This window comes from Myotis daubentonii, chromosome 2, assembly GCF_963259705.1.
Source record: "Myotis daubentonii chromosome 2, mMyoDau2.1, whole genome shotgun sequence".
Lineage (NCBI taxonomy): Eukaryota > Metazoa > Chordata > Mammalia > Chiroptera > Vespertilionidae > Myotis > Myotis daubentonii.
The window spans coordinates 62,804,287-63,090,818 of NC_081841.1; the positions used below are offsets into that span (position 1 = coordinate 62,804,287).

The following is a 286,532-nucleotide window of genomic DNA, read 5'->3' on the forward strand; positions in this document are numbered from 1 at the left end:
GAACCCACGGCTATTAAAGTTGCCATAGGATCTTCTGAACTGGTAAGATCTGATGTTATCCTACTATTCTGATTTACCTTCAACTTTAATAACTGGCGGACATTTCTCACCAAGACTCTAATTTTGGCATCAAAAATATTCATTTGTAGATCAGAATCATTAAAACTAGTAACTTCATGTTAACTGGCTAGTTTATGAGATAGGAAACATATAATCCTTAATTCTAAAATAGCCATTTAATATCTTATCCCAATTACTCATCTGAGTGGGAGGGGAAAGGAGAGGGCGTTTGGAATGGCATTAGAACACAATGTTTGGAAAATAAAATGTCTGGAAAGAAACATCTGGACAGAAACATCAAAGGCTAATAAATATTCAGTCTACATAAAATACAGGAAAACAGGAGAAAATACTGAGAGTACTTTGCTGTACCATGGAGATATACTGTAGCCTAGATTACTCTTTGGATACTTTACTTAATTGGCCTTAATTGCATATAAAGTGTGCGACACAATTAGGGAGGCTTTGTCTTTAATTTAGCTCTGAAAGAAGCCTGGATGGATCGAAACCCTAATCACAGACCACTGTAGAGCATTAGAGCAATTAAGAACACAACTTCTTCTCTTGAAAACCTTTCGCACAGATAACCTGCTAACCTTTGGATCCAGGTTTCAGACTTGCAAAAACCTTGGGGTTCTTAAGGGCAAGTGAGAGCTCATGGAGGAAGGAAATAAAGTGGGAGTCTCTCTCAGATTTCTTTGACTCAAAAATGACGACAATGGTAAAGTGGGGTTCTGGGCGGGTTAGGAAGTAGGTGCTCTGAACTTTGTCATCGTAGAAGTGAACCACCTTCTCCAAGCTGTTCAGGTCGGAGGTGCGGTCCGTCATGATCATGATGACGTTGGGCCAGTGCATGACAGGCCTGTCGCTGGGCAGAGACACCACGGCTGGATACTGGTCCACACCCTTGGGGGCCTCCCTGTAGGAATGGGGGTGGTGATAGCCGTGACCCTGAAAGCTCTCAGACCCTCGGTTATCAAAGATTAAAGACACGTTGGCAGCATCGTACTTCCTGATGAAGCTGGAAATCTTTCCAAACAGGTCTGGGTTGGCTTTTGCAGTCAACGTTTTCATTTCAGAAGCAGTCGTTTGTCGGCTCAGTGCCTCATGAAAGTAGAAACTGAATTTGGCAAGAAGCATGTTTTTGAGTTTCATCAGCCAAAGGAAAAGGTGTGGGGGCTGAACGGCCTTCTGAGACTGCCCTCCAAACAGATGTTTCTTGGTCTCCCGCTGCTTTTCAAAGATCTGGCCCCAGGTCTGCAGCTTGGTGTGAGCGCTGTGCAAGTTAACCAGAGACGGCAGGAACTTCCACTCTGAGACCTGAGCCTGGGCTTTCAGGAGATGACTCAGGACATCGACTTCCAGCTGGAAACTGCTTTCCAGAGGGCTGAGGATTGGGTGGTGAAATCTGAAGGGGGAAGGGAAATGAATAGAAATAAGTGGAAATATTACTCCATGTTGACATTTTCTGCCCTAAAAAAGAAATGTGGTCAGATAAATAATATTACATTTGGGGGCAGGGGACGGAAAAATGGAAGGATCCCATGTTCAATTATTTAAAAAATTCATTCTGGCCCTTGCTGGTGTGGCTCGGTGGGTTGAGCATCATCCCATGCACTGAGAGGTCACCAGTTTGATTCCCTGTGGGGCACATGCCTGGGTTGCAGGTTCAGTGCCCAGTAGGAGGTGTGCAGGAGCCAGCTGACTGCTGTTTCTCCCTCCCTCTCCCTTCCTCTCTCTCTAAAAAGTCAATAAAAACATGTTTTAAAAAACTCATTCTGACATAACTTCACCATTTCAGAATTATGTCATCATCATATTCTCCTATGGCAATAGTCTGATTTTTTTTTTAAAAAAATGATAGTAGCTACCTTCTTTTCAAATAAATGAGAGTAGTAGCTACCTTCTTTCAAATACAGGGAAATTACATTAGCTATCATTCTCAACTTATTTTATTTATTCTGGTAATTGTATAACTAACATTATCATCAAAACAAGGCATCTTCCTTTCAGGATGTGGTCCTAAAGAGGTGCAAGTAATGAAAAGGTCACTGAAACATCTCTTGACTGTGTACATAATATGCTAAACTTACTTAATGTTCACAGTAACTCCATAAGTATTATTAAACCTGTTTTTCAGATAAGAGTATAGACTATAAACCTATTCCTGAAACACAGTATATAATAAAAAAAAGTTTATTAAAGGAATAGAACATTTATCAGAAAGCCCTCATTCAATCCTAGCTCCCAATTCCCTTTATATTTAATCACAGTTAAAGATAAATAAAATGTAGCTAAACAAAAAATATCTAACAGTTCAGTCATTTTCCATTTATCTTAGGGTAGAATCTAATATCTTTAAAAAGGCTTGAATAATCTGGTCCCTTATTAGCTTGAGCCACATTCCCAGTCTACTCACTAGAGGAATAGTGACATTAACTAAATAATTAGAAATGCAATATCATAAAGAAGGTCAAGGTAGTAGGTGATTTCATTTCTACTTGTTCTAGACAAAATGTTTAAAAAATTTTTTTGACCATGATCTACAGTTAGAAGTACATTTTATATTGTGACTAAGTACACACCACACACATATACAAATAAAAGGTTTTTTGAAACCAGCTCTCCGACATCCCCCGAGGGGTCCTGGATTGCAAGAGGGCAGTTCTCGGGTAACACACCCCAGAATTGGGCTCCCTCCTCTCTGGTTCCGGGTGCATCACCTGAGAACCGCAGCTGCCAAGTCACTGCAGCTAGGCATCTCAACTCCTGCGTTGAGCATCTTCCCCCTGGTGGTCATTGTGTATCATAGCTACCAGTCAGATGGTTGAACGGTTGGGCGGTCACTTAGGTTTTTATATATATAGATATGTACATTTTTAATTGAATCACTATTCACTAAATTAATTTTATGACTCAAGAATTGCTACCTATTGTTTGTAAAACATAGTCTACTTTACCTGTAGTAACAATGTTGAGGGGGAAGAGGATAGGATGTGAGAGTATCCTCCCTCCCAGCAGAGGGGGAAAAGGGCAAGTGAGGTCAATGAGAGCGTGACCCTTTTTCATCAATACTTTTTTCTGTACTTCAGGTCTCCTCTTCAGAGTCACTTCCTTAGAAATGCCTTCTCTGTCTACGCCCCCCCCCCCCCCCCACCCCATTATATCCTCTAGTTTCTGAATACCTGTCTTCCTCTTTAGTAACTCAATCATATAATTTATCAGACAAACTGGGACATATGGTTACCTTTGCTTTGAGCTCCTCTCTGAGGGGAAGTAAAACCTGCCTACTTTTTCATGCTTTTATCTACAACACGTGGTACATAGTAAAATCCAGTATATGTGCTAATTGTGTTAAGAACTGAACCCTAGTTTCTGTCCCATTGATTCTGCCTGTTGCTTATGATCTAAGTGAAGTTCTGTAACAATGAAATAGAATGGCTAAGGAGATCATCTCTGTATGGAATCTCCACTTAGAGCTTTCTTGCTCAGTTTTTTGTTGTTGTTTTTTTATTTTTCTGAGAAGCGCCAAGGGAGGTTTAGTGTCTGCCGAGTCTGGTGCACCCCCCTTCTCAAGGTGCCTATATCAAGCCCTTATACTCTTCCTAAAGATCCAAAGCATCTGCGAAAGTTGCAGGAATCTGCTTAGCAAGTGACCCATTTGAAAGATATGGACAGAATCGAGCATTTACTGAGCATATCCAGGCAACCCAGGAGATGATTTACAGGCTTGAGCCCATGGGATTTCACTGCTTCACTGTCAATGAGACAGAAGCCTCTTGCACAGCTCAGTTTTGGCCCCAGCTGAAAGGGAAAATGCTAGTTATCTTTGAAACAATTAGGAAAAAAATTATCACAAGTATACCTAGGGTTTTTAAAAATGTATTTAAACACTAATTGAAGGGATTATGGTTAAGAGAGCCATACTAGTTTGGACATTATAAGACAGGAACTGACTGTCATGTGATCAACAGGATGTAGTTATTCACACCACGACAACAATAACATTTTGGTTTTTTCTATTACTTGCATTTTACCCTCAAGATAGGGACGCTAAAAACATAGGGGGAGGAGTTAGTCTAATAATATACTCAAAGAATCAGAAAGATAAAACAGATCTCAAATCCTCTAGCTCAGGTGCTTAAGTAATTAACTAATTTGGACTATTCAAACATGACAAGCTTCTGAATAAACATTAAGAAAGTTTAACACAGACACACAAAAATCTTTGAATTCTAAGAAATGTTCCTATGCCCTTGGCCTAAAGCAGCCGTGGGCAAACTACGGCCAGCAGGGCCCATTTGAAATGAATAAAACAAACAAACAAAAAAAGACCGTACCCTTTTATGTAATGATGTTTACTTTGAATTTATATTAATTCACACAAACAGTCCAGTTTAAGAACCCATTGTGGCCCTCTAGTCAAAAAGTTTGCCCACCCCTGGCCTAAAGGCTAAGGCCCCTTAACACTTAATGAGCATTAAGCATCACAAGATTCTATAATCGTGGATATCAAGAAAATTTACCAAGGAACTAGAAAAACAGCAAAACTGCTAATAACAGAAAATGACATGAGATTAGAGAAAATGCTACCACAAATAATACTCTGTTATTTTTCTACTTCCAGTTGGAAATCATCATTTATATCCCTAATGTTCTCCTTGAAAGAACATGAATTATCTTACAGATCTTCAGGAAAAATTCTGAACAAGTATAAATATATACTAAAAGTGCTTAAATCTCAACATTTATTAGGATGCATGTGAATGTTGAAGCTATTTTTCAGTTTTAAGAAGAGCTAAAAATACATGTTAAAATTTATTCTGCCAAGACTTTGAGATTAGCATTATGATGTCTCATTTCCCCATTTCCATTCTGCTGTGTGCTTCATACCTATTCACAACCCACTATAGGGCAGCAATTTGCAACTTTTTCATTTCATAGCACATATAAACTAATTATTAAAATTCTGTGGCACAGCAAAAAAATACCTATTTTTCCGATCTGACAAAAAACAACAGGTATAATCTGACTTATTCACACCAGATGGCTGTTGTGATTTTTTAAAATTTGACAACTTAAGAGAAAAGAGATCAGTGCCCCTGACTAAACAGCCAAGTATTGCATGTTTTAAAAGTTCTTACAGCATACTGGTAGAAAATTGCTGCTATAGGGGAATCTGTTAAATTGTTATAATCCAAAAATATACATCTCAGCTACGGCAACAAGCTTAAATGAGCCTGAATACAGAATAAATTGACAACTATTTGCATAGAACATCTGCTTTTTAAAAAGCCCTGGCCAGGGACTCAGCTGGTAGAGCACAGTCCCAATAAGCCAGGATTGTAGGTTCGATCCCCAGTCAGGACACATACAAGAATCAACCAATGAATACATAAATAAGCGGAACAACAAATCAATCTCTCTCTCTCTCTCTCTCTCTCTCTCTCTCTCTCTCTCTCTCTCTCTCTCTCTCTCTCTCTCCCCCTCTCCCCCCCACCCCTCCGTCCCTTCCTCCCTCTCCCTCAAATCAATTTTTTAAAAGGCCAGAAAAAGAGAGAGTGTACATGCACAAATGCATTCCTTCCTCTGTTAATCCCTATCAAGGAGTTCCTTCCAAAACAAGCCATGCATGTGAGGAGTCAGAAGCCTGATTAAAAACAAATCTGTAGCACAACAATGTGAATGTACTAAGTGCCACAAAACTGCACATTTGAAAATGGTTAAGATGCTAAATTTTGTTACGTATATTTTACCACAATAATAATAAAAAAAAAAACCCTGTGTGCCCTGACCGATTTGGCTCAGTGGATAGAGTGTCGGCCTGCAGACTAAAAGGTCCCAGGTTTGATTCCAGCCAAGGGCATGTACCTTGGTTGCGGGCACATCCCCAGTGGGAGGTGTGCAGAAGGCAGCTGATCGATGTTCCTTTCTCATCGATGTTTCTAACTCTCTATCTCTCTCCCTTCCTCTCTGTGAAGGATCAATAAAATATATTTAAAAAAACAAAAACAAAACCCTGTAATATCCTCTCATTTAAAACAATTAGTTTACTAGTTTTTAGATGAATTAGCCAGAAGTTTGCCCTGCAGGACCCTCCATGCTAGAAGGAGGTATTTATAATAGATACACATTTGTTTAGAAGAAGGAGCAATTCCTTTGGTTGAAAGATTGTACAGGAGACAGGATTTGAGTTGAGCCATAAAGCTGACAGGGCAGATAGGATTAAAAAAAAAAAAAGAAAGAAAGGAGCAGGTACAATTTTTTTTTAATATATTTTATTGATTTTTTACAGAGAGGAAAGGAGAGAGATAGAGAGTTAGAAACATCGATGAGAGAGAAACATCGACCAGCTGCCTCCTGCACATCTCCTACTGGGGATGTGCCCGCAACCCAGGTACATGCCCTTGACCGGAATCGAACCTGGGACCTTTCAGTCCGCAAGCCGACGCTCTATCCACTGAGCCAAACCGGTTTCGGCAGCAGGTACAATTTAGCTATGTGACGATGAGGGCTTACATTTCTGGTCCCAAACTGTAATCACCACTGATTCCACACCCTTTGCCATGTGACTCTGGAGCTTCTCCCCCCCCCCCCCCCCCCAAGAGGAGTGTCTTTTCCCCACCCTGGACTATGGAGGCACTGGGCCATGTGGCTTGCTTTGGCCAAAGAGATGTTAACAGATTGGATGAAAGCAAAGGCTTAAAATGAGCTTGGCTGGGCTTGTTCTTTTGCACTTTGGCCATGGCCACTGAATAGATGATTCCCCTCTAACCTCAGGCTCAGACACTGTGGAGCAGACTAAGCCCAAAGCTCACAGCAATAAGCCACGCCTAGTGAGACCAACAGTGTTAAGCGACCCAGCTAAGATTAACCCAGGTACGCAACTCTCGAAATAGACCTGCTAGCCTGTAAGTGTGAAATTTGGGGTGGTGCTTATACAGAATGACTGTGGCAATAGCTAAATGATATATGATAGAACAAAGTGATGGGATTCAGAACATGCTACTCAAAAACATGGCATATGCCGCTGAGTCAGTTCTGATTCCTGGCGACCCTATGATGAGTGATGTCCACCACATCCTGTCCTCAATACCTCTGTTCAGCTCTTATAGACTCATGCCTAAGGCTTCTTTTTTTTTTTTTTTAATATATTTTATTGATTTTTCACAGAGGGAAAGGGAGAGGGATAGAGAGTTAGAAACATTGATGAGAGAGAAACATCGATCAGCCGCCTCCTGCACACTCCCTACTGGGGATGTGCCCGCAACCCAGGTACATGCCCTTCACCGGAATCAAACCTGGGACCCTTGAGTCTTCAGGCTGACGCTCTATCCACTGAGCCAAACCGCCTAAGGCTTCTTTTATGAAGTCATTCCATCTCATAATTGGTCTTCCTCTTTACCTGCTGCTTTCTATTTATCTCAGCATTACTATCTTTTCCAAAGAACCCTGCCTTCTCACGATGTGCCTGAAGTAGGACAGCTCCAGTTTTGTTATTTTTGCCTCCCTCGACGTTCCAGGCTTAATTTGCTCTAAGACCTACTAGCTGTCTTTCTGGTTGGCCAGGGTACCTGTAGAGCTGTCCTCCAACACCGTATTCCAAATGGATCAATTTTTTCCCTTTAAGCCTTCTTCACTGTCCAACTTTTACATCTGTACCTAGTAATTGGGAATGTGAGGGTGTGGGATGCTCTTAGCCGTGTCTCTCTAATGATACATCTTTGCCTTTGATGATCTTTCCTAATTCTCCCACTGCTGCCCTTCCGAGTCTTAGCCTTTTGATTTCTTGGCTAGTCTCCATTTAAATTGATGACTGAACCAAGGTAAGCAGAATCTTTAACAATTTCTATACTGAATGAATTTGAAAAACCCACATGCCCAGGAAGGACTTCTGACCCTTCCCTGATTCAGGCCATAAACGTCTCAAATGAAAGGTGCCATCCTCATTCCCTGAGTAAAGGAGCATCCTTATCTCCAAAGACTAAGGGACACAGAGCAGAAGCTGAATAAACAAGCCTGCTGTTACCCTCAGTTTACTACACTTAGCTCCCACCCTTTTTCATTCTAATACGTTTTTCCATGACTCTCCATTCGAATCTAGCACAAAAACACCTAAGTTTAACAGCTTCTTGGGTCTTCATTTCTTATGAAGGCTTCCCTGTCATGTAAAATTTATATTCAATACGTTTGTATGCTTTTCTCTTGTTAATCTGTCTTTTGTGTGTGTGTTTTAAAATATATATTTATTGATTTCAGAGAGGAAAGGAGAGGGAAAGAGAGATAGAAACATTAATGATGAGAGAGAATGATTGATCGGCTGCCTCCTGTACGCCCCCCACTGGGGATCATGAATGTGCCCTTGACTAGAATGGAACTTAGGACCCTTCAATCCGCAAGCCAATGCTCTATCCACTGAGCCAAACCAGCTAGGGCAATCTGTCTTTTGTTAAAGGGACCCCACCTGAGAACTTAGAAGGATAGAGAAAAAAGATATTTTGCCTCCTCTACAAATTCAAGGACATTCTAAGCAAAATAAATAATATGAACCAAAGTAGGAAATGGGGAAAGATTTCTCTGAAGCTTCTTCCTCTTTACTAAGAGTTTGGTTGCAATTTGAGGCATTTGATGGGCCTTAGATGAATTTGAAAAGGTAGGCTGGGCAAGATCACAAAAGGCCTTCAGTCTGCACTGTTAAGATTAGGCATGCCAAGTGTCTAGAGTAGAAGGCATCTCACAGAAACTGCACTCTTATTAGTTTTGCTTAGGAAATTTTCAGTGAGGGATAATTAACCCTGTTAAACTATACACACAACTGTTTCATTAAGTCTTATCATCCATCACAAATCTCTTTCTGAAGAAAATAAGGGCATAAGACTAAATAAATCACAGTTCTGCCTTTGGTGAGAATTCTGCCATTTGAAGCATTCAGATAAAAAATGCAAACAAAAGTTTTATGAAACTAAAAAAAAAGTTCTTTAAATTCTAGCTATAAAAATTCTAGCTACTGAATGGTGTGTTATTCCCATACCAGAGGGATGTTTTTTTTAATTTCTTTATTGGTTAAGGTATTACAAATGTGTCCTCATCCCCCCATTAACCCCCAACCTCCCCCCCACCCACTCATGTTCTCATCCCCCTGTTGTCCATGTCCATTGGTCTGGCTTATATGCATGCATACAAGTCCTTTGGTTGATCTCTTCCCCTTACCCCCACCCTCCCCTACTTTCCCTCTGGGGATTGATAGTCTGATCGCTGTTTCTCTGTCTTTGGATCTGGCCAGAGGGATTTTTAAAAGCTCTCTAATGTATGAATAATTGCTGACTTCTTTAAAAGCATTATTTCTTAAAAGCTATATTCTTGATTTAGGACGGTAAATATTAATTTGCGTTAATTCTACCAGTTTTGTTTTGACCACAAAACAAAACAAAATTAGCCAGAACTTTCCTTTATGCTCACCGTATGAAACAGGTAAATAAAGTCAAAACAAATTCTACAGACTCAAAAAACATTTCATTGATGCTTCCTTGGAGAGAAATCCAGTTCTATTTCTCCTCAAGAGTGTTCAAGGAATAGTAGACACTCTCATCCTAAACGAGCCAAGTTCATGTTTTTCCTTCTAGAAGGCACACAAAAACTCTTATATGAGTAATGTTAATTATTCAATTTGAAAGGCAGCATCATAAATGACTGTGATTCTTAAATGGGATTTGTATTTGTATAATAATGTAATGTTTACCAAAAGAGGAAACCTTTAACACCTTTCTACTCAAACACACTGGCTTGCAGAGAAAAAAACCCAAACATGCTTTCCATTCATCTTTGAAAGCAGGCTGAACATTGTAATAACTCACACAAGATCTGCATCTCAAATCAGGACCAGAGGTTTAGACTCCGTGCTATATATCATGCTTGTTAATTTTTAAATACAGAAGCATTCCACGGTTTAAAAGATGAAAAATTCATACAATTTTTTATAAGTGTTCTGACATAGATCAGATATATTGGGGCAAGAAAGCATTTCCTGATAGATAAATTGGGTCCTTTGGGAAAAAAGATTAACTCATTCAATACAACAGAATAGCAAAATATGAATTATTTCTCTAGAACACTGGGACCATAAAAGAAATGTGCTTGGTGTAGCACAGATGCCAAATCAAAAAAACTGTAGAAAAAAGGATGTTATTCCCAGCAAAGGGCAAATCATGTTTATTTATACCTAAAATAATCCCACTTGCAAAAGAAAATCAATATATTATACAGGATTTCAATTTTTTAGAATTTCTTAACTAAGGAATTTTATGTTGTTCAAGTTTTCAGGCTAGGAAGTCAAATGTGAACATCATGGAAGTCAAATGCGAACATCATGCCATTTGACCTCCATATAACTGTGATTAGTAATTCCCTAATGATTAGAGAAAGGTAGCATGGGTGGAAGATGGAGACTGCTGATGCAAACACCCATTGACCATGCATGGTATTGCCACCCAGTTCCATCGGATTCCATCAGCATCCCATCAGAAGGCTGCTGGGCACAGCCAAGTGCTGCCCTTGGAGTTTCAAGAATGCAATTCAGGCTTTTGCAGAAAATGGGAGAAATTTGCAAGACTTTGAGAAGAGGGATATTTCAAAGAATATCCAAAGATGATAGATAGGTCACCAATTTAATATAATAAAAACGAAAACAGCTAAATCATTCCTAGGAGACACACACATGCACACATACACCCATGCACATATATCTGTAAGGTTCAATACTCTGTGTATCCTAGTGTTGGCATCTTTCTCCTATTTTTCCAAACAATTATTTTAATGCAGACTATATATCAGTATGACAGGGAACTTTTAAAACATACACATTTCGGGGCACCCAATCCAGAATCACTAAATTTTACCCTCTTAGGGAAAGAGAGGAGGGGCCCAGGAATTAGTATTTTCTTAAGCTCTGAGATGGGTCAGCAAACCCCTCTCACATTAGCTTTAGGAATCACCACATGAGATCTCTTCCCCTTGAGAATCATTATCTCCAACTGTACTTTAGTTTTTGGTTTTCAAACAATTGCTTTATTTAAATAAATATATACATATATAAATCAGATTTGAGAAAGAATACATTTACAAACAGAAAATTTGTACACATGTAAAATTTATATATATACAAGCCTAAGCGACTGTTAAGACCAAATGACTGGTCGACCGGTTGCTATGATGTGCACTGGCCACCAGGGGGCAGACGCTCAATGCAGAAACTGCCCCCGGAGGTCAGTGCACTCCCACAGGGGGAGTATCGCTCAGCCAGAAGCCGGGCTCATGGCTGGCGAGCGCAGCTGCGGCGGTGGGAGCCTCCCCTGCCTCTTTGGCAGTGCTACCGGGCGGTGACAGCTGGGGCTCTTCCCTGGACACCTGCCACTTCAGCACTGCTACATCCCTGGGGGGGATGTCGGACTGCCAGGTGTCGGACTGCCAGGTTTCGGCCTGATCCCCGTAGGGCCTGGCCTGCGGGGATCAGGCCAAAACCCGGCAGTCTGACATCCCCCCAAGAGGTCCCGCAGGCCAGGCTGAGGGACCCCACCCATGCATGAACCATGCACCGGGCCTCTAGTTTGTTTATAAAAAGAAAATGTGTATATTTATATGCATGGACTATTGGCATGACAGGAAGATCTTGCTACCATTTGTTGCTTCTTAGAAAGGGAATTAAGTAGCTAAAGGACAGGGGGCAGCAGGTAGACTTTTCACTATGAATTCTTTTGTGTTTCATAAATTTTGACCCATGTTCATGTATTACCTATTAAAATTAATAAAAAGAAAATTTAGAATATATCACAAGTTCAAAAATACAAGACAATAAAAGTAACAACTATGGAGAATATTTTGGGGACAATTGAGGAAATCTGAATATGAACTCTATATTAGATGATGGCAGAAATCAGTGTTAAATTTTTTGTGTGGAAACTATGTTATAGTTTTGTATGGTTCTTAGAAGATCCAACTGAGTATTTAGGAGTGAAATGGCATGATGTTCGCATTTGACTTCCAAACAACTCAGGAAAATAAAATTATATACTGAGAAAAATAAAGCAAGTGTGGCAAAATTTTAATAACAGTGAATCTAGAGAAAGAATGTGTTCATTGTACAATTTTTTTTAGCAACAGTTTTACTGGTATTTAATTCATATATGTAACATACACACTTTAAAGTATAAAATTCAATGGTTTTAATATAGTCAGAATTGTATAACCATCACCACTATATAATTTTAGAACAGTTTCATGGCCCCCAAAAGAAACCATATATACATTAGCCGTCACTCCTCATTCTCCCACCAGCCCTCAAACTCCTGGCAACCATTTTCTGTGTCTACAAATTTGTAATCTACTTCCTGTGTCTATGATTTTGTCTATTCTGGACATCTACCTATAATAATAAAAGCATAATATGATCATTAGACTGGACAGCCAAACGATCTTCCGGACGTCCTTCCAAATGACCTTCCGGATGAAGCCAGAGCTACAAGGGCCAAGGCAAGCTGTTGTGGCTGCAAGGGCCAAGGCAAGCCACTGCAGCTGTGAGGGTCAAGGCCTTGCACAAATTTCATATAAATGGAATGACACAATATATAATCTTCTATGACTGCCTTCCTTCATGTAGCATAATTTTACTAGGTTCACCCATGTTCTAGCATGTAGTACTTCATTCCTTTTATTTGCTGAATAATACCCCACTGTATGGATATGCCACATTTATTTATTCATTGATGGGTATCTGGGTTGTTTCCACCTTTTGGCTATTACCAATAATACTGCTATGAACTTCCTGTAAAAGTTTTTATGTGTGGGCATATGTTCTCATTTTGTATTTTTCATTGGGCATAAATATACTCAGGAATGGAATTTACTGGTCATATTACAATTCTATATACATTATCCTATTCTTGCAACTTTTCTGGATGAGTAAAAATTTTAAAATTTAAAAAAAACTAGCGGGATTGGAGAACCAAGATGGCGGCATAGGTTAACGCCGGAGTTTGCTGCTTTGAACAACTACTTCAAAAGTGAAACCAAAAAACGGAAGGGACATCACCCAGAACCACAGGAACGCTGGCTGAGTGGAAGTCCTACAACTAGGAGGAAAGAGAAACGCATACGGACACTCAGAGGAGGCGCAGTGCTGAAGTCAAATTCTGAGGTGTGGAGTGCGCGGAGCGGGCTGGCGGCGGAGGGCGCGGTTGTTGTTTTCAATCGGGAGGGAGTTGCAGACTCTGAGCACCAGATCCGGGCGAGTCTTTAGGGACCCAGACTCAAACGGGAGAAGCGGGACTGTCTGGCTTCGGTCAGAGCGAGTGCAGCTTTCTCTCCGAGCTTTGCAGCGGGTGCTGGGACTCAGAGAGGCAGAGCCCCTTGGGACAGGACTGAGAGCCGCCATAACTGCTCTCTCCGGCCCACCCTGTTGATCCTGTGTGACCCGCCCCGCCCAAGCCCTGCACAGAGGCATTTGCCGGATAGCCTCAGGCAAAGGCTAGATTAGCACCTCCCTAGAGGACAGAAGTTCTCTCACTGCTGACACAGCTGATTCTCAGAGCCACTTGGCCTGGAGGTCAAACCCTCCCTGGAATTAGCTACAACAATCAAGATTTATCTATAAGACTGCGAACAAAGACCACTAGGGGGTGCACCAAGGAAGCATAACAAAATGCGGAGACAAAGAAACAGGACAAAATTGTCAATGGAAGGAATAGAGTTCAGAACCACACTTTTAAGGTCTCTCAAGAACTGTTTAGAAGCTGCCAATAAACTTAATGAGATCTACACGAAAACTAATAAGACCCTCGATCTTATATTGGGGAACCAACTAGAAATTAAGCACACACAGACTGAAATAACGAATATTATACAGACGCCCGACAGCAGACCAGAGGAGCGCAAGAATCAAGTCAATGATTTGAAATGCGAGGAAGCAAAAAACATCCAACCAGAAAAGCAAAATGAAAAAAGAATCCAAAAATGCGAGGATAGTGTAAGGAGCCTCTGGGACAGCTTCAAGCGTACCAACATCAGAATTATAGGGGTGCCAGAAGATGAGAGAGAGCAAGATATTGAAAACCTATTTGAAGAAATAATGACAGAAAACTTCCCCCACCTGGTGAAAGAAATGGACTTACAGGTCCAAGAAGCGCGGAGAACCCCAAACAAAAGGAATCCAAAGAGGACCACACCAAGACACATCATAATTAAAATGCCAAGAGCAAAAGATAAAGAGAGAATCTTAAAAACAGCAAGAGAAAGAAACTCAGTTACCTACAAGGGAATACCCATACGACTGTCAGCTGATTTCTCAACAGAAACTTTGCAGGCCAGAAGGGAGTGGCAAGAAATATTCAAAGTGATGAATACCAAGAACCTACAACCAAGATTACTTTATCCAGCAAAGCTATCATTCAGAATTGAAGGTCAGATAAAGAGCTTCACAGATAAGGAAAAGCTAAAGGAGTTCATCACCACCAAACCAGGATTATATGAAATGCTGAAAGGTATCCTTTAAGAAGAGGAAGAGGAAGAAAAAGGTAAAGATACAAATTATGAACAACAAATATGCATCTATCAACAAGTGAATCTAAGAATCAAGTGAATAAATAATCTGATGAACAGAATGAACTGGTGATTATAATAGAATCAGGGACATAGAAAGGGAATGGACTGACTATTCTTGGGGGGGAAAGGGGTGTGGGAGATGTGGGAAGAGACTGGACAAAAATCGTGCACCTATGGATGAGGACAGTGGGTGGGGAGTGAGGGCGGAGGGTGGGGCGGGAACTGGGAGGAGGGGAGTTATGGGGGGGGAAAAAAAGGAACAAATGTAATAATCTGAACAATAAAGATTTAATTAAAAAAATAAAATAAAATAAAAAAAACTAGCGAAAAACTTTATAAAGGAACGATAAAAACATAATATATTAACCAAACTATCCGTGCTCAGAGAAAAGATGCACATTACATGATTTTGCCCAGTACACAACCCTTATTCTTCGCAAGGGAAGTTAGTAAGTGCTTACAATGTTTTCCATCTTACTATCACAGAAGACTATTACTTCATAATCTTACTTTGTCTTATTGTTTATTCAAAAAATAAAAACGGATCTTGTTTATTGACTTGCAAAATGATCAACAGAGATGAATTATTTACCTGGACTGGATAAAGAGCATCTCACTATTGATATAAGCAATAATGCATACAGACAGAATAGGGGCTCTGGGGTCACAGAGAAGGGGTTCAAGATAAGTTGCATGGCCCTGGGCATACTTAACTTCTCTGAGACTCCATAAAAGAACTGTCTACACCTACCTCAAAGCAGATATCATATAAGAGAGTATTACACAGTACCTGACATACAGTAGTTGTTCAATATGTGCTAGTTTCCTTCAAAATAGTTACATAAAAATATTTCCCCCATTGTTCCTGCAAGCTTAAAAATCAATTGCTGCTGTGTAACAGAAACATTGATATGTTAGTTTTGAAACCAAAAAACAAGTCTACTTCTCCACACAGATGATCTCATTGTTTTGTTTCTGCTTTTTCACCTTAGCTCTAGATCCCCATTTCCAACTACCTAATGAACCTCTTCTTGAAAATATGCTAGCAACTCAAGCTCAAATTGCTCTAAATTTTGCTCACTACCTTCCTTCTAAGCCAGCCCCTCTTGACTTCTCAATTCTGTAAATATTATCATTTAAGGGGCAAAACCTCCAAATCACCTTTGACAAGAAACGTCTCATTACTCCCACTATCCTGTTGCCAAGACTTGTAGACTTTTCTTGTCCTCATCTCCTTTTCCACTGTCTTGCAATCATGAGGCCCTATCACTGATCAGATTACCATACTACCCTGCTGAACTAACCTTCCCTCCTGTGACCACTCCCTTTACCATCCCATCCCATCCCACCCACCAGTGCCATAGTAGTCACTGATAAGGATGAGAACACAACACTCCCATCTTCAAACACCTTTCATGGTTCCCCACTATCAACTATTCACTTATTCATTCCACAAACACCTTTTGAGCACCTATATGTGCTAGGCTCTGTTCAAAGCACTAAAGACACAGAAGTTGCCACGGAGCTCACATCCTACTTGTGAGCAAAGAAAACACACCCTGAGCAAATAACAGTAATTTCAGATGGCAAGAAGGAATGTGAAGAAAACAAATCAGGGGGACAGAAGAGTGACTAAGGGTAGGATAGGAGAGAAGGCTTCCCTGGCATCTGAACTGAGACTTAACTGATGAGTAGACAGGTAGGACAAGAGTTCAGGAAGAGAGACCAGCAGGTACCTCACTCTGAGGCCTTTCAGTATTCTGAAATCACCTTCTCATCTCAAAGCATCTGCTCCCTTCTCTCCTACCTTTGCTTTCAAAACCCTACCTGCCCTTAAAAGTCATCTCTGATTCTATGTCCTCCATGAAATATCTTTTAATCCCCCCACTTTGCCTCCTTCCCCAGACCATTAATCAGATAAGTGTTATCCTTCATTTGGGAATATAAGTTAACATATCTACCTTTCTCTTTTAGGCAAACATACAGGAAGTCATATATCTGAAAGAGGGGTATCCTTCAAAGCAATCACTAGGCCAAAAGCCATTATACAGGAGTTTCTAACACATGTAAGTAACAGGTACATGAGAGGAATAAATGGATAACTCACCAAGGTGATTACTTTGAAAGGGCATTTATTCAAACAGTGGTTTGTTAAAAAATCACATTAGCCCTAGTTGGTTTGACTTGGTGGATAGAGTGTCGGCCTGCGAACTGAAGGGTCCCAGGTTCAATACCGGTCAAGGGCACATGCCTAGGTTGCAGGCTCGATCCCCAGTGGGGGGCATGAAGGAGGCAGCCAATCAATGATGCTCTCTCATCATTGATGTCTCTATCTCTCTCTCCCTCTTCCTTCCTCTCTGAAATCAATAAAAAGATATTTTAAAAAAATGTTTTAAATCACATTATTTTATAGATAACTAGAGGCCCAGTGCATGAATTCGTGCACAGGTGGGGTCTGGCCGGCTGGGGAGAGGAGACAGCCAGCCCCACCCTCTGGTCGAACTCCTGGTCAAACTCCTGGTAGAGGGGACAATTTGCATATTAGCCTTTTATTATATAGGATTCTCTTTTGGTTGTATAAACTCTTTTTATAATACATCTTTTAAGACTTATTTCATTATTGGTCTTTCACTATTGCTTAGAAAAGTATCCTCAAAGAAGGTGCCAAATGCATACTTCTCAATTAATTAATCTATACAAAAGCAATACAGCTATTCTCCTTTGTTTTTTCATCATAGATCTTTATAAGAGTTTGGGGGAAAACTGAGAGTCTGCGTGGGATCCAGAGGCTGCCACATTCTATCCCTCCCTCCTTCTTCACCTATACTGACCTGGAGCTGTACTTCTTGAGGATGGTGTCCAAAAGGCCAACGAGCTCTTCAGCATTGATGAACTTCTGTGTGCTGAGGGTATACATCTTCTCATAGAAGTCTGCAATCTCCATCCGCGCCTGAACGAAGAAGCAGAGCTGCTCTGACAGGTGGGAAAGGAGTTCTTCCACATGAGGAGCGGTCCCTCCCAGGGTGCCACGGCCAGTCACCACTTTCTTCAGCTCATTATGCAGGGAAGTATAGATAGTTCGGATGGAGTCCTTCCTGCTGAAGAAAGACTGGCCCCCTGGTAGGCAAATGACATAAGCACATGACAGGTAAGGAAGAGAAAGCAGAAGTACAAAATACCTCTCAGCATTCAAAAGGAAAGGATCTGAACCTGTTGAGCTCAGTGAGTTTGCATCTACCATATTCTCTAACTTCTATGCTGGGGATTTAAATATTTTGAGGTTGATAATTTCACTGAAGAGTAAGTTAAATGAATGCCTGGTACCACTCATTAGTGTAGCAATGGACCTGTGATTGGTTTCCTTACCCACACACCAATTCCCACCCACCCCACTTTAATGAGGACTCAGATTCATTTCAGAGAATAATTATCCTAGATCTAAAAAGCCCTCCTTCCACATAAATATATTTGAAACAAACAAGAACATACAATTATGAAAAACTTGTTATTCCTAGTAAATCAGCAAATTTTATTTCTGCTTTAGAGTTACATTTCCCTTTGAATCTCATCTTTTAATCTTATCTTTCAAACCAGAAAAAGGAAAATACACAAAGATCTCCCTCATACAAGAACACAGACTACTGGCTCTCAGGGGGAAAAAGGACAGCTTAGTACTCTTGCCAAAGTTGACAATATAGGTTTTAATAAGCAGCACATTGTGAATCATTAAGAGCAACAAGCAATTATAAATAACTGCTACTGTAACTCAGGGGTTCCAAAGGACATCAGCAAAATATAAGACCAAGTCTATCCTTTTCAATAATCAAAAAGGATCAAATGGCATAGATATAATTTGCTTACTTCTATATTAATACATGATCAACTATATTTCTGACAGCTATAAAGCCAGCTTCACAAATGTTGCCTTAAGCAATTCTGCTAACCATCAAAGGGTCAGAGGCAAGACATTAGGAAAATGAAGAGAAACAGGACAAGTTTAAAACTGCAATTCTTAGGAAATATAAAAAAACCTCAGAGATGGGTGACAGTTTAAATTTTCTATTGATATACACAGAAGGCTTTAATGAGTGAATTTATTACTATTCTAAAATATCAGGAGTGAAAATTATTTATCAAGGCATTTGTAAAAATAACCTCTTAACAAATGAAATATTTCACAAAGTTTTTAATTCATTGTCCAGCTTATGATTCAAGAAATGAATCTGGGCTTCTAGTCAAGAAGGTGGTGTAGGTAAATGTGTTATTGCATCCTCCCACAACCACATCAAAATTACAACTAAACTACAGAACAACCATCATTTAGAACCACCTGAAATTTAGCTGAATGAAAGTTCTACAACTAAGAATACAAAGGAGATTGGGAAACCAAGATGGCAGCATAGGTAGACACCTGAAATTGCTGCCTCGCACAACCACTGCAAAACTACAACTAAAAGACAAAACGAACATCATCCAGAACCACAGGAAGGCTGGCTGAGTGGAAATTCTACAACTAGAAGGAAAGAGAAAAGCACACTGAGACTCAGAGGAGGTGCAGAAGTAAAGTGCAGAGGTACGGAGGCGTGCACCGAAAGGGCTGTCAACTGAGGACACAGCTGTCTCTTTCAATCCGGAAGGAGACACAAGCTCCCGACTGCTCTGAACTCCAGTTCCCGGTGAGTCTCTGGGGACCCAGACTCATACGGGGAGAAACTGGACTGTCTGGCATCAGTTGGAACTCGAGGGCGGCTTTTTCTCAGAGGTGCTTGCAGCGATTACCGGGACACTGAGACCCGGGGCCTCTTAGGGCAGGACTGTGGATCAGCCATAGCTGTTTGCTCCACCCTGTTGATTCCCTAAGACCCCGGCCCACCCAAGCTGTACCCAGAGGCTTTTGCATATGAATGGCCTGGCCCTTTGCAATCTAAAATTAGCTAACAAACTGCAGCTGAGTCAGAGAGACCCAGAACATCCAAAAGAAGGCCCAAGGTCCCACAGCAGCTTGCATTGCTTCACAGCTGGGCCTCATCTGGGCACTCTCTCTGAGTTCTAGCACTGGGGCAGCATCTGGAAAGGCACCAGGGATATACTGGGGAGAAACTGAATTGTCTGGCATCAGGATGAGACCTGGAGGGGGCAGCTTTCTCCCAGACAGAAGTGCTCGCAGAGGGCATTGTTTCTTTTCTGAGCCCTCCCCCATCAGAGCCAGCAGGAGGGTGCCATATCTGAGTCTCCATCAACCTTGCTCACACTGTTCACCCTGTCCTAGTGATTCCCTGAAATCCTACCCCACCCAAGCTGTTTCCAGTGACTTTTCCATATGGCCTGTCTTGGCTCGGGCTTTAGGCTTTCCTATAACCTCTTAAAAGAGCATCTGGCCTCAGTGTGGCCCATACCTCTCACTAAGTGGCTCTGGACCCAGCACTAGCAGCAGCAGGCCTTGCCTGGGCACCTCCAAGCCCAACACAAGTAGCAGCCATCTGCAGATGGCTTTGTAGCTTATGCTGGGTGGCCCAGGGCAGAACTCAGGCAGCAGTTGACCTTGGCTTGCAACTCCCAGGAGGCTCCAGAGCCAGCACAACCAGTGGACAGCTTCAGACCATATCGAAACACCATCCAACCACCTCCACAAGCATCACACTGAAGGGGCAGACTCAGCAGACACCAGATCCCTGCTGAAGTAAGCTGGGATCTATGAAGTGGGCCCTTGCACAACTGATCCTCCACAGGGGTGGGTTGTCAAAGCCAATCCTTGCAGTGATTGACCTGGGGGTAAATCGCTCTCATTGATTTGGCGGTGTGGGGAGGACACACACTGGGAATGCCCAGCTTGGTTGAACGGGGAGGCTGTGCCACTGGACCTTACAAGACACCTACTACATTAGTCCACTCTACCAAGTCCGGGAGATGTAGTAGCTCTACCTAACACATAGAAACAAACACAGGGAGGCTGCCAAAATGAGGAGACAAAGAAACATATCCCAAATGAAAGAACAGAACTCCAGAAAAAGAACTAAACAAGATGGAGTCAAGCAATCTATTAGATGTAGAGTTCAAAACACTGGTTATAAGGTTGTTAGTGAGAATGCCAACAACATATTAAAGGACATGGAAACCATAAAATGAACCAGTCAGAAATTAAGGATACACTAACTAAAATGAAGAATAATTTACAGGGAATCAACAGTATAATAGATGAAACCAAAAATCAAATCAGCAATTTGGAATATAAGGAAGCAAAAAACATCCAATCAGAATAGCAAAAAAAAAAAAAAAAAAAATCCAAAAAAACAACAAAACTAAACACGAGGATAATGTAAGGGGTCTCTGGGACAATTTCAAACATACCAACATTAGTATCATGGGGGTGCTGGAAGGAGAAGAGAAAGCAAGGAATTGAAAACCTATGTTTAAAAAAAAAATGATGGAAAAACTCCCCTAACATGATGAAGGAAACATACATAAAAATCCAGGAAGTGCAGAGTCCCAAACAAGATGAACCCAAAGAGGCCAACACCAAGACACATCATAATTAAAATGCAAAAGGTTTAAGACAAACAGAGAATCTTAAAAGCAACAAGAGAAAAGTAGTTCATTACTTACAAGAGATCTTCCATAAGATTGTAAGCTGATTTCTCAACAAAAACTCTGCAGGCCAGAGGGATTGGCAAGAAATATTTAAAGTGATGAAAAGCCAAGATTACTCTACCCAGCAAAGCTATCATTCAGAATCAAAGGACATATAAGAGCTTTCCAGACAAGAAAGAGCCAAAGGAATTCATCACCACCAAACCAGCATTACATGAAATGTTAGTCTTCTTTAAGAAGAAAAAGAAAAAAATACATAAAACATATGAACAATAAAATGGCAATAAATACATACATATTAGCAATTGAATCTAAAAAACAAAATAAACAAACAATCATAACAGAAACAAGCTCATCAATACAGAGAACAGTTTGATGGTTACCAGCTGGGAGAGAGACTGGGCAGTACAAATTGATTGTTACAGAATAGTCATGGAGATGAAAAGTACAGCATAGGGAATATAGTCAATAATCTATACTAATAAAAGAGAAAAATGGTAATTAGCATACGACGATACCCTTTTCATTGGCTAATCAGGGCTATATGCAAATTAACTGCCAACTAAGATTGGCAGTTAACTGCCAACTAAGATTGGCAGTTAATTGCCAACTAAGATTGGCAGTTAACTGCCAACAAGATGGCGGTTAATTTGCATATGTAGGCACAATGCAGGGAGGTGAAAGGGAAAGCAGGAAGAAGCCCCCTGCCACTGACAGTGATTGGAAACCCAGGGGGAGCTAAGAGCTGGGGGGCAGGGCAAAGGCGGCCCTGGGGCCGCCTTTGCCCTGCCCCCCAGCCATGATCAGAGAATCAGGTGCCTTTTCCGCCCTGGCCAGTGATAGCAGGAAGTAGGGGTGGAGCCAGCGATGGGAGCTGGGCACTGTCGAAGCTGGCAGTCCCAGGAGCTAGGGGCCCCTTGCCTGGGCCTAAAGTGAAGCCCACGATCGCGGGGCCGCTGCAGCTGTGGGTCCCCGCTGCCTGGGCCGGATGCCTCAGCCAGAGGCTTCCTGCAGGGGCAGGGGCGGAGCCCGCGCGATCGCGGCACCCCCCGCTGCCACTGCAGGTCCCTGCTGCCCGGGCCGGACGCCTAGGCCAGAGGCGTCAGGCCTGGGCAAGGGGCCGATCCTGCGATTGGAGGGTGATGGGGGTCAATGCCTGAGGGCTTCCCAGTATGTGAGAGGGGGCAGGCTAGGCTGAGGGACACTCCCCCCCCCACACACACACACCCAGTGCACGAATTTCGTGCACTGGGCCCCTAGTATTCTAATAATTATGTATGATGTCAGATGAGATTTATTGGGATGATCACTTAGTAAGTTATATAACGTCTAATCACTGGATGTACACCTGAAACTAATATAATATGTCAACTGTAACTGAAAAATAAAAAATGTAAAAGAAATAAACAACTACATACAGAGATCTTTCCTATAATCTGGGAAAGTGAAATGTCAGAAGTCAATCAAATGCAATAGAAGCACTTCACAAATTCTGTTCACTAAAACAGTCAACATATCCTAGTTTATATCCTTCATTTTATAAGTGGCCGTGACTGTCTGTTTGGATTGGAGGACAGAAAAATGGACAGTTTCATGGCAGTGAAAATGTAAAAAAACAAGTGATGAGCCCTTGGCCAGTTCTTGTTTTTGATGACCTTAAATCTACTTTAACTCTCCTTTTATCAGAGGACAAAACAGAAGGATTCTGAATTGGAAGAATAGTTTAAGTCCCAGAATGCTATTACTTGAAAGTGAGGATGTGCGTGGATATTATCCTAATAGCAGCAAAATCCATAGGTACAGGTGGGTTGACCCTGACACCAACATCCCATTCAGGACTGTACCTTGGAGTACAGTGCCCACACTTAGTCTAGCTTTGCAGATTTTGTAAAGTGACGGTATAGAATAAACAGACCTCTGTGCCAAGGTCTAGGACAAAATTTCTTAGGTTAGGAAGGTAATAAAGAGTACCATGTTAAGACCTAAAAGCTCCGACAGTCTGACCAACTTGGTTCTAAATCCCAGCTTCCATACTCGAAAGCTGTGTGATGTGGGAATGACTTAGCTACTCTGAACTTTAGTTATTGTTTTAAATGCAAAATTAGTAATAAAGCTGCTAAGAAGGCAAATTAAGTAACATCTGGTATGTAATGTATCTAGAGCAAAGCACATATTCAATCATGCTAACCTCTTTCCCTTCCATTTATAACTGATAGGAGAAAACGCTCAATACTGCATAATTGGGCCTCTGAAACTCTATGGTAAATTGCTATCTATTCGACAGAGGTAGGTGACCTCAAACTCTGTACTCACTTCCAGTGTTAAACAGTGTGGCCTTCATGATACCTTCTTTCATCAGACTGCCCTTACCTAGGGGAGTTAAGCATGACATGAAAACAAAGAACATCGTTAAAAGCTTATCAATAAACATCAATCACTAGTATGTGGTAACAAGTAAAGTAACACTTAAAAGGAAGGGACAGACCACCAATGCGATTTCTTTTTTTTTTTTTTTTAATTAAATCTTTATTGTTCATATTATTACATTTGTTCCTCTTTTTTTCCCCCCCCATAACTCCCCTCCTCCCAGTTCCCGCCCCACCCTCTGCCCTCACTCCCCACCCACTGTCCTCATCCATAGGTGCACGATTTTTGTCCAGTCTCTTCCCGCATCTCCCACACCCCTTTCCCCCCCAAGAATAGTCAGTCCATTCCCTTTCTATGTCCCTGATTCTATTATAATCAACAGTTCATTCTGTTCATCAGATTATTTATTCACTTGATTCTTAGATTCACTTGTTGATAGATGCATGTTTGTTGTTCATAATTTGTATCTTTACCTTTTTCTTCCTCTTCCTCTTCTTAAAGGGTACCTTTCAGCATTTCATATAATCCTGGTTTGGTGGTGATGAACTCCTTTAGCTTTTCCTTATCTGTGAAGCTCTTTATCTGACCTTCAATTCTGAATGATAGCTTTGCTGGATAAAGTAATCTTGGTTGTAGGTTCTTGGTATTCATCACTTTGAATATTTCTTGCCACTCCCTTCTGGCCTGCAAAGTTTCTGTTGAGAAATCAGCTGACAGTCGTATGGGTATTCCCTTGTAGGTAACTGAGTTTCTTTCTCTTGCTGTTTTTAAGATTCTCTCTTTATCTTTTGCTCTTGGCATTTTAATGATGATGTGTCTTGGTGTGGTCCTCTTTGGATTCCTTTTGTTTGGGGTTCTCCGCGCTTCTTGGACCTGTAAGTCCATTTCTTTCACCAGGTGGGGGAAGTTTTCTGTCATTATTTCTTCAAATAGGTTTTCAATATCTTGCTCTCTCTCTTCTTCTGGCACCCCTATAATTCTGATGTTGGTACGCTTGAAGCTGTCCCAGAGGCTCCTTACACTATCCTCGCATTTTTGGATTCTTTTTTCATTTTGCTTTTCCGGTTGGATGTTTTTTGCTTCCTCGCATTTCAAATCATTGACTTGATTCTTGCGCTCCTCTGGTCTGCTGTCGGGTGTCTGTATAATATTCGTTATTTCAGTCCGTGTGTGCTTAATTTCTAGTTGGTTCCCCAATATAAGATCGAGGGTCTTATTAGTTTTCGTGTAGATCTCATTAAGTTTATCGGCAGCTTCTAAACAGTTCTTGAGAGACCTTAAAAGTGTGGTTCTGAACTCTATTTCTTCCATTGACAATTTTGTCCTGTTTCTTTGTCTCCGCATTTTGTTATGCTTCCTTGGTGCACCCCCTAGTGGTCTTTGTTCGCAGTCTTATAGATAAATCTTGATTGCTGTAGCTAATTCCAGGGAGGGTTTGACCTCCAGGCCAAGTGGCTATGAGATTCAGCTGTGTCAGCAGTGAGAGAACTTCTGTCCTCTAGGGAGGTGCTAATCTAGCCTTTGCCTGAGGCTATCCGGCAAATGCCTCTGTGCAGGGCTTGGGCGGGGCGGGTTGAACAGGATCAACAGCGTGGGCCGGAGAGAGCAGTTATGGCGGCTCTCAGTCCTGTCCCAAGGGGCTCTGCCTCTCTGAGTCCCAGCACCCGCTGCAAAGCTCGGAGAGAAAGCTGCACTCGCTCTGACCGAAGCCAGACAGTCCCGCTTCTCCCGCCTGAGTCTGGATCCCTAAAGACTCGCCTGTATCTGGAGCTCAGAGTCTGCGACTCCCTCCCGATTGAAAACAACAACCGCGACCTCCGCCGCCAGCCCGCTCCATGCACTCCGCACCTCAGAATTTGACTTCAGCACTGCGCCTCCTCTGAGTGTCCGTGTGGGTTTCTCTTTCCTCCTAGTTGTAGGACTTCCACTCAGCCAGCGCCCCTGTGGTTCTGGGTGATGTCCCTTCCGTTTTTTGGTTTCACTTTTGAAGTAGTTGTTCAAAGCAGCAAACTCCGGCGTTAACCTATGCCGCCATCTTGGTTCTCCCCACCAATGCGATTTCTTTATCCAGGCCTCTCTTCTTAAAGCTCTCAGGAGTACAATCCTATTTATTGACTAGGCTGGTTAGGAATATCCAATGAGGATTAGCGTTCCAGAGATACCAGAATTCTTTCTCTTTTCAATTTTTTGAATTTATAAAATATGAATATTTTGATTTATGAGTGCTCATTATTTCTCAAAATTTCAACAGTCTATCTCACACATGAAATTTCAAGGTATAAGTATATTCAAGGAGCATGTAAAACATCTAATTGGGAATTTTATTCTACAACTTCTTGATAATTTTTAAATGTCAGTTCTCAAGTTAAGTCATTTTCTACTACACTAAATTCCAGCAGCCAGAGGCTGAGGAAACTCTCCAGTAATGAAACAAAGGGGACAAAAGTATGACTTTCTAAAACCCTCCACAGGCACTGAGTCACTGACCCTTCCCCAAACAGAGATATTCTCCCTTCAAAGGCAAGAGAAGGCTCCAAGACAAGGGCTCCACCCAGACTTTCTCACAAGTGAGCCAAGGCCAGAACAGAAAGCTCCCTGTCAGGTCTGTCCTTTGTCCAAAAGACATCTATAATCAGAACTCACTGCTAAGGTCGCCAATATACACCAGTTACAGAGTGAGGTCAAAAAGACTCAGTTTTTAAAACCATGTTTTAAATGTTTAAAAAATACATATAAACTTTTTGTTTTGCTTTTTAAAGAAAACCATAGAGCCCTGGCTGGTTTGGCTCAGTGGATAGAGCATCGGCCGGAGAACTGAAGGGTCCCAGGTTCAATTATGGCAAATGCCCGGGTTGCAGGTCCAGTCCCCAGTGTGGGACATGCAGGAGGCAGCTGATCAATGAGTCTCTCATCATTGATGCTTCCATCTCTCTCTCCCTTCCTCTATGAAATCAATAAAAATATATTTTAAAAAAAGAAAAGAGAAACCATAGAGCCTGGATGGTGTGGCTCAGTGGTTTAGCATCGAGCCTATGAACCAGGAGGTCACTGTTCGATTCCCAGTCTGGGCACATGCCCAGGCTGCAGGCTCCATCCCCATTAGGAGGCGTGCAGGAGGCAGCCGATCAACGATCTTCTCATCATTGATGTTTCTATCTTTCTCCCTCTCTGAAATCAATATATATATATATATATATATATATATATATATATATATATATATATACACACACACATATATATGTATGTATGTATTAAAAAGAAACATTTTGATTAGCAAAGTAGTTGAAGAACATGAGAATGTTTCAAATGGCAACACAAACCATTTTTTAAGAAAATGGAGAGTTGGGGATATACGGATGGCCAAGAGACATATGAAAAAATGCTCAACTTCAATGATCATCAGAGAGATGCAAATTAAAACGACAACAAGGTATCACCTCACACCCATCAGAATGGCTACCATCAACAAATGACAAGCGCTGATGAGGATGTGGAGAAAAGGGAATCTGCTGGTGGGAATGCAGACTGGTGCAGCCACTATGGAAAACAGTATGGAGTTTTCTCAAAAAATTAAATATGGAACTGCCCTTTGACCCAGTGATCCCACTTCTAGGAATATATCCTATGAAACCTGAAACACCAATCAGAAAGAATATATGTACCCCAATGTTCATAGCAGCGCAACTTACAATAATTAAGATCTGGAAACAGCCCAAGTGTCCATCAGTAGATGAGTGCGTAAAAAAGCTGCGATACATTTACACCATGGAGTACTATGCAGCAGCAAAAAGAAGGATCTCTTACTCTTTGAGACAGCATGGAGGAACCTGGAGAGTATTATGCTAAGTGAAATAAGCCAGTCAGAGAAAGATAAGTATCTCATGATCTCATTCATATGTGGAATCTAATAAACAAAATAAACTGATGAATAGATCCAGAGGCATAGAAGCATGGAACAGACTGTTGAATCTCAGAGGAAAGGTGGGTGGGTGGGAAGATACCAACCGAAGAACTTGTATGCATATATGCATAAATCATGGACACAGACAATAGGGTGGTGAAAGCAGGGCCTAGGAGAGGTCAATGGGGGAAGAAGGGGGACAAGGGAGACATATGTAATACTTTCAACAATAAAGACTAAAAGAAAATGGAGAGTCAACCCAATAATCATGAAGTTGTACTGTATAAGCATGTTGATATCACAAACATTCCAATACCAAAAAACTGTAAGGTATTTACAAAGTTAAAATTAACATCTGGAACCTACACATTTACTATACATGTGAATAGAAGTGACAGGTCACCGGGGAGCCTGAACAGTGCCTGGCCATGTTTCCCAGTGTAAAACACTCTGGGAGTCAATTCCAAGGCATAGTGCTCAAGCTCATCCATGCAAGGCAGGGTCCACGCAGAACCAATCACAGCGATAATATGGCCCACTTCACAGAACCCAAGTTGGAGACAATGATGGTCTTACACATGATCTTATACACAGGACAGCCAGTTTTGTTTACCTAAAACCAGGCACATACAACTTAACTAGAGTAGCAAACTTTTTAAATAGGGGTGCCTAACTAGGCTTTAGGAAATCTAACTGAATGCTCTCAGATTATATGCAAAACTGTATTACATGTATATTTTTCTGGGGAATAAGCCCACAGGTTTAATGAAATTCTGATAGATAAGCTTAAAAAATTAAGAATCATGGCATTGGGGTCAATCTCCACACTTCAGGAGGAGGGGGAATCTATAAACAACAAAACTGCCAGAAAATTTACCTACCTTCAATTTTACAGTCAAAATCCTCCCCATATATATAAATACATATATATATGTAAATCATAATAGATGTACAAAATTTTAAATAAATCATGGATACAAATACAATCTGACAGTTTAAAAGCAGGTATTCTGGTTGGGGGTCTGTCACACAACTGCATGTACACAATTTGCCAATCTGTAAAAAGGGGACTAATTACACTGCAACAGCGATTGAAATCTGTGACAAGTGCCACTGTAAAAAGGGGAAGAAAAAATGTACAAGGTGAAACTATCTGACCAGTTTTTGCCAATGAGTCAACATACTAAATAACAAGTTATCAGCTGAATAGCTAAGGCAGAAATTAAGATCTCAGGAAGACTTGCTCCTTTAGTGTTTACTGAAAACAAGATGTACACACGTGGGCACCTTCAGGCAATATGAGGAAATTGGGGGTGGAGGGGAATCAAAATGGAATCTGCATGCAATTTTTACATTTCTATTCTATACTTATGTGTCCTTTGTTCATACCAGAACCTGTGCCTCTGACAATTAAAGGGTCTAAAATAGGCCAAAGGACTAAAACAACTCTGAAAGCCCTGTGGTTCATATTTATTACTGATAATTATAAGTAGTAATACCTTGTATGCATAGGCCTTGGCTTTTACATATATTATTTCCTTCTGATCTACTTACATTGTTTCTGCTAGTTTAAATTAATTGAATCTGCTCTTGCATCTTATTTTCAGGGGCAAGATTTATCACGGGATGATAAGAGTGTTTACCATTTTCCCGGTAAATCCCTTCTCGCCAATTTTAGGCATATTTCTTGCCTTTCCTGTCCAGTATTCATTTACGTCTTCGTTCATTAAATATTTACGGAGGGACTACGAGAAGAGAGGACTCCATCTGTAACTCTCAGGGGCCTTAACCTTCGTAAGCCAGACAACTGTGTTCATTAACTCCAACTAGGGTTGGTATTAACAACTTTTGCTCCTCTGGCGGCAGTGTCACTAGTTAGAAGAGCGGGGACAGAGTTTGCTTAACTTCTCACTTATGGCACCAATCCATGCACTGGGCAAAACAGATACACCCAGCGGTTTGGGACACGGCCCTGCAAAGAGCATCCACCCCATCCGCCAATCTATCCGCAGCGGCGGCCGGTGGGCGGGGTTTGTGGAAGCCGAGGGAAGGAAGGGAACGGTGGGAGGAGATCAGGGAGCGCCGAGTAGGACCTGCTCCTAGAAGTGACAGAAACAGGGAACCCAAGGCACTGCCGACAGGGGACTATACCCCCTTTCCTTCCTCCTCAAGGGTCACGGGGGGGCGGGGCGGAGGTACCTAGTTTCTGCCCCAGGTAGGTGAGGCTGTGATAGACCTTCTCGGCTGCGGCCAGGTGGGCCAAGGCCGCCAGCAGCGACAGCCAGCTGCCCCCCGCGCTCTTGTTGGCCTCTCGTTCCTTCTCCACATTGTCCTTGGCCTTGTCGTAAGAGAAGACACCCAGGTGAGAGAAGAACGTCTCCAGCACAGCCTGTTCCACCGGCACCGGGGCGGCCAGCGGGATAGACTCCCCCATGCGAGCCGCGCTCCAGCTCCACCCACGTGGCTCAGCTCTCCCTCGCACTTCCGGGTTCTCAAGCAACGTGCGCGCCGCGTGCGTGCGCGTCACCGCCGCCAGCGGCGGGCTGGGGAGCGCGCTGCCGCCGGGACCGCGCCTGGGCCGTGGAGGGCGCGGGTGAGGGACCAGGAAGCGGGCGGCGGCCCCTCTGCTGCTAAGCAGCTTCCGCGCTTCAGGTCCCGCGGCTCTGCGTGTTCGGACCCTCAGGGCCGAGCGCCAAGTGCCCAACTCGCTGCTCCGTGGAGCTGACCGCGTTCTGAGGTGAGCTGAGAGGCCCCTCCCGCGACACCGCGTCAGTGTTGATGACGTCACGTTTACATGACGTCAGTGGTTCCTGCCCTAGCCTCTGGCCTGGGCTCTCTGTGGGCCCCAGGGGCGGGGCGAGGTTGTGAGACTGGTGGCTGGAACAGCGCTCACTCTCAAACGACAAGGAGTCAGTCCTCAGAGCGTTTAAACCAACTCATGTAAGTGGTTTCCAGATTAGAAGGCTTATGTTTTATCGCCACGTCTACTTTTCACCCAGTCACAAACTATGGGCTAATTGCCACCTGTATCCCGTTCTAGTCATCTGAGGTTCGTGCCCGCAGCTTCCAAGCTGAGCTACTCTTCAGCTTGCCCGTACTACCTAAACCACATGAGGCTTCCTTATAAAGGTCTCAGAATGAAGAGTAAATTAATGTAACTTCTGTTAAAAGATCTGAATGGGTGCACTTTGTCATTCGGATTAATTGCAGATTCCTTTGACATTTAACAAGCACCATACACCCAGCCCATAGATATGTCCGCTACTCACTTCCTTCGTTTTTTCCTTTCTCCTTCTTTGTACATGCTTTTTTAATGCTACTTAATCACACTGTATTTTTACATGTCTCTTCTCCCTACTAACTGGTAAACTCCCTAAGGCAGGATATAGGGTTCACTCACCTTTATTATCTTTTCATAAGGGATAGTCCAGTGATGTTTATTGGACAAATGAGGGAATTTTCTATTTTAATTTTTTTTCAAACTAGAGCTATTTTGCCATTACTACAAACCATTTTTACAATACAGTATTTGATGCCAGTCCCATAGCTTAATTTTAATGAATATATATAGCACACCTATTCCCTGCTCTCAAGAATATAATTGGATATGAGCAACCCTGTTAACTGTGATACAAGGCAGAATTTTATATGTTATGAAGGTGAAAAAGGAGGCAGCAATCATGGGGGGGGGGGGGGGAATGGAGGCTTCCTAGAAGGGAATATGATGGTTCTTGATGAATAGAAGCCAGTAATAAAAATTTTAAAAAGGTGTACTACTACTCGCACCAAAACCAACAGGCAATGAAAGAGTTATAAAGCTAATAAACATACCCAAGTAATATAAGAATTCTTCAGATAGTAAAGATGAGATCATAAATCAGTGGGGAAAGGAAAATTGATTCAATTAATAGTGACGAAGACATGATTATGCAAAAGAAAACTTTACCCTGCATTCAGCAATGAAAAATAATTACATGTATAAAAAAACAAAACCACAAATTACAAAAAATAAAATTGAAAATTTAATTGATCTAGGGATACAAAAGAACCTTTTATTTATAAAAATTGGAAGAAATTACAAAGGAAGAGATTGGCCTGACTATATAAAAATATCAAGAAAATGCTATATACCAGCCCTGCCAGTGTGGCTCAGTTGGTTGAGTGTCGTCCTGTGCACTATAAGGTTACAGGTTTGATTCCCAGTCAGGGCACATGCCCAGGTTTGAGGTTCAGTCCCCAGGAAATGGGAGGCAGCTGATAGATCAGTGTTTCTCTCTCACATTGATGTTCCTCTCTCTCTCTCCCTCTCCCTTCCTCTCTCTCTAAAAAAAAAAATCAGTAAGAACGTATTTTTTTAATGCTATACCAACTTGGGAGAAAATATTTGTAACACGTCAGACAAATGTTTAATGTGCTGAACATATCAAGATCTAGTGATCATAGAAATGCAGATTAAACTATTCTATTTTTCACCTATCAGATTTTTTAAAACTTTCTTTTAAGTGCTGGTAAACATGCAGTGAGTCTGTTCTTATCTATTGCAGATGGTGTGTAACTTGATCTGAACTTTCTGGAAAATATTTGACAATACAGTATTTATTAAGATTAAATGGGAGTACGTATACAGTGTCTAGAACAGTGTCTAAGACAAATTTAGATGCTTAATAAGTATCAATAATACCTATTATTGTTATTGTTATCATTGGTATTGTACCTTTTAATCAGCAGAGCACCTAGAATAATACTTTGAACTTAATGGATGTTTGCTAAATATTTGATTGGCTGCGTCTTCTTGTCTCATAAGAATTTTATAGGAAAAGATATACAGTTGATGACATTTCAAACTGTTAAAACATTAAAGTTATAAAGCAAGAAGTTACCTTGAATGATCATATGGTTCAGCGCATAAGCAGGATACTTTGTACAGTAGCGATAAATGTTTGTTATTGATAATATGTTACCTATTTGATTCCTGAATATCAAAAAACTTAGTGGCTTCAAACAATAAAAATAATCTCTTACAATTTCTGTGAGTAAGGAATTAAAGAGTGGCTCAATTGGGCATTTGTGTTTCACTTTCTCATAAAATTGTAGTCAGATGTTGGATAGGGCTGTTGTCATCTGAAGACTTGTTTGGAGCTGGAGAATCCATTTACAAGGCGGCTCTCTTACATGTCTGGCAAGTTGATTTATCAGACATTTGCTATGGAACCACCCTTTTCATTTTCTTCTCAGACTATTTACTAAGAATACCATGCAATATTAAAGTCTTTTAAGCACCAAACTTTCAACTAAATGCTTTCCCTATTGTATGTAGAAAAGTCTGATTTTTAAAAAAACACAAAAACACCCACTTTTATTTTTCATTTAATTAACTCTCATTTTGTTTTTCTACATATCTAAATATAATGTGATTCTGAAATCATGATTTGGGGATTATACTGGAACTAATCCAGACTTTAAGAAAGATTATATTAGATCTATTCCCTGACCATTGCCTCGTATTGATATAGAGCTGCATTGTCCAGTATGGTAGCCACTAGCAATATGTGACTATTTACATTTAAATATATTGAAACTAAATAAAATTTAAAATTTGGTTCTTCATTTGCACTAGGCACATTTCAAATATCAGTAGCCACCTGTGTCTAGAGGCTACTGTATTAGATGGCACAGCCACCACCATTTTCATTATCTTAGAAAATTCTTTTGGGTAATGCTGGAGGAAAAAATGTCATAAGACAGAATTTCACAGATAAAGCAAAATAAGTCAAAATGAACTGAAAAGGTCTGTTATTATTTTAACTCTTTTTCATAATTTCTTGACAATCTCTATATTTATGTTTTTCTCTTTAAAATGTTTTATATATAGATACATATTTCAAAATAAAAATAATTATAGCTAAATGTATTGAATATTTAATAAACTCCAGGAATTGTGCTTAGTACTTTACATGAATTAACTCACTGAATCCTTAGGGCTGTATTGGTCATCTTTCATTTATGAGGGAAAAGTTAAGAAAATTAAAGGCTTTTGGCTTGGAGATTGTCAAGCATTTAAATCAATGCCAGCAACTACCAATCTCTGAATTTCTTTTTTTTTAAATATATTTTATTGATTTTTTTACAGAGAGGGAGGGAGAGGGATAGAGAGTTAGAAACATCGATGAGAGAGAAACATCGGTCAGCTGCCTCCTGCACACCTCCTACTGGGGATGTGCCCTCAACCAAGGTACATGCCCTTCACCGTAATCGAGCCTGGGACCCTTCAGTCTGCAGGCCGATGCTCTATCCACTGAGCCAAACCAGTTTGGCTGAATTTCTTATTATAATTAGAAAAATAACTATTATTGTAACCTACTTGTGCTTGGGTTTTCTGGGTTTTTTTACAGCTAAAGTCATTTGTAAATGTTGCTGTTGCTGAAATTCATGATTAGAGGTGAACATCATTGTACATAAATACTTAAATAGCAACAACTTAGCATTAAAGTCAGGGAAGAAGAGAAGTAGGATCCTGCATCCCCAGCATTTCTTCTTCTTGACCATATGCAGCTCTGTCCTTAACCTTCCCATTATCTTTTCCTTGTGGGGATCAGAAAAATAGTGCATATGAGGCTTCCTATATTCTTCTAAAAGACAAGTAGTTAGAAGAGAAAATAGATCTTTTATAAATCAGAATCTCATCTCTAAATAGGATTTTTTGGCAAATGTATCATGTCATGGTATTCATTATCCAATAATACAGAAATCAGCAAATTGGGGTTTGTGTGTATTGTTTGGGTTTTTTTTAGAGCTGGTATTATGCAAACTGGGTTACATTTTAGACTATGCCATGAATTAACTCTCTATTTGACTGGGCATCATTAAGGTCTCTAGGGTTGGAATATTTTATCACCTCAAAATAAATATGGAGAATCAAAGCTGCACTGAACTAACATTTGAAGTAAAAAGGAGCAGGGTGAAATTGAAAAATAGATATTGAAATTGTGTTTGATTTCAGCTTTCTAGTGGTAGGCACTTGACAATGCAAAACCTGAATCTGGTGAGCCTACCTCCATGACTCCTACTTAACTCACCAGTCCTGAGGCTGGGCCTGGCTCCTGGTTCCAAGTAAAAGCAAGCAGATGCTTTTCAGTATTCTAGGGAATCAGAGTGCATAAGACCCGAAGCGTTTAAGATAAAGATGCTCTGGCTCATTTCCACTAGCGTCTTTAGGGTAGAAGATGACTCCAGATATGATCAGACTGTCTGCAAGTTGCTCCAGAATAGATTTCCATTTGTGAGCACAGACTAAAACTGGACTGGCATCAGCAATGGAGTGAAAAAGCAACCTAAGGAAATCATCTAGTTGAAAAGGGGCTCAGATCCAGAATATATAAAGAACTCCTAACTCAACAACAAAAAATAAAACCAGAGTTAAAAGTGGGCAAAGAAAATACTGTGCAAATGGTTGACAGCTGTATATAAAAAGCTGTTTTAAAGAAACCATCAACAAAACAACGAGAAAACCCACTGTGTGGGAAAACATATTTGCCAATGACATATCTGATAAGGGCCTAATCTCCAAAATTTATAGGGAACTCATACAACTTAACAAAAGAAAGATAAACAATCCAATCAAAAAATGGGCAAAGGACCTAAATAGACACCTTTCAAAAGAGGACATCCAGAAAGCCAAGAGACATATGAAAACATGCTCAAAGTCACTAATCATCCGAGAGATGCAAATCAAAACAGCAATGAGGTACCATCTCACACCTGTCAGACTGGCTATCATCAACAAATCAACAAACGACAAGTGCTGGAGCGGATGTGGAGAAAAAGGAACACTTGTGCACTGCTGGTGGGAATGCAGACTGGTGCAGCCACTATGGAAGACAGTATGGAGTTTCCTTAAAAAACTGAAAATGGAACTCCCATTTGACCCTGTGATCCAACTTCTAGGAATATATCCCAAGAAACCAGAAACACCAATCAGAAAGGATATATGCACCCCTATGTTCATAGCAGCACAATTCACCATAGCTAAGATCTGGAAACAGCCTAAGTGCCCATCAGTAGATGAATGGATTAGAAAACTGTGGTACATCTACACGATGGAATACTATGCTGCTGTAAAAAGGAAGGAACTCTTACCATTTGCAACGGCATGGATGGAACTGGAGAGCATTATGCTAAGTGAAATAAGCCAGTCAATAAAGGAAAAATACCACATGATCTCACTCATTCATGGACAATAGAGACCATTATAAACTTTTGAACAATAATAGATACAGAGGCAGAGCTGCCTCAAACAGATTGTCAAACTGCAGCGGGAAGGCCGGGGAGGGTTGGGGGGCAGGAGGTAGGGGGGTAAGAGATCAACTAAAGGACTTGTATGCATGCATATAAGCATAACCAATGGACATAAGACACTGGGTGATAGGGGAGGCTAGGGGACTGTCTAGGGCGGGGGGATAAAATGGATACATATGTAATACCCTTTGTAATACTTTAAGCAATAAAAAAAAATAAAAAAAAATAAAAAAAAAAAAGCTGTTCAACATCACTAATCATAGGAAAATGCAATCCAAAACCACAATGAGATATCACTTCAAGCTCATTGGAATGACTATAATAAAAAAAAAAACACCACAGAATAACAAATGTTGACCAGGATGTGGAGAAATTAGAAACCTTGAGCACTGTTGGTAAGTATGTAAAATGGCACAGCCCCTGTGGAAAACTGTGTGATGGTTTCTCAAAAAAATTAAAAATAGAAATATCATATGCTCTAGTAATCCCACTTCTGGGTATGTATGCAAAAAAAATTGAAAACAGGATTTTGGAGAGATATTTACACATTCATGTTCATAACAGCACTATTTATGATAGCCAAGAGGTGGAAGCAACCCAAATGTCTGTAAAAAGCTGAGTGGATAAAGAAAATGGTGTCTGTACAAAAATGGAATGTTATTCAGCCTTACAAAGGAAGGAAGGAAGGAAGGAAGGAAAGAAGGAAGGGAGGGAGGGAGGGAGGGAGGGAGGGAGGGAGGGAGGGAGGGAGGGAGGAAGGAAGGAAGGAAATACTGTCACATGCTTACAACATGGATTTTGAAAACGTCCTAAGTGAAAGAATCCAGTTATAAAAGAGACAAATACTGTATGGTTCTACTTACGTGAGGTATCTAGAGTAGTTATATTTATAAGACAGAAAGTAAAATGGTGGTTTGCCAGGGGGCAGAAGGTGGGGGAGAGGGAAATGGGGAATTGTTATTTAAGGAACATAGACTTTCAGTTTTGCAAGATGAAAATGTTCTGTAGATGTTTGCACAACAATGTACATAAATATACTCCATGCTGAGCAGGAGGAAAAGGAGATCGAGATCATAAGTGGCCCACAAAGCTTAGAACATTAACTATCTTGGCCCATTACAGAAAAAGTTTGCTGACCCCTGCAAATTATATTATACATGGCACATTTTGCATTTTTGTAACCTGTTGGTGTATTAGCTGCAAGATATAGGAACCACTCACACCATTTTAAGGGAAAAGGAATTTAATACAAGGGATCAGGAGCTTACAAAATCCCTGGAAAGGTTAAAGGAAGGGTCAATTAGCGGGGCCTCCAGAAATGATTCCTAGGACGAGACTGCTGGACTGGTCTACTGGGGCAGCTCCATCTCTGCAGTAATCAGAAAGGTGGGGAGTCGGGGGGCTCCACTGGTAGTGTTGAGTTCAACAGCATACCACTGTGGCTGGGGCCCAAGGATCAGGAAGCCACTGCTGCACCTGCGACTACCTAGACTGAAATAATGCTACAAAAAAGCCCAGTGTGTCCACTCTGAGTTTGCCAACAGAAACAAAGCAGATGACTCCAGCCTGAGATCTACCTTCCAAGTGCTTCTAGTTGGCACAAGCAGAAACCTACTGCAGGGAGATGGGGGAAATGTAGGTTTTCTTTGTTTAGCACCTGCAGTATCAGAAAGAACACTATGGGTTTTGGAATGGATGCTGAGAGCCAGTTCAGAGCATCCACCGTAGCTGGTTTGTGGCTTTAGGCTCTTTCCACCTCTTCTCATCATTGGCCAACTCCTTATTCTTTTATTTGAGAAACTTTCTCTGCCACTCCCTTTCCTACCTCCATCCGACCTTACTGGATGGATTGACCTTTTGTGAGCGTCCATAGCCCCTAACCACTCTACCTGCCTGCCTGATGGACCCTAACCCCTCTGCCTGACCCTAACCCCTCTTCTCACTCTCCCCCCTCCACCTTAACTCTGGATTCTTCCTCCGCTAGACTGCAAGATCCTTGAAAGCAGAAACTCAGTCTTACTTGTCATTGTGTAGGTAATCAGTATATATTTGTTGAGAATAATAAATAGTTCCTATATTATAACATCCTAATTAGAAGTTCTCCTATTTCCTTTGCTCCTATTAGAAATAGAAGTTCTCCTATTTCTTTTATGCTGATATCTGTATATAGTGAATGCTCAGTAAATATTAACTTTCTGGCTTTCTTTTTGATATGGCAAAGAAAAGTTCCTCCAATACTCTATAATTGTGTCCTTATTTGACTCTCTGTATACCTAAATAGTTTGATTAATACTATGGAACAGCTAATATATAAACAGTGTCTCTATATATATACATATACACTCAAATGTGTGTATATAAAATCCTCACAACTATCCTATTAGGTAGACACTATTTTTATTCCCATATTATCGATTAAGAAACTGGAGTTTAAGGAAGGTAAGTAGCTTACCTACTGCTACACAGTAAGAGATAGAACTAGGACTCACATCAAGGTCTGGCTAATACCAAAATTTATACTCTTAACCATTATGATGATGATGATTATGATAATGGTTACAGCTGATGGTTTCAGACACTGTGCTAGGCATTCTACATGTGTATTTCCAGCTATATACTTCCTTGCATAGAATTGGTGCTTGATAGTTATTACATACTAGAGGCCTGGTGCACGGATTCATGCACTGGTGGGGTCCTTCAGCCTGGCCTGCACCCTCTCTCAATCCAGGACCCCTTGGGAGATGTCAGACTGCCAGTTTTGGCCTGATCTTCACAGGTCAGGTCGAGGGACCCACCGGTGCACGAATCCGTGCATTGGGCTGGTTTTGGCCTGATCCCTGCAGAACAGGCCAAGGGACCCCACTATAATCCATGCACCAGGCCTCTAGTATGCATATAAGATCTTTGGTTAATCTCTTCCCACCCTCCCCCCTCCCCACTTCCCTCTGAGATTCATCAGTCGGTTCCATGTTTCCATGCCTGCCCCCTGGTGGTCAGTGTACGTCATAGCTACCAGTTGAATGGTCGAATGGTCACTTAGGCTTATATATATATAGACTAGAGGCTCAGTGCACAAAAACTTGTGCACTGGAGGCGGGGAGGGTCCTTCAGCCCAGCTTGCCCCTTTCCACATACTGGGAGCCCTAGGGGATGTCCTACTCCCTGCTCCCTGCTCCCCTTGGGGAGCGGGCCTAAGCCACAGTCTGGCCTCCCTTTGTGGGAGGCAACTGGGCTGATCAAGGGAAGGCACCAGCCCCATCACTGCACTGTTGCAGCCACTGCCAGTCGCTGCAGCCACCAAGGTGTTTTCATCAACACGGACTCCAGTCCCTTCACCACGAAAAAATGACAACTTTCTTTAGGCATTTTCAAGATGTCTCTTTCATAGGATATGACATTTCTTTCTTTCTTTCTTTTTTTATCTTCACCTGAGGATATGTTTCCATTGATTTTTAGAGAATGTGGAAGAGAAAGGGAAAGACAGAGAGAAACATCAAAGTGAGAGGAACACTTTGATTGGTTGCCTCCTGCATGAGCCCTGACCTCGACCCAGGCCAGGGAGGAGCCTGCAACCTAGGTACATGCCCTTAGTCAGAATTGAACCCAGACAAAGCAGCGGTCAGGCCGAGGCATTATCCGCTGAGCAAAACCAGCTAGGACAGGATATGATATTTCTTAACCCTCCAGCAGCGGACCTTCCTTTTTTTCTCCAGGAGTGTGGTAAAAAACCCTAGATCACCTATTTGGATTCTTATTACCCAAGTTACTAAGAATATTATCAGTGGCATACAGGGAGCTAAGCCAATGAGCAGTCAGAAAAGGTGTTTCCCCTGTAGTTCACACCAATTGCTGGCTTAGCCCCTGCCCAGGCCTAACGCCTCTGGCCGAGTCATTAGCCCTGGGCAGGTGACCTCCAGCTCCCTCAATCGTCCGCTCAGCCCCTGCTCCCCATGATCGCTGGCTCTGCCCCTGCTCCCTGCCATCGCCAGCTCTCTCCCTGCTCCCCGCAATCGCTGGCTCTGCCCCTGCACAGGCCTAACTCCTCTGGCCAAGGCCTTAGGCCTGGGCAGGGGACCCCCAGCTCTCTGCAATCTCCTGCTCTGCCCCTGCCCAGGCCTAACACCTGTGGCCCAGGCATTAGGCCTAGGCAGGGGACCCCCAGCTCCCACCATCGCCGGCTCCGTCCCTGCTACCCGCGATCTCTGGCACCGCCCCTGCCCAGACCTAAGGCCTCTGGCGGAGGTGTTAGGCCTGGGCAGGGGACCCCCAGCTCCCCGTGATTGCCGGCTCCACCCCAGCCCAGGCCTAATGCCTCTGACCGAGGCATTTGGTCTGGGCAAGGGACCCCCAGCTCCCCGCCATCGCCGGCTCCACCCCTGCTCCCCACCATCCCGGCTCCGCCCATGTCCAGGCCTAATGCTTCTAACAGAGGCGTCAGGCCTGGGCAGGGGACCTCTCAGCTCTGATTGCAGGCTCTGATAGCCGCTGGGCACCTATGTATGCAAATTAACCGCCATATTTGTTGGCGGTTAATTTGCATATCGTGCTGATTAGCCAGTGGGAGGCGTAGCGAAGGTACGGTCAATTACCCTGTTTGTCTATTTTTAGATAGGGCTAGAGGCCCCAGTGCATGAAATTCGTGCCCTGAGGGGGGTGTCCCTCAGCCCAGCCTGCCCCCCTTTCACGGTCTGGGAGCCCTCAGGGGATGTCCTACTGACATCCTCTGCAGGAGGCGACCGGGCTGATCAAGGGAAGGCGCCACCACCATCACCCCGCTGCCACTGCCACTGCTGGCTTTCGCAGTTGCCAAGGTGTTTTCATCAACACGGACTCCAGTCCCTTCACCACGAAAAAATGACAACTTTCTTTAGGCATTTTCAAGATGTCTCTTTCATAGGATATGACATTTCTTTCTTTCTTTCTTTCTTTTTTTCATCCTTACCTGAGGGTATTTTTCCATTGATTTTTAGAGAGCATGGAAGAGAGAGGAAAAGACAGAGAGAAACATCAAAGTGAGAGGAACACTTCAATTAGTTGCCTCCTGCATGAGCCCTGACCTGGGCCCTGGCCAGGGAGGAGCCTGCAACCTAGGTACATGCCCTTGATCAGAATCAAACCCAGACTCTGTGGTCCACAGGCCGAGGCTCTATCCACTGAGCCAAACCGGCTAGGGCAGGATATGACATTTGTTAGCTCCGTCAGCAGTGGACCTTCATTTTTTCCTCCAGGAGTGAGGTGGAAAAACCCTAGATCACCTTCTTGGATTCTTATTACCCAAGTTACCAAGAACACTGAGAATGGCATACAGGGAGCTTAGCCAATGAGCGGTCAGAAAAGGTATTTCCTCTGCAGTTCACACGCAGAGCAGGACTGCTGGCGTGTGGCACCTGGCAGGCCCCCCTGTCTCCTCTCCAGGCCTGCTCAAGCCACCGCGGCCGATGCTGGCAGGTCCCCCTGTCTCTCTCTGCTCCGGACCTGCTCAAGCCTCTGCGGCATCGTGGCTTGCCTCACCTCTCATGCAGTCCCCTCCCGCCCACCTGTGTACACAGTCTCCTCCTAAGCAGTCGTGATGTTATGGCATCCTGGACCATTTGCATATTACCTCTTTATATATATATATATATGAGGTTCCCATGCACGGGAGTGGGGGGAGGGTCCTGCAGCCTGGCCTGCACCCTCTTGCAATCCGGGACCCCTTGGGGGATGTCTGACTGCTGGTTTAGGCCCCAATCCCGATCCCTGCAGATCGGGCCTAAACTGGCAGTTGGACATCCCTCTCGCAATCTGGGACCACTGGCTCCTAACCGCTTGCCTGCCTGCCTGCCTGCCTGATCACCCCTAACCACTCGCCTCCCTGCCTGACGGCCCCTAACCCCTCTGCCTGCCTGTCTGATTGCCCCTAACCGCTTGCCTGCCTGCCTTATTGCTCCTAACTGCCTCTGCCTTAGTCCCCACCACCGTGGCTTCATCCAGAAGGACATCCAGAATGATGTCCGGAAGGTCATTCAGCTGTTTGGTCTAATTAGCATGTTACACTTTTATTATTTTAGACTAGGGGCCCAGTGCATGAATTTGTGCACCTTGAAAGGAACTGTGGGCCATGAGGCTGCAGTAGGCACAGGGGCAGGTCTTGGCCCATCCTCCATGTCCCTGTCCAGCCCCTCCTGCCATGGCTCCCAGTCCCCTGTCTGCCGGCAGCCCTGCTCCCACCGCTGCCGCTTCCACATGCTGACAGTGCCAGCCCTGCTCACACCCGCGGACACATGGAGCAGTTGGGGCAGGCGCCATCAGTGGGTGCAGGCAGTGGCTGCTGCCTCTATAGCCCCTCAGGAGCAGGGAGAGGTGGAGAAGCCCTGAGGGGCGCTTGCAGCCACTGATGGCACCGAGTGATTGAGGCTGGTACCAGGCACCAGCAGCAGATGTGAGTGGCAGCCCTGGCACCGGCAGCGAGTGCGAGCATCCAGCAGGACCTCAGTGCAAGAGGTAAAGAATTTTCAGTAACCACCAGAGGCTCGCCCTGATGACAGCAACTGGCGCCCCGCCTTGGTCTGGCGCCCCTGCTCACCTGCTCCATGATCCCACCGCAGCCAATGCCCACCATGTTCCAGGCTCTGCCGCCTACTGCCGATGCCCACCATGTTCCGCATGCGCCTCCCCTGGTGGTCAGCGCACGTCGTAGCAACCAGTTGTTCAGTTGTTCGGTTGTTTCGCTGTTCGGTATATTTGCATATTAGGGTTTTATATTACATGGATGGTAAGGAATACAAAGCTCTTGATACCTGTGGTCTCTTCCTGTCTCTGCTACTAATTCACTGTGTAACCTCAGGTAACTACTAACCCTTTGGAGTTCTAGTTTTCTCTTAAAATCAGTGAATGATCTTAAGAATAATTCTAGTTCTAAAATGTTAGAAGTCTGTGAATGAATTCTACTTTGCTTTTTATTCCATAATTATTATTTCCATATACCAACAGTTTCCTCACCATTTAAATTCTAAGTTCCTATAGAATCTTGATTTTGTTTAATTTTGTTTTCTCACATTTTCCAAAATACCTAGACCATTGCTCTGCATAGTACATAACAGGCTTATGAAAGGTATATATAGATATATAGATTGAGGTGAGTCCAAGGGAAAATATCCATCTTCACAGGAAGCTGTGCTTATTGCCATGTTGCCTGCCTTTGGAGATGACATTCAACTGTAATTTAGGGCTGCCTCGCAGAAATCAGCAATCAGCATCTTTGGAAACTTTCCTGTAGTCAGAGATAAGATTCTTATCCTTAAAGCAGAGCTGTGGTCACTGTTCAAGCATCTACTCCTGTGACTGAATGCAGAAAGGTTTCTTTTAGGAAAATTATGCTGTGTGCATGTAAAAGGGTCTTGGCCTGTGGATAATGCCATATACTATAGGGTGTTTTCTACAGGGAACCAGTTTTTATTCTGTGCCCTATCTCTTATACGGAAATCTGAACATCATAAATCATTTTGTAGCTTTTCTGACTCTTTGAGGAATCACATTTTAGACAATGAAGTTTAAAAAAGGGAAGTAGAATTATCCCCAAACATATGAATTCCTTATGCACAATGCAAAATATTTCTGAAACTTTGATTTTATATCTTGTAGTTTAGACAGTCTCAAGAAAAATGCTGCCATAAATACAGATCAAGAAGGAGAATTAAGTAAAAAAGCATGTGAACAGGGAAATAAAATAACTTTTTAAAATAGCTATTTTTAGCTGCTAGTTTATATTCTGGGGGAATGGCAAAATTTACCTCTGGGGTAAATGAAACTTTTATTTGAAGAGAGGGAAAAAAAGATGGGCCTTTTGGCATTGTGAGTTAGTCCATATGGGGAAGGATGTGACAATAAGAATTTCCTTGCTTGGGATAATAAAATTATAGAGCTTTGGACCTGAAGAACTTTGAAAGGAGTTGGAGGAGAGGAGGTCTGAGCAAAATGACAGCAGGCAGGGCCTGAGGAGAAAATACAGTGAGAAATTTTCGATGTTGAAAAAGGCCAAAGAACTTTGGGTACTTATATTCCTGCTCTGCACTATATTATTATTCCCAGACTTTCAATAATAGTCTGTTATAAACAATCACTTGTAAATAATGGTGCTTCAGGAATAAGTGAGGAGAGGACAGGGGGGCAAAGAAAACCACACGAGAGACAAAAATAGGAATTTAGACTAACAGATGGTGAAGAATTCCTTCTTGGCCTTGGGGTAACCTTGAAGAATCATATCTGTGTATTAAAAGACTGGATAAACTTAGATGCCTGGGACACTTGAGGTCATTCCTGAAGGATTAAAGGCAATCCACAAGCAATGGGAAAACCCCCAAATTCTGTGTGGTCAGCATGGATGGGTCCACATGCTCTTGGTTCAGTTTTCTTGGTTCTTTTTTTTTTTTTTAATTAAATCTTTATTGTTCAGATTATTACATTTGTTCCTTTTTTTTCCCCCCCATAACTCCCCTCCTCCCAGTTCCCACCCCACCCTCCGCCCTCACTCCCCACCCACTGTCCTCATCCATAGGTGCACGATTTTTGTCCAGTCTCTTCCCACATCTCCCACACCCCTTTCCCCCCCAGGAATAGTCAGTCCATTCCCTTTCTATGTCCCTGATTCTATTATAATCAACAGTTCATTCTGATCATCAGATTATTTATTCACTTGATTCTTAGATTCACTTGTTGATAGATGCATATTTGTTGTTCATAATTTGTATCTTTACCTTTTTCTTCCTCTTCCTCTTCTTAAAGGATACCTTTCAGCATTTCATATAATCCTGGTTTGGTGGTGATGAACTCCTTTAGCTTTTCCTTATCTGTGAAGCTCTTTATCTGACCTTCAATTCTGAATGATAGCTTTGCTGGATAAAGTAATCTTGGTTGTAGGTTCTTGGTATTCATCACTTTGAATATTTCTTGCCACTCCCTTCTGGCCTGCAAAGTTTCTGTTGAGAAATCAGCTGACAGTCGTATGGGTATTCCCTTGTAGGTAACTGCGTTTCTTTCTCTTGCTGCTTTTAAGATTCTCTCTTTATCTTTTGCTCTTGGCATTTTAATTATGATGTGTCTTGGTGTGGTCCTCTTTGGATTCCTTTTGTTTGGGGTTCTCCGCGCTTCTTGGACCTGTAAGTCCATTTCTTTCACCAGGTGGGGGAAGTTTTCTGTCATTATTTCTTCAAATAGGTTTTCAATATCTTGCTCTCTCTCATCTTCTGGCACCCCTATAATTCTGATGTTGGTACGCTTGAAGCTGTCCCAGAGGCTCCTTACACTATCCTCGCATTTTTGGATTCTTTTTTCATTTTGCTTTTCTGGTTGGATGTTTTTTGCTTCCTCGCATTTCAAATCATTGACTTGATTCTTGCGCTCCTCTGGTCTGCTGTCGGGTGTCTGTATAATATTCGTTATTTCAGTCCGTGTGTGCTTAATTTCTAGTTGGTTCCCCAATATAAGATCGAGGGTCTTATTAGTTTTCGTGTAGATCTCATTAAGTTTATCGGCAGCTTCTAAACAGTTCTTGAGAGACCTTAAAAGTGTGGTTCTGAACTCTATTTCTTCCATTGACAATTTTGTCCTGTTTCTTTGTCTCCGCATTTTGTTATGCTTCCTTGGTGCACCCCCTAGTGGTCTTTGTTCGCAGTCTTATAGATAAATCTTGATTGTTGTAGCTAATTCCAGGGAGGGTTTGACCTCCAGGCCAAGTGGCTATGAGAATCAGCTATGAGTGTCAGCAGTGAGAGAACTTCTGTCCTCTAGGGAGGTGCTAATCTAGCCTTTGCCTGAGGCTATCCGGCAAATGCCTCTGTGCAGGGCTTGGGCGGGGCGGGTCGCACAGGATCAACAGGGTGGGCTGGAGAGAGCAGTTATGGCGGCTCTCAGTCCTGTCCCCAGGGGCTCTGCCTCTCTGAGTCCCAGCACCCGCTGCAAAGCTCAGAGAGAAAGCTGCACTCGCTCTGACCAAAGCCAGACAGTCCCGCTTCTCCCGTTTGAGTCTGGGTCCCTAAGGACTCGCCCGGATCTGGAGCTCAGAGTCTGCGACTCCCTCCCGATTGAAAACAACAACCGCGCCCTCCGCCGCCAGCCCGCTCCGCGCACTCCGCACCTCAGAATTTGACTTCAGCACTGCGCCTCCTCTGAGTGTCCGTATGCGTTTCTCTTTCCTCCTAGTTGTAGGACTTCCACTCAGCCAGCGTTCCTGTGGTTCTGGGTGACGTCCCTTCCGTTTTTTGGTTTCACTTTTGAAGTAGTTGTTCAAAGCAGCAAACTCTGGCGTTAACCTATGCCGCCATCTTGGTTCTCCCAGTTTTCTTGGTTCTTGAATACAGAGTATCCACATAGAAAATTGAAGACCAATATTAAGAATTATTCACCTGACTGGAGAAACTGCACATTTAAAAACAGCAACAACAAAACTGAACACCATAACCTGTTCATATGTGGATCTATGCATTTCTTAGTAACTGTCACCATGGTAGCAAGGCAGTTTGACAAGAGTGACTTCTTAGCACAGTACATAACATGGAGAGAGAGAACAGCTAATCACGTACTGTCATACCTTTCTGTATTTAATTGTGTTGATCCTACATCACTGACTGTTAGCCTGGGACACTTCTTTCCTTCATAGCATCAAGCATCAAGCACAGTGTTAGGAAAATACTATATATATATATATATATATATATATATATATACTGGTGGACTAAATTAAATAAATGCTATTTCTGCTATGTCTTCTTTCCAACCTATAGAGAGAGTCACCTGGCAGAAATTTGATTTTAAAAAATGGCTCCTAGGGAATCAGAACTAGGCCATGTTCCTGATTGGGTTGGCCTAACATGGATTTCAGATTGAGGAGGTGGAAGGACAGTGATTAGTACTCTAAGACACTATATTATTAGAAGAATTACATGTGAGTGATAGTGGAAGAATAGGTAAATTGCTTTTCATCAGTGAGGCCATTCCAAGGTTCAGAAGCTTTGTGTAAGGACTTGCGGTGCTGTTTCCTGGCTGCTAAGACGAGTCAGTAGTTCCTGAAGTGTTTAATATCACACCTGAGTTAAACCCCTAAGGACAGGGAGTTCACAGATTCAGCCTTCAAAATGAGGAAGCTTTCTAAGCTCCAGCCCTCACCTTTTACACAGTTAACACTCAGCCTGGGAAGCCTCCTTAGTATAACTGCTTGAGTTAATGATAATCTTTTATTATAGCCTTTTCCCTAATATATTCTTACATTTCATTTAAATTGTCCTCTATATAATTGCTCTAAATTTCAATTACTTCCGTTTTTATTTGTAATTTCACATTTGTTCTTACAGTCTTTAAACAAAGACACACCCTCTTTATTTCAATAGCCATGGTGCCCGTATTTGCTACTTAAAATCTGGGTTCCTGTAGTTTCAACGGATCGACAAAGTGTGCCACCTCCAGCTGATAGATTGATATTCTAATCATGTTCAAGGCAAGGCTGAAAACAGCTCAAGAATTAGTCTTCACAATTCTTTAGCAGTAGCTTCCAGTTGATAAAGCCCAAATTTGTCCAGTCTGGTGGATCAGCCACTAAATCATGATTATCATGATATCACCCTCACTGGGACAAACCAAGCAGGACTGGCCTCTTGTGGAACAAGCTGCCAAAGTCACTTCCCAGAGAGGAACAGGTTAAGTCCTTCCAAACCTGCTAAGGAATTTGACCTAGTTCCTTGAAGCTGAAGTGTAACTTGAAAGTATAATTGGTCTCAAATGTTTCTTTCTTCCTCAGAATTACTTTTGAACCCCTGTGAGACAGAGAGAAGGCATCTCTTTTCTCATGGGACTCAGGCCACCACTATTGATAAGAGTGACACGGTCACTATGAAATTTGGGGCACAGACAATTAATGTGATTTCATTTTATCAAAAGGGTGTTTAGGTCTCTAGTTGTGAAAGTCTAAGAATACACAAATGATGCGGTTATAACACTCAAGTCTCCTATCTCTATTTTTGCCACAATGTTTAGCACAGTGCCAGGCACAGATGCTCAGTGAATGTTTGTTGAATGAGTGAATGAATGGAAAGCTCTGCACAATTAATTCCTACCTACTTTTCCAGTTTATTTTCTATGCCCCGCCCCCCATATAGTTTAGTTTACACTCTGGCAAAATAGCTACTTAGTTTCCTAAACACCTCTCCTGCTTTCCCACTTCTGTACCTTTGTTGTTGCCATACCCACTGTCCGGAATGCTCTGCTCTCATATCCCAGGCTATGAAAATGCTACTGTTTTCTCATCTCAAATGCTACTTCCTTTATGAAAATTTTACTGATTATCTCAAGAAAAGATAAGCCTTTTCTCCTAACTCTCATAAAAATTTCAACCTCTTGCTTATTTATTATCAACTACCTTATATGATAATTATTTTTGTAGTTAACTTATTCCCATTGATTGATGTATCTCCTTAAAGTTAGGCACTGGTTCTTATTAATCTTTACAGTGACTAGCACACAGTAGACACTCAATAATTACCAGTAGTCAGTTTTGCTAATGTTATACTATGAAACCCAGCAAATTTTTCTTTTTTTAAAAAAATATATTTTATTGATTTTTTACAGAGAGGAAGAGAGAGGGATAGAGAGTTAGAAACATCGATGAGAGAGAAACATCGATCAGCTGCCTCCTGCACACCTCCTACTGGGGATGTGCCCACAACCAAGGTACATGCCCTTGACAGGGATCGAACCTGGGACCCCTGAGTTCACAGGCTGACGCTCTATCCACTGAGCCAAACCGGTTAGGGCGCAAATTTTTCTTAATAAAATCTAAATGTTGTCCTCATATAGACATTATTCAAACTCTAGAAATAGACTGAAATTGACCCTTTTGTCAACATTTTCTTTTCAGTTAATTATGCAGGGGATTGAAGACTCAGTAAAACTCTCCTTTGTATTTTAAATGATCATGGACTTGTTTTGTTCTTTTAGTGACATCATTAGCATGATTACAAGTCTTATCTTGTGCTCCTCATATCTTTTGAGTATTCTTTTCCTTAAATATGTGTCCTTAAATTCTTAATTCTTGTGATCATTCATTGCTGTCATCTTGCCTGCCTTACTAAAAGGTAGCATTTCCATCCATTCATCATTTGCATATGAGGCAAAGGTCTTCATGGAGACTCTTGGGGCTGTGCTTTCCGCATATTATTAAACATTTCTTTCTGCAGATGACCTCTTCTTGACACTTAATGATAAAATCAAATATTGTCTTCCATTTATTTAAAAAAAATTAGCCATCGTCACCTGCAAGACATTCTCTTTGAGAGGAGAGGGAGCACAAATTGCCTCAGAATTGAGCCTGGAAATGAATTGAGAAACTTCCCTCTTGAAAGCAGAAACACTGCTATGTGCTTTAATTCCTAAAACTTCTAGCCCTCCTGAGGGAGGTTTGTAATATCTCATTTGGGAGATCCTAAAACAAAGAATATAAAGAGGTAGACAAAGTTGTCCTTTACAAAATTGGGGATAATTTTTATTCTGACCAGTGTATGGGTAGCAGTCCTGGATTACAACGTTCAAGTCTCTTAAAAGCATTATTCCAGAAATAAATGCACCTCCCAGCTAAGCCCTCACCAGTTTTTATTTTAACTGAAATTCTCTCTTTTCATCACGCTCCTCTTACAATACAGCTGTGATTCTGCCTATTTTCTTTCTGTATCACTCTCTCTCACCTTTCCTCCTTTTCTAATCATACCTTGGTCCATCTTTTTTTATTCTCTTTATTCTAATTTACATCATACTTATTTAGTCATAAAATACTTTCCATTTTTAAAGTAATTTCATAGTCGTCTTGACTTCATTCATCTTTTTCAAAACATCAATTTTAAAAAAATTGATTTTAGAGAGAGAGGGAAAAGGAGAGGGAGAAAGAGATAGGAACATTGTTTGACTACCTCTTGCAACCCCCCTACTGGGAATTGAGCCTGCAACCCCAGCACATGCCCTGACTGGGAATGAACTGGTGCATTGGACAACAACACTCAACCAACTGAACCACATCAACTGGGGAAAAATGTTAATTTCTTATTGATACATGAAAATTATCTGAGTTTAAATTTCAGTGTCTATAAATAAAGTGTTATGAGAATACAGCCACACCCATTCATTATGTTTTGTGTATGGCTGCCTTTCTCCCTAACAGAGTTGAATAGTTGTAACAGAGACCATATGGCCTGCAGAGCCTAAAATATTTTTCCTATCTGGTCATTTACAAAAAAAGTATACCAACCCCTGGACTACAGCATAGTTGGATGAGACTACAAAGGGTCTAGGAGGAGGAAATATCACTGCCTAATGGAAATGGATTTTAAAAAAAAATAAAAACAGAAAACAAGCAGGCAGAACAAAGGAGCAAATCAGGATGTTAGGGAGCTTAGTCAGACCACCATGTTTTCACCTGAATCATTATTATAAGATCCTTCCGAATCCGGACTCTCCCCATCTTGTACGTTTCTCCCAGAGTTCTATTGGTGATCTACTGCTCTGATCATACAGTGTTCATCAGAAACCTCCATGGGTTTCCCCTACCTGCAGAGCTGAGTCAGGACCACTGAGCCAGGGTCCTGCATGCTCTGACTGCATCTTAGTTTTCCAGGACTCACCTTCGACAGAATCAGACACCCAGCCTGAATTTCAGGATTCTGTGCTTCCACTCATGCTTTCTATACTACCGGGAATGCTTTTTTTCTCTTCGCCAAGTGCTAGACACACTTTATTATTGTTATTCTGAAATATTTCACGCGTACAGAAAAGTAAAGAGAATAATATAGGACTATCTATGCACTAACCACCAAGCTTTGTCAGATCTTATCATTTTGCCATATTCGTTAGTTTTAACAAAGTATTACAGACTTAGATATTGAAAACATTTCTAAGTAGGCCTCTTGATGCACCCTATCAGAATTAAACTCTTCTTCCTGTGATTTCCTGTAACACTTTCTTTGTACCTCTATCATCTGACCTATTCTGCCCTTATAAAATATTGTCTTTGAGTATTCCTTATGATTATCATTCCCAGAATGGACTCTTTTAGATAGTCCAAGGAAAAGACATTTAAAATGTTTTCAATTGTGTTTATTTTAAAATGTACATTAGAAATATGTATACACAAGTATTTAAGAACATTTAGCTACAATATCAACTCCATGATTTCCCAGATATTCTTTAGAATATGGCTATTATAAAGATACTAGAGGCCCAGTGCATGAAATTCATGCAAGAGTGGGCCTTCCTTCCCCCGGCTGCCGGCACCAGCTTCCCTCTGGCCACTGGCACCTGGTACCTGGGCTTCCCTCGCAGTGGGAGTCCCTGCCCACCCACCACAGCCTGCTGGTCGGTGGCCTGGGCCTCCCTCTTTGGGGCGATCATGGAGCCCCCCAGTTGACCGCCCCGCTGGCCAGTGGCCTGAGCCTCCCTCTGTGGGGCGATCATGGGGTGATTGCCAGGCCCCCAACCAATCACATTGCACCCGCCTTGGCTGGCCTGGTGCCAGTGGGTGTCATAGCGTGTTCCTGGATGGTCGTCCAGATGGTCGTCCCACTGCTCGGCCATTAGGTTGATTTGGATATTACACTTTTATTATATAGGATTAGAAAATTATTGAGTAAATAATGATATTAGAAAAATTATTAATAAAAACATAGATGGCATGGCAAAAATTTGAAGGTTGTACTCAAAATAATTTAGCTTATAAAACTTAGCTCATTAGAACAGGTGTCCAACTTTAGTTATGTTTGTATACCCTAAGTATCCAACTAACTCAGAAGAAATGCTTATTGAATTGAATTGATTTTTCTCTGGGACAGTGAGATCCTTAAAAATTATATGGAACCTGCTAAGCCTTCTGACCACTTTTAAGACATTGAATACCCCTGACACATACGCCAGGGACAGATGGTGAGATTTTTCCCCCTTCTCCCTTTCTTGTCTGTGATGACAAGGTGTCCCAGGGGGCCGTGATAAATATGAAATAATGCTAATCAAAGTCATCTTCTGAAGGAATGAGGAACCAAGGTTGCCATAATCCTCTTATCATTTCGACAGACCAATATCAGCAATTTCAGTTTGTTAGTTTGGTCCAGCACACACACACACACACACACACACACACACACACACACACTTTTCCTCCTCCTACTTTATATATTTCTTAGAGAAATATTTCTCAGTCTCCTTAAAATCACTGTTTTATGGCATCTCTTCATTATTAACCCTGAACCATCTCATCATGTTGGCAACTGAATTTGGTCTTGAGACTTGGTAGTGAGGAATCATGTTGTTATGTAGCAACCGATGCGCAGTGTTAGCCAAATTATGTCATACAGTTACAAAACTGCTGTCCTGTCTTCCAGCTCATTGGCGTAAATGTAACCCTTTCAGAAGTTTTGTTCCTCCTACCTTAAAAGGACCTTATATATTCTCAGATATCAGAGGGTCCTAATTGTGGTGGGTGAAATCTTTCACTTTATTTCCTTCCCTTTGGTCTGTGTTTTTAGGTAGTATTTTGAGAGTGTGGGAGTGGGGAGGGGAATGAAATGCCTGTGTTTTTTGCATTGTTTATGTTGATCCATTATTTGTCTCCAAGTGGAAGAACTTCCATTGTCCCTGGCCAAAAAGAGAATAGAAGCAGGATTCACATGGTGAAAGTCAGAGATCAGCATGGCCTGGTAAATAAAGACATGTAGTAGTTCTGAAAGAGAAAAGTGAAATGTGATAGCAGAGGGTACTGAACTCAGGAGCCTATGTTGTACATTCTGCCATAATCATTTTGCAAGAGGAGGTGCAGTTTCGGCAAAATGTCATGCATGACATTAATGATATTAATTTGCACTTAATTTTATCAACTTTTAAATTATAAATGTGTGTTGATTTTATAAGAGCATAAGGATCTTTCTTACGCCAAGATTTATGTTGGTACATATTAAAGAAGCATGATAAAATATTCTGCAGGAATTTTAAAAGTTTAAGTTTGTAATCAGTGCAGGTTAGAGCAAAGTTTAGCTTTTATTCCTTTGTCTTCCAAATATAGCTATGCCCTCTGGTGGTTGTAGTTGCTAACAGAAGTGAAATACTCTATTCCCTTTATAAATGTGTCCTTTCAAAATTCATTTGTAGGTCAGAGTGCAGAAGCAAGAATAATTTCCTTGTAGAAACCATGTTACAAATAATGGCAGGTATTGCAAGATAGCTCACAGAAACCCATAGTAGTCCTGTGTCCCTTGATCTAAACCCTCCTCCTTCCTCCACTGCCCTTCTTGCTGCCAAACCAAACAAATCACCATACCCACAGTCAGTGCCACCACCACTACTATTCTGTTGCCATCACCACCAGAAGTAGAAAGAAGATGGAAGAGGGTTAGTGCTTTGAAATGCAACATCTTTATTTATAGGCACAACTTGTGCCCTGAAACCCCATACCTCTTCTGTTGCCTTCAAAAGGAGTAAACCACCTAGAAGGAAACTTAAAGGTCCTCTTTGCCTCTCTCAGAATCTTGGGACAAATATTAAGCAAATCTTACTTCCTTTTCTCTTGCCCCAGTCAAAGGCCCTCTTAGTTCTCCAGAGTCAAAGTCACCTTCCAAGTAGAGGAAGGCAATAAAAAAGGGGAAAGAGACCAGAAAAAAAAAAAAAGGAGAAAAAGAAAACCCTTTGACCCAACGTTTCCCCAAACCTACAAGCCACTTTTATCAAATGCCTTATAGCACATTTATTACTGTACTCTCAAGTATTCCTACACACAATTGAAAGATACTACCAATGAGTGAGAGTCAAATGGAAATATGTAAAATATGTTTATCAATTATAGGAATGTTAAACTTTTCCCTCTTTACATAGTATCTAGATTATCTAGATTTCAGTAAAATGAAGAAATTCATTTCCTCTCACACTATCTGTGAATCAATTAGGAACTCTGTAAGTATAGAATGACTACATCAGTTTAATCAGTTTGTTATTAGCTCTTCGAGTCAAAGGCTGAAAAAAGTTTACATGACTAAAAAATTTTCTGTCTACCCTTGGGAAGCATATTTTCCACAAAATATTCATTTGCATTGATAGTGTCAATTAGATCCAACAGTTCTTTGTGGTGGTGAGCAGCAGAAATAGTTACTTGTCAATTAAATCACCTCATGCTAATGGGAAATAGGATTTTCAATTTAATAACTAAATGAATCTGTTCTTCAGTGCTAGAGATATCAAGGGTCTCTGAGTCACCCAGATTGGTTAAAAAAATAATAATAATAAATAAATAAGGGCAGTACTTATTAACCTCTAATTTCTCAGCCAGCTTTGGTATTATCTTAATAATCATAATAATGAATACCATTTACTGATTCCTTACTACACACCAGATACCATGCATGCTATGTGCATTACCAACCTTTTCATTCAAATCTCCTAACAATAGGTTATATTATCTTTCAATTGACTGAAACTTAGAGATGTTAAGTATCTTCCCAAGGTCCAAAACTAATGCAGAGCTGAGATTTAAACTCAACCATTTTGGCCTCAAAACACCCATGCTCTTACCCCCTAATATATACATTTGTTTATTTTTAATGGTAGAGCTAACTACTGTGAGTGAATTTATTCTTAGAGGGGGTGTGGAAAATGGCAATGCTTGCATTGTAAAGGTAGTCAGAGTCCAGAATCTTGAACCCAGCCTGAACACTAGCTATATGTGTTTATCTTTTTGGTGATCCTTTGCTATTGATGTGATTTTCATATTCAAAATTTTTTGACAATTACATCTTCTTAAAAATAATTATTTTATGGTTGAGGTTAATCAAATGTAGCTGATCAGTAATAGAGATGAATTATTTAGTGATTTTTTTGGTTTTGGCAACAATGCAAAAAATACACAGCAGAAAAGAACTATGATAGGATAACCCTTCAAAGTATTACATTTTGGGCTTTCCCCCATCTCCCAGACTGTACCAATGAATAGACATGTGTGATAAGAAAATCAAGGTGACAAATATTCAACCAAAAGAGCTACTGACTTAGAAAGATTCGGGTACATTCTGACAGAGTTTTTGTTCCCAGAGATAAGTTAAGTACGTTCTCAGAGCAAATAGAGCTGTGAAAGAGAAGAGGTGACATGGACAAAAAGGCAATGCTTGGGGTGAGAAACCACAGTCCCCTTCTAGAGCCTGCATGTCACTAGCCTAGGGCACTGCTTAGAAGGTGAGGCAGAGCTGAGTTGATTCTCTCATTGTTATTCTGTAGGTTCTAACATTCCCCAGTAGTCAACCCACTGTCCATCATTTGTCCAGTTTGAAGTGTTGCTTGCCTGTGTCCCAGAATTTTCCTATTTTCTGATTCACTATCTGTTGGGAATAATCTCCTACCCAACAACCCAGGACACTCATAAACACTATTTTGTTGTCCTTTCTGTCCCCAGATTGAAGAGTAGAAGCCTTGTAGTCCTGGATGGGTGATGGTGGAGAAGGCTTGGACACTTTGTAGGGTGATGTTGGTGATACCAGTTTGGTCTAAAGAAAGCAGGATTGTTTGGAATCATTGTGATTGATTGAGCCAGGACAGCAGCCAGGACAGCAGAGGAATGCATGACTCTGTTACAGAGTATTAAGAAGTGTTCAGAGTGTTAAGCAGAGAATTCTAGAGCTGGGAGAGAACTTGGAGAGCTTCTATTCCCAGCCTTCCATTTAGCAGAGGAGGCCCGGAAAGGGTACCTGACTTGATCAAGGTCAGGTAGCTGGTTAATGGCTCAGGCTGAACCATAAATAAAATGTTCTGAGTGAGCTTAATTGTCTCTACTGCACAGCACAGGCAAATCTGGCTTGGGAGCTCTTTCTTTGGAGGCATTTCTCTCTGATACTCCTTCAGGTCACGCTAAGTTGAATGGAGGGTCCATCTCCTAAGTTCTTCGAAGCGCAAATTCAATAATAGCTCACAATGATTCCAAAGTTTTGTTTTGGATTTAAGTTAGTTTATTGCCATAAGATATAGTGAAGATATTTTTTTCACAGTTGGTAGAGCATAACTGCTTATAGACCAGCGGTTCTCAACCTGTGGGTCGCAACCCCTTTTAGTATTTTATGCCTTTAGGAACTTTTTAAAGGGAAACACTAGTTTTTAGCACCACTTTATGTATGTCAGTGTACCAAAGTTTCTCTTATGTGGCAGATAAAAAATGTTAAAGACTTCTCTTAGGGATTGATGGAACATTCAAATAAAACCTTTGTTTATGGGACCCAGGGATAGCCAGGTACTAAATAAATAAAGAAGTGTTTCTCATAAATATTGATTTCCAATGAACATTTTATACTCAATTTTTAACATTTCACACATTGTTTCTGCTCAACCAATTTCAGGACTTCATGAAAAAGCTGAGTGGTCGGCTGGGTAATAGGATAACACAAGGGAAGCCTTTTTTCCAAGGCTGGTATGTGAATAAAGTACCTGCAATCATAAAAAGAAATAAAATAGCTTTAAAAACAGTAATTTTCACACTGTTCACATCAGTATGTACACTGGTCCAGGGTTATTGGGTGTGGGAGTATTGATCATGAGAGTCAGCCAGCATCCTTAACTCTCCCACCTCCCCTCTTACTGACCCAGAAGCTCTCTGATATGTGTGCCTTTCAGCGCATTGAGCACTTTACTTCTGCCAAGGAAGTGAACTTCATTAATAATGCACCAGGCATTGAAGCATTCATAAGGAAGCCAGGACTGCCCTCCCCACAGTGTGAGCTGAGGCCCTGCTTCTTGTTTTCTCAGGCAATATTCAGTGGGGAGTTGAAATGGAAGCCAAAGCTGTGGTGACCACTAGGGCTGAGTTAAAGAGCGGAGATTAGAGTTCTTCCCCATGGCCTCAGGAAAAGTATAGGGCCAGGGGAATAGACAACAGGGACAAAACCTTTAGCTATTTCCTGGCTTAAGGGATGGCTTAAAGAATTGGTTCTTAATCCTGGGTGCACATTAGAATTACCTGGAGGTTTTTTTTGTTTATTTGTTTTGTTTGTTTTGTAATGTCCATGCCCAGACCCCACCTCAAGAAAAACTGAATTTCTATATATGAGACTTGGGTATTAATATTAGTTTTATATATATATATATATATATATATATATATATATATATATATATATATTTAATTGATTTTAGAGAGGAAGGGAGAGAGAGAGAGAAATAGAAACATCAGTGATGCAGGAGACTCATTGATTGGCTACCTCCTGCACCCCCTCCCCCTACTGGGGATCAAGTCCACAACCCAGGCATGTGCCCTTGACTGGAATCGAACCTGGGATCCTTCACTCTACAGGCCAACGTTCTGTCCACCGAGCCAAACCAGCCATGGCTATTAGTATTTTTTAATAGTTGCTGTGGTGATTCTAATGCACAGCCAGCTGAAAATCACTAGTTTAAAAAAAGGGTCACAAACCTAAATTAATTGCCCACAGTAACATATTAGGAGTAAGGGTAAAAGTAAGGATAGGGGAAACAGTGGCAAATTATACGGTATGTTATCACCTAGGAGGGCAGCTGCTATTGAGCTCCGGCCAACTATATTGTCATGGAAAAGTATGGCACTATTTTTTGCCAGTACTTCTGATTTTTAAATGTGCATAAGTAATTTTTAAAAATTGGGTTATGTAATACATGCCACAACACGGATGAACCTTGAAAACATTATGCTAAGTGAAAGAAGTCAGGCACAAAATTCTATCTATTGGAAGAGACCATTGATATGCAACGTCCAGAATAGGCAAATCCTATTTTGAGACAGGAAATAGATTTGTGGTTGTCAGGTTCTGTGGGAGGGGGTAATAGGGTATGACTGCTTCATGGGTATTAGGTTTCTTTGGGGGTGATGAAAATGTTCTGCAATTAGATAGTGATTATGGTTGCACAGCATTGCAAAATGTATTGAAAGCCACTAAACTGCATACTTTAAAATGGTGAATTTTATGATATATGAATTTTACCTAAAAAAAAAAAAAGTGAGGAAAAACTTGGGTTGTGTGAACCAACTCAGAGCAGGCCAAACAAAACCCTGTTATAGGAGCCAGAGTGAAACCTATATTGTAAAACCACATTGAGAAAAAAATACAGGAACCACAAATTGGGCTAAATTTTCTTGAAAGCCAACCTAAGGCTGCAGTGTATGCCTCCACATCCTTTTATGTCTCCGTGAAAACTGGTGGCAAAGCTGTGCCTGCTGCACCCTTTTCCTCTTAAGTCAGACACAAGCTGGTATTTTTCCTTGATCGGTGCTGATGCAGGGCTGTACAGCTAAGTGCACTGGGCTTGGCCAGCCTATAAATAGAAGTAGGAACCCCTGAGGTGCAGAACAAGCTGGCTGATGAAACCAGTGCTTGCTATTCCTGCTCTTTCCTGCTGCTTTGTTACTGAGAGTAAGAGGGGTAAGTGAAACAAAAAAACACTAATAATTGTTTATTCTTTATCAATTTCCCCCCAATGATTCAGTTGAATTCACAGTCCATCATTTTTCATCCCTTTCAGCAGTGTTTGTTACTCTTAATTCTCACAGCCTGTTATAATCATTACAACTTTCATGAGATACTGGCTGCAATAAATACAATGAATAAGAAACAGTTCTTCAAAGAGAGTTTGATGTTCCACTAGTCTTTTCTAGCCTGTGAATATATTTCAGATGGCAGGGGTTCTTAGAAGTCCCCAAATCCTGCCTTACCACCGATCAAAGTGAAATATATATATATAAAAAATAGAATTAGTTGGCTGTGCAGTTTTGCGTGAAGATTAGAAACAATTGGATTTTAACTGCAGATTAGATTCAGACTTCTTACCTGAATTCTTCTCTGTAGTTATTCCTAATGTACTCAGCTAAAGTCTTGCTGTACTGCAGGCAGCTCTTGAGGATGTAAAACTGCTGGTACAGCAGAACTGCTTGGCTGGGACTTAACAGCTGAAGTGAAGCTGAGAGTCCCTTCACCAGCTGTTTCACAATACTGGCCACAAACGTAACCTAGACAAGGAAAACACAGTTACACGTAGGCGGCATGCCACCCATAGAGCACCTACTAGTATTTCAGCTGGAGCCTCAACTAGAAATCTAGGCTGAAGCCCACACCACCCTTATGCCAATGCCCTTGCACTATTTCTCACTGAAATGGTACTCAGAGCATAAGACGACCGACCAGCTGGGTTTACCAGTTGCCCCCCGACAAGCAGAATCAGAACTAGTACTGACTGTCAAGGACATTGGGCTCCAAAGTGGAGAGAAAGCACTGGACGCAGAAGTGGAAACAGAAGGGGAGCTTGGAGAGGTAGGTCTGTGGCCTCCTGCAGTTGGACTGTGGTTTCTCTTTTACTGTTAAAAGTAAATGGCTGACTTTCAGAGAAGGTTCTGCAAGGCAGTGGTCCTTAAAATTTAGTATGCATAAAAATCACCCAGGCAGCTCACTAAACATGCAGAACCCTGGGCCTCGCCTCCAGATATTTACCGTAGACAATCCTGATGGATTTGTTCCCTGCACCACACACTGAGAAACACTAAGTGAGAACACAAAGAAAACGGGGCCTGACACAAGCAAGTGATGTTGATGTCACTGGTCGCTGGGGTTTTCATCAAACCCCACTTATGTTATCATTTCTTAGGGGGAAAATACAGTGGAAAAAGTAGCAATAGTGTGATTTTATTGGGCTCCTGCTTCTCACACACACACACAAAAGCAAAGCTGTCATTCACAACAGAACCAAATGTTAAAAAAAAAAAAATAACAGTGGATTCTACAAGTGTTGTTTTAATTTTTGGGGGGTGGTTGGGTTGCATTTTCAAACTACTATCCATAAATGTAGGCTACTATAAAAACAGAAAGGAATGATGGTGCCCTTTCAAGCTCCAACCAGCAAGTCACTCTGCACGCCCATTAGGTAGTATCAATAAATGTGTCACCTTTTCTCCTGATGTTGCTGCTGGCCCTTTCTAAGTGAGTTTTCCAGATCCATTTGCACATATTTACTAAATATTGTGTCAGGCAAACGCAGATTGAGGTCAGAGAGTCTGGAGCAGTGGGACAAAGCAATGCCCGTTTGGAGATTAAATTTTTAACTTCTTCAGCAGCTTGCTTTAGCCAAGTAGGAGAATCAGCCAGAACTGACTGAGTGTGCAGGTGTATTCAATGATCCCTACAGTTTCCTTGCTTGTAAATTTTTCTCAAATGATCTATTTCTGCCTGTACTCTTTAGAACTGGGTTAATATGGAGGCTTTCAACAGTGTTTGTGGGGGTTTTTGTTTGTTTGTGTTTTTGCTACTCTTCATCCTGACATGTTTTACAGTCACAGACTGGCCTCATACTCTACTCAGTTCCTTTGGTGAACCAACCCTAGAGGTTGATAAAGAAACTTTCCTAATGCTTGGAGTCCTTAGGACCCCAAATTTCACACTTCAATTCAGATGATAGGGTTTGCAGCCACAGCACAGAAAAAGTGTCTTGCATTTTGCACATACGAGCTTCTGTTGCTGTGAATGACTATAACTTTGACATTCCTCAATGTGGGCCTGAGACTGGTTAGGGTCTGTGTGCAATCCCTGTATAATGCAATTAGCTGTACTACTGACAAATGCAGCCTCCTCTGGCTCCAGCCAGATTTTTGTCACAGGGATCTGGCATGAGAATCTAGATTTCCTAGGACAGACTTAACATCACTCTAGAACAGTGATGGCGAACCTTTTGAGCTCGGCGTGTCAGCATTTTGAAAAACCCTAACTTAACTCTGGTGCCGTGTCACATATAGAAATTTTTTCATATTTGCAACCATAGTAAAACAAAGACTTATATTTTTGATATTTATTTTATATATTTAAATGCCATTTAACAAAGAAAAATCAACCAAAAAAATGAGTTCGTGTGTCACCTCTGGCACGCGTGTCATAGGTTCGCCATCACTGCTCTAGAACAACAGCTCCAAGAAGGAGCCTACTGATGGTCAATGGAGGCATGTTTGTATACAGAAAGAGAACTTATTACCTCATGTTAAATCCTCCATTAGCAATGAAAATTTAGTTTGGACAATTACCTTTTGAAGAGATTGCCAATTAAATGTCTGGTGATTGAATGTATACATGCATGACTAAAGGAAACTAAGTTTGGGGAGATGAGAAGAGATTAAGGAATAAAGCCTTTATTCAAATTAATTAAATATATATATATATAGTTTTAATCCCCTCACCCGAGGATATGGCTTTATTGATATTTTTTTCCAGAGAGAGAAAGAGAATCATCAATGTGAGAGAGAAACATCGATTGGTTGCCTCCCATACATGCCCGGACCAGGGATTGAACCCACAACCTAGGTATGTGCCCTGATGGGGAATCAAACCCATCACCTTCTGGTGTATGGGAAGACACTCCATCCAACTGAGCCACCTGGCCAGAGCCAGCAGACATTTTATTGAACGTCTATTACATGCCTAGCTCAACTCCTACCCTCATGGCACTTGGAGTCTGCTGAGGGAGAATGACATATCCGCCATGATAAACTAGGTTATTCTGTGGTAACAAATCTCACAAAATATCAATGCTTTGCTTGAAACAACAAAGGCTTATTACTTGCTTATACTTTGTGTCCCTACTGGGTGGTAGGGGGTTCTGCTCATTGTAGTTACTCAGGACCATCTGGAATGTTGCCAGTCACCATGCCAGAAGGAAAGAGAATGCAGGAAAGCATGCACTGGCTCCTAGACCTTCTGGCAAGAAGTGACAAGGCTACTTCTGTTCACATTCCATTGGCAAAAGCAGGAGCAGAGACCCACCTAACTTCAGGTGGGATGGGAAATACAGTCCTGGAATCTTGTGTCTAGAAGCAGAGAGAGCCAGAATATGTGTAGGCACTAATGGCTACCATAGGAAAGAAACAAATAATAACACAAACAAATGTGAAATTCAACAGTGACAAGTCCTGTGGAGGAAGGGAAGATGGTGACATGCTGTGTCTACATGTGCCTATAATGGGAGAATCTGACTTAAAGGTCAGAGGACCATCTACCCACTCCACTCAGGAAGGGGTACTGAGGCCTGAAAGATGAGTAGAAGTTAACTAGGTGGGAAAGAGAGGGAAAAGCATTTCAGACAGAGGGGTAGTAAAGGTCCTATAATGGAGGTGGCGGTCTTAGGGTTGGGCAATGGGTAAGAGACGCAAATAGCTGGGAAAGTGAGGGATTAGATGAGGCTGTAGGGCCATAACATGTATACCTTGTAAGACATAATAAGGAGTTTAGTCTTTATTCATTATGTCATTTTGAAAGATTTAAAGCAAGAGATGACATAATCAGATTTTTATTGTGAATAGATCCCTCTGGCTGTAATCTGGTGGAAAGGTAGGGGCAGACTACGTAGATGTGATTATAGTGTCAAGGAGAGAGTGACATTATGGACTGGAATGGTGGCTGCTGGGACAGAATGCCCAGATGTTATAGTCATACTTGCCAACTCCTACTTACTATTTAAAATAAATGTTCATTTTTCCCACTTAATTACATAGCCAGTATTTTAATATTCTGTTTTATATATATATATCTTAGGATTTTTCATCAAATAAAGATCCCATTTAACATGTTGTTTCAGTACCTTAAACATTCAGGCTCCAAGTATAAAAACATTCTATTTTAATTAGATAATAAAATCATCAGACATATAGTTTGCTCCTGTTTTACAAACTTGACCACTTATAGAGAAAATGTGTTTTATTAATTAAGCACAAGAGCATCTGTTTAATAGCCTTGGGTTTTGTTTTCATTTCTAGATACTTACTATGGGGGGATGACTCTGTAGCACGGACATCATCCAGCTAAGAGCAAACTTGATTGACCCCAATCCAAGATTTCCCTAAAAGATGCACGGAAATAAACCAGTTATATTCATGGGATCCAAGTTGTGCCCAAAGGGACACTCATTCTCAAGTACATTTTATCCTTATTTAATCAAATCTTTTAAGTCAGTATTTAAGAAAATAAGCTAGGTGAGTGCTTAAGAGCAAAAATAATACAATTAAGTCAGCCAATCTTGGAGACCATCTCTAATACAAGCATTTTAAAGGTATATTATTAATCATATGATATATAATCATATAATATACATACATAATAGTTGTGTGATATATACTAATCACAAAATATAATATGTATAAGAAATATATATATATATATATATATCGTACCTGCTGAAAGACCAGAAGTATCTCATATAAAAGTGCTGTAGCTGTATCTGTATATTCCAGGATAAGCTTCTGTAGCTAGAATTTTAAATAATAATTAATGCAATATCATTGGCAGAACCAGAAAATGGTCATTTCTCGTAGTTCCTTTTATGTACTCATAAAAAAAATTTATTAACTTAAAATACAATTAGTGTGACCAATTTTTCTGTTTCATTTGCTTTAGTCATTCTCAAAAGAGTAGCTCTTGAAAAGACAACACATTTAATAGTGGCTAAGAAAGTGGGTTAGGGAAAGAAGATACAATGGCCCACAGAACTAACGCCAAAAAAAAAAAAAATGCACACTTCATTTGCAAAATCATTCAGATCAACAATCCTACTTCTTTTCAAAACAGTAGAAATATGCTCCCCAGAATTCAGATAAGAGACTCAGAAATTTAAGCTTATGTGCAACTTGAACTATAACTCCTGTAGTATGGGTAGATATAGGGCTTAGAGACATTTTTTTTCTCTCAAGAACTCCAAACAGTGTTGAGGCTGTCTTCTAGCCCATAGGCCACTTGGTGCATGAGAACTGTGTCTGTGGGCATGCTCTAGGCCAACACATTTTTTCCTCACAGTAGTCTTTGCCAGGAAGAGCTATAGTTTGAAATCGCTCCCTCTAATAGACCTTGGAACAAAAATGTGTATATGACCTGCTCATGGCCATAGTAATAGCCCAGGTGCAAAAGAGCAGCAAGTCCAAAAACAGGAAACTCAGACCTATCTATTCTGCTCACTAGATATTTTCATATTTTGGAAATACCATAGCCAAAGCAGATCAGTTAACCCCAAACCAAACTGCTTATTTTCCCTTTCAACCTATTCTTCTTATTGTAGTTCTTATCTGACAACCAGACCTGAATCTAAAAGTCATACATCTTCATACTTTATTTCCACATCAACCTATGAATTCAATTTCCCAAAAATGTCAGGAATCTAGCCTCTTTATAACTGTGATCCCTTTTATTTTCTTCATTTACTTATTCAATAGATATGCATCAGACTCTGTAGTGGGTGTTGGGGATACAATGGAGAGCAACAAAGACATGGTCCCTATCATACGGAATATACAATCTAGTGGGGAACATACATCATTCTAATAAATGCATAGTGGCAAACCGAGGTAAGGGCTATAAAAGAAAGATACAGGAAGTGAGGAGAGCTCTAAAAAGAAAGCCTAGTACCATTTGGGGGTCAAGGAAAGCTTCCTTGCGGCCCATACCATCCCTCACCTGGACTACTAAACTAATTTCTAACAGCTCACCCAATCTTTACTCTTTAATGTCTAATCCACTCACTCACTCCACTGTTGAAAATGGTATTCTAGATGCTCCATATATAATCTATAATAATATATTCATGTTATATTTGACTAACCTCTGTTTCCCCAACCAGACTATAAACCAGTGGTTCTCAACCTTCTGGCCCTTTAAATACAGTTCCTCATGTTGTGACCCAACCATAAAATTATTTTCGTTGCTACTTCATAACTGTAATGTTGCTACTGTTATGAATCGTAATGTAAATATCTGATATGCAGGATGGTCTTAGGCAACCCCTGTGAAAGGGTCGTTCAACAGCCAAAGGGGTCGCGACCCACAGGTTGAGAACCGCTGCTATAAACTAATGCAGACAGAGACTGTGTCCATTTTGCTTCTTATTTGGACCCTATTGTCTAGTACACTGTTTAGCTAATTGATTCTCAAATGTTTATTGAGTGGATGAGTGAATTTAAGAGTTTTCTAAAACATAATTCTGTTTATATGTATAAGAACTATCAAATCATGTCCCATCTTTTCAAAAAATTCTGTGTTGACCTGCACAAAATAAACTAATAAGCTGATTTATTCTATCAGAATAAGTACTTTCTAGCAAATTTTTTTCTAATGTTTTAGTAAAACCTTAGAAGAATAAGTAGCTCTTGTTGAGTTTACACTACTTAGGTAAGGAAATGGCAAACTAAGACAAGAGAGGTAACCTAAAATCTCTAAGACAGTGCTTTTATACCCAATAGACTCCTTACTACAGAATTATATATACATACATATTTTGTATAGAGACAAACAGATTTATCTAATGTCTATAGAATGCTAATTACTTTTTTAGTATACATACCAGATATGTATACTAAGGAAATTATTCATATAAAATGGATATATTAATGTTGACAAAATAGCTATCAAAGTTTTAAGATTAATGACAAAATAGTTATTCTTTGATTTAATTATATGTCTATGTTCTGCAATGTCACAGTCCACATTAGAAGACAAGAAGCCAGGGACCTTATATATCACTAGAGGCCCAATGCATGAAATTCATGCAAGAGTAGGCCTTTCTTTCCCGGCTACCCACACTGGCTTCCCTCTGGCACCCGGGACCCAGGTTTCCCTCACAGCCCCGGAAGGACATCCAGTCTCATTAGTATGTTTTGCTTTTATTATTATAGATATTTAATCTATCCCAAAATACTCATCTCACCTCAGCATCCAGAGTTGTCTCTACTAAAATTGAATCAGCCACCAAATGGATATCAAACACAGGACAAGATTCTGGAATCTGAGGCTTGCTAATTAAAATTCCCAAGAGATTAAATAGTGTTCCCCTGAAAAATAAATAAAAGGCAATTAATGAGTAAAGTCTGAAAAGAGAAACAGTGAAGCCAAGTTTGCAGACACTGAATAGAATTATGCTTAAAAGTACAAAGCATTGTAGACTGTTCTTCACTGAGCTTTTGGATCCTTGGACATGTAGACAAATGTCTAGAGATAAGACATTTGAATGAAAATATAATTTCTTGATCTTTTAGCTCAGCGTAAATACAGTTTTAGAAGTTCACATAACTTGGAAAGCTCAGAAAATCTGGATTTAAGGGGAAATTGGGTGATCTCAATTCTAGCAGTATTTTCCAAAGGGGTTTTTTTTATGGATTAACAATTTCAGGCAACATTATAGTAAGTAGATTGTGTTCAAAAGAGGAATGAGAAATATTTGACTTAACCAAGTTCACTGGATATCTTTACTACAGAACTTCTCAGAGGCTTTAATATGCTAATGTTCATGCCCTGTATATCTCCAGGACAAAGAAACAGTGTAAAGCATTTTTTAAAATATGTTTTTATTTATTTCAGAGAGAGGAAGGGAGAGGGAGAGATAGACACATCTATCGGCTACCTCTTGCATGCTCCCTACGGGGATTGAGCCCACAACCAAGGTATGTGCCATGACTGATAATCAAGCCAGAGACCTCTTGGTGCATGGGATAATGCTCAATCCACTGAGCCATGCCGGCAGGGCTGAAGCATTTCTTAAAATGCCTATTTGATCACAAGTTTTTTGATTCTAGAATCCTTTTTTAGACAAAGCATTTCAGAGGGTTTCCTGTTCTACTAAAGACCACTGGCTATTAAAACTAATATTAAGCCCTGGCCAGGTTGCTCAGTTGTGTGGAGCGTCATCAAAAGGTTGCAGGTTCGATTTCTGGTCAGGGCACATTCAATCAATGTTTCTCACACCGATGTTTCCTTCTCTATCCCTCTCCCGCTCTCCCGTCCCCTTTCTCTCTAAAATAAATAAATATATCCTTGGGTGAGGATAAAAAATAATAATAAATAATTAAACGTTAGGTCTTTTGCTTTCAAATTCAGTGTACTGTCCACTAACGTACAGTAATAAATATCTTAAATGTTATTACATGTTTGAACAGTATACCGTGTGATTCGAAAAGAAAAAGAAAAAAATCATAATCCAAACGGAGGAGCCTGAGATGCTGGGTTAATAACCCCTTCTTCATATGTGTAGTGCAATCCATGTGTGCTTGAACAGGAGCTGAAAGCAGATGACTAGAAGTACAGTTGACTAACTGATGACAAGATCAGAGTAGCTTTGACAGGTAGGAGTAATAAAAACATTTCAAATAGGATTGTATAAAAATTCTCTATAACCGTAAGCTTTCCTTTCATAATGGATTAAAGAAGACTATAAACAATCCCTGTTTAGTAATAGTTGAGGCTTCTTGCTCTTTTTACAATCATTGAAATCATTACTATGATTAGAAGTTCATGATTAACAACAATTCTAATAAAAATGTAATTCCCCCCCTTTCCTCAACTCAAAAAAACAGATCTAGTTCTCATATCTGTAAAAGAAGAATCATGTTAGTTAGCACACTTCTCAAAAAAAAAGCAGGATATGTCCTATGGATATTTGCTCATGTTTTATTCAGCTATTTAAAAATGGACAATCTTCATGCAGTGCGGCCTCCTCATCAGGCCCATCAACTCCAGGGCCACGGGGGCCACTGGCAGATTCAAATTAGTTCCCAAGTAGTAAAAATCCAGCCCAGGAAGACAGCCATCCTATCGTTCCCCCCCCCCCCCGCGCCCCCCCCCCCCGCCTGGAGTCCTGGTGAGGCCAAGGAGGAGGCCCCCAAGAAAGATGATCAGCCCAAGGCAGAAGAAGCAAGAGTGGGCAAGGCCAGGGAGGCCCCGAACAGCCAGACAAGGCCACAAAGGCCCCTCCTGGAGAGCGGATAAATACCGCATGATCTCACTCATTTGTGGAATATAACGAACAACATAAACTGATGAACAAGGACTGATCCAGAGACGGAGAGGCATTGATTGGACTGTCGGGCCTTGGAGGGAAGATAGGGGAGGGTGGGGGTAAGGGGGAAAGATCAACCAAAGGACTTATATGCATGCATATAGGCCTGACCAATGGACACGGACAACGGGGGGGGGGGGGGGGGAGGGGTGAAGGGTGAGGGCATGAGCGGGTGGGGGGAGGGTAGAGGGTAATGTGGGGATAAGGACACATATGTAATATCTTAATCAATAAAAAATATATTTAAAAAAAAAAAGGCCCCTCCTGGTGCCAGTGGGCCCCATAGAAAGCCAAAGGTTAAAGGCAAAAAAAGGACAGCCCAGCAGATGCCAAGGCCCACAGGAAAGCCAAAGCTAGGACTCAAGTTTAAAACCCATGGTCACCAAGGGTGAAAATGGTGTGGCTTCCCCAGCAAAAAAGAAGATAGGGAACAAGGTCCTCAAGGTCTCTTTAAAGTGGTCTTTTAAGAGGCCACTGCCCAGGGTGCCAGGAAAGGGTCGAGGACGAAGGCTGCTGCTACTCCTAAGGACAATGAGTCCAAGATGGTACCTGTACCACTGATCAGGAAGACAGAGGTCCCCAAGGGCCCAAGAAGGCCTGCCATGTCCACCAAGGCCTCATCATCAAAAGAAACCAGTATGAAGGCAGAAGCCAAGAGCTAGAGGTGGGGTGGAGAGACACTAAGACTCAGAGTTTTTATTCCCCCAAAAAACATCACTTACTATAACCTATTTATCAATAAAGAATTTCCCCCCTCACAAAAATTAAATAAATAAATAAATAAATAAATAAATAAATAAATAAATAAAAATGGCCAATCTTACTTTTAGAAGACCCTTCCAAAACTAGCAAAATACTCCATTTAGAAGCTTTTCCTGATACTAAGTTTGAACTGACAGTCCATTCACTATTATATTTAATTATAGTCCTTTATTTTCAGCCACAGCTTCTTTTCAAAGTATCACATACCTAAGGCTAACGCTCAGATTCTGGTTCACTTGCTGTGATAATATATGACTTCAATCAAACAATACTGAAACATAAAAGGACTGTGGTGCGTTTCAAGAAGAATACAAGGAAGTGGGGTTGAACTAATAAAATCTCCACTTATGAGAAAATAGAGGAAAATACTGAAATGATTCAATGCTTTTTTTATTTGCTCAAATGGAACTTAATTTGTAATCTACCCTTTCTGCCAACTCAATTTAAAATCCACTAGGCCAATAATAGATACAAGAAATTTTCATCTAAGTGGTAGTTTCATCCTGAAAATAAAGACTTACAGGAATGACATCACAGCCTTAAAAAATGGTGCCAGCAGTTTGATACTTTCACTGTTTAAATTGTTATTATTTCCAATGTAAGAATTTTGAATGTATAATATTTTAAAATATAGACTTTGAAAGGCAAATTCAGCCTGGCCGGTGTGGCTCAGCAATTGAGTGTCAACCCCAGGAATCAAGAGGTCTCCGGTTTGATTCCTGGTTGGAGCACATGCCCAGGTTGGGGCCTCGAAGCCCAAGGGGTGGCATGCAGGAGGCAGCTGATTAATGATGTTTCTCTCTCATAGATGTTTCTATCTCTCTATCCCTCTCTCTCTAAAAAAATCAATAAAAAACATATTTTAAAAAGAAGAAAGGCAAATTCATAGCCTCAGATTTCAGTGTATAAAAGGCAGAATTCTTATATGGCTTCCAAGATTTCTGCCCTCTTGTATGTACACTCTCTGTAACCCCTCCCCCTTAAATTTGGGCAGGACTTGTAAATATGTTACAGTATCACCATGATGATTATACTTTGTTAGATGAAAAAGGTGAAGGGATTTTGCATATTTCATTAAGGTTCCTAATTAGTTGACTTGAGTAAATCAAAAGAAGGTTATCCTGCAGAGACCTGATCTAATCAGGTGCACCCTTTCAAAAAGAGCTTAGCTCTTTCCTGGGCTCAGAGGTATTCTCCTGCCAAGAAGCAAGCCATCACGAGGATGCGGAGGAAAAGGAACCCTCCTGCACTGCTGGTGGGAATGCAGACTGGTGCAGCCACTGTGGAGAACAGAATGGAGTTTCCTCAAAAAATTAAATATGGGTAACATGACTTAACCCTGTGCAGATCAATATTGGCTGAAAAGTTAGTATTACAGCCACACTCTATTATAGCAATATGTATTGAAGGACATGAAAAGCATTATACATATAAGGAAAGAAACTTGATATAGCAGGGCTAATGTGCTCAACCAAGTTAAGACTGAACAATTAAAATACAACACTTTATAGTATAAATTAGTAAGAGTGATTTTTTTTCCAACTTGAATAGAGAAAGATAGGGACCAAAAGGTGCACAAAAAGAGTAACATGAGTTAGCAATAATTTCAGTGTGGGAGAAAACAGGAATATTAGAAATGATCTTGAATTTCCATCTTGGAGATAGGGGAAATGGTGGTACTACCAGCTGCATAAAGAAGTATGCAGAGAAAAGAACAAGAGTATATTTTCCTAGGAAAGCAGGGGTCAACAAACTAGCCTGTAGGCCAATGGTCCAGATGCTGTTTTTGTAAATAAAGTGTTATTGGAACATATGGCCATTCATTTATGTATTGTCTATGGCTGCTTTTGTACTGCACTGACAGAGTTGAGTAATTGCAACAGAGATTATATGGCCTGAAAAGCCAAAAATGCTTTCTATAAAAAGTTCAAGAAGATAATATGCAAAACATGTAAACACATACCTTATTGGCAAAAAATATTATTGTCCCACTATTATACAGTCTTTCATTCTTCCTTTTAATTACATATGTCTCCAGTACCATCCAAGGTTTACTTAGGCACATAACCACACAACTATAGACACATTTTCCAGCCTTTCTTGAAGCTAATTATGACCACATGCCTGAAGTTCACACCAGTAGAACATGAGCAGAAGTCTTATATGTCTTGCTTTAAAAAGAAATTTGCTTGCCCTCTACTCCTCTCACTGCTTCCCATAGGGTGTAATGAAATCGAGAAGAAAAGCCAGCTTTAACCATAAAGACAAAGACAGCCTGATAAAAGATGGCAGAGTAACAAAAGGGAAGGGAACCAAGATCTCTGGCTGATCCTGTGTAGAGGAAAAGTTGACTATCTTGTCTGGACTGTTATGTGAGAAAGGTGTAAATTTCTTTCTTTGGGCCACATATTTTAGAGTATCTTTATTATAGCAGCTTATGCTATATGGTAATAAACCCTCCAACGTCATTCACTCCAAGGTCACATAATTATATATTAAATGAAGCTACCATAACTTCTACCTTTGCAATGTAATTTTTCTGCTGTGTGGATATAAGGGTACTCGGGAAAATTCTAGTAGAGAACCCCCTGGCTTTTAATGTACTGTGGGTCATTGGTCTTTTTCAAGCTCATCAGACAATGACAAAAGATAAAATTATGCTAAGAAAATCTTTATGCCCTTAATAATACAGAGAGACAGAGAGAACTCAGCATGTGCCAGTTAATCTGTTCATAGAACAAAGTGGAGGGACAAAAGAGTTTAATATACTTACAAGGGGATGAAAAGAGAAGTTAGAGAGCTATGAGTTTGGGAAGACATTCAACAGAGTAGTTAATGGGTTGCAACTACAAGGTCCTAATATTTTCAAACCTTACTTCTTAGCTGCCAATGTGTTCAGACGTGATGGCTCAGTTTCTGTTTCTCTGAACATCAGTCCCAGAGTCTGTATAATTCCAATGCATGCCCTAGAAAACAGAGAGAAAAAAAAAACATGGAAATGGCATGATTTCAATACAAATTCAAAATTCCACAAAGTCAGTAATCCTTAATAGAATTGCACTCAGGTACCTATGTGGAAAAAAGTACAGTACAGGAAGGAAATTCCGTATATCAAATTGCCAACATTAATTGAGTGCCTACTCTATGATTGCTACATAGTAAGCACCCAAAAATGCTTGCTGAATGCATGAATAGCTGGATGTCAGGATTAAAAGTCATTTTCATATTTCTGTGTATTTTCTAAAGTTTTTATAATAATTATGCACTACTTTTTTAAAAAAATAATTTAACTTTTTCAAGTAGGTAATATTAGGCTCAAAATTTCAAAGGTTAAAAAAAAAATACATACAATAAAAAGTGTCTTTCCTCCAGAACACCCAATTTTCCCCCTTTAGGACAGCCAATAGTTTCTTGTGTAGTCTTTCTTTACAAATTAGCACAAAATGAATGCTATTTTATAAATTCTATGTGAAGCAAAACTTGCAGCACCATTAATCATTAAAACAGTATATATTTTGTCTAGTGCCTTCCATTTATCTTTAACACCCCAGGGAAAAATAATATGTGTGATTATCCAGTTAGTACTTACACCAGCTCATCAGCTCTTTGGCTTTTATTTTGAAGTGCATTCTTATCCCTAGACTCTGGTAAGTACTCTTGAAGTTTGTTCACTAAGAAATAGAAAAGGTCACTGGTCTGTGAAAGCAAGCAGGAAAGATGATGAAGTTAAAACTTGGTAAAACTCTTGATGCTTACATAATAATAAAAAGAAGAAATGATTTCTTCTTTGGCCAGGAAGTGATTTAAAATATCTCTCATTAATACTAGCATAACTTGCATTGAAAACATACTTTTACTTATAATCAGGAGACCATTGTCCTGGTGAACAGAGCAAGAGCTAAAGTCTAGAGAATGATGCTGGGAGATGCCTTCTAGACTTGGTTTGACCATTAATATTGAAGAGTATCCAGAAGTAAGTGATAATCTCAGGCAAGCCATTCAGTTACCTTGGAATACTATATTAACTGGGGGCTACTATAATTCCTGCCTTTCCAAAGTAATTTGGCCTTTGTGAATATATAATGAAATCAAGGCTAGATAAGCTCTCATTTAAAAATGTTTACTGTTACAAAAACAAATGTAGAGCACTCTTATAGCTTATGAAGATGGAGCAGAATGATATTAATACTTCTGTTAATGCAGTGGAAATGTACATTGTCATTCCTGCCAAAATAAACACTGAAGTATGGTGGGGGAACCAATTTTTCTGTGTTCCTATCCAGTCTCATGAGATAAATCAAGCATGAAAATAAGCACTGGCCCATGAAATCAGGCAAGTTGGTACTAATGAGAAATATGACGTAATTGTTTCACTTTTCTCTTCCTCTATTGTTCAGTTTTTCCCCAGAACTTTTTTTTTTTTTTTAACTAGTGACAACTTAGATTCTTTGCTTAGACAGGGATATGTGTGCCCTTGTTTAGGTGCTATGGCATGAGAAGAGGCTGAGGATGACAGGTGAAGAGAGGGAATAAAGAGGGAGGAGCAAGCTGGTCACCAGGCCCATCAGAAATGCTTGGGCTTACCCAGAGCCCTGATAGATTAGCCTAGTGTGGTAGTTTTACACACTGACTCTGGGGCCAGGTTCTTGAGTTCAAATCCCAGCTCTGCCACTGATGAGTTGGATGACATTTGGCAACTTTCGGATATACTCTGTGACTCAGTTTCTTCATCTCTACCATAGGCTTAATAATGTCCCCTCACTGAGTTGATGTTAGGATTAAATAAGATAGTATTTATAAAGCCTGAATAGTAGCTAGCACATCATAAGTGCTTAATAAATATCCGTTGTTATTATCTCCCACTTGCTTACTGGTTCAGAAATTTTCACTCATAAAATATTTCCCACCTACCTATAACAACATGAAAGAATCTAAAAAATACTATGCCAAAGAAGCCAGACACAAAATAGTACCTAGTGTACAATTCCATATAAGTGGCATCCTAGGACGGGCAAAACTAACCTATAGTGACAGAAAACACAATAGTTGCCTGAGGCCAGGGTTGGGAAGAAATGACTGCCGAAGGGCAAAAGGTAACCTATTGGGGTGATAAAAATGTTTTAAATCCTGAGTGGGATGGTCAACTGGGACAGTTGGTCACCCTACAGTGGGCAAACCAGAGTAGCGATCATCCTACATGTGAAGCATTTAGGATCTAAGGCAGTGGTTCTCAACCTTCCTAATGCTGTGACCTTTAATACAGTTCCTCATGTTGTGGTGACCCCCATCCATAAAATTATTTTCGCTGCTACTTCATAACTGTAATTTTGCTACTGTTATGAATCATAATGTAAATATCTGATATGCAGGGATGTATTTTCATTGTTACAAAATGAACATAATTAAGGCATAGTGATTAATCACAAAAACAATATGTAATTATATATGTGTTTTCTGATGGTCTTAGGCGACCCCTGTGAAAGGGTTGTTCAACCCCCAAAGGGGTCGCGACCCACAGGTTGAGAACCGCTGATCTAAGGAATGGCCAGGCCTGTCCTGTATGGTTGGGGAGGTTGTGCACATCACAGCTGCTCAGTGAAATGGTGGCAACTATGGATGAGGCCACTGGCGAGAATGAGCCTCATTCGCACCAGCACCAACCAGCACTAATCAGGGCTTCTCAATACCTTCTCAGTACCTTTCACCTGAAGTTTCAGGTGAACATGAAACTAAGGAAGTCTTACAGGGTAAGTCTGTAAACTTGCTGAAGGAGAGCTAGGCTGTTTTTTTTATTCAAAACACTCAAAAGTCATTTTTAAGTGTATTTTTATTGTAGGGAAACCTTCATGTAAAACTTCTTCAAATTTACTTTCTCATCTCACTGTCTCTACTCATACATCTCATAAGCCAGAAGCTTCCCCTCTTAGTTACTCTTTTCTTTGATTCTGTAAACCCAACCTATGCAAGCTACTATCTTTTTGCTACCACTCTCCTCTCTTCCCATCTGCCCCACCCCAACACACACATACATTAATTACATCACATTTCCAGTGTTAAGGCACAATTACATTCAATTTAGTCAAGATTGTAAAATACAGCATCAAAACACAAGGTGGCATTTTTTATACAGCATTTTACTTGATCCTTGAATATACTGCGTTTGATAAAAAGTTGAAACACATTTTCAAGGTTAAAATTAAAACACCTACTTTCCAGAAAAGCCTTTTCAGAATGTAGTTTTTCTGGGCTGCTACTTTAAGTTCCGTAATTAAACAAACTATCTTCCTCAAAGTATTGTCTTTAAGAAAAAGTTCAGATTTAAGTTGACTGAAGTGCTTGATTTTCTCCTCAGATCTACAGAAACACAAGAAAACTTTACATGTAAAAAATGATAGGAGACAGCAGTTGAGGAATAGCAATTAATTGACAGGTATGTAAAACTTTGTTACTAATGGAATTTCAATATAGTTATTTTTCCCTGTTTGGGATATTTTATTTTAATTTTTCAACTACAGTTCACATTCAATATTGTTTTATATTACTTTCAAGTATATAGCACAGTGGTTGGACATTTATATAACTTACGAAGTGATCCCTCTGATAAGTCTAGTACCCACCTGGCACAACACATAGTTGTTGCAATATTATTGACCATTATTTTCCCTATGCTGTACATTATATCCCTGTGGCTATTTTTTGTAACTACCAAGTTGAACTTCTTAATCCCTTCACCTTTTTCACACAGCCCCTGACCACCTTCCCATCTGGCACCATCAGTTTGTTCTCTGTATCTATGAGTCTACTTCTGTTCTGTTTATTTTGTTCTTTCGATTTTATATGTAAGTGATATCATAGAATATTTGTCTTTCTCTGCCTGACTTATTTCATTTAGCATAATACCCTCTCAGTCCTTCACATTTTCCCACATGCAGTACTTTTCATGCACTAGTTCATTCAGTCCCAGTAAGGGGCTAAGCTGGGAATTACTGTTGCATTTATAGCATCTCAGAAAGGCTAAGTAACCTGTTCAAGCTCACACAACCAGTGATTCAGAAAAGCAGAGTGCAAAGTAATGATAGGATAGAGGTTTCTTGTTCTATGTAAGTTGGTAGAAACTTCCTGGAATTTCTGACTTGAATTAAAAATATTTTTACCACTTATGCCACAAACCTTGATATCATCTATTTACATGGAATCTTGATTCTTGCCCACTACCTCTCACTCTATTTTTTTTTAATCTAAGATGTTCTCCCCTATCCAATCACACACCTCTCCTATTAAGAGAAAATTTCAGACCTAGCCGGTTTGGCTCAGTGGATAGAGCGTTGGTCTACGAACTGAAGTGTCTGGGATTCGATTCCAGTCAAGGGCACATGCCTGGACTGTGGGCTTGATCCCCAGTAGGAGGCAGCTGATCAATGATTCTCTCTCATCATTGATGTTCCTATCTCTCTCTTCCCCTCTCTTCCTCTCTGAAATCAATAAAAATAGATTGTTTTAAAAAGAAAGAAAAATTCAGACTTCCAGCCCTACCTGGTTTGGCTCAGTGGATAGAGCGTCATCCTGCAGACCAAAGGATCCCAGGTTCGATTCCGGTCACGGAAACGTACCTTGGTTGCAGGCTTCTCCCCAGACCAGTTGTTGGGGCTTGTGCAGGAGGCAACCAACCAATGTTTCTACTCTCTTTCCCTCTCTCTTCCACTCTCCCTAAAAAAAAAAAAGAAGAAGAGAAAAGAAAAAAAAATCAATAGAAACATATCCTTGGGTGAGGATTAACAAAACAAAAAAAAGTTTTTTTCACACTTCCTGAAAAAACAGTTTATTTTCTAGTGGAGACATAGGAAGATAAATAATCATTAAAAATTCAGTGATATCCATGATAGAGGCAGAAGAATATGATTATAAGCATCAGGGGCAGCTCAGACAGGTTAATTGGAATCCTACATCTGCCCCTACTCAGCTAGGTAATAACCATAGACAAGTTACCTGGTCTGTCTGTGCCTCAATTTTCTCATCTATAAAATGAGGGTAATGATAAAAACCTATCCCATTGTGCTGTTTTGATACTTTACCAATTGTGCTTAGCATACAGTGTTTAATAAATAGTATCTAAATAAAGTAGGAATGAGCTTTGAGATTTTACTTTCCTATATATCCACTTCTAGTTATTGCAACATTGCATTTAAAGAATAACAGTAAAATCCCTCTGTCCTCTGAGATACTCCAAAAACAGCAGAAATGTAATTTTCACAAACAAATAAGCTTAGAAAAGCAAAATCTCAGAAAAAATACAGTATCAGTAGAATTATTTTGAAGTTGGTTTTTTAGTCTTTCCCAATAAGAGTCAGCAATTTGTGAAGATCCTTGGAAAAAAACATTTTTATCCTTTGGCACCTATGATAATAGATTGTTATACTAAACAGTTTTATCCCAAAAGACCAGAACAGATTTCATAAGAAAAAGCACAATAATCTCTTTATACTAAAAATCAATGTATATATAAATTAAGGTATCATATACTTTATAATTTCAAATTAGATTCAGTAATCTATATTTCTACAGAGAAGTTACATATAGTCACAGTTTCTTTGAACATTCAGAGAACTTTTGCTTTTATATGGATGACGAACCTCCTTTGACTAATTTAAATAAGAAAAAGTCAGTACCAGAAGACACCATTATTCAGTTGATGACTAAAGGGAAATTATATTCATGTTAACAAATATTCTATATTTTCATCAGCTAGAAAACATAAATTTTCATCCAAATAATGTGGCAAAAAGAATTCTTGATCTAATGATAAACTCTATTTTATCTATATTTTTCATTTTTCCAGACATTTAATAAAAATAAAACCTTATAGCCCTAATGAGTTGCTCAGTGGTTAGACCTGCAGCCTGAAGGGTTGAGGGTTCAATTCTGGTCAAGGGCAGGTACCTCGGTTGCAGGCTGGATTCCCAGCCCTGGCCGGGGCACGTGCTGGAGGCAACCAGTCGATGTGTCTCTCTCACATTGATGTTTCTCTCTCCCCCTCTCTCCCCCTCCCTTCCACCCTTTCTAAAAATCAATGGGAAAAATATCCTTGGGTGAGGATTAATAAAAATAAGTAAGTAAATAAGTAAATAAATAAATAAATAAAATCACTTATATTTGTATAATGTTTGACAGCTGGAAAAGGCTTTTCATACATTATTCCAGAAACACTGTTTACATGTTTACAATGGCCAGGTTACAGAACTCACATTTGTGACAGAGTTCTAATTTAAAAACCTAAAGAATATTTATTTCCTTTAAACTGAAGGTGGCTTGCAGGCAAAGACCATTTCTTGTGTGTCTTGTGCATATACTATATCCCTGAGAGTGCATTTTAAATCACTGCATTTTAAATACGTTGCCATCAAGAATTAACTTTGTAAGAAATATACTTTTCTTGAGTCAAGATGGTGGCAGAACTCTCCCTCTTGCCTTCAGGGATACAAGCCACACATATACAAAGCTAGAGCCTATTTCAATATGTAATTAGCTTAAAATCACTTTAAATAAACACCAAAATTAAAACTAATACTCTTTTAGGCTAGCATATGAAAACATGTAGATATTCTCTAAGCTATCTCTATTACCATCTTTTTACAAAAGAAATCACAAACGTTATGTTATTTAACTCCTATCTATAAAAATAAAACAAGCATTTTCTTACAATATCATGATTATCACACCCAACAAAATTATCAGTAATTCGCTGGTACTGTCAAATACCCAGTCTTGTATTAAAATGTCCTCTATTGCCTTAAAAATATTTTTTACGTTCTGTTTGTTAAACCTAAGATGTAATTAAGATACTTGTTGTATGTGCTTCTAATGGAGTTCGGTGCATTTTTATTTCTGTGTGGAGGTGCTAAAATGTGTATATATTTATTGTGTTTCACCACCTCATTCATTGTTTCTCTGATACTGAAATTGTCCCATTTTGGCTATTAGGAGTACCTTCATGTGGGCTCGTGTGTTCTTTGGGGTCCTGTTACCCTTTGCATTCCGGCACAGGCTGTTTCAGACTCATGTTGTGTATTTCCTCCTCCAGACGTAGAATTAGTTATTCCTGTAAGGAACTTTGGTTCCTTCAGTGGGAAATGAATGTGTACCTTTTAAAATTAACTTACTTTTAACTCATTTACATGACCCGCTAGTAAACATCATTATTGTAAACCTTTCATAACTTGCCCTTGACTTAAACTTAATATCAAAATCGTTAACGCCATCAGTTCACTAGGTGGTTTCTATGTGCAGAGCACTGTTTTAAGTAAGACAAATACAAAAATTAATAAGACATACCGCTTGCTTTCTAGGGTCTCACCATTACTGGCAGAGCCAGTCACATCTCAAGTCACTACTTCAATATAAGGATGACTGTGACAACAACCTAATAGAACTATGAAATCTGGATAAAACCCACACTTCTTAGCCTTGACTATAAAGCCCTGTATGATCTGGTCCCTGCCTCTATCTTATCCCATTCATTCATTCATTCATTCATTCATTCTCTCAAGGCTTATTGGCAGCCTCTATGTGCCAGTGATCAGGTCCCTGCCCTTAAAGAGCCCACTGCATAGTAGGGCAGCACTTAATCAAACAGGCAACCATAATACCAACTGGTAAGTGCTACATGAAATATCAGCACAGGATGTTATGGAGGGGCCCCTCTTTTTTTTTTTTTAATCCTCACCCGAAGATATTTTTTCCATTGATTTTTAGAGAGAGTTGAAGGGAGGGAAACAGGGAGGGAGGGAGGGAGAAAAATTGTTGTGAGAGAGAAAAATTGATTGGTTGCCTCCCAAATGCACCACTGCAGACTGATGTTCTAACCGTCGAGAAAATGGAGAGGGCTGGAAGGGCCCCTCTTAACTTAGTTTTGAGAAATTAATCTTAGAGAAAGGGATAGTAAGCTAAGACTTGATGAACTGAAGTTGTTCATGAAGGGGAAGAGGAGTAGAGAGTAGGCCGTCATGTTAGGGCCCAGAGGAAAAATAAACGGAGCTTTCTGAGAACTGTGAGTTTATTTGGGTGAGGTGCTTAAGGCAGGAGTGGGGAGGACACAATAGTTGAGGATGAAAAAAATGAAGGGAGACATGAGGAAGATCTGTGTAAGCTGTTAAAGATTTTAGAGCCTTCTCCTAAGGGCAATGGGGAGTCATTCAAGGGCTTTAAGGGAGGAGTCACATGATCAGATTTGTGCTTCTGAAAGAGTCCTCTGTTGCACAGGCGAAGGTATAGAAAGGGCCAAGAGTGAAGGCAGAGGGCAGCTAGGAAAATATTAGGAGCCCAGGCTGGGCCTGAGGGTGTGACAGTGGAAAAAAGTGAATGTTACCCAGATATATCAAAGCACAATAAATCATATGGTGATTGGCACAATAAATCATGTGGGTGATAGTGAAGGGAGGAGAGAAGGTAAAGGTGACATCCAGGACTCTGGTTTAAGTGATCTGGGGGTGATAACATCATAGCCCGTGTTAAGAAACAAAAGAGGAAGGTTAGGTTCCAGAAGGAAGATGCTGAGCTCTGTTTTGAATATGCTGACTTTAAGGAACCTACAAGAGGTGATGTCCAGTGGGTAATAGTGTTTGCAGGCCTAAAATTCAGGACAGAGTTGAGGTAGAGGCTCATTGTGATGTCAGCAACATAGAGTTAGGAGAGGCATAAGGAGAGAACACTCCTCCATGGAACTCTATCATATCACCACTCCTTACCTGTATGGCTTTTGACCTCCATTAGCAAGACTGAGCTCACTAACATATAGGGGATCTTGTAAAAGAGTGGCTTTCTGAAAGAGGAAATAAATGAAAATAGTTAGAACTTTTGTTTACTGAAAATCAATTCCTCCTACTTATATCATAGATCTTTAATACCTTCTACAGTACATGATTTATTTATATAATTTATTCTAGTGTTTGATAATACCGCAGGGAATTTTTTCCTTATATAAAATTTTAAAGTTTTAAATATAATTTTAGTTTGTTTATTATAAAATAAAATCACCTATCAAAATTAAACAGTACAGAAATGTATAAAGTAAAAGACAAAAGTTTTTCGTCTCTCCCTACTTCTTCTATCCTGCTACTCAAAGTACCTTGCTATTATCAGTTTGGTTTATATCCTTTTGGCATATAAAAGCATACTAGCCCTAGCTGGTTTTGCTCGCGTCAGCCTGTGTACTAAAGGGTCCTGGGTTTGATTCTGGTCAAGGGCACATGCCGGGGTTGTGGGCTCGACCCCCAGTAGGGTGTGCAGGAGGCAGCCAATCAATGATTGTCTCTCATCATTGATGTTTCTATCTCTCCCTCCCTCTCCCTTCCTCTCTGAAATCAATAAAAATAATAATAGTAATAAAAAAAGCATACTAATTATAATGTATACATTTAAATATTAGGTGACATTTTTATAATATATATTTAATATTAGCTAAATTATAGCACATATATTGATCTGGGGCTGTTTTTTCTACTTAATACATGGTAGACAGTTTTTCGTGTCTGTGTCTATAGGTTTACTTCAATCTTTTTTTTTTCTTTTTTTCTTTTTACTTCAATCTTTTAAATGATTTCCTAGTATTCCATAGTACAGTTATACAATAATTTAACTATTCTATTAATGAGGTTATTTTTCCCTCAAATCTTTAGTGTTATCATTTTCCATTCATTCTGGGTCCTCAAAAACCAAACATCAGGTAGTGTTCAGCAAGTTTTATTTATGTTGAGGCTTAACAGACAGATTATTTCAGAAGAAATTTCTGAAATTTTGCTGATTTACTACTCCAAACAAGCGGAGTATGTGCTTGGTCAGCTCCCCAGGGATGTGGCTCAACTGCTGGCTGTGGCAGTGGCCAGAGTTCTCAGTCATCTTATGGGCAGCAGTCCCACCCGGGCCATGGTCAGCAGCCGGCTCCCAGCAGCATCTTGGGAAGTTACAGCAGCAGTTCTCAGAGCAGCAATTACAGGCAACCCCAGAGTGGGACGATGGTCAGCAGTCAGGCTATGGTGGACAACAGCCTAGCTGTGGTGCACACCAAAACTCCTTTAATCCTCCTCAGGGCTATGGGCAGCAGAACCAGTACAAGAGTAGCAAGTGGAGGTAGAGGGGGTAGTAGAGGTAACTGTCGCCAAGATGAGTCCCCCATGAGTGGTTGCAGCAGTGATGGTGGTTATCAAAATCAGGACCAGAGTGGTGGTGGCGGCAGTGCTACAGGAAAGGCCAGCAGGACCATGGGGGACAAGGTCACAGCAGTAGCAGCAGTTACAACTGCAGCAAGGTGGCTATGAACCCAGAGGTCATGGGGGTGGCCAGGGAGGCAGGGGTGGCATGGGTGGAAATAAACGTGGTGGCTTCAATAAATTTGGTGGGCCTCGGGACCAAGGATCACATCATGATTCTGAACAGGATAATTCAGACAACAGCAGCATCTCTGTGCAAGGCATGGGCAAGATTATAAATAAGAAAACAGGACAGCCATGACTAATCTGTACACAGACAGTGAAACGGGCAAGCTGAAGGGAGAGGCAATGGTATGACCCGCTTTCTGCTAAGGCAGCAATAGACTGGTTTGATGGTAAAGAATTCTCTGGGAATCCTGTCAAGGTTTCATTTGCTACTTGGCGAGTAGATTTCAGTCGGGGACGTGGCAGTGGTCATGGAGGGAGAGGAGGACCCATGGGCCATGGAGACTATGGAGGTAGTGGCGGTGGTGGGGGTGGACTCCCCAGTGGAGGTGGCGGTGGTAAAGGATAGCAGCGAGCTGGAGATGGAAGTGTCCTAATCCTACATGTGAGAGTCTGAACTCCTCTTGGAGGAATGAATGCAACTGTGTAAGGCCCCTAAACTAGACAGCCCAGGGCAGGAACCAGGATGCTCTCTGGTGGAGGTTGCTATGGAGATGGTCGCCATGGTGGCAGAGGAGGCTATGATTAGGGCAGCTATCTAGGCCGAGAAAGGGATCATGGGGGCTCACAGAGGTGGCCAGGGTGGTGGGAACCAAGATTACTTCAAGCATGTTGGCCCTGGCAAGATGGACTCCAGGGGTGACCACAGACAGGATTGCAGAGATGCCATATTCGCCTGTCTCCTGAGGTTCTGAAACAGGTTTTCTCCTGTACCCAGTGCGACTCTCATTATTATATAACCTTCCAACTCCTGACCACACATGGGTTTTTTTGTGACAGACTATGTAATTATAGCCATATCTCTGGTTCCTATTAAACACCATTGTTTTAGAGAGAGAGAGAGAGAGAGAGAGAGAGAGAGAGAGAGAGAGAGAGAGAGAGAGAGAGAAGAAAGAAAGAAAGAAAGAAAGAAAGAAAGAAAGAAAGAAAGAAAGAAAGAAAGAAAGAAAGAAAGAAAGAAAGTGATTTTTCAACCACTTCTGAAAGCAGAAGTGGTTGAAAAATCACCCCAGCTAAGTGTGAAAGACCACCCTGCTCACACACATCCCGATAGGACCTGTCTCCTTCCCCATGATTCTCATGAGACTCTCTGATGACTCACTTATTTACCTGCCTCTATAAAACCCAGGTCTCTCTCCTTTTCTTTAGGACAGACGCTTCTCATTAATGAGCATTTCCCCTATTGCAATCGCTGAATAAATTCACTTCCTTAATTGTCCAGGGCATTTTGTCTTTCACAATATGATTAAATTCCAAGGTTAAATTTCCAAAATGGGGAGCTAGAGCAGCGTGTAAGAAACAATACTCAAGTCAAGGTTAACCTATGAGGACACTTACTATAATATAATTGTTCCATGAACTTTTTAAGTGCAGAAATATTGATGACGTTGTGGAAATAATGTACAAATGGAGTTCTGACTCTTTTTTCTCTAGGTTTGGGTTGCTTTGTAAAAGGGAGGCGGGGGAGGAATTTCCTAAGTAAAGCTCATTTCCGTTCCCATTGCATTTGAAAGGGATTTCACTTAGAGAGTCTTTGTGATCTGGAAGTCCCTCGGGTCCTTTTGTGTTTGTGGTGCAAGATGGCACGCTGACAGCCTGGCCAGTGGCTGCTGTAGACTGACAGCTCCTCCTGGAGGGCGTAGGTAGGGGTCGACCGGCACTTTGACCTTGAAGGGACAGCTTCTTGAGGTCTGAAGGACAGAGAGTTGAGTCCTTGGACAGTGTGCTGCTCTCTTGGTGGTACCTGTCAGGGAGAATTTAGTATTAAACGTGATATTCAGAATTGAATAGTAAGGAACAAGGAGACACCAATGACCCAACTACAGTAGTTTAAGACTCTGTACGTGAATGTTTTCACATAAAAGGAATGCTTGCTAAGAGTTAAGGGGGTGACTTAATCTCACTCGCTTACACACTGACCCAGGGGAGATATAGCACAACTCTGCAGTATACTTTTCTGCTTTCAGAAATAAAATTCTACCCAATGTCATTTAAAGAAACACTTTCTATATCTAAAGAATTGTGCCTGTCCTTCACAAAGTCCAATATTTCCATTGAAAGGACTTTTCATTCTACTTCTGAAACCTGATTTTTCTTTCACTCTGCATTTCTAATTGATCTGATAAAGAAAAAAACCATTCATATGGAGTTATAGAGAGATTTTTCATGGTGTTTTGATTCATCTCTTGCTAATACTCTTCTGATATTAACAATAGCATCCCCAACACCTCAGTACTTCTTTCACAATCAATCCTTTATCTTCCCTGTTCTCTTCAGCTCACCACGACCCATTTCTACTCTGCTGCCCAAGGAAGCAAGTAGTAGAGGCTTAGAAGTTGCAGAGTATGCTGAGATCTAAGTTCCCATCCTGGCTGTGCCACTCAGTGGGGCTGTGACTTTGGCTGACCTAAGCCTCAAGTCCCTAATTTTAAAATAGGAACCATAACAGTACCAATCTCACAGAGTTTCTATGAGAATGAAATAAGAAAATATACATGCTATGAGTCTGTAACACTGGAAACAGTAAGCGCTAGCAATTAATTTTATCCTATATTGTCTTAAATTGCTGGTTTGTCATTTTCTATTTAAGTGTCTTTGTCTCCTCCCTTATACAATTGTAACTGCTATATAAGTGGAAAGTCATTTAGCTTTTATTCGTCCCTAAATTAATTTTAAACAGGTATAAAATTCATTCATTATCTGTATAGTGCTACGAACTGTGCTGAGTTCCAACCATCTGCTCCCTCCCCCACTGACTTTGCATGTGTGCAGGTGCGTACACACAGGCACACACACACACACACACACACAGGTCACTCAAGTTCCATCCCCTTTAACAGCCATAATTATCTTACATTGTCCTATTTCTTCATAGGATTCTATTATGTAATCGTGTTGTCAAGCTGTCTAAGTACATAAGGTGCTCACACTAAGATTTTCAGTTAAAGAAACATGTGTCTAGCCCTGAAATGGATGACGCATACTCCAGTCCTCTTTAAAGTGACAGCTTTTCTTTTTATTCTTACAGATAATATTTTCTAAAAGTTTCTCCATGGAAATTGAAAGATCAGACAGAGGCCAAAAACCAGGACTACAGGCTTTATTAGAGGAAAAGGACCTGCCGGGCTGTCTCAAAAGGGGAGGACAGCAGCACGTGCAGGGGTGGGCACGCCTTTTGAGGGGCGGAATGGGAAGGGGTGGGGGCTTAGTGTACTCAGCGCACACTGACTGGTGGCTTACTGCATTTTCCATATAGGACAAGGGCTTAGGGTATTTGGCAGGTGTGGATTGGTGGTCCAATGTATAGTCCATATAAGGTACATGGTTAGTCACTCAGGTATTTCCTGGCTGCAGGTTACGTTATACTCCGCCCAGTTGGGGGAAGGGAGGATCTGTCAGAAATTGAAGAGAGTTAATTAACCAGTGCCTAGATTATGTTAGATAATGTTATGAAAATATGTTACAATGTTCATGTCAGGCACAACATATGTTTCATGTGAAAATTCAGCAACATGATTTCATGTAGTTACAGAAAGTCTCACTTAAATCAACTGTTACTTACTCAGGTGTATGAAAAAAACCTACTGTTTGGGGGGATTTAAGAAGGGTTTCTAAAAAGGATTATTGTTTTGGCAGCATAAATGAAAATGCCATGGCCATTACTGCTTCACTAGTTAAACAAGCCAACTCATAAAACTAAACTGTATCCTTCATTTTAAATTCAATAACGCCCTTCATTACTAGTCTGATTAAAGAGCAGTTCATTGCTAAGTAAGAGTTCTGGAACCTTGAATTTGCACTTTGCAACCTCCTATTTGTAAAACTAAGTTGCTAAAAGTCAAGTGTTTTTCTAATGAGCTGATTATGTATCTCCAGGGAGAAAACAGCCACAAAGGAAAAAAAGATGAGAGAAATGGGAAAGAGAACTCCAAATCAAAAATATGCACAAATCATTTCTCTCCTTTTCCCCTCTGCATCAAAGACAGATAAACTCTTTGAGACTGAAAATGTCAGGTTAAAAGTCACAGCCCAAAAAGCAACAGGCAGAATTGAACAGCTTCAGAAAAACCTGTTAGGTGCGAGTTCAGTTCAGAATAAATTGTACAGATAGGCTGCCGTATTGATTCTATCAAGAAAAATGGCAAATTATAAAAAAAATGATTATTTGATTTAAGAAACTCTTTAAACGGATAAGAAAGTAGTTCAGTTAATATGAAAATGGAGAGTTTAGTTTTGTGGAGAGCTAAAAACCTATCAAGTTGAAATAGATAATTAGATTAAAATGTTAAAATATAAGAAAAATAAATGTTGATGGATTAGAGATATAGTATGGGTGTAGAACTCAGGAGTCTCAATAATCCAGGAGTAAACTGACTACCTGGCCCAGGAGCTAACAGGAGCATCTCGAGAGCTTCCAAAACCAGATTACTGAGTCCCATCCCTCAGTATTAGTGCCTAGGCTGGAGTTCAGGAGTCTGAACTCTCCATGAGCCCTAGAGAGATTCTGACGCAAGGCCATGCTTGAAAAAACCATGAATTTTTGCCGTTATTCCAGGTCAGCTTTATTCCCACACTCCAAAGGGTGTGGGTTGTCTCCTCACATGGCCTAACCAGCAGGCTGCTGAGAGCACAAACTAATCTCAAAGTAACAACACGTTGGGAAGCAGCAACAGTGTCCCAGATTCCGGCTTATTTAAGCAAGTTCAAGCTGCATAGCCAATCTAACCTCAAACAGCAGGAGTGCTTGGAGAAATGAGCTCTCCTATTGAATTGACTCCCTAATCCTGTTTTGGATACTCAACTTTGTTAGGAAAGTTTTCTAAAAGTGTTTTGGTTCTATCTTTTTGTAAAAGGCAGACTAGTAGGCATACATGACTCTTCGATAATTGGGGTCCTTCTGTGCTTCAGGGTTATCTTCATTACCACAGTCTGGAACTGGAGCTGGTGAGTTGAATTGGAACAGCAGGCTTCCAGAGACAGAGGCCAAAAGGATGGGGCATTCATGCCCCTCACTCCCTAAGCCACCACCCCCTCTCCGAACAAGCCACCACAATAAATGCATGTGTGCACTACGTAAAAACAATGCATCCGTGCCTACCAACGGAAAAAGAGCTTCAAGCCACTCCAAATAAACATACATTCCAAGTACATGAGACACCTGATTCCCCCTTTTGCTACCCTCTTTTATGGAATCTCTTCTATTGAGATTCTGGAACCATCACTGGCTCTAGGAAGGATCTGAGACAGGTCCAAATCCTTTTCCATATGTATTGGTATATGCTTAAAATCCTACTAGTTTTCTTCTACTTCAGGCCAAGATGACATAACAGGGACTAAATATACCTCCCACCTGAAACGACCAAAAACTAGGAAAATACATGAAGAAAGAAAAAAACAGCTTTTAAGACACTGGACATCAGACAACATAAGAGGGTGAGCTCTGAGTAGTGGGAAACAAGGTGAGAACTAACATCTGCCCCATCATACTAACTTGAAAAAGTTTCCAGGCCATGGTGCAGCAAGGAGCAATAGTTACTGATTGTGGTCATGGTTTCACTGGTATATGTATAAGAAAAAATGTATCCAATTGTGTACTTTAAATATTACAGCTTATTGTGTGTCAAAAAGCTTTTAAGCCCTGGCCGGAGAGCTCGTTTGGTTAGAGCATCCTCCTGATATGCCAAGGTTGTGGGTTTGATCCCCAGTCAGGGCACATACAAGAAGTAACCAATGAATTCATGAATGAGTGGAACAACAAATTGATCTTTCTCTCTCTCTCTCTCTCTCTCTCTCTCTCTCTCTCTCTCTCTCTCTCAAAAATCAATCAATAAAAAAAATTAATCTGTTAAAACAAAATTCTACTAATAGAGCTTCCCTTGAGCTTCTGGCTTTGATGCCAATTAAAATAGAAATCCCAGGGAAGGGGGAACCAGTTTAAATGTGTAGTATTAAGCTATCACATTGTGGTGTCAATAAAAACCCAAGTACAGAATTGTATAGGGAGAACAAGGATGCGTACTAGGGAAGGCTAGAAAGAGGAATTCACAGAGAAGGGAGATAGAGCACAGGATAGGAAATGCAAACAAACTTTGCAAGTGTGTTGTCAGCTAGAAACAACAGGGGTGGTTTTGCTGGAAAGTGTGGTGCTGTGTGTTAGCTGCCACAATGATGGGGAGTATTACTAGCATTTAGTGGGCAAGAGCCAGAGAAGGCAAGTCCTACACTGCGTGGGACTGTTCTGCACAACAAGGAAGAGTCCCACACAAAATGCCAATAGCACTCCACTGGGAAACCCCAGTGAAAGGAGTTTGGTTACACAGACTGTTGGTCCCTTCAACAATACCAGCATTACAAAGAGGTCTTGGGGTGCACTCTGCTCTGTATGGCTTGTAGTGCGAAACAGAACACTTACTCATCAACCTTTCTTAGCCAGTAAGTTTTTCTGATGTTTCAGCTTCAAATGTAATCAAAACCTCCAAAGACTGGAGAACCCTGACATGAATACAGAGACTGTTTTTAAAGCTAACTCCTTAAATCCTAAAAACCTGTAAGAAAATTACAGTTACTATAACCAACTTTCTCATCCAGAATAGTTGGTTGTACTAGTAAAGTTAAAATTGTGTAAAGCGAATTGGTGATGTATTCCCAGTAGAAAAAAAAGAATCTTCCTAAACCAATAATCAATTTTTGGTGAGAAAGAAAGTTATAATAATGAAATTTAGATTTAGAAGAGACCTTGCAGGTCATCTTGATAAAACAGCAAGAGAAGGTGAGGGTGAGAGACAGTGCAGTGGGCCAGGGCCCTTCTCGGCAGCCTAGGCTACTGCACAGTGTGGTATACCACAGGTTTGTGAATACTCCCCACCCGGAGCTCACTTTTTCTTTGCAGCATTTTGCAATGTTTTCCTATCCTGTCTTTCAAGGCCTCAGCCCCCATTAATTTTCCACATGCCTATGTATCTCTTGACTCACAGCTGTTAGAATGCTATGCTCCCTCCTCCTCCTAATGTCTAGATACTGACTGTGTAACAGCATCACACTTTGAGTTGTGAAGCTTAGGAAGCTCCTTTCTACAGTTATACCCGGACTTCTTTCCCACTGTGCAGACTGAAATTTCAGTGCCAGATGAACGTCTCCGCCAGAGGCCCTCACGCTTAACCTGTGCAAACCAGTACAGGGCTTGATCCCCCCTGACATCCTTATTTCTCCGGAAGGCATCACCTTGCACTCACCCCAGCTTGAAACCACAGTGGCTTATCTCTCCATCTCTCTTATGTTCCTTAAATCAACTGACAGTTGTAGTTTTTACTTCCCCAATCTCCCTCATCCATCCCTTTTTCTTTATTCCCACTACCACTAGCCCAATTCAGATTCTAATTGCTTCCCACCAACCTTTGGTCTCTCCCTACATCAGTCCATTTTCAGCACATCTGTCAGGTTATTTTCTGTAAGAGTGATTTTTATCACATTCTCTGGCTCAAAACTTTCAATAGTTTTCTCATGTCCTATGAAACAACATGTAAAATTTTCCCCTGGATTTGTAAGACCCTCCAAAATATGGGCCCAATTTTACCTTTTAACTTTATATTTAATAATCTTGGTGTATTTTTAAATTGCACTAGGCTGCATACCTTTCCTAATACATATTCCATTTTTCCCTGCTTCAATCTTAGCTTCTGCTATTCTCTTCAACTGCAATAACTTCACCGCCATTTTCAATATCCTTCACCAACTGTCGTCTGGCATCTTGATTCTCCCCAGAACTGAACATAGTCCTTCCCATCTTTAAATCTCTTTGGAAATTTGCTCAAACTCATTGATGACATGTAGCAGGTATCCATTTTATTATCTTTATTTATGCAAATATCATGTATCCCGGTTAGAATCAGCTTCTCAAAGACAGGAACTATGCTTTACTCTGTATTCACCACACAGAACCAGCACTCAATAAATGTTTTTTTTTAATTTAATTGTAATCAATTATTTATTTTTTGGCATTTATATAATCTGTTGAAATGAGAAAAATTATACTTTACTATTTAACTAACTGGATTTGAATTTAAAGCAAGTTCTCTCAAAATACCTTCTTCATTATTACATATGTGAGATAAACAGAACTCCAAAGTCATTAGTAGAGGAAAAAGCATTAAAAAAAAAAAAATTGTAATGGAAAATAAGTTTGGGTTAGCAAGTTAAAAACGTATTCCAAACAACAATCTCACCCGACAGAGGATTCATCCAGACTTTTAGGCTCTTTGCCTCTCCATAAGACAGGGCCATTATTGTCTTCCTTGACTAAAAGTAAAGAAAAGTTATTTGGTAATTAATTACATTATTTGATTTAGTTTATGAAGATGTAGTCACTGATTCTATGAGTGCTCATAAATTCTCACACAAACTTACAAGTACAAAATTATAAGCGCGATTGCCCCTCAGGAGTAGGGGGAGTTAGAGAAGCCCTGAGGGGCGATTGGGGCTGGCAATCACTCCGGCAGCCGCTGCGAGCGCTGGGCGGGACCATGGCACGCTGGACCAAAGAATTTTCAGTAACCACCGGAGGCTCACCCTGATGACAGCGACCAGTGACCCACCTTGGTCTGGTGCCCCCGCTCACCTGCTCCACCATCACGCCACAGCCGACGCCCGCCATGTTCTGTGCTCTGCTGCCAACACCCACCATATTCCGCGCATGCCCCCTGGTGGTCAGCGCACATCATAGTGATTGGTTGTTTCTTTGTTCGGTTGTTCTGCCGTTCAGTCTATTTGCATATTAGGGTTATATATATATAGATTATTGACTACTAGAGTCCCGGGTCATGCACCAGTGGGGTCCCTCAGCCTGGCCTGCAGGAATCGGGCCGAAACTGGCTCTCCAACATCTCCCAAGGGGTCCTGGGTTGTGAGAGAGCGGTTCTTGAGTGACGTACCCCAGAATCGGGCTCCCTCCTCTTGGGTTCCAGGTGCATCACCCGAGAACCACAGCTGCCAAGTCACTGCAGCTCAGCAGCTCCTGCATTGACCGTCTGTCCCCTGGTGGTCAGTGCATGTGATAGCTACCGATCAGATGGTGGAATGGTCGAATGGTCACTTAGGCTTTTATATATATACTAGAGGCCTGGTGCACAAAAATTTGTGCACTCGGGGGGGAGGTGGGAGTCCCTCAGCACGGCCTGTGCCCTCTCGCAGTCTGGGACCCCTCGGGAGATAACGACCTGCTGGCTTAGGCCTGCTCCCGAGTGGCAGAGGGCAGGCTTAATCCCTAGGTGCAGCCCCTGGTCGGGCTCAAGCAGGGCCGATTGGGGAGTTGGGGCGCCGCCCCCTGTCATGCACAGAGCAGGGCAGATTGGGAGGTTGCGATGCCACCCTCAGTCACGCTCAGGGTAGGGCCGATTGGGGGGTTGGGGCACCGCCCCCTGTCACACTCAAGGCAGGGTCGATGGGGAGGTTGTGGCGCCACCCCCTGTCACGCACAGAGCAGGGCCAATCAGGGGGTTGGGGCGCTGCCCCCTGTCACGCACAGAGCAGGGCCAATCAGGGGGTTGGAAAGCTCCCCGCTGTCATGCACAGAGCAGGGTCGATCAGGGGGTTGGGGAGCTCCCCCCTGTCACGCACAGAGCAGGGCCCATCAGGGGGTTGAGGAGCTCCCCCCTGTCACTCAGAGAGTAGGGCCGATAGGGGAGTTGGGGCACTGCCCCCTGTCACCCACAGAGCAGGGCAGATCAGGGGGTTGGGGCGCCGCCACTGTCACACCCAAGGCAGGGCTGATGGGGAGGTTATGGCTCTACCCCGTCACAGAGCAGGGCCCGTGGGGTGGAGGGGGGGGTTGGGGCGCCACACCCTGTCACACACAGAGCAGGGCTGATCAGGGGGTTGGGGCGCCGCACCCTGTCACACACAGAGCCGCAGGGTTATCAGGGGGTTGGGGAGCTCCTCCTATCAGGCACAGAGCAGGGCCGATCGGGGGTTGGGGCGCCTTCCCCTGTCATGAACAGAGCAGGGTGGATAGGGAGGTTGTGGCCCCACCCCCTGTCACACACAGAGCCGCAGGGTGATCAGGGGGTTCGGGCCCTGCCCCCTGTCACACTGATCCCGGTGCTGGAAGGTATATTACCCTTTTACTATATAGAATAGAGGCCTGGTGAATGGGTGGGGGCTGGCTGGTTTGCCCTGAAGGGTGTCCTGGATCAGGGTGGGGGTCCCCACTGGGGTGCCTGGCCAGCCTGGGTGAGGGGATGATAGCTGTTTGCAGCTGGTCACACATCCTTCAGGGTGGGGGTCCCCACTGGGGTGCCTGGCCAGTCTGGGTGAGGGCCTGAGGGCTGTTTTCAGGCTGGCAGGTGACTGAAGCTCCCAACCGCTCCTTTTTTTCTTTTTTTTTAATTTTGGGCCAGCTTTAGCTCTGAGGCTCCAGCTCTTAGGCCTCCGCTGCTGAAAGCAGGTATCTGGCCTTTGTTTACCTTCTGTATTTGAAACAGTGTTGCGACTAAAGCAGGTTTCTGGGGTTTTGTTTAGCTTCTGTATTTGTAACATAGTTGCTTAGAGTTGCAGCTCAGAGGCCTGCAGCGGCAGGCGGGGAACGTTGGAGTCCTCCGTCACTGAAGCAAGCAAGCCTCATGTTCGCTTCCAGCTGCCTGGCTGCCGGCCGCCATCTTGGCTGGCAGTTAATTTGCATATTGCCCTGATTAGCCAATAAGAAGGGTAGCGGTTGTACGCTAATTACCATGTTTCTCTTTTATTAGATAGGATAAGTTCTGGAGACCAAAATGTCCAGCATGGTAACTATAGTTAATAATAATGTACTGTGTACTTGAAATTTGCAAAGTAAGTAGATCTCAAGAGTTCTCACTACATGCACGCACGCACATGCGCGCAACTATGTGAGGTGATGGCTATCTTAAATAGCCTGATTGTGGTAATCATTTCACAATGTATATGTATATCAAAACATCACACTGTATACCTTAAATATATAAAACTTTTATTTGCCAATCATACTTCAGTAAAGTTGGGGAGGGAAAAAAAAGAACATTATCTCTTTTGCCTCATAAGGAAATGTATCTTGTGTTACGTTAAGAAGTATATTACAAAAAAAAAGTATATTACATACCTTTTTTGTTGTTTGCATGGGCATGGTGAAATGGTAATAAAAATTTCCTGACATCTTTTGACTTTTCACATTCTTTTTTCAAAACAGTTGAATAGATGATCCGAATGTGTTGGTTGATTTCTCTATCTTGTGGACTCAAAAATTCTGGGTAATCATCAATCTGAAAAAAAAAAAAAAAATGAGTTGACTGAAGTCAAATACAACTGCTTATGTTTTCTGGGATAAGAAATCCCCAAAGGCCAAGACCGGTTTGGCTCAGTGGATAGAGCGTCGGCCTGCGGACTGAAAGGTCCCAGGTTCGATTCCGGTCAGGGGCATGTACCTGGGTTGCGGGCACAACCCCAGTGGGAGATGTGCTGGAGGCAGCTGATCGATGTTTCTCTCTCATCGATGTTTCTAACTCTCTGTCCCTCTCCCTTCCTCTCTGTAAGAAATAAATAAAATAGAAAAAAAAAAAAAAAGAAATCCCCAAAGCTTAGGGCAAGTTTAAACTGCATTCTTTATTTTTATTTTTTCCCTGGCAAATCTTTCTTCTTTTTGTTGTTAGGTTTCCCAATTCTCCTCTATTTGTTTTAGTCCTTACTAAAAGTGTGCTCAGCAACAGAACCCAGAAACTTTTTACACTATAGGATTGCTAAGTAAATAGTAACAGTGTTTTTGTTTGTTAAAACATATTGCCCCACTTCCATTTGGAAAAAAAAAAGATTTTTTTAAAAAAAGGTCTCAAATTTTTTAATTAATTGGGCTTACACTAGAATTTTTCTGGGTAGGAGATAATATCCACTTGTAGGAACAGACTACAAAGATTCCGTGAACACAGGCATCCAGGTTTCAATTATTGGAAGTTTCCTGCTCGTAAAGAGCTTTCTCTTTTCCCCAAAGTGCTCTATTTTCTATTCTTGATTAAAAAGGGGAAAAGTCTCAGTAAATACTTTCCCCAGGGAGCCCCTGAGAGAAAATCACAAAGATTTGTTTCTTACCCTATAGGAAGAGAAGTGTTTAAAGCAGTTAGTTTTATTTGGTCTATTTACTATTCTAAATTGCATGGGAAGAACTGCCCAATCAGAAGAGATGCTCAGCTTTCCTTAGGTTAGATGTGTATAGATAAAATAGTATAAACATTCTAGAGATTACGTGTTTTATGGGAAGTCTCTGGAGATTTGTTTTTATTTATCAGCCTTGGTGGTGCTTGGCCTGATCATATTAGACATAGCAAATTGTTGTCAGTCATAATTTCAGATATTACGCAAAATGTTGACTTGGTGACAGCCTTGTTTTGAATTTGAATTTACCACCTTCTAGGCCAGTAAATTTTTAGTAGGGGATTATGTCAGTCTTATCTATGCAGTTCGTAAAAAATACAAATACCTAGGCCTATTTCAGATTACTGAATCTCTTTACTTGTTATTCTTGGCTTATAGTTGGCATATTCCTGGCACATTATATATATGTATATACATCAAGGTGGGGCAAAAGTTTGTATATAGTTGTGAGTATGCAAACAAGTTTATTCTTCTATTACTATTATTTACTAATGATTGTGTTATTTTCCATATGAACAACTATAAACCTACTTTTGCCCATACATATACACCAACACACACAATATCTCAGTATTATTATGTTATATTCAAGACTCTCCCTCTATCTCCTCCCCTTCTCTTCCCCTTCTCTTCCCCCTCTCCTCCCCCTCTCCTCCCCCTCTCCTCCCCCTCTCCTCCCCCTCTCCTCCCCCTCTCCTCCCCTTCTCCTCCCCCCCTCCTCCCCCTCTCCTCCCCCTCTCCTCAAAAAGAAAAAGACTTTCCCTGTATATAAATTATGTTCATTCACTTTTACAAATCAGATGTAACTTTAACTGACTTCTTTGAGAATAGGCTTCAAGAAAAAAATAAGTTTAAAAAAAGAGAAAGAATAAGCTTCATCACTATCCTTAGAGTCCTTAGAGACATTTTGTATAATTTTTTTTTGCAATAGCTTTATGATTTTTGTTCTACAAGCCATAGGAATCACCAAATTTTCTTCCAGTTGCCTATTCTTGATATGAACTTTCATCAGACCTTTCACATTTGAAAGTTCTAAAAACTCACTACAGCCATTTGAAGTCTCTATCTCCTACAGATAGTGTATTTTATTTTATTATTTTATTTTATTTTATTGTGATGCTTGCTTGAATGTTCTGCTATATGTTAAAGACCAGAGTTTGTGTCTTCAACATAGGAAGGTCTCAGAGCCTCCTGGAAAAAAGATTAACTAGATTCTTCAAACTACTAACAGTTCATACCTAAGCCGACATTATTTAGACAATGCTCTAACCACGCCGGTAGACTGAGTCAGGATTTCCAGAAGAAATCTCAGGACCTCAAAATTCACTGAAATATATGGGTACTGCAAGAAAATCTGGTGGTAAGAGTTTCTTGGATTTGATTTCCTAGCCTTGGGAAAGCAAATAATAGAGGCTTTTGAAAGTCTTAACCTGATATTCTTATAAAAACTTCCAGACAAAAGTTAAATTTATGGTTACAATAGTTGTTCAGTACTCTAGACTTGCAAATATATGATAAACTAACACTTTTGTGGCACCTACCTAAATAATCAGGACAAACTAAAGAGAGTGTTATTTTGTGATTAAGAATAATCTTTTTTTGAGATTATGATGGTGGGTGTGGGACAGACTATCAGGAAAAATTGTGAAAGACTTTTACATGCAGGGGAAAAGATTAGAAGTGTTCTGTTAGCCCTGGCCGGGTAACTCAGTTGGTTAGAACATTGTCCCAATATGCCAAGATTTCGGGTTCGATCCCCGCTCAGGGCACATACAAGAATCAACCAATGAATGCATGGATAAGTGGAACAACAAGTCAATTCACTCTCCCTCTCCCTTCCCCTCCCCCTCCCCCTCTCCCCATTTCCCTCTCCCACCAGTAAATATTTTAAAACACTGTTCTGTTTAGCTTACCCATCCAGGTTATCTATGCCTTTCATTGTCTTTGAGTTATTTTACAGTGCTTGATTTGTAGAAAAGACTTTTGTGTCTTTTTAAAAACATATAGAAACGTAAAATTTCTAAGTGGTAAATCTATCAACTTCTGTCCTTTTCATTTCTTTCCCTGATTTATGTTTAAAAATGCCTTTTACACCCTAAAATCAGATTAATATTCACCTATGTTTCCTATTTCCTTTCCAGTTTCCTCTTTTACAGTTAGTCTCTAATCCTTCTGGAGTTTCGGGGGTTGAGGGGTGGTTTCTATTAAGACTAGTCCAACTGGCTGTGATTCCAAGTCTATTTGGTATTGGTTTGATGAAAACTATGCTTTAAGTAGACTGAATACAAATGAATATGTAAATATTTCTGGGTCAAATTTCTTATTAGCAGTTTTTTGGGGGGAGACAAAGTATAATAATTTGAATAATAATTACACATTTTACTCTAAGGGGAGGCAGGGGAGGTTAGGAGAGGGGCAGTAAGAGATCAACCAAAGGACTTGTATGCATGCATATAAGCATAACCAATGGACACAGACAGTAAGGGGGTGAGGGCATGTGCTAGAGAGCGGGAGTGGGCAGAGAGGAGTCAATGGGGAAAAAGGAGACATATGTAACACTTTCAACAATGAAGAATTTAAATTTAAAAAACAGAAAAAAACATAATTACACAGTTTATAGAACATAGCACATACCATCCTATCTAATAAAAGAGAAACATGGTAATTAGCGTACGACTGCTACCTTTCCCATTGGCTAATCAGGGCAATATGCAAATTAACTGCCAGCCAAGATGGCGGCCAGCAGCCAGGCAGCTTGATACTAACATGAGGCTTGCTTGCTTCAGTGACGGAGGACTCCAACGTTCCCCACCTGCCGCTGCAGGCCTCTGAGCTGCAACTCTAAGCAACTATGTAACAAATATAGAAGCTAAACAAAACCCCAGAAACCTGCTTTAGTCCGCCGGGCTTCAGCCAGCAGGATCGCAACATTGTAAGCAAAGGCCAGAAACCTACTTTCAGCAGCGGAGGCCTAAGAGCTGGAGCCAAGCCTCAAAGCTAAAGCTGGCCCAGAATAAAAAAGAAAAAAAAAGAATAAAAGGAGCGGTTGGGAAAAATTATGTTGCTGAAGAAGAAAACCAAGATGGCGGCATAGGTTAACGACAGAGATTGCTGCCTCGAACAACCACTTCAAAAAACAACTAAAGACAGCACAGACAGCATCCAGAACCACAGGAAGGCTGGCTGAGTGGAAATTCTACAACTAGGAGGAAAGAGAATATCATATCCAGACTCAGAAAAGGCGCAGTGTTGAAGTGAAATACTCAGGTGCGGAGTGCGCGTGGAACGGGCTGGCGGCAGAGGGCACGGTTGTTGTTTTCAATCGGGAGGGAGCTTCAGACTCTGAGCTCCAGATCCGGGCAAGTCTCTAGGGACCCAGACTCAAACGGGAGAAGCAGGACTGTCTGGCTTCGGTCAGAAATCTAAGGCAGCTTTCTCTCCGAGATTTGCAGCGGTTGCTGGGACTCTGTGAGGCAGAGCCCCTAGGGACGGAACTGAGAGCAGCCATAACTGCTTGCTCCGCCCGCCCTGTAGATCCCCGGGGACCCGCCCCGCCCAAGCCCTGCGCAGAGCCATTTGCCGGATAGCCTCAGGCAAATGCTAGATTAGCACCGCCCTAGAGATCCAGCACAGAAGCTCTCCCACTGCAGACACAGCAGACTCTCATAGCCAGTTAGCCTGGAGGTCAAATCACCCCCACTATTGCCGACAACAATCAAGGCTTAACTACAACAAGACTGCGTACAAAGACCACTATGGGGGTGCACCAAGAAAGCATAAAAAATGCGGAGACAAAGAAACAGGACAAAATTGTCCATGGAGGATATAGAGTTCAGAACCACACTTTTAAGGTCTCTCAAGAACTGTCTAGAAGCTGCTGATAAATGTAGTGAGATCCTCAAGAAATCTAATGAGACCCTCGATGTTATGATAAAGAACCAACTAGAAATTAAGCATACACTGACTGAAATAAAGAATATTATACAGACACCCAATAGCAGACCAGAGGAGTGCAAGAATCAAGTCAAAGATTTGAAATGCGAAGAAGCAAAAAACACCCAACCGGAAAAGCAAGATGAAAAAAGAATCCGAAAATACGAAGATAGTGTAAGGAGCCTCTGGGACAGCTTCAAGCGTACCAACATCAGAATTATAGGGGTGCCAGAAGAAGAGAGAGAGCAAGATATTGAAAACCTATTTGAAGAAAACTTCCCCCACCTGGTCAAAGAAATAGACTTACAGTTCCAGGAAGTGCAGAGAGCCCCAAACAAAAGGAATCCAAAGAGGACCACACCATGACACATCATAATTAAAATGCCAAGAGCAAAAGACAAAGAGAGAATCTTAAAAGCAGCAAGAGAAAGAAACTCAGTTACCTACAAGGGAATACCCATACGACTGTCAGCTGATTTCTCAACAGAAACTTTGCAGGCCAGAAGGGAATGATAAGAAATATTCAAAGTGATGAATACCAAGAACCTACAACCAAGATTACTTTATCCAGCAAAGCTATCATTCAGAACTGAAGGTCAGATAAAGAGCTTCACAGATAAGGAAAAGCTAAAGGAGTTCATCACCACCAAACCAGGATTATATGAAATGCTGAAAGGTATCCTTTAAGACAAGGAAGAAGAAGAAAAAGGTAAAGATACAAATTATGAACAACAAACATGCATCTATCAACAAGTGAATCTAAGAATCAAGTGAATAAATAATCTGGTGATCATAATAGAATCAGGGACATAGAAAGGGAATGGACTGACTATTCTTGGGGGGGAAAGGGGTATGGGAGATTCGGGAAGAGACTGGACAAAATCATGCACCTATGGATGAGGACAGTGGGTGGGGAGTGAGGGCGGAGGGTGGGGCGGGAACTGGGAGGAGGGGAGTTATGGGGGGAAAAAAGAGGAACAGATGTAATAATCTGAACAATAAAGATTTAATTTAAAAAAAAAAAAAGGAGCGGTTGGGAGCTTCAGTCACCTCCAGCCTGAAAACAGCCATCATCCCCTCACCCATGCTGGCCAGGCACCCCAGTGGGGACCCCCACCCTGATCCAGGACACCCTTCAGGGCAAACCAGCTGGCCCCCACCCGTGCACCAGGCCTCTATTCTATATAGTAAAAGGGTAATATGCCTCCCAGCACCGGGATCAGCGGAGCCGCGAGGCCTCCCAGCACTGGGATCCGTGTGACAGGGGGCAGCACCCAAACCCCCTGATCACCCTGCGGCTCTGTGTGTGACAGGGGGTGGGGCCACAACCTCCCTATCCACCCTGCTCTGTTCGTGACAGGGGAAGGCGCCCCAACCCCCTGATCAGCCCTGCTCTGTGCCTGATAGGGGGGAGCTCCCCAACCCCCTGATTGCCCTGCAGCTCTGTGTGTGACAGGGTGTGGTGCCCCAAACCCCCCCCCCCCACGGGCCCTGCTCTGTGTGTGATGGGGTAGAGCCATAACCTCCCCATCAGCCCTGCTCTGTGGGTGATAGAGGGCGGCGCCCCAACCCCCTGATGGGCCCTGCTCTGTGCGTGACAGGGGGCAGTGCCCCAACCCCCTGATTGGCCCTGCTCTGTGCGTGACAGGGGGCAGCGCCCCAACCCCCCTGATGGGCCCTGCTCTGTGCGTGACAGGGGGTGGTGCCGAAACCTCCCCATCGACCCTGCCTTGAGTGTGACAGGGGGTGGTGCCCCAACCCCCCAATTGGCCCTACCCTGAGCATAACTGAGGGTGGCATCACAACCTCCCGATCGCCCTGCTCTGTGCATGACAGGGGGCGGCGCCCCAACTCCCCAATCGGCCTTTCTCTGAGCCCGACCAGGGGCTGCACCTAGGGATTGGGCCTGCCCTCTGCCACCCAGGAGCAGGCCTAAGCCAGCAGGTCGTTATCTCCCGAGGGGTCCCAGACTACGAGAGGGCACAGGCCGGGCTGAGGGACCCCCCCTCCCCCCCGAGTGCACAAATTTTTGTGCACCGGGCCTCTAGTCCTATAATAATAGACAAACATGCAAATTAGCCATCCCTCCACTATGCTGAAGTCATGCCCACCAGCCAATCCGAGTGACTATGCAAAGTATCTGACAAAGATGTCAGTTAATTTGTATACGCAGGTGTCAATCGCCCCAGGAGGCAATGGAGGCTTTGGCCACAGGCTCCCAGAACTTTCACCGCCCCAGGAGGCAAGGCCGTAGCCACACCCGCGGGCTCCCGGGACTTTCATTAACCGTCACCCCGTGACAAAGATGGCAATGCCCATAGTGGCCAGAGCAGGATGCTGGCGGCATTGCCCTGGCAACATGAGCCCAGAATCTGGCCCGACTGCATGGAGGGAGGGGAGGGGAGGGGCCTCCAGCCAGAGTCCGCTTCAAGGAATGCCCAGCATCTGCACCCTTGCTGGGTGGAGGGAGGGCAGAGCAGGGGCCTCAGGCTGGAGTCTGAGCTGAAGGAGGGGAGGGCAGGGGCCTTGGGCCGGAGTCCATGGCGAGGGATGCTGGGCTCGCTGTGATGCCAGCCCAGAGTCCGCACCGAAGAAGGGGAGGGGCCTGGGGCTGGAGTCCCTGGTGAGGAATGCTGGGCTCGTGGCGATCCGTTCAGCTTTAGAAGTTATTTACTAACCATCAGTAAGTAAATAACTTCTAAAGCTGAACATGTATGCTTGGCCGGGTGAAGAGGGGAAGGCAGGGGCCTCGGCCGGAGTCTGCACCCCAGCTAGGCGGGGGGGGGGGGGGGGGGGGGGCCTTGGGCCAGAGTCCATGGCGAGGGATGCTGGCCAGCTAGGGGAGGGACCATAGAGGGAGGTTGGCTGGTGGAGGTGGGGTGGGGAGGGACTGCAGGAGGTTGGCCACCGGCCCCAAGGAGAGAGCTGACCCTTGCTCCCCCTGGGAAAGGGGCCACGTCCGCTGCCACCCACCCTGGTTCCCCTTCCCAGCCTGAGCCCAAGGGCCTCAGTGGGGTCAGGAGAGGAGGCGACGGTCGCTGGGCTGGGCACAGAAGGAACGGATGCCGGACACCAACACCACCGTTGATGTCCTGCCACCACACAATTCCCCACCTCCCCACCACCTCCTCCCCTTGACATCACTGTGGTGGGCAGGCGGCCCCTGGGGAAGGGAGAGGATGGGAGCAAGACAAACTCTTGTGTGGAGGGCTGACTTTCAATAGATCACAGCCAAGGAGTTGCTCTGCTATGTATGAAACCCCAACCCAGAAGCAGGCCTCTACAAATGGTTTAGCACCAGGGGCCAATGGGGGCTGGCCAGCCATGGAAGGTTGGCTGTGGGAGCGCACTGACCACCAGGGGGCAGCTCCTGCATTGAGCATCTGCCCCCTGGTCATCAGTGTGCATCATAGCGACTATTCAACTAGTTGTTCGGTTATAACAGTCACTTAGGCTTTTATAGATAGATAGATAGATAGATAGATAGATAGATAGATAGATAGATAGATAGATAGATAGATAGATAGATAGATAGATAGATAGATACAATAAATCTATGAGGTCGTTAGCTATTATTTACCCTATTATGCCAGAAGGAAACTGAGGTTCAGAAAGTTAACTTCACAAAACCAGTAAATGGTGGAACTAGAATGAGTAGGCAAGGCAATTTTTCAAAAGCCAATTTTACAAAAAAAACAGCTAAGGTTTAAGAATGTAACCCTACCAGTGGTTAGAGGTGGGGATTTTGTCTAGGAGCAATAGGGAAGTCTTTCTTCTGAAAACACAAGGCTGGAATCCAAACAGTAATCAAGCAGCTGGATATATTAGGTCAGAGTTTCAGTCAAATTATGCTAATTCCTTTATGTGGGCAGAAGTAGAGCCAGACCTCTTTTTAGCTGCTGTAATCATTGAATTTGGTTAGCTTTGCCATTCAAGACATCTCTTCCTTAACTACACTAGGCTGGCATTCAGAAAAAGCACTCATGTAAATTTTTCTGTACTCATTGGCATGGAAATGCCCATACTATGCTGTAGAATAAAAATAAAAGATTACAAAATAGTGCATGGAGTATAGAACACAGTTTGGAATGTTGCATAGAACACAGTTTGGAATGTTATACAACAAATTTTTGCATAGAACAGTTTGGAATGTTGTACAACAAATGTGTGTGTGTGTGTGTGTGTGTGTGTGTGTGTGTGTGTGGTTAATTGTGGTAATCTGTAGATGATGGGATTTGCTAAAAGGTAAACTGAGACATATTAAAAATTTTGAGTTAGTTTGAGCAAAAATCTATTTGAACTGAGTAGCATCCAACGTAGCAGAGAGAGAAAAGAGCTCTGAGGATCTCTACAAACTGAAAGACTTTTATAAGAATGGGAACAAGCATGTTACACTAGGCAAAAAAAGTAGGTTGGTTATTGCAAGTTTACTTTCCTTTAGGGGAGGGAAGGGGCCCATTAGGCAGATTACCTAAGTGCTGATCACTTTGTAATAGGATGAAATGCTTGGTCTCTCTTTCACTACGTCTTGGTCAGCTTCTAACCATTAGAGGAATTCTGCTTGCGGCTTGAGTTTTACAATAACATTCCCTCCCATTCCCCCTCCTTTGACATAAAAGAAGCCTGAACCCTGTACTTTGGTGAGATGGATTTGAGACACCACTAAGGCTCCCATCTTCTCAGTTGATGCCTTCTCAATCAATAAGCCTTTCCTTTCTTCAACTCTGACGTTTAAATTTTGGCCTTTTGAAGCATCAGGCACACGAACTTTGGACTGGTAACAAGGTGATTCTTGACTGACTGGCTTAAGATTCCATTTCTGGGAGAGCTGAAATTGTAATTAAATCTCAGTTCAGCAATGCGGAGTTTTGGGGGCCTGCTGTCTTGTTTGTAACGTAATCTAAGTATATAATTTTTATTTTTAATTCTGAGAATCCTCTTCTTTCTATGATAAAGACAGACGTTTAGCTGATTTTCATAAACTGGATTTTTTTAAATTACAAAATACATTATTGGGATACTGGGCAATACTAGAGTGGGGTTTGAGGATTACATAGTAGAGATATGTCAGGGTTATTTTCCTGATTTTTTTCCCCTAATCTTCATCAGAGGATATGCTTATTAATTTTTAGAGAGAGAGGAAGGAAGAGAGAGAGAAAGAGAAATATGGACATAAGAGAGAAACATTGACTGGTTGCCTCCCATCTGGGAATTAAACCTGCAACTTAGGTATGTGCCCTGACCAGAAATAAAATCCGAGACCTTTTGATTTACAGGACAGTCCTCCAACCAATTGAGCCACACTGGCCAGAGCATTTCCTGATTTTTAAAAATAATTTGTTACTTTTCAATTACAGTTGACATACAATATTATATTAGTTGCAGGTGTACAACCCAGTGATTAGATGTTTAGATCACTTACTAAGTGATTCCCACAATAAATCCAGTACCCATCTGGCACCATACATAGTTTTTACAATATTATGACTATACTAGAGACCTGGTGTATGAGATTGCTGCACTCAGGGGGGATGAGGAGGGTCCCTCAGCCTGGCCTGCACCCTCTGGCAGTCCAGGAGCCCTCAGGGGATGTCCAACTGGCCAGCAGTCCATCCTTAGTGCTGCCGTGGAGGCAGGAAAGGCGCCCTCCACAGTCACTGCACTTGCTACACCTGCCAGCTGTGAGCCCTGCTTCTAGCTGAGCAGCACTCCCCCTGTGGGAGCGCACTGACCACCAGGGGGCAGCTCCTGCATTGAGAGTCTGCCCCCTGGTGGTCAGTGCACATCATAGCAACTGGTCATTCTGCCGTTCAGTCGATTTGCATATTAGCCTTTTATTATATAGGATTCACTATGCTGTACTTCACATCCCCATGACTATGTTGTAACCACCAATTTGCTCTTCTTAATACCTTCACCTTTTCACCCAGTCCCCCAAACCCCTTTCCCTCTGGCAACCCTCAGTTTGTTCTCTGTTTCTATGAATCTATTTCTGTTTGTTTTCTCATTTAAATTGTCCTTAGATTCTACATATAAGTGAAATCATATGGCACTTGTCTTTCTCTGACTTATTTCACTCTGCACAATACCCTCTAGGGCAGTGATGGCGAACCTCTGACACGCGAACTCATTTTTTTGGTTGATTTTTCTTTGTTAAATGGCATTTAAATATATAAGATAAATATCAAAAATATGTCTTTGTTTTACTATGGTTGCAAATATCAAAAAATTTCTATATGTGACACGGCCCCAGAGTTAAGTTAGGGTTTTTCAAAATGCTGACACGCTGAGCTCAAAAGGTTTGCCATCACTGCTCTAGGGCCATACATACTATTGCAAATGGTAAGATTTTGTTCTTTTTTATGGCCAAGTAATATTCCATTGCATGTATTTACCACATCTTCTTTAATTGACTTTTGATAGGCACCTAGGCTGCTTCCATATCTTGGCAGTGAATGTATGGATGCATATGTCTTTTCGAATCAGTGTTTGGGGTTTCTTCAGGTAAAATACCCAGAAGTGGAATCACTGAGTCCTTCTTTGTCTCCTGTTATACAGCCTTTGTTTCAAAGTCTATTTTGTCTGGTATAAGTATTGCTTCCCCAGCTTTTTGTTTGTTTCCATTTTCATGAAATACCTTTTTCCATCCCTTTACTTTCAGTCTGTTGTGTGTCTTTTCATCTGAAGTGGGTCACTTGTAGACAGCATATGTATGGCTCTTGTTTTATTTATTTATTTATTTATGGCTTGTAAACAATAAAACGGTATTTCTCACAGTTCTGGAAGGAGTCTGTCCAAGAGGGCGGAGGCCAGGCCTAGGGACCCCACCGGTGCACAAATCTGTGCACTGGGCCTCTTATCAATAATAACATATTGCAAATTTGAAAGTTACTAAGAAAGTAAATCTTGAAAGTTCTCAACAAAAAATAATTTATAACTTTGTGTTGGGACAGATGATAACTAGATGTATTGTTGTGATCATTTTGCAATATACACATAATATGAATAATTATGTTGTATACCTGAAACTAATACAGTGTTGTATGTCAATGATACTTTAATTTTTAAAAATGTGTTCTCAAGTGAAACAGCACAGGAAGAAGCAATCAGCAAATGCAGAAGAAATACAGTTTATAAAAATTTGGGGCCATCTCTTTAATAAATCATATAAAAGGAAGGCAGGGGAGTGGGGTGATAGTTTTAGTGTAAAAAGGGATTTCAGAGACACAGCAATAGACAGATCTGTCTGACCATCACAAAAAGAGAGGCAAAGGGTGGTATGTAACCATTGATGGGTTATAATAGGAAGTACATAGCATCAACTGAGTATTCTTGCCAAAAAAAACTGAACCTACCATCCCAGTTTATAGGAAATAGAGACGCAATTGGTTAGGTCCAGAATGTGGAAAATTCTCCAGACCAAGTGACAATGACTTCTCCAGCAAATAAATGAAAGAAAAAATGAAGAGGAAGGAAGAATTGTCATGGATTATAAAGGGATTTAAGAGACAAATAAACACAATGTGTGGACATTATTTGGATCCTAATTCAAACACAAACACTATAAAAAGACATTTTTGAGCAAGTGGGGAAATCTGAACATTTACTGAATATTTAATGTTACTGAGAAACTACTGTTAATTTTTTTAGGTGCTATAATAGCAGTATGGTTACTTTTTAAAAACTGTTCCTATTTCTTAGAGATATACACTGAACTGTCTATGGATAAAATGGGAAGTTTGAGAATTGCTTTAAAATAATCCTTCAGGGCCCTAACCGATTTGGCTCAGTGGATAGAGCGTTGGCCTGTGGACTGAAGGGTCCCAGGTTCGATTCCGGTCAAGGGCTTGTACCTTGGTTGTGGGCACATCCCCAGTGGGGGGGGGGGGGTGCTGGAGGCAGCTGATCAATGTTTCTAACTCTCTCTTCCCTCTCCCTTCCTCTCTATAAAAAAAATCAATAAAATATATATTTTTTAAAAAAGAAAGTATATAAAAAAATAATAATAATTCTTCAGGGGAAAACTTGGATGAAGTATAGGTAAACCATGATCAGCAACATGTTTATAATTGCCAAAGCTGGTGATGGGCATTGACAAATTATTATACTTGTTATTCTAGTTTGCTGATGCTTGAAGTGACAACCAAATGCAATCTGTGGTTCTTGGTAGGATCCTAGTTTGAACAAACTGTCTGAAAAGACAGCTAAAAACAGAACAGCTATGTGCCTTCATAGCATATGCTTAATCAGGGATCACTGTTCATCAGCACATGGCTATTCCCTCCTTTTGGAATATACTTGCCCTTTTTTCTGCCTGGAACCTACTATTCTTCCTTCAAGGTCAAGATAAAAAATTACTGCCTGGGTGAACCTTTCCCCATTCATTCCCCCGACGGAATATGATAGTTCCTCTTCTGGTTTCTCACCGGATTCTGGTTACTATATCTATTTTCAGATTTCTTTATAATTATCTGCTTATAACTGTTTTTCTTCTTTCCCATTTGCTTGCCTTCCTCTCTAAATTATGAGATACTCACCGGCTGGTGTGGCTCAGCTGTTGAGCATTGACCTAGGAACCAAGAGGTTCCTGGTTCAATTCCCGGTCAGGGCACATACCCCGATTATGGGCTCAATCCCCGGTAGAGGTCATGCAGAAGGCAGCCGATCAATGATGTTCCTCTCTCATTGATGCTTCTATCTCCCTCTCCCTTCCTCTCTATCTAAAAATCAATAAAAAAAAAATTATGAGATACTCAAAAGCAGGTACCATTTTTAAAATTCATGTGTGTATTTATAGTCCCTGGTAATTCGAAACATTGGTAGAATGCTCCATATAAAATCTAATATCTGTTCAATAGAACTGTACAATATAGAAAGAAGAAAAACATAAATCAGAGGAAAAGTAAAAAGGGAAAAACTGAAGGCATACCTCATGTACTGGCTTCAGTTTGGAGATAATTTTACTTAATGGGACATTAGGTAGCAGATGTAAAGCCCAAAAAGAGCTAAACTGTGGGATATTTTCAACTTCCATGGTTCTTTCAAGTCCTAACTTCCTCTCTTGCCAGCAAGCTCTAATTCTACAGTCTCCAACAAAGAGAGGAAAACAAGTAATAATTCACTTAAGTTGCAATTTAATAAATTACCTGTTCCAAGTGTTTTCCAGAGAAAATCTGAACAAGGACCAATGGCAAACCCAAAGGATTCGATCAACTGATAAAGTGGCCAATGAATATATGCAGATATTTTGAATGGATTTCCCTCAAATGAAACCGTAAGTTTATACTGAAGTAGAAGCTATTTTTACATTTAGCATTTGGCAAATCCTTCCACTGTCATAATTTAAAAAAACTCATTGCAGTCTTAACCAGGTGCATGTGTTTTTCCCCATTATGCTCTACCTGAGCTATAGCATGCCAATCCCTATGGAAATCTGAGTAGATGGGCCATTTTTATAATTATAAATACTGCTGGCATGAATGATCCACCCACATATTCCAAAAGGAACTAGCAGTTTAAAAATTGGGCACTGTTTCATCATAATATTGGAGACTCACTCGACAATTTCAATGTTAGGCTTGAAAAACCATTGCCTCAGGGCCAAGAGCCACAGCTAAGAAAGACTACGAGAGGAAAGCTTTCAAGGCGCGGTCCTGTGAAAAGGATGCTACTCCTGCTTGTGTCTTTTCAGCCAAACCCGTCCCTTGAACCTCATCAGCAACAGCAATGTTAGCAGTCTCAGCTTTGAAGGACAATGACCTTGAATACAGAGAGATGGTGTTTGAGAATGAAAAAGGTGTCTATAGCCCTGGCTGATGTGGCTTAGCTGGTTGGAGCTTCTTCCTGTGCACTGAAAGGTCCCGGGTTCGCTTCCTGGTCAGGTGTATACAGGAGGCAACTGATTGCTGTTTCCCTCTTACATCGATGTTTCTCTCTCCCCTTCTCTCTTCTCTCTCTAAAAAATCAATTTAAAGAAAGTTAAGTTGTTAAAACTTTTTAAAAGCTTTTTAAGTTAAAAAAAATAAAAATTTAAAATAAAAAGGTGTTTATAGCTTCATCCCCTCCTTCCTGACAGGAAGGCCAGCGGTTGCTATGTGCTTGGTGGTTTTAGAACGCTGGCCCTGAGGTGAAAACCTAAGTTTACATTCCGGCTCAGGTGTTTGCTGAAAACAGGGCCTTGTGCAAGGATTTACCCTTTCTCTGCCACCGGTTTCTTATCTTAAAAAAAAAAAAAAAAGATAATATCACCTTCCTTTTAGAATAAGATTAAATGAAATAATCCATTTAAAGTGTTTAGCACTGGGGGGTGGGGAGGACAGGAGCAGGCTGGAAGAGTTACAGGGTGGGGGAAACGGAGGATTTATGTAACACTTTCAACAATAAAGATTTTTTTTAAAAAAGAATTCTCTAATAACTTTAAAAAAAATGAAGTGTTTGGCACAAGGCTGGACCATGGTACATACCCAAGAGATATCTGTTATAATTATTGATCTTTGGTTGTTCATAAGAACCTCCGTAATGCAATACTGAGCCAGATCATGTCCACTCAGTCCAGTATTCGTCTCTGATGGTGGCAGCAAGGGACATTTGGGGAGAGAAGAGAATGCTCTTTTTTGTTATTACCTCAAATGATTAAAGGTTTATCTGAAAATATTCCTAAGGTCTTTGACTAACTAAAAGTAATATGTTATCATGCATGTATCTCTATCATTTTTGTTGTTGTTAATCCTTATCCAAGAATATTTTGCCATTGATGTTTAGAGAGAGTGGAAGGGAGAAGGAGAGACAGAGAAAGAAACATCAATGTGAGAGAGACACATAGCTTGGTTACTTCCCTGACCAGGGCCAGAGCCTGCAACCAAGATACATGCCCCTGACCAGAATCAAACTCGGGACCTTTCAGTCCGAGGTCCGATGCGCTGTCCATTGAGATAAACCAGCTAGGGCTCTCTATCATTTTTATCTATATTTATATTTGCAACTGGAACTGACTTCTTATATTAAAATACTACGTTCAAAATGCAAGAGGATAACCCTTATATCTTTTTTTTCAATATTTTGTTAACAAGTCCATATTTACCTTATCCTTTAGACTTTTAAAAAAAAATTGATTTCAAAGAGGAAAGAATAGGGAGAAAGAGATATCAATGATGAGAGAGAATCATTGATCAGCTGCCTCCTGCACGCCCCCTACTGGGGATCAAGCCTGCAACCTGGGCATGTGCCCTGACTTGGAATGGAACCCAGGACCCTTCAGTCCACAGGCCAATGCTCTATCCACTGAGCAAAACCAGCTAGGACTTTAGTCTTGGTTTCAGAGTTTTGATTCAGATTTCCCCTATCAGCTTTAATTTCAAAGAATAAAACAGCTCTAGCTTTCAGCAGTTGATTATCTAGGTTCTAATTTATTCAGTTCAATTCATCATGGATATTTTTTAGTTCCTACTGCAAAGTGCAAAATTGAACATAAAAAATAGAAAATGGAGTTTCTGTTTTCAAAGAGCCTAGAGTTTTCTGGATAATAATGAAAACTATGTACCGAGGCAGCTGTAGCCTTGAGATTAAGAGCACTGACTCTGGAGCCAGACTACTTGGGTTCAAATTCTGATTCTGCCATTATTTTTATGACCTTGGGCAAACTGCTTAAATTCTCTGTACATTGGGTTCCTTATCTGTTAAACAGCTAACAGCATTATCTGGGATTATTAAAAGGATAAAGAAGTTCCAAATTAAGCAGTTAGGATAGCAGCTGGGTGGCACATAGTAAGTACTCAATAAATGGCAACAATTTGAAGTAGGCATTAGAGCTGTTCACAAATATTCCTGTTCTCTCTTCCAGACAGTGGAATGCACTCATAATAGGATCATATTTGCCTGCCCCCTTTCAAGTGACTGGATAATGAAATGTGAGAAGTGACATGTGTTACCTCAGGGTTGAAGCTTAAACCCAGGACATAATTTGCCGAGTTAATCTTCCCCTGCCATGGTGATTAAGCAAGCTTGTGCTGAGATACACCCTCTGATACTAAGACGTGTGACTAAGTATCACATATCTTGTGACTAAGATGAATACAGCCCCTTGCTAATCCACCAGAGACAAGTAGCTTGAATAAGACAGACTATGTTGTATAAAAGCACCGAGACTTTGGGGTTGTTTGTTGTGTATCTTAACCTAGGCCAGTGGTCAGCAAACTGTGGCTCGAGAGCCACATGCGGCTCTTTGGCCCCTTGAGTGTGGCTCTTCCACAAAATACCACATGTGGGCACGCGTGTACAGTGTGATGGAAACTTTGTGGCCCATGCGCAGAAGTTGGTATTTTGTGGAAGAGCCACACTCCAGGGACCAAAGAGCCGCATGTGGCTTGCGAGCCGAGTTTGATGACCACTGACCTAGACTATTGAACAATACACTATCATTCCATCCACTGGGGACATAGAAGTGAATCACACTGACAAAAGGCCTGCCCTCTTGGGGTTTCTCAATACAATATCCAAACTATTCAAACAAACTATTAAGAAAAAGCCAAAATGACTACTACTTTCTGCCTCCTACAGTGAGAGCTTAGAAATGTTACAGTCCGATGGTCGGGGAGCCGAACTAGTTCGAATAAAGACTCTTTGCTTTTGGAAAAAAAAAAGAAAGAAATGTTACAAATGAGTCAAAATTGAGACGGAAAGCTAAAGAAGCATCCATAAAATGGTCTCATCGTATATAACTCTTATTACCTCTCAAAATGCACGACACAGATAAGCAACACGGGGATCACATCATACAAACACAACAGGAGCGTGATGGAGCTGAACCTGAGCATCAGGAGACCTGTGAGCATTTATGGCTCTGCCACTCACCGTGTCACTCTGCCCAGTGTGATGAGTTGTCCTTTGTGCGTCCCTCAATAATTGGAAATAATGAAATATAATCTCCCTTTCCAGGAGGCAACTGTATGGTAGACATGAGCATCTACTCATTCATGTATTAATTCTTACAACTGACAAGTAATTATTGACCATCTGCTGTGTCAGAGAACACAGTTCACAGTGACAGGGATGAACAAGAGACAAGGTCCTGCTCTCCTGCAGCCTACAGGTACTATGGGAGATAGATAATAGATCATCGCAAAGGTTAATCTCACAATGCTGATAGTGATAAGTGCTTTCAAACAAACAGATATGGTCAGTGTGATGGGAGGATGGTACTTCAGATTGGGTGGTCCTGGCAGGCACCCCTGTGGAGGTGACGCTGACTTTGGAAACACAATAGACACAAAGGAAATCAACCCTCCGAGGACCTGGGAAGAGTGTGCCAGGTAGGATGGCAATCACAAAGGCACGCGGCATGGTAGAAGAGCATCAAGAGCCTATAGAAGTGGTGAGAGGTCAGAAAGAGATGGAGGGGTCACTTCACGGAGGCTTCTGTAGGCAGTAAGGAGCCTGCAAGCTCATGGAGTCTTTGAAGCAGAAGAGTGACATAATTCAATTCATAATGTATGTTTAAGGACGCTGTTTGGAGAGGAATCAATTTGGAGGCAATTTCAATAGTCTACATAAGGGATTGGACAAGTGGCACCAGAAAAAGGTTTCAGAAAGGTCATAGTTGGATATATTTTGGAAGACAGGTGACAAGGTTCAGAACATGCGACCCCAAAGTATGGCACCTTGGCATACTGAATATTTTAAGCTGAAGGAATCTGAGAAAAAGGCAGATACAGGAAAGTCTCTCTGACCTTCCCCCTAGCATGGGAGAGGTGCCCTCTCTATACCCCAAGGAAAGAAACAGCCTATCTATGAGGCGGGGATGCCTGGAGGAATCCCAACAACAGGCCTTGCTAAGCTTCCCCAGTTTATCACCCTTAGCTCATACCCCTCTTTGTCCTATCACATTTTTCCATGACTCTCCATTCCTCATCAAACCTAGTATTAAAAATGTATAGGTTTACACTCAGCCAGTGTGGCTCATGGTTGAGCATCGGCCTATGAACCAGGAGGTCATGGTTCGATTCCCAGTCAGGGAACATGCCTGGATGGCAGACTTGGTCCCCAGTGTGGGGTGTGCAGGAGGCAGCTGATCAAGGATTCTCTCTCATCATTGATGCTTCTATCTCTTCCTCCCCCTTCCTCTCTGAAATCAATAAAAAATATATATTTTTAAATGTACAGGTTTAACTGTTTCTTCAGGTCTTCATTTCCTTATAAAGGCTCCCATGTCATATGATATTTATATTAAATAAATTTATACGCTTTTCTCCTGTTAATCTATCTTTGCCAGTTTAGGGAACCAGCCAGGAACCCTAAGAGGGTTGAGGAAAACTTTTTCCTCCTTTACACAAGACAAAAGGATATACTGGTGTGGAAGTTCCTTTCACAATTAAGACTAGAACTAAGATATGATCCAGCAATTCCTCTTCTGGGTATTTACCCAAAAAATATGAAAACACTTATTTGTAAAGATACATGTACCTCCATGTTCATTCCATCTTTATTTACAATAGCCAAGACATGGAAACAGCCTAAGAGTCCATCAGTATATGAATGGATAAAGAAAATGTATTATATGTACAATGGAATACTACTCAGCCATAAAAAAGATGGAATACTGCCATTTGTAACAATAGGGATGGATTTGAGGGTAATATGCTAAATGAAATGCTAGACAGCAAAGGACAAAAACCAATGATTTCACTCATATAGAATATGAAATAGAAAAGTAACAAATGGCCCTGACCGGTTTGGCTCAGCGAATAGCGCGTCGGTCTGCGGACTGAAGGGTCCCAGGTTCGATTCTGGTCAAGGGCATGTACCTTGGTTGCGGGCACATCCCCAGTGGGGGTTCTGCAGGAGGCAGCTGATCGATGTTTCTCTCTCATTGGTGTTTCTAACTCTCTATTCCTCTCCATTCCTCTCTGTGGAAAATCAATAAAATATATATTTAAAGTGAGTGCAGTGCACATTTTTTAAAAAAAGTAACAAATGAACTAACAAAATAAATAAAAACAAACTCCAATACAGACATCAGAATGGTGGTTACTAAAAGGAAAGGAAGGTGGGAGGAGGGTGAATTGGGTAAAGGGAGTCAAATATATGGTAAAAAAAGGAAACCAGACTTAGGGTTGTGAGCACACAATGGTGTATACAGATAGCAAATTATAATATTGAATGCCTAAAATTTAAATAATGTTATTAGCCAATATTACCTCAATACGTTTTTTTAAAAAGAGGATGTACGGATATGTTAGATGTGGGAGTAAGAGAAAGACAGAGTGAAAGATGATGGAAGATATTATTTCCTAAAATAGGGAAAGCTGAGGGATAAACATGGTTTGGGGTAAAGATGGGGAATTCTATTTTTGAATGTATTAAATTTGTCAAACCTACTGGGTAGATTTTTAAGAATAATAAATGAGATCATTTATTTTAAAACACCTAATATATAATAAATGCTCAAAAACAGTTATTTTCTTTCCAAATTTCCTAAATCTCCTAAAGCTTAGTGTCCTAATTTGGAAAGGGGATAATAATATGGATCTTACAGGTTCCTGGTGAACCTGATTGACTTACTATATGGGAATAGAGATTATTATAACTAACCTGTATGTAGTTCTTATCATGTGCCAAGTACTTTTGTAAGTGCTACATTTGTTAATTTACTCCTTCCAACAACTCTGTAAGTAAGGTGCTGTTATCTCCATTTTACCGATGAGGAAGTGAGGCATGGAGTAGAAGTTAAAAAACTTGACCAAGTAAGTCTACACTGGTAGAACGCAACAGCTGAATAAAATGTATTATAAAGTGCCCAAATGTATACTGCAGACAATAAATTCAGAAAGAGAAGAGACAGATTACGTTGAATATTGAACAAATATTTATTAAGCATCTCAGCTGTGCCAGATGGTGGTCTAGGAACCAGAGACACAGCAATGAACAAAACAGACCAAAAACCTGCCATCCTGGGCCCAGCCAAGGAAACTCGATTTGAAGACAGATCCACTTGGGCTTAGCCTAGAAAATGTGTAGGATCGTGCCCTAGTCAGTTTGGCTCAGTGGATAGAGCGTTGGCCCAGAGGTATGAAGGGTCCCGGGTTCGATTCCATTCCAGGCCGAGTATCTCAGTGGCAGGCTCAATCCCCAGCCCAGTCAGGGGACGTGTGGGAGGCAACCAATCGATGTGCCTCCCTCACATCAATGTTTCTCCCAGTGTGGCTCTCCCCCTCCCTTGCACTCTCTCTAAAAATCAATGGGAAAATATCCTCTGGTGAGGATTAACCAAAAAGAGAAAATGTGTAGGATCTGAATACAGAAAGGGGGAAAGCAGGGATCAACTGGCAAATTACAGTGGTCCCTTCAGCATAGCCTGTAACCTGTCCAAGCTAAGAATGTGTTTTACATTTTTAAAAGGAGGAGGAGGAGGAAGAGAAGAAAAAGGAAGTGCAGGAGGAGGGTTGTGAATATGGTGATCTGAACTACCTTGAAGGAGGAGGACATGAAATAAACACTGCAGGCAAACAAGACAGGCTGTAAAAGGGGCATTTGTTGCTTCTCCGAGAGGCCACGCCGGAGCCTGGGATGGCTGAGAGCAGATACTCCGTGAGGGGGCAGTGGTGAAAGGACAAGAAGAAAGAGAGGCGACACGTGGAGGCACGGGCTGCTGGAGTTCTTTTTTCCTCTGTAGCTGTTAGGAGGGAGCCCTTAGGAAATTCACAGACTGTTCTAGATATTTGGTGCTCACACTTTAACGATATGTGTCTAATCTTAGAAGCACTTAAAGAATAGTGTTTTGATGCATACAACAAGAGCAGAACTCTAGGGAATAATTTTAAAAGTAACTTTTAAGGAAAATGTCGGCCTTTTATAAAAGCTTTGCCCAAGCAACCTTAGAAACCCTTTTCTTTTTCTTTTTCTTTTTTTTCTATTTTTTAGGAGATGAACCATAGCATAGGCCTACTGAGATCTCCAGGTGCAACTTAAGCTGATCTTTGATGCAAATGAAATATCAATTGTACCCAATCCAAGTTCTGGTCTTTTGTTAGCGTAGATAGGAGGACAACTACATGAGATATAATACAGAAATCAGGAAAATTCTATACATTGTGATATTAAGTAAGGACCTAGTGTTCATGGGAGAATGGTAGTCAACTACATCGGTGGTTATTAATTGATACCAGGTAAAACAATCCTGCAACACCTGTTTGTACATATCCTATGGAGGTTAGTACAGCCACTGAACTATAATAATAACCCTAGAACTATTTTATTAAAACTCAGAAAAATAGATTTTTAAGGAATTTGTGCTTAGCATGATTACATTTATTTCTCACTGGTGCAATATTTTTTTAAAATAATTACCCATTTTAAAACACTGTAATAGGGGAAACTACTGTATTAATTTCCTATGGCTACTGTCATACATTACCACAATCTTGGTGGTATTAAACCACACACATTTATTCTCTTACAGCTCTGGAGTACAGAAGTCTGAAATGGGTCTCACTGGGCTAAAATCAAGGTGTCAGCAGGCCCACATTTCTTCTGGAGGCGCAAACCCAATTCCTAGCCTTTTCCTTGGCCTGTGGCCTCTTTCCACCTTCAAAACGAGTAAGTCTTTCTCATGCTATATCACTCTTCCACTGACTCCTTTTCTGCCTCACTTTTCCACTTTTAAGGACTTTGTGATTACCTTGGACCCACCCAGGTAATCCAAAATAATCTCCCTATTTTAAAGTTAGCTAATTAGTAAACAACCTCAACTCCATCTGCAACCTTAGTTCCCTTTGCCATGTAATGATGTAACATAACATATCCACAGGTTCCAGGGATTTCTCTCGGGAGCCATTAACCTGCCTACCCCAACTTTAACCAAAGTTAAACTCTATTGTGCAAGACGGACATTCAAGCAGTTGTGCTCAAATCCTATATTTGTTCAGCATCTTTATATGCCTGAAATTGTGTACCTACAATATGACCAAATACATTGGTAAGCCTTTTTGTAGGATTCTTCCCAACTTTTACTTTAAAAAACAAACAAAAGAATTAATTTGCACTGTGATATTATCCCACAGAGGTCTTTTAAGTAGGAAAAAAAGAGAATGTTTTCATTAATTTTATTCTCTTCTTACAGACTATTCCAAACAAGCTATGATTCTCTTGGCAAAACAGCCTCATCAAGAGTCTCACCAGCCTCTCCCTTGGGAACATAAAGACTCAGACAAGGGGGGGAAGACAAGGCTAGACACCTGTCCCCAATGGGAAGGAAGAACACACCCGGAAAGCAGCTCTGACAGCGGGAGCCACGGGGAGGAGAACAGTAATTGGAGAAGAGAGACTGCTTCCAATCTGTTGCTGGTTTATAAGGTAAATCTATTCCTGGAGTAAAAGGGATACAGTAGCAGCACAATAAAAACTGGGACAAGGCGTGGCTCTGCTAGATTGTATCTCCTGCAAGGCTCCACTCTGATGACAGTCCCACCAAGGGCGTTTTTCCAGTCTGACCTGAGCCCAGTGCGGATCAAGCGATCCGCCTGAGATTGCCAGGCATCCTGTGCACATCTATCTCATTCATTCATTCAAACTGAACACCTAACATGTTCTAAAGTCTAAACGCTGGAGATTTAAAAAAAAAAAAAAAGTAAACAAGGCATAATAGCACTTATCACATGGCATGTATCTGCATTGGGGTTGGCTTTCTGTCTCTAGGAAGGAACCCTCCTTCATTTTTGCATCCTCATTGAGTAGCACAGTGCCTGGCGCAAGCTGGGTGCATCATGAACGAAGGAATCCCTTTAAACTGTACGTTTGATACCAGGCTAGATTCCCAAATCTGTAGCCCTATTGGGGGCGGGAGTGGGGTGTGACGGGCAAGACATCTTTACACGGACTGCACGCAGCAATCCAGTTTCCCTCTGTGGCTGCTGGTACTGTAGTAAGTTGAAGAGTTCGGGAGTCCAGGGAGGGAAGGGGACGGTCTTCCTTCTCCTCTTCCTTCCCGCGTGGAGGGGGCTGAGGGTGGGGGGGGGAGGGGGGCAAGAAAGGGATGCTCAGGAACCCGACTGCCCTCCCGTGCTCCTCACCAGGTCGATGGCCACCACGTCCCGCAGCGCCACGACTTGTCGGATGGATTTGGGCGGGTTCTCGGTCAGGTAGATGAGCCGGTCGCTGAGGACCAAGTACTTCAAGGCGTGCTTCTCTGAGTCGGACACCACAATGCACGGCTCGTAGGCGCGGATGGCATCGTAGACCTCGGGCGCCAGGTGCCTGCGCAGGAACGCGTCCAGGCGGCTGTTGGTCCGCGCCGGGAAGCCGGACCCCGCGGGGCTGGCCATGCGGGGCGCCCGCGGCCGGGCCGAGCGCCGGGGACAGCGGACGCCTCTGCCCAGCCCCGCCTCGGCGCCGCCCTCGGTGGAACCCGCGCGCGGCACAAAGCGGCCGGCCTCACGGTTGCCACGTGCCCAGGGCCCCTCGCCCCTCGGGCGCAGGGAGCCGCGGGGGGGTGGGGGGGGGCGCAACTTTGGAGCTGGATTCCTGAGGCTGGTTCCCTGGAGCCCTCCGCCCGACCCCGCACTCCCCTCCAATCCCGGTCCGAACCTCGGACTCGGACAACAATGGGCGGGGTGAGACGCCAAGGACTGGGAGGCTGCGTGGCCCAGCCTCCCCACACCCCGGGCTACCCAGCTACTGTGGACCAAGCCAGTCCTTACAAATTATATTGAAGCAGCAGTTTTAACCTGGTTTTCTTTAAGAAACTTGAACGAGATGGAACTTAATTTATTTTTTATATAAGCAAAAGCAATCCTAGATCCCTATTGAGACCCATCACAAAGATTTAGCATTTGATTATAGCATTGTTAGCAATAGCTGTCTAATCTTAATGAGTATAAGCGTAGGTCTTCCCTCTTCTCGGAGAGAAGAGAATCCTATCGTAAGTTGATTGGGCACAGTCAAGGCTACCTAATGGATATACTTGTGGTCTCAATGCCCAGGACCAGGCCTTGGGGACAGCCAGAACTCAGTCTGTATAGGATGAATGAATGGGTGAGGCCCGCATCTTGAAAAAATTGAAGCTTATAGGTTTAGGAATGCTGATTGCGCAGCCTTGAGGCTGCAGGGTAGTAAAAGTACTGCTTAGATTGAAAAGAACAGGAATACATTATAAATTAGGTTAGAGAGATGAGTACAGCAGAAACTTGCTCCCAATAATCTTACAATTCCTCAAGCTACCCGCAACCCAGAACCAAATTATATCTTCTTTATTGCAAACTGTATTCTCCTTTTCCTCCTATACTGTATGTTGTAAGCAATTTCAAATTCTTTTTTTTTAAATATATTTTATTGATTTTTTACAGAGAGGAAGGGAGAGAGATAGACAGTTAGAAACATCGATGAGAGAGAAACATCGATCAGCTGCCTCCCGCACATCCCCCACCAGGGATGTGTCCGCAAGCCAGGTACATGCCCTTGACCGGGATCCAACCTGGGACCCTTCAGTCCGCAGGCCGAGGCTCTATCCACTGAGCCAAACCGGTTCCGGCTCAAATTCTTTATGGAAAGAGAGCATATATACATTACAGGGTATACTCGGGTTATTGTACACTAAATCGCTACTAAAGGGAACTGAGGAGAAGTACTTGGGGCTGGCTGAGCAAGTCTGTGGAACTCAATTGCAGCAAAGAAATAGGAACAGTATTTCTTTTCTTGGAGAGGCTGTGTTTGGTGCGTAAAAAGAGCAGTGCCACCTGCTGACAAAATCGTGAATGACCTAGCAGTTAAAGTTTTCTCAGAATCTGATCATCCATCTGACTCTTCAGAACTTCATAGCTGGATGAAAAGTGAGCTCCCAGGGCACTGCTCCTCCCTCTGAAATCAGGACTATTCCCTATCTGAACCACTCTAGACAGAGTTTGTAACCTCAGACCCACAGAAGGCAAAGGCCCTTCACCTTTGCCAAACAGCCGTACCTCACAAGAGCTGTTGACAGGGAAATGGCTATGTCAGACGTGGAATGTGAGGCCCAAGTTTGGGAAACGGCCTCACTCCAAGCTGTTACTGGGTGTCTCTCCCGCTTCCTACTCCAAACCCAGGACCGAGAGAAACAGAATGTCTGGACATTCCAGAAAAGACAGCATGCCTGATCTATCTGCCAACAAGCCCATCAAAAGTGAGCTTTTGGTGACAAGGGTACTAGGTTTAACAAGAGTTAAGATGAAGCACACGAAAAAAAAAAGATGAAGCACAGGAAGAAGGGATCTAACAAAGGGCTTGATGGCTAATGACCTACCAGTAAGTTGAACTTTTAACTTTGTGGCACAGAGAAGGCAGCGTCATGGTTTCTAGGCACTCAATGTTCTGCACTGTTGCCAAAGTAACAGCAAAGTTCAGATTCTAGGGAAGGGATTTAATATAAGAGAAAGATCACTGGATTTGGAGTCAGGAGAACTGGATTAGAGGCCTAACCCTGCTGCTCACCATCTGAGATTTTTGGAAAGTCATTTAAAACGTTGAGCCTCGGTTTTATCATCCTTAAAATGAAACTACTAATATTTGCCCTGCGAACCACAGAGTTGGTGTGAGGAGCAAAGGCAACGAATGTGAACCCTAAAAGCACTATAGACGGGTAAAGTACCCATAGCCCCTTATCTTTTGGTGAGCTTTATGTGAGCAGTGAACATAAATACACCTGAGGTGGACACCTACTTCTTCTCTTCTACGTCTATCCAGACTCAAGAACCATTTGGTACCTATCCCATATAATCAAGCACCTAATAGATGTTCTTGATAAAACTATCAAAAGAAATGGAACATTACTTACCTAGAACGAATCCCCAAAGGCACTCTCCCTCACCCAGGGGTGGGCAAACTTTTTGACTCGAGGGCCACAATGGGTTCTTAAACTGGACCGGAGGGCCGGAACAAAAGCATGGATGGAGTGTCTGTGTGAACTAATATAAATTCAAAGTAAACATCATGACATCAAAGGGTACGGTCTTTTTTTTTTTTAGTTTTATTCATTTCAAACGGGCCGGGGCCGGCCCGCGGGCCGTAGTTTGCCCACGGCTGCCCTAACCAGAACTCTCACCAGAAGAACAGAGTAGCCTTAGGTCAATGCAATTCCTTTGAAAGGACAGTGGTTATGAGTAGAGCTGGGTTCAAATTCCAGTCCTTACATTCAATAGCTAAATGACCTTGAACAAATAATTTTAACTCTCAGTGCCTCAGTTTCCCCATCTGTAAAATGAAGTAATAGTACCAATCCCATACGATTATTATGAGAACAATGTTTCTAAAGTACTTAGAAAAGGTACCTGAGTACAGAGTATAACTGAGTATAAACACTATGTGAGTGTTTTAAAAAGAAATTGAACAAGTATATGATTTCCTGGTACATATATAGTCATTTGGTTCCCCATATACAAAGTAATATCAAATTTTTTGTTGCATGCTGGCCTAACTTTTTAAACTTTACTGGTAAATTAAGGCTCAGGACAAAAATCTAATCTACATGCACACACATACAGACAAAAGAATGGTATTTGTACTTTTTTAAAATTTGCGTTTTTGGTAGAGAAGTGACCAGTGGGCCATAGGTCATAAGAACTCTATACAGATTTCAAACTAGAAATACCCTTCAATGGATCTATGGATTCCAAGTGTCCCACCTCTCAATTTGAAACTAAAGACAGACAGTATGCATAGAACCATACTTAAAGCTGTAGTAGGTAAATAGAACCTGAATTTTTAAAGGTGTCTGAATCTCTTGGTGTTTCTACTTAAGAATTAATGTATACTGGCTATTTAAGTATCTACAATTAGCAATCAACTAATACATGAGGAGAGATGTCGTCATAATGAAGTTGAAGGAACCATGCAAATGCTTTGGATTTTAAAAAGCTGTTTCTTTTATTAAATAACTAGAGGCCGGATGCATGAAATTTGTGCAAGGGGCTCGGCCCTCGCAGCCCTGGCTGCCTCGGCCATCCCTCGCAGCCTTGGCCAGCCCTCGCAGCCCTGGCTGCCTCGGCCATCCCTCGCAGCCTCGGCCATCCCTCGCAGCCTTGGCCAGCCCTCGCAGCCCTGGCTGCCTCGGCCATCCCTCGCAGCCTCGGCCATCCCTCGCAGCCTTGGCCAGCCCTCGCAGCCCTGGCTGCCTCGGCCATCCCTCGCAGCCTTGGCCAGCCCTCGCAGCCCCAGCTTCATCTGGAAGGTTGTCCAGATGGTCATTTGCTGTTTAGTCTAATTAGCATATTAGCTCTTTATTATATAGGACTCGTGGCCCAGTGCATGGATTCGTACACATTGAAAGGAAATTAATTAGAAGAAATATTTTAATATTGCTATTTGCCGTTTCTCTATAATAAGAGTGTCAGAGATGAAAGAAAATTCAGACATATTCTGTTGACAATGTCACTTTCTTTGATCTTCAGAATGTCAACAAAAACAACCAAATTCATGATTGACAATGATAGATGGAAACACACGTGTGCAATTGGCACCAGCAAGAGCTTTACTAGTATCTGTATCGTGCATGCGCTAGTCAACATTTATTTTTAAATTGCCAGTGTGCGTCAGACGTACCAGCTGGTCGGTCGGTTGGACAGTTGGATGGATGGATGGTTGGTCACTTAGCCTTTTATATATAGAGATGCTATAATGCTCTGTCCTGCCTCCGGTTTCCTGTTTCACACCTACTTCCTCTAAGAGAAACTAATGAATGGACTAGAACCAATAAAGATAGCTTACCTGACCTACTTTTCAACTTCTTTCTCTGCCAAGAAACCCATAATGAGTGAGCTTTTGATGGAACTAGGCTTAACAAACATTGACGTGAAGCCTAAGAGGAAAATTTCACAAAGGACTTAGTAGTTGTCAGCTGAAAATTACATTATTTTTGGTTCAATTTAATACATTTCACAAATATTTACCCAGACATTATTATCCATAAACAGAATCAGGAAAAGACTTATTTTCAGTCTTCAAGACTTGACTAATGGTGAGTAAGATAACCACACAAATTTAATACAAAACAAGAACATAGTAAAATATACTAATAACATAAGAATGGTTTAAAAAACAAGCAGGAGCTCTCCCTCCAGGGATCATGCCCGAGCCATTCCCGTCCTCGGAGCCCACACATGTATCCCTTGACCTCTAAGGGATTCCATGATATTTTTGCTATGGTCAAGAAATTCTTGCTTGCTTTTCTAAACAAAAAACAGCCCGGCTGGCATGGCTTAGTGGTTGAGCGCCAACCTATGAACCAGGAGGTCACGGTTCAATTCTCACGCAGGGCACAGGCCGGGGTTGTGGGCTCCATTCCCAGCGGGGGGCGTGCAGGAGGCAGCTGATCAATGATTCTCTCTCATCATTGGTGTTTCTATCTCTTTCCCTCTCTCTCCCTTTCTCTCTAAAATCAATAAAAAATACTTTTTTTTTTTTTAAAGCATCCAGGCAGAGCCAGCCCCCAGGCCAGTGCAGAGGACCTTTCTTTCCTCTGTGCTGCCTCCCCTGTGCATGAACATAAGCTTAATAAAATCTGTCTGGACATTTCTCTGGGATTTCCCCTCAATTTTTATTTTGGGGAGCCCAAGAACCCTAATGCTGGTTTAACAATTGCCTGGTAATACAAGTTGGTAATAAAGAATATTAGAACCAGTGGTAGAAAAATGGGAGGTCATCTTCATAGATCTGAATGTTGAAGCTGTAAAATTAGATAATGACTGAGTAAGTGCAGAAAACAGAAAACCTCTTCATTTCTCTAGGTGGGCTAAGAATTCCATTGACATGAGGCATGAACAGAAGAAAAAAAAAGTTTAATGACATGTATACCTCCTGTATACATGGGAGAGACCCAGAAAAACTGAGTAACTCACCAAAATGTTGGACGTTATCACCTTAAATATCCTCAGCTAAAGACAACCGATGTTGGAGGTCAGGAGAATCAGCTATGGGAGGGTCCCAGGAAAAAGTACAATAAAAAGAGTAAATATTGCCTTTTCCATTAGTAAGAGTCACTAGAGATTGAGTCATCCCCCTTCCTGGTACACCATTAGAAATGGAGATTTCCCTTATATATGTATGCATCCTTTATAAAGGGTAACTTCTGCTTGGTTTTCAGAGCGTCCCCAGGGTTTGCTGTTTCTTAAAAAGAACCAGCTTAAAATAATCCTTATGAAAAAGAGACACACTTTTGGGTAACAAATTTGGCTCCCCTACACAGTTATGAGGAAGACATGTTAAGAGAGCAAAAGTAGGAATGCAGTAAAACAAAACAAACAAACAAACAAAAAAAACCAAATAGTAGTCAAAAAGCAAAAGGAGTTTGAGGATAATATAGGATCCGAAGTCAAGAGAGGAGAGAATTTCAAGGAGGAACGTGGGCCCCCAAGAAGAAATATTTATTTGATGTGAACCCTGAGAAAGAATTTATCTGCTGAGATGGACTCCCCCTGGCCAACCGAGAACCCAAATGTTATTAATGATAAGAACCTAGTGGCCATTTGCTGACAGGGGCTTCTCACGTACTCTGTATTCTGGGAAAATGTCAGATTGAACTCTAGGCTTCTTGCTCATTTACACAAATTGAATCAACGGTTATGAGGAAGTTCCTGGCCTGTCTTTTGACCAATGGACTAAGACCTGCTCCCTCAATAAGAACTGCTCTATAATGACTGGGCAGGAAACATGTTACTGACTAATCAGGACTTCCAAACTTGGACCAATCAGAAGTGTACAAATTTGGGTATCTCATTTACATAATATGGACCTAATTGGGAACCTGGTTGGGAACTTTCTATATGAAAGGTAACCCCCCCCGCCCCCGCTTGTTGATGCATTCCCTGTCAAGGGCATATGTGGGGTTGTGACCTGATCCCTGGTAGGGGGGTCTATGGATGTTGCATTCTCACATCTGTATGTCTCTCTTCCTCTCACTTCCTCTCTCTAAAAATCAATAAATTACTCTGTCTTTTTTGTTTTTAAGACAAAAATCCCCTTTTTCTCAGCAGAACACAATTTAGGTTACTCCTTGAATCAGTGTCTCCAGGGCTGCAGCTCCTTTTGTTCAAATGCTTTGTATTCTTTATTACAGTCTAAAATTAATTTTGGTTTACATCTAGAATCAAGAGTCTAGAGTTCTAGCCTACCTTGTAGTAGCTATGTGACTTAGGATAAGCTACTTAACATAGATCCACCTTGGTGTCCTTATCTATAAATTAAAATGATGATGATGATACCAGTTCCATTTCTACAAGATTAAGAGGAACAAATCAAAAAAGATATCTGAAGGCATATTGTAAACCATAATGAAATATGTAAATGTTATCCTATCTAATAAAAGAGAAACATGGTAATTAGCGTACGACCGCTACCCTTCCCATTGGCTAATCAGGGCAATATGCAAATTAACTGCCAGCCAAGATGGCGGCCGGCAGCCAGGCAGCCTGAAACTAACATGAGGCTTGCTTGCTTCAGTGACAGAGGACTCCAACGTTCCCCGCCTGCCACTGCAGGCCTCTGAGCTGCAACTCTAAGGAACTATGTAACAAATATAGAAGCTAAACAAAACCCCAGAAACCTGCTTTAGTCCGCCGAGCTTTAGCCAGCAGGATTGCAACATTGTAAGCAAAGGCCAGAAACCTACTTTCAGCAGCGGAGGCCTAAGAGCTGGAGCCAGAGCTAAAGCTGGCCCAGAATAAAAAAAAGAAAAAAGAAAAAAAGGAGCAGTTGGGAGCTTAAGTCACCCCCAGCCTGAAAACAGCCCTCAGCCCCTCACCCAGACTGGCCAGGCACCCCAGTGGAGACCCCCACCCTGAAGGGTGTGTGACCAGCTGCAAACAGCCATCATCCCCTCACCCAGGCTGGCCAGGCACCCCAGTGGGGACGCCCACCCTGAAGGATGTGTGACCAGCTGCAAACAGCCATCATCCCCTCACCCAGTCTGGCCAGGCACCCCAGTGGGGACCCCCACCCTGATCCAGGACACCCTTCAGGGCAAACCAGCCAGCACCCACCCGTGCACCAGGCCTCTACCCTATATAGTAAAAGGGCAATATGCCTCCCAGCACCGGGATCAGCAGAGCCGCAAGGCCTCCCGGCACCAGGATCAGCATGACAGGGGGCAGTGCCCAAACCCCCTGATCACCCTGCGACTCTGTGTGTGACAGGGGGCGGGGCCACAACCTCCCTATCTGCCCTGCTCTGTTTGTGACAGGGGAAGGCGCCCCAACCCCCTGATCAGCCCTGCTCTGTGCCTGATGGGGGGAGCTCCCCAACCCCCTGATCGCCCTGCGGCTCTGTGTGTGACAGCGTGCAGCGCCCCAACCCCTCCCCCCCATGGGCCCTGCTCTGTGTGTGACAGGGTGCGGCGCCCCAACCCCCCCCCCCCCCACGGGCCCTGCTCTGTGTGTGACGGGGTAGAGCCATAACCTCCCCATTGGCCCTGCCCTGAGTGTGAGAGTGGCAGCGCCCCAACCCCCTGATCAGCCCTGCTCTGTGGGTGATAGAGGGCAGTGCCCCAATCCCCTGATGGGCCCTGCTCTGTGCATGACAGGGGGGAGCTCCCCAACCACCTGATTGGCCCTGCTCTGTGCATGACAGGGGGTGGCACCGCAACCACCCCATCGACCCTGCCTTGAGTGTGACAGGGGGTGGTGCCCCAACCCCCCAATCGGCCCTACCCTGAGCGTGACTGAGGGTGGCATCACAACCTCCCAATCACCCTGCTCTGTGCATGACAGGGGGTGGCGCCCCAACTCCCCAATCGGCCCTGCTCTGAGCCCGACCAGGGGCTGCACCTAGGGATTGGGCCTGCCCTCTGCCACCCGGGAGCAGGCCTAAGCCAGCAGGTTGTTATCTCCCGAGGGGTCCCAGACTGCAAGAGGGCACAGGCCGGGCTGAGGGACCCCCCTCCGCCCTGAGTGCACACATTTTTGTGCACCGGGCCTCTAGTCTATATATATAAAAGGCTAATATGCAAAGTGTCCCCTCAGAAGTTCAACTGGGAGACTGGGAGTAAGATTATTTGCTATGACATACGCTGACCACCAGGGGGCGGCACAGAATGAAGGAAGGCCCCGACCAGCAGCTAGCAGGCCTTGATCACCAACCAGGCCTAGGGACCCTACCTGTGCATGAATTTCATGCACTGGGCTTCTAGTCTATCATAATAATTTCAAGTACTCTGGCAACTGAAAGAAGACACAGAACAAGAACAAAGTTTTATTGTTGTTGTTTTCTTTTTTTAAAAAAAATACGTTTTTATTGATTTCAGAGAGAGTAAGGGAGAGGGATAGAAACATCGATAGGCTGCCTCCTGTACACCCCCTACTGAGGACTGAGCCTTCAACCCAGGCATGTGCTCTGACCGGGAATCAAACTGTGACCTCCTGGTTTGTGGGTTGATACTCAACCACTGAGCCACACCTGCTGGTGAACAGTTTTATTGTTATAGGAAGAACTGATTTAGTACTATAATTCTATGAAGTCATCTTCCTCAATGGACCTTCATGTGAGAGACAGAGGTTAGGAGCACAGACTCTAAAGTCAGACTGCCGGAAGCTGGTCCATCCTTGCTGCTTGACACAGTCGCTGCAGGGAAGAAACATCTGCACAGTATATGTTTCAAGGGACCTGTCATATATGGCATACTGTTCTTAATATGTTTGCTCCCCTTCTTAGCGCTATGTGTTTTAACCAAGGTCACCTCTCCAAGAAAGGTTGTTTCCCCAGGTGGGGATTTTTCCCTGGAGTTAGGGATTAACAGGACTAAGGAAGGGAATAAATCAGTACAACCCCTTAACTAAGTGCCAGGCGGGTAGTTAATTACTTTAACTATGAACAATCACACTTAAGCTACATAATCTTTACTTAGGATAATCTCCTTCAGTTACTTCCTTGTTGCTTAACAGAACAATAGAGTAGTGACCTTGGAATGGAGATAACAAACTCCCTAACCTTTGGGATAGAATGGATAGGATTAAAATCAACTGGTATAAATACAGATGTAACAGGAGAATAAAGACAGAACCTGGCTGGAGAACCTGACTAGAGAACCTGGCTAGGCTGCTGATCAACTGAACGCTGTCTCCGTGTCATTCCTTCTTCGCCGACTCCGTCCACACCTTTGGGAACCCCTGGACCTTCTGGGGCTGGACCCCCAAGAACTGGCGCCCAAACAGGGACCACTAGGTAAGCCCCCCTGTACTCGGGACCAATAGGACTCCACCGTAGGGTGCTGCAGACCCCCCTATAGTGGATAAATAGGGTAAGAGGGTGGATAGTACAGAACTTAGATTGAGAAGATGGGCCATACTGAGTCTAAAGAAAGAAGACTGCCCTTCATGGTCCAGGTAACCAGAATATGGAATGGTCAAATTTAATATACCTTTCAGGTCCTCTTCAGTTGGATTTCAAGTGCTTCCTTATTTGTTCTGTAATAATGTGAGTTTATGAAATTGAATGACATTTTTATAACCCGAGGTTCAATGTTACTAGATAAATTGTAGATAAGCTGTTGGTGTGTCAGGACATTTAATATATGAAGTATGTTACATATGAATTTACAAGTGAAAAGAGCAAATAAAATACTTACTTGACGGGATAAGGCAGTGCAATATATTGACCGTATTAAAGACTTCAGAGACACTCAGTATTGGGCCTCCATAGTCCATAGTTGACCTACATAGCTAATGTAAGAATCTATGCAAGTATTCACTTACTGAGTTATAACTACAGGCTGGCACTGTACTAGACTCTGAGGATATACTGAAATAGGGACAGGAATCCTAGCCTGACATGCTGAGAAAGAAAATTATAAACTGATGAAAAAGCTATTCGAGATACTTTATATATCAAATGCCTGGTGCAGTGTCACTGAAATGTAGCTGTTAAATTGCTACATTAATTTTATTCTACTTCTTTTTCCATTCCCCCTTCCCAAGTTTTGTTTGTTCTTTACTGTAGTCCCAATGACTGCAACCTAGTCTGTATCCAGCACGTATTGAATAGTCAACAATGAAACCTAAATATCAAGTATTTATTGTGTGCCAAACACCTCACCTTATTGTGTGTGGTTGTATTAACTCAATTCTCACAACAACCCCGAGGTCAGTACTTGAATCACCCTCATTTTACGGATTACTAAACTGAGGTACAGGTTATGTAACATGCCCGAAACTAAGGTCAACACCTAGTGAAGAGGGCGCTAGGATTCATATCTGTGCAGCTTGAGCCTACACTGCCTCGTTGCATTATTAATTAATCGGTGAATGAGTAAGCTAAGTAACAGTACCATAGAAGGAACCTACGAGTAGGGCTTCCTAAGAATGCTCTTTTTCATGAATGACAAATATTATGCTTAAAGTGAAATTTAAATTTTTCACTGCTCATCGGAATAACATGTGGGGCGACAAGAAGAGCAATTACACAATTGACTCACACGTGGTTTGCACCACGTCATCCGAATCTCGATACTCTGATCATCCACCTACAAACTATCTAACGAAGTCGCTTGTATCAAGCGCTGAGCGAACTCTGCTCGCGGTTTGGACTGGTGCAGAAGGAACGGGAATTCGCACCCCGGGAAGGTTTCAGTCCGGACGCCTCATCCCGGCGTGCGCCACAGGCCCAGGCGACCACGCTTCCAGGCCAGCGCCCAGGAGCGCGTGTGCCACTCGCCGCCCGGAAGCGCCGCGAGCACGTTGCATGCTGGGAGTTGTAGGCTCCCGGCCCCGGCCCGCGGGCTGCGGTCCGCCTTTCATGAGGCTGCTGTCTCTGGCCCGCGCGGCACGAACGCGGGGAACGCGCTCCGCGCTGACTCAGCGGGGGCGGCGGCGTTAGCCAGGCCCTCGCACTCTTTCCCTTCCTGGGCCACCGGCCCCGCCCGCCTGCTTTTGCTAGCGAGCCGGCCCGGCGCCACGCTAGAGAAGGCAACAGCGGGCGCGGAGCGGCGAGAGGCGCTCGGCCCCGGCCATCCCCGTCTCCGGCGTTAGCGCTGCGGCCGTGGCGGAGAACGACGGCGAAGACGCGGGCCGCTCCCTCCGCTCCCTGCGTGCGGCACCGCGCCGTTTCGCTCACCGGCCCTCGGCAATCCCGGCGGGGAAGCGGGATGGAGTGATAGGGAAGGTGACTTGGGCTCGGGGGCGGAGGGGCTGGGACCCCGCTCGGTCCGCGCGAGGCTGCGTGGAAGTTGGCTGGGAGCACCGGCCCCGGGACCCCCGGCTGGGGCGGGGTGCCGGCCGGGCCCCTCCGCCGCGGGGCGCTCGGAGGCTGGCGGGCGGGGTGGGGGTGGTCCCGGCTGTGGCCGCCGCGGAGCGCGCCCCGAGTGCGTGGCTGCGGGTTGCCGGGTGTTTCATCACCCGAACTGCCACGAGGCTTCCTTAGGGGGGGACCGGGGGGAGGGATGGGGACAAGGAGGGTGGGAATCGCTGGGGGCCCCCAGTGTAATCAAAGGGACCCAGCCCGTTTGTAATAGTTGCAGCGTGTCTCACCTGCAGAGGACTGAAACCTGATTGCCCCCCACCCCGGGACAAAAAAAAAGAGGAAAGTGTTATTTCAGTATAATAATTTGCCAGCAGGGACACGCCATTTCTTCTCGTCCCTTCCTCACAATTCTGCAGAAGCGACGTTTCCTGTGACCAGAAGAAAAAAAGAAAAAGAAAAAAAAGGAGTACTTTTTGAAGTGCTAATTAGTTTTTACTGGGGGTGGAAGTTACGTTTTATTAGAGCGACAGGTCAGCGTGGTGTTGGAGCTGGAGAGATGCGGTGTGTTGGTGTCTGAGCAGTCTTCAGGAGGCGTGGAGGCATTCTTTACAGTTGTTTGATTCTTGATTTAATGGCTGCCCAGGAAAAGTTGGGGCTTGGTATGTCCACTATGTTGCTTACCTTTCTCCAGAACGTTTGGTAGATGCGTAATCGAAGCGCTGATCGGATTGTAACAAGCGTTTCGACGGGCAGGGCTGTGCCATGTTAGAGCATGTGTTCGTGCACAGCGTTTGGGGTGGGGGTTGTCACCTTTTCGCACAGGTGGTAACTTTTCGGGTGTTTGCACACAATAGGTAGTTTACCATGTTTCATTGCACATTGGTTATTATCCAAGTGCCATCTCTATGAAGTGTTCTTTCTGTACTGACAACTGTAGCACGTTTATGTTTCCTTTGGTAGTTTTACTTGCCATGTTTTATCTTAGGACCCCTTGCGTCTTCCCTTGGTAAACTCAGAGTGACTTGATCTAGCTTGAGCAGTTTTCCCTAAAGCTATGCCAAATTCAGGGAATCTCCCCGCGCCGCCCCCCTCCCCCCCCAGGAATCTTTTATAGGACTTATGGAGTTGTGATTTCTAGAAACTCAGTTTGTCTTTGATAATCTGTGCATGCATTTTTCAGGGGAATTATCGAATCTTGTCATTTTTGGCGCGAGGGGTGGCGGCGAAAGGTGGACGGAGGGGGAACCACTGCCTTTGTGTTTTCCCATCTGTTCAAAATGCCAGCTTACTAGTATGATATGGTAAATCTAGAATTTTCCAAGCAGTTCCCATACTCCACGTGCCTAGTTCTGAATTGTAAATAACCTATTGATGGCCCAGGCATGCTTTCCCTCATTGAAGTCTTTACAACTCTATGAGGAGATGCGCTTTTTCCTGTTTTGTAGAAAGGGCTCTCTCAGGTTTGCTAGCTGTTCACTTGGCCCCAGCTTGAAAATGACAAGATTAGAATACAAATCCAGGTTTCTTTCAAATACAAAGGACAGTCAGTCCTTGCCCTTTAAGGCTAATGAGAAAGCTGGTAAGCAAGCAGTGACTATCAGCACTTAGGAGGGGCAGTTAATCCAGTTTGGGAGAGTTAGACAATAGGGATCAAAGAATCCTTGAAAGACGTGACTTCTAAGCTGAATTCTGAAGGACAGGTAGGGGTTAACCAAGTAACAAGAAAAGAGCAGTGTGTGCAAAGATGAAAGGCAGAACATCACTGGCCTTCGGGGTTAGGGTGCCAGTTGTTGAGGAGTCATTCACAAGGGTTTGGATCTTGATCCTGAGGGCAGTGGGAAGCTACGCTGCCTGGCTGTGGTTTGTAAGTGGGACAGTAACCTTAAGGGAGGGGCCCGGCTTGCTTCTTCAAGGCTCTCAGCACATCTGTCATTTGATTCAGGCAGGCCCAGGGGAAAACAGAATAGTAGGGGTCCTCTAACGTGGATCTGATCCTGGCCTCACCATTCCTTAGAGCAGTGGTTCTCAACCTTCCTAATGCCGCGACCCTTTAATACAGCTCCAGATGTGGTGGTGACCCCCAACCATAAAATTATTTTCGTTGCTACTTCATAACTGTAATTTTGCTACTGTTATGAATCGTAATGTAAATATCTGATATGCAGGATGTATTTTCATTGTTACAGATTGAACATCATTAAAGCATAGTGATTAATCACAAAAACAATATGTAATTATATATGTGTTTTCCGATGGTCTTAGGCGACCCCTGTGAAAGGGTCGTTCGACCCCCCAAAGGGGTTGAGACCCACAGGTTGAGAACCGCTGCATTAGAGGCTGTGCTTCCACTGCCCACCCCTTACTCTCTTGCCCTCTTTAGGCTCCGATCTTCGTGGGTTTTTTTTGTTTGTTTGTTTGTTTTAATATATTTTATTGATTTTTTACAGAGAGGACGGGAGAGAGATAGAGAGTTAGAAACATCGACGAGAGAGAAACATCGATCAGCTGCCTCCCGCACATCTCCTACTGGGGATATGCCCGCAACCCAGGTACATGCCCTTGACCGGAATCGAACCTGGGACCCTTCAGTCCGCAGGCCGACGCTCCATCCACTGAGCCAAACTGGTTTCGGCCATCTTCGTTTTTTATGATAATTACACCAAACCAAAAAGAAAAAACCTTTTATTGGGAGTAGCAAGGCCTGGTCCACCTATCTGATAGGTCTTGAGAGAATAAATGTGATTTTCACATTATTTAGAGTTTGTTTCTTGTTTCTTCAAATATTCATTCTATCAAAAACCAAGTTGTCTTTTGGGTTTTATCATTTTCTTATTTGAGAATGTTAAGACACTATTTTGTGAAAAAGTCATTACTTTCTGGTGACTTAAAAATATTCTTGAGGATAGTATTAAGTTATTTGTCAATTTTTATAGCTATTAAAAAACACTTTTTGAAATACATTTCTAAAATTGACTGGGAAGAGCAGTGATCTATAAAAGGCAGCTTGGCCATTGTTCAAAAGCTAAATTGCCAGGTTTTCACTCTTATCCCTTCTCTTTACATTTGACTTCCCTTGAAGTACTTGTAGACACTCCAATAAAGGTATTGAACTCTGAGGTCACTAGTTAGCCAGGCATTCTAATTTTTTATTTTGTTTTATTTTTATTGATTTCAGAGAGGGAGGGAGAAGAAAAGAGAGATAGAAACATCAATGATGAGAAAGAGTCATTGATCTGTTGCCTCCTGCACAGCCCCCATGGGGGATCAAGCCCGAAACCCAGGCATGTGCCCTTGACTGGAATCGAACCTGGGACCCTTCAGTTTGCAGGCCGATGCTCTATCCACTGAGCCAAACCAGCTAGGACTCTAATTTTTTTTAAGCTTGTGATATTGATAAATGGAAGTAGGCAAATTATTAAATTTAGCATAATCTGGATTTGTCATTTTTTTCATACAATTGTACAATTGCATTTTTAAGTATGTACTGAAGATAGTACATAGCATATCATAAATTAGATGCTTCTATTTCAAGTAGAAAAGAATTATTTTCTATACTTTATTGATGATCTTGAAAGAGAAGAAAATTTGAGAACCTTAATGGCATACTTTGGATTTTTAGAAGTTATACATTTGTGGAATATTTAGCAGGCTCATTTTTCTGAGACTCGAGGCTCTTTTAGTTGTAATTTGAATAATTTCAAAAGAAGCTTTTTAAAAATACTTGTGTCTTTGCATAATGTTACTTATTATAATATTCTGGATACGCATCTATTTTAATCAAGTATTGTTTTCTTTCCACTTTTGTGTGTGTCCAGATGTTTGTGGATTCTTCTGTGGGATTAGAGGGCACGTCTGTTGTAATCAGAAAACTCCAAGTATAGCAGCAGGGATGGATGAACAGGCTCTTTTAGGGCTAAATCCAAATGCTGATTCAGACTTCAGACAAAGGGTAAGTTAAGTTGGCTTAATTTTTTAAACCATGTTACCACAATTTTGCATTAGAGGACTTGAATACAAAGTACATCTGATGATAAAGGTTTAATTTGTGTAGAAATGAATAGAGATAATATAATTTGAGGTACCTGAATATATTCTGAATATAGAAACACTGAGGGGTGTGATTTATTTTCTATTAAGTTGGCTCAACAAGTGTTAAAATCTCATGGGATTCAAGGTAGGATTTTATGTCACATTGCTAATCATTGATAATTATTTTAAAATTGTAATACAAAGGATTGGTTAAGGGACTTTCTGTAGTAGCAGACATGCATATTTTATTTTCCCAGTGCATGGCTTGGTCTACACAAGTGGTTTAACCCTTGCATTAGTGATATTTAACATCCTTGTTTAGTCCAGGCAGACATGTTAATGAGCAGTTATGATATGCCATGTCCTAGCTTAAAGTGATCACATGTCAGGAATCCAATATGAAATAATGCTCGGATATTTGGGTTAACATTAACAATTAAACATAATGTAGTCTACACCTATAATTATGACTATAGTTGGATGATAAAAGAAGCATCTAAAGAACAAGCCTATAATTAAATATTTAAAGATGTGGGCAGTTTGAGTCTAGGATAAGTGGAAGGAGAGGCATTTTCTTTCTTCATTCTACTTCTCATAGGAAAGGATATCTTTTAAAATTTTAAATGAGGTTAACAATCTCATTAAATGTTAGCACTTTTACTTGGGCTTTTAAGCAGAAATTTTTTAAAATACGAATTTTTATTGAAATTAGAAAGAGAGGAAGGGAGAAGAAGAGAGAGAGACATCAATGAAAGAAACATCAATGGGCTGCCTCCTGCACACACCCCTAGTGGGGATTGAGCCTGCAACCGGATCATGTGCCCTGACCAGCAATCAAACAAACCTCTCTGTACAGGAAACAATGCTCAACCAACTAAGTCACACTGGCCAGGGCTAAGCAGAAATTTTCTTAAGTAGCAAAAAAATTTCAAGTACTTTGTATCATAGCGCCTGTGCATGCCCCTGCTGTAAAGTGACCAGCCCTGCAGCCAGAGGGAAATAACAGGAATTGGGATTTAAATAGCTGGCTAATTACAAGATATCCAACTGGTTAGGACATCAAAAGACGTTAAACGTCTATGTCTTGTCTGCCCATCTTTAAACCCTTAGTCACATAGTTGAAGCATCCTGGATCTTTACCTAATTCTGGCTTTGTATTGCATGGTTATTGTAATAAAAGCCTTAAGAGTTTAGTTATTAGCTTTCTGTGTTATTTGTTTAGGTTCCTTTTTGAATATTTTTTGTGTGTTTTTTATTAAATTCCACCATCTGACAGATTTTTTTTAAAGTGCCATGATTACCCAGTTGGTATGGCTCAGTGGTTGAGCATCCACCCATGATCCAAAAGGTCGTGGTTTGATTCCCTGTCAGGGCACATACCTGGGCTGTGGGCTCCATGCCAGTGGGAGGTATGCAGGAGGCAACAAATCAGTGATTCATCGTTGATACCTCTATCTCTCTATCCTTCTCCCTTCCTCTCTCTGATGTTTTTAAAAAACATTTTTTAAAAAAATGCCATGATTTTCTTTTCAAAAAAGTAAAACCAAGAAATTGTTAGTGTTTTTAATATACAGAAGTTATGCTTTTCATCAGTAAAAATGGGTTCTGTCAATACAGGCATATGTGGTCCAGGCTTCATTTGATATCCCATTAAGCCAACCTGAGTAACAGTTAGGATGGAAAAGGACAAGTCTTAGAGAAAAATGAGTTCTCATAGTCCTGATGTTAGAGTTCAGTAGTGGGGACCTAATTCAGCTTGGTGGTAAGAGAAATGACTGCCAACCCACATTCTCAGTTCTAGTTCTTCTGTTTTCTCCATGGGCAATAAAAGCTGAATTATCTCTATTGGCACTTAGAGACAATAGGACCTCAGAAAGAAGGTATGAGATAGAAGAACAACATGATAAAAGCTTTAACTAGTTCATTATTGCCAGAAAAAAAATATTTTTCATGCTATTAACATAGATTTAGAGTGCAAAGACTAGTTAAAAACGGAGAACTTTCTAGTTATTAACTCATTTTTTAATGTGTGAATAGAATATCTTTCTTTGGCTTAAAACTTGCTGTTATTTCAGCAAAGTGGTATGTTAGTAACAATTCTAGCAGCTGAATTCCCCACCTTCCTTTTTTTGGTAAGTGGTAATGCAACTTACATGATTAACTTCCACCTTATCACCTGCCCTGGCCTTTGAGATATTTGTAAAGGAAACCCTAGATTTTATGAAATATTGTTAGATGACAACTGAGCTAGAGTCTTTTGCAGCTGCTTGGATTCCTATATTCTTAGTTCTTAAAGATATCATTTATACTTTAGAAAGTATTTGGTGATCTTCATCTACTCACCTTCATTTACTTTGGTTCTCTGTCAGAGGGAGCAGCCACTGAGACCACGAATGAAAACTCATTCCCTCATCCATGCAGTTACATAATACAGGAAACCATCACCTAAAAAAGCGGGTTTGTTTTTTTTTTTTTTTGCTTTTTTTTAAAAAAAAAACAAACCCTCTAATCCAAAGGAAAAAATAATTTTACATCTTGACCTAGTATATATGTATATGCATAAATGTATGTAACTAAATACATATAAACATTTATAACTAAAACAAGTTACACAAAATAGTAGTTACTGCTAAGTGTGGTGCACTCTGATATTTTTATTCTGTTTCAATTTTTAAATTGCTATTAAAGACTGATAAAAATTATTTTTAACACAAACTTTTTTAAAAATATTGACTAGTCAAGATGATGTATTATATAATTATATACTTGAAACTGATACAATTTTATTAACTGGTGTCACCCCCATAAATTGAACAAAAATAAATAAAAATATTGCCTAATCAAAATTAGGTTTCACTAAAGCTTAATGTTCCTTCTAATTTATTTCAAGGATTGTATCAGTATGTAATTACTTTACAATCATCTAGCACTGGCCCTGGACAATGTGGCCCAGTTAGTTTGGCATCATCCTATGCACCAAAAGGTTGCCAGCTGTATTCCCAGTCAGGGCACATGACTGGTTTGTGGGCTTTATCACCCGGGGGTCATGCAGGAGGCAGCAGATCTATGTTGCACTCTCATGTCCATATTTCTCTCTCTCCCTCTCCCTCTCTTTCTAATAATAAACTATTCTTTAAAAATATCTAGCAGTGTTTCTAGTATATGTAAATTTTTGGCTGTTTGAGATACTTTTCATAAGTTGTTGAGATTACTCTTTGTCCATTGTCATATGTGAAACCTGCATCTGTCATTGATGCCATTTACAGCATGGAAGAGTGGCAGAAGTCGCTCCCCATTTTCCCAACAGTGTGGTAGCGACCACATGGACTTTGTGCTATATTCATTCTAGGGTACACAAGGCTCTGAATGCATGAATAGAGGGATGAGAAATGGTTTAGCTATTTCCTAAAGCTTTGACCTTTTCAATTATTTGAGTACTTTCTCAAAATTCATATCATGCAGTTGTACTCTGATTTTAATCTCACACTTTAGGGAACTTACATGATATATAGTTGAATTGAAATAGTCTCTGTTTAATTAAACCAAATGGCATACATTATGTTCTATCTTTTATAATCACCTCTTTTTTTAAAAAAATATATTTTATTGATTTCTTACAGAGAGAAAGGAAGAGGGATAGGGAGTCAGAAACATCGATGAGAGAGAAACATCGATCAGTTGCCTCCTGCACACTCCCCACTGGGGATGTGCCTGCAACCAAGGTACATGCCCTTGACCGGAATCGAACCTGGGACCTTTCAGTCCGCAGGCCGACGCTCTAGCCACTGAGCCAAACCGGTTTGGGCTATAATCACCTCTTTAATAGCATATTTGCTATGAAATAGGAAAACACCCTTTATATATCATTTTTACTTGCTTTTGATGAGTACTTGTATGTTTTCTCTCTTGAGCCTCCTAATAATCCAGTGAGGTTTGAAGGACATTTTTGTGTTTCCTTTGCTGTGAGGAAACAGGTTCAACTTTCTAACTGATGGGTTTGTTTTCTATTTAATCTTTTCTCTAAAATCATTAAGTGGCACATATCAGAAGCCCCAGTGCAAAGTTTCAGCCACTTTTCTTTAGATTCACTGATTTATTACTGGTTTGTGATTCACAGAATATTTGTTTAGTGTTGAGGGCATTGATATTGACATTACAAATGCATTTTTGCTTTTCTATCTTACAGGCCCTGGCCTATTTTGAGCAGTTAAAGATCTCCCCAGATGCCTGGCAGGTGTGTGCAGAAGCTCTAGCACAGAGGACATACAGGTAATTAAAACAAAAATTTGCATGACTCTTAGAATTTAAATTTCTGTGAACTTGACAAGACTTAAATTTACCTGTGTTTGGAAAATGTTTTTATAAGAACATTTTATGACCTGTGTTTTGGGAAATCATTTAGTGTAGAAATGAGAAAAATAGTAAACTAATAATTTGGCTCTTCCAGGGTTGACTTTTCAGTAGAACTATCCTTTGCCTCATGCTGTGCACCTGACAGCATATCCCGACTAGAATGTAGTACATTAAAACTTCCTTATTTTCTTTTTCTTAAAATATATTTTTATAGATTTTAGAGAGGAAGGGAGAGGGAGAGAGATACAGGAACATCAATGATCAGAGAGAATCATCAATCAGCTGCCTCCTGCACACCTCCTACTGGGGATCAAGTCTGCAACCTGGGCATGTGCCCTTGGCCAGAATCAAACCTGGGACCCTTCAGTCTGTAGACCGATGCTCTATCCACTGAGCCAAACCGGCTAGGGCAAAACTTCCTTATTTTCTTATGATGTGAGTGATGGTTTGTTTTCTAAAGAGTTGGTAAAGGAGGTAATCAAATTATAATATTAATTTTTTATTTTAATTTAAAGTATATTAGCATTCAATTACCAATCTTTATTTAAAATATGGAACTCTTCACGAATTTGCATGTCATCATTATGCAGGGACCATGCTAATCTCTCTATTGTTACAATTTTATTTTTATTTATTTTTTAATATATTTTATTGATTTTTTACAGAGAGGAAGGGAGAGGGATAGAGAATTAGAAACATCGATGAGAGAGAAATATCGATCAGCTGCCTCCTGCACACTCCCCACCGGGGATGTGCCCGCAACCAAGGTACATGCCCTTGGCTGTAATGGAACCTGGGACCCTTGAGTCCACAGGCTGACGCTCTATCCACTGAGCCAAACCGGTTAGGGCTATTTTTATTTTTTTAAATATATTTTTATTGATGTTTAGGGAGAGGAAGGGAGAGAGATAGAGAGATAGAAACATTAATAAGAGGAAGTTATCAATTGGCTGCCTCCTATACGGCCCCCACTGGGCATCAAACCCGCATCCTGAGCATATGCCCTCACTGGGAATCAAACCAGCAACCTCTTGGTTCTTGGGTCATTACGCAACCGCTGAGCCACACCAGCCGGGCTGTATTGTTCCAATTTTAGTATAAGTGCTGCTGAATCGAGCACTCACTTACCAGTCTTGATGTTGGACTGAGGTCTTTTCTTTGTGTATATGCTACTAGCATTCACTTTATTGCTCTTATGTTGATCAGACCCATCATCCATCCTCTACATTGAGGAAGAATGAATGCAGGTTCCTAAACTTTTTAGTTATTTGTCCCCCTCTCTCCAAGTCTTATGGTTATCTAACCCACATTACATATATACAAGGATTTCTCCCTGCAATGCGATTTCCTATGAAGTCTTTCGAAAGCTTCAACTTGATTTTTACAAAAATAAGAACTCTCATCATGCTCATTTATTAGTTTATATTACAAAAGAGGTGCAGCTGGCATAGTGAGACTTGGAGAAACACAACCGACCAGCTACAAGCAAACAACTTGCTTCTGTGAGTAGAAGTTCCTGGAGGCTAGTGATGACTCCTCGCGGAGGTCTCCACATGCTGTGGGTGTTACTTACTACATTTTTACAGACAAAACCAAATGTTCCAGTTTATTGAAAAAGTTGGTTTTGAGAACATACATATGTCTTAGAGTAAATAAGAACCAGCTCTTAATTAAAAGCTTCTTAAAGTTTACTTTTTGAGTGCAAAATTTAAGTCTTGTTTACTTAGTTTAAGGCTTCAATGTCATCCATGATAAGGATAAAAATCCTAAGGTCTTAGAAGAGGTGCTAAATAAACCTAACTTTTTTTTTTTTTAATATATTTTATTGATTTTTTACAGAGAGGAAGGGAGAGGGATAGAGAGTCAGAAACATCGATGAGAGAGATACATCCATCAGCTGCCACCCGCACATCCCCCAGTGGGGATGTGCCCGCAACCCAGGTACATGCCCCTGACCGGAATCGAACCTGGGACCTTTCAGTCCGCAGGCGGGCGCTCTATCCACTGAGCCAAACCGGTTTCGGCTAAACCTAACCTTAAAAAACTCTTAAAGGATTGTTTCAGCACTGCCCAGGTGACTAAGTTGGTTGGAGCATCGCCCCATAGACAAAAGGATGCGGGTTTGATCCCTGGTTGGGGCAATTACGGGAAGCAACCAATTAATGTTTCTCACATTGATGTTTCTCTCCCTCCCTCCCTCCCTCCTTCATCTCTCTCAAAGGCAATGAAAACATATTCTCCGGTAAGGATTAAAAAAAAAAAAAAAAAGATTGTTTCATTTATTTGGTTAATTCATGTTGTCTAAATGAACATCTCCATTCTTGTAGTGACCAGTTAGCTTTATATATGAAAAATGTTCTATGACTAATCCTGGCTCAAACTAACTATCCTGGATGAATAGATTGTTCTTCACTAAAGGTACTTTGTCAGAGTTTGTAGCTAGCTCACTGCAACTCTGTGGCTCACCCCTAGAGAGACAAGTCAAAGTCCATAATTGGTGTATACTTGTTTTTGTTCTCCTTTTGTAAGGGCAATATATTTGTACCTTGGTTTTCTGCATGATGTTTGAGGCTAGACTGCCAGTCAGGTGATACCGGGTGTTTTGGATTTGGCTGCAATAGAACTGTCTAGGGTTGAATTTTAAGTATGACTTTGATAAACAACTCTGATTTAACTCAGTCTCTGGCAGTTCTGCCATTTGTCATTTTAACACCTAGCCTTTAGCAGTTGTTCCAGGAATCCTAACATCTAGAATTTAGGGGGGGTGTCTTTTATTTGCAAAGTACTATATTTCAGGTGTATCTTAATTTGTTAGGTTCTGTTTGCCAGATTTGGTGGAAATACCGAGTATTGTATAATATTTGAAGTTCTCTTAGCTTTTTAAACAAATAGGTAAGAATGTAATAAATGAGATGAATAAGTAGAAAACAAGCCAAAGGTCTACTTTGAGAAACTTTTTAACTATGTTATTCATTAATATTTTATCTTTGATTTGTTTTCCCCAATTCATATTCTGCTTATTTTCTTTTTCTTAGTGATGATCACATCAAGTTTTTCTGCTTTCAAGTTTTAGAACATCAAGTTAAATACAAGTAAGTCTTTTTCTCACTGCTTGACACTGAAGTTTGTGGGAAGAGGCCATTTTTTAAAATTAGTTTTCCCCTTTTTAGGAAACCATAATACAGGTTGTAATTTAACAGTGTATGTGACATCCAGTTTATAGCTGTATTTTGATTTGTCCCAAAGTGTTTTAACAATACTGAATTTGTTGGTTACATGTAAATATCCAACATTTTACAGAGAAAACAAAATAGATTTCCAGTTTCTCTGAAAATATCAGAAGATGTAGCAATACCCCGCCTGTTTTCTACATGACAGCTCTCTGTAAGAGTTGAGCGGCAGCATGGGCACTTGTATTCAGAACCCCTGCTTTAATTAGGTGAGAACAATGAATCATAGCTCAGAGGACCCTTCGTCTGTCTATTGATTTATTCTGTAAACCACAGATCTCAGAAGATGGACTTACTTCCATTTGAAAAAACTGTGTAGCTGCCATTTTTTCTATGTGAACCTAACCACAAATTAAATTAATACCAATATTGATACTCCACCTGCCACTGTCACACTTATCATTTTTCCTTAAAGCAAGTGATGAGAGAGAGGCACTATCAGTTTATTTTAGAGAACTTCAGATAATTGAGTGCTATACAAATTTTCCTTTTCAAATATATGAGGTCCTTATTTTTTAAAACCGCAGAAACCAAATATAGCCATTATTATTTTTTCTTCTCTATTTTGAACAGATATTCAGAACTAACTACTGTTCAACAGCAACTAATTAGGGAGACGCTCATATCTTGGCTTCAAGCTCAGGTAAAATTGTAATTTCATTTAGTACCTCAAATTGCCAGATATTTAAATTTTTATTTTTGCAAGCGTTTGCAACTTTATGTCAATGTGGATCACTTACCCTCTATTTCATCCAGTAGCTTTCTTAGAAAGTACTGGTTTTGAAGGTCATGGGTAGATGAAAGCTTAGCAGTAATTTTAAATTGTATCAATAACTGAAACTATCCATCAATAACTGAAGCTTTCCGTGACACGTTGTGGAAACTTGGTTTTAAAATGTAATTTTTTTTTTACTACTTGACAAAAGCGGCTTTCTGTTCACTCTTAAAGGTGACCCTTCGTATGGGGAAGTAAAGTACAGCATAGGGAATATTGTCAATAATACTGTAATAACAATGTATGGTGCCAGTTGGGCACTAGACTAATCAGGGGGGATCACTTTGTAAATTACGTAAGTGTCTAACCACTATGTCGTGCACCTGAAATTAAATGAAATTGAATGTCAACTGTAATTGAAGCTTTCTTTTTAATGTTAAAAATCTTTTAAAAAACACATAAAAATGAATCCTCCTGGACAACCTCTTCACAAAGACCCCATTTCAAAATGGCCAATCAAGTTCTTAATTAATAATATGTTCTTATTTGTTAATTTTGGTTAATGTACATATAAAGCAGTTGTATAGTTAGAAATTTTATTTTCCTATAAAGAACAAGCAGCTAGAAGAAAAACAATTGAATTTTTTCCTTCGGAAAATTAATAGGAACTGGTAAAACTCTACGCCTGAAACTTTTCTCTAAAAGTGTGAGAATGGAAAAAAATAAAGTGTGAGGATAAGAAATAACCATCAATATGTTTGTTCATTTGATTATTCCCCATCTGCTCAGTTGCTTAAATACTTTGGTCATTTTTAAGCATATTGGTTGCATAGCTAATCTAGACCATGTTGAAGTTTGATATGTTTTTTGCCTGTTAATGATAAATAGGAAAACCAAGTGTTTGAAACTTTTTAATTTACATTTAATTTCACGGACTGTTTCTCTGATTGTCAGATGCTGAATCCTCAAGCAGAGAAGACCTTTATACGAAATAAAGCGGCCCAAGTCTTCGCCTTGCTTTTTGTTACAGAATATCTCACTAAATGGCCCAAGTTTTTTTTTGACATTCTCTCAGTAGTGGACCTAAATCCAAGGGGAGTAGATCTGTACCTCCGAATCCTCATGGCTATTGATTCTGAGTTGGTGGATCGTGATGTAGTGCATACATCAGAGGCAAGTAACTTCCCTTTTAATTTTTAGTTTTTATTGTTTTGTTTCTTTAATTTTATTTATTGATTTGAGAGAGAGAGAGAGAGCAGCATCAATTTATTATTCCGCTTATTCATTCATTGGTTGCTTCTTATATGTGTCCTGACCAGTGATTGAACCCACAACCTTGGCATATTGGGACAGGCTTTAACCAACTGAGCTACCCAGTTAGGGCCTAATTTTTAGTTTTTAATATATATTTTATAGGAGATAATGGGCACATAATAAAAGGAGCATAAGTCTTATTTTTGAGACAAACTTTCTTAAGAATAATTATAGATTTATTCAACATTTTGAATTTTGTTTTACAAAGGAACTTAAATTTGTCTTCTCTCCCCCATGTAGGTTGAAATTAGAATAGTTAGATTTTTTTTTTTTTCTAGGTGAGCACTTATTCCTGTGAAATACACAAATTTTTTTTCTCCTGTGAATTTGTAGGGATGTGATCTATATTGACTACTGCTGTGTAGTCACTGACTGAGGAAGAAGCATTGCTTATGAATCAGTGCTGGGTTCTTCTGTATTCTCAGTCACATAGCCCATTCATTGCCTTATATAGTTCATGACCTGATGTAATTTTTTTTAATTGATTGATTTTAGAGGGAGGAGAAAGGGGGGAGGGAGAAAGAGAGAAAAAAACCACATTGATTTGTTCCACTTACTTGTGCATTCATTGGTTCATTCTTGTATGTGCCCTCACCAGGGATCAAACCCACAACCTTGGGGTTTTGGGACGACACTCTAACCAACTGAGCTACCGTCCAGGGCTTTGTCTCCTTATTAAAGAACACAACAGAAATAGTTTAATTCAAGTGTTTATAATAACTTTAAATTCATTGTATGTCAAACATTTATAAAGGTTATTTTCATGCATTTAATTTATTGCCATTTAACTTAAACATCATGTTTGTATTATATTGAGCAATACTCAATTACTTAAGATTTCTAAATAATGCTTATTTATAGTTTATGTTTAATAAGAGGTCAAGTCTAGCACTGAGGAAGAGAATGGAAAGAGGAAATAGAAAGAATCACCAGGTATGATTTTAGAGCTGATAAATAGGAAATGTGTTGAAAGTCTGGAAGTTTAGTGGTGAGGTAATTCTGTGGGCAACTATTCAGATGTCAAACATTATTTTGTGAGGTACTCTGCTTTGATCGCGTATAAGGTGTTTTGTTTTGTTTTTAGGAGGCTCGTAGAAATACTCTAATAAAGGATACCATGAGGGAACAGTGCATTCCAAACTTGGTGGAATCATGGTACCAAATCCTGCAAAATTATCAGTATACTAATTCGGAAGTGACATGTCAGTGCCTTGAAGTAGTTGGGGCTTATGTATCTTGGATAGACTTATCCCTTATAGCCAATGATAGGTAAGTATAAGTCTACTAGGGGCCCGGTGCATGAAATTCGTGCACTGGGTGTATGTGGGGAGGGGAGTGTCCCTCAGCCCAGCCTGCCCCCTCTCACATACTGGGAGCCCTCAGGCGTTGACCCCCATCACCCTCCAATCGCAGGATCGGCCCCTTGCCCAGGCCTGACGCCTCTGGCCTAGGCGTCCGGCCCGGGGAAGCGGGGACCTGCAGTTGCAGCGGGGGGTGCCACGATCGTGCGGGCTCCGCCCCTGCCCCTGCAGGAAGCCTCTGGCTGAGGCGTCCGGCCTGGGCAGCGGGGACCTGCAGCTGCAGCGGCCCCACAATCGTGGGCTTCGCTTTAGGCCCAGGCAAGGGACCCCTAGCTCCTGGGACTGCCAGCTTCGACCGTGCCCAGCTCCCATCGCTGGCTCCACCCCTACTTCCTGCTATCACTGGCCAGGGCGGAAAAGGCACCTGATTCTCCGATCATGGCTAGGGGGCAGGGCAAAGGCGGCCCCAGGGCTGCCTTTGCCCTGCCCCCCAGCTCTTAGCTCCCCCCTGGGTTTCCGATCACTGTCAGTGGCAGGGGGGCTTCTTCCTGCTTTCCCTTTCGCCTCCCTGCATTGTGCCTACATATGCAAATTAACCGCCATCTTGTTGGCAGTTAACTGCCAATCTTAGTTGGCAGTTAATTTGCATATAGCCCTGATTAGCCAATGAAAAGGGTAGCTCGTACGCCAATTACCATTTTTCTCTTTTATTAGTGTTGATTTTTAAAATATTAGCCTGCAAAATACATCAATTTGAAAACATAACAATTTTATTCCATTGCCAGGTTTATAAATATGCTGCTAGGTCATATGTCAATAGAAGTTCTACGGGAAGAAGCATGTGACTGTTTATTTGAAATTGTAAATAAAGGAATGGATCCGGTTGATAAAATGAAACTAGTAGAATCTTTGTGTCAAGTATTACAGTCTGCTGGGTTTTTCATCATTGACCAGGTCAGTAAATTTATATATAAAGTTTTTTAAATTGTTAGAACAAACTAGGATAGATAGTAATTTAAATATGCTTTCTTTCTTTTTTTTTAATATATATTTTATTGATTTATTACAGAGAGGAAGGGAGAGAGATAGAGAGTTAGAAACATCGATGAGAGAGAAACATCGATCAGCCGCCTCCTGCACACCTCCCACTTGGGATGTGCCCGCAACCCAGGTACATGCCCTTGACCGGAATCGAACCTGGGACCTTTCAGTCCGAAGGCCGACGCTCTATCCACTGAGCCAAACCAGCTACGGCTTTCTTTCTTTTTTTTTGTTGGAAACTCCCCTTGAAATTATAATAATGAAACACTGCATCTCGAAAGCCATAATATTTCTGTAGCATTTGTTTTAGGCAATGGATTATACCAGTTCTTAAACTTGAAAATCTGGGATGGTACCTTTGAATGTTCATTTCTAACAAAGTCCTGGGTGATGCTGATACTACTGGTCCACAAACCATACTTGTAGCAAGAGACTATACTATTTACATGACAGTGCATTTTGACCAAAATTAGACTTGGTTATAATTGTTATATTTTCATCATACTTTTGAATGGTTACTTATTTGAGTTGTTAGAATTTAATTCCAACAGCTTTAGGTGTGGTAAAGTAGTAATTTAGATACACAATTGGAAAGTTTTAATTTTACCTATGACAGTGATAAAGAATTACAGAGAAATCTTTGTACTGCTGATATGTTATTAGCATAGCTCTAGTGTTTTCCTTGCTGACAAACAATATTGTTTTCTTATACTGCTAATAATTGTTTTATTTAGTCCCTGGTGAAAGACCTAAAATAATGAAGTTAAAAATATATTTCTATAGGAGAACATTATAAGGATAATTAATGAAAAAAATCTAAGTTTGAGTTCTGGCTCTAACTGATATGACCTTAGGTAGGTAATTATAATGGCAGTATCTCTTTGCAGCAATAGTTAAGGCTCAAATTAAATACTATCAGAAAGCACTGTTGTAAGTTGTTACACATACTTTGATTTTATTAAAGCATATTTACTGAATTCAGTAGTTTAAAGAGAAGGTTCTAAAACCATATGTTCCTATTTTTAAGCTTTTATAAAGTCAGCAATGTTTATAGTACTGTAATCGTTAAAAACAGTTGCTTTAGCCCTGGCCAGTGTGGCTCAGTTGGTTGAGTGTCGTCCCATGCACTAAAAGGTTGCCAGTTTGATTCCTGGTCAGGGCACATGCCCAGGTTGTAGGTATTTTTTATTTTTATTTTTTAAATATATTTTTATTGATTTTAGAGAGGAAGGGAAAGGGAGAGAGAGATAGAAACATCAATGATGAGAGAGAATCATTGATTGGCTGCCTCCTACATGATCGGGGATCGAGCCCAAAACCTGGGCATATGCCCTGACCAGGAATCAAACCATGATCTCTCAGTTCACAGGTCAAGGCTCAATCACTGAGCACACAGTCCAGGCTGTGGGTATTTTTTTAAGTTGCTTTAAAGAGTACTAGTGTATAATAATGGTAGAAGAATTCAAATTCTAAAAATTTCCCAGTCAAAATGTTAGAATTGTTAAATGTTAGTTTAAAATTGAATCCTTTAATTGGCATTTGATTCATTCTAAAGTTTAGGGTTTTTCCTCTTTACTCTTAGGTGTGTGATTTTAAATTGAGGACTGCCTTGATTCTTTTCAGGAAGAAGATGTTGACTTCCTTGCCAGATTTTCTAAACTGGTAAATGGAATGGGACAGTCATTGATTGTTAGCTGGACTAAATTAATTAAGAATGGGGATATCAAGAATGCTCAAGAGGCACTACAAGCTATTGAAACAAAAGTGGCGCTGATGTTGCAGCTACTAATTCATGAGGATGATGATATCTCGTCTAACATTATTGGATTTTGTTATGATTATCTTCATATTTTGAAACAAGTGAGTCTTTATTTTAACTTTTTGTCCAGTGGATAATATAGAAGGGTCACAAAGAATTGGAAAATAACAGGAAAAATGAAAATAGCCCTAATTCTAACACCTAATGACATTTGCTGTTATATATTAATGTATTTCCTTTTTCTTTTCTTTTTTAAACTTTTTAGCCAGAAAACAAATTTCCAGGTTCTATAATTCATAAGACTAATAATAAGCTTCACAATTAATGATAGGTTTAGGTTATTTTTATTTTTGAATCGTGTTTATTTCTAAATACAGTAGATATGTTGTTAAACATAGTTTATTTTATTAATTACATATAAATAATTTTTATACAATTAAAATTTTCCCCCAGAGAATTACTTTCAATAAGAACTTAAAATGTAGAGGGTATTAGTCTCTATATTATAGCATGTAGCCTTTTTAAGAATAAGTAATTTCCCATTACAACATTAGGTGAGAGAACCATTCCTATTTTATTTATATTGATTAGTTTAATCAAGTCAAGCGTGAAATAATTTTTTTTCCACACTGAGTTTAGTTTCTGTTTGTTATAACGCCTCTATGCATACTTTAAGACATTTCCAGCAATGGGGAAAGGTATGAAGAAAATTCAGATCACTATTGGTAATCCCACTGTGTATCCCATAGTGGATTCTTAGGCCTTTTTTTGCCTTGTTCAAAACAAGGCAAGATCATACTTCACTGTCCTATAACCTGCTTCTTTGCTGAAAGCATTATAAGTATCTTTAAAAATCAAATTCATTTATATGTTTTTGCCTGCATTTCAAGTCATTTACCAAAAATGGAATTGCTAGATCTTAGGTACATTTTAAATATAGGATGGGACAAAAGTAGGTTTACAGTTGTGAGTATGCAGAACACAGAATTTATTCTTGTGTTATTATTTATTAATTATTGTATTATTTTCCATATGAACAACTGTAAATGTACTTTTGCCCCCACCCTGTATAGAAAGGAGCTGCCAGACTACCCTCCAGAAAAGTGTGCATGTTTTTAAAAATGTTAATCTATTAGAAAAATATTCTGATGAGTAAGTATAACTTTAGGAAACCTAACAAATTATTGCTTACTTTTTAACAGCTTTCAGTGCTCTCGGATCAGCAAAAAGCTAATGTAGAGGTAATTGACTTCTTTTTGCTTCTTTTAAACTGGTAATAGTATCTGTGTGTACAATCTGCCTTTAAATATAGCTTAACTTCTGATTTTATGAAATTAAAGGAGACTGACAAAAGGTATTTTATTCCTAATTATAGGCAATCATGTTGGCCGTTATGAAAAAATTGACTTATGATGAGGAATATAACTTTGAAAATGAGGTGAGAATTTTTCATTGAGGAGAAATCAGTTTTAATTTCATTGTTTACTTATATCACATTAATATTTCAAGTTTTGATTATTTTAAAGTCCTTTAAAACAAGATATATTTTTAACATTATCCTGTATTAACCTCACCTGTACGTAGAATTAATGGAAGCCTCATAATACTTCACATTTGATGCTTTTTAAAAAAACATTTCATAGCATTGATCTTTATATAATATTGACAATATTTTTGGTGATCTTATCTTACTTTATTTTTAACGAGAGTGATAAATTGAGGCCCAGTTGGTGGAACTCAGATCATAAATGTGTATGGGAGAGTGGGAATGAGGTGTTTAACGGCCTGGACTTGTTCTGGTTAGAAGTCTTGTCTAGGATTGCTAGAGAGTCAGCTTCCCATCAAACACAAGGTCATCAGGTGCGTTCTAGTAATTCAGTCATGACATAATACTGTTTAGTTGTGTGCTAGTGACCTATTCCTTTCTTTGGGCATTCAGAAACTTTGGACTATTAAAGGATAATGGTGATGCTAACCAACACACTGTGTACTTAAAGTGCCAGGCTCATTACATGTAATAGCTTCTATCATACAATAGTATAGTTTTTACAGTGAACAGAAAGATACAAGGAGTATAAATAAGGTGCTGAAGTTCTCACAAAACCCAATGTGAACCTCTTCTGACTCTAGATTCTTATCCTTAATTTCCTTCCTGTACTATTTCTGGTTCTGGCTTTCAAGATCTAGGACTATGTTCAGAAATACTTAATTTGTGAGCAGGGGGGGGAAGGTCTACTAAGCCTAGTAAGTTTTCCTGTATAAATGAATATTGGTGAAATAAATGAAAGTATTAAATTTGTAAGTGCAGAAAACTAATGGCAGTTCACCATTTACATGAGTTTTATAGTCTTTTATGTTTTTAAAATGAGAATTTTAAAATCCATCATAGGGTGAAGATGAAGCCATGTTTGTAGAATATAGGAAACAACTGAAGTTGCTGTTGGATAGGCTTGCTCAAGTTTCACCAGAGTTACTGCTGGCTTCTGTTCGTAGAGTTTTTAGTTCTACACTGCAGTAAGTTATTGTTTTGGTAATAGGTCATCTCTTCCTTTTCTCCCTGGTGATGGTTTACAATAAGTGATTCACTACTTTATTAATCTGTGTGACTTACTAAGATTTTATGTGTATCTCTGAAACAATGCACTTAATCACCTTGATTTTTCTTGATCCTTGAGGGGAAACACTACTCTTTAGAACATAAATAATAAAATGGATAGCATCAGTTATTTCTACCTTTTGGTATAAATTATATTGCCTGGCAAAGTTAACAATATCTGCCCTAGCTGGTTTGGCTCAGTGGATAGGGCGTCAGCCTGTGGACTGAAGGGTCCCAGGTTCAATTCCGGTCAAGGGCACATGCCGGGGTAGTGGGCCTGATCCCCAGTGGGGGGGTGGGGGGTGGGGCATGCAGGAGACAGCCGATCAATGATTCTCTCTCATCATTGATGTTTCTCTCTCTCTCCCTCTCCTTCCTCTCTGAAATCAATAAAAATATATTTTTAAAACATTAACAATATCTATGACTTCTTAATAATTAAAGAGGCTTTTGTTGGTGTCTTTTTATCCTTTGCATCACTAATTTTCTATAAAAAGTGTATGTTCAGGTCTCAGTAACATATTATGCCTTGGTAGGAATTGGCAGACTACACGATTTATGGAAGTTGAAGTAGCAATAAGATTGCTGTATATGTTGGCAGAAGCTCTTCCAGTATCTCATGGTGCTCACTTCTCAGGTGATGTTTCAAAAGCCAGTGCGTTGCAGGATATGATGCGAACTGTAAGTATACTGAAAATAATTTATTTGAACATAATTTTCTGTTTTCACTATAAGCTAATCGGAGTTTCTTATTAGAGTTTAGTGTCTGTTAAAAGGGGGCATTTTGGTGTTACAATAAATAAAGATAGATTTCTTAACTTTTTCTTGCTCCAGTTGGTAACATCAGGAGTTAGTTCCTATCAACATACATCTGTGACATTGGAGTTCTTCGAAACTGTTGTTAGATATGAAAAGTTTTTCACAGTTGAACCTCAACACATTCCATGTGTACTAGTAAGTAAACATTTTACTTATTTTCAATGTTTGTTATTTTCCCATGTATTTCAGCTAATGAGCAGATATTATTCTATTTTTCTTTTATAACTTTTTCCACAGCCAGAGGTTCTCAAAAACTTTTTTTCAGAAACTCTTGAATGCACTGGCACTAACCCCCCTTCCATTAAAAAAATTTTCTGTCTAATCAGTCACCTAAAGTCCTCAAGAGTCTATTTGTGTATTGAGTAAGGTTTCTTGTTATATATAGTATCTGGTTCTTGCCTTCTAGAAGCTAAGAAAAAATTTTTGATGTAAATAAAAATGTTTCATAAAAGTAGCAACAGGAGTTTTAAACACGTGCAGCAAAAGTAAAAGTGTCTCTGTTTCTTTAGATGGCTTTCTTAGATCACAGGGGGCTGCGGCATTCCAGTGCAAAAGTGCGGAGCAGAACTGCCTACCTGTTTTCTAGATTTGTCAAGTCTCTCAAGTAAGTACAAAATTTCAGCTGTTACGTTTTATTCTTATATTTAGGATTATTAAATAGAACATATAAATTATCTTCTAAGAACCTGTGGTAGATTTGGTTCTTTCTGTTCTAAGGCATTTTTAAAGTATTCCTTTTTTGTATCGTCATGTTAGGACTTTTTTTCATTCTCATTAATTTACTTTATTCATTAAAAAGTGATTTGTTTGCATACTTGTATATGTAACACTAATCACTAATAACATTATGTAATTACATAACCAATAGTTTTATTGCTATGGATCAATAGTATATGGCTTCTTTGAAATTCTAAAGAATATATTCCTTGGAAATACATTTTTAACCTAATCTGTTTTATATTCTTTACTAGTACCAGTTTTTGGCATGAAAACTATTCATTCTTAGGCTTATAAGGTTGTAATTTTTAAAAATCATCATTAGTCTTAATCACATGTGACTAGCTTAGAACTGATTTTTTAGTTCTGCCTTAAAGGGGGATTTAGTGTTTTTAGCAACTTTTCAAGCACTATTACTTATGTTATTGTGATTTTCCTTTTTGCCTTTATTCAGTAAACAAATGAATCCATTCATTGAGGATATTCTGAATAGAATACAAGATTTATTAGAGCTTTCTCCACCTGTAAGTACCTATTCTTCCAAATTACAGATTTTCCTCAGATTTTGAGGCCACATACACCTTTAGCACTAATACTTTCGTGGGCTTTTTTTTTTTTAATGAGGGTGGTGTGTGCAAGGGTTAGTTCTGTTTACCAACACTGTTGAGATAGCTATAATAATAAAAGCCTAATGTGCGAATTAGACCAGACGTCCTTCCGGACGAAGCTGGGGCTACAGCCGTGAGATCGAGGAAGCCGCTGCTGCTGTGAGGGGAGGGCTCCAGCCATCCGTGGCTGCGAAGGCCTACTCTTGCACGTATTATGTGCATTGGGCCTCTAGTAGTAAATAAAACAGTAATAGAAGTAGAAAAAAAGCAAGAGTTGACTGACAAATTTGGCAATATGAGAAATAGTCTGCTTTCTCTATACTGTTAAATGTTGATGAAGTGTTTTATGGAGAAGGAAAAATTCAGTTTCCAAATTATTTAGTACTATGATCATATTGGGCCTTCTCAGTGACTGCTGATGTTAGACTGAAGCTTTTCTGTGTTTAATTTTTCAGGCTTAGGATAAAATTTTGATGCTGGTTTTTCTGAATATTTGGTGTCCATTTCACTAGAAAGATTTAAGTTGGGGTGCTTTGTAAGCACGCCTTGATGGATATTAGTACATGTTTTTGTTTAAAGCAAATACTGACATTGACTCAATTCTTTTTCACTTTGATACAAAATATTACTAGAGCTGCCATTTAAAAAGTGTTGAACAAAAATAGTACTTTTGTTCTTTTAAGTAAATACCAGCACTTAGGGTTCACAGCTTATGTAATTTCACTGCATGAAAGGTTAGTAGTGAATTATATGGTTAAAAATTATCTTTGTCTACATACTAGAAAAGCTGATATATAAAGTAGTTCACGCGGTTATTGCCAGTTTTCCTTGGCAGTTACGGTAACCCAATTTTTGGGTACCTTATATTTCTGTAGCACTTTATCTTTGTATCCTCAACTCCTAGAGTATTGATTAGTCTTAGTGCTACTTAAAAATGCTTTAGTTACTTCTAAATTGGGAATTTCTTTTTTTTTTTTCTTAAGAAATGAGAACATGACATAATTTATCTGTTTTTAGACAAGGTTTTATGTATTTCTTAATAGGGAGCTTGAGTGTTGGATCTAGAAGGGTCTCTGATATTTCCCCACACTCCTCTTGGCCTACCCTACTGCATTAAAAAATAACAAAATTCAATAAAAGTCACCCATATATGGGATGCCTGCTTATGCCTGAATGAGATCTGGTTTTGTATTTGCAGTCTTATTTTCAAACGTTTTAAAGTAATAACCATTGTGAATGTGCATATGTATTTATTGTGTGGTTTTTGTTGTTATTCAACTCTTAAACACTCTTTAAAATATTAACTTGTGTGGCCTTTGTACTAACATTCAAAGTACCTTTGTACACCTCATTTTTAGCCACCGACTATCTTACAAATAAGAGTTTTACAAGAGAAAACAAGGTAGAAGGCTAACTAATAATTATGACTATTTGAAAAGTCTTGAAAAGGGTAGAATTAGACCCACGATCTCTTTACCTCTACTTCAGTTTTCTTTCTGTTATATGGTCTTAGGAGAATATTTGTTTTTATAAGCACTCAACCTACTTTTTAATAGTGAGTTGATGTCATAGATTACATCTCTCGCTTTTGCACTTTGCTTAAATGAGAGGACTTAAATGTGGAAAAACTTCAGTGAGACCAAATTTTATTTTAGGAGAATGGTTACCAGTCTTTGTTGAGCAGCGATGATCAACTATTTATTTATGAGACAGCTGGAGTGCTGATTGTTAATAGTGAGTACCCAGCAGAACGGAAGCAAGCGTTAATGAGGAATCTGTTGACTCCACTAATGGAAAAGTTTAAAATTCTGTTAGAAAAATTGATGCTGGCGCAAGATGAAGAAAGGCAGGCATCTCTAGCAGACTGTCTCAATCATGCTGTTGGATTTGCCAGGTGAGTTAAGATTATTGAGTGAGTATTACACAGACAAGACCATTTATTTGTCTGCATCTTTTAGAATTGGGTACATATCCAAGATTCCAAAACAGGATTGTCTAGAGAATTACCTAAGCTTTCTTTTCTAAATCTAGTGAATTAGAAGACTTAGCTGAAGAAGGGAATAGATTACGTAACATTCTGCATTTCTGTCTTGACAACTGAGTCCTTAACTTTGACTTCTTTGGTGTAAATTGATTGTGTATTTAAGGGGATTAACTAAAGTGTTTATATATCAGTTACTAATTGGGAAATCTTGGTTTTCGGTTTTGGTATCTTAAAGAGTAGGTCCTGAGACTTCTTTTTACCTGTTGCATTGTGTCCTGAAGACCACCCAAGCTGCTATTTCTTTCTCTCTACCCATAACTTTTATTGGTAAACAGTAACAGCATATAAGTTGTAGTGGTTGCTGATTATAAGCTATATAAAGCAATTGCTCTATGGAATATTTCAGTGCAAAAGCTAATATTAGAGAGTTGTAGAAATAACTTGATTCTAAAGATTGTTTTCTAAATTTAAATGGGTAATTTGCAGATTATGTAGTAGGACAGCCTGGTCATAGTAAGTGGATTTCCCCCCTCTTTTCTGCATACTTCATTAGTAGGATTTTAATAAAACATTTAGATGGATTCAGATTAGAGGATTATAGTAACTACATCTCATTCATTTAGAATTGTCTACCAGTTTTGTTAGTTTTGTAATTTATCGTGCATTGTTTTTTATTACTCCATAAAATTTTTTAAGAATAAAGTTAAAAATAGTTGCCTTATTTTACTTATCTAGTCGGACCAGCAAAGCTTTTAGCAACAAGCAGACTGTGAAACAATGTGGCTGTTCCGAAGTTTATCTGGACTGTTTACAGACATTCTTGCCAGCTCTGAGTTGTCCCTTACAAAAGGATATTCTCAGAAGTGGAGTTCGCACTTTCCTTCATCGCATGATAATTTGCCTAGAGGAAGAAGTTCTTCCATTCATCCCATCTGCCTCAGAACACATGCTGAAAGATTGTGAAGCAAAAGACCTTCAGGAGTTCATTCCTCTTATCAACCAGATTACAGCCAAATTTAAGGTACCACAAACCTCAGAGCATCCCCTGGCTTAAAGATCTTCCCCTGGCTTAAAAGATTAGGTGTATTTATCTTTAGATATATGCATTGTCCCCCAAAAGTGTACATACACACTTTGAATAATTATAAAGGCAGTGCTTATTAAAATACATTTTATTTTCAAAATTGAGCTATCAGCTGTTAAAGTGTGTATACATTTTGGGGGGGATACCCTGCATTTTGACATTTGCCCCCTTGGTTTGTTTTTGTAAATATGAGTTACTTGTGGGCATGGATTGTGTATTTTTATCATCCCTAATATCTGGCACACTCCCTGACACATAAGACATGCTTAATAGATGTTTTACTAAAACCATACATACATTATCTGTTTTATGTAGCAGAAGAAAACAATTACTCTTCTGTTTTAGAAAATCAAATAAAAACAGCATTGAGTACTACCTGTCTAAAGAGGTAAATAAAAAGCATTGTAATTTGGGTGTCCACACAGGAGTTTAAAAGTAATGTAATGTACTAAAGTTGGTTTTATGTACAAGGAGATTTAAGTCAAGTATAAGCTGACTAATAAGAATGGCTAACACACAGTGCTTTCTGTGTTCAAAATGTGTTCTAAGCATTTTCCTGCACATTAATTCATTTGATTCTAGGAGGTAAGTATTGTATTTTATAGATGAAGAAACAGACACAGAGAAGTTAAGGATTACCCAATGGCATATAAAGGCTGAGCACCCAAGCATGTAACTCCATTTATAATTTAGCAATAGAATTAATATTGTGAAATTTAAATCGAAAATAATCCATGGCAGTATTTGATTGTGAAATATTTCTGGGTCCCTACCATTTTTCTTATTATTATTTCTTAATTGTTTATCAAGAGAAACTATTTCTTAGCTCAGATATTCATGTTTCATAGATCAAGAATACAGGTAAGTGGCAAACTCCTATGGAATTCAACCCAAAGAAATTCTTTACATAGCACGATCACTTTGCACTCTGAATGATACCAGCCTTCCTCATCTCCTCAAAATCTTGCATGGAATCATAACTTCTGTAGAAATCTGCATATGCCTTCTTTCTTGGTTCAACCACACCAAACTTACAGGAAGCTGCAACCCCCAGGAATACAATGATGGCTGCAACAATATGAAATGTTGGCCATGCATCTGAGGTTTTGACAAAGCACTGGAAGACATGGTAGTTATAGTCTCCTCCACCGACGTCCTTCCTGAGGGAGAACTGGACCCAGCTTCCTACTATTTTAACATGGATCTTGAACTGTAGGAAATTGGTTGAATTTAATAATGTATATGTTATGTAGATTTTGTTTTAACTTTGATATTTGCTAAGTGAATTGTGTAAATATTCCAAATAGAAATTCTTAAGAAAGACTTTAAAACACATTTTTTCTAAGTTACATTTATTTTTTTAATTGAGGTATAATTGACATACAACATTATATTAGTTTTAGGTAGTACACAACATCAAGAGCCAGTCTTTGTATATAGCAAAAGCCTAGTTAACAGCCGTCAATAACATTATTTCAGAATATTTTTTCTTGTGATGAGAACTTTTAAGATTTTCTCTTAGAAAACTTTTCAAATATGCAATACAGGATTATTAAGCTTCATAATAATTTTCTTACTCATTTCTGAAGTAGTAGTAATATTTCTTATGTTCAGATACAGGTATCTCCATTTTTACAACAAATGTTCATGCCTCTACTTCATGCAATTTTTGAAGTGTTGCTTCGACCAGCAGAAGAAAATGACCAGTCTGCTGCTTTAGAGAAGCAAATGTTGCGGAGGAGTTACTTTGCTTTCCTGCAAACAGTCACAGGCAGTGGAATGAGCGAAGTCATAGCAAATCAAGGTGGGGATGTGTGTGATGCCTAAATTGTCTGCTGATGTCTTTGTCACAGTTATGCATCTATGTGAGCAAGAGTTAGTTAACGTAGACACTAAACTTTTGGAGTGTTGTTGTATATGGACCCCTAGGATGACTGCTCATTATTTCAAGGAGGGAATTACTTTCAAGTTGAGGGCCTTAAAACTAATTGGTATTCAGTTCCCTTTTTCCTAAAGTAGTATTCTTTTTTTTTTTTTTAAATATATTTTATTGATTTTTTACAGAGAGGAAGGGAGAGAGAGAGAGAGTTAGAAACATTGATGAGAGAGAAACATCGATCAGCTGCCTCCTGCACATCTCCTACTGGGGATGTGCCCGCAACCCAGGTACATGCCCTTGACCGGAATCAAACCTGGGACCTTGCAGTCCGCAAGCTGACGCTCTATCCACTGAGCCAAACCAGTTTCGGCTAAAGTAGTATTCTTTAATTGGTTCTTTAGTATTAAAAACAGCATGGTGGTTACTGCCAGAATTGACTTGACAATTGAGTCTTACTGATTAATTTGCCATTTTCAAATTAAAGATAAATGGGACTGGATAGATCAATGTAGATAATTTTGCAATATAGGAAATCCAGTGGGTAAGATGACAAGGGAATAGTGATTTTTCAATACTTTATGCTTTAAATTAAGGAGTACAGTTAATAAAAATTGAGGGATCTTATCAACTCTGTAAATGCTTTTGTCTGGTTACTATATATGGAATGAGAGCTTCAGGTTGCCTTTCCAGTTCTTAAAGTCAAGGTTTTTTTCCCCTTCTCAGGTGCAGAGAACGTAGAACGAGTTCTAGTTACTGTGATTCAAGGAGCAGTCGAATATCCAGATCCAATTGCACAGAAAACATGCTTTATCATCCTCTCCAAGTTGGTAGAACTCTGGGGTAAGATGATTTTTTTTAAGCTTTATTCCCTAGCCTGTTTCCTAAGACTCTTAGAGATGAAATAGATCCCTAGCCCTCACAATAGACAGGAGCGGGGAGTTGATTTCCCCCAATGATAAATTATAATTGACTTTTTTTATATACAAGATGAAAATTTGAATTCTCTTGACAGGTGGTAAAGATGGACCAGTGGGATTTGCTGATTTTGTTTATAAGCACATTGTCCCTGCGTGTTTCCTAGCACCTTTAAAACAAACCTTTGACCTGGCAGATGCACAAACAGTATTGGTAAGCACCCAGGAATCTTTGTTTACCTTGTGTGGATCTTATGTGTTTTAACTAAAAATTTCTTTAATGCCAGATTGATTTTACTAGGTTTCATTGCTTTTTTTTTTCTTCTAATTTAGTAATTTCAAATTAGGATTCATTTTTAAGAGATTGATGATACTTCTGGACCTTTTGTGGATTCTGATTAAATCACAATGCTAAAATTGACTATATAAAATCCAGCTCCTACAACTTTAATGACCAAGACTCTTTCTAGGACTGTGAAAGAGCACATACTACCAATAGTCTAAAGTTTTATTAGTTTCCTACTACTGCTTTCACTCTAAACTGGTGCTTAATGTTTTTTTCTCACTATTAAGAGTAACTTTCTCTTCCTTGTATGATGGTTTCCCCAAATCTCCAGGGTGCTTAATGTCAAGCAGTTGCCTTTTACTCACTTCCCCATAGCCAAGTAAAAGCTAGATTTCATAACTATAATTCACTACATTGAGACAGCATTTTTGTGTTTTTATATTTTCTATTCAACCTACTTATTCCATCCTTTCCTACCTTCATCCTTTCTTTGAAGAGTAATGAATAGTGGTCAGGGAAGTAAAAAGAGAAGTGGATCAGTAACCAAGAATTGACTATATTAAATTCTTAAACTTGTTTCACAGGCTTTATCTGAGTGTGCAGTGACACTGAAAACAATTCATCTCAAGCGGGTAAGCTTTGGACCCCATGCTCGTTCATTTTCATCTCACTTGTATATTTGTTATAGTTTTAAATCTGTTTGACTTGTTTTTGAAAGCTGTATCCTTTTTTTCCCCTAATGTTTGTATTGATTTTCAGAGAGCGGACGGGAGAGGGAAAGAGAGATACAAACATTAATAATGAGAGAATCATTGATTGGCTGCCTCCTGCACACCCCCTCAGTTCAGGCAGAACTGAAGTTAATTAACTTTTATAAAAGAAGCAGCTTTCTCCCGACTAGTGTGGTTCAGTGGTTGAGTGTTGATCCATGACCCAGGAAATCACGGTTCAGTTCTGGTCAGAGCACATGCTGGGGTTGCAGGCTTGATTCCCCCCATGTGGGCTGTTCAGGAGGCAGCCAATTGATGTTATGCTCTCAAATCGATGTTTCTCCCTTTCCCTTTCTCAATAAGATAAATAAAATAATAAAATTAAGAAAACATTTATTTAAAAAAATTTCTCTCTTATTTGTAGATCTTAGAATCAGGGGAGACCCGTGCATAATAGCTTAATGGGATGGGATGGGTTAAGTAAGTTCTTTAAATAGATATAATGTATTAATGTATTAAATGTAATATTGTGGAACTAAAGAAGAAGGAGCAACTTGGCCTCAGAGCAATCTAAGAAAGCCATTAGGAAGGCAATTTTTAAATTTTTTTTCTGACCTTAAATATAGATTCATTGGACTGACAGGAGGAGCTGGCATTCTGGGCAAAGTTAAGCAGTGTGTGGAGACAAATAAGACATCGCATGGTAGATTTGGTAGAAAATAGTGTTAACATGTTTAACTAAAGTATGAAGGCAGAAGTAACAGCTGAAAGCTGAAATGGGACTAGGTGCGCTCTATGTGTGAAAGGTTGGGTTATAATTTAGGATAGCTAAGTCAGAAAATAATGTTCAGAGAACAGTTTGGAATATGGTCTGAACCAGTTTAGGACTAAATACTGATTTTGGAGTTCCAAGTGTGTAATAGTCAAGATGAAGTGAGACTTTCTAAGACCAGGACAGAAAGAACCTTGGGTAAAGTAAGGGTTAAGGGGACACTAGAAGTAGAACCAAAGTTGTGGAAGCTAAGGGAGGAGAGTCACAAAAGAGCACATGGGTTGAACATTATTGGATGCTAGAGAATCAGGATGAGGAATGATTAAAAAAAAAAAAAAGTGTGGTATTTACAGTTTAGAAGTATTTATCTTGTCCTTAGAAGCTCTTGTTTAGACACACAGAATTGAATCAAATGGAATATTTGAAAATGTTTTGCTTCATTTTATTTTTTTCATTTATTCACTTGACTGACTTCCTCTTAAGGTAGAAGTTTACTTTACCTGATTTAAAAAATAAAACAAGTAATACTCTATTTTTAAGTGATAACAGTGGGGTTGTATGAGATGATGAGCAGTGCATGAACAGTTAAGTTTAGGGAGAATAGACTAAAGAAAAAGGTGAGAAGGAAAGTTGAAGGGATCTGAGAAATTTTCACAGTGAAACGCTACCTCCTCTCAATTAGGAACGGCCTTCCTTTGAAGAGTAAATTGTGGCCTAGGTCCATTGGGTTAGAGGCCCAGGAATCAAGGTAGAAGAGGAAACATAAAGAAATCCTTTGATTCAGGAACAGTAGTACTAAACAAGAAATGAGGTGTTAATGCAGGGAGAAGTGTATTGAGGAGAGATGGATTGATTTAATTTTGATAATGGTTAACTTTCAGTTGGACCAGGTTGAAGTCATCTGCATATTAAAGCCTTTTAGTCAGGTTCCTGTTTAAAAGTGAAATTAGCTTTTTTAACTATTGGATTTATTACATTTGCTTGAGGCCTCTCTCTCAGAAACACGTTGCTATAGGATAACTACTTTCAAATTGTATCCTAAGTTTCTTATAGTTGCTAAGAAGCGGTGGGGGAGTCAGGGCTAGTTTGTGGAAATTTTCACTCTTCCCTTCACCAAACTTAACCCCAAAATGCCCCAGAAAACTACTGTTACAGTTTTTAGCACCTAGAATACTAGAAGATAGCAATGTAGAGCAATGGTTTTAGAAGTCAGGTGACCTGCTTTTTAGTACAGATTTAATCAGCAGACTGGGCAAATAATCCTATATTTCTGGGTCTTGGTTGCCTCATCTGGCTACTAAATTCCTTTTCCCTATTTTGTAAGCAGAAAAAGGAAGTTGTGTTTTTATTTATATTACCTTCTAGCCTATCATTTTGATCTTTCTTGCTTGTATTTTAGTTTCTAAAGATAGGCATTACTATGGTACTGCCCTATAGTCCACCCAGTGGTGGATTGAACAGGAGCACTTCTGTTTGCTGTCTCCTTTCAGTGCATAGAAGACATTATGACCTGAATTTAAAAGAATATTTGTTTAATCTTTAGCACTACATAACACTGAGTAGTGTTTTGTAGTTAGTAAATACTAAGTGCTCTTCAAAAGCTTTACATTTCTAAATTCATCCAATCCTCCCAATAACTCCGTTTTTTTAGATGGGGTAACTGAGGCTCAGAGAAGTTAAGTAACTTGCCCAAGTTACCAGAAATTTGCTAGAGCCAGTCTTCAAAACAAAGCAGACTCTGGTTTCAGCCTGTTCTTAATCACAGTGCCATATTGTGTTTAAAGTATACATATGTTGCTCCAATTTCTTTTAACGCATTACTGATGTCAAGGAAGAAAATAACTTAGTTATAACCATCTTTTCATTTTCAGGGCCCAGAATGTGTTCAGTATCTTCAACAAGAATACCTACCTTCCTTGCAAGTAGCTCCAGAGATAATTCAAGTAAGAGCTGCCCTAGCAGATTTTCCTCTTAATTTAATTAAAGAAATAATGACTATAATTCAAACTAAATTTTGATCCAAGAAAGCCAAACTGCATTCAAGTTGATGTTTTACTGTGTGTAGGATAGCAAGAGCCCAAACTTGGGAGAGGGAGGGGCTCTGAAATTAAATAGGAAAAATTGTATTTTTATCTTCACTAACCTTTAATAGAGATTTGATCTGTCATTGTGTAGGTGACAGATCACAGTAGTATTCGCATTGCCGTGACTTTGTCATCAATAAGTAATCACAGATATTTTCTGTATCACTAGTTTCAGAGATCTCAAAATATTATTTACACTCAGTAGTGGTTTGAAATTAGGAGTTAAGATGTGCCACTAGACCTTATTACTGAGTCTATTTTACTCTACCACATGCCAAAAAAAATTTTATAACCATAATTCATTATTAGTTTCCTTTGTAACCCCATGTGTTAAAACCCATTCTAAAAGGGGACCATGGCCCACGAATCTGTTCTGAAGGTTTATGCCAGGTAGTTCATTTTATACGTGCTTGCTTTGTAAACCTGAAAGTATATTTAGAGGTAAGGGGCTGGAAAGCTATCTCATTTTTGCACTATTACAGAATAACCTTTAATGGCAGTTAGTTATTTTCTTGGCATATAGTTATCCAGACTGCTTGTCCTATAGCACATAGATCTGATACAGTGTCAAAGTTTTGATTAAAACTAGTTAGAATCTCTTGTGTAGATTCTAAGAATTGTTTCTTTATCAACAGTGATTTATAATGCTATTTTGTAAGAGGCATTGAAAAAATTGAGTGAAAAATCGGATAGACCTCACATAAGAGTAATCGTCAAACTCATTTTTAATGAATTTATGGTCTCTATAACACATCATCTTTAACTTTATAGATATTAATGAATTTTCTCAGTTATTACTTATAAGCTAATATTTTATTAAAACAATAAATTACTAGTTACTCATGTGATCTTAATGCTCATGAAAATAGAAATATGTCATTTGATTTTGAGTAGCTAATATTCTCCAGATTGCTGACTGAAACAAAATTATATATCTATCTAATAATTTGATTAAGAAGGATAAGGATTTGGTCTGGCCATAGCAGTGTAGTTTTTATCCTTTAGGTAGGAGAGCCTTATTCTCAAAAGTGAAAGCAGCCTGTTTGAAAAATATTAGATTTGAGGATACTCTATAACCTTTTTTGGTGAGGAACTGTTCAGGTTAATTTTGATGTTACAAATATTATAGGTTTGAAGCAGTGCAAATGTCCATTCATAGATAAATGGGTAATAGAGTGTGGTATGTATACACAATGGATTATTATTCAGCCTTAAAAAAGAGAAATGCTGTCATATACTACAACTTGGACAAACCTTGGAGGTTATGCTAAGTGAAATAAGCCAGTCACAGAAAGACAAGTTACAAAATTCTAATTATATTGAAGTACCTAAAGTAGTCATACTCTTAAAAACAGAAAGTAGAATGGTGGTGGCCAGGGGCTGGAGTGTGTGGAGAGTTGCATTGTGCATATAGTTAACACTGCTATACTGTACACATAAAAAATGCTTAAGATCACAATTTTAAAATGGTGCTGTGGATTTGAATTATTATGAATTTAATACAAATAGATTGATTCTCTTCTTTTCCCCCTTCGTGGCTCCCCAAGGAGTTTTGTCAAGCTCTTCAGCAGCCTGATGCTAAAGTTTTTAAAAACTACTTAAAGGTAGGTATTTGGAAAACTTACATATCTTCATATAATTAGGAAATGTTTCAGAGCCAAGAGAGAATATATATTACTAGTGGCCTAGTGCACGAATTCACGCACATTGAAAGGAAATTAATTAGAAGAAATGTTTTAATATCGCTATTAGCCCTTTCTCTATAATAGAAGTATCAGAGATGAAAGAAAATTAGTAAAATGTATATGAAAATAATATATAAATTGATTAATAAATAATAACATGATATAACAACAGCAAAGACATAAAAAGAACAAAAACATGATATAAAAACAATGATTGATAAATTGATTAAACTTATTCTAACACTGAGGCCAGTGTCCGATGGGGACAAATCAATTTTTGGAATCAGAACAACCTCTCCTCCGCAAATCCTGTTAATACTACAGCTTCAATTATGTTAGGTTGCAATATTTTGATAATAAATCTAATACCATTACAAAGACCCCCATTTACCATTAAGATTTGTCAGCATGATGATTGCACCTACTTTCAATTCTAATTTACGACATGGCATTCCCGAAGGAGTAACACTTTTAAGAAATTCGATGGGAAAATTTTCCTTTTCAGCATCATCGTTGAATCTAGTATTATTGCATTAAGACACACTGTCATCTCTGAGTCTTAAAGCAGTATCCGTTCCCCAGCCTTTTCCACTATGTGAGAAAAGAATAGGATACTGATTTTTTTTCATTTTAGTGGCATTCGGATTATTGGGATCTGGTTTACAATGAATGAGCAAGTCCCTTTCAAAAGGAGGTCCTCTATCTTAGTTTCTGATTATACGGCAACCTTGGTTACCCAGGGATAATTATCTCTACCCGAATCACTATTACGATCATATTTAATCACCATTGTTACTTCCCTGCGACACTGCCGCTTTCTTTCAGCTTCAGAATGTCAACAGAAACAACCAAATTCACGATCATTGATGATAGATTGAAACACACACGTGCAGTTGGCGCCAGGAGAGCTTTATATGTATCACATGTGCACAAGTCAACTTAGCCTTTTATAGGTATAGAACAAACTTACTTAGTCCTGCTTTCTGATGTAGCTAAACTTTTTTCAGCCCAGTGAAGCACTCCAACTTCTCTTTCAGGTAATTGTCAGCAACACAGCAGTAAATATCAACACAAAGCGGATTATTATTGTGATCACACAGGGAGAACAAAGGGTGAAATATTTAACTGCAGCAGTGTTTGACTATATTCTGTGCAGTGAGAAAACGTGAAGTCATTTTCAAGGTTCACCATTTCTTTTCAGTCGGGTCAAGTTTCTAAGCTTTCTAAATCTCCGTTTTCCAGCTAATGAAAAGAAATTAGGATTCCACCCAGTCTCCCATCTATCTACTCCAGGACTCTAGTGAGGATCAAATGAGATGAGGCACAAGAAAACGCTTCACAGACATTTAATTATAGTGTAAAGTGTTTCCACCTGCATATAAAGCAAGTCCGTGTTCCTGGGCTGAAGAAACTGCAAGGAGGCTAGTCGATAGGGAGAGGAAGCCAGGTGTTGCTATTTGATGTCATTACCCGGATGGTCTGGACACTTAGCATATTAGCCTTTTATATAGACAGGATACTGTAGTTTGTTTGTTTTGTTTTTTTAGTCCTCACCCGAGGATATGTTTTCATTGATTACAGAGAGAAGGGACAGGGACAGAGACAGAAACATCCATCGGTTGCCTCCCGTACTGTCTGCTCCCCCACTGGGAATTGAATGCACCACCCTTTGGTGCACAGGATGACTCCAACCAGCTGAGCCACACCAGCCAGGACTCGGGCTGTTTAATCAACTATTACTTATTTTGGGATCTCTTTGCTCTAAAACATGCTCCTAAGAATCTATAGTTATGGATGTTATACTTTAGAGTCTTCTGTGAAACCCCTTTCAACTGAACATAAGATCATAGAGAGTTGGGTAAGAATACTGAATGTGTATGTGCCTGAGCATTTGGTATGAAAGTGCCAGTTTTCTTTTACAGTTTCATGATGTAATGAAATAGGAACAAGTAAATAGGAACAGTTTCCCATATTGAGTTGAAAGGAAGGATCTAAAAATATAAAAACGGAAGTATGACTTACTTGGGTGTATCCTATCTTGAAACTTGAATTGTAAAACAGACAAAAAGTAGAGTCCTCAGATTTGGCCAGCAAGGCTCTTTATACATTTGTATAATCACTGAATTTTAAAAAACCCTCCAAATTGGGAAGAAGTACCAAATGTTTATTTGGTATTATATTTATAATTCTTGAGACAGCACTATTTTGCTTTCACCTAAGTAGTCATTCAGTACATCCTGACTGCTTTTTATGTAACAGGTACTATGCCAACTGCTGCAAATACCAATGAGTAACTTTCCCTGCCCACAAGGAGCTCCTGGGCTGGATTATGAACTGTTCTTTATTTTTTATTTATTACCTTCAACAAATCTGAGGACAAAGCACCATGCTAAATGTTTTGGTAGCAGGTAATTTAATGAATAGCTACCTGGTTATTTTGCCCAAAGCTTTCAAAAGGATTTATAAGTCAAGGGGCTTTGCCGAGTTTAAGTATCCTATCCTTTGACTTTGGTTCTAAACTCTTTCCTTGTCAGTTTTTCCCCCAGTAGTAGTAGTAGTTTGTCAGCTTAAACTGACAAAAGGATTTGTGAGAAGAATGTTGAGAATTACTATTTATCATCACGAATCCTCCCACTCCCATTTCCCCATAAAAGCAAAGTGCCTGTGAAGATAACCTATTAAATAACTAATCAATCAAACTGCATTAAAGGATTCAAAAAATTATAACTATTAGAGGGGTCTGTAACAGCAGATATATGTACATTGTAGCAGGTTTATGCTCCAAACATATAATTTATTCAAGCAGCATTTATAAAATGTCTTTCTCTCAAGTCCAACTTCTCTATATTGATAGCATTAAGTCATTGGAAGCATCATTCTTCTAGTTTGAAAAACTGAACTTCCTTCTTTCATGCCTACTTCCTTCATGCCTGATGGATCCTCGGATTCTTTGCAGATTCTTCCTCCTCATTCACTTGCTGTCCCTTCCTTTCTATCTGGGATAGGCTTGTTATCTCACTGATCTCCCTTCCCTTGTTCTCGCCAAGCAGGTCTATTTGAAAACACTGAAAAGACCCCTGAAATTCATTCCCCTAATTCATAACTTTCAAAGCCTTCTGTTGACTAAAAATACATTCATGTTTCTTAGTTTGGCATTCAGTGTTTTTTCATATATATTTTTTAAATATATTTTTATTGATTTCAGAGAAGCGAGAGATAGAAACATCAATGGTGAGAGAGAATCATTGATCAGCGGCCTCCTGCACACCCCTACTGGGGATCAAGCCCGCAACCCAGGCATGTGCCCTGACCAGGAATCGAACCATGACCTCCTGGTTCATAGGTTGACACTCAACCAACCACTGAGCCACACCACCTGGGCTAAAAGTATTTTTTTAAGTTTTTTTTTATTTTATTGATTTTAAAGGGGCAGGGGAGAGAGAAACATCGATTTGTTGTTCCATTTTTATCTATGCATTCATTGGTTCACTCTTGTATGTGCCCTGACTGGGGTTTGAACCTGGGCCTATCAGGACAACATTAACCATCTGAGTTTCCTGTACTTTTTAATAATCAAATAAATAATAAAACCTTTAAAGGATAACAACTACTATCTGTAGCTTTGACTTGTTTCTTCCTCAAAATTTAATTTCTCAGCATTAATTTTGATAGTAGTGCCAGTCAGCAAAATGTGTCTAAAGCATGTTTTCCTCTGATCACTTGACTCTCATAGCATTAGTGTAATACTTTATTTCAACTTAATATTGTCACCATAAGTTATCTATAGACTTTATCAAATTGTCCAAAAGACAAAGTTCTTGTATTATGTGTGAATTTATGTGAAATGTTTTAAATACATACGCATTTTTTAATATGTTTTTATTGATTTGAGAGAGAGGGAAACATTGATGTGAGAGAGAAATATCGATTGGTTGCCTCCTGTAGACCACTTACTAGGGATCAAGCCTGCATGCTGGGTATGTGCCTTGACCAAGAATTGAGCCAGCGGCCTTTAGTGCATGGATGACGCTCAATCAAGTGAGCCACACTGGCCAGGGCAATATCTGCTGAATTTTACAAAAGAGTAACTAGCATAGAGAACAACATAGACTGATGAAAAGGGACAGACCCAAAGACTGAGAAACAGCGATCAGGCTATCAATCCCCAGAAGGAAAGTAGGGGAGGGCGGGGGTAAGGGGAAGAGATCAACAGAAGGACTTGTATACATGTATATAAGCCAAACCAATGGACATGGACAACGGGGGGATGGGAGCATGAGTTTGTGTGTGTGGGGGGAGGTTGGGGGTTAATGGGGGGGATGAGGACACATTTGTAATACCTTAACTAATAAAAAAAAAAAAAAAAAAGAGTAACTAGCACTCAGCAACTTAAAGCCATTCTTCAAGTGAAAGGTGGTATTTTCGGACATTAATACTGACTGTACCGTTACTTTATTTGCAGGTGTTCTTCCAGAGAGCAAGGCCCTAAGAACTGGATCTCCCTGTGCCTACTTCATGATCAGGATTTATGATCAGAAATTCCAGTTAATAATTTATAAAGAAGCAGTTTTGTGTGCCATTCACACTGGTCTTTTTAACTTGGCTCTGGGCTTATTGTAGTATATGTATTGGGATTTTTCTGTAAAATGTGTGTAATTTTCCCTAAATACGGGTATGTGACAACAAGAGAAGTTGCTTGCATGCCGATTCAAATTGTTCTATATAAAAAAGCTGTTAAAAGATACAGCAGAGTTATCCTAGTACCATTTTATTTTTACTTGAAACTTTTAAGTCCTTTAAAAACCATAGCAGGAAAACTGTACTTTTTTAAATTGCAGAATATAAAAGGTTTGAAATTTTAAATTTTCTTTTATGTGTGCAAAGTATGGGGGTGGGATACAACAGATCAAAACTAATTTTTTTGTAGATAGCCATTACCTTTCTTTAAAATGTTTCAATGCCAATAAGTATTCTACAAAAAAAGAATGGTTTCATAAATTAACTGATTTAAGAGTAGGTACCAGTGTTACACATTTTTTTATAAAAAAATAAATAAAATAAATTTTACATAGTGAATCTACCAAGTCTTTTTTGGAATTATTATAAATACTTTAGCCTTATTTTCTCATTTTATCTTTCCGTGATTTCCCATTTAAAGGATTGCACATACGAGCTTACAGATCGTTTATTTTATTATGTTCCTAAAAGGCTATATGCAACTTAGTTCTGTTAAATAGAATCTTTTTTAAATGCCCTAGAAAAAGCCTGTGTGATTCTGTTGATAGAATTAAAAATCCAGTTTCTTCTACCTCTTTTATTGGATCTACGTAGGGCACAATATACCTATGTGTTTGATGCTTATAACTAGTTGCTGCCCATTTAGTTAATAGAAGAAGTACATTCCCCTGTCTTTTTTATTCATGACTGCAAGAAGGCAAGAGGAAAAACAATGGTAGTATTGGAAAATTAAGAAAAGAGGGACAACACCGAGTAGCAGAATTACTATAGTTATTTAAGTTTAAATTCTAAAAGTCTAAGTAAGATTTTAAGGGAGGGTTGGATATTTCTGTGGATTTTTTTTTTTAACCTTTAGCCAATATGGTCCCTAGGGATTTCATAGATGAGCTTCAGTGGTCTATAAATTCCCTAAAATTGTATTCTGAATTGTGCACATAGACCTTTTTCTGGGGTTAATTCTAGAAGTGATTTTAAACATTTTCATTACGTTATAGAATAAACATACTGAACTAAGTTGACTGAATTATAAAACTAGATCAATAGAATGTATATTATACTTCAATAAGGATTTTTTAAAAATAGATGATTAAAAGCTGAGTGCTTTGTGTATGAGTTCCCTTGTACTCTGGGAGAGATAATTGCATCTATTGCTATAATACTAATTGTTATAAAGTGTGCTAATGAGTATCATAGCATAGTGGTCAAGAGCACAGGCCTAGGATCCAGATAAAGGTTCATATAAGTGGGTTCAAATAACAGTTCTGCCAGTAACTGGTTTTTGAACCTTAAGGAAGTTCTCTCTCCACAGTTTCCCCAGGTGCAAAATGGGAGAAATAATGGTAGCTACCTCATAACTAAACTGATTAAGTTAAACATGAAAAGAGCTTATTACAATACCTGCACATGAAGGCTTGATACAAGCTATGGTTACTGTACGATTAATTCCATATGTGTAAAAATGACACCTGCTCCTTTCTCCCTGACTTTTTAAAGCCCTTCAAAAGATTCACATGAGTTCAGAGCTAAGAGAAATCAAGACATGGAAATTAAGAGTGTAATAGAAATGAAACTTCACGTTATACAACCATGTATAATTCCTATCTTCATTCCTTGAAGTTTTCCAGAGCACTTTACATAGAGTGCCATAGTAATCAGGAAACTGTTCGATTATGAATTACCTTATTTGTATTGCATTGCACCTCATTTCCAAAAGCAAGCACTCAAATAATTGTCACAAGGGTGAATCTCACCTGTTTACTGATGAGATAACATCAAGGCAAAAAATTTAGTGATTTGTGTGACTTGACTATGGAACCACAAGGATTTTATGATGCCTGGTTTAGTTTTGTGCCTAACAGTTGTATTTAAATCGTAAACGCTTACACTGGCTCACAAGTGGCTTGACCTTTAAGAAAACACTGGTTTCAATGTGTATCAATTACTATGTGGTAAATATGTGAATAAAAGGCTTAGGCTCAGCTCATCACTTCTCCCATAAACTTTGAGCTGTGGGCTTCACTGTTGCAAGGAGCTTTGACAGGTCCTTGGCATTAGATATGGGAAAACTGGTTGGAATTGTATGCAGTGAATAGATTTGTCTGTTGTTAGAATGACTCCACCACTGAAACATTGTTTAAAAGTCTAATAAAGCAACTTCCTTGGTAACAATGCATCACAGCGGGCTTTTGTTACTGCAGTTGTGTATATAACAGACTTAGAGAGGTAAACAAAACAAACAAGACACAAACTTGTTTAAAGTTCAGTATTTGGCAGGGAGAGCTGGAACAGCAGCCACAGGTCTGTTCCATTCAAAAGCCTCTGCTCTAAACCGCTCTCGCGGTTTCCCATTTCTTGCTGGTTCTCTTTTGGGAAGCTCTGCGTCAGCCAGTAGTCTGAGCTCTCATGTTGAGAAGGCTGCAGTGCTGTCAGTCAGAAGGGTTGGCTAGCTGCCTGAGATCTTGGCGGCACGAATATTGCTGGGCCTGATTTTAGTCCATAAAAAGCTCTCCAGTATGTCATTTTCCAAAATACCGCTTAAAAGAGGGACTTAAAAGAGCTTATGTACATTAAGACTTTCACGAGTGAATTAATAAGAAGAGATCATCTAGCTCCACGGCAGCCAACGTGGTCTTGAAAACAGATACAAATCTATCCCTTCGGACTCGGATGTTCCCCCGTGAGAGCCCCTCAGGTGTCCAGCATTCTGCACACCTGTGATTCGATTGTTACAATGAGGACTTCCGTTCTGTCTGCCCCACTGTCGCCCCACGCCGCACTCTGCTCTCCGGGACGGGGCGGGACTCGCGATTATGGGAATCGGAATCATTGTGCAGGGCTCCCGGGTTTCACCCTCAGAGGGAGGGGTGTCGCGCTGCAGACACCCCCAGCTCCCCCGCCCCTCGCTAGAGACGATCGGCGAACCCACCGCCGCGGCAGCTTCGGAGGCTGAGGCTGGACCCTAGGGCGTGCGCACGCGCACACGCGCGCGCCGGCCCTCGGTCACGTGGCCCCCGGACAGGGTTGGCGAAGCCGGAAGTGTCCCGAGGCGCTGGGAGGCCGCGGGAGCCCGCTGGCGGTGGCGCGGAGGCTACCGGGCGCGGTGAGTGGGGTGGCTGCGTGCCCAGGGGCCGCAGCGCGTGGGGAAAGGGCCGCGGAGCCCGGCTCGGGCCTCGCGGAGTGTTCGCGCCCTCCGTGGGGAGCTGGGGTGCTGAGTCAGAGCGGGGGCGGGGCGGGCGACCCCAGGAGCCCCGCGCGGCCGGAGGCTGACCCTCCGCGCATCCGGGCGGTGCGGACACGGCCCCGGGGGTCTGAGGCTTCCGAAGCCGGGCGGAATGGTCGACTTCCTCCATCGGGACTCCCGGCCCTCCGGCCCGGGCCCTCGGGGTTCTGGCGACGTCGGGCACCGACAAAGGGGATGTGTTGGTGGCCGAGTGTGGGCCCTGGCGCCCCGGGGAGACGTCGCCCCCTTCCCTTGCCCTGAGACTGGCCGCTCTGTGCCCTGTTTCCGGGCATTGGCGAGGTCGGCCGTTTTTCAGTGGATTGACTTATTTTTGTCGGACGATGAAAAAGATGTTTCATTAAGGTTTTAGTGCTGATAACGAGGAGGTTGACTCACGGGGAGCTAGAAGCTGACGACGTTTTTAATGTACAAACATGTAATTCGTGGATAATGCAGGTTCCCACACGTTCCCTGTGGGGAATGGCCGCAGGTTTGTTTTGCAGCCGCTTCCCAGGTATTTGTGCATAAGTGGCCCCAAACCCACTTCTCCCCAAGGAACGACCGCTTTCACTTGAGAGCGCTGAATGGATACCTGTTTAACATGATTCACGTGGTCGGAGAGTTTGGAAATCCTGGAACGGCCCGTTTTCCTGGTTTTTGCTGATGGGCAAATGCTAACTTTCGTTTTGGATAGTAGATAAGGAAGACGGAAGGCAGGGTCAGCAGTAACAGACTTGAGTGCCTGCCGGTACTGTGTCAAAATTTTGGAAACATTTATGCAGCCAGCACCTTGTGGGCGTGCTGGGTCACGTGTTAGCATGCTGTTTGGGTGGGGTCTTTGGAAGATAGTTTCAGAAGACATATCCCCAGATCACTGTAAAACCACAGGCTTATATCTGTGTACGGAGAGCAGCTATCTTTAGCTGATAAATGTGTTTTATATTGTCCACTAGGTACAGAGAGGTCCCTAATGATACCGCTGGCCATTTACAGTTATCTCAAACAGCAAAGTTAACTTAGGGAAGGTTTTTCATTATTTAAAGATATTATTGAAAAGACATTTAAGAAGTTTATAAATTATTACCCCAGTAGATCGCAAATATTTCTTACTTGTGAAAAGGAAATCTTATTGCCCTGACCGGTTTGGCTCAGTGGATAGAGCATCGGCCTGCGGACTGAAGGGTCCCAGGTTCGATTCCAGTCGAGGGCATATACCTTGGTTGCGGGCACATCCCCGGTGTGGAGTGTGCAGGAGGCGGCTGATCGATGTTTCTCTCTCATCGATGTTTCTAGCTCTCTATCCCTCTCCCTTCCTCTCTGTAAAAATAATCAATAAAATATATTTTTTTAAAAGAAAAAGAAAAGGAAATCTTATTTTTATTGCTTATTTCCAATAAACTGCTGAATGTAACATTCCGTATCTGAATTAGATGGCTGGTAAAATTGCATAAATATATCTTAGTATATCAAAGATTGCTGAAATTTAGACCCCTGGCCATTCTTTAAGTTCCTAATTCTACTTGGAATATTGGCAGTTATGAATTCATCACTGACTACCTAGTCTGTTGTAACTTACTACAATGGATATATATTATATTTTAATTTGACGGCCGGGGTGGGGGGATGGGAGGGAAGGGCAGGAAGGAGAGAGGGAGAGAAACATTGATTTGTTGTTTCACTTATTTATGCATTCATTGGTTGATTCTTGTATGTGCCCTGATGGGGAACATGCAACCTTGGCATATTGGGACGATGCTCTAACCAACTGAGCTACCCACCCAGAGTTCTACAAAGGAATATTAAGATATGTTTTAATCTGACATTACAGCAGATTTAAGTTTAAGGTGGTTTGGTGAGACTAGTGTTTATGCTTTCTAGCATACCTTTTTATTCTAACATGGAGGTCAAATATTTTTAGTATTCGTACATGCTTTTCAGTATTAAAGGACAGTGTTAAAAAGGGATGATGCTTTTTTCCACTATTGGATAGGGATGATGCTTTTTAAAAAATAGACTTTACTTTTTAGAGCAATTGTAGGCTCACAGCAAAATTGAGCAGAAAGAACAGAGATTTTCCATATACCTCTTGCCCCCACACATGCATAGTTTCCTCTTGCTTATTTTTTAAGATTTAGTAATATGCACTTGGCATATCTATATTAATATACTTGCAGGTTGGGGAAACTATCCTTTAATTTCAGAAGAGTTAGTAATCTTTCAGCAACAATCATTTTTGCACCTTTCCATTGTGATTGTCAGGCTCTGTTCTGTGTAGATGAAATTTTAAGTTATGTAAATGTTATGCAGTATCAGCAGTTAATGTTGCCCTGCCCTTGAAGGAAACAAAGTAATTTTTACTATATTGTTATATTTTACACTATTGCATTATTTTGAAACACTTTAAATATAATTCTTCATTGATTAATCTTTCAAAACATTTGAAGAAGTGGCCAATATCACTCTCATTGACAAAGACAAAATTGGAAGGGAAATAGATGTTTTTTTCAGCCTTTTGATAAGTAAATGAAATTGAATATAAGATGTCATTGGCTAGTGTTATTCAGAGCCCACACAACACTTTGGCCTTTACTATTGCTGGAAACTTAGGTTTTTACTTTGGACTGTTTATACACCTCAATTTAGCTATAAATAAGGGGTGATCTTACTTGAGACTATAAGTAACTCACATTTGTTTCTTAAATGTATTAATCCCTTAAAACAAACATGCACATTTTTTTCTTTTCTCTTAGTATAACAAAGAGGATTGCCTGACCAAGCCGAGATGCAGAGCACTTCTAATCATCTGTGGCTTTTATCTGATATTTTAGGCCAAGGAGCTACTGCAAATGTCTTTCGTGGAAGACATAAGGTTGGTACAGAGAAAACTGAAGGTTTTTATCATTTTATATGTACTCTTCTGAGAAGCACGCTTGCACTAAAATGTGAGACGTAGTGTTTTTGTTATACTGTCTAAAGAGTTCCTGTTTTTGTGGTTTTATACGGTAGAGCTTATGTCAGAGGCAGTGCTTTCTACTGAGTGGTGACAGAAGTTATATGTTGGGTAGCAGAGAAAAACAGGAGGGTGGCTGAAAAAAGTGACTAGGGAAGGTCTGTTGTGCCTTTTGGGTCTTTCCCAAACCTCGCCCTCTGTGGTAGTGCATGGTCTCACTAACAGAAGTCCAATGCGGCAGTGATATGGGCTGGGGGTAGTAGGGAAGGCAGATCTGTAGTTTGGAGGGCAACCATGGATGGTTCCTATATACTGTGCTAAGGCTTCATGCCCCCAGTAAAACAGCAGATTAGAATAAAATGCGATTATCAAAAAGGAGCCCAGGTTTAAAAGGCTCTATCTTTGTATGAGGTAATTAGAACTTGTTAGTGGAAGTGAGAATGAAATAACCCCAGAGGCACTTCAATAACTAAAAAAAAAAATTGTGTCAGATTCTATATTGGAGGGTAAAATTAAAGATAATTAAAATAATTTAAAATGAAGACATTTACAATCATTAAAGTTTCTATTCTGGGAAAAGAGCTAGAAAAATAATGGAGTTGCCGAAACCGGTTTGGCTCAGTGGATAGAGCGTCGGCCTGCGGACTGAAAGGTCCCAGGTTCGATTCCGGTCAGGGCATGTGCCTGGGTTGCGGGCACATCCCCAGTAGGAGATGTGCAGGAGGCAGCTGATCGATGTTTCTCTCTCATCGATGTTTCTAACTCTCTATCTCTCTCCCTTTCTCTCTGTAAAAAATCAATAAAATATATTTTTAAAAAAATAATGGAGTTAAAAATCCTTTTATAATTCAAATAATAATCAACTAATTTTTCAGTACTATGCATTTTTTTGAGTAAATGATATTTAGAGGCTCCTCAAGTCTTATTTTTAGAAACAGGAGCCTTAAATATTTTAGAAAGGAAGAGTTTTTTTTATTATTTTCTTATAGCCTTGAGATTACCCACCATTTAGTTCCATCAGTGACAGTGAGATAAATATTCAAATCAGAGGGGCTGTTTCCTTTCCTGGAGAGAGAATATGACTAAAAAGAGATTTTATGGCTCATAGAGAATGAATCAGAAGTGCCATTTGGACACTTTTAGCTTTTTTCCTTCTGATTCCAGACTTGTCCACAGGTTCTGGGTTCTCAATCAAGTTCATTGTGGTCTCTGGTTCCTTGATCAAATCCACTGTGCTCAACTGTGGATATTTCTGTCCTAGAAATTGGTTTTGTTTTGTGTCCTGTGCCAGAAAGTGAAAACAAGTGGCGGCACAGGATTTAGTGTTGAGAGCACATCTGACTGTCTGTCTTCCTGTAACCCCAATTAACCAGACTTTAATAATCACTTGATATGTGTCAGGCATTGCAGTGGACCTAGTGAACATAACTACAAATAATGTACATTTCCTGCCCCCAAAGAGTTTTGGGGTCAGCAGCAACGTGGCATTGGAAGGAATGCAAATTTGAAACTGATGAAGTGATAGAAAATGATAGAGATTGGGTGATGTATATGAAAGTGCTTGGCACTAGCCTGGCGGGTGTGGTTCAGTGGTTGAGCATTGACTCATGAACCAGGAGGTCACCTTTCAATTCCCAGGGCACATACCCAAGTACAAAGTGCTTGGCACTAATAGTATTTCTTATATTCCAGTCCTCTTTCTTTACTTACATTACATATTCAATGTCCTTTATGTAAGTGCCTATACATAGTAGGCACTCTGTAAATGTTGAATGAAAGAATGAATGAATGAGGACAGATTAGACCACCCGTGGGCAAACTACGGCCTGCGGGCCGGATCGGCCCGTTTGAAATGAATAAAACTATTGAAAAAAAAGACCATACCCTTTTATGTAATGATGTTTACTTTGAATTTATATTAGTTCACACAAACACTCCATCCATGCTTTTGTTCCGGCCCTCCGGTCCAGTTTAAGAACCCATTGTGGCCCTCGAGTCAAAAAGTTTGCCCACCCCTGGATTAGACTTAAGACAACCTGAAGTTCTTCTTCAAAGGAAACAAAAATATACTTTATCCAATATAGTTTGGAAGCCTAAAGTAAGGATTTTTTTTTTTTAAATATATTTTATTGATTTTTTACAGAGAGGAAAGGAGAGAGATAGAGAGCTGGAAATATCGACGAGAGAGAAACATCGATCAGCTGCCTCCTGCACATCTCCCACTGGGGACGTGCCCGCAACCCAGGTACATGCCCTTGACCGGAATCGAACCCGGGACCTTTCAGTCCGCAGGCCGACGCTCTATCCACTGAGCCAAACCGGTTTCGGCTAAAGTAAGGATTTGAGAGACATAAGAATTGACTTAAGCCCTAACTGGTTTGGCTCAGTAGATAGAGCGTTGGCCTGCGGACTGAAGGGTTCCAGGTTCAATTCCGGTCAAGGGCATGTACCTTGGTTGCGGGCACATCCCCAGTAAAGCGTGTGTAGGGGCCAGCTGATTGATGTTTCTAACTCTCTATCTCTCTCCCTTCCTCTCTGTAAAAAATCAATAAAATATATATATATAAATATATATTTATGGCTTATAGAGAATGAATCAGAATTGCCATTTGGACACTTTTAGCTTTTGGTGACTTAAACGATTGCTAAGACCCAGTTTAGTATTCAGTCTCTAATAGTCTTCCAAGGGATGTGTTTTAAGAAACCATGTTTGTTCTCAGTGACATTAATTTCAAGGGTTTAGGACTAGAACCAAAAAAATCCTGTCTGCCCTTAATAAGGATTTTAACCATATTATCTAAACTCTTTTATGTTATTGCTTAGAATGATCAGGTCCCTAAATTTATTATTCCATTATATTACCTTCTTAACTGTCTCTTTTTCAAGTTACCTTTAGCTACAGTGTGTGGATTGGTGTGTGTAGTATATATATACTAGAGGCCCGGTGCACAAAAATTTGTGCACTCGGGGTTGGGAGAGGAGGTCCCTCAGCCTGGCCTGTGCCCTCTCACAGTCTGGGACCCATCAGGAGATAAGGACCTGCTGGTTTAGGCCTGCTCCTGGGTGGCAGAGGGCAGGCCTAATCCTAGGTGTAACCCCTGGTCGGGCTCAGAGCAGGGCCCATTGGGGAGTTGGGGCCCCGCCTCCTGTCATGCACAGAGCAGGGCGGATTGGGAGGTTGCGATGCCACCCTCAGTCATGCTCAGGGTAGGGCTGATTGGGGGGTTGGGGCACCACCCCCTGGCACACTCAAGGCAGGGTCCATAGGGAGGTTGCAGCGCCACTCCTGTCATGCACAGAGCAGGGCCGATCAGAGGGTTGGAGCTCCGCACCCTGTCACACTGATCCCGGTGCTGGGAAGCCTCCCTGCTCCGCTGATCCCAGGGCCAGGACGCCTCTCGGCTCCCCTGATCCCTGGCCCGGAGGCCTCTCGGCTCCGCTGATCACCGGGGCGGGAGGCCTCTGGACTCCGCTGATCACCGGGGCCGGGAGGCCTCTCGGCTCCGCTGATCACCGGGGCCGGGAGGCCTCTCGGCTCCGCTGATCACCGGGGCCGGGAGGCCTCTCGGCTCCGCTGATCACCGGGGCCGGGAGGCCTCTCGGCTCCGCTGATCACCGGGGCCGGGCCTCTCGGCTCCGCTGATCACCGGGGCCGGGAGGCCTCTCGGATCCACTGATCACAGGGACCGGGAGGCCTCTCGGCTCCGCTGATCGCGGGGCCTCCAACTCCGCTGATCACCAGGGCCGGGAGGCCTCTCGGCTCCGCTGATCACCGGGGCCGGGCCTCTCGGCTCCGCTGATCACCGGGGCCGGGAGGCCTCTCGGCTCCGCTGATCACTGGGGCCGGGAGGCCTCTCGGCTCCGCTGATCACTGGGGCCAGGAGGCCTCTCGGCTCCGCTGATCGCGGGGCCTCCGACTCCGCTGATCACCGGGGCCGGGAGGCCTCTGGACTCCGCTGATCACCTGGGCCGGGAGGCCTCTCGACTCCGCTGATCACCTGGGCTGGGAGGCCTCTCGGATCCGCTGATCACTGGGACCGGGAGGCCTCTCGGATCCACTGATCACCGGGGCCGGGAGGCCTCTCGACTCTGCTGATCCCAGGCCCTGAGGCCTCTCTGCCCTGCTGCTTCAGGGCTGTTTGGCTTCGCTCTGCTTGGAGCCTGAGTATGCAAATTAACCGCCATCTTTTAGCTTCTATAATTGAAACATTGTATCTTTTGGAGTTGTTGCTTCAGGAGCTCAGAGCCCCGCAGCTACGGGGATCCTTGACTTTCTCCATCGCTGGGGCAACCAAGCCTCCTCTTCTCAGCTGCCTGGCTGCCAGCCGCCATCTTGGCTGACAGTTAATTTGCATATCTCGCTGATTAGCCAATGAAAAAGGTAACGGTTGTACGCCAATTACCATTTTTCTCTTTTATTAGTATAGGATAACATAGTAACCATGATCAAGTTAAAGGGGAGAGAGCTGTAGGAAGGATGTGTTGATTTCAACATGTGTGTACAGCAAGTCCTTGATTAATGTGGTTTTTGTTATAATATTGATGAGATGCTGTAGGAACTTAACTGTTGTTTATATCAGTTACCCTGAGGTAAAAATGGTTTAATTATACATCATTTCCCTTTAAGTCACAGAACCTATTGATGATGTTAAATGAGAACTTACTGTATGTGTGTGTGTATGTATATGTATGTATGTATATGTATATGTATATGTATATGTATATATATGTATATATACACACACACACACACACACACATATAGATCTCTAAATATTTACATATGCTTTGGCTTACAGATAGTGAATGATAAATGCAGTTGAATAAATGGAAAATTGTACATTCCCATGCATGACACAGCAATCTCACAGGTATAATGTAGACTACAGAAAATACTGGCCTTGATCACAGTGGATACATTGCAACATTGTATTACTTTCCCTGCTCATGCCTTTGTTAGGATTCACCTAATCTTAGACTAAGTTTGAGACAAGTGTCCTCAAGAAAAATCTCTCTGTTGAATGGTATAGATTTGGCAATGTCCTTACCCTGGCTGAACAAATGGAAAAACACTGTAATCGACCAACATGTAGTTCAGTTTTTCAGTTTTCATATTGTCTGAAAAATGGTCATTGGCCCTTTTCCCTCTGAATATATGTGTGTTTAGTGGGGAGTGAGGGAGGCTTCATCATATCACATCACATCACATAGATGGTCTCCAAATAGTGATCTTGGAGAGTGAGATTGTGAAGGAGTTAAATAGTTTTAAGAAAAAAAATCATGAGATTCTGAGGTGAGGGGAGGAGTGTTATGACTGAAAGTGAAGAAGTGTGGAAACTGTAGAGAGGGCATCAAAGCAGGAACAGCACAGAGGTCCTGACAGAGAGAGCCATGAAATACCTTTAGGCAAGGGTGCTTGAACCCCAAGGTCAAAGAGGGAAGTTCAGCCTTGGATTATGGGGAGAGTAATATTAAACTCAAAGAATCTGGACTGATCACCAAGGAGAGGCTTTCAGGTTAGAGTGAGTGGAAGGAGGTAGGAGGGTTTGGAAGAGAGCCTTTAAGGAAGGTTAATATGAAGAACTTGTGAATGTAATGTTTACCTGAAATTCAACATTTGTTTTGTACTTCTAAGATTCCCTCTCAACTATAGCTGTGCCTTGTAACTGTGTGTGTTCTATATAGTAAGCCATAAGAGTGAGAGCAGGGTGCTACATAGGCAGGAAAGGAAATGTGTTTGATCCTTTAGAGATGATCTGTGAAGCAACGATCTTCCCTACGCATAGGTAAAGTTGCAGAAAGTTATCTGAGGCAGCAGTGGTGCAATCCAGCGAGGATAGTCTACTTTAACCTTACTCTCTAACTCCTACTTCTGCACACTCATACACACACACATTGTAGCTAGGGAATATTTCTTAAAAGTTAATTACATTACTTTGAGATTCTTACTAAAAGTTTCATATGTGGACTATAGTTTTCAGTCTTTTCTTTCCTGGTTTGACTAGTTTAAAATTATTAGGCCCTGATCAAACTCTTGTTTCACTTTCTGTTCTTATCTAAAATGTACTTTCACATTTGGTACTATTAGAGCTCTTATTTTCTGATATGTAGATGCCTATCTTTGCCACGTGTATCATAATGGAAGCTCTTAATGTAAAAGCAAATAGTCTTTTCTACTTTCCAAAGCATACAATTTGAAAGAAATATTGAACAGTTGGTTGACTTAGTGTAGCTTTAAAAAAAGTCAGGAGCCCTAGTATAAATTACCTATGTTTAAAAATATTTAGGTTTGCTATACCTAGTTCTAATGGTACCTTTTTATCTTCTTTATAATATTATTAATAAGTAAGACCTTTTTCTCTCTCTTTTTTTTAGAAAACTGGTGACTTATATGCTATCAAAGTATTTAATAACATAAGCTTCCTTCGTCCAGTAGATGTTCAAATGAGAGAATTTGAAGTGTTAAAAAAACTCAATCACAAAAATATTGTCAAATTATTTGCTATTGAAGAGGAGGTAAGTATTCAAGTTTTAGTTAATCTTCTCATGTTTATTATAGTTGATATAATTTAGAAGAAATAACCTAGCAATGTTTTATAAACATGTATGTTTGGTTTTTAAATGGTGCAAATTAGAGTTTATACAATTAAATATTCTATTCTCAAAGATTCTTGAATAGCCCGGCTGAAGTGGCTGAGTTGGTTGAGCATCATCCCATGTACCAAAAGGTTGCTGGTTTGATTCCCGGTCAGGGTACATACCTGGGTTGCGGGTTCGAAGGCAATTGATTGATGTTTCTCTCTCACACCCATGTTTCTCTTTTCCTTCCTTAGGTGAGGTATCAAAAGATTAATTTAAAAAATAAATATAAAAATAAAAAAAAGATTCTTGATTAGCTATAACAATGGAAATGAAGTATCATGGAATCAGAAAAAGTAGTATAAAAAGTAAAAGAGTATAGAATATGGTTACTATATTTACTAAAAGAAAAAAGAAAGAAACTAAGTTAAATTGACATAATTTTAAAAGGAGCAAAGAGAAAGTCAAACAGTAGAAAGGTGGCTTTGTAAAGGAATAAAAATCTTAAGAATCCAGGGATTAATATGTAAAGTCCATTTATAAAAGATAGAATTGATTTTAGAGGGAAACAGTGAAAATAAAGATGTTATTAGGATAATTATCTAGAAATAATGGAAATAGAAATCTATTTTAATCCCTGTAAACATGGGTAGTCAATAAATTACACCTTTTGAAAAACAATTTAGAGGTTTACACTCCTTATAGTCATTTTATTTTTAGTCATTCTTAAAAAGTAATTAAAAATGTAAATTATAGTTTTATGCACAGAGATGTTCATTGCTGCCCTGTTTATAATAAAAAATGGTTCAATAGGTTAGAATGTGTGATGGATAGTTACTTGGAGTTAGCTACACTCAAGGTTAAGAACATAGCCTTCCAGATTACCAAACCTGTTCAAGACTTCTGACACCAGCTACTGGGAGTTTGGCAAACTGCACGGTCAGTGAGAACAGTGCCCACAGGACTATGCTCATTCAGACACGAGCTTCATGTTCAGGAGCCCCCAGGACTACCTTCACTTCAGACCAGCTGGCTACAAATTCGGGGCTTCCCATGGCTGTCCTCAGCTTTGATAATTTGCTAGTGTTGAATGAAACAGAACTCAGAAAAGCTCTATACTTACAATTAAAGTTTTATTGTAGCAAAAGAATACAAATTATAACTAGCCAAAGCAAGGGATCCATAGGGTGGAATATGGGAGGGCTTCAGTGTGACTCTTCCTTCTCCTCAGGAACACTTTAAATTGACAGGATGCACAGAATATTGCTGGTATTCAAAATTTTAGTTGGAGCTCAATCACATTCTCTCTGCATGGCGACCTTTACTCTCCAGGCCTTCCCAAAGATTCAGATACTTTAGTCTCTGTTTCCTCTGGAAGTTGGAAAGGATATGCATGACCTAAAACCCCTGCCATAAGTCACATTGTTAGGCTGTCATATGGCCAAAGTCCCCAGAGAAACAAAGACAACTTAGAACAGACAGGACATTCCAGAGGCCTAGTGAGTAGCCAAGGACAAAGGCCAGACCTCTTTTGGTTAATTCTTTACTACACAGCAATTAAGCAATAATGAAGAAAAAAGATATTTACCAAAGCTTTAATCACCTGGGAACTTGCTTATGTGTATTGTTATGTTAGAAAATCAGGACTAAAATACATATACAGTATGATCTTGATATATACAGTATGATATTTAAATAGTGTTAGGTATCTATAATATGATTTGATGCATAGATAAAAGACAAAGAAAATGCATAAAATATTAACATAATTATCTCTTGATTATAGAATTACAGATATTTTCCAATTTTTCAATAATCAACGTACTTTATTATTTAAAAACAAAATTTTTTAAAAATTTATTTCTCTCTGATACAGTCAACATTTTGACTGTTGCCAGATAAGAAGTGGGGTTGGAGGAATGGCTGAAAAGGTGAAGGGATTAAGAAGTATAAAACGGTAGTTACATAATAGTCATGGGGATGTAAAGTACAGGATAGGGAATATAATTAGTAATATTATAATAATTATGTATAGTGTCAGGTACTAGATTTATCAAAGTGATCACTTTGTAAGTTATATAAATGTCTAATCATTGAATTGTACACCTGAAATTAATATGATACTGTATGCAAACAGTAATTGAAAAATAAAAAATTATTCAAAAATAAATAAAAAATTTTCTCATAAACTACTCAATAGTAGAGAAATTTCAAATGTTTCATAAAAGTATTTTGGAGATATGTAGAAAATATTATAAAAGAAAGAAAGGACTTAAACTGAATTTGAAGACTAATTTTTACATTTTCAAGTTTCTGAAATAGCATATATCTTATAATCAATGTGTATATGTAATTAGGTAATATTTATTTTTCTCTACACAGCTGTTATTAAATTGATGTATCTTATAATCAATGGTACATTAGAATCAAGGTTGAAAACAAATAAGCAGCTCAGATAAAAATGAGCAGACTAGAACTTTGCTACAAGAGGGACTGATCAGCTATTCTGCCACTTGTTTGTTTTTAGGGCTAGAACTTCATTATTTGAAGTAAAAGTTTTCGTCAGGTGTTTTAAGAGATTTGTTAGAAGAGCTAATGTCCTATATGTACTATTATGTATAAGAAATTAAAGATAACTTTAAAAGAACCATTCTAACATCAGTGCAATGATTCTCTAATTCAGATTTAGCCAGCTTTCACTGTGGCTTGATTGTCTTCAAAAACAAATTCAATTTTTTTTTTAATTTTTTTTTAAAAATATATTTTATTGAGTTTTCACAGAGAGGAAAGGAGAGAGATAGAGAGTTAGAAACATCGATGAGACAGAAACATTGATCAGCTGCCTCCTGCACACTCCCCACTGGGGATGTGCCCGCAACCAAGGTACATGCCCTTGACCGGAATCAAACCTGGGACCTTTCAGTCCGCAGGCCGACGCTCTATCCACTGAGCCAAACCGGTTTCGGCACAAATTCAATTTTAATAGGACTTTATAAGATGTTAATTCTTATATGTGTACAGTCAACAAATATTTAACAGATCCTAGATAAAGCAATTTAAAGTGCCTTCATCATTGTAGCAAATCCCACATTTAAATGAAATCAAATTAAGTACTGTCATATAATAAAAACATTTTTTATATTGAGTTTCAATCAGTGATTTATTTTTTGCAGACAACAACAAGACATAAAGTACTTATTATGGAATTTTGTCCATGCGGGAGTTTATACACTGTTTTAGAAGAGCCATCTAATGCCTATGGACTACCAGAGTCTGAATTTTTAATTGTTTTGCGAGATGTGGGTATGTTTGTTTATTTATATGATTTTGTGTATATTTGTATATATAATTTGATGACATAAATTTTTTTGCATTCAAAACCATGGACTTTTTTGCCATGCTTTCTTAGATATGACACCAAAGTACCGTACAAAAAGAAAAAAATAGATAAATAGAACTTTATCAATATAAAAAACTTTAGTGTTTCAAATGACAACATCACATAAGTAAAAAGACAATCCATAGAATGAGAGAAAATATTTGCAAATCTTTTATCTGATAAGGAATTTTTATCCTGACAACTCAACAAAAAAAGTCAGATAATCCAATTTAAAAATGGGCAAAGGTTTTGATAGACATTTTTCCAAAGATGATATACAAAAAGGAAACAAGCACATAAAAAGATGCTTGAGATCATTAGTCATTAGGGAAATGAAAATTTAAAAACCCCCAAATTACCACTTCATATCCACTAAGATGGCTGAAATCAAAAAGACCACAAAGCAAGTGCTGGTGAAGATGTGCAGAAATTGAGACCTTTATATACTGCTGGTGGGATTGTAAATGGCAAAGCCACTTGGGAAAACAATCCAGCAGTTTCTCAAAAGGTTGAACATAGAATTACTATATGACTTAACAATTCCATGCTAGGTATTTACCTAAAAGAATTAAAAACATACCCACACAAAAACTTATTCACCAATATTCATAATAGCCAAAAAATGGAAACAGCCCAAGTATCCACTAATTGATGAATAGGTCAACAAAATGTGGTATATCTATACAATGGAATATTATCCTATCTAATAATAGACAAACATGGTAATTAACCGTAACTCCACTACCCTTCCCATTGGCTAATCAGGGTGATATGCAAATTAACTGCCAACCATGATGGCGGCCGGCAGCCAGGCAGCTGAAGTGAACAGGAAGCTTGCTTGCTCCAGTGAAGGAGGAAGCCAAGGTTCCCCGCCTGCCACTGCTGGGCTCTGAGCTTGCACTCTAAGCAACTATGTTGCAATTACAGAAGCTAAACAATCCCCATGCTTTCAGCCAGCCGGCCGAGCTGGAGTTGCAACAGTGTTTCAATTATAGAAGCCAAACAAACCAGATACCTGCTTTCAGCAGCCAAGGTCTCAGAGCTGGAGCCGAGCCTCAGAGCTAAAGCCGGCTCTCAGTTCCAGTGACAGCCATAGAAGGTAAATAAATCCCAGAATTAAAAAAAAGAAAGAAAAAAGAGGTTGGGAGCTTCAGTCACCCGCCAGCCTGAAAACGGCCCTCAGCCCCTCACCCAGACTGGCCAGGCACCCCAGTGGGGACCCCCACCCTGAAGGGGGTGTGACCAGCTACAAATAGCCATCATCCCCTCATCCAGGCCTTCCAGGCACCCAAGCGGGACCCCCACCCTGATCCAGGACACCCTTCAGGGCAAACCAGCCGGCCCCCTCCCGTGCACCAGGCCTCTATCCTATATAGTAAAAGGGTAATATGCCTCCCAACACCGGGATCAGCGGAGCCACGAGGCCTCACGCCCCGGGATCAGCGGAGCCATGAGGCCTCACGCCCCGGGATCAGCGGAGCCGTGAGGCCTCCTGGCCCCTGGAGCAGCGTGACGGGGCAGCGCCCAAACCCCCTGATTGCCCTGCGGCTCTGTGTGTGACAGAGGGCGGGGCCATAACCTCCCTATCAGCCCTGCTCTGTTTGTGACAGGGGAAGGCGCCCCAACCCCCTGATCAGCCCTGCTCTGTGTGTGACAGGATGCAGCGCCCCAACCCCCGCATGGGCCCTGCTCTGTGTGTGACAGGGTGGTGCTCCAACTCCCCTATCAGCCCTACTCTGTGCGTGACAGGGGGCAGCGCCCAAACCCTCTGATCGGCCCTGCACTGTGCATGACGGGGTGGCGCCGCAACCTCCCCATCGACCCTGCCTTGAGTCTGACGGGGCGGTGCCCCAACCCCCCAATTGGCCCCACCCTGAGTGTGACTGGGGGTGGCATTGTAACCTTCTGATCCGCCCTGCTCTGTGCATGACAGGGGGCGGTGCCCCAACTCCCCAATCAGCCCTGCTCTGAGCCCGACCAGGGGCTGCACCTAGGGATTGGGCCTGCCCTCTGCCACCCGAGAGTGGGCCTAAGCCAGCAGGTTGTTATCTCCCGAGGGGTCCCAGACTGTGAGAGGGCACAAGTGGGGCTGAGGGACACCCCCGCCCCGGCCAGTGCACAAATTTTTGTGCACCGGCCTCTAGTCCTATCTAATAATAGACAAACATGGTAATTAACCGTACCTCTGACACACTTCCCATTGGCTAATCAGGGCGATATGCAAATTAACTGCCAACCAAGATGGCGGCTGGCAGCCAGGCAGCTGAAGCGAACAGGAGGCTTGCTTGCTCCAGTGATGGAGGAAGCCAAGGTTCCCCGCCTGCCGCTGCCGGCCTCTGAGCTGCACTCTAAGAAACAGTGTTGCAATTATAGAAGCTAAACCATCCCCAGAAACCTGCTTTCAGCCAACCGGGATCTCAGAGCTGGAGTTGCAACAGTGTTTCAATTATAGAAGCCAAACAAACCGAGGTTTCGTAGCTGGAGCTGAGCCTCAGAGCTAAAGCCAGCTCTCAGCTCCAGTGTCAGCCATAGAAGGTAAATAAATCCCAGAATTAAAAAAAAAAGAAAAGAAAAAAAGAGGTTGGGAGTTTCAGTCTCCCGCCAGCCTGAAAATGGCCCTCAGCCCCTCACCTAGACTGGCCAGGCACCCCAGTGGGGACCCCCACCCTGAAGGGGGTGTGACCAGCTGCAAACAGCCATCATCCCCTCACCCAGGCTGGCCAGGCACCCCAGTGGGGACCCCCATCGTGAAGGGGGTATGACCAGCTGCAAACAGCCATCATCCCCTCATCCAGGCTGGCCAGGCACCCAAGCGGGACCCCCACCCTGATCCAGGACACCCTTCAAGGCAAACCAGCCGACCCCCACCCATGTACCAGGCCTCTATCCTATATAGTAAAAGGGTAATATGCAAACTGACCCTAACAGCAGAAGGATTGGGAATGACTGGTCACTATGACACACACTGACCACCAGGAGGCAGACGCCCAATGCAGGAGCTGCCCCCTGGTGGTCAGGGCGCTCTCACAGTGGGGAGCTCTGCTCAGCCACAAGCCAGGCTGATGGCTGCCAGTACATCCGGTGGTGGTGGGAGCCTCTCCTGCCTCAGCAGAGCTAAGGATGTCTGACTGCAGTTTAGGCCTGCTCCCCGCTGGCTAGTGGACATCCCCCAAGGGCTGCCAGGCTGCCAGAGGGATGTCTGATTGCCATCTTAGGCCCAATCCCCCGGGGAGCGGACCTAAGCCAGCAGGTGGTCACAGGCTGGGCTGAGGGACCCCCTACCCCCGAGTGCACAAATTTTTGTGCACCGGGCCTCTAGTTTATAAAAAGAAATGCAGCCCTGCCCAGTGTGGCTCATTTGTTTGAAGTGTCGTCCAATACACCAAAAGGTTGTGTCTTTGATTCCCAATTAGGGCATGTGTAGGAGGCAGCCATTTGTCTGTCTGTCTGTCTGTCTGTTACTCTTCCTCCCTCCTCTCTCACTTCCTCCTTCCCCCTTCCTCTCTCTGAAATCAATTTTAAAAAAGAAAGAAATGCAGTGGTGATACATGCTTTAATGAGATGCACCTTGAAAAGTTATGCGAAAGTGAAAGAAGCCAGACACAGAAGGCCACAATATTTATATGATTTTATTTATATGAAATATCCAGAATAGGCAAATCCATAGAAACAGAAAGCAGATTAGTGGTTGCCATCTGTTTGAAGGGAGGGCATAGTTGAGGAGTGACTAATGGTTTTGGGATCTCTTTTTAGCATAATGAAATGTTCTGAAATTAATGGTGATGGTTGCACACTCTGTGACTGGCTATATTAAAAGCCACTGAATTGTATACTTTAAAAGGATGAATTTTATGATATGTAAATTTAATCTCAATAAAGCTGTTTTAAAAATATGACAACCAAAAGAAGTTAATATCTTGGAGAGAAATTAATCAATATTTAAGTGGGAAAAGCCCAGTGATTAAAAAAAAAAAGTATAAAGTTAGTGGGAATTTTTTTTCTTTTAATTGATCTTGGAGGGCGACGGGGAGAGAGAGAAACAGCAATTGGTTGCCTCCCTCATGAGCCCTGACCAGCGATTGAACCCAGAACCTCGATATGTTCCTTGAGCAGGAATCAAACCCCCCCACCTTTTGGTGTACAAGACGATGCTCCAACCAGCTGAGCCACATCAGCCAGGGCTAGTGGGAATTCTTGAACTTGACACTGAAAGCAGTGTGGAAACAACATTTAGATGAGGATAAAATAAGAGAGAAACAATTAATATATTCTACAACCTGTTGAATCAAATCAAAGTTATAGATGATTGATGCCTTCCTAAGTATACTGGTGGCCCTGAGTTTTCATAATGAAATGATACTCCAAACTTATGCTCATGTTATATTTGGACATTATCTATCCGCTGTCAAATATTTCAAACTATCACTCAGTGACACTGCTTGTCAGCCAAAACAGCTTAATTTCAGCAATGTAGCCACCTTTATCCCTTACAAAAAAAAAAAAAAAGGAATATGGCCTTCTTAGAAAAGTGTATGAGAAATACATTTTTATGGCTACAAGTGTGACACCTTGAGCCTCTTTCTATCACTTTTTTTTACTATTTTATGTAGTGAATCCAATGTACTTTTTTGTGGAATTATTTCTCCAAGATAAATATATGTGAAACTGTAGTGAAAGATTGATCTTTCTGGGAATCTTTATTCTTCTTGTTTTGTTTTAATTTATTGGGATAGCTGGCTAATAACATCAAATAAGTTTCAGGTAGAAATAAAATATAGGAAAAAAATTAAAAATAAGTAAGTTTCAGGTATACAATTCTGTAGTACATCATTGTATATTGCTGTGTGCTCACCACCCAATCTAGTCTCCTTTCATTACCATATATTTGACCCACTTTGCCCTCTTCATCCTGCCTTTACCTCCCTGTCCCTTTGGAAACCACCCTTCTATTAGCTGTGTATATGAGTTTGTTTAATTGTTCATTGCTTTCTGTTTTATATCCCACATATGCATGAAATCATATGGTTCTTGTCCTTTCCACCTGACTTATTTCACTTACGGTACTCTCAGGATCCATCCATGTTGTCACAAATGGCAGTATTTCATCATTTTTTTTATGGCTGAGTAATAATCCATTTTATATATATTTAACTGCTTTATTTAATCATCCATCGAGGGACACTTAGGTTGTTTCCATGTCTTAGCTATGGGGAATAATGCTATAATGAACATTAGAGGCACATATATATTTATGAAATAAGTGTTTTCAAAATTTGGGGGTAGATACTTAGAAGATGGATTGCTGAGTCATATGGTAGCTCTATTCTTAATTTTTTAGGTCACTTTACTGTTTTCATAGTAGCTATACTATTTTATATTCCCATGAGCAGTGTGGGAGGATTCTCTTTTCTCCACATCCTTTCCAATACTTGTTATTTCTTGTCTTATTGATGATAGCCATTCTAACAGGTGTGAGGTGGCATCTCATCGTGGTTTTGATTTGCATTTCCCTTATAGGTAGTGAAGTTGAGCATCTTTTCATATATCTGTTGGCCAGCTATGTGTCTTTTTGGGAAAATTATCTGTTTAGGCCTCTGTCCTTTTTTCAATTCCTCACCTGAGGATATGTTTTTATTGATTTCAAAGAGAGAGGAAGGGAGGGAGAGAGAGAAACATTCATCGGTTGCCTCCTATATATTCCCAGATGGGATCAAACCCGAAACCTAGGTATGTGCCCTGATCAGGAATCAAACCTGAAACCCTTTTGACGTATGGGCTGATGCTCCAACCAATTGAGCCACTAGCCAGGGCCTTCTGCCCATTTTTTTAATCAGATTATTTTTTTGGTTGTTGAGTTGTGTGAGTTCATTATATATGTTGGATTTTAGCCTCTTATTGGAGGTATTGTTTGCAAATATCTTTTCCCATTCTGTTGGCTGCCTTTTTGTTTTATTGATGGTTTCTTCTGTGGTGCAGGGAATCTTTATTCTAAAGTTTAGGCAGATTGCCCAGATATCTAACCAAAAGTAATTCGGGAAGTCATATGCTTAAGATCATTTTTTTCCATTTTTCTGATGGTACTAAAGGGAGACTGGACTCTTTCTTAAACTGATCCTTATCATTCTAAAGCCTTTTATGACTCAAACAGGAGATACAAAATACCACTACCACCTATTCTTTGACTAAAATGACATGGGACTAACTTACAGAAAAAACTTATATTGAGTGAATATGAATGAATTATATCGATGAATTTGACATGCACAGATATACACATAGACACATACATTATTATTATTACCTTTGTTTTATATTTATTGTTGAAGTGGGTGGAATGAATCATCTTCGAGAAAATGGCATAGTGCACCGTGATATCAAGCCAGGAAATATCATGCGTGTTATAGGGGAAGACGGACAGTCTGTGTACAAACTCACCGATTTTGGTGCAGCTAGAGAATTAGAAGATGATGAGCAGTTTGTTTCTTTGTATGGCACAGAAGAATATTTGGTAAGTCATGCATTACTAATGTTATTTAAAGAAGCTGAATATATTGTAAATATGGGTAATTAGTCAACCAATTAACTATAGTGTGTTTTGTAACTTTCAGGACAAAGATTAAATTTTCTAATCTAATGAATATGGTGTGTAATGAGGGAATTAGAGATTTGTTACTAAGGGTGCTGTCATTTTTCTGTTAAAAATTCTTACAAGTTTTATAACACTCTTAAATTCTTTAATTTTACTAATGCTATGGATTTTTAGTAAAAGAAAAGCTAGCTATCTGTTCACTCCAGAAGCATCTAGGTGGTAAAATTCTGGGGAAAATTTTTTGGATCAGAATAGCTAATATAGTACAAGCTTGTTACAATGATATTCCCTGTAGAGCAAAATTCATTATAATTCTGAAGCAGAATAATCTATTCAGCGAAACTAGTTATTGAAAGACAGAGAGGACCATTGTTAGAAACATGTACAAAAAATGAAATGCCTTTGAAAATACCTAATTTGAAAGTGTAGAAAGCTAGAAAAGCTCTGTTTATTTGGGTGTGTTTGTGTGGAGTTAGTAACCATTTAAACACTTACGAAAATAGTCTTTTGTTCTTTTAATAAAATATTAAAAGTAAGTACATTTAACACATAATCAGGAAATTTATAGTATGTAGCTATCACTAATTTTTCATGGCTCTGAGTTTTCTCTCAAAAGTCTTAGAATCTGTGACTTTCTTCCAGTTGGATTCTGCTGTTGTAATTTTGTAACAAGAAAAAAGTCTGTGGCCCTAGCCAGTTTGGCTCAGTGGATAGAGTCCCCAGTTCGATTCCAGTCAAGCGTACATGCCCGGGTTGCAGGCTCTATCCCCAGTGTGGGGTGTGCAAGAAGCAGCTGATCAATGATTCTCTCTCATCATTGATGTTTTTATCTCTTCCTTTCCCTTCCTCTCTGAAATCAATCAGAATATATTTTATAAAATAAAAAGCTAATAATGTCTGCACTTAAAATATTAAATTCCTTTTTTTTTAAAATATATTTTATTGATTTTTTACAGAGAGGAAGGGAGAGAGATAGAGAGTTAGAAACATCGATGAGAGAGAAACATCGATCAGCTGCCTCCTGCACATCTCCTACTGGGGACGTGCCTGCAACCCAGGTACATGCCCTTGACCGGAATCGAACCCGGGACCCTTCAGTCCGCAGGCCGACGCTCTATCCACTGAGCCAAACCGGTTTCGGCTTAAATTCCTTTTTAAAAAATATGTTTTTATTGATTTCAGAGAGGAAAGGAGAGAGAGAGATTGATCGCCTGCCTCCTGCACGCCCCCTACTGACCAGAATCGAACCCAGGACCTTCAGTCTGCAGGCCATCTAACCATGATGGCTCCACAGTGCAGATGGAAAAGTTAGCCTTTGATAAGAGCAGTTCCATTGTAACTGGAAAGTAGATGTAGAGTATAGGCACAGATTCAGGTAGGTTGGTATTTGGTAAAAGGTATAAAGGAGAATTGGTCCTCTGATTACTTCCATTTCCTCGTTGACGTATGCAATGAGGTCATGAAAATTGAGAGTCAAATGAGGTGGTGTTGGAAGTTTGAGCAGAGGAAGACTTGAAACAGACTTTCAGAGAGAAATTATTAGGAAAATATAGTAAAATTTCTAAGCATTATTGAATACCTATTTTTTGTGTACTGTATTACCATAGAACACAAGTTAGTTTTGTTTTTCTTTGTTTTTTTAAGCATCCTGATATGTATGAGAGAGCAGTGCTAAGAAAAGATCACCAGAAGAAATATGGAGCAACAGTTGATCTTTGGAGCATTGGGGTAACTTTTTACCATGCAGCTACTGGGTCACTGCCATTTAGGCCATTTGAAGGGCCACGTAGGAATAAGGAAGTGATGTAAGTGATTTCTCCACATAATTTTTAAAACAATTTTTAAAATGTATCTTTATATTATTTTGTGTCATCAAATATTAGAGGTGTATGCTAATGAAAATTGATTTAGCCATCATTTCTGGACTTCACTAGTAAGCTATTTGCAGCCTTACAAAAATTTATAGGCATAATTTTTCATATTGTCTTTAAATATCTTATATACAATAGACTGTAAATGACATCTAATCATTAAAATATAATGCTTTTTGGATTTTCTTTCAGTACATTGTTTATTTACTTCTTTTTATGCACTTATTAGTGTTTTTCCTTCATATAACTGAAAAAATAGTAATCTGTGGAGTACTAGAATCATTACCAGATCTAAAAGAAATACAGTTCCTACCCTGAACTGATTTGATTTCTTTTTCCATTTCAAAAATAATAATGTAACATTAATTTTTTTTCTAGTGTTGCAGTTTCAGTCCAAAGATTGCATACATTTATTAGTACATTATACATTTATGTACTGCCATAATTATTAGGAAAACGTTACTGTGAATAAAATTACTCTTGTAAACCAAATAGTGGAGGAAAGAAAGATAGATTTCTAGATGTGAAATCTACCGTATTATAAAATTTTTTCATACATTGGCTACACACCTTTTTATTTTTTTTTTTAAATTAAATCTTTATTGTTCAGATTATTACAGTTGTTCCTCTCTTTTCCCCCCATAGCCCTCCTCCACCCAGTTCCCACCCCACCCTCTGCCCTTACCTCTCCCACTGTCCTCATCCATAGGTGTACGATTTTTGTCCAGTCTCTTCCTGCACCCCTGCCGGGAGCTGGTCCATCCTTGCTGTTTCAAGGGACCTGGCATATATAGCATACGGTTCTTAATATGTTTGCTCACCTTCTTGGTGCTGTGTTTTAACCAAGGTCACCTCTCCGAGAAAGGTTGAATCCCCAGGTAGGGATTTCCCCTGAAGTTAGGGAGGGAATAAAACCTCTTAACTAAGTGCCAGGCGGGTAATTAATCATTTTAACTACGAACAATCATGCTTAAGCTACATAATCTTTACTCCCTGGAATGGAGATAAGAAACGCCCTAACCTTTGGAATAGAGATTGATAGGATTGGAATCAACTGGTATAAATACAGATGCAACAAGACAACAACAGACAGAACTCAGAAGACAGAACCTACGCGGAACCTGGAGATGGAGGAGCTTCGCTGGAGAGAACATGGCAAGGGATCCTGGACTGAACCTGACTGCAGAGGTTGGCAAGAGAACCTGACTAGAACCTGGTGACTGAACCTGGCTGGAGAACATGGACAGAACCTGGCTGGAGAACCTGGAGAACCTGGCTGGAGAACCTAGCAAGACAACATGGACACAGAACTTGGCTGGAGCTCCGAAGCAGAACCTCTCTGGAGATCCAGACCAGAACTTGGCTGGAGATCCTGGCTAGGCTGCTGATCAACTGAATGCTGTCTCCATGTCCTTCTTCGCCGACTCCGTCTATGCCTTTGGGAACCCCTGGACCTGCTGGGATTGGACCCCGGCACACCCCCGCACCCCTTTCCCCCCAAGAATTGTCAGTCCACTCCCTTTCTATGCCCCTGGTTCTATTATATTCACCAGTTTACTCTGTTCATCAGATTTTTTTATCCACTTGATTTTTAGATTCACGTGTTGATAGATATGTATTTGCTGTTCATAATTTTTATCTTTACCTTTTTCTTCTTCCTCTTCTTAAAGAATACCTTTCAGCATTTCATATAATACTGGTTTGGTGGTGATGAACTCCTTTAGCTTTTTCTTATCTGTGAAGCTCTTTATCTGACCTTCAATTCTGAATGATAGCTTTGCTGGATAACGTAATCTTGGTTGTAGGTTCTTGGTATTCATCTCTTTGAATATTTCTTGCCACTCCCTTCTGGCCTGCATAGTTTCTGTTTAGAAATCAGCTGATAGTCGTATGGTTACTCCCTTGTAGGTAACTGACTTTCTCTTGCTGCTTTTAAGATTCTCTCTTTGTCTTTTGCCCTTGGCATTTTAATTATGATGTGTCTTGGTGTGGTCCTCTTTGGATTCCTTTTGTTTGGGGTTCTCTGTGCATCCTGGACTTGTAAGTCTATTTCTTTCACCAGGTAGGGGAACTTTTCTGTCATTATTTCTTCAAATAGGTTTTCACTACCTTGCTCTCTCTCTTCTTCTGGCACCCCCATAATTCAGATGTTGGTACGCTTGAAGCTGTCCCAGAGGCTCCTTACACTATCTTCATATTTTTGGATTCTTTTTTCATTTTGCTTTTCTGGTTGGGTGATTTTTGCTTCTTTGTATTTCAAACCTTTGACTTGATTCTTGGGATCCTCTTGTCTGCTGTTGGATCTCTGTATATTATTCTTTATTTCAGTCAGTGTATGCTTAATTTCTAGTTGGTCTTTTTTCATATCCTCCAGGGTCTCACTAAGTTTATTGGCGGTTTCTAGAAAATTCTTGAAAAACCTTATAACCGTGGTTTTGAACTCTGTCTAGTAGTTTGCTTTCCTCCATTTCTGTCATTTGTGACCTGTTTCTTTGTCTCCGCAGTTTTTATGCTACCCTGTGTTGGTAGAGTGGCTTTGTGTGCTAGGTGTCCTATAGGGCCAAATGGCTCAGCCTCCCCAATTACCTGAGGTGGACACTCTTGGTGCACCCCTTTGTGGGCTTTGTGCACAGTCTTGTTGTAGTTAAGCCTTGATTGTTGGTGGTATCACTGGGAGGAATTGACCTCCAGGCCAATTGGCTGTGAGAATCAGCTGTGTCTACAGTGGGAGAACTTGTGTGCTGAAGACACCATTCTGGGGCAAGACTTGCTTCAGTGGGGCTTTGGTGCTCACTGAGTCTGCCCCCTGAGTGTGTCCCTTATGGATCTGAGGAGTTGTAATTGGATGGTCCCACTCTGACCACTGGGTAACTGGCTCTTGGATCTAAGGAGGTGCTAATTTAGCCTCTGCCTGAGGCTACCCAGCAGGAGCTACGAAGAGATCTGCAGATTCCCCTTCCTTTTTGGGGGTTTGGAGGTGCCCAGATGAGGCCCAGCTGTGAAGCAATGCAAGCTGCTCTGGGGCCTTGGGCCTTCTCTTGGAAGTTCTGGGTCTGTCTGGCCCAGCTGCAGTTTGTTAGGTAATTTTCAGATTGCAAAGGGCCAGGGCATTCATATGCAAAAGCCTCTGCTGCAGCCTTGGTGGGGCAGGGTCTCAGGGAATGAACAGGGTGGAGCAAACAGCTATGGCTGATCCTCAGCCCTGCCCTAAGAGGCCCCGCGCCTCAGTGTCCCGGTAATCACTGCAAAAACCTCTGAGAGAAAGCCGCCCTCGAGTTCTGAGTTCTGCCTGCTGCCAGACAGTCCAGTTTCTCCCCGTATGAGTCTGGGATCTCAAAGACTTCCTGGAACTGGAGTTCAGAGCAGTCGGGGCCTTGTGACTCCCTCCCGATTCAAAAAGACAGCCGCGTCCTCAGTTGCCAGCTCTTTCCGTGTGCGCCTCTGTACCTCTGCACTTTACTTCCTCACTTCTCTGAGTCTCAGTGTGTATTTCTCTTTCCTTCTAGTTGTAGAATTTCCACTCCGCCAGCCTTCCTGTAGTTCTGGATGATGTCTGTTTTTTTCTTTTAGTTGTATTTTTGAAGCTGTTGTGGGAGGCAGCAATTTCCGGTGTTTACCTATGCCGCCATCTTGGTTTCTCTCACATCTTTTTATTTTAAAATGATTTAGTAAATGATCTTGCTTCATGAGAAACAGCCAAACCATTCACACATATAAAACTGAGGTTATGAACACTGTTTAATTTAGCAAATGATTTGGGACAGTAACTCACTGACAGTCTAATGTGCCATTCTTTAGCTCTTAACATTTTTTTCAGACCATTTTATTTATATATATACACACACACACACACACACACACACACACACACACACTAGAAGCCCGTTGCACGAAGTTTCGTGCAATAGGCCTTCTTTCCCCTGGCTGATGGCACTGGTTTTCCTCCGGCACCCGGGACCCAGGCCTTTGGTCCGGCCACAGCGGAGAAGCCAAGCCTCTTCAGTCTTCAGTCTTCAGTCTTCACTCCAGCCAGAGCCTTCAGTCTTCGCTCTGAGCCTACATATGCAAATTAACCACCATCTTTGTTGGTGGTTAATTTGCATAGTCGCTCTGATTGGCTGGTGAGCATAGCAGAGTGGCACCAATTTGCATGTTTCTTTTTTATTAGTGTAGATATATATATATATTTTTTAATGTATTTTTTTTTTATTGATTTCAGAGGGAGAGAGAGATAGAAACATCAGTGATGAGAGAGAATCATTGATCAGCTGACTCCTCCATGCCCTCCATGGGGGATTAAGCCACAACCCCGGGCAGGCATGCACCCCAACCAGAAATTGAACTGTAACCTCCTGGTTCATAAGTTGATGCTCAACCACTGTGCCACACCGCTGGGCAGACCACTAAATATTTAGTGCTGTTTTTTTTTTTTTTCTTTTTAAAGATATGTTTTTATCGATTTCAGAGAGGAAGGAAGAGGGAGAGAGTGATAGAAACATCAATGATGAGAATCATAGATCGGCTGCCACTGCCTCCTGCATGCCCCCTACTGGGGATCAAGCCTGCAATCAGAAATGTGTCCTTGTCTGGAATTGAACCTGGGACCCTTCAGTCTGCAGTCCGATGCTCTATCCACTAAGCCAAACCAGCTAGGACTGATGCTGTCTTTTATAAGCAAACATGACTTCAAAATTACAACTGTAAAAGTATAATCTTTTACTTAATCTCATCTGAAAAAATTTGAAAGAAAGGCATTTTTCCTTTGATTGATTTATGAAGTAAAACCAATTCAGCTGATAGAATGACTTTTGCTAAAACCTGGGTATCTAAATGTTTTCCAGCAAAGACAACATGCATATTCGTAGGAAGAAGACATCTATTGCTATCCTGATGACTTTGGTATAGCGTCATCTTGAGCCTGCGTTACAGCAGTGCCCTTTTTAAATAAAATCTCTTCATTAATGAAGGCTGAGAGTCCGTTTGTGTTTTACGTTTGTGTTTTATTATTAAACATGAATTGTGCCTAACAGTTAATCATGCTTTTATTGTCAGAGATAGGTTTTAAAGAAATATCAACATTTCTTGCTGCCCCCAAAATGGATTAAATAAAACTGTGGCACTCCCTAATAAAGAAAAAGTAAAACTCATAAGTAATTGGGAATACCTGATGATTTTGTCTGACTACCATGTGGACAGATATACTGTTAGAAGAATTTATTTCTTTATTTGTAAAGTATTTCAACATTTTAGCAACACTCATGCTAATAAATGTTCAGAGGTACTTGAAGTAGTAATAATGACTCTACCTAGTGAATGATGCATCTATGTCACATTATAGCATATTGGTCCCTTTGTATCTCATTTACATGTTATAAATGTGTCTGTTTATGGAGCTTACCATAATTCATTAAGCTTTTTCAAGAATTTGTAAGCATTCCCTTAAGAATTCTACCATTCATTGTATTTCTTTCTCTTTTCTTGCATTAATCTCACATATCTCTACTTATTTGTCCACAATCAGATCCTTCTTATGTGAATGCAACTTATTTTTCACATTCATTTCCTTCTTTCCTGAAAAATCTCTTAAGACAGAAATCCTGACTGCGTCTGCTGAGGAAGCAGCAAGCAGTCCAAATTAGTTGTGTTAGCTCTACTTAAAAAAAAAAAATGTTTTTTATTGATTTGAGAGAGAGAGAGAAAGAGAGAGAAACATGGATCTCTTGCCTCCTGTATGCACCCTGACCAGAGAGCAAACCTGCAACATGGGTCATCCAGCTCTTTCTTCAGTTCATCTTTATTCTTATCACCTTCATCAAGAATCAAATTAAATTTTGACTTTTAGCCCGGCCAGTGGGCTTGATCTCTCGTGGGGGATGTGCAGGAGGCAACCAATAAATATTTCTCTCTCATCAGTATTTCTATCTTTACCCCTCCCCCTTCCTCTCTCTAAAATCAATAAATATATTTTTTTAAAAGACATAAAAATTTAAATTTGACTTTTAATTTTGATATACACACATATTCCTATCTGTGTATGCAAAGAATCTTTCGGGTACTGTGCTATGTATAGTTCTATCTTTTTTAAAAAAAATATATTTTATTGACTTTTTACAGAGAGGAAGGGTGAGGGATAGAGAGTTAGAAACATCGATGAGAGAGAAACATCGATCAGCTGCCTCCTGCACACCTCCTACTGGGGATGTGCCTGCAACCAAGGTATATGCCCTTGACCGGGATCGAACCTGGAACCTTTCAGTCTGCAGGCCGATGCTCTATCCACTGAGCCAAACTGGTTACGGCCTTTTTTTTTTTTTGAAGAATGCTGTTGTTCGTTCTGCAGGAATTTCATAGTCCAATTGACTGTGTTTTGGGCTAATATGGTGACCTAGAAACATTCTTTAACATAACTTTTTTGTGTTTGCTCAATTTTTTCAGATGGAAAAATTAATATTTTTGTTGTGAACATCAAGATACTGTTACATGGCATTCTGAGATCTCAAGTGAAAATTAGTTATGGCATATATAAAATAATCGTATAACCACTATTCTACTTCAGTCAGTCAGATTTAAAGTATTTTGATTGTTTTCTGGATCCTGTGAACTCAATCACAAAATTTTGTCTAGTAGCTCATTCCCTAGGTGCAACCGAGGGAAATACTATTGCAAAGCCCATTGATAGGCTGTGCAATAATGAACTGCTTATTTTATTCTGCTTTTATTCCTCCCTAGGTATAAAATAATTACTGGAAAGCCTTCTGGTGCAATATCTGGAGTACAGAAAGCAGAAAATGGACCAATCGACTGGAGTGGAGACATGCCTGTTTCTTGTAGTCTTTCTCTGTGAGTATATCTCCTCTTTTGCAGTTTGGTGTTTAGAATATTAATTAACTAAAATCACAAATACTTGAGTGTAGTTTATTGTTGTTTGTTTTATTAGATGTTATTAAAGCATATGCTTTGATTTGTGATTTTTGTCTTTGTGGTGATATAAAAATTAATTACTAGTATAATGTATAAATAATTTTGCCAGACCTCTGTGAGGACATAGGACATACATTTTGTAGGTTGCTTGGAATTCTGTGCAATGTGGGGAACCAGGTTAAGACCTTGGTGTCTTTTATACTGACTTCCATATTGGCAGACCACAAATAGTGGTATATAGATAAGAGTAACTAGAATTCTAAAAAACAGGCACTCAAGAAGTTTAATATATCCTCATTTTTAAAGAGTATTCATATTACTGAAAAGGTGAGAAGTAAGAGTTTTCAACTTCCATCATTTCAAAAGTTCAAATGGGTTTAATTTGGCAGCAGAATTAAACTAAATATATATATATTCTCAGGTATGAATCCTGTTACCACAAAGAAAGATTTAAAGTAAAATAAGTTAAAAGTAGATGCCCTGGCCAGTGTGAGTCAGTGGTAAGAGCATGGCCTGTGGACTGAAGGATCCCGGGTTTGATTCTGTTCAAGGCCACATACCTCATTTGTGGGCTGCATTCCAGCCCCAGTCGGGGCACATGCAGGAGGCAGCCAATCGATGTGTCTCTCTCACATCAGTGTTTCTATCTCTGTGTCTTTCCTCTTCCCTTCCATTCTCTCTAAAAATGAATGGAAAAGGTATCCTCAGGTAAGGATTAACAAAACAAAACAAAAAAGTAGAGAGTAAATTATTTTAGGTTTTACTCTGGAAATAAAGCCGAGACACTTAACCAATATGTAGAATTTGTGATTAATGAATTAACTGCCATTTTTTCTGAGTGTGATAATTGTATACTACACAAGTGAACACACACATACAGGTCATGATTTACTGACCTATTATAATTTCTTTTTGTATGACTTTTAACATATAAATATGTATATTTATATAGCACAAACAAAAAATATTACCTCTCATTTTATGTATTGATTTCTGTGAAAACTCATTTAAACCAACAGTTTCATTGCCAAAAATCCTTTCTGAAAACCACTGTTTTGACAGTTTTATTGCATTGTTTTTAAGTTTCCAAAATAAAATTATGTCATGCAGCTAGAATTACCAAGAGAAATTCATTTTATTGGAGAGAAGAAATTTAATATTATAATAATGACTTGTGTTAAATTTTGATTTATAAAATACTCATTTTGGTAATCTCAGGCAAAACACAAAATTTAAAGTGGTCAGGAAATGAATATTTTCTATGTAATAATTGTATTGCTGAAACCCAGAATCAATACTTTGACAATCTACACTGTGGATTGCATATTTTAGGAGGATAACAGGACTTATCTATCAAATCAGTCTTTAGCACCAAGTTATACATTCTTTAATAAAAATTGCTTAGGTACCAGAAAGCATATGATCTTTTTTTTGGTTAATCCTTACCTGAGGATATTTTCCATTGATTTTTTAGAGAAAGTGAAAGGGAGGGGGAGAAGTAGAGGGAGACACATCGATTGGTTGCCTCCCACATGCACCCAGACTGGGCCGAGGTACATGTATCCAGCTTACAACCGAGGTACATGCCTTTGACTGGAATTGAACCCATAACCCTTCAGTCCACAGGCCGATGCTCTATTCACTGAATCAAACTGGCTAGGGCTTTTTTTTCTTTAAATATATTTTTATTGATTTTTTTAGAAAGATAGGAATAGATAGAAACATTGATTGGCTGCCTCCTGCATGCCCCCTACTGAAGCCTGCCACCTGGATATATACCCTGTCAGAATAGAAACAGTGACCTCTTGGTTCATGGGTCAAGGCTCAACTACTGAGCCATACCAGTCAAACAATCTCTTTTCTTTTAATAGTAAGGATATTAAGTATTACTAATTAGCAATGAAAACAACTACCAAAAATGTATTGACTGCAAAAATAGATAACCATCCTGCCCTAGCCGATTTTCTCAGTGGTTAGAGCATCAGCCCGGGAACTGAAGTATTAGGGTTTGATTCTAATCAAGGGCATGTCATTCGGTTGCAGGCTCGATCCCACACAGACAGCCTCCCTCCCTGCCCCCCAGGGGGCACATGCAGGAAACAACCAATGGATATGTCTCATATCGATGTTTCTTTTCTCCCTTCCTCCCTGCTACCCTTCCACTCTCTACAAAAATCAATGGAAAAAATATTCTCAGGTGAGATGAACTAAGGATAAAATAAGCATTCCTTTAAAAGAAAAGATAACCATCTCTTTCTTATCCTATATAATAAAGAGCTAATATGCAAATAGTCATAACGGCTCAGACACTGAACACTGGGGGGAGAGGAATGGGGATCAGCCAGGCACAAATGAGCTCACAAGAGAGGAATGGGGACCAGCCAAGCTGCGGCCCGGGAGAGGGGCAAGCCACACGCCCCATGGTCCCGAGTGCCAGTGCCTGCAGCTTCGGCCTGGGAGAGGAAAAGGCCACCCGCTCTGCGGTCCCGGGCGCCAGGCGAAGCTGGCCTGGATCCTGGGTGCCTGCAGCCAGCCAGAGGGAGGGAAGCCTGGGTCCCGGGTGCCTGCAACCGGCTGAAGGAGGGAAGCCTGGGTCCTGGGCAAGGCAGAAGCGGTTGGGAGTGATCAGGCCAGCCAGGGAGCAGTTAGGGGTGATCAGGCCGGTAGGGGAGTAGTTAGGGGCCATCAGGCAGGCAGGCAGAGGTGGTTAGGGGCAATTAGGCAGGCAGGCAGGCAAGCAGTTAGGAGCCAGTGGTCCCAGATTGTGATAGGCAATCGGACATCCCCTGAGGAGTCCCAGATTGGAGAGGGTGCAGGCCGGGCTGAGGGACACCACCACCCCTCCTCCTCCCCCCCTTCCCCCCCCCCCCCGTGCACAAATTTCGTGCACTGGGCCTCTAGTATTTATTAGTCAAGATTGACTAGCAAGTGGGAAAAACCTAATTCAACTGGTTTAAATGGAAAGAAAATAGATTGATTTTGTAATTAAAAGTTCACATGTGTATGTGACTCAAAGCTCAGCTAAATCCTCAGACTCAAGCTATATCAAGACTTGGTCCCTTCAAATCACTCAGATCTGCTTTTACCTGCTTTCTCCTTCCCTTCAGTAGACTCTTTCCTGAGAGCCACAGGAAGGCTGCTCACATTCCCAGACTCACATTCTCACAGGTTTGAAAACTCAGTGGGGGAAAAAGATTTTCTTTCCCGGTAGTTTTAGCAAAGATTTTTGGCATTGATTCACATTTAACTAACTTATATGCTACCACCTAAACACCTCCAACTAATCATAACCAAATCTGGCTTTTATACCCATCTATGCACAGGGATTAGAGTTAGAGAATAGAGAGGTGTAGATTCTCTTACAAAAGGAGGGAATAAACATATCTGTTAGGCAAAAATTTAAAATGTCCACTACATATTTTGAAAATTGTTCAGATAAGGAATTCTTTCAAGGCCTGTTACATAGTCAAGAATATATTTTTAAGACTACTTGAAATTCCATAATTGAGCATCTGTTTGAGCATATTTTATAATTTAGAAAAAGAATAAAGTCCTTTATTAGTCAAAAGTTATTCGTAATTGAATTGGCACTAATTGATTACTAGATGATTATAGTAATTTTACTGCCTAAATAAGTGTCAATGTAAGAAACTAATTTGAGCAAACTGATCACATATGCTGAGGAGCAGGATCTCAGATGCTCTGGAGAATGGCAGCTTTCCGGCTTATTTTATATACTAGAATCAAAGGAGAAGACCTCAGGAAGGTGCATGAAATCCATTGGTGATAGAATAAGGAAGTGGGAGAAAGCATAGCAGAGCAATCTCTAGGATTGGATAAAAGACAAAATGGAGAAACACATACTTCCTTTAAACAGGATATTTAATAGTTAACATTTACAGCACGTAGAGATGGTATGCAGGGAACAAAATAACAATGAGGGGGTCTGGTGCCCGCGGTAGTGGCTTCAAGAGTAGGAAAATAAAATTACTCTGACATTTCAAAGGTATGTCATCCTAGATCAGGGGTGGGCAAACTTTTTGACTCGAGGGCCACAATGGGTTCTTAAACTGGACCCGAGGGCCGGAACAAAAGCATGGATGGAGTGTTTGTGTGAACTAATATAAATTCAAAGTAAACATCATTACATAAAAGGGTACGGTCTTTTTTTTTTAGTAGTTTGCCCACGGCTGTAGATGCATAAGAACAATACACAGAACTCACTTAAGGTAAAGTTAACCTTTGCTAGGGAAGCTATAGGCCTGGATGTGACTACCCGCTATGATTTTCCCAGTTAGAGATTAGTGGTCAGGCCATCCTGTGTGGTTATTTCTCTTGATCCCTGAGCCTGCCAGGCCTTCCATGTGCCCCAACTGAGCTTGTCAGCTTTATTGTATAACCCCTTTTTCATTCACAGAAGTATACTATAAAAGGCATATAAATTCAGCCTAAACAATTATATATTGCAGTGCCATATTAAAAGGACATTAAAAAACAAAGGATGCCAGGCCATTGTGACTCAACGGTTGACCAAGAGGGCACTGGTTCAATTCCCCATCAGGGCACATGCCCGGGTTTCAGGCTTGATCTCTACCAGGGGGAGTGCAGGAGACACCCAGTCCATGTTGATGTATCTCATGGATGTTTCTAGCTCCCTTTCCCTTTCCCTTTCTCTCTCTCTCTCTCTCTCTCAATAAATAAATAAATAAATAAATAAATAAATAAATAAATAAATAAATAATAAAGGACATTAAAAACCCTGAAATTAAACAATTATCTTATCCTCATGATCACCTGATTGATTTCACCTAGATGGTTTTGTATATACAGTGTTAGAATGTGTTTGGAAAAGTGAAGAAACTTGGGAATGAGAGAATCAAAGAAAATAACCAGTAAAAGATAAATTAACATAAAAATACCATAATCCCTGATTTATTGACAAGTAATATTAAGCTAAGGTTACCTGGCTTTTTGAAAAGTTGGAAGATTTTTTAAAACTTTGATCTAATCTAATAACAATTCCTTTGATTTGGTAGTAAATATTATGACTTTGTACCTAGATAAAATACACATTCATTCTTCAAATTTTTTTAATACTATTTTAGGGGTCTTCAAGTTCTACTTACCCCTGTTCTTGCAAACATCCTTGAGGCTGATCAGGAAAAATGTTGGGGTTTTGACCAGTTTTTTGCAGAAACTAGTGATATACTTCACCGGATGATAATTCATGTTTTCTCACTACAACAAATGACAGCTCATAAGATTTATATTCATAGCTATAATACGTAAGTACCTCTTTATGTTTTCTTCCTAGATGATAATGTTATATAATAATTATCTTCATAAATTAGGAGAGAAAATAGAAAAGATACCTCAGCTTCACCAGAGATACCCACTTCCCACTTAGAGAATAATGTTTAAGTGCTTAGTATACATATGCTCACCCAAGCCTGAGCCAAATCTTAGCAAAGACTTGTGGGGGAGACAAATCATAACATTGCGGCTGAAACGTTTCTTTGATTTCATGAATCTGTTTAGGGAGAATCTAGCTTTTTCCCAAAAACATTTTGAAAATACCTGGTTTTATTAATTGAGTTAATAAATACTATGTAGTGATGTTATAAGTACTATTCTCAGTTCTTTATATATTTAAGTCACTTAGTCCTCACAACAAATCTGTGAGGTGGGTCCTATTATTCCCATTTTACACATGAGGAAACCTAGCACAGAGGAGTAACTGAAAGTAATTCAGCAAATAAATGGAATAACTGGAATTCTAACTCAGTCTGATTTCAGAGCCATTGCTCTTAACTCTGCTATGTTGGCTCCCCATTATTAAATATTAAGAACCCTGTGTATTGTGCCTACCCAGTATATGTATGCAAACAGAAATATTTTAGAATTGCTGTTTAGACAGTTTAGATGAAATTTTTCATTTAACAGACTTTGTAGTGTTCACATCAACAAAGTGGGGTTTCTGTGGACTGGCCCTGACCTGAAGTACCACTAGAAATGGATGTTGTACTCAGTCATTTTAAAAAAGACTTCCCCTCTCTTTTTATCTCAGTTATGTTGTCTTTTTGGATTTTTCTCACACAGTGCTACTGTATTTCATGAACTGGTGTATAAACAAACCAAAATTATTTCTGCAAATCAAGAACTTATATATGAAGGACGCCGCTTAGTTCTAGAACCTGGAAGACTAGGACAGCATTTCCCTAAAACTACTGAGGAAAATCCTATCTTTGTAGTAAGCCGGGAACCTCTGGATACCGTAGGATTGAAATATGAAAAAAGTAAGTTGGGATTTTTCTTACTCTTACTAGCCATTAAAAAAAAAACCAACACTGGCCCTGACTGGTGTTCTCAGTGGTTAGAGCATCGGCCTTCACACCAGAAGGTCGCAGGTTCGATTCCTGGTCAAGGGCACCTACCTGGGTAACAGGTTTATCCCCCACCCCAGTCAGAGCTTAAGGCAACCAGTTGATGTGTCTCTCACATCGATGTTTCTCCCTCTCTCTCTCCCCCTCCCCCCTTCCACTCTCTCTGAAAAAAAGAAAAAGAAAAATCAATGGAAAAATATCCTCAGGTTAGGATTAACAAAACAAACAAACAAAACCTAAAAATGATTATCTTCATGAAGTTGATTGATGATGACATTATTGTAGACCTTTCATAAACATTAAAATTTTGTAAATTAGTTGTACAGAATTAGTAAAATTTAAAAGCCTTTGTAGGTAATACAATTTGATATTAAATATTTTATTTCATAAAGTGGTAAAATAGTTTTTCATGTATGTTTCACTGTAGCTTTCTGCTTTTAGTATTTTACTCATATTCAAAATTACCTTTTGTGCCATAAATTTCAGCAAATATTTCTTGTGCCCAGTGTGAATGGGACACTTTGCCAGGCTTTGGAGTCTAAGAAAAATTATATCTGCATTTTGGAGTCTTTTAAATTATTAACTGTTGAAAAAAATAAACTATCCAGATTTTTACATTTCTATTTGGATTTTGGGATTTGATTTCAACTTAAATAGAGGTATTAAGCTGGTTGTGTTGGAATATATCTAAGAAAAAAATGAAATTCCTTCGAAATATTGTAGGTAATTTGTTATAGGATGAGCATTATTGTTTCAAGTATTGTTGTTGTTCTTTTAAATATGTTGTTATGATTTGCCGAAACCGGTTTGTCTCAGTGGATAGAGCGTCGGCCTGCGGACTGGAGGGTCCCAGGTTCGATTCCGGTCAAGGGCATGTACCTGGGTTGCGGGCACATCCCCAGTGGGGGGTGTGCAGGAGGCAGCTGATCGATGTTTCTCTCTCATCGATGTTTCTAACTCTCTATCTCTCTCCCTTTCTCTCTGTAAAAAATCAATAAAATATATATTAAAAAATAATAATAATAAAATAAATAAATATGTTGTTATGATTTTTATTTTTTTTAGAGAGAGAGAGAAAGGGAGAGTGAGAGACATTGATCTGCTGCCTCTTGCATGCCCCCTACTAGGGATTGAACCCAAAACCTGGACTTGTGCCCTGACCTGGAATTGAACCTTCCACCATTTGGTGCATGGGAGGATGCTCAACCACTGAGCCACACCAGCCAGGCTGTTGTTTTTAACCAGGGAAAGAACATTATAGTTTGTCACTATGTTTAATTTAATTTAAAGGTTGATGTTGAAGTTAGAGGTTACTATATAAAGGATACAATAATTTACTCAAAATTCTCTATTTCTGATTTTAACTATTTTATTTAATGTTTCAGTTTCCCTCCCTAAAGTACATCCACGTTATGATTTAGATGGAGATGCTAGCATGGCTAAGGTTAGTATTTAATTAAATTACTATATAAACATCTGAGTTCAAATTATCTTATCAATAGTGGAAGCAATAAAATGTATTGTGTCTTTATAGATGCCTATTTGATTTAGGAAGTCATTCACTTAAATTGTTATCCATTGCAAATTATTTTGTGTTCTTTCTTTTTAACTTTATAGCCTTTTTTTTGATTCACAGAAAACTTTCTCCATGGAGGCAGTGCATGTTTAACATTATCATGTTAAGGTTGAAATGTTCATTACAGTTCTATCTATCCTTAGCTTTTAGAAATTGGTAGTTAATTGTGTTTTTAATTAAACTGATAAAAATATATGTTTGAAAATTTTTATGTAAAAGGTTTGCTTGTCCTGTACCATAGTTAGCACCAAATAATAACATTTTGCATTTCTTCTTTAGGCAATGACAGGAGTTGTGTGTTATGCCTGTAGAATTGCCAGTACCTTGCTGCTTTATCAGGAATTAATGCGAAAGGGGATACGATGGTTGATGTAAGTAACAAGTGGAAATTTAAAAATTGATCTTCATATAGACCTCACTAAATAACTGATAACTGCCCCATCTCTTCAGACTAGGTTGGGTCAGCTGCTTGATTTTGTTACAATATTTTGTTTTCACATTTAGTTTATAAAACATTTAGCAGCTCTTTTATTCATTGATTTTATAATGACCTTGTGAGACAGGATATTAATATCTGAGTTTGAAAACTTACACCACACTTACGATGTGATGGCAAATGAATTCCTTTTCTGAGGACCTTAACTTAGCTGTCATTTCATTGTCTTGGGAGGCTTAGTCATTGTTGTAATCCAGTACAACCTGTACTTCTTTCCAGGGTTTTTGTCCTCAGAATCTCTTCCTAAATAAAGTATACAATCAGTTTTTATTTTTGTTTTTTTTTAAATATATTTTATTGATTTTTTACAGAGAGGAAGGGAGAGGGATAGAGAGTTAGAAACATCGATGAGAGAGAAACATTGACCAGCTGCCTCCTGCACACCTCCTACTGGGTATGTACCCGCAACCAAGGTACATGGCCCTTGATCAGAATTGAACCTGGGACCTTTCAGTCCACAGGCCGACGCTCTATCCACTGAGCCAAACCGGTTTCACGGCACTCAGTTTTTTTAAAAAAACAAAAACAGCATTTTTTAAATTCACATGCTATAAAATTTACCCATTTTTAAAATGTGCAAGTCAGTGATTTTTTTGTACATTCAGAGTTATGCAATCATCACCCCTAATTTTTATCAACCCAAAAAGAAACCTGCACCCATTCACTCCCCACTTCTGTTATAACCTCCTAGCCCACCACTAGTATACTTTCTGTTGTTGTAGATTTGCCTGTTCTAGACATTTTATATAAATGAAAGCATATGCTATGAGCACACACTCACCCTGACAAGCAATTTAAAAGCTAATTTTTTTTTTACTAAGTCACTTAATATAGTTATTCTGGGTCAGAATATTGATCATCTAGTTTAGTATGTTCCCCTTAAAAGTGATGCTCGGAAATGTTTTGAAAATGACCTTTTTTTAACTTTTCATGATTTATAGATATCACCTTTGCTTCTGATAGAAATGGAGAATAAATGGTGTCTTTTAAGAATCATAACTAGCCAAAACCGGTTTGGCTCGGTGGATAGAGCGTCGGCCTGCGGACTGAAAGGTCCCAGGTTCGATTCCGGTTAAGGGCATATACCTTGGTTGCAGGCACATCCCCAGTAGGAGGTGTGCAGGAGGCAGCTGGTCGATGTTTCTCTCTCATCGATGTTTCTAACTCTCTATCCCTCTCCCTTCCTCTCTGTTAAAAAATCAATAAAATATATTTAAAAAAAAAAAGAATCATAACTAGTTCTATACAACATCATTTGAAGTTTTTGAATTTTATACGCCCACAGTAATGGCATCATGTTCTCTGGGCTCCTAGTGTTCTTCAACTTAAATTCTTGTAACAGTTTCTGTGTGCCCACCTCATTCCTAGCCTTCCCTTCTTGCAAAAACATGTATGAAGCATGTCATCATTCTTGTTCTGCTGCTGCTTCTAAGGAGAAAAAGGGCTCTTTTTCCCCCTTTTATCTTTATGTTTAATCCATAAATGTATGCTTATAATATTTTTTATGTGTTCATAAGCCTATGTTTTTCTCTTTCCATTAAGAAGCCTCTTTGCTTTTACTAAATAGTTTCTGGAGAAATCTAAACGTTGACGCCATTTGTTTCCACAGTATTGTTACTAACAGCTCTCGTTTCTCTTGCTATTGTTACCTACCCTAATCACTGCTCCCTGAAGCTTTTATTCCTTTTACTCTTGAGCTCTTAGTTTATTAAGTCATGAGAAAATAGTTTTTAATGTACACCACTGTTGGTAAACTTTTTTATCAGTTAGTAAGGTCTCTTTGTTTTTATAACTTTTAAATATGTAAATACCATTCTTAGCAAAAACAGGCATCAGGTCTTAGTTTGTTGACCCTTGATGTAAACCAAAAGCCCTTCAATTTTATTATTTACTACTAGTGGCCTGGTGCACAAAATTCATGCACTCCAGCAGGGGGAAGAGGGTCCCCCAGCCTCGCCTGTGCCCTGTCACAGTGCGAGAGCCCTGCAATCCATCGCCCCAAAGAGTTAGGTCCTGCCCACCCATCTGGGGCTCCTCGATGAATTGCCCCAAAGAGGTAGGCTGGAACTGGGGGAGGCCTGCGGGCACACGGAGAGGCCTCCACCATCCCCAATCCCTGTCCTCAATGCTGCAAGTTCCCGCCCACCCACGCCTGCTGTGCTTGCAACCTGCTGATTGGTCGTTATGCATGAGGGCGTCCCGACCAATTTGCATATTACCCTATTATTAGTATAGATGTCATGCTGTTTCTTGAGAGGTTGTCTTGATTTAAAGTAGAAATCGAACAGCAGTCTACTATGAGTAGTAAAAATTCTGGTGGTATAAAATGTAATGCTATTCAGCTTATTTCTTTTATTGTAGATTAGCTTTTATTTTTAATCTATTAATGCTTTGGATTTCTAAATTGTTAACCTAATATGTAGTAATGGTTTATGCCCTAGATATGTATAAGACTCACAAAAATGCTTTTAATAATAAAAAGTGAATTGGCTCTCATAATATATCAAGACTTAAGAAATTTGAACAGAAGGATAGCAGAGTAATTAGTGGTAGGCAAGAGAAAACAAATAATTCCTTAGATATACTAATGAGAATATTTTTTTTAGAGAATTAGTTAAAGATGATTATAATGAAACTGTTCACAAAAAGACAGAAGTTGTGATCACATTGGAATTCTGCCTCAGAAGCATTCAAAGTATGAAAGTGTGAGTAGGTTACTTCCTTAACTAATAGTTGTTAAAATGTTAAATATTGTTACATTTCTGTTTAATTTGTTTAATTATCCTTGACACATATTGCATGCTATGCAAATGTTTGTATTAAGGCACAACCTTAGTTTAAGTTTCTTCCTCACAAAGGCAGAAAAATATCCAGTTGTCTCAGTAAGAAATGAACACCATCTCTGTTAGTATTTCTCCTTCCCTTCGTTAGGGAAAAGGTAACCTGAGCCAGAAACATCTCATGTTATACCTTGCAAAGCAGATGCTCTGAATAGGAAAATAAAAAGCTTGTAATCAACAGAGGAAATAGGAAGAGGTATTCTAGAACTGTAGTTTTGTAGTATTTTTAGAATTTGGGGGTTACTTCTAGTTTACTTTGCTTATTAAGCTTATCCCTGAGAATGTCTTTTGAAACAGAATATTTTTAAATTGCCCTCTTCCTAGACTATACTATTGGTACAGCATAGGAAATATGATTAGTGAAATCAGAATTTACTGTTGACCACTATTAATTCTGAAATGTAGTATTATGACTATTATCCTGGCATGAGACTATATGAAATTAAGTTGTCTTATATCTTATCTCTTAACCTGCAAATGTTTAAGTAGAAGTATATAAAATTCTTTCTTTACAAAGACATCAAGTTTTCTTGAAATCTATTGCTTTGTAGACTTTGTACTCAGAATTTTATCCTTAAATTATGATGATAATAAGAACTCAAATGTAATTTATAAAAAATCTTTTTAGATTAAATCTGTGTATTCATTATACTCATTTAATTTTTCCATACTTGGTTTTCACACAGATATGAAAAATTGTTGAAAACCAATCTAGAAGCAACAGACTTAGATGAAATTTCAGACATACACACCAAATTGTTGAGAGTAAGTATTTACAAAATTGTGAGAATCATAGGCTCATAATCAGTTTCTTTGCTGGTGAGAATAGATCTAAACTTTCCGAGAGATGATGTACTAAAGGATACCTAAAGTATCCTTTTCCAATTTTATGTACTGTCTATAATATTTAAATACCGTCACTGCATGCAGTTCTTTACAATGTTTCCAAATGCCTGCATTGCTTTAAGCCCATTTCTCTCTCCTTCTCTTCCTGTCTCTTTAAAATTGATAATGTTCTTGTGTTGCTTCTATGGCAGTTAAAGCAAGTTCATAAATGTAATTTAACAACAGGGTACTTAAACTTGCTTAGAATTAGATGCAAGTTAGGAAAATATCAGATCTTTTCTAAAATAAAAAGTAAGGTTACAGCCGAAATCGGTTTGGCTCAGTGGATAGAGCATCTGCCTGCGGACTCAAGGGTCCCAGGTTCGATTCCGGTCAAGGGCATGTACCTGGGTTGCGGGCACATCCCCAGTGGGAAGTGTGCAGGAGGCGGCTGATCGATGTTTCTCTCTCATCGATGTTTCTAACTCTCTGTCCCTCTCCCTTCCTCTCTGTAAAAAATCAATAAAAAATATATTAAAAAAAAAAAGAAGCAGATGGGGGGAAAAGATATAAATATGAACAATAAAATAGCAATAAATACATATCTTTCAACAAATGACTCTAAAAAACCAAAATAAACAAAGAAGCAGAACAGAAACAAACTTATAGATATGGTGAACATCGAAGGGGGTTGCCAGATCAAAGGGGGGTTAGGGAGATGGGTGAGAAAGATGAAGGGATTTAGAAGTACAAATTGGTAGTTACAGAACAGTTACAAGGATGTAAAGTATAGCATATCTATACCAGGGGTCCTCAAACTACGGCCTGCGGGCCACATGCAAATACAAATATTGTATTTGTTCCCATTTTGTTTTTTTACTTCAAAAGATATGTGTAGTGTGCATAAGAATTTGTTCATAGTTTTTTTTTAAACTATAGTCCAGCCTTCCAACCGTCTGAGGGACAGTGAACTGGCCCCGTTTAAAAAGTCAGCAGTGTTTTTAAATGGAATGGAATAGAAAATGTTAGCATACATCACATATAATAATGAAATTACTGTTCCAGGAAACTTTCAGTTCAGTTACATATATACATATTTAAGTGAAACAGAGTTAAATTAAAGTGAATGTCATGGTCAAAAAAGTTTTTTTAAATGTTGATATAGAATAAAGCAAATAAAAGTTAAGAAACAAATTGTCTTCCCCAATATTTGTTTGTTTTTAAATATAGGCAATTATATTGTGTTTTTTGTTCTTTTTCTGCTTTTGTCTTAAAACTTTATTTACTGGCTCATAGTCCGAATAGATACTTATTTCTAGTGCAAGCGTCATTTGAGCACTTGGAATTGAAGTTGTATGTTTTCTTTAGGGAGCCCAAGTGTTTCTCACTTTTGTGACATTTTGGGGAAGATTTGGATTTCCTATGAGAATTGGAGCATGGATGATTAAATAACTTAAGGTCGCTGAGTCTTATGAAATTAGGGCTTTAACTTCAGGCCAATTACTTTTCACTGTGTTGCATTGTTTTTTTCTCATAACTTGTTTATTTGCTTAAAATCTCCTAATGGAGATCTTAAAATTTTTTCCTACTGTAAAACAAAATGTTTAAATAAAATGTATATGTAGAAATGATACCATATATGCTCCCCACCCAAAAATGATTCTCAGAGTAGGTCATGGACCAACAGCCCCAGCCTCACATAAGAACTTGTTAGAAATGTACATTTTGGGGCCCCAGCTATTGAATCAGGAACTGTGATGGTAGGGCCCAGAAATCCATTATTTGAGTTGTTGGGGTTTTTTCTTTAAATACTTCTTTATTTTTTAATTACAGTTGACATACAATATTATTAGTTTAAGTGTACAACCCAGTGATTAGACATTATATAACTTACTAAGTAATCTTTCCAATGCATTTTGTGCCCATCTGATACCATGTATAGTTACTATGATATTATTGACTACTAGTGGCCTGGTGCATGAAATTCGTGCATGGGTCCCTCAGCCCAGCCTGCCCCTTCTCACAGTCCAGGAGCCCTGAGGGGATGTCCTACTGATGGCTTACGCCTGCTCCTAAGCTGCAATTAGGCCTCCCTCTGCGGAGGTGACCAGGATGATCAGGGGAAGGCACCTGAGGATATTTTTCCGTTGATTTTTAGAGAGCGTGGAAGAGAGAGGGAAAGACAGAGAGAAACATCAATGTGAGAGGAATACTTCGATTGGTTGCCCCCTGCATGAGCCGAGGCTCTATCCACTGAGCCAACCTGGCTAAGGCAGGATATGACATTTCTTTTCTTTTTAATATATATTTTATTGATTTTGTTACAGAGAGGACGGTAGAGGGATAGAGAGCTTGAAACATTATAAGAGAGAAACATCGATCAGCTGCCTCCTGCACACCCCCTACTGGGGATGTGCCCACAACCCAGGTACATGCCCTTGACCGGAATTGAACCTGGGACCCTTCAGTCCGCAGGCCGATGCTCTATCCACTGAGCCAAACTGGTTAGGGTGGATATGACATTTCTTGGAAGGCAGCTATGCTCACCACTATACCAACCAACGCCGCACCAATATGGCATTTCTTATTCCCTCCAGCAGCGGACCTTCATTTTTTCCCCCCAGGAGTGAGGTGGAAAAACCATAGATCTCCTTCTTGGATTCTTATTAACCAAGTTGCCAAGAACACTGCGAGTGGCATACCGTGAGCTTAGCCAATGAGTGGTCAGAAAAGGTGTTTCCTGTGCAGCTCACACGTGTAGAGGCGGCACTTAAGTCCCTGCTCACCCGCGTGCACCTCACCGGGCACGCAGCCCTGCCCAACCGCGCACACCTGTTGTACACACAGGTGATGGATTGTGATGGCATGAGGAATCACGGCATGAGGGTGTGACGTCCACATAAGCTTTTATTAGTATAGATCAGGGGTCCTCAAACTTTTTAAACGGGGCCAGTTCACTGTCCCTCAGACGGTTGGAGGGCTGGACTATAGTTTAAAAAAAAACTATGAACAAATTCTTATGCACACTACACATATCTTATTTTGAAGTAAAAAAACAAAACGGGAACAAATACAATATTTGTATTTGCATGTGGCCCGCAGGCCGTAGTTTGAGGACCCCTGGTATAGATATGCTATACTTTACATCCTTGTAACTGTTCTGTAACTACCAATTTGTACTTCTAAATCCCTTCATCTTTCTCACCCATCTCCCTAACCCCCCTTTGATCTGGCAACCCCCTTCGATGTTCACCATATCTATAAGTTTGTTTCTGTTCTGCTTCTTTGTTTATTTTGGTTTTTTAGAGTCATTTGTTGAAAGATATGTATTTATTGCTATTTTATTGTTCATATTTATATCTTTTCCCCCCATCTGCTTCTTTTTTTAAAAAATATATATTTTTTATTGATTTTTTACAGAGAGGAAGGGAGAGGGATAGAGAGTTAGAAACATCGATGAGAGAGAAACATCGATCAGCCGCCTCCTGCACACTTCCCACTGGGGATGTGCCCGCCACCAAGGTACATGCCCTTGACCGGAATCGAACCTGGGACCCTTGAGTCCGCAGGCAGATGCTCTATCCACTGAGCCAAACTGGTTAGGGCCCCATCTGCTTCTTAAAGAAGATCCTTTAACATTTCATGTAATACTGGTTTGGTGGCAATGAACTCCTTTGCTTTTTTCTTGTCTTGAAAGTTCTTTATATGTTCTTCAATTTTAAATGAAAGCTTGCTGGGTAGAACAATCTTGGTTTGTAGGTCCTTGCTTTTCATCACTTTGAAAATCTTTGCCAGTTCCTTCTGACCTGCAAAGTTTCTGTTGAGAAATCAGCTGACAGTCTTATGGAAGCTCCCTTGTAAGTAACTAACTTCTTTTCTCTTACTGCTTTTAAAATTCTCTCCTTGTTTTCATCTTTTTGCATTTTAATTATGATGTGCCTTGGTGTGGGCCTCTGGGTTCATCTTGTTTGGGACTCTCTGTACTTCCTGGACTTATATGTCTATTTCCTTCACCAGCTTAGGGAAGTTTTCTTTTTTTAATATATTTTTTATTATTGATTTCAGAGAGAAAGGGAGAGGGAGAGAGATGGAGACATCAATGATAAGAGAGAATAATTGATCGGCTGCCTCCTGCAAGCTCCCCACTGGGGATCAAACCTGCAACCTGAGCATGTGCCCTGACCAGGAATCAAACCGTGACCTCCTGGTTTATAGGTCAAAGCTCAACCATTGAGCCACACCAACTGGGCAGGGAAGTTTTCCATTACTATTTTTTTTTACACGGGTTTTCTTTTTTTTCTTGTTTTAATATATTTTATTGATTTCAGAGAGGAAGGGAGAGGGAAAGTGAGATAGAAACATCAATGATGAGAGAGAACCATTGATCGGCTGCCTCCTGCACACCCTGTACTGGGGATCAAGCCTGCAACCCAGGCATGTGTCCCTGACCAGAATTGAACCCAGGACCTTTCAGTCTACAGGTCAACGCTCTATCCACTGAGCCAAACCAGCTTGGGCTACATGGGTTTTCAAGTCCTTGTTCTCGTTCTTCTCCTTTTGGTGCTCCCATTATGTGAATGCTGGTACACTTGAAGTTGTCCTGGAGGCTCTTTATACTTTCCTCATTTATTTTTTAATTCTTTTTTCTTTTTGCTATGCTGATTGTGCTTTCTTATCTTCCAAATCTCTGATTGGATCCTCTCCATCTACTCCACTGTTGATTCCCTATAATGTATTCTTCATTTCTGACTAGTTATTTTTTTTATGTTTTCCAGTTACATTTTTATGTTTCTTGCATCTCTTTGTTGAAATTCTTCCTAAGTTCATTGAGCATCCTTAAAACCAGTGTTTGGAGTTCTGCATCTAGTAGATTGCTTATCTCCATTTAGTTTAGTTCTTTTTCCAGGGTTTTGTTGTATTTCTTCATTTGAGACATATTTCTTTATCTCCTCATTTTGGCAGCCTCTCTGTGTTTGTTTCTACGTATTAGGTAGAGCTGCTACGTCTCGTGGACTTGGTAGAGTGGTCTATGTAGTAGGTGTTCTGTAGGATCCAGAGGCACAGCCTCCCCGTTCACCCAAGTTGGGAACTCTAAGTGCGCACCCCTTCCCCACTGTTTGCTGTGTACACCCTCCTGTTGTAGTTGAACCTTGATTGCTGTTGGCACATCAATGGGAGGGCTTTACTCCTAGGCCTATCAACTACAAGGACTGGCTGCAACCACTATGAAGGATCAGCTGTCCACTCCATGAAGGAGGGTTTATTTCATCAGGGCTCTTGTGCCCACTGAGTATGTTGATTTTGGAGGTGGTTGGGTGATGCTTCAACATGGTCTGCTGGCTCTGGGGCCTCTCAGGAAGTTCAGGCCCAAATCCGCTGTGGCTTGTGTTCTGCCCAGAGCCACCCAACATGAGTTACAAAGCAATCTGAAAATGGCTTCTACTTGTGCTGGGCTTGGAGGCCCGGAAGAGGCCAAGCTGTGGACCAAGGCTGGCTACTGCTAATGGCAGGCCTGAGGCCACATAGCACGAAGTACAGGGAACACCAAGGCCAGATGCTGTTTGTATGAGAGATTTTAGGAAAGTCTGAAGCATGAGCCAAAACAGGCCGTTGCCTGCAAGTTAGGTAGGGCATCTCAGGGAATCTCCAGGTGGGGGTGAATAGTGTTAGCCAGGTTAAAGGAGACTCAGATGTGTCTGCCTGCTGGCTGTGTTGGGGGAAGGCTTAGAAAAGGAACAATGGCCTCTGCCAACACTTCTCTCTTTGAGAAAACTACTTCTCCAGCTCTTGGCCTGATGCCAGACAATTCAGTTCCTCCTATGTCCCTGGTGCCTTTGGAGCTACTGCCCCAGCGCTGGAGCTCAGAGGGTGTGAGTCCAGGTAAGTCCATGCATGGGCCCTTTAAAAGGGACATCTGTGACTCCAGTAGCCCTCCATCTCACTCAGCCACAACCCCCCCTGGATTTTACAGCCAGAAGTTATGGGACTTCTCTGCCTGGCACTGGAATCCTGGACTGGGGGGCCTGGTGTGGGGCTGGGACCCCTCGCTCATCAAGGTGGACCTCTGCATCTGAGATTTCCCTCCCAATTTTTATCTGTCCCCACATGGGTGTGGAAGCAGCGTGTTCCATGTCTCCGCCCCTTCTACCAGTCTCCATTTGACTTCTTTAATTCCGTAGTTGTAGGACTTCCATTCAGCCATATTTCAGGCATTCTGTAGTTTAGTTGTATTTTTTATGTGGTTGTAAGAGAAATTGTACCACATTTACCTATGCCACCATCTTGACTGAAAGCCCCAGCAATCCATGTTTTAACAAGCCCTCCAGAAGATTTGGATGCTGCTAAAGGTTGACAAGCACTATTTTAGCTCTCTCTTTTTATATATATTATTAAATGATTTTTACCCTGTGAGCAGACGATTGTTATTTTTATTTTTTGTATAATACTATTAAAGAGCATTTTCCAGTTTTGGGTTTTTGGTGGGTTTTTTTGTAAAACTTTCTTTTCATAGAAATAATATTGTAGCCAATGGATTTATTAGTATTTTTACTTATTATCTCCCTGTTGTTGGTTTTTTAGGTTGCTTGCCATTTTCACACTTCTATGTAATGCTGTAAAAATAAATAACTTTATCCATAAACTATTTTCCATAGTTTGGAAGTATAAGGTACTTAAAGCATATACTTAACATATTCTTAACATTGATGTCAGAGAAGACATAAAGCATAGAAGGCAAGACATATTTGACCATAAAACTTAAGATTTCTATATGTTAAAAAAATGTTAAAAAGCAAACTGAGAAAATATGATAAAGGTTTTTTAAATAAAAATACCTCATTCAAATTGATAAGGAAAACATTAAATCTGCAGTTAAAAGACAACGTTTAGAAATTATTTTAAAGATCAGTAGACCTAATAAAACTCTTGGAAAAAAATGTTTACAATATTAATAGCAAAATGTATTATAACAGCAAGGTACTATCTTTGTCTTTCAAATTAGCCAGGCTTCATCAGAGTTTTTGGTTCAACAGGTGGGACCCATTTGTAGCATGTTCCTATGTGAGCTGAGGCTGCTGGTCCAGTGCTGACAAGAGTGTAGTAAAAAGGGCATGATTGTTTGTTGCTAATGGCAGTGTAAACCACCACTGAAAACTTTATTTGAAATCAGTAGTATGTATCAGAATCCTTAATATTTAGGTATTTTTATTCTTTAAGTCTGGCCTTTATCCTTTCTTTAAAAGTTTTACAAATGCTTAGTTCTGTGGTAGGTAAATGATAAATACTAAGCTTAAAATGAACAGGATCTTAAATGATATTTCTTTTCATTTTCTGTTTTTAATAGGAATTATCTTTTTGTTTGGCATCTGAACATATAGAGCACAGTCTTGGCTACCTACATTTTATCCTTGGGGCTTTATTATGGGATAGACTATTAACCATATTTTACAGAGAAAGAAACAAGCTTAATTGAATGATTAAATGTATTTGTATATTCAGACTTTGAGTTTAAATAATCCATAAAGAAATATGATTAAAACTTTAGACTCCATTGGCACTGTGATTATCATTTCTGATTTTTTGGTAATCTGGGCCTGAACCCATTGATTTTATTTAGCTTTCCAGTTCTCGGGGAACAATAGAAAACAGTCTTCAGGATATCGAAAGCAAATTATCTCCAGGTGGATTGCTGTCAGATACATGGGCCCATCAAGAAGGCACTCATCCAAAAGATAGACAGTAGGTTATAACTTTATTGGTAGTTTCTGCTCTTATTAATAATGTACTTTTTCACATCAAATCAGTTAATTTATTTGGGGTTTTTTTCCTTAAATAGTGTAGAAAAGCTACAAGTCCTGTTAAATTGGATCACAGAGATTTACTATCAATTCAAAAAAGACAAAGCAGAACGTAGTAAGTAAAATTTACCATTTTTTAATCTAATAAAATTAGCCCTACTAGTTGTAATCCAGCTTATAGTGAAGAACAAATTTAGTATATTTATAAGGATGGCTGCTTAAGTTATTTTTCAGAGATTTGATTCTGTCAGAAATTAAATGTACTCAATGATTTTTAAAACCAACCTTTTGGATATTTCAAACCAGGGGTCATGAACTCCACAACTTCTGGAGGCCAGCACATAGCAGGGATAAAATTGGCCAGTGGAGACTGAGGAGAACCGGAGAGGAGATACCCCCATCCAGAGGGGAGAGTCACTATTTAAATTCACCTGATTTATTGCCCAATCTCTCTGTATCTCAAAAAGAGCTAGAAAAACAGGTTTTATTTGAAATATCCTGTTTTTAAATGTTGGCAGCATTTTCCTTTTTAATGTTAACACCTTACAGACCAAATGAAAGCATTTGTGGCCTGTATTTAACTCATGGGTCACAAGCTAGTGACCCCTGCTTTAAACTCTTAGGTTTTTTAAGTAATCTCAAAGAAAAAAAATACTGTGTGTGATTTTATCATTGTACATTTACAAAAGTAATATATTTTTTTACTTTTAGAATTACCTTATAATGAAGAACAAATCCACAAATTTGATAAGTAAGTGTCCAGATTATGTTTAATAATTATTTTTGGTTATGTTATTAATGTGATTCTTAAAGTTTAAATTAATTACAATTTAAAATATGTTTTAATCTTGGCTCTACACAATTATTACTGTGTGCACATATTTGAGGCTCACTTACCTAGCTCCAGATTGAGTGCTTACTGAGGTGGGAGAAAGGGGCAGGCTTCTCCTGCCTCAGGTGCTTCTGTTGCATAAGGGCAGATAATGGAGAGTACAGACTTAACTACCTTCTTAACCTTAACTCAGTAAATATTTTTTGACCATTCTCCCTTCTCATTCTCCTCCTCTTGCTGCTATTATGTCTGTTAGAAACATTTGGCCTTCGTAAATATTCTAAAGTCACAACTTTCAGGGAACAAATTTTACATATTGGAAAGTTTTTAAATATTGGAAATAGAAAGAGTGATAATTGGTTTAAGCCTCTGATTATTTCTAAATTCTAGGCAAAAACTGTATTACCATGCAACAAAAGCAATGACCCACTTCACAGATGAATGTGTTAAAAAGTACGAGACATTTTTGGATAAGTCAAAAGAATGGATGAGGTAGGTAAACTATTTGGGGGCAATGAGTGGTTGATTGTATAATACACATTTTAATGTATATTATATATTTTAAGTAGGAATAACATTTCATTAGATTGCTTATTAATTGATTCTTTTTGGTTTTCAGAAAGATGCTTCATCTTAAGAAACAGTTGTTATCCCTAACTAATCAGTGTTTAGATATTGAAGAAGAAATATCAAAGTATCAAGACTATACAAATGAGGTACAGCTATCAAAGTATTTAGGGGGAAAAGTAGCTTTTTTTCTATTAGGAAAAATGGAAATAAATTCTTTTCCTTTTACATTTTATTATGAATGAGAAGGGAGAAATAGTACATAATATGCATGTATCAGCTCTACTTGCCTGTTTGTGGGATATAGAGATACATATTTTTTAATCCTCGCATGAGGATATGTTTTTATTGATCTTTAGAGAGAAAGAGAGAGAGAGAGAAGCTTCAATGTTAGAGAGAAACATTGATCCTGCCACCTTTTGGTTTACGGGATGGCACTCGAACCACCTGACCCACCCAGACAGGTCTGTGGTATATATTTTGAGCCAAGTTTTAAGAAATTAGATGTTTTACAGTTGAAAACATCTGGTAGACTGTTATTTTATCATCCATAACAAAAGATTTTTAAAAAGAGTATTGATTTAAGTGTTATATCACTGATGGTTTTGAAATTAAAATGTAAAGCTATAAATGGCTTATTAAAGTATGTAACATTTCATCTAAGATCTGTAGTAAGTATTTTGTTCTGTGATTGATGTGGGATTTTTTTTATCTTTTAGTTACAAGAAACGTTGCCTCAGAAAATGTTTGCAGCCTCCAGTGGAATCAAACATACCATGGCTCCAATTTATCCATGTTCTAACACATTAGTAGAAATGACTCTTGGGTAAGAAATTTATTATTTGATAACTATGATGTTTCCATTTGTTTTTGTTTCCGTTTGTGATCTTGATCTTTTATTTTGAAATTTTTTGTATTTGTTGTGAATACGTTTGTAAATATTATCTAGTGACTTAGTTTAAGCTATAGAACTAAAACATAATATAAATACAGTTCTAAAACATTTGCATACTTTTTTGAACAGAGATGCTTATTTATCTTTATTTTGTATGTATAGTATGAAGAAATTGAAAGAAGAAATGGAAGGGGTGGTTAAAGAACTTGCTGAAAATAATCATATTTTAGAAAGGTGAGTTAATGCAGATATCATTCTGCCCTGTGATTTTATATGCAGTCAAGTACATACGTATCTATACCTGTATCTCTCTGTCTTCCTATATCGATAGATTAGGCCAGTGGGAAAGCGATATAAAATCAGGACCCTTATTTTGGTGACTTCCATGATGCCTTTTAATTTTTTGGGATTGTTTGGATAAAACCATGTGAACTATGATTGATTCCATTTTATAGAAGCACTGGTTAATAGAATTATTTATTTGCTTATTTGAATCAGTTTGTGGTAATTATTTTTTATATACTGTTTTCTCACTAGAATTATTTTCAATTTTGGAATCAGAAATTATTTTTTATAACATTTTCTCATTAAAATTATAATTTTCAATTTTGGAATCAGAGTTGCTTATAAGATGCCAGCACCCTGATTGGTACTGGGTAACTTGCAGAGCTCTCTGCAAATCTCCCTGTAAATGCAGATCTTTGAGGAGTTGGGTGAAAATGTTTAAACTCCTGTTATCTAAAAGGTCAAATCTAAATTCATGTTTGAATTCAAAGAATATAATAGTCTACCCTCAGCCTACTCATCCAACTGTATTTTTCACTGCTCCCCGAAATGACAGTCTGTGCTTGCTTTGGCAGCACATATACCAAAAATAGCAGTCTGATGCTTATTTCGCAGAGATGCTTATTTATCTCTATTTTGTTCCATACTACACTGTCCCTGTAGTATGTCATACTTACTCTCAACTCCACATCTTTACTTCTGAATCCCACCACACCAAAAAGAAGTTATACAGTTCTTCCTAATGCTTTCTGGATTATGTCACTCTCTGTTTTCTCTTAAAAAGTTCTTCCCAAGCCACTGAATTGCATTTTTCACATATTTATAATAATACCACTGTGTTTCAGTAAGAAATAGAGTAGTTCACAGTTGCTTAAACTCTTTATTCCCCTGAAAAGTATTCTATAGTCTGCTTTAAAATGTTAGGGGCCAGCCAAACTGGTTTGGCTCAGTGGATAGAGCGTCGGCCTGCAGACTGAAGGGTCCCAGGTTCAATTCCGGTCAAGGGGGTGTACCTTGGTTGCGGGCACCTCCCCAGTAGGGAGTGTGCAGGAAGCAGCTGAATCGACGTTTCTCTCTCATCGGTGTTTCTAACTCTCTCTCCTTCTCCCTTCCTCTCTGTAAAAAATCAATATAATATATTAAAAATAAATAAATAAAATAAAATGTTAGGGGCCAAATAAAAGAATCTTTTGATGATGCCTTTTTTCTTCTGTTTTTAGGTTTGGCTCTTTAACCATGGATGGTGGCCTTCGCAATGTTGACTGTCTTTAGCTTTCTAAGAAGTTTGAGAAAAGTTTCAGTTTGCACAAGAAAATAATGCTGAGGCATTAAACGAATGCTTCTATAAGTGGTCTCTTGTTTCTACAATTCAGCATTTGATGTGGTCATGTAAATATGTATAATATTGTAAATACATAAAAAATATATAAATTTTTGGCTGCTGTTAAGATGTAATTTTATCTTTTAACATTTATAATTATATGAGGGCATTTTACCTCAATGAGCACTAGAAGAAAGCCATTACTGCTGTGTTGAGATATTGATCATCTACTCTTCTGTGTAAGGCTGGATCAGATATCTCTGACTGCCTACTGGAACATTTTTAAATGGACCCAAAATTGGCATCCTTACAAATCAGAAGACTGATGACACTTTTGTAAGTGGTAGAATGGAGAGGTTGCTTCTATGGCGGGGAGCAGAACCGAACCACTGTTTTCACAAGGATCACAATTTTTTTGAGAAGGATAAAGTGGCATTATTTTATTTTATAAGGTGCCCAGATACTGGTTATCCTCGTATCTTTTTACTTTCAGATAAATTACTGATCAAAATTTTTAAGCAATTTAATTATTAAAAGCTATTCATTTTTATTTAGGTCATGAATTTAAAATTGTCGTAAAAATTTTAGGATCATTTCAACTCTTTTAAGCTGTATATGTCTTCTTTAATTCTGCTTACTACTTCATGAAAAAAAATCAATAAATTTCTCAGTTTTAATGTAAATAATTTGTATTTTTCTGTGTACAACAGTTTGAGAAACAAAAAATAGTCTTTTTAAAGAAATATTATGGATAGTGGTGCTAAATTAGTCTCAGACTATTGGATGTAGGGACAGTTTTGTTTCTCTTCTAATCCACTGACTCCAGTGTAGTTCTTTCATAAATTTATGCTGCCAAATCCTAAGGTGACATTCTCTGAAAAATCTACCCAGAGTTTTAAACTAAAGCATTATGTTCAGCAAGAAATTATTTTATCCAACAAAGATTTATGTGGGTTTTCGTTTCCAATATGTCAGATTATTGAAGTGTGATTGTATACAATCTGTATGTCCGTGATAAAGATATCATGCCCTAAGCCTAGAGAGTAAATTTGACTGTCATGAACATTGGGCAACTAAAAGTGGATTAGGATTTTATTTGAAATCTCAAATTGATTATTATTGTGGTAAGGAATTTTAAATGTCATATAAGAACATTATAGAAATAAATGCATGGGTTGAGTGACTTTACTTATATGAACACAATTATCCCCTGTCAAATATTATACCTGTTGCTGAGAGTGGAGTAAAGGGGTGTTTAATCCCTTTTGATTTTAATTTTCAGTTTGATCATCTAACATGTATGCCTCTAATTGTATAATTTAAATGATCATATTATTGAAAATTAGATAAAATTTTGCTTAAGTTATGTGATCAGTTAATATATTCACAGATTTAGTTTTTATTTCAGTGCCTCTAGAAAAAACACCAATAAACCCTAGGGGCAGGGATTATATTTTTATAAGTTGATAAGAGCAGTTCTATTCCACATTAGTATTGATTAATACTTACTGTTTTATTCCCCAGGTTAAAAATCAAAATTCAACTAATATCTAATTAATTCAGGAATTGGGCAGCATCTCATTTAGCAAGGATACTCTGAGGAGTTATGCAAAATGAAAAGTTTTTATAGAAAGGAGGTGGGGCAAGGGAGTCATCAGCAAAAGAAAAATGAAGGTATGCGAGGATAGTAATGAGTTCAGGGTGATGACAGCTTCTCATTGGCTAAACCGTGGTGTTTCTATTGGCTGGTCTTATTACTGGCAAGAAGAAAATCTTCCTTCCTGCTGAGGTAGAACAGTAGGTACTCTTCCTGTTTTAGGTAATTGATGAATAGTTGTCTGAGGGAAAATTGAGAGAAAATAAAGTAATTTGAAGGCGATGTTATATTAAAAGCCAAGGCTATTTCTATAATCCAGTTTTCTGCCTATTCCTGGGGACTTTTGCTTCAGAGAAGTTTGCTACAGAGAGATGGAAATGTTTAACTTGAAAAAAAAGTAAAAAACAGCCCTTATTTTCAATGAACCTTAATTTGCTTGTGGAATTAAAATACCTCAGAATAAACAAAAAAGAATAAGTTAATCACATTGAGTTCCCCTTCCTTCTCCTAGAAAACTAGAAAAGTCAATGAACCTTTATTCGGGTCAATTTATGTAGCATATTTTATTTTTTAAATATTTTTTATTGATTTCAGAGGAAAGGAGAGGGAGAGAGAGATAGAAACATCAATGATGAGAGAGAATCATTGATCGACTGCCTCCTGCAGGCCTCCTACTAGGGATCGGGCACACAACCTGGGCATGTGCCCTGATCAGAAATCTAACCATGACCTCCTGGTTCATAGGTCGATGCTCAACCACTGAGCTATATACTGGCCAGACTATAGCATATTTTAGTCAGGGATTGATGTGAGATTTTAAAGTACCTTAAATATGCTATTACATAAAGCTCTGCATTTTCTATCCAGTCTTGCCTGACTGGAATGTGAAAGGGTAAGAGGAGAAGGAATTACTGGAGTAACGAACTTTCCAACTCTGTGTAAAGCACCTTCTGCAGAGCCCAGCTTTCACCTTTGTTCTCTGCAGGTGGGAGAAGTGTTGGACAAATGGCCTAGACTAAGGTAAGTGAGTTCTTTTACTTCACAATGTTTCATCTTGCAACTGAATTATAATTATGTTTTTTTGACCCATGTAGCTCTACATCTTATGTAAGTGCTTAGCATTTACCTCTTGTCAGAGATTATCAAACATAATCTGATGATGTGATAGGTGATCCAGCAGCAGATTCTCCTTTAATTAACACTGAAATGACTGATCTCTTATTACCAAGGGAGGTTATCTAATTAACAAATGTATTAAATGTAAGACCTAGTACATTTAAGTTATCTAGTTTTCCTGGAATTAATATTTTCTTTCATTCTTTTTTACTATCAAAATAAGGGGAATCTAACTTAATAGTTTGAAAGTCCCTCTTTGTATATATCATCCCTCAGATACAGAATAACATAATTTGGGATGCTAGAGCTCCAAGAGAACTTAGAAAAATCATTTTCAATCCTTTCACTTTAAAGATGAATAAACTGTCTGCAAAAGATTAAACATTTTAACCTTCCAACACAATTACATGGGGAAAAAACGGAACTTTAGATCATCTAATTACTGGTCCAGTGTTTTTTTGTTTTTTTGTTTTGTTTTGTTTTTACCACACCACAGTGCTATGGTATGTAGATATCAGAGACTGTGAACATATAAACACTCCCTGTATAATACACTTTACAGATAGCCCTCGTCAGTGGATAATCTGTACCTATAAAGTTTGGTCATTTGTTTTTCTAAAAGCTTGCTAGTATTCTCATTAGTTTGGAGATTAATAGCCTATTTCCAACAAACTTTTTACTTATAATCTGATGAAATAGTCTTTTGTTGAGATATTACCCCAGTCTAATGAGATTATTGAAATATATGCCTTATAGAATCATGGCCCCTCTTTTATTATCTCTTCAATGTTTGACAGTGTTTTGTATATTGGGCAGTTAATAACTGTCTTAGGAATTAATTTATGAAGACCACCATATGAGTTAGATGAGTTAGAAAAGTGAATTGGTTCTTAGAAGTCTGCCTATTCCTGGAGATGCTTGCTCCAATCTTCTGCATTGACTGGTGGATTGTGGCCACTTACAAAAGACAGCTCACACAGGTCACTCATCAATAACCGACAGTCATCTAAAGGTCGCTACAGAAATATACCAAGGTTTCCCTAAAAACCTCTATCCCAGTCAACCCACTCGAAAACAAATGATCTCAAGGCAAGAGCAATGATCGATGACTTACTAAAGTGAAGGTTCCCAAAGAGCTTTATCACCATGTGACTTAACACCCTCTAGCTCACCTTCATTTCTCCTGTTTCCTCATCTCTGGACTCTTCTAATTGAGTCAGGGTTTTAGCCTCAGCTATCCACGAAAAATCCAGAGCTTGAGAGCCTTGTAGTCCAGTGGAAAGAGCACAGGACTTCAGCAAGGGACCTTGTTTCTGCTATCAGGAGTTGTGTGACTGAACAAGTCACTTAACTCCCTGACGAGTGTTCTTATCTGTATGACATGGGGATTGGACTTGGTCTTAAAGATCCCCTCCAGCTTGGTCAATGCCATGACACAAAGATACAATAGCATAGTAGCTGTATGGTTATCAAAGAAAACAAAAAGGAGGAAGGTTTCTTGAAGTCAAATAGCTTGTCACCATGTTATTCATCTACTGAAATAGGACTGGCATTGTTAATTGTCATATCAGATCATTTATATTAAGTCCTGGTTAAGGAGCATATATACCAAATGCATATATATATACTAGAGGTCCGGTGCACAAAAATTTGTGCACTCGGGGGGGGGGGGGGGTTCCTCAGCCCGGCCTATGCCCTCTCGTAGTCTGGGACCCCTCGGGAGATAACGACCTGCTGGCTTAGGCCTGCTCCTGGGTGGCAGAGGGCAGGACCAATCCCTAGGTGCAGCCCCTGGTCGGGCTCAGAGCAGGGCTGATTGGGGAGTTGGGGCGCCGCCCCCTGTCATGCACAGAGCAGGACGGATTGGGAGGTTGTGATGCCACCCTCAGTCACGCTCAGGGTAGGGCTGATAGGGGGGGTTGGGGCACCGCCTCCTGTCACACTCAAGGCAGGGTCGATGGGGAGGTTGTGGCACCACCCCCTGTCACGCACAGAGCAGGGCCCATCAGGGGGTTTGGGGCTCCGTACCCTGTCACACACAGAGCAGGGTCAATCAGGGGGTTGGGGCGCTGCCCCCTGTCACGCACAGAGCAGGGCCCATCAGGGGGTTGGGGCTCCGTACCCTGTCACACACAGAGCAGGGCCCATCAGGGGGTTGGGGAGCTCCCCCCTGTCACACAGAGCAGGGCCGATCAGGGGTTTGGGGAGCTCTCCCCTGTCACGCACAGAGCAGGGCCGATCAGGAGGTTGTGATGCCACCCTCAGTCACACTCAGGGTAGGGCCAATTGGGGGGTTGGGGCGCCGCCCCCTGTCACACTCAAGGCATGGTCGATGGGGAGGTTGGGGTGCCACCCCGTCACCCACAGAGCAGGGCTGGTCAGGGGGTTGGGGCACTACCCCCGTCACACTCAGGGCAGGGCCAATGGGGAGGTTACGGCTCCACCCTGCCACAGAGCAGGGCCCATGGCGGGGTTGGGGGGCCGCACCCTGTCACACACAGAGCCGCAGGGCGATCAGGGGGTTTGGGCGCTGCCCGCTGTCATGCTGATCCCGGTGCCGGGAGGCCTCATGGCTCCGCTGATCCCGGTGCTGGGAGGCATATTACCCTTTTACTATATAGGATGGAGGCCTGGTGCATGGGTGGGGACCGGCTGGTTTGCCCTGAAGGGTGTCCCGAATCAGGGTGGGGGTCCTGCTTGGGTGCCTGGCCAGCCTGGATGAGGCGATGATGGCTGTTTGCATCTGGTCACACCCCCTTCAGGGTGGGGGTCCCCACTGGGGTGCCTGGCCAGTCTGGGTGAGGGTCTGAGGGCTGTTTTCAGGCTGGGACTGAAGCTCCCAACTGCTCCTTTTTTTCTTTTTCTTTTTTATTTTCTTTTTTTTTTTTTATTCTGACCCAGCTTTAGCTCTTAGGCCTCCGCTCCTGAAAGCAGGTATCTGGTTTGTTTAGGTTCTACAATCGAAACTTTGTATCAACTCCAGGTCTGAGATCCCGGCTAGCTGAAAGCTGGTTTCTGGGGTTTTGTTTAGCTTCTATTTTTGTAACTATGTTTCAAACTGCCAGCTCAGAGGCCTGCAGCGGCAGGCGGGGAACGTTGGAGTTCTCCATCACTGAAGCAAGCAAGCCTCATACTAGTTTCAAGCTGCCTGGCTGTCGGCCGCCATCTTGGCTGGCAGTTAATTTGCATATCTCGCTGATTAGCCAATGGGAAGGGTAGCGGTCGTATGCCAATTACCATGTTTCTCTTTTATTAGATAGGAGGATATTCTATCTAATAAAAGAGAAACATGGTAATTAGCCGTACCTCCACTACCCTTCCCATTGGCTCTCAGCCGGAGCTGAGAGCTGGCTTTAGCTGTGAGACCTCGCTACTGAAAGCAGGTTTCTGGCTTTGTTTACTTTCTGTATTTGAAACTTTGTTGCAACTCCAGCTCTGAGATCCCGGCTGACTGAAAACAGGTTTCTGAAAACAACCCCCTGATCGGCCCTGTTCTGTGCCTGATAGGGAGGAGCTCCCCAACCCCCTGATCGGCCCTGCAGCACTGTGTGTGACAGGGTGCGGCCCCCCAACCCCCTGATCGGCCCTGCTCTGTGTGTGACAGGGTGCGGTGCCCCAACCCCCCCACCCCATAGGCCCTGCTCTGTGTGTGATGGGGTAGAGTCATAACCTCCCCATCGGCTCTGCCCTGAGTGTGAGAGTGGTGGCGCCCCAACCCCCTGATCGGCCCTGCTCTGTGGGTGATAGAGGGCGGCGCCCTAACCCCCTGATGGGCCCTGCTCTGTGCATGACAGGGGGTGGTGCCACAACCTCCCCATCGACCCTGCCTTGAGTATGACAGTGGGCGGCGCCCCAACCCCCCAATCGGCCCTACCCTGAGCGTGACTGAGGGTGGCATCGCAACCTCCCGATCCGCCCTGCTCTGTGCATGACGGGGCGGCGCCGCAATTCCCCAATCGGCCCTGCTCTGAGCCCAACCAGGGGCTGCACCTAGGGATTGGGCCTGCCCTCTGCCACCCAGGAGCAGGCCTAAGCCAGCAGGTCGTTATCACCAAGGGGTCCCAGACTGCTAGAGGGCACAGGCCAGGCTGAGGGACCCCCCTTCCCCCCACGAGTGCACAAATTTTTGTGCACCGGGCCTCTAGTATATATATACTGCTCCTTTTTTCCTTTTTTTTTTTTTATTCTAATACACACACACACACTAGAGGCCCAGTGCACAAAAATTTGTGCACTCGGCGGGGAGGGGGGGTCCCTCAGCCCGGCTGTGCCCTCTCGCAGTCTGGGACTCCTCAGGAGATAACGACCTGCTGGCTTAGGCCTGCTCCTGGGTGGCAGAGGGCAGGACCAATCCCTAGGTGCAGCCCCTGGTCGGGCTCAGAGCAGGGCTGATTGGGGAGTTGGGGCACCGCCCCCTGTCATGCACAGAGCAGGGCGGATTGGGAGGTTGTGATGCCACCCTCAGTCACGCTCAGGGTAGGGCTGATGGGGGGGTTGGGGCACCGCCTCCTGTCACACTCAAGGCAGGGTCGATGGGGAGGTTGTGGCGCCACCCCCTGTCATGCACAGAGCAGGGCCAATCAGGGTTGGGGCGCTGCCCCCTGTCACGCACAGAGCAGGGCTGATCAGGGGGTTGGGGAGCTCCCCCCTGTCACGCACAGAGCAGGGTCAATCAGGGGGTTGAGGAGCTCCCCCCTGTCACAGAGAAGGGCCAATAGGGGAGTTGGCGCACCGCCCCCTGTCACACACAGAGCAGGGTCGATCAGGGGGCTGGGGCGCCACCCTCTATCACCCAAAGAGCAGGGCCTATCGGGGTTGGGGCGCCGCCACTGTCACACTCAGGGCAGGGCCGATGGGGAGGTTATGGCTCTACCCCGTCACACACAGAGCAGGGCCCGTGGGGTGGGGGGGGTTGGGGCGCCGCACCCTGTCACACACAGAGCCGCAGGGTGATCAGGGGGTTGGGGAGCTCCCCCCTATCAGGCACAGAGCAGGGCCGATAAGGGGGTTGGGGTGCCTTCCCCTGTCAGGAACAGAGCAGGGCCGATAGGGAAGTTGTGGCCCCGCCCCCTGTCACACACAGAGCCGCAGGGCGATCAGGGGGTTTGGGTGCTGCCCCCTGTCACACTGATTCCGATACTGGGAGGCATATTACCCTTTTACTATATAGAATAGAGGCCTGGTGCATGGGTGGGGGCCAGCTGGTTTGCCCTGAAGGGTGTCCTGGATCAGGGTGGGGGTCCCTACTGGGGTGCCTGGCCAGCCTGGATGAGGGGATGATGGCTGTTTGCAGCTGGTCACACACCCTTCAGGGTGGGGGTCCCCACTGGGGTGCCTGGCCAGTCTGGGTGAGGGTCTGAGGGCTGTTTTCAGGCTGGGACTGAAGCTCTCAACTGCTCCTTTTTTCCTTTTTTTTAAATTTTATTCTGGGCCAGCTTTAGCTCTGAGGCTTGGCTCCAGCTCTGAGGCCTCAGCTGCTGAAAACAGGTATCTGGTTTGTTTAGGTTCTATAATCGAAACTCTGTATCAACTCCAGCTCTGAGATCCAAGCTCTCTGAAAGCTGGTTTCTGGGGTTTTGTTTAGCTTCTATATTTGTTACAATGTTTTTTAAACTGCAAGCTCAGAGGCCAGCAAGGCAGGCGGGGAACGTTGCAGTCCTCCGTCACTGAAGCAAGCAAGCCTCATGTTCAGTTTAAGCTGCCTGGCTGCCGGCCACCATCTTCGCTGGCAGTTAATTTGCATATTGCCCTGATTAGCCAATGGGAAGGGTAGCGGTCGTACGGCAATTACCATGTTTCTCTTTTATTAGATAAGAGAGAGAGAGAGAGAGAGAGAGAGAGAGACTTTGTATTTACCTTTAAGCCCTGAAATTTCGGCTTCTACATGTCAGGATGAGCATTGTTATATGTGTAACTTACTCCAAAGCACTTACGAGTTCCCAATAATCATCCTGGTCATGTAATTTCAATAGCAAGGCCATTGCTTTCACAGCCCAGCTTTTCTTTCCTTTTTCCAAGTCATTACTAATCACCAATTGCACATGGCTTCCAGGATACCTCCTTGGGGACAAAAGCCTATCCTGTTAATTTTTAAAAATAATTTCTCTTACTCCTTCTCATCTTGGCTTATAAGACACCCAAGTTCTCTCTCAGAATGGTCAGAAAACATGAGCTAGAATATCAGTGGTTACCTGGCAAGAGGTGAGAAGGACCGGCTGAAGGTCCGTGAGAGTTAATAGAAATGTTATGTTTTCATTGAAGTGGTGGTTACTTGTATGTGTGTGTGTGTGTGTGTGTGTGTGTGTGTGTTTATGTCAAAACTCATTCGACTGAAAATATGTGCATTTTATTGTATGTAAACTGCACTGAAGGGAAGTTAATCTAAATATGTATATATGTCTATAGATAAATGCTCTGAAGAGATTTAAGATGAGAGCAGCATTGTGGTGCAAAGCACAGGCTAGATCCAATAGCCTAGTTCCCAATCCCAGCCCCTCTGCCTTCTGCGTGGGACTTGGTCAGGTTCCTCAGTCTCCTTCTGAAATGGGGGTAATAGTACCTCCCCTGTGGGATTATTCATGGGGATTACGTGAGCTGATAGAAATAATGCACTTAGATCAGAATCTGACACAATAAGTACTGATTATATTTTAGTGTCTATTTCTAGTCATAATGGTGTGTTCAAGAAAGCTGCTTTTTAAAAAGGAAAAAAGAAAAAGGAGCTGCTAATTTTTTATCCTTTTAAGCAAAAAAGGCTAGAAGTTCCCAGGCTGGGAGCCTGAATATTATATGTTAAATGTGATCGAGGTGTTTCTGTTTCTCTAGATTTCTGTTACTGTTCCTGCAAGATAAAAATGTTGAGGTCGCCAAAACCGGTTTGGCTTAGTGGATAGAGGGTCGGCTTGCGGACTGAAGGGTCCCAGGTTTGATTCCGGTCAAGGGCATGTACCTGGGTTGCGGGCACATCCCCAGTGGGAGATGTGCAGGAGGCAGCTGATCGATGTTTCTCTCTCATCGATGTTTCTAACCCTCTATCTCTCTCCCTTCCTCTCTGTAAAAAATCAATAAAATATATTTTTAAAAAAATATTGAGGTCATTACTGAAAAGAGAACACTGAAAAAAAAGGAAACCAACATGATTGAAATTGGAGGTGTCGGTATAGCCTCAGGAGAGTCCACATTAAATCTCAGGAAGATGGACTTTAAATGGCTGTGAGTCCAGCCTCAAAAGCAAAAATAGACAAGTGAGGCTACATCAAACTAAAAAGCTTCTGCACAGCAAAGAAAATCATCAGTAGAGTAAAAAGGCTACCTACGGAGTGGGAGAAAATGCTCACAAACCATATATCTGATAAGGGGGACTAATTTTCAAAATAGATAAAGGAACTCCTATAACTCAATAGCAAAACAAAACAAAACACCAATAGCTTGTTTTTAAAATGAGTAAAGGACCTGAACAGATGTTTCTCCAAAGACATACAAATGGCTAACAGGTACATGAAAAAAATACTCAACATCACTGATTATCAGGGAAATGCAAATCAAAACCAAAATGAGATCACCTCACACCTGTCAGGATGGCTGTTATAAAAAGAGACAAAAGACAAGTGTTGGTGAGGAAGGGGAGAAATTGGAGCCCATGTACTCTTTTGGTGAGAATTCAAAATGGTGCAGTCACTATGGAAAACAGTATGAAGGTTCCTCAAAAAAAATTGACCCAGTAATCCTACTTCTGGGTTCAATCTAAAAGAATTGAAATCAGGATCTCAAAGATATATCAGCACTTTCATATGCACAATAATCAAGATGTGGAAACAACCTAAGTGTCAACAGATGAGTGGATTTTTTAAAAAATATGGAATATTATTTAGCCTTTAAAAGGAAGGAAATCCTGCAATATGATGAGCCTTGAGGATATCATGCTAAGTGAAATAATAGTCACAGAAGGACACATACTGTATGATTCCACTTATGCGGACTATCTAAAATAGCCAAATTCATAGAAGCAAAGAAGAGAGTGGTGGTTGCCAGGATCGATGGGTATGAAACTTCATTTATGCAAGGTGAATAAATTCTAGATATCTACTATACAATATTGTCACTATAGGTAACTGTACTGTATGTACACTTAGAACCTGTTAAGAGGATCTCATGTTAAATGTTCTTACCACAATAGAATCAATACTTTTTTAAAAGTTCGTGAGCTCAGAAAGAACTCTTACCATTTGCAACAGCCTGGATGGACCTGGAGAGCATTATGTTAAGCGAAATAAGCCAGTCGGAGAAAGATAAATATCACACGATCTCACTCATTTGTGGAATATAATAAACAACATAAATTGATGAACAAAAGTAGATCCAGAGAAATAAAAGCATCCAACAGGCTGTCAAACCTCAGAGGGAAGGCAGGGCAGGGTGGGAGCAAAGGGCTGGGGGGGGGGGGGGCGGTAAGTGATCAACCAAAGGACTTGTATGCATGCATATAAGCATAACCAATAGACACAGACAGTAGGGGGGCGAGGGCATGTGCTGGGGGTGGGAGTGAGCAGGAAGAGGTCAATGGGGGGAAAAGGAAGAGGCCTGACATTCCTCTTGAGAGGCTGAGACTAGATCCCAACAGATTGTGGCATTTCTGTTCTTCCCTCCCCTCCCCTCCCCTCCCCTCCCCTCCCCTCCGGCCCACATCCCCCCTTGAGAATGTCCTCCATGTCAGGGAGGTGTACTAATCAGACAAAAATACTGAAAATAGATAAATCTGCCTAGGCCAAAATTAAAGAAAGCGTTAATTTTGAAAGCCCTAACCTGATCATCTGATACAGAAAAGCTGCATGCGGATCATATAACACGCACAAAGGAAGAGAGAGAGCATCGCAGGTAATATTTTTCTCCCTCCATGTGTCCATGCTATTGTTTTCCAAAGTTTCATCATGCTCATTACCATTTACTGTCTGAAGCCTATACTGCAACACTGCAAGTGTTGTTATTCCTATCCCACTTTCTTTTAACCAAAGAAGGAATCCAAGAGAGTCGGAGGCTCAGAGGATCGAAAAGGCTTAATCACTTGCCCAGGCCCTGCAGCTGAAGGTGGCTCAGTCAGGGGACGTGAATTTGAGTTTCTATTCTGCCTGAGTGTGAGCTGCCCCCACCTTCAGAACTCTCTTGGGTCTCTTCCCCCAAGTAGTGGGAGTATAGCCCTTCTACTTGCTGGTTGATACGTCCCTAGAAGAGAGGGGAATCTGTGCAAGTCCACAAAGTTCAACTTGTGAAGCTTCCAATTTTTACTTCCACACTTATGAATTCTTTTTTTACTTGATAAAGTTTTATTTTTCAAAATGTACAGCTGTTGGAACCTGTTCTCCAGCAGCTGAGGCATCCCCAGTCTCGGTGTTTCTGGTATAAATTACGCGAGCTCTGTGCTTTGAAACTAGTTGGGTAAGTCCTTTTCTGAGGAGGTCCTGAGGGCTGCGCTGGCCAAGGATCCCCCACGGCTTCAGTCTCGGAGACAACAGCTGGGCTATAAGCATATAGTTGGGAACTTCCTGACAGAGTTTGTCTATGTTGCTTTGTCAAACGGGACTAGGTTATTGAGTTTGTCCCAAAATTTGCCTTTGGACTACATCTTCTTTTTGGCCTTGCCCCAGTTTTGTTCATGAGGTCTTTGTCTTTCTTGGCCGACTTTCCAGCATCTTTCTTCTTGTTGTTCTGGGGAGCGCATCGACACTCCAGGAGCAGCTGCTACCACTGCAGCCTCAGTAGGATGCCAGACAGAAAGCTACTTATAGCCCTGGCCAATGTAGCTCAGTGGGAGTCTCAAGTTCAATGCCCAATCAAGGGCATGAGCCTGGGTTGCAAGTTCAATCCCATCCCAGGTTGGGGCCCATGCGGGAGGCAACCGAGTGATGTCTCTCTCACATCAATGTTTCTCTCTCTCCCCCATCTCCCTCTCTCCCCCATCTCCCTCTCCCTTCCTCTCTCTAAAAACCAATGGGAAAATATCCTTGGGTGAAGATTAACAACAACAAATAGCCACTTATAAATTCTTTAGAAACGGCAAACTTTTTTGGAACACCAGGAGGCATGAAAGCAAATGCCTTTGGAAATGCTTTATGTTTCCCATTACATGGTTTTCCAGACAGATCTGGAAAGTTCTGTCAGAGTAGAACACCTTTGAAAATACCAAAGAGTCTGTGTTACAGGATGGATCTTGTCCAGGCTCAGAATGATTCTTTTCTCTTTTTTTCAGAGCATACAAAATAAAAACAGAAGCTCTGTTCTCCAGATGTTGTTCTCATCTCAGCTCCTCCTGCTGGGACATGGGAAGAAATTGCCAGGGGACGAGGCCCAGCACAATGGTAGGCCTGTGATAGATGTGCCAAGTCCTATTGTTGAAATAGGGGTTAGAATTTTTTAATCTTCCACCCTACCCTTCCTCCTACTCCCACCCAGCCCAGTGTGCACATCAAAGAGTAAAAACACTCATGCACACAGCACTTAATCAAGTCTCTTGTCACTGGTCCCTATGAGATGGTTTGGATGATCTGCTTTCTTAGGGTGTTTTCTTTTTTTAATGTTTTTATTGATTTCAGAGAGAAGAAGGGAGAGGGAGATAGAGACATCAATAATGAGAGAATCATTGATCGGCTGCCTCCGCATGCCCCACGCTGGGGAGCAAGCCTGCAACTTGGGCATGTGCTCTGACCGGGAATCAAACCGCGATCTCCTGGTTCATAGGTTGACCCTCAATCACTGAGCCACACCAGCTGGGCTGCTTTCTTAGATTTTTTGCCAAGAGAAAGTGATTGTGAAAGTTGTATACTAAGAATGCGGACCCAAGAAATTAAGAGACTATGAGTCACCCCAACTTCCATTTCCACAATTATTCTCTTGGCTGTGATTTCCACAGCCACCCACCTATTTGGTCTCAGCTAAAGAGGATGGTGGCACACAAGGGGTTTAAGATGCAACTAAACTTTGGAAACTAATCCTGGCATTCTGCTTCCCGAGGGAAGGGAGATGGGAAAGGATAGCCTCACTTCCATTCCCCTCCCGCTACTTTGGGCTGCTGAGCCCCTCTCGGAATCCAGAAACAGAGTATTGCTTCTAGACCAGCTACATTCCCAAATCCGGGGGTCAGGCAAGGGGTGGGGCATGGAGGGTGGACAGGTGTTGGGGGAGTACTGATTCATTCCAGGGCAAAGGAAGATGCCCACATTTTTCAAACCTCTGACCTGTTCTTTCTCTGAAATTTTTTCTGTTCATTTGTTTGAAATAATGAGCTTCCTTGTACAGGCATTGCCTTGCAGATAAAGAAAGCTGTCCCCCAAGGTTACAAAAATCTCGCTCTGAAGCCCTAATTGGTTTGGCTCAGTGGATAGAGTGTTGGCCTGTGGACTGAAGGGTCCCAGGTTTGATTCCGGTCAAGGGCATATACCTTGGTTGCAGGCACATCCCCAGTAGGGGGTGTGCAGAAGGCAGTTGATCGATGTTTCTTTCTCATCGATGTTTCTAACTCTCTATCCCTCTCCCTTCCTCTCTGTAAAAAGTCAATAAAATATATAAGAAAAAAAAAATCTCGCTCTGACTCACAGGTCCGCCAGCCTTCAGCAAGAGCTCTCTGCTGAGACCAGCTCCCAAGTTTGCGTATGAGCCAGGGCCACCTATAGGCTAAGACCAAAGGCAGGGACTCAGGTGGCTGAAAAAGGAAAAAAACAAAGGGCAACAAGGACAAATGTTTTTAACAAAGTGGTCTTCACCACCTCGGTGGATGTGCCCTAGACCCCAGCACCTGCGCTGATCAGGTGACCAATTCAGGGCGAACTGGGGAAGCTGGAGGTGAGAGGCAGGTCCCAAGGCCCACCCAGACTGCACTTGTCACTTGCTGGCTGTTCTTACATTCAATCATCCTTCCTTCCTTCATGCTCCCAGCTTCCCCCAGAGTGATGTTTCCAAATACAAGCGTGCTCATGCCCTTCCCAAGCCACCACTGTTTTGTGGCTCCCTGTTGTTTACAGCTTTGGTTCTCAGCTGCTGTTCCACCTCCACGCCATTCCCACACACAACACACTCCCAGAACAGCCCTCATCACACTCAGTCATGTCAAGGTATCGATAGGCTGTCAAGAGGGCGCCCACACTCCAGTGAGAACCACTGACTTTTAAGGTGCAAACTCCTTTGCATGGCGTTCCAGGCCCACGCCGATCCAGCCCGCAGGGCCAGTCTCATCTCCACCCACTTCCCGCACCGCAACCTCTGCGTAGCTACATCAGCACCCACATCGTGCTGTGAGGCACCCTCAGATGTCGGTAGGAATCCAGGCAGGACTTAAATGGACAGAAGGGGTCAAGCGCAAGGAAAACGGGAAATGACGGGGACTGTGGCAAGCGGAAGAGCTCTTGTTCCAGCTCATCCTCTTCCACCAACTGGTGGGCAGCAGGGCCTAGAGTTCTGAAATATTTTCATTCATCTGCCCATCCAATTTGCTCCATGCCTATTGGAAAAGATTTGTACTTTTCTTGTGGTGCTTGTTGCCATCTGTACTTTAAATTGAAGTTATTTTTTTTTTAAATTAAATCTTTATTGTTCAGCTTGTGCACTGCTGGTGGGAATGCAGACTGGTGCAGCCACTATGGAAGACAGTATGGAGTTTCCTTAAAAAACTGAAAATGGAACTCCCATTTGACCCTGTGATCCCACTTCTAGGAATATATCCCAAGAAACCAGAAACACCAATCAGAAAGGATATATGCACCCCTATGTTCATAGCAGCACAATTCACCATAGCTAAGATCTGGAAACAGCCTAAGTGCCCATCAGTAGATGAATGGATTAGAAAACTGTGGTACATCTACACGATGGAATACTATGCTGCTGTAAAAAGGAAGGAACTCTTACCATTTGCAACGTCATGGATGGAACTGGAGAGCATTATGCTAAGTGAAATAAGCCAGTCAATAAAGGAAAAATACCACATGATCTCACTCATTCATGGACAATAGAGACCATTATAAACTTTTGAACAATAATAGATACAGAGGCAGAGCTGCCTCAAACAGATTGTCGAGCTGCAGCGGGAAGGCTGGGGAGGGTTGGGGGGCAGGAGGTTGGGGGGTAAGAGATCAACTAAAGGACTTGTATGCATGCATATAAGCATAACCAATGGACATAAGACACTGGGTGATAGGGGAGGCTAGGGGACTGTCTAGGGCGGGGGGATAAAATGGATACATATGTAATACCCCTTGTAATACTTTAAGCAATAAAAAAAAAAATAAAAATAAAAATAAAATCCCAGAAAAAGCTAAAAAAATAAATAAATAAATCTTTATTGTTCAGATTATTACATTTGTTCCTCTTTTTTTCCCCCCCATAACTCCCCTCCTCCCAGTTCCCGCCCCACCCTCCGCCCTCACTCCCCACCCACTGTCCTCATCCATAGGTGCACGATTTTTGTCCAGTCTCTTCCCACATCTCCCACACCCCTTTCCCCCCCAAGAATAGTCAGTCCATTCCCTTTCTATGTCCCTGATTCTATTATAATCAACAGTTCATTCTGTTCATCAGATTATTTATTCACTTGATTCTTAGATTCACTTGTTGATAGATGCATATTTGTTGTTCATAATTTGTATCTTTACCTTTTTCTTCCTCTTCCTCTTCTTAAAGGATACCTTTCAGCATTTCATATAATCCTGGTTTGGTGGTGATGAACTCCTTTAGCTTTTCCTTATCTGTGAAGCTCTTTATCTGACCTTCAATTCTGAATGATAGCTTTGCTGGATAAAGTAATCTTGGTTGTAGGTTCTTGGTATTCATCACTTTGAATATTTCTTATCATTCCCTTCTGGCCTGCAAAGTTTCTGTTGAGAAATCAGCTGACAGTCATATGGGTATTCCCTTGTAGGTAACTGAGTTTCTTTCTCTTGCTGTTTTTAAGATTCTCTCTTTATCTTTTGCTCTTGGCATTTTAATTATGATGTGTCTTGGTGTGCTCCTCTTTGGATTCCTTTTGTTTGGGGTTCTCCGCGCTTCTTGGACCTGTAAGTCCATTTCTTTCACCAGGTGGGGGAAGTTTTCTGTCATTATTTCTTCAAATAGGTTTTCAATATCTTGCTCTCTCTCATCTTCTGGCACCCCTATAATTCTGATGTTGGTACGCTTGAAGCTGTCCCAGAGGCTCCTTACACTATCCTCGCATTTTTGGATTCTTTTTTCATTTTGCTTTTCCGGTTGGATGTTTTTTGCTTCCTCGCATTTCAAATCATTGACTTGATTCTTGCGCTCCTCTGGTCTGCTGTCGGGCGTCTGTATAATATTCGTTGTTTCAGTCTGTGTATGCTTAATTTCTAGTTGGTTCCCCAATATAAGATCGAGGGTCTTATTAGTTTTCGTGTAGATCTCATTAAGTTTATCGGCAGCTTCTAAACAGTTCTTGAGAGACCTTAAAAGTGTGGTTCTGAACTCTATATCTTCCATTGACAATTTTGTCCTGTTTCTTTGTCTCCGCATTTTGTTATGCTTCCTTGGTGCACCCCCTAGTGGTCTTTGTTCGCAGCCTTATAGTTAAATCTTGATTGTTGTAGCTAATTCCAGGGAGGGTTTGACCTCCAGGCCAAGTGGCTATGAGAATCAGCTGGGTCAGCAGTGAGAGAACTTCTGTCCTCTAGGGAGGTGCTAATCTAGCCTTTGCCTGAGGCTATCCGGCAAATGCCTCTGTGCAGGGCTTGGGCGGGGCGGGTAGCACAGGATCAACAGGGTGGGCCGGAGAGAGCAGTTATGGTGGCTCTCAGTCCTGTCCCAAGGGGCTCTGCCTCTCTGAGTCCCAGCACCCGCTGCAAATCTGGGAGAGAAAGCTGCACTCGCTCTGACCGAAGCCAGACAGTCCCGCTTCTCCCGTTTGAGTCTGGGTCCCTAAAGACTCGCCCGGATCTGGAGCTCAGAGTCTGCGACTCCCTCCCGATTGAAAACAACAACCGCGCCCTCCGCCACCAGCCCGCTCGGCGCACTCCGCACCTCAGAATTTGACTTCAGCACTGCGCCTCCTCTGAGTGTCCGTGTGCGTTTCTCTTTCCTCCTAGTTGTAGGACTTCCACTCAGCCAGCGTTCCTGTGGTTCTGGGTGATGTCCCTTCCGTTTTTTGGTTTCACTTTTGAAGTAGTTGTTCAAAGCAGCAAACTCCGGCGTTAACCTATGCCGCCATCTTGGTTCTCCAAATTGAAGTTATTTGTGTACGTTTCTTACCTACTTTCACTGTGGGTCTGAGGGAAATAAAACCAGAAGGAAGCATCCTCTGAGAGTGAGGGTCCTCTGAAAGCATCCTCACCCATTTTTTCCTCTTTCCCCATCTCACTGGTTAGCAGGTCTGGCTAGCAAAACCATGCCCGGGGAGAAAGCTTCCCCTGTCCTCGCTGCCTCTTTGAAGACGCATACCTGTCCTTTCACTGCTTCCCCAGCCCTTTCAGGCCCCACACGCGCAGCCCCCTTGTGTCACATGAGCTCTGGCTGCAAAAGGGGGAATGAGCTGGCAGGTGGCAGTGCTGAGCGTGGTTGAGATTGTGCATACGAGTTGGTTTGGCTCTACCCTGCGTTTCTTCTACTTTCCTGTCGTTGCCCGCTTTGGAGTTGTTTTATTACTGTAGGGAGATCAGGAACATAGAGATCTGCTGTCAGAACAGACGTGAGAGTAAAGGTGCTTCGATGCCTCGCTGCCACTCTGATGCCTGGAAGAGGAACTGTTGAAGGAGACGTGAAGTCAGCTCCTTACTCCCGCCCCACAGGCTGCAAAGGCCTCAGAGGGGAGTGACAAGCCAGGCGAACAAGGGAGGAAGTCTGCAGTGAGTTCATCTCCCGGCAGCCCTCATGCTTCTACTCACTCCTGGGATTACAGCCACTTCTCATGTCAGACCGTAGGCCCACCTGCTTCGGAGCTACCTGGGGATTGTGAAAACTGCACTCCTGCACCCTCCAATCTAGGGACCAGGACTTCGGGAGGAGGGCTGTGCGTCTGCAGTTTTAACAAGCTCTCAGGTGACGCTCACGCTGTCCTTTGTCTGAGCGCTCAGGTGATGCTCGCGCTGAATTACAGAATCCTGGCTCTGGGCCTCGGTGACTCAGGAGTCCTTTTCACTCCGCCAAGGCTGCAGTGAGCACAAGGCCTCGGAATATGGTGTGAGGTCAGATCCTGGCTCCATCCGCCACACGTCGGTGGGTAACCGTGAGAAAGGAACTTAACCTCTCTGTGCCCCAGTGGTCTCTTCTATAAAATGAAGATGATAATAACAACTGGCCTGGTAGCTCAGTTGGTTAGCCCAGAGCACCATCCTGATATGCCAAGGCTGTGCATTCGATCCCCAGTCAGGGCACATACTAGTGGGACCACAAAATCTCTCTCTCTCTCTCCCTCTCCCTCTCTAAAAAGTGAGTAAGTAATTCTTTTAAAAAGGTGATAATGACAGTACCTATTGCTTAGGATTCAGCATTAAATAAGTTAACGCACATGAAGCACAAGGCCCCTGGCACATATGAGGGTCCTGTGAATGGGGCTCTCATTTCCCAAGTGTCAGCCATTCGCAGCCCTCCCCACAGTTGTTGCCATACTTGCATAATCTTCTACCGGTGCTTACTTAGCGTTTTTTCCTAAATAACTTGCCCTTTTAACTCAGTGTCATCCTAAGAAGTGATACCTCGGAAATAATTGTTTTACACATTATTTTTTTTACACATTAACATTAGTGTATAAGTCCTGAAAAATTAAAACATTCATTTTAAGGACCACCATAGTATGTTTACCACCATTGGTAAACACTGATTTAATCCAACGTCAGTTCAGGGAACAGACTCAGAGAGGTTAAGTGGATTTTCCAAGACCACCCAGGGCATTGTGGGAAAAGCCAGAAATAGCGGAATTCAGGTTTGCCTCTAGGCAAGTTCTCTTTACTCCCCATCAACCTCTGGTTACAGTGTTCTTAAAAGGCACATTGAAATGTACTGAAAAGGAAACATTTCTTTGTTAGCCTGATGTTAGGAAACTGAAATAACGCTTATATATTAAATTGGCTACAAAGGAAACCCGCCTTTAGCATTAACAGGAGAGCAAATTGAAAGTGTAGGTTCACCTCATTTCATCCCTAACAGCCCTTGGGTGGGCGCTGGATAACAGTGCGCAGGGCAGGTGAGGCTGAGAGGCGGAGCCAGGAGCTCCCTGGGCCGCTGTGACTCCTGGTGACTGGGTAATGCTGCAGACAGGTCTACCTGTGGTGACGCAGCTAAGGGCACACACAGCTTTAGCATCACATGGGCCACGTTCTGATCCCCTTCACCACTCGCAAGCTCGGCCTTTGGACAAGTTACTTAGCTTTTCTGAACCTCAGCCCCCTCATCTGTAACATTCTTACAGGGTTGCTGAGAAAGGTAAGTAGGATCTAGAGCAAGCATGTCAAACTCATGGCCCGCGGGCCGCATGTGGCCCACAACGACTATTTTTGCGGCCCAGCCAATATAACGGTATGTAAGAACCGTTTTAATAAAAATTTCATAATTTAATTTTTACAACATCCTGTTATACATAATTATTAATAATGAACTACAATGTTCACTAATGACTGATTACTATAATCGTGTTGTATTCATTTCTCTTACGCGCCTTACACGCAGATGCACCACTTCTTTCCATTAATGCTAGCAGCAAATATTTTAGCAGCTGATTGCCACGTCATTAATCTTGGACTGACCTGTTTGGTGTGTGCAATGGGAAATATTTTGCTTTCTGAGAACAAGAAAAATAGGTTTATATGCATTACACTTATTAATTTGTGCAGTTATTCAGTGTCTGGTAAGTTAATGTTCAAGAAAAAATATTAATTTTTATTAAAATGTTCTATTATTTTATGTTAATGATCACTCATTTATTTCAGTCCTTTGTATTCAGCATGTTTCTATCGAAATAAACCTATGTTTCTATGAAAATTGAAGCTTTTGTTTTTTGTGGCCCACATAAACTTAAACCTGGTTTATTTGGCCCATGTTAGCCTTTGGGTTTGACGTGCTTGCTCTAGAGAAAATGCTTAGTACAGCAGCAGGTAGCTTTTATTTTTAACTTCCTGGTAAGGGCACATACTTCAGTTGCAGGTTCATTGCCCTCCTCGGGGGGCACGTGAGAGGCAATAGTCGATGTGTCTCTCTAACATCGATGTTTCTCTCTTTCCCCCTCCCCTCCCTCTTTTCCACTCTCTAAAAATCAATGAGCCCTAACCGGTTTGGCTCAGTGGATAGAGCATTGACCTGCAGACTGAAGGGTCCCAGGTTCGATTCCCGTCAAGGGCATGTACCTTGGTTGCAGGCACATCCCCAGTAGGAGGTGTGCAGGAGGTAGCTGATAGATGTTTCTTTCCCATCGATGTTTCTAACTCTCTGTCCCTTTCCCTTCCTCTCTGTAAAAAATCAATAAAATATATTTTAAAAATCAATGAAAAAAATATCATTAGGTGAGGATTAACAATAAATAAATAAATTATAAAAAATTAAAAGAAACTTGGGCCCTGGCTGGGTAGCTCAATTGGTTAGAGTGTCATCCTGATACACCAAGGTTGTGGGTTTAATCTCTGGTCAGGGCACATACATGAAGCAACCAACGAATGCATAAATAAGTGGAACAACAGATCAATGTTTCTCACTGTGTGTCTCTAAAAAAATCAAATTTAAAAAAACTTGGTAATACTGAATTCCATCACACTTCCAGTTTCAATGTAATAGTCTATAATAATAACAGCGTAATATGCTAATTAAACCAGACGACCTTCCGGATGACCTGCCTGATGAAGCCAGGCTGCGAGGGAAGCCCGGGTCCGGGTGCAGAGGGAGGCCGGTGCTGGCAGCGGGGAAGGAAGGCCTGCTCTTGCACGAATTTCATGCATCGGGCCTCGAGTACAATGTAATGTTAACGCTCCAGAAAGATGAACCATAGTTAGCCTGAAGCTTTGTGTGGGTTCCACCGTATTTCTTCCTCCCCAGGTTGTGCAAACTCCAGTTAAGAACCTCAGAGGAAGGCAGCATTTACAGAGACCTCGGAGGTCACCTCCAAGCGCCCTTGGTTTTACAGATGTGAAAACTGAGAACCCGATCGCAGGCTGGTAAGTGGCAGAGCCAGCTGAGAAGTGGGAAATGCTATTTCTGTGCTGCTGAGGGGTTAGCACCAAATCCCAGCTGCCTCGCTCAGAGATCCGGCTTCGGCTTTGGGGAATAACCTCTTCCTTGGCTCAGGCGCCAGGAACGTGACGCAACCACCTTCCCGGAGGGCCGACCTGAGATTAACCGAGGGACAGAAATGCCTCAAAGTCAGCAAAAGAGGGCGACGGGGACAGGAAGGCGCAGCTACTAGGAAGGCTTTCTAACCACTAGCAGCACCACTGGGGAGAGGATGCCTAGAGTTTTAGCAAGGACGCCAGACCCGTGTGACCGTCATCACAAATAAAAGCCATCGGGTTTCTAGTCCTGCTGAAGAGTGAGCAGCATCGCTTCTTTTAACTCTGGACAATCACAGCGTCCCTTTCCCCAGCGCTGGGGATCTGGTCGGAGACGGGTTCCCAGCACTCTTGGAAGTACAGTAGTCCCCCATCTGCGTTTCACTTTCCGTGGTTTTTGTTACCCCTGGTCCACCATAATCCAAACACATTACGTGGACAATTCCAGAAATAAACGAGTCATAAGTGGTCATTTGCACGCCGTTCTGGGCAGCGCGATGACATTTCTCGGGCGCTCTGATGCCCTGGGAGGTGAAGTATCCGCACTGTGTTCGCCCGGCCCATTAGCCCCTTCGTAGAAACCCCAGTCATCAGACTGCCATGGTTTCACACTGATGCCTGGAGGCCCCAGTGCTGGTGGGCTCCCCTGTGAAAGTGTTTTCATCTTTCTCGAGTCCAAGTAACCTTTTAGTTAATAATGACCCCAACGCGCCAGAGCAGTGAGGCTGGCAATTCCGGGAGGCCAGCGAGGCCCTAAAGTGCTTCAGTGTAGGTGAGAAGGTGAGCACAGCACAGCAAGGCATTTGGAGAGAGACCACATTCACAGAGCTTTCGTTATAGGATATTGTAATAATTGCTCTGTTAGTTATTGTCGTTAATCTCTTACTGTGCCTAGTTTATAAACTAAACTTTATCACAGGTGTATATGTATAGGAAAACGCATAGTATTTCTAGGGTTCAGCACATCACGGTTTCAGGCATCCATGGAGGGTCTTGGAACGGATCCCCTGCAAATAAGGGGGCGCTACTGTATTTTACAGGAGAAAGGGGGGCGCAATAAGGTTAAATAACTTTGTAAAGGTCACCAGCTTGCCTGGGCTGCTGTGCCCAGTGGCCTTAACAAAAACGTCACAGGCATCTCCAACCCACCCTGTCAATAGCCCCTCCACCTCTTCCAACCTGATTTACGGGCGCGGCTGTGACCGTTTGACAGCCCTGATGGAGCCGCTGAGCAGGCTGGTGGCCAGTTGGAAAAACCTACGATGAGGCTGGGAGTGGAGGGAGCTGGCCTCCTGGTGGGCTCTGACACACAGGTCAGCCGGCTGGCCGCTCAGCCTGTCGCCCTCAGCTGTCTTGCTGTGCTGCCGCAGAGCCGGGCCTCAGAGATGGGAACTGCGATTTACAAGCTCTCGGGCAAAATCAACTTTCAGGTGAAGAAAACTCACGTTCCCGGTAGGTCACCCTTGCTTCTGACAGTCTGATGGCAGTGGGGCCACAGGGAGGTGAGGAGCGCCGCTGGTTCCACCGTGTGTGCCTTTGATGTTAACGAAGGGCCCGGCCCGGCCGGCCTTCAGGTGGGGGAGGAAGGTGCAGTTGGGCCTGCTGTGTTGGTTTCTTGCCAGCTGAGTTCCATTGGAAGCCGGTTCACAGGGAAGCCTTACTCCTTGTAGGCAAACGTGCTTTCAGATTTTGCCCGAGTTAAACAAAGGATGGAGACCCCGAGCTCCGCAGCTCCTTTCTCGCACAGGACAGCTCCAAGGCTGAATTTTCCGTAACAGATGGAACACTAACTCCAGCGTTATTCGGACCAGTTATAAATATCAAAGACATGTGTTCTGCAGTTCAGATTCTTCCTAAAAGGGCTCAAGGACTTCCCGGCTTTAGTCCACGGCTCCTGAGTCTTTCTTGAGAAGCAACAGAAAATGCATTGGGGGTTGCAGGGCTGGGAGAACTGGGGGAGGTGGCCAGGCACAGCGACACACCTGCAAAAGCTTGGTAATTACGTAATTAAAGATTACGTAAAAGAGAGGTGTCTTCACTTTTCTCTTGCCAGCGGCTGATAGATTGCCCATCCCAAGGCTAATGACCGCTGCAAGGTTGGGAGTGAGAAGGAGGTGTGTGTGCATGCGCATAAATGTGTGTGTGGGTGTGCGTGTGTTTAGAGTAGGACGGGCTAGCATGAATTTAAAGAGGAATCCTGCCTGGTTTTGCCACAACCTGTCTTGTTGCCTGGCGTGAGCAGCAAGATGCCTGCCTTCACACTAAGCTATGAGAAATGTTGCCAGGGCAGCGTGTCTGCCACATCACCAAATATCATGTTACTATTAGAGGCTTTCAACAACAACAACACATAGTTGTATTTCTAGAATAGCTTGCCTGGTGGTGGGGCAAGGCATTACCACGCTTCATCACATCTAAGACACCTTCGGTAGAGACACCATTCTATGGACCATGCTGTCGGTTACACTTCGACATGCCACTCACTGTAAGGTGTTTGCCCCCTTTAGAGATGTTTATCTGTGAAAAAAGAAGTGTTTTTAATATAGATGACAGTTAGCAGAGAGCTGCCCTAAGTTAGTTCCTTTTAGTCGTATAATTCGGTGCCTCCTCACAGGAGTGTCCTGTCCTATTAAAGCTGCATTTACCTTAAGAAGAAAACTTCCCCGCTGCGTGGGCTTGCCTCCCTTCTGTCAAGGGAGCTTTGGACAGGAGAGAGTGGCCTGCTGTAGGCTCGGCATTGCAGAGCTAGAGATGAACATTAATTAAGAATGAGAAACAAAAATGCATCAAAAGAGGAACTGTTTTCTACATCAGTAGTGAATTAATCCCCTCTTACCACTGCACCGGGGAGCACACAGCTCTCTAATGCAATCTGTCTGTGAGGTTAATTACCACAGAGGCTCATGCACATGGTAACAGTGTCAATCTAGTTCCCAGATAAGTTAAAAAAACAAAAAAGATAAAAGATGAATCTTGAAAGAGGAAAAGTACGGAATAAGGAATTGGAATATATTGTATATCCCGTTCTGTTTTGCATTAAATACAGACAGTCCTCGGGTTACGTCGGAGTCGACATACGTCATTTCGTGGTTACTTCACCATCTCTCATTTATTTATAAAATCCGTCATTTCGACGTATGTACATATGTGCTTTATGTTTTTTATTATGTATTTACCACAAGTAAAGGTCAGGAATTATCTTTCTTTTAAATTTTTTTTACTGTTTCACTTCCTTACTGCTGTGTATGTGCTCCATGTGAGTGACGTAGGTGCTTATGTAGGTGGGTTCCGACTTACGGCTGAAATCACGTTACGTCGAGCTGTAGGAACGGATCTCCAACGTAACCCGAGGACCTACTGTAAGGGGTTCTGTAGTATTTTAGCTCCAGTTCCATTTGGGGGTTGACTTGAACCGAAGGTAAGCAGACAGGTGGAGAACTGGGTGCCCCCTTTCCTCTCAACATCATGCCTGTATTTTACGGAATAGCCCAATACATGGCTGGTGTGTCTGCAGGCAGGACCTAGTCCCATCCGCCCTTGGTCCCCCCCACCCCCCGCCACTGCCTGTCAGACTATAGTCCAACCTCTGGGAGGAATGGTCGGCACTCCGTGTCCCCACTCCCTAGCTCTCATTACTTCAGGACAATCTCTCTTTACTCTGACTTCCTAACGGCCAAATCTCTGAGCTCTGTTCTGTGCTCGTCAACTCGACCTCAGTGACACCTGACAGAGCTGACCTGATTGTTTTCTTGAAACGTCCTCCCCTCTTGTCCTCCTCCCCCTGCTCTAGCTTACTTCTCCCCTTACCTCTGCTCTCACTCCTCACACTCCTCCTGATGCCCACCTCCCTCTGAGCACCCTTTCTGTATCAGTGATTGTTCCTTGTCCTACTTCTTCTTGTAGTAGGATTAGCTGCCACTTTGTACGAGTTCCTATCCCAGAACATTCGAAGACACAACATGTTGCATCATGTATGGCTCACAGGAGCTCTGAGAGGCCCCATTACCTCCTCTGCTCACAGGTGGTAACGAGGGTCAGAGTGGATTAGTAACTTGTGCAAAGCCTCAAGTAAGAGGTGGAGGCAGAATTGAAATTCAGAACATGTGACCAACCAACCATGCTCTTTCCAGTGTGCCACTTTCTCAGACTCTTCTCAGTCACACTCGTCTCCCCGTCCACCCAATGGGCTCAATGATGCTCACTCCACAGCCCACCCCGGCTCCCCCCGGCTCCAGGCTCACACACCCAATGACTTACTGGACATCCTCTCACAGTCCACGGGCACCCGAGTCTCACTCCGCCCAGAGCTCAGTCACCTTTCCTCCCAGTGCTCTCACCTCGTGAAAGTCCTCACCTGGAGTCATCTTGGCATCCTCTCGCCCCAGATCCGAAGCCTGACAATGCTATTATATTAGCCTGTTCGGGCTGCCATAGCAAAACACCCAGATCAGGGGCTCAAACAACAGAAATGTACTTTCTCCCTGTTCTGGAGGCTAAAGTCCAAGATCAAGGTGCCAGCAGGATTGGTTTCTTCTGAGGCCTTTCTGATTGGCTTGTAGATGTCCACCTTCTCACTGTGTCCTCACGTGGTTGCCCCTCGGTCTGTGTCCCAGTAGCCTCTCCTTATTAGGCTGGGAGTCAGATTAGACTAGAGCCCAGCCATGTCACTTGTTTGATCTTAGTTACCTCTTTAAGGCACTACCTCAAACTGTAGCCACCTTCTGAGGTACTGGGGGTTAGGACTTCAAGATATGAAGGTGAGGAGCACAAAATTCATCTCGTAATACTAGCTTTTAGGTATCCCTAACATTTTACTTTCCATCTTCATCTGCATATGTTGGAGGTACGTGCTCAATATATATATTTTTCATTGACAGTAGTGTGGGTTCCAGAATGTTTAGAGATTTTTCTGTAGAGATTATATTCATTGTTTTTTAAAAAATATTTTTATTGATTTTCAGAGAGGAAGAGAGAGATAGAAACATCAATGATGAGAGCGAATCATTGATTGACTGCCTCCTGCATGCCCCTACTAGGGGTCGAGCCCACAACCCGATATATACCCTGTTGGGGAATTGACCGTGACCTCCTGGTTCATAGGTTGATGCTCAACCACTGAGTCACTCATCTCCCTCAAATCTTGCTTATTCCCCCACCATCTCAAGATGATGGTGACAACATAGACTGCTTTATCCTGGGCCTGAATAAGAACCTCATGTGGAGCCCCCTCTAAATTCCCTCCAGGGTTCTTCTTGCCCAGACACCACTGTAATCGGTAAAGTTATTTCATAACAAAGCCCCTTAAATATTTCATAATCTAAGATCCCTCTTGACTACTGTTTAGAGAATTATGTTTGCTGGTAAATAGAGTTGCAGACGTTTTTATCTCTGTGTTGTAATGTGGCTGTTGTAAGAGCTCTTTAAAAAATATTTACGTAGTTTGTCAGTCCATCAAGAAATTAAACAGAGTCGCCATGTGACCCAGAAATTCCACTCATGGGAATCCAAACAACCCAATGTCCATCCACTGATGAGTAGATAAACAAAATGGGGCACTTCCAGGCAATGGAATACTATTCAACAATGAAAAGAAATGACATTCTGATACACATTAAAACAAGGACCAGCCTTGAAAACATTTTGCTGAGTGAAAGAAGCCAGACACAAAAGGCCACCTATTGTATGATTCCATTTGTTGGAAATGTCCAGAATAGGCAAATCCACAGAGAGAGGAGTAGGGGATAGAGGAAGAAGACAGGGGCGGGCGAGTCACTGTGACACGGTCAGGGATTTGTGCTTGGAGTCACGGAAATGCTCTGGAATTCGCTAGTGCTGATGGTTGCACAACAGTATGCATACACTAAAAAGCACTGCATTTTATGACTTAAAATGGTGAATGTTATCTCAATTAGAAAGTTGCAAAACATTTTTACAGCCGCCTACTTTCCTGCCTTTGTGAAGCGCACTCACTGATACTATGTTTAATTTCAGAGAAGGCCGAGACAGTCTGGGGTGTGCCGGGAGCCGGTCCATCCTTGCTGTTTCAAGGGACCTGGCATATATAGCATACGGTTCTTAATATGTTTGCTCACCTTCTTGGCGCTGTGTTTTAACCAAGGTCACCTCTCCGAGAAAGGTTGAATCCCCAGGTAGGGATTTTCCCCTGAAGTTAGGGAGGGAATAAAACCTCTTAACTAAGTGCCAGGCGGGTAATTAATCATTTTAACTACGAACAATCATGCTTAAGCTACATAATCTTTACTCCCTGGAATGGAGATAAGAAACGCCCTAACCTTTGGAATAGAGATTGATAGGATTGGAATCAACTGGTATAAATACAGATGCAACAAGACAGCAAGAGACAGAATTCAGAAGACAGAACCTACACGGAGCCTGGAGACAGAAGAACTTCGCTGGAGAGAACATGGCAATAGATCCTGGACTGAACCTGACTATAGAACATGGCAAGAGAACCTGACTAGAACCTGGTGACTGAGCCTGGCTGGAGAGCCTGGACGGAGCCTGGCTGGAGAGCCTAGCGAGGGAACATGGCCACAGAACTTCCCTGGAGATCCAAAGCAGAACCTCTCTGGAGATCCAGACCAGAACTTGGCTGGAGATCCTGGCTGGAGATCCTGGCTAGGCTGCTGATCAACTGAACGCTGTCTCCGTGTCATTCCTTCTTCGCCGACTCCGTCTACGCCTTTGGGAACCCCTGGACCTGCTGGGGTTGGACCCCGGCAGGCGTGAATGGTTCAGAGCATCATTGTTCTCCTTAGTCCAGGTCGGATGCTGGCTTTTGGTTTGGGGCTTCGATCTCCCTCTGCCTGTTGGATGGAGAGAGACCATGAAACCTCTAACCAGGAGCCCCGGGCTTTCTCTTCCAGAAGGCAAGTCGATGTGCCATTCTTACTGCCGGGACCTGGTGCACCTGGACTGCCCACAACACGGGAAATCGCCGAGCTGCGTGCGCACGGGTGAAGCGAGCCGTCCCCGCAGCCAGCACCCCCAGGTAGGCACCGTCCCCGCGGCCAGCACCCCCAGGTAGGCACCGTGGGCGCCCCAGGCTCTGGCTGCAGGCGCGTCACCCACCTGCCCGTGGAGGGCCTTTCCCCTCAGCTTCCCCGTGTGTCTGCGCAGTTCCGGTTCTCTCGGTGCCGCGTGGAAGCTCAGCTGCGCTCCGGGGTGTGGTTTTAGAAATAAACGATGGCATGTGTCAGTAGTTAATCCAACAGATTAGGGATAAAATGAGAGGTTTGGATCTTCGCGATTCAGGATGTGGCCGTGTTCACAGACGTACTCACCGCTGTGTGTTTGTGTGTGTGTGTGTGTGCGCGTGCGTGCGTGTGTGTGTGTGTGCGTGTGTGTGTGTCTGATGCGGAGCCTCAGCGTGAACGCCCTGCAGGGGCTCCATCCTCCTCCTGGTCCCACGAAAGGCAGGATTTCCAGCTAGCAGGCTGTTCTCTCCGTCCAGCAGCCTCAGCCTGTCTCTGCTGCACCCCTACCCACTCTGCTCTCCCTGCTTTGCTGACGTTCTCGGTGGGAAGGGGGCACCACGGGCAGCGATGCCCGTGTCTCTGCCAACGTGGTGATTTCTAGCGTCTCCTCTCCTGGCACAGCAGGAGTTGTCTTGAGAAGTCGGTGGTTTCTTTCCAGGAGGCTGGGGACACGCGCATTACATGGTCTTCGGCGTCTTGTCTGTGTCTGGGCGCTCCCTGGTGTGTGGGACCAGGATTACCGAAACCGGGCAGCAACAGCCACCTTCCCTTCATACGCGAGTGAAATGCTATTCCTTCTGGGCCAGGAGGCTGGCTGCCCGCTGCTCCCCGACAGCGCGAGTGCTAAGGCCCAGATGCCTGCTGGTGCCGCCTGTTTTCCTCTAACAAAGGGAGCTGTGACCAGGACAGGAAGGGCTGTTGCAGAGTGTCTCTGGCGTGTGGGTCCCATTCAATGAGGAGACGCTGGGCAGGGGCTCAGGAGGAGAGTGGGGAGTCTGTGAGGGCAGTGAGACTGCTTTTATGGCCGACTCAGGACTTCGTGTCAAGTGGCAACTGATGTGAATTTCTCAACTGGAGCCTATCAGAGCTCCTGCAAAGTTGTGCTGCCTCACAGCTAACCCAGGGAGAAAAGCCTGGCGAGGGATGCAGTTTGTAATTTAACAGGATGACTCTGGAGCGAGCAGAGACCATAATGGAAGTATCATGAGAGGCTCTCAGGAGAACAGATCTGTGCTTGTTTGGCTTGAACAAATACAGAGTTCAAGTGTAAGGTTTACACAAGTGGCAGTTTCTCAAAAGGCACCTGCGCTACCGATGCTTGAATACTTTACATTTTTTATAGAGAATTTTAAAAAGTAATACTGAGTTCTCCCATGTGACTCTTAAAAGTTTTAAAGAATATTAAAGCAGTTTGATATTTAAATATTTTAGTTCAATTATTTTTAAATTGTAGAATTTCAGATTTAGAAGTTGATGTTTGGGGGAGCCCCAGGTTTGGTTTCCCAGACAGAGCCATGCAGGACATGTGAAGAAAGCATTCTCAACATGCAATTCTTCCGGGTGAGGTGAGGAATGTTCTCAACTGGGAATGCCACTCCAGCGGGTAATTTCCTGTATGTGCATCTAGGAGATTATGAGAGGTACCTCACAGGAGCGACGATAATTAAATTAGATTTTGAATACTTTCTTTTCATGGGGCATACCCAAAATGTGGTGCGATACTACAGTGTTTTAATATTTTACTGAGGATCTATTCTTGTGAATTCGGCTTTGATACCATGCTTTTCTGTTATTGGCCTTAAATTTACTAAATGTATCCTGGCTGGTGTGCTCAGTGGGTGGAGCATCATCCCATGCATCGAAAGGTCACCAGTTCAATGCCTGGTCAGGGTACATGCCCAGGTTGTGGGTTCTGGCCTCAATTGGGGTGCATACAGGAGGCAGCCAATCGATGTTTCTCTCTCACATCCATATTTCTCTCTCTCCCTCCCTCTTCTTTCCTCTCTCTGAAATCAATAAAGACATGTATTTTTTAAAAAAAATAAATAAAGATAAATGCAATGGCTCTAGCTTCATTAATAGAATTCTGAGTCTTGGCAATATCCCGGGTCCGGGATATGAACTTTTTGGAAGTGTGCACCAGCTGATTACATCACAAGAGCTCTCTGTGTAATTATAATCCCCAATGCTACTGGCTTCACCACTGATAGAGAATTAACTTCAGAATGGTTTCAACTCAGTGGAGAACCTTGAAAAAAACCCAGTTCAAACAGAATTTCCTAGAAGCTGCAGAATTTGACTAAGAAAATAATCCTCACACACCCGTCTTGCTGCTGCATTGTGATATGATGAGGACTTTGAAAGATTGCTGGAGAGCACTTTTCAACTATAACATGTATTTTAAAACATATTTAGTTATTTATCAACTTTAGATTTTAAGGAAACCTGGTATTCAGTTTCTAAATTCAATACCATGGAAATTATAAAACTCAAATTTGACTGACTTTTCAAGTCAAATTGCTTGTGTATTGTATATAGTTTTGTGATTATGAAAGTAAATCATAACTATTATAGAAATTTTGGAGAATGTAAAACATTTTTAGGAAAGCATTAAAATTGCCTATAATCCACTACTCAGATAATCACTTTTAACATTTTAGTGTCTTGCATTCTTTTTCTCAGTGTCTACTGTCTATATGTATTTCTTTGTGAAACTGGAATAATTAGATACATAGATACACAGATGGAGAGAGAGCTCTATCTTCATTCTTCATTACAATGGGACCATTTTCCCTGTCACTCCATATTCTTTGAAAACAACCTCTAAGCTATGACAGTTCATCTTACGGATATTTCATACTTGATTTAATCATCCTGTTTTGGTTGGTGCTCTTTCTGACTATTGTAAATAAAACTGCAATAACAGCTGTGTATGAAAATCTTTTCCCACATTCCTGCTTATTTCCTTAATACAGATTCCTGAAGGAGAATTACTTGGTCAAGAGCTTTAATGGCTCTTAATACATATTGTGAAATTCTTTAACAGTAAGTTTGTACGAGTTTACACCCTACCCAGCAGTCCCTGAGCAGTATAAATTCTCCTGTAGGCACCTGCATAATGTATTCCATTTAAAAATTCTTCTTCTTTTTTTAAACGCTTAGTTCCTTAAGACTTGGTGGTGAGGTGGGGAAATAATTGAGTAATTTGGTCTACTCCAATGTTTGAAAATTCTGATTAGTTGTTGATTTTGTGACCTCTCCACCTCCCGCCCCCTCCCCCCCCCAAATCTAGTCTTTCTCGAGGGCTATGCAGAGGGTGTGGGCTTCACAATCCACTGTCCTCGCGAGACTCAGAGAGGGGGTCTTCTCCAAAGTGGGGAAAGAAATGGCTAGGAGTGAACTAGCAGTGCAGGGAGCACAAGAGCCCACAGCCACCTTTTTCTGGTTGAGGGAAGGGTGGGCTATTAAGGGTGAAAGCTGTTAGAAGAGATTTAGGAAAACAGCCCCAATTATAAAATCTGAGAGGTTTGACTAAATGTGAGGAGGGATTGTCCTTTCCCAGCGGATCCCACAAGCCACAATGTCATGCTTAAAGTCATTGTGCGTTTTGTTTGCTTTGGTTTAGAGCTTTAAGCTACACGCTCAGACTCTTAATTGCTCCCCATCCAGCAGCAATCATTAGGTCCGAACACAGGAAATTTCCATTTTTGTAGGTCAGAAATGGTTCAACACCAGCTAATTTTATAAGGATCAAACTCAAACATACTTAGGGAATTATTCTTAATCGTTATGAGTTCATGTTAACGTTTTCTGATGAGAGCACCTGTAGCACGGGCTCCGCTTCTTTGTGTGGGCCACTGGGCTTTCAACAGCAGGGAGACCGGTTGGGATATTGGGCCAGTCAGGATCATTGGTTTTTGTTTGTAGCCGGAAAGCCACCAGAGGGCGCTCTAGCATTGACTATTGCATACCAGTATTTGTGCCACAGATTCCAATTAGAAACCAGTAAATAGAAAAAGAAAACAACAAAAAAAGAATAAGAATAAAATAAAAGAAAATAAAGAAAAAAATAAATAAAAACCAGTAAATAAATATATAAATATTGTTACTATTTATTGAGTACCTTCTCGACAGAACTAAAGCTTTGACACATAACCATTAACACACACATTTGGCACATAACCATTAACATTTTTATTGTTAATATTAATTAAACTTTCCGTGTGTTTACCACAGATTTCATTTTATGTTTTCCACAGAAAGATATTATTTTTACAGATGAGGAGATTTGAGACTTACAGAGGTTAAGTGATTCTACAAATGAGAAGAATAAAAGTTATCTACAGACTCATCCCTCCATTAAAGTTCTCTTTCCTTCCCTCCCTCTTTTTTCTTTTTTCTACTAGGAATCAAAAGGAGATATGCCCTTGCTTAAAAAGAAAAAGAACTGAAGCTAATGTCCATAAAGTCAGTACACTTTTCAGTCCTGCCTCCTGGTCCTAAGGCAATACCACGTCCTGCCCTTCCCCCACTTGCCCCTTCCCCCCCACCCCCCTCCCCCCGCCTGCTCCCACGCATTTCTCAGTCCACTGCCACTCCTCTCCCCCCTCAAGCGCCCTAGATGACTATGTGATCTTGGTTTCATCTGTATTCAAATTTAAAGGGGTGAGGGCAGACAAGAGGAGAAGGTCAGGAATTTCCACAACTCCTTGAAGATGACAGCTACACTTCTATAGCACTTTACAGTATAGACCCAAACTACCCACACCCAGCAAGTAAGAGCAAAGAGCTACAGGCACATAGCCACACTAGCTGGGTGGCCTGAGTTCAATCATTTAACTTCATCCATAGAGTGTATGTGGCACTTTTTTTAAAAAAAATTATTTTTTTATTGATTTTAGAGAGAGGAAGAGAGAGATAGAAACATCAATGAGAGAGACATCAATCTGCTACCTCCTGCACGCCCCCTACTGGGGATCAAGCCTGCAACTCGGCCATGTGCCTTGACTGGGAATTGAACGGGGGACCTCCTGGTTCATGGTTTTGACGTTCAGTCACTGAGCCACACTGCCCGGGCACAAATGTAATATCTTATTCTTAGGGTTATTGTGGATTTAATTAGATGATGCATAGAAAAGTGCTTAGCCCAGTGCTTCTCAGGAAGCTATTCACTTAGGGTTAGCTATATGACTATATTCTTTAATTCTCCCACAACCATATAAGGTAGGCATTTAGCATAGACTCTGGCCTTGACCCTGATTTGTTGAGTGCTCCAGTGGAGGAGACTTGGGTTCCAGAGAGGCCAAGAGACTTGCCAAAGGCCCACGTCTAGTATTACAATACAAATTATTTTCAGAAGTGTTTCAGGCTTTTGCTAGGCACACTAACATATTATTTTCAAATCAATTACAAGATGCAGGCAGCACTGTCAGCCCACCTCACACAAGTGCTAGGGGCCTTCCATCCACCATCAGAACCACCGGGTGTTGGTCACTCAGGGAATCAACACCCAGGGTGTCACACCCCCACCCCACATTTAGGGAAGCCTTAAAGTTGATTTTGTTTAAATACTGTAATGTGACTCTACAAGCAATTAACATTTTCTTTATGCTTTGATTATGTTTAACAGTATATGGGCCCACGCCTGGCCAGCATATTTCAGTGGTTGAACACTGACTATGAACTAGGAAGTGATGGTTCAATTCCCAGTCAGAGCATATGCCTGGGTTGCAGGCTTGATCGTGTGCAGGAGGCAGGCAATCAATGATTCTCCCTCATCATTGATGTTTCTCTCTCTCTCCCCCTCTCCTTTCCTCTCTGAAATCAATAAAAAAATATATTTTTTTAAAAAAAAAAGGAAAATAAAAGTATAAAAGTCCTGGTCAGTGTTTCTCAGTGGTTAGAGCATTTGCCTGCGCACTAGAGGGTCATGGGTTCGATTCTCTATCAAGGGTAGATACCTGGGTTGCAAGTTTGATGCCTGCCTCCAGTTAGGGCACATGTGGTATGGGAGGCAACCAATCTCTCTTTCTCTCTCTCTCTCTCTCTCTCTCCCTCCCTCATTCTCTCTCCCCCCCACTCCTACTTCCCCCTCCCCTCCACTCTTTCGCTGATTGTTGGACATCAGAGGCATCAGCAGCTGGGTCAGCCTTGACAGACGGTGTTAGTGCTGCTGGGCCCACACTGACTCATGTCTGCCACCATGCCATGCTGTCCATGGGCCCAATGCACCATTTGGGGGCTGGCTGATTGTGAAGGCTGACTAATGTCACCTGACTAATGTCACTTTATCTAATCTGTTGATCAGTACCTCTTCCATGAGAGATGCTTTCTGGTGGTTGTTAACACATGGCAGAGAGATGTACTCCATGCCCACTCCCGTGTGCCCATGCACATACCTTCACAAGCCCTTGACTCGTCAGGCACTTGTGTACGTTCAGGCCACTTCTTCCACAGAGTGAGTGAGCAGGTGCCCTGCCCGCAGTACCGCCCAGAGGAAAACTCTCCCCTCGCCGTCTCCCGAATGTGGCTGTAATGCAGCCATCATCCATTTTCACTTACCCCCATGCACAGAGCCAACCCATCTCTGAATCAAGATCAGCCTTTTCTCTCCTCCTCCTTCAGCTGCTTGTACGAGATGCCACCCCGTCCTCCATAGCCACGTGTCCAAGTAAAACTGCTGGGTGGCAGGGGCTCTGGTACATGTCCCTGACTAGAATCAAACCCGGGACCGTTAGGTCTGCAGGCCGACAGGCTACTTGCTCGTGCAGCACACTGATACCCTCTGGGCCTGCTGGGACTCAGTCCTGGATGTGCCATTTCCATCCTACAACTAACTGTGGCCGGGCCGTCCCACTATATGACTCAGTGGCTGTGTCAGAACCCAGTGGATAATGGGCCGTCCGGGAGGAGTGGCTCCTGGGTGCACCGTGGTCAGCATTCTCTCTGCCAGAGCCCAGTCAGATGCCCAAGGAGGGCTGGATGACTCTGGGAACCAAGTCAATTTAGACGCTCTGTCGAAGAGTCCTGGAAATGACTAGATATCCCCTGCCCCTTGTTTATAGTCAATGACCAACTGTGTCTTTGGGGAGTGGCTGCAAAAAGTTTTGATATATATATTTTAATCCTCACCCAAGGATATTTTCCCATTGATTTTTAGAGAGAGGGAAAGACAGAGAAATATCGATGTGAGAGAAACACATCGATTAGTTGCCTCCTTCACTGCCCCAACCAGGGCTCCGGCTGGGGAGAAGTCTACAACCAAGGTACATGCCCTTGACTGGAATCGAACCTGGGACCCTTCGGTCCACAGGCTGACGCACTATCCACTGAGCCAAACCAGCTAGGGCTACAATATATATTTCTGCAGTGCTGCCGGGTCCTTCCCCCTAGGAACCTGACACCTCTTCAGTCAGTGGGTTCCAGATCTGAAAACTAGCTCAGGTATGGGCACTGTGTGAGAGGTTGTGATGTTTTATTGGAGTGACCTCCCTCCCTGTCCCGCTCCTCCAGGCTGGCCTTGCCCGGTGTAGATGCTATGCAGCACCTCTTGGTGCTGGGGACACTGTGCTCCCTTAACCATCTCATAGGTCCCTGCAGGGCAAGCCTCCTTGGCTGCCCCTCTGACCTTGCTGGTTATCCCAGTAACTGGCCTCCTGGTTCTTGTCCTGTAAGTGTGACCACCTGGCCTCTGTCACTCTGGAGCCTCAGAATCCCACGGAAAGTAACAAGCCCCACTCTTATTAGTGCCTGGCTGCCACTTCTACCACGGGCCCTGACCTGCGGGGGAGCCGCCACCAACCTCCTCAGCCGTGCTGGTGCCCCGCTCGAGCCCTTGGTGAATGGCGGGTCCTCAAGGCTGTTGTGGGTCCATTTTCCTCAGCACTTTAGTCTTTCCTCTCCCATTCGTCAGGGTAACCCAGCATTTCCACTCGCTCCGGTTGGCTATCATGTCTCTAGGTTTCCGAGAGCCGGGCTAGCAGTTTGCCTCATCCTCTGGGGTCATTATCAGAGTCACGTCCTGTGTCCCAAGAAAGTGCCCCCAAGTCAGTGAATTCTTGCTTTTCTAGTCTTATCGTCTGGCTTCCTTGATCAAATACCCTCCAATTACAATCCCAAGGTTACTCCCAGTTTCCGGTTGATACATCCTGGCTTCTTCTCCCAGCTCCTTTGATGTGCAATCTCTTTCCGCCATACTAAGCCCGGGGCATTCTAGGTCCTGCTGGGGTTTCACCCTGCAGCTTGGTAGCTAGTAGAGGCAGCCGATGGGCAGCTCCTGAGACTGCACTGGCTACCTTGCAGGAGAGGGTGGCAGCGCTAGCGCTCCTGCGAACTGTGGGCCAGCTCTGCAGCCTTGCAGGGTTCAGGGCCTCTGCCCAGCCTACAGCCCAAGGGGCAGCCAGCCAGATCCCCACCCCACGTTTCAGAGTCCCAGCTTTCTCCAGTCAGGCTCCCGATCGCAGTGTAACAGACTCGCCTTAGCTGAGCATTCAGACGTCTCTGTAGCCACGTGACTCTATCAGATCCCCCCCGCCCCCCCCACCCTCCACCCCCCCACCCCCCCCACCCTCCACCCCCCCCCACCCCCATCCCGTCAGCTGCTCAACTCTGTCAGTTTCTGAGGAGGTTCTCTGGCGCTCACACGCGTCTGTTTTGTTCCTTAGCCCTTTGCAGGGCATCAGGGCAACTTAGCAGTAACCAGCCACCGCTGCTGTTCTAGAAGGTCCTGTCCCCCTCCTGTCTTTCAAATGCCTGGGTGCCTGCACCTGCCACAGCCTTCCCCTCCACAGGGACATTCTCCCCGGTCGCCCCTGTGAAACCTTTAGGAATTGTGCCACCGCCTTTTCCAGGGACCGTCCTTGTGCCACAGCTGGCACCACAGGAGTCAGTGTGGGTTCTCTGAGAAGCAGAAGCCAAGATGGAATTAGATGTGTAAGAAATTTATTAGGGGGACACTTGCTAAGGATAAAGGGGAGGGAACCAGAATCGGCAGGGGGAGCAGTGAGGGAGAGGGGGAAGGCAGCGGGATCAGGTGGGAGAGTCCCGGGCTGCAGTGGCAAGAATCGTTCAGCCAAGCTGATGGGGAGTCCATGTCACTCGAGTCACTCCCTAAATGAGTCCTGCGTGTTGCAGGACGAGGCCTGTATTAGTGCCCCTCCCTCCTTGCTCAGCCATTGGCTGGGAGCTGCCTGGGAAACTGTGCTCCAAGTAAGTGTGGGAGTGGGTCCAGAATATCAGCAGCTAGAGCCATCAGTCATCTGCACTCCCCACAGCAGGAGATCTGAGTGGTGTGTTTTCCTGGCCACCACAACCTCCCCCAGCTCCCCTGCTTACACCACTGTTGTTTGTATATCTTGTGAGTCATACAATAAGGTGGTTGGAGCTAACATCAGAGATGATTTCATCTTAATGTCATCATTTTAAAGATGAGGAAAGATTCCTAAATTTTTATTTGTTTGTTTTTTAAATATGTTTTTACTGATTTCAGAGAGAAGAAGGGAGAAGGAGAGAGAGATAGAAACATCAATGATGAGAGAGAATCATTGATGGGCTGCCTCCTGCACGCCCTACACTGGGGATTGAGCCCACAACCTGGGCATGTGCCCTGATCGAGAATTGAAATGTGACCTCCTGGTTCATGGGTCAACGCTCAAGCACTGAGCCACGCCGGCTGGGCGAGACTCCTAAGTTTTAAATAAGCTTTCCCGAGGCACGGGAATTTTGCACTGGACCTGTTCCCCACGTTGCAGCACACTCAGCATTCCTGGCCCCAGGACTAGGTGCAGTGGCCTCCTTCCCCCACCTGGTGAGGAGAAAAACTGCCCTCTCCCTCCGTGAGCACTCCTGGAGGCAGGCGTCCCAAGTGCCACTGAGCAAAGCTCCCTGCAGCTGTGGCCTCTGTACAATGCACGTGCTTGACATCGGAGCACATGCCCCAGGGAGCCCCACCCCTGCTGCTTCAGGGAGGGTCCGCATCGCCCAGCATGCATCTTGCATACAGATGCTCCTTAGCCAGCCTGGTGAGGAGGAACCAGCAGGCAATTCTGTGCCAGTTCAGCTTGCCTCTGGGCACCTCCACCTGAGTGGGTGAAAGGTACCTCAAAACCAAGCTGTCGCTTCTCCATCCTTTCCCCTACCTCTCCTCTCGCCTCTACCCAGCTTTCCCTTCTGAATATATGACACCTTTCTGGAGCTTAAAACCCAGGAACCTTCCTCCATTCTTCCTTTCTCTTTCTCCCTACATACAATGAACAAATGCATTGGGCTCTGTCTTCAAAATACTGTAACCAATGTCTTTCCTCCATGTCCACGCTGCCACCCTTGTCCAAACCCCCATCTTCTCTCCCCAGCACCCACTAAAAAAACCTCCTGTCATGTTTCCTGCTTCTTTTACACACAACAGGTAGAGATTTTAAACACACAAATCCAGTTACATCACACACCTATTTAAGCCCCTAAATAAAATCTGCACTCTTGGCCGTGCCTTACAAGGCCCTTCGTGATCTGGCCCTTGCTGCCTCGCTGAGCTTGGTCCTACCACTGCCCATGCAGTCACTGTACCCCGGCTCGGATCGGCTGACTCTTGCTCTATCCCTTACAGATGCCAAGCTCAGTCTTGAGCTCCTTTGCTCTTCACCAGCCTAGAATATCCCCCCAAGAGCCTCTCAGCTGGCTCTTTAATTCAGGTCTCAGTTCAAGTGTCACCTTCTCAGTGAGGTGTTCTCTGACCACCCAAATGAAGGGAACCCCCAAACCACCGTTGTCCTCTCACCTATTACCCTGTTCTGTCCTGTGCACACCATTTACAATCATCTGACTTGATTTTGTTTATTTCTTATCTTGTCCATCTAGAGCAGCGGTTCTCAACCTGTGGGTCACGACCCCTTTGGGGGTCAAATGACCCTTTCACAGGGGTCGCCTATGACCATCGGACAACACATGTAAAATTACATATTGTTTTTGTGATTGATTAATCACTATGCTTTAATTATGTTCAATTTGTAACAATGAAAATACATCCTGCATATCAGATATTTACATTATGATTCATAACAGTAGCAAAATTACAGTTATGAAGTAGCAACGAAAATAATTTTATGGTTGGGGGTCACCACAACAGGAGGAACTGTATTAAAGGGTCGCGGCATTAGGAAGGTTGAGAACCACTGCTCTAGAGTGTAATTTTCATCGGAGAAGGGGCGGGGCGTGTCTGTTGGTTCACAGCTGCACCCCAGCCTGTCAGATTGGGCTCTCAGAAATATGTGTTGAAATCTGATGCACATGGTCTCTGCATAGCTAATGTCATTGCGTGTTTTGATCACCGACTTAGATCCTTTGGCTTTCAATACACACGATCCTAAATCCTGGGGCTCGTTGTCTTAAATACTATCCATTGTCGATGTTGACTTCAGCGCTCTGCTGATAGACAGTATTTGCTGTTTGACAATGGAGCGTGTGTAATTTCAAAACAGGACTTTTTTTTATAAACAAACAAGTGAGAGGCCGCATGTCCTCCGGTAACTGCCATTCTAATGTTATTGGACTGGGGCTGATAATTCTTTGTTAGTCCCTAAATTTAATAAGTACCATTTGTCACATTTCTGCGAGCGGCCATCTTCAACAGAGCCAATCATGTTCTTTGAGAAGACAATTCAGTTACGTCTCAAAAATTTTGCATGCATTTTCAGCACCCTCAAAACTAACTTCTGCATCCATAAGTAGTAGAGGAAGGTAAACTACAAATATCCCATGAGCAAGAAATGAAAGGTTGAAGGGATCAACCAAAGAACTTGTATGCATGTATGCATAACCCACGGACACAGACAATAGGGTGGTGAAGGCCCGGGGTCGGGGGCAGGGCAGGCTAGAAGGGGTCAATGGGGATAAAGGGGGACATATGTAATACTTTCAACAATAAAGATTTAAAAAATAAAAACAAACAAACAAATGAAAGGCTGGCATTTTGAATGTGAAAGGCCGGTGCACCTGAAAGGCCGGGGTCGGGGGTCGGCGGTCGGGGGCAAGACGGAGTACCTGCGGGTCTGGAAGCGCTACCTACGAATTCTCGTCAGAGCAAATGATGAGAGGTCGGTACATTAGTGGGGGAGACAAATACGGAAATAAATACTATGAAGACAATAAGCACTTTTTTGTCCGTCACTGATGGGTTATATCTACTATGGAAATGAACGGTGTTGTTGGCTCCGCTGTATGACTGATGATCCGCCAGCCCCAAAACCACGTACTGCTCATGAATGCATTTGGACAAAACATAAATTCAAGACGAGTGGCACTCCAGAACAGTGTGCACTTTACTCCACCACTAGGAAGAGGATTCAGGATGGCTCCCACCTCCAACACCTTACAAGTACAGACAATGAAAAACAATTTAGCCCTGGCCGGTGTGGCTCAGTTGGTAGGGTGTCGTCCAGTGACCAAAAGTTGCTGGTTTGATTCCCAGTCAGAGAACGTGCCCAGGTTGCAGGTTCGGTCCCTGGTTGGGGTGAGTGCAGGAGGCAACCCATCGATGTTTCTCTCTCTCTCTCTCTCTCTCTCTCTCTCTCTCTCTCTCTATCTTTCTCAAAAAATATATATTTCATAAAAAAATATTTAAACATGTAACATGGGGCTTTTCGTGTCATTGCACTTTTATTGCTTACTGTTAACTTGATTTAAATTATGTGATTTTTGTAAAAAGACATGAAAGGCTGGTCCAGGAGCAGAGAAACATCTCTTGCTTCCATTTGGGGTGTGTGTTAGGAGGGCACTGAGTGTGTCCTTTTGCACCGATCCCCGAAGACTGAAGAGTCTTGCTGATGGAACCCTATCCCGAATAGGAGAGGAGGGAAACATCTCTAAGAATGCTCACCATCCTAGACACGTCTGCTTTTTTCCCCTCCAAGGAATGTGAGCCATCATGTTTTACATTTTTTATTTTATCATCTAATCCATTTGCAGGGCACTGTTGCAAAGCATCCGAAAAACATTCCAAAGCAGAACTCATTGGAAGTAAGGCCCTTGGCCTCCAACCTCAGTGCCCAGGGTGTGTTAACCAGCCCCAGGCCCTGACAGGGTCCTGAAAGGAGACAGAGCCCCAGTTCCCAATGGCTGTGGCAGGGGGCTTATTGCCCGTATCACCCAGGTGCAAGTAAAGGTGGGGGGGTGAGGTGGCAACAAATAAATCCTAAAATGGCAACGCTGAGAGCTCTAGAACAAATACAAACTGAGGAATCCACATGCAGCCACTCACGAATTCTCTGCGGCAGCGGCCGGTGGACACAGGCTATTCCTACCAGAAGCTCATGCTGAGGCTTATTAAGGATGGCGAACAAGTTCACGGCAGATAAACAAGACATTTTACTTCTCTAACCACTCCGTGTCCGGGCTTCTGTGAAATGGAGATGATGTGCATGCCTGTCCCTGTCTCCCCCGAGGGTTAGGGTTTCTAGACTCTTGGGAGTCTGAGGTGCTGTCGCCAGGTGGGGACCCAGGGCAGAAAGCAGTTGTTGAGGTGATTAGGTCCAGATTAAGTAGAGCCTCCGGGCTGGGGCTGAGGCCCTGAATCCTATCCCGGGCAGATCAGCACACAGCACAGTGCATGAGGGCAGGGATAATTGATTCTCTCTCTGCTGGCAGAGGAGTGGCGGAGCAGCTGGGGTTTGCAACTGTTGTGGCAGATCGATTTCAAGCGGCCTGGTGAGAAGAAGCCTGCTGCCGAGCTGGGCTGAGACAAAGGCGTGGTGCACAGCCACTCCCCGGGGGAGGAGCCCGGGTGGGTGCACCTGAACCGAGAGGGTGGCAGCCACACCCTGGTTCTCCGTGCTGCCTTATCAGTCCCAGCTCTGCCTGAGCAAGCGCAGGTACAGAGGGAAGGAAGGAAACCCCTCCCAGTGGCCACACCAGCACTTCCTCTCTGTGGAGAGCAGCAGCTGGCAGCTCTCACGTCTCTTGCCAGGCTCACAGCTACGTTTCCCAGGCTCCCTTGCGTTAAGTGTGGTCATGTGACTGAGTTTCCCCTGAAGAAAAGAGTGCACAACCATCCCTCTCTCTGCTCACCCACTGGCTGAATGGAGACAACTTAGGGAATATACTCTTTTCTTAAGTATATTTTTATTTTTTAAAATATATCTTTATGATTTCAGAGAGGAAAGGAGAGGGAGAGAGAGATAGAAACATCCATGATGAGAGAGAACCATTGATCGGCTGCCTCCTGCACGCCCCACACCGGGGATTGAGCCTGAAACCCGGGCATGTGCCCCTGACCAGGAATCCAACGTGACCTCCTGGTTTCATAGGTAGATACTCAACCACTGAGCCACGCCACTGGACGCTGTTTTTCTTCTGTTACAACAGAGGGCTCTGGGCCTTGGTGAGAGTCACCAGTCGGCCTTCAGTTTGGGATGGGCCTTTTTCCATAGCTACTTTCCTCACACCCCACACAGCACATGGTGGCCATGCCTCTCTCCCTCAGTTTCCAGAACAGCCTCTGTGCTCCACCAGAGCAGGTCGGCACTTCCTCGCCTGCTTGGGGGGCCCACTTGACAGAAAAATCTCAAAAGCTATCTCATTTTCGTTCACCCACTTGTACCAGCCCTAAGGTGTCACAGACCCTCAGTGAGCTGACTGTGGTCCCCTCCCCGAAGTAGCCAGGTCAACCAAGGGTCTCCACGTGGACCGCGAGAACAGTGGGTGAGGAGGACCCAGGTTTGCTTCCAGAAGTTTCGGTCGGGACAGCTTTGTTTATAACTACTTGAGTGTTCAGTGACCCAGAAACAGAATGTGTATGTGGATGGCTGCTTCTCTCGCCTCTCCCCCAATAATATCCTCTTCTGCCAAAATTACGTCCCCCTCTTTTAGAGAAGCCCTTTCCAGAAAAGCCATACCCCCTTCTAGAAAAGTCATCTTTCACTGTTGCTATTGCAGAGTTCCTTTGGAGACATAGTTTTCTAGACAAATTAGAAAAAGTCTCCTCCTCTGGCAGCCACAGCGCCGCCCGGAGCCCCGGCCTGGCTGGTGGGGGCAGGCTGGCCTCCAGCGGGTGCTTGTGCAGAGCAGGACCTGCACACATGCAGGGCAGCCCCTTACCTGGCTGCTGCAGTCTCCCCCCCCCCCCCGAATGTTCCCGTTAGTCATAGCCAGCCTTCCCCCTTCAGCTTATCACTGTCACTCCAGGGGCTCAAAGGCCAAACTTGAGGATCTTAAGGTGACTGGAGGTGACTTTAGTTACACTGAGCCAGATACAATTCTGTGGGCAGATATGAGAACACAACTATCTTCAGATCAGTGTTCCTGTGTGGAAATGTGTTCCTCGGTTTTTCTAAACAACCAACTTAACAATAAGTCTTTAGCCCTGGCGGGTGGCTCGGTTGGTTGGGGCATGGTCCTGTGCACCAAAAAGGTTGCGCGTCGATTTCTGGGCGAGGCACGAGCTGAGCTTGTGGGTTTGGTCCCCAGTTGGGGCGCATATGGGAGGCAACCAATAGATGTTTCTCTCTAACATCGATGCTCCCCCCACCCCTTTCCTCTCTCTCTAAATCAATAGGGAAAAACCACACGTATCTTGGGTGAGGATTTTTAAAAAACTATTTGGGGGACAATCTGCCCGTTAAAAGCACAGGCCTGCCCATCACTGGTGCCTTCCTCTCACCGCAGGCCTGTGGATGTCTGTCACTTGCTCTAACTTTGGTCTTAGCTGGCTCAGATTCAACCTTGGCTCTCAGACTTTGCCCTACAAGTTGCACAAGCTTTGGAGAATAGGTTTCTGCATGCAGTCATTTCTTTGAAACTTGAACCCCAAGCATAGGCTGTTTCTTTGCAAATGATTGATGTAATTAAAAAGTGGACAGACGCTGCGTATATGCATTACTCCCCTCCAGATGTTTATTTTGGTGCCGTCCTAAAACTGACGTTTAGTGGCTGATGGGTTAGGAGCACAGATGTTTTAGGTCAGACTTTTCCCTCTGATAGTTCTCATCTGGGCATCATAATAATATCAAGGGACAAACAAAGCTGAACTCAACACCATCACTTGACCTCATTTCTGATTTATAATTCTCCCTGCGACCATGCAATTTGAGCAGAAGGCCATCTCTGAAGCGTGTTTTTAATTTCAATATCTTTTTGTACTAGCCTCTTTGTCATCCTCCATGTGTGCATCTGGCTTAACTTGCTGACGAGAAAATTGAAACATACTTCTAGCCTGCAGCCAGAAACAAAGGGAAAAATTGTCTGAAGAGCCATTTAGCTGCCTGCATTCACCCTCCCCCCCAAGACTGCCTTGCTTATATGAACAACCCCCACAAAAATCTGAGCTTCTTTTGTATTAACGTCAGCCATGACGTTTCTCTCAGGGTGTGTTTAGCGTTGAAGAAACAAGGGCTCTGCAGGTTCAGTGTGGTTCCTCACAGCCCAGCCAAGGGCTCTGTGCGGCCACTGGAGGGACTTGAGGGGCCTCAAGCCAGCTGGCAAGGAAGATTCTGGGTTAAGAGGTGTCTAAAAACCTTGCTCAATGTATGTCCTTTAAGATATAGATAGGTAGGTAGATAGATAGATAGATAGATAGATAGATAGATAGATAGATGATAGATAGACATAGATAGATGATAGATAGATAGATAGATATTATTATTTTCTTAAATATATTTTATTGATCTTTTACAGAGAAGAAGGGAGAGGGATAGAGAGTTAGAAACATCGATGAGAGAGAAACATCGATCAGCTGCCTCCTGCACACTCCCCACTGGGGATGTGCCTGCAACCAAGGTACATGCCCCTGACTGGAATCGAACCTGGGACCCTTGAGTCCGCAGGCCGACGCTCTATCCACTGAGCCAAACCGGTTAGGGCTAGATAGATATTATTGATTTCAGAGAGGAAGGGAGAGGGGAAGAGAGAGAGAAACATCAATGACGAGAGAGAATCATTGATCAGCTGCTTCCTGCCCGATCAGAGCCTGCAACCCAGGCATGTGCCCTGACTGGAATTGAACCGTGACCTCCTGGTTCATAGGTCGATGCTCAACCACTGAGCCACACCAGCTGGACGTTGGATGTCCTTGTAATTCTGCCTGCTTCCCAGCTTCTTAGGAGCCAATCAGGATGGTTTCAGGAAATTGGCAGCAACTTCATCTGGAAGCATTTTCCTAAAACATGTAAATATTTGTACTTCAGAGGACTGTCCGACTCCAGGAAGGTTTATACCAGTGTGCGCTCTGTTGAGGTTAAGCAACACCCACAGGACACTCTGAGGAGAGACCAAGGTCTATGTCACCCATGAGAGAACTGTGAATTCCGGGGACAGCTATGGAGTAACCCTTCCATAGCAGGAAAGGTCTGTGGGAACAGGCAGTGCCTGAAAGTCAGGCTTCCAGATGGGAACTCACTCGTGGAAGTGGCACCAGGAAATGCCCTTGAGAATCATCAGTTGTCTCCCAGCTTGTCCTGCGCTGGGCTTTGTGCAGACGCGCTGCAGATGCTGGGCCCAGACATGGCAGGACAGAGAAGGGAAGCGGTGAGATTTTCAAGACAAGGGCTTCAGAGGACTGTGGGGCCACTGGGCAACAGGAAATGAGAGCCTCCTCCCCCCAAGCCTGGTGCAGCCATGGAGCCTCATTATTACCTGGCAACAGTGGGAAAAGCTGGCGATCTGACTGTCTGGAGATCTGCCGGGAGGGGCTGAGGTTTCAGCATTAATACGTTTCCTGATCGTTCAGCACCCTCCTCTGTGCTTTCTTTTCTTTAAGACACCTGTGGTTTTTGGCTGCCATGCGGGGAAAAGAGCCAAGCGTTGGCAGCCTCCTCTGATCTGGCATTAACAACATCACACTAGTCATTCCCAGCAATTATCTCCCCATCATAGATGTGCTGGGCAGAGATCTGGGGCCTTGCTTTGCGTGGTTCCAACGCATACGTTAAAATCAGGAGATGAAATCTGTTTAGATGGTCTGTCCTCTCTTCTCCTCGGACTCCTTATGCTGGCCCTGCCCAGTCATAAATGGATGAACACACAACCCAAGGAGCTGGCAGGGACAGTGGGGCAAGCAGAGTGATTTCTGAGATTCTGCTGGTGCAGGCATCCCTCACTTCAGTCTGACAGCTAGAGGGCAAAGGTCCTCCCACCAGGCTCCGAGTTCATAGGTTATGACATCTATAAACTTCCTCTTACCTTAGATCAGGCCGAGTTTCCCCTTCCCTTTCTCTCACGGCTCCCCGAGTCTTTCTTTCATGACTCACATCCGAGTTTGTCATTGTAGATTTGTCTGTGTGATTATTTACTTTATGTCTTCCTCCCATTGACCACATCACTTCTGCTCATGCCTGAATCCCAGAGACTGACATGTAGTTGGAGTCCAGTAAATAGTTATTGAATGAATGGATAAGTGAATGAATGAATGGAGCTTGAAGATACCAGAGACTGAGTCTAGTGCCTTCACTTAATAGATGAAGATATAGAAGTTAAATGACTTGTCCGAGACAATGAAGTTTTTTTTACATGTATGAAGACAGATTGAATTTGTCAAGTCCAAAGTAGTAATTTGTTGTAAGTAAAACACAGAAATTAAACCGGAACACGTGGTTTTTCCTCTGGGCAGGATGCAAAGGTGATTTTCCAAGTTCTTGTCCAGGTAGATTCGAAGAATGAAGCCACAGACAAAAGGTGGAACAGGAAAAGGTGGGAATTTATTGGGAAACAAGCACAGACTCTCACATGGGGAGGGAAAGAGCGAGACCCACCAAGTCCCTCTTTCCTAAGGTGTACAAAGGCTGCAGTTGTTTGTGTCCTGATAGCCCCTCTGATTGGTCACTAGAGCAGCTTCGGCTCAAACCCCAGTGGGGCTCCCTCTTCTATTCCCTGTGGCCTGCCTCTTTACCTCTCCCTCTGTGCTGTGAAGGTGTACCTTTGGCTCCCAGCCCCTTATTCTGTGAATATATCCTCTGGCAGCTCCCAGCTGTGCAGCCCCGCCATTCTCCCCCATGAGCCCCTTGAGTCCTACAACTCCCCAAACCTGCCTTTCTTTACCCCTATAAACTCCTTTCATAAGTATTAGAGAATTCAAAGATGAATAAAACTCAATTCCTACTTTAAAAAAACAGCGTTAAACTGTTAAGATAACAATAGTGATTCATGAAGTGCTTACTAGTGATTATCTCACTTAATGCTCACAACAGTCCTATGAAATAGGTCTTATTATTACCATTTAACAGATATGGAAAAGTAAGCTCAGAGGTAATATTGCTAAACGGTATTGAGCTTTCCCCAGAGCCAGGGCTGAGAGAGAGAGACAAATAGATTAAAGTTAAAGTCTTTATAACTTAATCTCAGAAGTGACCTCCCATCACATCATTGCTGCCATTTTTTATTCATTATAAAGTGAATAGAAATTGGGGTGGTGAACACACAATGTGGTGCACTGGTGATGTGTTGTGGAACTGTGCACCTGGGACCTGTATAATCTTGTTAACCAGCATCACCCCAATTAAGTCAATGAAAAGGGAAAGAAAAAAAAAACCAAAGAAGTGAACAGCACGGCCCAGCCCATACTCATCAGAGGGTGTTACACAAGGTTGTGAACACGTGAGGCAGGGATCCTATGTCATCATAAAGGCTGCCTACAACAACAAGGTCAGTTAAATCCAAAATCATTCAGTGTAATTCAGCATATTAATAATAGAAAGAAGAAATATACATGCACCCCAATAGATGCAAAAAGAAGTATTTGATAAAATGTGACATCTATTGATGATAAAAACCCTTAAACTAGAACTCAAAGGGATTGATCTTGTTCAGATAAAGACATGTGATGGAGTGTATTGATGGCCTCACTTCTTAAACTAAGCTAAAAGATTCTAGACCAGTGGTTCTCAACCTTCCTAATGCCGCGACCCTTTAATACAGTTCCTCATGTTGTGGTGACCCCAACCATAAAATTACTTTTGTTGCTACTTCATAACTGTAATTTTGCTACTGTTATGAATCATAATGTAAATATCTGATATGCAGGATGTATTTTCATTGTTACAAATTGAACATAATTAAAGCATAGTGATTAATCACAGAAACAATATGTAATTATACATGTGTTTTCCGATGGTCTTAGGTGAGCCCTGTGAAAGAGTTGTTCGACCGCCAAAAGGGTTGAGAACCGCTGTTCTAGAGGATATTGTAAGATGTCCCCATGATAAGGGCAGAAAAAAATTTATTAAATAGGATGCAAAAAGCACTAACCATGAAGAATTGACAGACTAAGGGCTGGCAAACCACAGCCCACAAGCCAAATCTGGCCACTTGGTTCTTGTAAATAAAGTTTTACTAGAAGGCAGCCAAGCCCAGTGGTTTACATATTACCTATGGTTGCTTTCACACCTCAATGGCAGAGTTGAGTAGTTGTGTCAGAGATCTTATGGCTAGCAAAACCTAAAATAGTTATTATCTGGCCATTTTCAGAATGGTGCCAACCCCTGAATTAGACTAACTTAAAATTGGGAATTTCAGGTCATCAAATGGCACCATTAAGAGAGTGAAAAAGCATCTCAGAGTGGGAAAAACATATAATTGACAAAGGTCTTTTATCCCAAATATGTAATGAACTCCTATAAATTAATAAGAAAAAAAAACTCAGGAGGAAAATAGGGAAAAGACATGAATAGGTACTCATGTCACAAAAGAGGAGTGACCAAGAAAACATTAAGATGTGCTTGACATCACTAGCCAGGAAATGCAGCTCAAAATATTGCTAATTAAAACCATAATGAGATATCACTACGCACTCACCTGAATGACAAAATTAAAAAGACAAAAAATAACAAGCAATGACAAGAATATGGAGCAATAGGAACTCCCATTTGCTGCTGGTGGTGGTGAAGATGAGCACAACTACTTTGAAAAACCATTTAGCAGTATCTACTAAAGGAGAACATTATCTCTACTACTAGATATGTACTGAATAGTAAGCATATGTTCACCAAAATTCACGTACAAGATGTTGCTAACATCTATATTGTAAAAGGTCAGTGCCCCCCCAACCAATCACATTGCACCCTCCTTGGCTGGCCTGGCGCCAGTGCGTGTCATAGCATGGTCGTCTGGAAGGTCATCCGTCCTGCTGTTTGGTCGTTTGGTCAATTTGCATATTACACTTTTATTATTATAGATTACACTTCAATTAGAAGTTGTCAGTTTTGAGTTGCCAGGACTGAGTATAGAGGAATGGCAAGGTTTGATTGGCTGAAGACTGGGTACCTGAACCAATCACTGTGGAAGGGATGATGAGACTGTCTGGATGGATTGTAGACTGTATTTTCCTACAGGGGTGCTGCTGGCAATTAGAGCAGATAGTTCTGCATGGTTCCCATATGCATCCCTGGCCCCCTAAACACTAAATGCCAGTAGACACATTACCCCTCCCCCCATTTCCCAATTTGGTAGAGGAGGGACACATTCTGCTTTGTTTGAAAGCAATCCCTTTAGACCAGTGGTTCTCAACCTTCCTAATGCCGTGACCCTTTAATACAGTTCCTCATGTTGTGGCGACCCCCAACCATAAAATTATTTTCGTTGCTACTTCATAACTGTAATTTTGCTAATGTTATAAATCATAATGTAAATATCTGATATGCAGGATGTATTTTCATTGTTACAAATTGAACATAATTAAAGCATAGTGGTTAATCACAAAAACAATATGTAATTACATATGTGTTTTCCAATGGTCTTAGGTGACCCCTGTGAAAGGGTCACTCGACCCCCAAAGGGGTCGTGACCCCCAGGTTGAGAACCGCTGCTTTAGACTACTCAGGACCAACTTTTGGAGCTGCAGTCAATCCCACCAAAGCCACAAGCTGATATACAATAAGGGAGGGTGGAATGGCTTTGGGGAGAAAAGGACAAAGGCCATTGCACACCCATGAAAAACTGGGAAGGAAAAATCACTCACCCCCTCAGTCTGCACCCTTGTTTCTCATTACTTAGGGCGGATTTGGTTTTCTGAGGGAGGCAGTGTGTGTGCAGTTAGGAAAATACTGATGTGATTGTTTTCATTGTGAGAAGTAGGTAAAGGAAAAGTAATTGGTGAGCTGGTAAGCCTTTCCTTATTTGCAAGTTAGTCTAATATCTTAAGTGTCTGTAAACGTGCTTCTGCTCACACAAAGAAACAAGTCTGTTTGACACACATGCTGTTGAGAATGTGCACTTCCTGAGAACTGACTTAAATGACCAGACAATAGAGGACTGGTTTGGTAGAGGGTAGCTCACTCACACAGCAGTCTTAGATGCAGCCATTAAAAATTATCTTGCTCGGCTGGTGTGGCTCAGTTGGTTGAGCATCATCCCATGAACCAGGAGGTCACGGTTCAATTCCCAAACAGGGCACAGGACCAGGTTGCCGGACCAATTCCAGTACAGGGTGTGTAGGAGGCAGATGATGGATGTTTCTCCCTCTCCCTTTCTCTCTCTGAAATCAATGAAAACATATTTTGTAAAAAATTACTCATAATTTTAAAAAATGGTCCTTAGGATGAAGTGTAGGAATGTGGGAAAGGATCTATGATATTGTGCAAAGTACAGGATGCAGGGTGCACAGAGGCACACACACTCTGATGGCAAATATAAGGTGTCCCCCCAAAATGTATACACACATGTTGAATAATTATAAAGGCAGTGTTTATTAAAATGCATTTCATTTTCAAAATTGAGCTATCAGCTGTTAAAAGTATGTATGCACTTTTTGGGATACCCTGTATGTAAAATGTAAGTGCCTCTGACCAAGGACTAAAGGGTGTTTTGCAAAAACAAAGAGTTGAGCCTGGCTGACGTGGTTCAATGGTTGAGCATCAACCTATGAACCAGGAGGTCACGATTCGATTCTGGGTCAGGACACATGCCTGGGTTTCAGGCTCAATTCCTAGTAGGGGGCATGCAGGAGGCAGCTGATCAATGATTCTCTCTCATCATTGATGTTTCTCTCTCTCTCCTCCTCCTCCCCCCCGCCCTCTCTGAAATCAATTTAAAAAAATTTCCTATACTTCTAAGACTATTCCTGGGAACACCAGCGTTTCAATATCCCAGTTTGATGATTTAAGAAATGAAAATTTACTCTGTGAAAATGTCTTTCATTTAAAAATTATCTCTAGAATATTTTATTTATTTATTTTTAAATATCTTTTTATTGATTTCAAAGGGAAAGGGAGATGGAGAGAGAGAGCTAGAAACATCAATTCATTGATCAGCTGCCTCCTGCACTCCCCACACTGGGGATGAACTGGGGCATGTGCCCTGACCAGGAATTGAATTGTGACTTCCTGGTTCATAGGTCAATGCTCAACTGCTGAGCCATGTCAGCGGGGCTCTAGAATAACCTATAATAATAAAAGGGTAATATGCTAATTAGACCAAACGTCCTTCTGGGTGCCATTCCGGATGTTCTTTCGGATGAAGCTGGGGTCGGAGGGAAGCAGCCCTGTTCGGGGCACCTGCTGGTGGCGGCCAGAGGGAAGCAGCCCAGGTCCCAGGTGCTGGAGGGAAGCCAGTGCTGGCAGCCGGGGGAAGGAAGGCCTACTCTTGCATGAATTTTCGTGCATCGGGCCTCTAGTCCTATATAATAAAAGGCTAATATGCAAGTAGACCAAACAGCAGAACAACAAGTCGCTATGACACACACTGACCACTAGGGGCTTCCCCCTGGTGGTCAGTGCGTTCCCACGGGGGAGTGCCACTCAGCCAGAAGCCAGGCTCACGGCTGGTGAGCACAGCAGCGGTGGCGGGAGTGGGTGACAAGGAGTGGGCCTAAGCCGGCAGTCAGACATCCCCCACAGGGTCCCGGACTGCAAGAGGGCACAGGCTGGGCTGAGGGATTTTCCCCCCCCCCTCCAGTGCACGAATGTCATGCACCGGGCCTCTAGTATAAAAAGAAAAACCAAAGAGTTTTTTCTTTCCTCCCATGATCTCTATAATTTTGTTGCATGGTTTTCCCATGAATGAGAAAATTAAAAAGCCTTTCTGCCTTTTGAGAAATCCCATTTGCCCCAGAATTGTGCCATAGTTTGTTAAGCTCCTCTTGGATGAGATTCTTTCCAAAGGACTAGTCCCCCCACAGGGCTGTGCTGTGGGGATTCTGGCTTCTGTTTGCAGCCTGGCTGGCAGACTGAAGATGGAACTCACACAAGTCCTTTAACTTTTCCCATCTTTGAAGCGGAGAACAGTTCCACTTGCTGCTGCCATTTAGATTAATGAGCTGCATTTAATGCCATGAAGTTCATTGTGCAATTTGAGATTATAGCCTTCCTTTGAAAATAGGTGGTGTTTACAAAGAAGAAAGAAACAGTGGGAGTGCTATTGTGTTGTTAGAAGTGCATTCCCTCAACCAATATAATTGTGCAACTCCAGTGTGTAAGGCGCTATGCTCAGAATTAGGATAGATATATATATATATACACAAAGATGACTAAACTGCCACCCTGCTTTCCAGGAGCTTACAGTCTTATGGTGATAAAAATATCTAAGAATTACTCAGGGTTTATAATGTGATAGGCACGACCCTTTATGGATTCTGTATTATTTAATTATTACTTGTAATTAATATTATTATGTATTAATTACTATGTAATGAATTTAATCCCAACAACAACCCGGGGAGATGGGGGTTATTATCATCATTTTAAGAGATCAGTAAATTGAAGCTGAGAGAGACTAAGTAAGAACACAAAGCTGTGAACCTGAATCAATGCCTGTCGGTCACTCTCCCGTACTGTCTCCCAAGCACTAGCCAAGGTGGGAAGCAGCTGTCTGTCTCAGCCTGCCTGCAATCCATCAACCCTGAGGTAGGTTCCGATCCACAAAATAAAGCCTTTTGGATGGAGGGTGAGCCAAATCTACTGGCCAAATAACCAGGTTGGAAAGTCTGTACCCTTCTCACTTCAGAGGCATTAGTATTGGGCTGGAATTGTCAGTTTTAAAAAAAATTGAGATATAATTGACATAACATTGTGTAAGTTTCAGATGTACAGCATGTTGATTCCCACTGTAGCATTAACTAATCCCTCCATCAGATCACATAATTATCATTAATTTTTTGTGGTAAGAACATTTAGGATCTAGTCTCTCAGCAACTTTCAAGGCTGTCGTACAGTATTGTTAACGATAATCCCCTGCTGTGCCCTAGGTCCTCTTCTAACGGCAAGTTTGTACCCTTTGACCAGCGTTTCTGTAATTGTCAGGTAATCCAGGATGTTTTTAGGTTACAATAAGGTGTTGTTTGGGGAAAGGGAACTGTTGTTAAAAAACAATCTTAATGTTATAACTTTGTGTTGTCTAATGTCAAAATATTTGTCTTTTTCCAGAATCTATAGGGAGTTCAGGGTAAAGATTGGCTATGCTGAGAATAGGATACAAAACCAGGTCTTTTTTGTGTCTGGTTCTTCTGCTCTATGTCCCACTTATGCCCCAAAGGGTCACAGACTCTCAAGTTTGGAAAGAACCTTAAAGTGCATTTCTAGTCCAGTATTTTTCACACCGTAGATCACAACCTGTTAGTGGGTTGTGAAATCAATGAACTGATTATGGTAAGCATTTTCTTTTTTTTTTTTTTTTAATATATTTTATTGATTTTCCACAGAGAGGAAGGGAGAGAGACAGAGAGTCAGAAACATCGATGAGAAACATCGATCAGCCGCCTCCTGCACACCCCTCATCGGGGATGTGCCCGCAACCCAGGTACATGCCCTTGACCGGAATCGAACCTGGGACCCTTCAGTCTGCAGGCCGACGCTCTACCCACTGAGCCAAACCGGTCTCGGCAGGTAAGCATTTTCAAAAGATAAAGTTGCACCTGGTAAAGGTAAATATCATTCAAGAAACTTTTACTTATTGTCTTGGTTGCATAGGGCTGCCATAACAAAGTGCCCCAAACTGGTGCCTTAAAAGCAACCGAAATGTATTCTCTCACAGTTTCAGATCAAGAAGTCCAAACTCGCCCTGACCGGTTTGGCTCAGTGGATAGATCGTCGGCCTGCGGACTGAAGGGTCCCAGGTTCGATTCTGGTAAAGGGCATGTACCTTGGTTGTGGGCACATCCCCAGTAGGGGGTGTGCAGGAGGCAGCTGATCGATGTTTCTCTCTCATCGATGTTTCTCTCTCATCGATGTTTCTAGCTCTCTATCCCTCTCCCTTCCTCTCTGTAAAAAATCAATAAAATATATTTTTAAAAAAGAAGTCCAAACTCAAGACGTCACCGAGGCCACGCTCCCTCTGGAACTCTGGGTGGAATTCTTCCTTTCCTCCTCCAGCTCTGGTGGTGGCCAGGAATCCTTGGCTTTCCTCGGCCTGTAGCTGCATCCCTCCAACCTCTGCCTCTGTTTTCATACGGCATTCCCTTTTTCTGTGTGTCTGTGTCCACACTTCCTTCTTCTTCTAAGGACGCCTGTCGTACTGGATTAGGGCCCACACTACTGCCCTCAGTTGTGATTTGTTTTTAACTTGGTAAATAATACGACTCATCCACTTCTTGATCTTTCTGTAATGACCTGACAATGGTACTTGGGGCTACACTGAGCCCACCGACACGGGGCTGATCATCTCAGGAGACACCCCTTGGCTCTGTGGACAATGCTGGTTGTTGGCAGGGCTTTCATCAGGGAAGAATTTGTGGGACTGTAGACGTAGCCCACAAGAGACCTAACAGAGCCTGCTTTTAGTTGCAGTGGGTGTAGGTAAAGTGCTCTTTGGAGCAAAGTATCATATGACTTGAAAGTACTCATAGTGATGGAGAGGATAAGGATTTGGAAGACCTCATTGCCAAAGCCTCATGAAGGATGCATTTTTTAAAAAAATCTGAAAGCCTTTCTTTTCTCGGTCCTTTTTTTTTTTTTCTTTCCCCAGGGAAAGGGGCACGGAGGGGTTGATCAGAAGGACTTGGGCCCCTGAAAGCCTTTCAAAAGAAATTAGGGCTTTTGGGGGTTTTTTTTTTTGCTTTTTTTAGAAGACAAAAGAATGAACTAGGTCAAAGTTCCCCCAAACCAATAATCGATCAGTATCTGCTGTAAAATGGGGAAGCCTTACGGTTCCACGTGTCCCAGCATGTGGCCTGCCGTCTGCCCACCTCTCTGAAATTTGCCACATTCACTCAGACACATTGCTGCAAGCACCAGCCTGCCCCCCAGTAGAAACGCCTTCCCCCCGAAAAGGTTACTAGACTGACCTTTCCTTAGGTAATTCCCAAATAAATGAGTATGCCTGCTTTTACACTGAAACGCTTTACTATTTTATTCACAGAAGATAATATTTTGTTTGAAGGTAGACTTTTTTTTTAACTTTAGCTCAATTTGATTCTTTTTTTAAAATATATTTCTTTATTGATTTCAGAGAGGAAGGGAGAGGGAGAGAGAGAAAAACATCAATGAGGAGAGAGGATCATTGATTGGCTGCCTCCTGCATGACCCCACTGGGGATCGAGCCCGCAACTCAGGCAGGTGCCCTGACTGGGAGGCAAACCGAGACCTCCTGGTTCATAGGACACTCCACCCCAGGCGGCCCCCTTTTTTCCTTGTCTTCATGACTTTCAGGTTGGAACGGGTGCTACCAATGACAACTCATTACGGTGCAGGGATTCTGGGGGGGGGGGGGGACCTTGGGGGTGTCCTAGAATGAGAGGAAAGAAGGCATGGAGTTTGAAAAGTTCTCATTCTGAAACAACCTCCCCCTAGCACCCACCCTCAATGAGCACACCCTCACCTGCTCCTGCGAGGGAGACACCAGGCCGGGCCTTCTGGGGCTCCCCGCCGGGCTTGGGGCTTTGCACCACCCGGGTTCTGCTCCCCGTGTCCCTAAGATGTTGACCAGCTTGTACGGCCCTCTCCCCACCTCTCCACGGGGAGGCCGAGAGTGGAAGGAGCCGCTGCTCCCTGTGAGTGCAGGATCACAGCGAGCCCACAGTGGCTCCCACCCTGGGCCTCTGCGCCCACATTTCTCAAGGAGCCCCGTTCCTTTTGTCCATTTGCAAAACAAGCGGCCTCACCCTCCCGACATCTCCTCTTCCCACTCCATCCCGTTCTCTCTACCCAAGGCCACGGAGGTCCTGGGGCACGAAACGGGCTCCACCCTCTGGCACAGGGAATGCCCATGTTTTGTTTGGGCTCTTTCTGAAATTAAAAAAAAGAAAAGAAATCCCCCGTTTTAGTTTCCATTAAGAGGGTGAAAAGCTCAAGCGTTGTGTGTCAAGTAGGGGAATCAGATCTGTGTTTCATACAAAACCAACGGCTCGGCCGTCCACGGATCTCTGCGGGCCCTGGGCACACCCCGCCGCTCTCGCCGGCCCAGAGGAACCCCAGCCTCTGGGTGGAGGGTGCGGCCTGCTCGTCCCCAGTCACAACCACTTCCTGCTTCCCTTGGAGGCTCACCAGCGAGGTCCTATTTTGCATGAAAAACGCGGTGGGTTTATCTGCTCTCACTTTCCGATACATCGACGCCTTGGCTTCTGTGGCCAGTGTCCAGGCTCTACCCCGGCTGCGCTGGGGCCGCACAGCTCTTGCCAGAAGGGGTGCCGTCCACGCCAAGCGTCCACCCAGGCGGCTGTTTACACGGGGCCCTGACCGTGAGCTCCGCTGCTGTGCGCTAATCCAAGCCATCTGCACTTGACGACAATTAAAACCTTCAGATCTCTCAGGCGTTTCCTTCCTCTGATTAGAACGTAGGGGTTGCAGCCACACTCGAAGGGAAACAGAGCAGGCTTTGTGGCAGCTTGATTTCTGCAGGGCAGTTCTAACAGAGAAACCCGCCTTACCAACAGCCTTTTTTCTCAGCTGAAATCCAGGTACTTCGCATCTAACAAACGCTGAACTTTTAATTACTCTGCTTGCCCAGAGGGCAGGGGGACCTCTTGTTTATGGAGCCAGAGTGAGGAAAATTATGAGGTGAAGTTTGTTCCGGAGATCTCCTGTCTCCCCTGTTTTCCACATCGTCCTTTCCGCCTCTCGGTCTGCTTTCCATACCTCACAGGTCTTGCTGCCTTCTACTAAACAGGCACAAACAAACAAAGGGAAAGAAAGTCAGCGTTGCATTCCTTACCTCCTTTCTCTCCCCTCAAAATTCCTACATCGCTGCCTGGATGGCGTGGTTCAGTGGTGAGTGTCGACCTATGAACCCGAAGGTCAAGCAAGGTTTGATTCCCAGTCAGGGCACATGCCTGGGTTGTGGGCTGGATCCCCAGTAGGGGGCGTGCAGGAGGCAGCCATCAGTGATTCTCTGTCATCACTGATGTTTCTATCTCCCTCTTCCTCTCCCTTTCTGAAATCAATAAAAAATATATTTTTTTAAAAAAATTTCGCCCTGACCTGTTTGGCTCAGTGGATAGAGCATCGGCCTGCGGACTGAAGGGTCCCAGGTTCGATTCCGGTCAAGGGCATGTACCTTGGTTGCTGGCACATTCCCAGTGGAGGGTGTGCAGGAGGCAGCTGATCGATGTTTCTCTCTCATCGATGTTTCTAACTCTCTATCCCTCTCCCTTCCTCTCTGTAAAAAATCAATAAAATATATTTTAAAAAATTCCCACATCATTATGATTGTGACCTTGCCTATGAATCACAGAGGAAATGCACACAGTAAATACATTCCACCAAAGTGGCCAAGGGCACACTGTTGCCCTCAGGAGACAGAGGTGAGGAGTGGTGAGTTCACGTCCTTGCAGGGAATCGATTCCCAGTGGAAAGCATCCAATCCATGGCATCCTTGGGGCGAGGGGGGGTGGCTGGCTGGAGCCAGGTAGCCACACTCTACCTCCTGCACTGTTATTCTGCACCAGCTCTCTGGACAAATGCAAAAGGGCTCTTTGACTCGGGTTCTCCTGCAGAATGGAGGCCGCCAGCCTCAGTCTAGGACACCAGTGAGGATTGCGTGGGTGACCACTGAAAAATTCAAGATCATAAAGATGTCTTTTTCTGACTGGGCACCAGGCTGGGGAGAGAACTCTGGGGATGTAGAGCTTTTTCTCAAGCACTAAGATGTGACAGAACAGCTCCTAACAGATACCAATAAGTGAGGAAGGGGGGAAATGAAACATTTATTTCCCTTATATTTAGTCAACACTCTTACTGAGTTTTGCTAGATGTGTCTTTAACAGTAATCATGGTAGAGCATTGGTGTCTACAAAAACTTTTACAGTCATTGTCTCACTTAATCCTCTTTAAAACATTATGAAATAGGCCTTTCCATTCTCAAAGAAAAAACATTAGAAAGTGCCTGGCCAGTGTGGTTCAGTTGGTTGGGTGTCGCCCAGTACACTGAAATGTTGCTGGTTCAATTCCCTATCAGTCACACGCTCAGATTTCAGGCTCCATCCCTGGTGGGGGGCATGCAGGAGGCAGCAGCCCATGGATATCTCGCTCCTGCGTCAATGTTTCTCTCTTTCTCCCTCTCCCTTCCTCTCTCTCTCTAAAAATCAATAAGAATATTTTTTTAAAAATCTATAATTTAATTTGAAAGGCCTGGGTTTTGATAAGTGGATCACCATCCATAGGATGAATATGTCTGAAGCCTGGTAGTGTCACAGTCCCCCTCCCCCTTCACTTGTGGGGTAATGACAGATGCTTCTAGTGAAGGGGGTGGTATTCTGCTGGTATTTGTCAGGTGGCTGGCTACAGTTGTAGCTTCTATACTAAGATACCAAGTCCTGGTTGGTTTTTATCATTCCAACCACTTACAACATGCAACTGAAAAAAATGGAAACTGTAACAGTTCTATTTTTATTCCAGTTAAAAATACTTCACCATCCCCTAGCTGGTTTAGCTCAGTGGATTCGGCCTGCAGACTGAAGGATCCCAGGTTTGATTCCAGTCAAGGGCACATACCTGGGTTGTGGGCTTGATCCCCAGTAGGGGGCACGCAGGAGGCAGCTGATCAATGATTCTCTTTCATCATTGATGTTTCTCTCTCTCTCTCCCTCTCCCTTCCTCTGTGAAATCAATAAAAAATATATTTTAAAAAAATATTTCACTATAGGTCAACATAGACAATCCAGTATTGTTTCAAGATCATAATATTTGGTTGTTTCATTGTATTAAATGAACACACCCCTGGGGAGGGAGGGAAAAAGAGGAAGGGGCGGGGGGAGAGAGAGAGAGAGAAACTTTGAATGAACATCAATGTGAGAGAGACACATGGATTGGTTGCCTCCGCCCGGGACCCAACCAGGGCCAGGGTGGAACCTGCAACCTAGGTACATGCCCTTGACCAGGAATCGAACTCGAGACCCTTTGTTGTGTGGGCCAATGTTCTAACCGCTGAGCACACCAGCCAGGGCAAGCATAATTTAAAAATATTTAAAGGTGCTATTTGAAGTCAACAGTTTTTTTTCCAATGAAGAAACGGTGTTCAAGACTTAGGCTTGCCCTGGAACAATGCATTCTGTGACTATTTGATGAACTTATTAGCTTAATTCTTCTCTATAGGAAGGAATGGGGCCAAGCCAGCATAAACACCTTCAATAACCATGTGTTCTACCATGATGACGGACTTTCAAATAGAGGAAGGGACACCCTTGGCTTCATAGTAGTGTTGACAAGAGAGACAGATGGATAAACACACACACACGCACACACACATGCAGTAAGAGCCCAAATGCATAGTAAAAATTTTCACTCGTTCTAAACTATCCATTCCATAATGAAATTTGAGGTATTAAGGTGATCTTTCTAATATTTATACTATTTAACCAGAGGTCTGAAGTAAAAGATAAAGTATTGTGAATCTAATTCATCTCTTGTTGTCAGTTCCCTCTGTAGTCTGAATTAACTAGTGGAACAGACTGACAGGAAACCTAAGTCCCAATGTCAGTTCAACTGTGATTGCGGACACATTGCTTAACTTCTTCAAGACTCAGTTTCCCATCTGTGAAGTGGCAGTAATTACAAAGCCCTTAGGTGAAGCTGAGATAACTACGTGAGAAAGTGTCATGAGTATTTAAAAAGCATTCCCAGGACACATCAGGCTATTATTACTATATTCCTGTTATTAATTTCCCCAGGCAGAAATGCAGCTATTAACTGAAATACCACTCAATGACACAGTGAAGATCTATCTTTAAGATTTTTAAAGAGCTTTGGAGATGAAAGGATGCTAAGAGGTTTCTTCCCAGGAGTTCAGATCTGGTCCCAGCTGACTGTGTTTTAGTGTAAAGGGTGGTGATTGTGTTCCAGTGGAGTCACTAAAAATAGAGATCTTAAGCTTTTTAAAACATTTAAGAAACATTTTTAATTATAAAATGTAACATGAGAATACATCCCCATAAATCCATCACTAACATCCAACAGTTGTCAAGATTTCATTCCTTTTTATTTTCTTTTGATCAGACAACTCCCAGACAGTATGTCCTCCCATCCATCCGTACTTTAAAATTTATTTATAAAAAATATGAACATAAAAAAAATGCCATTAGTATCACTGAATTACTTTATCCTACAATATACCTATAATAATTTCAAACTAGCAATACCAATAAACACGATTGCAGTCAAGAGTACTTGGTTATTATTTTATACTGAGAATATATACATTAATGGACATACCATCAAAATACTATCTTAAAGACATTCAGAACAATTATTTTCTTGTGTGTCTCTAATACTAAAAATTTAGTTTCATTTTTAAAAAATGTGTTTTCAGCCGAAACCGGTTTGGCTCAGTGGATAGAGCGTCAGCCTGCGGACTGAAAGGTCCCAGGTTCGATTCCGGGCAAGGGCATGTACCTGGGTTGCGGGCATATCCCCAGTAGGAGATGTGCAGGAGGCAGCTGATCGATGTTTCTCTCTCATGGATGTTTCTAACTCTCTATCTCCCTCCCTTCCTCTCTGTAAAAAATCAATAAAATATATTTAAAAAAATAAAATAAAAAATAAAAATAAAAATGTGTTTTCAATTTGTAGTGGTTGCTTCCCCTCCCTTTTGATTTAACTTAGATTTTAACTATGTAAAATATTCACATAGTTTCAAAGTCAAAACTATAGAACAAGGTATTTTCACATAAGTTGTGCTTCTATTCCCTGTGCCCTCACCTGGTTTCCTCCATCCCCCCTAGAAGTAACTAATTGCTATTATTCCTTGGTTTATTGTTCTGTGGCTTCTTTTAAAAATATTTTCCAAATAGCTTACTACAAACACTGTTCTGCACTATCTACATATATAAAAGCCTAAGCAACCATTACAACCAAATGACCAGAACGACCGGTCAACCAGTTGCTATGACACTCACTGATCACCAGGGGGCAGACACTTAACGCAGGAGCTGATGGTTAGTGCGCTCCCACAGCCAACCTCCCGTGGCCCCTTCCCCCGGCTGGCCCTCCCCCCCACATCAGCTCTGATCCCCAGACAACCTCCCGCAGCCCCTCCCCCTGGCCAGCCAACCTCCCTCGGCCCCTCACCCTGGCCGGCCATCCCCCCTCCCCCCCCAGTTGGCCCCATTGCCAGCCAATCTCCTGTGGCCCCTTCCCCCAGCCGGCCGGCCAACCTCCTAGGTCCCTCCCCATGGCCAGCCCCCAATAGGCCTCAATTGCCGGCCAGGCCGAGGGACCCCCCACCTGTGCATGAATTCGTGCACCAGGCTTCTAGTTCTTTTATAATGATTGACCCTAGAGATCATTGTAGATCAGTGTGTTGAGACTGTTCTCATTTTTGTTGTTGTTGTTGTTAATCTTCACCAGAGGATATTTTTCCATTGATTTTCAGGGAGAGTGGAAGAGAGAGGGAAAGACAGAGAGAAACATCAATGTGAGAGAAACACATCTGTTGGTTGCCTCCTGCACCAGGGCCTGGGCTAGGAAGGAGCCTGCAACCAAGGTTCATGCCCTTGACTGGATTAAAACCCCGGACCCTTTGGTCCGCAGGCTGATGCTCTATCCACTGAGCCAAACGGGCTAAGGCTGTTCTCGTTTTTTTTATGGCTACATAGTATTACATATAACCAATTGCCCAGTTGATAGATATTTGGTTTGTTTTCATTTTTTAAAAAAATTATTATAAATAATGTACAGTCATAACCTTTGCCATAAGATGTTTTATAATTTTGCCAGTGTGTCTTTGAAATTGTTTCCCACAAGAAGAAATGCATGTGTAATTTTACTAGATATTGCTAGATTATCCTCTGGATTTGGACCATTTTGCATTCAAACAACCATAAGCAAGAATGCCTGTTTCCCTGCTACCTCAGTAACAAAGGATCTAAATTTTCAATTTTTGCCAATTTGATGGAAAAGAGTGGTATCTTGCAGTAATTTTAATTTGCGTGATATTGAGCATCTTTTTCCTATGTTTAAGGGCTATTTTCATTGACTTTTCTGTGATCTTATCTTTTGTCCATTTCCTTGGGGGTTATTGCTCTTCTTGAAGTTTAGGAGTGCTTTATGGATTATAGATACTTGCTGTTTGTGACAAAATTTGCAAACACCCTTTCTTGGTTTGTTAAATGCCTTTCCCCTTATTTTAGAAATCAGGGAATATTTATGTACAGTAGAAGTCACCCGTTTTAGAGCACAGTGCAAGGAGTTTTGAGAAATGTATACA

At 41.7% G+C, this 286,532-nt stretch overlaps 4 protein-coding genes, 1 long non-coding RNA gene and 3 pseudogenes across 10 annotated transcripts; 5 read left to right on the forward strand and 3 right to left on the reverse strand.

The window, feature by feature from the left end:
• Positions 1–352: 352 nt before the first annotated feature.
• On the reverse strand, positions 353–29,945 carry KICS2 (KICSTOR subunit 2). 2 transcript variants are annotated; one of them, XM_059683492.1, is made up of 4 exons: positions 29,711–29,945; positions 23,554–23,610; positions 17,484–17,769; positions 353–1,468 (listed from the first exon to the last, which is right to left on the reverse strand). In XM_059683492.1, the coding sequence occupies exons 1-4, from the start codon at positions 29,943–29,945 to the stop codon at positions 652–654; spliced, it is 1,395 nt and encodes a 464-aa protein (XP_059539475.1). In that variant the 3' UTR covers positions 353–651. The 2 variants fall into 2 exon arrangements, with proteins under 2 accessions (XP_059539475.1, XP_059539476.1); XM_059683493.1 differs by lacking the exon at positions 23,554–23,610.
• A 164-nt stretch (positions 29,946–30,109) lies between these two features.
• Positions 30,110–124,223, forward strand: LOC132227865 (uncharacterized). 2 transcript variants are annotated; one of them, XR_009451253.1, is made up of 5 exons: positions 30,110–30,248; positions 74,766–74,843; positions 115,376–115,512; positions 116,036–116,268; positions 122,667–124,223. It is a non-coding gene; the product is annotated as an uncharacterized LOC132227865 (long non-coding RNA). The 2 variants fall into 2 exon arrangements; XR_009451252.1 differs by lacking the exon at positions 122,667–124,223 and having other exon boundaries at positions 116,036–116,502.
• On the reverse strand, positions 56,108–117,566 carry C2H12orf56 (chromosome 2 C12orf56 homolog). The gene is made up of 13 exons (XM_059683491.1): positions 116,985–117,566; positions 92,948–93,107; positions 90,063–90,135; positions 83,179–83,584; positions 80,155–80,228; positions 74,623–74,767; positions 72,003–72,109; positions 71,290–71,379; positions 65,528–65,651; positions 63,009–63,083; positions 62,603–62,677; positions 58,636–58,814; positions 56,108–56,266 (listed from the first exon to the last, which is right to left on the reverse strand). Exons 1-13 carry the CDS (start codon positions 117,234–117,236, stop codon positions 56,140–56,142), a joined length of 1,887 nt encoding a protein of 628 aa, XP_059539474.1. The 5' UTR covers positions 117,237–117,566; the 3' UTR covers positions 56,108–56,139.
• Positions 67,295–68,313, forward strand: LOC132226171 (histone H1.8-like; annotated as a pseudogene).
• Positions 80,468–82,535, forward strand: LOC132225784 (RNA-binding protein FUS-like; annotated as a pseudogene).
• A 4,413-nt stretch (positions 124,224–128,636) lies between the features above and the next one.
• XPOT (exportin for tRNA) lies at positions 128,637–168,065 on the forward strand. Of its 3 annotated transcripts, none has more exons than XM_059683495.1 (25): positions 128,637–129,027; positions 132,921–133,054; positions 137,321–137,403; positions 140,523–140,579; positions 141,291–141,360; positions 142,387–142,605; positions 143,831–144,015; positions 144,833–145,001; positions 146,712–146,948; positions 148,050–148,088; positions 148,223–148,285; positions 149,237–149,361; positions 149,980–150,124; positions 150,278–150,397; positions 150,772–150,866; positions 151,434–151,503; positions 153,243–153,481; positions 154,307–154,592; positions 156,270–156,459; positions 157,258–157,374; positions 157,547–157,662; positions 158,319–158,366; positions 161,088–161,159; positions 162,848–162,904; positions 167,448–168,065. In XM_059683495.1, the coding sequence occupies exons 2-25, from the start codon at positions 132,995–132,997 to the stop codon at positions 167,472–167,474; spliced, it is 2,889 nt and encodes a 962-aa protein (XP_059539478.1). In that variant the 5' UTR covers positions 128,637–129,027; positions 132,921–132,994; the 3' UTR covers positions 167,475–168,065. The 3 variants fall into 3 exon arrangements, with proteins under 3 accessions (XP_059539478.1, XP_059539477.1, XP_059539479.1); XM_059683494.1 differs by lacking the exon at positions 128,637–129,027 and adding an exon at positions 129,577–129,764; XM_059683496.1 differs by lacking the exons at positions 128,637–129,027; positions 132,921–133,054; positions 141,291–141,360.
• LOC132228943 (U6 spliceosomal RNA) lies at positions 138,033–138,133 on the reverse strand (annotated as a pseudogene).
• Positions 168,066–170,665: 2,600 nt separating the features above from the next.
• On the forward strand, positions 170,666–223,174 carry TBK1 (TANK binding kinase 1). Of its 2 annotated transcripts, XM_059683497.1 has the most exons (21): positions 170,666–170,822; positions 173,693–173,811; positions 180,268–180,408; positions 183,645–183,774; positions 190,177–190,358; positions 192,084–192,244; positions 199,040–199,150; positions 204,337–204,516; positions 205,331–205,527; positions 207,000–207,058; positions 207,470–207,561; positions 210,293–210,391; positions 211,213–211,291; positions 218,967–219,088; positions 219,186–219,262; positions 219,859–219,898; positions 220,370–220,471; positions 220,599–220,695; positions 221,266–221,372; positions 221,604–221,675; positions 222,947–223,174. In XM_059683497.1, the coding sequence occupies exons 2-21, from the start codon at positions 173,725–173,727 to the stop codon at positions 222,996–222,998; spliced, it is 2,187 nt and encodes a 728-aa protein (XP_059539480.1). In that variant the 5' UTR covers positions 170,666–170,822; positions 173,693–173,724; the 3' UTR covers positions 222,999–223,174. The 2 variants fall into 2 exon arrangements, with proteins under 2 accessions (XP_059539480.1, XP_059539481.1); XM_059683498.1 differs by lacking the exons at positions 170,666–170,822; positions 173,693–173,811; positions 183,645–183,774 and having other exon boundaries at positions 180,269–180,408.
• The last annotated feature ends 63,358 nt before the right edge of the window (positions 223,175–286,532 follow it).

Bases quoted from the DNA above. Each gene is read 5' to 3' on its own strand.
- XPOT (XM_059683494.1), top strand. From the start codon at position 129,737: ATGGCTGCCCAGGAAAAGTTGGGGCTTG. The intron at 129,765-132,920 runs GTATGTCCACTA...GTGTGTGTCCAG, and splicing joins CCAGGAAAAGTTGGGGCTTG to ATGTTTGTGGATTCTTCTGT. The intron at 162,905-167,447 runs GTAGGTATTTGG...CTTTATTTGCAG, and splicing joins TTTTTAAAAACTACTTAAAG to GTGTTCTTCCAGAGAGCAAG.
- TBK1 (XM_059683497.1), top strand. From the start codon at position 173,725: ATGCAGAGCACTTCTAATCATCTGTGGCTTTTATCTGATATTTTAGGC. The intron at 207,562-210,292 runs GTAAGTAACAAG...TATTTTTTTTAG, and splicing joins AAGGGGATACGATGGTTGAT to AGAATTAGTTAAAGATGATT. The intron at 221,373-221,603 runs GTAAGAAATTTA...TTGTATGTATAG, and splicing joins TTAGTAGAAATGACTCTTGG to TATGAAGAAATTGAAAGAAG.
- C2H12orf56 (XM_059683491.1), bottom strand. From the start codon at position 117,236: ATGGCCAGCCCCGCGGGGTCCGGCTTCCCGGCGCGGACCAACAGCCGC. The intron at 63,084-65,527 runs GTGAGATGAGTA...TTAAAATTCTAG, and splicing joins AGACAACTCTGGATGCTGAG to CTACAGAAGCTTATCCTGGA. The intron at 62,678-63,008 runs GTACGATATATA...TGCATCTTTTAG, and splicing joins TACTTCTGGTCTTTCAGCAG to GGAAATCTTGGATTGGGGTC.
- KICS2 (XM_059683492.1), bottom strand. From the start codon at position 29,945: ATGGGGGAGTCTATCCCGCTGGCCGCCCCGGTGCCGGTGGAACAGGCT. The intron at 23,611-29,710 runs GTACCTCCGCCC...TAACTCCCCTAG, and splicing joins CTACCTGGGGCAGAAACTAG to GTAAGGGCAGTCTGATGAAA. The intron at 1,469-17,483 runs GTCAGTATAGGT...TTCCCCCTTCAG, and splicing joins CTCAAGAAGTACAGCTCCAG to ATTTCACCACCCAATCCTCA.